Genomic DNA, 288,358 nt, shown 5'->3' with positions numbered 1-288,358 from the left:
GTTGGAAACCAAGTACTTGGCAGAATGAGGTACTTGTGTGTTGCTTTTGTAAAGTTTCTCAGGTGGCAGTTTGATCAGGCATTGCACAAGTACCAGGAGCAGTAGACAGGGCCTGAATGAACAGCAATTCTTTGGGACAATACCTCACAGCAGATTAGCCACTGCTTATTGTTCTTACGCATCAAATTGGGCTTGATCGTTAAATACATGGCGTTTTTTCCCTGTGGACTTATAAAAAACAAACCAAAAAAGAGTAACCCTCTTAAAAATAGCCGAATTTACCTCAGACATTTTGGAAATGTCTAAACCGCCTGGTGTTATTTTCACAAAATGGACATTGACATTGTTAGTTCATTTACAAAGCCCAGGCACACTTCAGCATTTATGCTACAAACAGTAAATGGAGTTGTACACTGAGGTGACAATTCTTGATGCTGACAATAATATATGACATGACAGGCCTTGACTTAAACAATATAGCCAACACCTGGGGAACAGGTAGAGAAAGTCAGCTTTGATCAGACTGCAAGAATTCAATACCCTTTTTTGTTCTACAGACAAAATCAAATGTTTGCAGAACCTGAACAGAAGTATTCAGGGCTGGTAATAAATTCAAATATTTTGCTACAAGTCTTCTAGGAAAAGAGAAGCATGTATCTAACCTCTAAGGAAAAGAGAAGTAAGACGCTTGAGAAGAGCTGCGCTGCGCTGAGGAATATGGCTTCCCATTTGCACTGACACCTTTAATTATAACTTTTGATGTTTTGACATATAAATAGCTAAAATGTGCTTTTGTTGAAATGTCATCAAGTTTCACTGGGATTAAGATGGGGTCCAATTTGCTAAAAAATGCCTCATGCATAAGAAAGTTCTGTGCACTCTTTCACATGGGAGTCTCTCTGTCCAATTCATCATGCATTCATCTTTCACTTGGAAAGAATCTTGACACACTGCTCAGGTGAATTACTGAAATGCAGGGAGAGTAACATCAAAATGTTCTGGATGCCAGGGCCCACGTGGATGTATTCGTACAAATATTGCTAAAGTAAAAGTGAAGATATTTTATCATATATTTTACTTTTTTGTCCCTTCTGGCTAGTCAGAAACCATGCAAAATCTGTCTGTTGGGGGGGTTCTTTTAGAAAAGTCAGACCCTGATGTGATGGGTTGGATCACAGAAACCCTCTTGGGGCTCCCAACTGATGTGCCAAGACTACTTCTGCCCCTGCTTTCCCTGCCGGCTTGGGACTCCAGCACCCTGTCTTGCTGAGCCAGACACACCAGTCTGCTCCAAGACAGACCCAGGGTCTGAACCACATGACCCAAAGCTGCAGACTTAACTGAAAGCAACTTAAGAAGTGTTCCTGTCTTTAACACTCAGATGCCCAACTCCCAATGGGGTCCAAACCCAAAATAAATCAGTTTTACCTTGTATAATGCTTATACAGGGTAAACTCAAATTGTTCGCCCTCTATAACACTGACAGAGAGATATGCACAGCTACTCCCCCCCCTCAGGTATTGATACATCTTCTGGGTTAATTAATAAGTAAAAACTGATTTTATTAAATACAGAAAGTAGAATTTAAGTGGTTCCAAGTAGTAACAGACAGAACAAAGTGAATTACCAAGCAAAAGCAAATAGAACATGCAAGTCTATGTCTAAGAAAACTGAATACAAATAAAAACCTCACCCCTAGAGGAATTCCAGTAAGCTTCCTTTTACAGACTAGTCTCCTTCTAGTCTGGGTCCAGCAATCACTTACACCCCCTGTAGTTACTGTCCTTTGTTCCAGTTTCTTTCAGGTATCTTTGTGGGTGAAGAGGCTCTCTCTTTAGCCAGCTGAAGACAAAATGGAGGGGTCTCCCAGGCATTTAAATAGACTTTCTCTTGTGGGTGTTTAGAAGTCCAGCTACAAGATGGAGTTTTGGAGTCACATGGGCAAGTCACATGTCCATGCATGACTCACAACTTACAGGTAGCAGCCATGGTTTACATGCTACCTTGAACGTCCTCATGTAGACTTCTTATGTGGATTGGAGCCTTCCAAGATCCATTGTGATTAAAGTGCTTCTCGATTGGGCACTTAACTTGCAAAATCCTTTCTAAAGAAGCTGACCAAATGCTACTAAGGCTATTTCAAAATCAAGCAAGTACACAGCCAATATTCATAACTTCAAATACAAAAATGATATATGCATACAAATAGGATTAATAGATTCAGTAGATCATAACCTTTACAGAGAGATATCACATGGCATAAGTAGCATAAAACATATTCCGGTTATATCATATATACATTCATAAGCATATTTCTATAAATCCTTATGTGGAGCACCATCACACCTGAAACTTCTGAAAGAGCCTTTGCAAAATTATTATTTTTTATTTAATTTAATCTAATTTAAAATAAATTTAATTTAAAAATTTGCCAAAAACTTCTCAGTTCATGAATCTTTGAAGTGAATTTGAATTCAGTTTAAATGAAATTTGGACACACATATGGATTTTCTTTGACACCATCTAAATTTAAGGTCCACCTGTTTTCAGTACAATATCAGGTGAAGTGCAGGTGATTTTACTTTGAGATTTCAGAAGCTCTGGGAGAGCAAACTCACATGCATTGAAGCCAAACAAAATGTTCATATGGAAACCTATGAAGCAAAGCAACAGTTTTACCATGGGTATTTTGAGCAATTCCATGATGTGAAAGAGCATCTCTTGTTGTCCTAAAACTGAGGCTCAGAGGGGCATGGAGCATGTGCCATGGAAATAAGTCATCTCAAACATAACACTGTAATTTAAAGTGGCCATCTGAAAAGGCCGGTTCAAAAGGCCCAGAAAGCATGCAGCTAGCCACAAGAAAAAGTCCAGGGCTCTGAACCTCCACCCCCAGAGCACCAGCTTGGGAAAGAGGATGCCCATCCAAGCAAATCTCTCTGACACTTTGTGCCCCAAACCGTAGAGCATTCAAAAGCAGACTGATATCACGTGAAAAATAAATGTCAATGCTTCCGTTCTCCCAGTGTCTCACCAACAGTGGCATGGCTCAACCAAGCCAGAACTGCTGCTCCTCAGGCATCCATCCAGCAAGGGGAGTAGGGTGACCCCACTGTTTTGCTGGAGGGGGGAGAAAGGGCAATGGAGAGGGAAAGAGAAGGAAGAGGACAAAAAAAAAGAAGGAAGGCAGGGAAGGAGAGGAAGAGGTTTCTTGCCACCAATCCCTCCCCTCCATCCAACAGCAACTCCTAGTTAGGCTTTGCCCCAGCAGGAAATCTATAGCCAAAACTAAAACAATCCCCCAACCAAGGTTTAATAAAACTGACTGTGTCAGAAAGCCAAAGCTGCCCTAGGGTAAAATTAGTGTCTTCATTTGGGCAATATCGCCCCCAGCTTTTGGGCAATATATCACAATCCCAGTCTGTATTTTTATCTTGAAGCCATATTTTTCTACTACTGCCCTCTCCAAAATACACTGTTCCCTCCCATTGTGAGCATTAGGGGTGGATAAAGTTTGTAGAGTTTGAGATTTTGCAAGCCTCAAGCTCTTTTTGGAGTTAAAATTGTTTGGAACACTCATTTGACTTCATAAAACTCTTGTAGGTCCATTAATGATCATGCACTTAAATATGTACTTTTCAGGAAGTCCTATACATTAGCTAGCATCCATCATAGTTATGTGGACTACTGTCAACAGTGTATGCACTTATCACACAAATGAAGGTACCAATAATCTGAACTTAGTGTACTTATGTAAACAATATGTGTTTCTTAGTAACTACGATAAGAACTAAATCCTGGACCCACTGAAATCAATGGGAGTTTTGCTCTGAATTTCAAGTGGACAAGGCATTGGCCCTTAATCTATGTCTTTTGTTTCTGTATATAATAGTTGTGTTTTGGGATACAGTTTGTGTGAGAGATACGAACACAAATTGTACTGCATTAAAAACAAGTTTCTCATTTTGCTACCTCTCCTTTTCTAGATCGCTATGTAGTTCAAGATCCTTTTGGGGACCCTTACAGATATATGAATCATATATTAATTTGGGCAGTTCACCTGTGGCACAAATAAAGAGTTTACATTAGGCTGACAGCTCTTATCTTGCTTAGGATGTACAGTTGCCTGGTTCCACATGTTTGCATGCGTTAGGATAATATCCTGCAGAGTACATTCTGTTTTCAAAGAGCATTCTGCAGAATACGGGCATCCAGTTACACATGTTCACATCCTATTTATATAACATTCAACTAGGAATATTTACAGCTTTATTTTGGGGCTCTTCTCTAGAACAAGGCAACGCATTCCAAATAGAGCTGTGCAAACAGGTTCTTTGGTTTGCTGGCAGGTCCGAAGAATCAGGAAAATTTCATATGGTGTCAATCCAAACCAGTTTTTTTTCAAATTTTTGTTTAACAAAAAATTGTGTCAGGTTTAAAAAAAAAAAGCCCATTCATTCCCGCCACCACCACCAAAAAACCTTACAAACCTCCCAACCCAACCAAACAAAATGTTTCATTTTGATTTTGAGAGTCTTTCTTTAACTTTTTAATATAAAAAAAATCAAATTGAAAGACATTTTGAAAAAAAAACTATTTGTCTCAATAAGTCAAAATGTTTCATTTCGAAAAGGTCAAAAAGTACCATTTCAACTTTCATGATTTTTTTCCTACATGAACAATTCTGCAAAACGGATCTGATTTTCTAGAAAGTTTCAGTGTCACTGAATAGGCATTTTTTGCTGTAAAAGGTTCAGCCGAAAAAATTTGCCCACCTCTAATTATAAACCCAATCTGAAAAGAGGAACCTGTAAGGTATGTTTACACTGCAATTGGGTGCGTGCCTCCCAGCACGCATAGACAGACTCATGCAAGCTGCACTCAAGCTAGCATGCGGAGAATAGCAGTGTGGACTTGTGGCATGACTGGCAGTTCAGGCTAGCCCCCAGAGCTCAGATCCAAGGGGCCAGGTGGGTTTGGAGTTGGGTGGCTAGCCCGACAAGCCTCCCCTGCTGCAGCCTCCCCACCACTATTTTTAGTGTGCTAGCTCAAGTCGTGCTAGCTTGAATCTATCTATCTGGTCTGGGAAGAACATTCCCAGCTGCAATGGAGACATAACCTTATAGTTTTCCATTTTCTAGGGTGTAAGATTTGTGCCCAAGTATTCCCTATGTTTTTGTTCCTAAAGGACAGAGTGTGTCAGATCCCAGAAGTTTCTGTAAGGAAGGAAGGAAGCCACTGTTCATTTGTAAATGCAAGGGATAACTGATCCCATTTCTCAGAAACTTTGATAAGAGGTCTGCCATTACAAGACACACCTATCTAATTTATCGGACATGCTGACGACCAAGATATAAAGGATGTCTAGATATATAGAAAGACAGTGCAATTTTTACACTGGAAATATTTGGGAGATAGATAGATAGATAGAGACAAAGTTTCTTCTCTGCCTTGATGGGTCCTGTGCTTATTGGCGGATTTTCTCGCCTCAGAGGTTCATGGCAGCCCTCAGTTTGGCCACTTTCGTGGCTCAAATCTGCCATTCACTCAGTTAGCCTCATCACTGGCCAGCAGAGGGAAAAGAAGAAGAACAATCCTCACAGTCTCTGCTGATCCACCTAGTGGATTGGGGAACAGGCCAGAGACCTTCCCTTCTGGTGGAACCCACAGTCCTGTTCAACTCCTCCGGTATCAAGTAGGGAGTTGGGGGGATGGAGGGAACCCGGGCCGGCCCTCTACTCCGGGTTCCAGCCCAGGGCCCTGTGGATTGCAGCTGTCTACAGTGGCTCCTGTGACAGCTGCATTACAACTACAACTTCCTGGGCTACTTCCCCATGGCCTCCTCCCAACCCCTTCTTTATTCTCACCACAGGACCTTCCTCCTGATGTCTGATAATGCTTGTACTTCTCAGTCTTCCAGTAGTACTCCTTCTCACTCTCAGTTTCTTGCGCCTCTTGCCCCCAGCTCCTTGCACGCACACCACAAACTGAAGTGAGCTCCATTTTTAAACCCAGGTGCCCTGATTAGCCTGCCTTAATTGATTCTAGCAGCTTCTTGATTGGCTGCAGGTGTTTGGGGGAGGTTTAGATTGGATATTAGGAAAAACTTTTTCACTAAGAGGGTGGTGAAACACTGGAATGTGTTACCTAGGGAGGTGGTAGAATCTCCTTCCTTACAGGTTTTTAAGGTCAGGCTTGACAAAGCCCTGGCTGGGATGATTTAACTGGGGATTGGTCCTGCTTTGAGCAGGGGGTTGGACTAGATGACCTTCTGGGGTCCCTTCCAACCCTGATATTCTATGATTCTATGTTCTAATCAGCCTGTCTGCCTTAATTGTTTCCAGAAAGTTCCTGATTGTTCTGGAACCTTCTCTGTTACCTTACCCAGGGGAAAGGGACCTACTTAACCTGGGGCTAATATATCTGCCTTCTATCACTCTCCTGTAGCCATCTGGCCCGACCCTGTCACAATATATAAATAAATAAAGATAAAACATTCAACTAGGTTTATATATATATAAACCCAAATATTTCCAGCATAAAAATTGCATTGTCTGTCTATATATCTAGACAGTATACACACACACACACACACACACACACACACAGAGTATACAGCGTGTCCATATACTAACATCTGCAGAAATATCTGCACCACCTCTTTCCTTCTTGTAACTCCATTAAGTTGTTCATTGACTCTATGGAAAGCTCCTTTTAGTTCCTACCTTCCGCTGAAGCAATGTGATCAATATGCTATTGAGAAAATAAGTCAGCTTCAATAACTGCATTTAAGTATTTATCTGCTTGTGTCAACATCTCGTCTGTTATTGAAACAATTCAAAACTTCAGAGATTAACCATTCATTAACTAGGGATAAAAATTCAGTCAGGATCCATCATCCCTCTCTCCAGTTCCCCTCTTTTTATGGCTGTTGCCCTAGAAACAACTGTCAAATGGAACCGTTGAACATTTTTCATCAAAAAACGTTTTTAAGAAGAAAAAAAGCTTTTGTGAACAAATATTTTTGCAAACAAAAAGCATTTCGGCAGAAATTTCCAATTTTTTAATCAAGAAAATTGGAAACTTAAACCCTTAAAATTCTCCAGAAAAAAGTACTAAGACATACAATAGCCACCAATATGCAATCAAGAAACAAAAAAGATTGTAGGATGTTCAATCTAATCCAAAGAAAAGTTTCTGGGTTTGACAACTGTTTTCAGCAACAAATTTCAATTTCCAATTTAAAAAAAAAGAATTCTTGCCCAAATGAAAATTTTTCACAGAAATTTTAGTTTAAATGTTTGAACGGAAAAATACCAACCAGCTCTAATATGGACTCTTAAAATGCTTAACACATGCCTGAACTGAATGACCATCTGATCATATTCCTGCAGCTAACTAGGATACTGACTGTTTGCAAATCCCATTTCTTGAATCATTTAAACGAATTTGGACCCAGTCCTGCGCACATTTATGCACAAGTTTAATGTTAAGCATGTGAGTAATTCCACTGAAGTACTCAAGGAACCAGCAGAGAGAGGAAGGCCGTCCAGGAGCATTATGGGGGTCAGGAAGGGAACTAGAAGGATGATGAAAATGGTGACAGCTGGGTGTCAGGTTGGTGGCAGTGCATAGGTAAATGGGCAAAGGGATTTGCTGGAAAGCTTTAGAGATAAGCAAGAAATCACCCAGTTAGGAGATATTTGTACTTAAAAAGTTTATACCACTGGCACACACGCACCCCATTTACTTCTTGTAACAGAATCAGGTTCCTGACTGAATTCTTACCTGAATTCCCAGGGGGGAAAGTTTCTGAAAGAGAAAAGAAGGAAAATTAGCAAATGGTAACATCAGAAAGAATGACCTGCATTCAGACTGAACATCTCAAATGAAATCCACTGTTGTGCCAATATCAGGGTCTTGTGTTAAAGCTTTTACCTTCTAGACTTGGGGAAATGTGTGGAGTCTGTAGGCAGAATTAGGGCCTGGGGCTCATTTTAAAATTCCACTATGCTCAGCTATCCTGCTTGTGCCGTAGAGTAGCTTTGGATCTCCTCCAGTCACATGGCTATAAGCTTGGTGGTGATTAGTTTTACCCAGTGCCTGAAGATAAACAGGAAATTTAAGGCAGTCCCACACCTAAGTCAGCCATTACAAAACACTCAGCCCGGTCGGGACAGCCATGGTGCAGCACTGGGGCTCCAGACATAACTCACCCCCTCTAACAGACAAGTCAGCAGGCAAATGCTAAAGTAAGTCTAGATACCATTTCTGAGTGATGGGACTGTGACATCAGAGTTTGATGAGTGACATGGTGGAAGGGGAAACGACCCAGGCAAATCATGCTAGTGTCTCGAGAGATTTATAATGAAATGGAGTAGTACCTGTCATATTGCGATTTACCAAAAGTATTGTTATAGTCAGGATTTTAATTGCAGTCCTTAATCATTGGAACAGTTCCAAATGTTTAGTCTCTCTTACACATTAATGTATCATTTATGCCACAATATATATGTAAGGGCATGTCTGCATTTCTTTTGGAGCTAGAAATAGCCTGTTGGGTCAAAATCCAATTTTTTGTGTGTTTTATTAAAGTGGGAAAATACTGATTTAGAGTTTTAATAGCTCCTCAAAATGCTGTTACAATCTGTCAAGCAAACAATACGTACTCTCAGAATTAATGAGCCTTCCTAGAGACACGGCCTACATATGGAGCCAGAACACTATGGGACCGAAGAAAAGGCACAGCTATGGCACCTCAGACAGCATTTGCAGATGTAGGGCTGGATTGTGCCCTTAAGGCACATCCCCTCTGGTATGTGGGTACAGTGATGCACCACTTCAAAAGCTGGCATACTGTCTCCAAGGTGTCTGAGGGCGTGTGTGTTACATCCGGGCACACGGAGTTGCAGTAGCCCTCTCCCTGGAAGAGGTCAACTCTTCTGGCTAGTACGCAGGAATGGTGAAACACGAGATTTGCGCTTGCCTATGCACCAGCCCCAAGTGAGCTCTTTCCCACTCCAGCCCCAGGTTTTAAACCCACTTATTAGGCAGGAACCAGCAGTGAGAAACAGGTTGGCCAGGAGCATGACCATAGGGGTCAGGAAGGGCACTAGAAGGAAGATGGAACTGGTGACAGCAGGGGATCAGGCTGGCGGCAGTGGGTGAGTGAGGAGAGAGGAAATTGGTTTATTAACTGAAGGTGAGGATGGAAGGCTTAAGGATGTTGGAGGAGAAGATCTGGTTTGTTGGAGGGAGGGAGGGAGATGGAAAGAAGCAGGAGATGGGGCTGGGCTGAGGGAATGAAAATTAAAGCTGACCGAAAAATAGTGGAAATTGTTCGTTAAAAATGTCATTGTGATTTCCACATTTGGAAAACTGTTGACCATTTCTATTGAACCTCATTATGATTCCCTGTGGAAGGGTATATACCCTCTTTCTGTGCTCAAGGGAGTTAAAACTCAGCACCAGAAAGAACGTGTGATCGGATACTTATTTACTGTATAAACTAGCCAAGATTAAAAGCTCTCCCACAATGTAGGGCAGTGGTGGTTTGGCAGCCTGCTTCCCCCACAGCTTCTCCCTTTAATTTCCTAGCTCAGTAAAGGCCACATATGTAGAGCCAGCCTGTCTTTATGGGCATGGAAGGGTGGCTGGAGTGGTACTTCAGAGCATCAGGAGGCCCTTCCTTCCAAGAGGTGAGAGTTCACTGCAGCAACCCTAGCCTCTACCAGGCTGAAAACTGACTGCCTGGGCTGGGTCCCACACGTTGATGTGGTAACATACTGCACTGGCCACCAGACTGTCCCCAATGGGGAGACTCCATTCTGCTCTTGGGAAGAACCACACTGGCACCAGTCGCTGTAGGTGTTTTGCTGGTGGTAGATGCAGGCAGAACAGCTCAGGGAAGTCTAAATGTGGGATAAGCAGATGACCGAATCTTTTTCCTTCTTTCGGTCCCTTCACTGGTGTGGAAAGTGGAAGGACCCTTTCAGACTGCCTAGCCCTGCAGGAAGGCACAGGACAGAGGTTGTGGGTGTTCTCCACACAGGAGAATAATGGTAGTTGAACGGTTCCGTATACCATCTGCTCTCCTACTCCGCACATGACATTGAAATGGTCCCCATTGCTTAAGTAAAGTGCTGAAACAGAAAGGTAAATACATCAGTGTGAAACATTGTACTGACCTGCAATCCCTTGACTTTACGCACACACACACACCATCATTTCAGACACCTCTCTCTCAGGTATCCTAAAGCTGTTGAAAATTATGCACAAACTGCAAGGCAACAGTATACTCAGAAATCAGACTTGTACGAGGTCACCCGTGATACCTATAACATTCCACAGTGTCACTAACACATTCTTTAAACATGACCAATGATGGATGGGTGAGCTGAGGTGACATAATCCCTCTTTCCTCAGACGCTGGCATAAAATCCAGTCCCACTTTCATGTCAAGTTCAAGTCTAAATTGTATCATATACATTGAAGAGATTGTATTTTTTTAAAATCTAATATTATGCTTCTGAATACAGAATTTACCTAAGTAAATAATTATTTTTAAACCCAAGATTTAGGCAGCTTTCGTATTCTACATTATGCTAATGTTTGACAATTACTAAGTGTGGGTATCAGGCACTTTTTTTTTTAAGTTTAATTTAAAGCAATTTGACATGGAAAGGTTATTACTTTAGTTGCCAATAAAAGCTGTACTTTTAACATAAGTGTACACCAAGCCCTAGGGTATGTGACTATTATCTTTTCTGCAATTATGTGGTGTTCTACATGAATGTTAAAAAAAAACCCTTCGAAATATCAAAAGTACTAACTTAGATACAATATAAAAGTTGAATAGATAAATGGGAAACCCAGTTAGTACAAACACAACATAGGTTGAGGTTTCCTCCTAGAGGTAATATTAGGAACAACGCCATCTGGCTTTGACTGAATATATTAATTCAGACTCTATATTAACATCACAAACACTGGGGGAGCAGAATATTGGTTTATTTTATAAACATTCTAACTTGAGGTGTAGATGTTTCCATTCTGCAAGCTCACCAGCATTTACAATAAGGGCATCCTCTTTCAAAAACTCACCTATCTTATGTGCCTTCTGTACTAAAATAAAGGGGTGGGGGGAGAATCATTTATCATCCATCTTGAGCTTTGTTTTTTTTCCCCCCTTCCAAAAGAAAATGTGTGCTTGCCACTAACTCCAGGGCTATATTAATAGATTTCAAAGCCAGAAAGTGGCACGGAGCATTTGATCCCACTTCCTGGGTAACGCAGGCTGTATAACTTCACCCAGAAATTTTGATTGAAGTGACTTGCTCAACACCACACAGCAAATGCACGAGAAAGCAAGGGATAGAACCAAGTACTCCTGGATCATGGGCCAGTTGCCTCAATCACAATACTGCCCTCTCTCTTTAAGGAACGGACCATGTTGAGGGTACTCCAGCAGTACACCTCCCCATGAAGAGTTTCTTGGGCCATTGTGCCTCTCTCTAGGAACACAGGGGAAAGGGTGACTGCTACACCAATCTTTAACTTTCTAAGTGGTACAACAGGGCACAGGCATGGCAGCCCTATGCTCATACAGTCCCTGAATAGAAACTGATCTTCTCCCTTATTAAGTTACTCCTCAGATCACGAGAAAGGATTTTCCACAAATAGCTTGCCACCAGGTCAGACAAACTTAAGAAAGCAGTCAAGGCCAGAACGCAGCCTAATGCAGGCCTGCTAGGTGACCAGGTTACATTTAAAAGTGACCCACGCAGTAGTGTTTGGACAACCAGGCTCTGGGGCAAGACACATTCCACAAACGTTTCCATCCACGGTGCCAATGCTCAGGGGCACCGGAAAAGGGGGGGGCCAGGGCCCCGCACTTTTTACCGGCCGTAAGAGTGAGCGATGCGGGGAGGGGGCGGAGAGGAGGGAGCAGGGGGACGAGTCTTAGGGGGAAGAGGCAGCACAGGAGCAGGGCTTCGAGGGAAGAAGTGGCACGGGGCGGGGGGCTTGTGGAGAACGGGCAGGGCCTTGCGGGGGGCGATGTAGTGTGTGCGGGGAGGGGTAGTATTCCTGCCTACGCTTCCACAAGATTCATTTTCCTGCACAAGGTGAGAATTCCATGCTGAGCCGGCGCTAGGCATAAGCAGACTAAGTAATTGCTTAGAACCCCAAAAAACTCAAGCCCCGCCTCCCCCATTCGCTTTTTATGATGTGTTGGGTGGGGGGGCAAAATATTTCTGCTTAGGGCCCCCAATGGGCTAGCATAGCCTCTGATTTCATGCAAATCTAAACCAATGGGAATGCATCCACCTCCACTGTTAAGGCAAATACTCTGCCACTTTCACCATCCATTTATTACCGAACCAATCCTCTATAGTGGAAAAAATCCCAGTGAGAGGATACTTCCCTAACTACCTCTGGATAGGGATTGCTCTGGGGGAACCATTACTGTCCCACTCAATGGCAAACCTCTGAGCTGGGCTGGGTAGTATTAGTGTCCCTTTCAAAAGGCACAGGAATAGACCACTGTCCTCTGGGAACAAATTGGAGACCCTGGGGAAACACCTTCAGGAAGGATTCTACTTAAAAGGCCCAGTTAATCACCTAAAGACCCAGATGAGCTAAAATTCCCCTATTTGTTGCAGACAACAAAAACCCTAGAGAGGTCTTACACCATGGGTACAACTACCTAGCCTTAAAACTGGTGCTGATCATAATGTAAGCTAGGTCCTCTGAAATGAGAGACCCCAGTCTCCACAGCTCCTGAGGACAAAGTGGGAGAGAGGACATTTCTTTAGCAGGAATGAGCTGGAGCTAACCTGAGGCCAGCAAGCTATACTGATTGGAGTCTATAAAGCTGAGTCGTAGACTGCTGGCCAATCAAACAGGAACGCCTTTCATTGATCCTATAGAGCTGCTGGCAGCCTTTCAGGACCAACAACTAGCTGACGAAGGTAGACACACACCTCACTGGGATGTCTAGAATGAGTCTCTGGGGAAGTTACACAAGTGGGCCTTCCTAGGTCCTACAAGGCTCAAAATCCAGACTTCCAAAACAAATTCAGATAAATGCTAGACATGCACAAGTCCATAGGTCCAGATCTAATGCATCCGAGGGTGCTGAGGGAATTGGCTGATGTGATTACAGAGTCATTAGCCATTATCTTTGAAAACTTGTGGAGATTGGGGGCGGTCCCGGATGATTGGAAAAAGACAAATATAGTGCCCATCTTTAACAAAGGGAAGGAGGAGAACCCAGGGAACTACAGACCGGTCAGCCTCACCTCAGTCCCTGGAAAAATCATAGAGCAGGTCCTCAAGGAAACCATTTTGAAGCACTTGGAGGAGAGGAAGGTGATCAGGAACAGTCAACATGGATTCACCAAGGGCAAGTCATACCTGACCAACCTGATTGCCTTCTATGATGAGATAAACTGGCTCTGTGGATATGGGGACAGCAGTGGATGTGATATATCTTGACTTGACTTTTGATACAGTCTCCCACAGTATTCTGGCCAGCAAGTTAAAGAAGTATGGATTGGATGAATGGACTATACGGTGGATAGAAAGCTGGCTAGAGTGTCAGGCTCAAAGGGTAATGATCAATGGCTTGATGTCTAGTTGGCAGCCAGTATCAAGCAGAGTACCGCAGGGGTCAGTCCTGGAGCTGGTTTCATTCAACATCTTTATTAATGATCTGGATGATGGGATGAACTGCACCCTCAGCAAGTTCGCAGATGACACTAAGCTGCGGGGAGAGGTAGATATGCTGAAGGGTAGGGATAGGGTCCAGAGTGACCTAGACAAATTGGAGGATTGGACCAAAAGAAATCTGATGAGGTTCAACAAGGACAAGTGCAGAGTCCTGCACTTAGGAAGGAAAAATCCCATGCACCGCTACAGACTAGGGACCGAATGGCTAAGCAGCTGTTCTTCAGAAAAGGACCTGGGGATTACAGTGGACGAGAAGCTGGATATGAGTCAGCAGTGTGCCCTTGTTAACAAGAAGGCCAATGGCATATTGGGCTGTATTAGTAGGAGCACTGGCAGCAGATCAAGGGAAGTGATTATTCCCCTCTATTTGGCACTGATGAGGCTACGCCTGGAGAATTGCATCCGGTTTTGGTCCCCCGCCCACTACAGAAAGGCTGTGGACAAATTGGAGAGAGACCAGTGGAGGGCAACGAAAATGATCAGTGGGCTGGGGCACATGACTTATGAGGAGAGGCTGAGGGAACTGGGCTTGTTTAGTCTGCAGAAGGGAAGAGTGAGGAGGGATTTAATAGCAGCCTTGAACTACCTGGAGGGGGGTTCCAAAGAGGATGGAGCTCGGCTGTTCTCAGTGGTGGCAGATGACAGAACAAGGAGTAATGGTCTCAAGTTGCCATGGAGGAGGTCTAGTTTGGATATCAGGAAACACTATTTCACTAGGAGGGTGGTGAAGCACTGGAATGGGTTACCTACGGAGGTGGTGGAATCTCCATCCTTAGAGGTTTTTAAGGTCAGGCTTGATAAAGCCCTGGCTGGGATGATTTAGTTGGGGTTGATCCTGCTTTGAGCAAGGGATTGGACTAGATGGCCTCCTGAGGTCTCTTCCAACCCTGATCTTCTATGATTCTAAATGCCCTACCTCTCTCCTCCTTGCCCTTCCCCACACATTCAAAAGGAGAACATGAAAGGTAGTAGACTGGAGGAAGACAGGCTCTGGATCCAAATAGCTGGAGCTCATTAATTAAGGGAGAATTTGAATTTTGAAAAATGCAGCCTCTCATTTTGGTTGTCTGGGATTTTGTTTTGTTTTTAAAGTGACTGTGTAGCTTGTGAAATTCCCAGAGTATCCATCTTGCTCTGAATCCTCCGCTCCCCAGAACAGATAACGCCCAGGCAGCTGAAATTCAAGCTTCCCGTAATAACTTACCAACATGCTTCCATGTTAGCCTGGAGGGACCATCTCTAGACATGAAAGGTTAGTTCAGTCTTCACGGCTTACTCGGTTCTTGGTCTGGCTGCTGAGACTGAAAGCAAGGAGTTCAATTACAGCGCCAGTGGCGACTGTGGTTTGTGCTTCAGATTAGCTGAAGTTTGCTATTTTACCCTTTTGGTAGGAGCTGCAACAAGCTGTTCACCAAAGGTCCAACCCATGATATACAAGCCCCTCTAGGATCACTTGGAATTACTCCCGATGAGTTCACCAATGTGTGCACCTTGGGATGAAAAGCCAGCCAGAGAGATGAGAGAATTTCACAAAACCCTCCAGAAAATGACACGGAATGAGGCAAGTGTGGGAGCTAATAGAAAGGCAAGAATTTGTGAGCCCAGAAAAAGAATAAAATGTTTAAGTCCTTAATTGTTTTGCTTGACAATTGCTCCCATAATTAAGCTTTCCAGAAGCTTAGGAGTTTGCCAAGCATTGTCAATAAAGTAGATCATGCACACGAGGCAAGTTTTCCAAGCCAACAAGCTCTAGTCTTAACATCAACACTCTCCGGTAAAATGAATCTACATGAAACATGAAATATTTATTAAGTATCAATGGTCTCACAGAAACCTTAATGAAGACAGGTATCTTCTTACACTTTATCCAGTATGACAATACATTGGCGAAACACATAGCTAACAACATGATGGTGAATGTCAAGTCTGAAACAATTATAGCAATTCACCACAATAATGGGTAGCCAGCGTGTGGACATGTAGTACTAATAAAAGTAATGACATCCATCCGCAATTATTTATGTTACAGTAACATATGGCTGCCAAATGAAAAACAAATGGCAAGGATTTGCAAGTGAATTCTTGCAAATAAATTTTCTTTAATCACAGAGGCTCAGCTTAAAAGTCCTCAGATGGGAGACAATATAAATGCAGAGTACTGTCATTATTATTGTGCCATACTTTACTGTCTCTAAACAATGAGCCTGATTCTATTGCCCATATGGGTTTTTCCACTGATGTAACTGCATTAATCATTGGAATTATTACGGATTCACATCAGAGAACTTGCAGTTCTCAGGAATTTTACAAAAACAAAAAAAAAGTTTCAGTAAAACTTTGGCTCACCTTTGCCTGACAAAGGGAAAAAAAAAAGCCCAAGAATGCATATGCTTAATTTAAGCATATGAATGTCCCCATTCACTTCAATGGACTTTGAATCAGAGCCATTGTATTTGCAAAACATAATTCTTTGTTAAATACATAATTTTCTGGCAGAGGAGTGTATGTGTGTGAGTGAGAGTGTGTGTGTGTATATATAAAAATACTGTGAAAAATACACCAATAAATATAAAATGGCAACATTCAGGATCAAATGCAATCAATTTATTTTGTGAGGTCACATTTAATATTCGGGAGGGAGGCGGGGGGAAGTTAAACAATTCACAGATATCACTGATACAACATGAATAAAAAACACCCCCAAAAAAGCATGCAGCACAGACCAACTAATGTTTGCTTTAAAAAAAATGTCCCCCTGTTAAACTAAATACCAGCTGAGGCCTTACCTGTTGTAAACTTACCTACATTCTTTTAAGTACTAACTTCACAAAGATTGAATGCAGAATGTAAAGTCTCAAAAAATTCGTGAAAATAAAGGATTACGTACATTTTTCCTACAAAATTATTTCTAGACTAGATGAGTAGACAGGTCTTCAAACAACATTTTAAACAAGGAAGCACTGGTTTAACTATCTTATCTGTTTTCTGAAGTGTTTTATGCACAAACTTTTGAAAAGATATATTTTTATTTTATTTTATTTACATATAAAGAACCCAATTCTGCGAGGAACTCAGAATTCTTTGGGCGCATCTTCGCTTGTAGACTATGGTGAGAATCAGGATTCTTTCCTGTCTACTTCCCACTCTTGTGCTCATGCATTAGAAGTGCTACAACGAAGAAAGCTGCTCCGTTCTTTTCTACCACAAGCTTTGACCACCCTCTATGGCCAAATTGTGGCCTGTCATGTAATCTGAAGCTTCAGATGCCAGGTATACTGCAGCCGCCTGCAGGTCTGTCACTTGAGCCAGCTTCCCAGCAGGAATATCTGTTAGCCAGCGCTGTACCAGAGGCTTCAGATCTTCAGAATGGATGAGTGGCGTGTCTACAATTCCCCTAAAAATCACACACACACAGTTACATTTTTCATACGTAGCACTTATAACAATAAAACAAGTAGTGACGGGAATACAAAATGCCACTTCGAAAAGAAAACCATGAAATAATAAAGTAAGATCCCAGCTTTCATAGGTGCTGGAACTAGTGGTGCCGGTCGTCCTGCTGCTCCATCTCCTGGCTTGAAGTTGTTTCCATCATATACAGGGTTTACAGTCTGGTTCAATATCCCCACCGTACAAATTGGTCCAGCACCCCTGGACAACGTTAGACATCATGTAGCTTTGCTAAGGAGTTACAAACACAAACTTCAATCATGGTTGTCCCTTCCTGTCTTTCACGGTTGATAAATCGACTTAGCGGTTTCCTCTTAAAGAGAGCACTCATCGTTTGTATCGTTGGCTAACATAGGTGCCCCGTTATCTTCGGTTAGTTACCAGAATACCCAATTTACATTTTCCTATAGAAAACAAACATATCGTAGAAACAAAATGAGCACAACCAGTCTGTCTCTGCATTTTGGAAATGTGTTCCATTTACCAATTTCTTTTTTCATCAATGCACAGCCTAATGTTACACAACATGTTTGCATACAGTTCAGAAACTGAAAACAGTCCAAGTTTCCATACGCCAAAATACTGAAAACAAAATCCAGAGCACCTTTCGCAGCACTAAATTCACTTTAAGAAGAAAAGGGGGCAGGGAAAGGAAAAAGTTAAGCAAAATATGCCAAGTATAACCCCCCATTAAATAAATAGCATGACCAGTTACAAAACGTGTACTAAGCTGGATTGTTTTCACATTAATGAGCCAACTACAGAACGCATTAAAACTCTGCTAAGTTCATTTCCCTCACATGCCCTAAAAATGAGTGGAAACTGTAGAATGCACATTACAGTACTAATATTTGGCTGGCTTTGACGACTTTAACTGGAACTGATTTGTCATACTCCTCCTTAACAACATATTTGTATTTTGTGAAATGTGTCATTTTTTCAGTCCCTGAACAAATATATTTACATAACTGTATCTAACGAGGAATTACATTTAACTTCTCAGAAACGACAATAACTAAAACCTGAACTGCCAATTCCACTTCATTAGTGTGGTAGAAATGCATTCCAAATGTTAATAAAAATTCCAACATGCTGATAAATTAGCGCTTCTAAGGAGCATGTGACACCTTGGTTAACATATTCAACCTCAATTATATTTCTCTTCGGCACCCTGTTATCTGGAACCTTTGCTGGCAATCAGAGGTGCTGTTTTTCAGTGGCCAATTTTCTAGATAATGTAGCTTATCAACACTGTGGGTAAACTTGCCAATGAAATCAGGCTGCACTGAACCACACACGCTAATTGCATCTCTTTTTTATGCATATTTACAGACTGTCACTTCAAAGAAATCAGTGGCCCATTGAGGCACCCAGTTAGCTGGAAGAATTGCCTCTTGCAAATGAAAATTAGCAAACAAGCTAGTGATAAATATGAAATGAACAAAGTATAAAAATACCGTTTTGTTCTGAAACTTCATCATCCCAATTTATCCTTCCAAGGAAATAGGTCTGAGAAACACACTGGATTCTGGGTATGCGATTTACCTTTTGTTTTAAATGAAGCCTGAAATCTTCGATTTACCGCATTACTAGGTGGAAGGAATTCAGAATACCCCCAACATTTCCATTTCTAGTAACGGGACACACTTTAAATACCAGCTTTATATTTGCTTTTAATTATCAATAAAAACCATAACTATTCAGAAATGCTGAGCAAGGGCAAATTGATTGAGCTCTCACATAGTAATATAAAAATAGAATAAATTCCAGTATAACTTGTAGACAGTCTACTTATTTCTCCTAAGCACAGTCTCCCTCCCACCTGTTTAGCACTGGTTTTCTGGAGAGAAAACCGGAGTTTTAGTTGCAGAAGTGAAAGCTATGGTCCTAATCCTCCTCTCACTTGATATACACCTGTGTAAAACTGGTGTCTATCCACTGAATTCAATAGAGTTACTCTTGATTTACACCAAGCACTATATCTGTTGGCAAACATTCGCAGGATCTGGTTCTAGGTTTCCATGCCTCTATAGTGTTTTGATACCCTAATTAGCGAACGCTGGCATTTTTAAATGAGGGTTTTGTTTTACTAAGAAGAGGACCCAGATTAAGAAAAATAATATATGTATATTCATCAACCAACTTCAGACAGATAACATGGAGACTAAATATAGTCAGAGCAAACTATAAATCATTGAACCAGTGCCTTCAGCTGCCCTTCCTTTAATTTTGTTTCAAGAGGTCTGATGAAAAAAAATATCACAGGCAATTTTTATCGAGAGAAAAAGATGTAGCACACAACTTAAAGTTGCAAACACACATACTGATACTATAAATATTAAGCATGTCATTGATCGTACACATCTTCTGGGAAAGGCTTGGTGCCAAGTTGGGCAATTTAATGTTGTAGAACCCTTTTAGGCAGATTTTAGTTGGCTTCTAACCAGTTCCAGCAAAGACAAGTGCCAATGCATTAATTCCCTACCTCATCTAGTATGCTGTGCTGGGCCTATCAGTACTTTCTGTTGCATGTCAATGTTTTATCAAACTGCTGGTTCCTTAAGGTTAGACATGAACATCAGTATTCCATTGTTGATGCATAGAACAATTTGAGACATTAAAAAACAAAAACAAAATAAAATTGCCTAAAGCATCTCCACAATGAGAGAGAGTGGGGAAAAAATCACTTAACTGGAATTGTGTGTGTTCAATCCCCATATGAGCCGGGGGGGGGGGGGGCGCGGGGGCAGGGAACCTTCCCTCTCGGTGTAACTTGATTTCTTTCATATGAGTTATTAATTTGAATGAGTTAAGTACACTCCACTTAATCAGAAAATGTTTAATCAGGAGATCCACTTAATTGGGACCTCTCTCAAGGAATTACGTTTAAATCCAAAGATACTTAACAGCAATGACTGCTGCTTATTGGGGACAGTAATGCAGCTTAATTGGGAAGCCTTTGGGTGATACAGTGGTGCTTAGCTCTTTCCTGTGCTGCAATCTCACACTACTTTTGTGTGTGGACTCCCCTAGCAGTGGTTTGCACACCCTCCATAATTGGGGCACATGCGGAAATTTTGATTTGCTTCACCACCTCCTGTACTCCTTTCAGACCAACTCAAGATACTGGGCATCTTATAGCTGCCTCTAGTCTAGACAGTAGCTCAGCCCCTCTTTCATTGCACATGGTTCCTCCTTCCTACTCCATACACCTATCCAATAACATGACAGGCTCTGTAGTGCCCTGGACTGCAGATGTAGCAGGAGATCATAAGCTTGAGAATCTTAATATCCTGGAACCATGGGTGATGGCGCTTGCATGGGATCCAGGTTAAGAAGCTTGAGGCACCTTGGAATCTTCACAGAGCAAGGAGCTGACACATTCTGCTGGTGAAGCAGAGTTTATTAGTCAAGGAGGCTAAATAGCAATGCATAGAGATGGTGTTAGTTGCATGTGGAACCTGTGTTGTTTGGAAACTCAGGCCAGTTAGCTTCTACTGACGTTGCTGACAAGGTCTTCAGGGGAAAGACAACAGAGAGTGTTATATGAGCAAGCCAGTGAGAGCACTGATTAGCACAGCTGATTAGTCCAGGCTTACAGGACTGGCCTACTGTGTTGCTATGCAAATCAGAAGCTCCGCAGGATATGGGCTTCGAATCAAACTTCAGGGGACACATCTGACCCCCAGATGACTGAGAATTTTGGTTCACTAGGGTTCAGATTACCCAGCTTTGACCACAGTTGCTGTTCAAGGAACTTAGAATTCAAGCTCCAGCTCAAATTGCCCTAACCAAATAGAGTACCAGTCTGAAGTTCTCCCCCTTTAAAAACAAACTAGAATGAAATTTTTTGGGGGGAGGGGTATGAATGCAATTCAAAATTTGCAAAATCAAGCACGCAATCAGGACACCCCGAAAAAGCAAAGGTTCTCTTATAATGTCTACTCAGCCACGTTGCATATTTGTAGTATTTTCTATCACTTGTTAAACAGAAAATGTCATATGTTATTGATTGTTGTATTAATGCATGTGCTAACATTGTCAAGGCAGCTTGATTAAGTGGGGGCACTGTCACAGATAGAATTTACCCCTACTGTCCCTCAGGGTTTCAGCTGCAAGAAGGCAACTGTAAGTTGTTACCTGGACTCTACATAAGCCCCAGTGGTTGCTGCCCAACTGAATAATTGCATCCATTTCTCATTCTGGTCTTGCCCTCTCACCTGCCAGTTTCGTCCAGTTTTGAGGATGTGCTGTTCTCCCATAGATCCTCAAATGAGAAGATGCAACCATTTAATGCTGCTTCAGCTCTCCTCTAGTTGGGCTTCCTGCCACCAGGAGACTGGGCAGAAATTAAAAGTGGCCCAAGACAGGGTGAATCTAGCCCAGCATACAATGTGACCAATTAGGAGGCATTTGAGACACAAGGAGTTACTAAAAGTTTCTCTTGAAATATTTTGCAATTTTCCAGCTATGGAATGCTCCAATTTTCATCACCTTCATGTAGCATCAATGCCAGTTCTTTGCACTAAAATAAGTAATAAATTTTAAGGATATGATTCATTTAACTTTACATAATTAGCAATTTAGCTGCAAAATCAATCAACACACAATATTTTATTCTCATGGGACATTAACACTTATCTTTCCAGTTCAGCAGCTATTAGGTATTGTATGTTGTGTCTACTGTTCTTGATGAAGATGGGTTAATTTAATGTGGGGTTTTTATTTTTTTTCCCCTCACTTTGATAGTATCCGGGACAGATCTACTGGTGATCATAGGAATTTTGTCACTGATTTCAGTGGTATCAGGATGAGGCCCTATGTTAATAATATCATGTGAGAGCAAAATATAATATATTCATAAGATTCTGGCATGCAATGTCAAGGGCTGATAGGTTTTTAACACTGCCAATTGGATAGCGCATTGGCTATTTGTGATCTGGGTTGGATCCAAAGAAAATATGCCTTGTGAATCTACAAGCTAGGAATGAACTTCTCTCTCACTCACTCTCCAACTCCCCCCATCCTCAGTATCCCTCCCCAAAAGAAAGAGGCTGTACTGGTGAACTATATAAAATGTGAGGCAGGGATACCTGGTCAGCAAGAGAATTCAGAAATTCAATAAATTATGCAAAAATCCCTGCCATAACATTGTATGCACGGATACATTTTATGCACTGCTCCGATGCTATGTTTTATATGCTCATTTACAAAAATAAATTGATGAAAGCTGACAAGAAAGGAAAAGAAAAAAAGAGTGAATGTTGTCATGTTGAAAGAACGCTCGAGGTCAGATGTGACTATGTGGAGATATAAGGACACTGATATAGCCAGGATCCAACAAAGCACTTCAGCATGTCCCCGATTCCAGAACACATCACCATTCAGGAAGAAGGATGGACTCAGGTTTGTGCTTGCAAGCTTTCCTGAACTGGGACCCAAGTGCTCCACTATAAGCATCAGGCAGTTCCATTGACTTCAGCAGGAGTACTTGCCTGCTTAAAATAAAGCATGTGCTTAAGTGCTTTGCTGAACTGAGGCCTATGTGCACATTTCTGGGGTTCCATGGGGTCCTTTTATTGAAATAGTTGCATGTTATAATAAAGTCTATATGCCAGGTTCACTTCAGCATTCAGGTAGATCTGTGAAACCGGGCCAGACCCTCACTCTTCCACCCAGCAAAGCGTTCAGCATCATCAGTGGGCCAATTGCCCCAGAGAGGAACCGGGCCTGAAATTGTGAGGTGCTGAGCACTTAAAAATGAGTGCAATGGGAGCAGAAGATGCCCAGCACCTTGCAAAATCAGATTGTGAGCTAGGACTGGAAGATTTGACTCACGGGGATTGTGTGAACATATCTGTGGACACGCCAGAACCTTTCTTTAATGTACAGAATGAGACTGAAATATGTATTCCACGTTTCCATGTCAGCAGAGAAATGAATTTGAATATCCAGTCATTGAAAAGAACATAAGTGCATTTGAGTTCAACATGCAGTGTTTTAGGTACGTGCAGGTGCCAGCATGTATGTATCAAGAGCTCCTTACCTTGGTACATTGTTAATAATAATCCAAGAAAATCATGGACAATATACGCCTGATCCGAACCCCATTGAACGTAATGGAAAAACTCCTGTTGATTTGAGTGGGCTTCCAGTCAGACCATATGTGATTATCAAATATTCATAACTAGTATGTCTAAACCAGGGTTCCTCGGGTATAGCAAAAGCTCTTTTCCTCACTGAGCATTGGCAGCCTTCAATGAACAAAAGTCTCCCTTATTACAATGGGATTCCCACATAGAGGGAGTTTGCAGGTGTGGGACCAAAAAGTTTAGGATGAGTAAGAATTATTAAATTTAAACCCAGTTTTGGTTAATGATAGAAAAAGAAAATCCTCTGAACGGATTTTTCCCTTCCAAGCATCAAAATACCTTTTCTCCATTTTCAGACAACTCACAGCTAACATGAAGTTTTACTATATTCTCTGCAAAAATGTTTTATATGTATATATATTCATTCCTGCAAAATTTCCTGCAAAAAAAAGTTACCCATTGAGCTGAAATTTCTCCTGCTTGTTAAATAAGTGTATTTAACAAGCAGCAGAAATTTCAGCCCAATGGGTAATTTTTGCAGGAAGTTTTAAACACCCGAAAGCTTATAACTTAAGTGCCTCTTTAACCCCGGTTATTCTGAATGTGACACTAATATTCCAGCTATATTAATAAAGGGTACCAATATATTTCTCAGCCAGAAAGTATATTGAAACATGACCAATATTTTCTGATTCTGGTGGGCCCCAGGAGCTCCAACCTGTATATAAAAATTAATTCATTGCAGCTAAAAGCCTCTCTGCTTCCTACCTCTATTGTTAACACTAGCTGTGCCTTGCCAGTTCTTGCTACAGCTTTGCTAACTTCATTCAGTCCTCCTGGCCCTGGAAGCTGGTGTAGAGTCACTAGACCTAGACACTGGATCAGCAACGTTGAGCTGTTGGTACTGGTGTGAGTAAATCCTAGTTCAGAAATAGGATGTTATTTAAGTAATCTGTGGATTGCAATGAGCTAAGAATGGAATCACATTTATTAGTAGTAGTAATAAATAAATAAATAAATAAATAATAATAAACAGAGCCAGCATACAGAAGTAAATCAAAGAATTTATAGAATCAAAATAAAGATATTTTCAGTTGAACTCTGTGATATTTTTCTCCACTTTATGGATTAAAATATTTAACTTGTTTTTCTTAATTTCATGTACATCATATTTTCATTATTGCATATACCAGTTAGTTAAACTTCTGGGTTAAAATTCTGCATTTCTTACTCTGATTGACTTCAGTGGTCTATGGAATTTGACCGCTCCCAATTAATGTCATCCACTTGAGTTTTTGCTCAGTATTAACTTGCACTGAAAATTGTATAATAAAGAGTGTGTGTGAGAGAGAGAAAGAGAAAAAGTGTGTGAGGGGAAAAAAAAAACTTTGCTTCGTGTTATTAAAAGAACAAAAACAAATAAACAACATAACCCAAAACCCCCTACATCTTTAAGATTTCAAAAATTAGGTAAAATGTAACTTGTAATGAATATTTTTTGAAAAAATTACACCTAAAAATCCTGTAATTGCCAGAGCTGAATGGTGTCTCAATTACAGCAGTACAATACAGCTTTTAAAGTGTCTGTATATTTGTCTGAAGTAAAAGAAAAAAAGAAAAAAAAAAGGAGAAGCATTGTCTATTAAGTGTCAAAAGCCTTTTCTTAAACCACAGAAGGCTTGGACAGAACTAAGGAAATTTTTCATCTGGAAGAGAAATGCGAAAAATTACCCTTCATGTTATTGGAAAACCTATTATCAAATGCTAAAACCTTTTCTCAGATCCCTCAATATACACAGCCATGGAGAACACTTTGGTTATAGTGATTAAACCTTTGTTAAGCAGAAGGCAAAATAAAAAGGGATGCAATCCACCTGCTAATTAGCAACTTTGTTTTCCTAGATTTTCTTAATTTGAGCAGTGAACACTTCCTATAACATTTCATTTTTTCTGTACTTTATAAAATGAGACTACATTGTACTTACGGGGAAATGCAGTTGACTCTTACTCCCCTGTCAATCCATTCAGTTCCTAATGTCTGTGTTAATTTTACGACCCCAGCTTTTGAGGCGTTGTATGCTAACTGCTTCTGCGGGTGAGGCACTAGAATAATTCAGAAATACGAAATATTGATTCTTCAGATATTAATATGCACAGGGAAGCTAAAAATCACAACATGCACAGATGAACTAGCTGCCCTTTCCCCTGATGTTGGGCAGGTAACATGAAGGAATTCTAATATAGCAAATCCCTACATCTATATTTTTCCTAATATAATATATTCCATCTAATATTTTTGCATTAACAGCTGGAGGATTGAAGAGAAAATGAAGAAACAACAGCAATAAAACAGACTGCAGATTTTAGAACTACAAAAAATAGATATTACAACGATATACTCAAAATATTTGGCTGTATCCCACAAATAGAAACATATGCACAAACACACGTTCAATTTTTATAATACACACATACAAGTAACTGCCTGAAACAAGTTATTCTGCTTAATTTATAACCTCTCTCTATTATCTCATCAGGTGTTTGTGGGGTTGTGAACATGTGTGCCCAAAATTCTGATGATCTACCACTTTCAAAATCTGAAGCCTTTGAAAATGTTTTCCAGATGTCACATGTCAGTCATAAAGGAAAATGATCGGCTTGTTAATTACAATGTTCAAGCTTGCTTCTGCTGGATGTTCTGTTAGTTCTACCCTGTCGCTGAGCTCTTCCAGTGTTCCAAGGAAAAACTACTTTAGAGTAGAACCTCAGCTGGTGTAAAGTGTCATAATGCCACCAAAATCAGTAGAAGTCAATTCTGCTCTCGCAATTTACTCCCGCTAAGGATCTGCTCCTCAAGTATTTTTAGCTACCTGGCTTCCATTCTGACCTATTTAAACAAAGTTGTTAAAAAAGCAGTGAAATCTAAACATGTGCAGTTTAATATTAAATATTACTGAGCTGTAATTCTTTTTTACTGAGGGAAATCAGTACTAAATACCATTAATGAGGTAAAAAAACCCACAGTGTCTGGTATTAAAGTGTTTTAAAGGGCAGGTGCACTACTAAATTTTTGTAAGGTGTATCAGCACATCAAATTGGTTTTAGTTTCATGTGACTACTGGCAAGCACCATATAATACAGGTAGGAAAATTCAGTAAATAAACAAGGGTTTGAAAATGAGCATTAAAACAGCTTAGCTAGCAATTTTATGTCACCCTTATAAGTACCAGATGGAATGCACCCAACAGTTCTGAAGGAACTCATATAAGAAATTGCAGAACTACTAAATGGTTTGCAACCTATCACTTAAATCAGACTCTGTACCAGATGACTAGAGAAAAGCTAATGTAATGCCAATTTTTGAAAATTTTACCAATTTTTACCACTCAAGAAAGAGCTCTTTAAAAAAGAGCTTTCTTAAAAAAGGCTCCAGAGGTGATTCTGGCAATTACAGGCCAGTAAGCCTAACTTCAGTACCAGGAAAACTGATTGAAACAACAGTAAAGAACAGAATCATCAGACGACAGATGAACACAATATGGTGGAGAACAGTCAACATGGCTTTTGTAAAGGAAAATCATGCCTCACCAATCTATTAGAATTCTTTGAGGGTGCCAACTAGTATGTGGACAAGGGTGATCCAAAGGATATACTGTACTTGGACTTTCCGAAAGCTTTTGACAAGGTCCCTCACCAAAGGCTCGTAAGTGAAGTAAACAGTCATGGGATAAGAGGGAAGGTCCTCCCATGGATCAGTAACTGATTAAAAGATAGGAAATAAAGAGCAGGAATAAATGGTAAGTTTTCACAGTGAAGAGAGACCCCAAGGGATCTGTACTGGGACCAGTGCTGTTCAACATGTTCATAAATAATCTGGAAAAAGGGGTAAACAATGAGGTGGCAAGGTTTGCGGATGATACAAAATTACTCAAGATAACTAAGTCCAAAGCAGACTGCAAAGGGATCTCACAAAACTGGGGGATGAAAAATGGCAGGTGAAATCCAGTGTTTATAAATGCAAAGAAATGCACACTGGAAAACATAATCTCAACTTTACATACAAAATGATGGGGTCTAAATTAGCTGTCACCACTCAAGAAAGAGATCTTGGAATCATTGTAGATAGTTCTCTCACAACATCTGCTCAATGTGTTGCAGCATTAAAAAAAAGCTAACAGAATGTTAGGAACCATTAGGAAAGGGTGAGATAATAAAAATCTCAATGTCATAGAATCAACCTGTGGACATTGTTGCCAGGAGGATGCTGTGAAGGCCAAAAGTATGACTGGCTTAAAAAAAAAATTAGATAAGTTCATGGAGGATAGGTCCATCAATTTTTATCAGCCAAAATAGTCAGGGATGCAATCCCATGCTCTGGGTGTTCCTAAACCTCTGAATGCCAGAAGCTGGGACTTGACAACAGGGGATGGATCACTCCGTAATTGCAGTGTCCTGTTCATTCTCTCTGACACCTCTGGCATTGGCCACTGTCAGAAGACAGGATACTGGGTTAGATGGAACATTGGGCTGACCCAGAATGGCTGTTTTTATGTTCTCACTTCTCCTATACTCCAGAACTTGCATTTATCCTCTAAACCCACTGTTTATAAATGTTGCAACTTAAATTATAGGAAAAGGCCGGTAAATAAAGAACAATATTGTTGGATAATGCAAAAACACTGAAATGACATAGGCTCCAGTTCTTCAAACACTTTAGCACATTTAAATGTATGCATGTGAGTAGGCCCATTGACTTTAATGTGACTTCTCGTGTACTTAGATTTGAGAACTTGTGTGTGTGTAGGATTGGGAGAGAGCAGGACATAGCTAATAGTTCCTCCTCTTTATGTATGCATTAAAGATTTGAAAGGTCCTTCATTTGTCAGATAATGCATTGTGTAGTTTGAAACCCAAGTCCATTCCATATATTATTTTTTTTCCAAAACAAAATAATTAGGATTTTATTAGAGGAAATATTTCTCCTTTCTCTCTCTCTTTTTTTATTTGGGGGTGTGTGTGTGTGTATCACATCACAGATGCAGCACTCCATGTGGGCCGTTGAAATGGAGTGGAATATAATTCCTTGATTAATTGCTGTACACCAGCTCCAAGTTATGTACAAATTTAGTAGTTAACCTTGTCACCTCACAAAAGCAGTCATTGCTAAACTTTACCAGTTCGTCTGTTTGTAACAAATAACTTGGAGTTTCCTAAGAGGATAAGGGCTTTTGCATCTTCCCCAGTCAAGGCATTGCAGTTTTCAGTGTGCACAAACTAAAACAGCGATTTGCTGTAAGATGTTGGAATCTGCCTGCTGATTTTGGGACAGAAGCTCATTAGATATTTTCTAGAGTTCCTTCTTCTAAATGCATCTCTCTTACAGAAAGGGTTAAGGAAGGCAGTTTAGAAGATGAAATATACACCTCCTGAAACACTTGGCCCCTCTTAATTGAAAGCACTCAAGAGCGAGCCAAAGGGTGTCACAAAGTGGATGGCTTTCACAGCGGTACTGTTTTTGCACTAAAGTACATAGTACCAAATCCTGTTCTCCTTACTTCCTCTGTCATCTTCGGCTGGACCGCTCATGTGTACAAAGACAGAATTTAGCACACACACACACACAATCAAAAATTGACTAGAGCATCTTCATAAATGTAAAGATTTATCTTCACCCCAGTGGAGAACACTTTAGAAAAGGTCACTTCTCTTACGGCTCTGTAGGAGTGGGGCTGGGAGAAGGGGGCTAATTTCCCTAATGGTTCACATATTCCCTACTGTTTTGCATACACAGAGTGGGGGAAATGTAGGTAAAAATCATACCAACATCGGCTGAGTTATATTTTTAATATCTAATACAAGGCGACTGCTTCTTTGCTCAGTGATTGGGGGGTTCTAACCTGCCCTTGATACAGGCATGTAACATTAGTGGGGGGTTCATACACTTACATGTTAGAGGATAAACCCTCTTACCACCAAAGATCGTCACTGCAAAAAATAGGGATCTTAGCTACACCTGGATAACTCAGAGTAACTCCATCTGCTCTCTGTTACACTGGCATATATCTGGAATACCTCTGGTGAAGCCACTGGAGATACTCAAAATTTATACAGGCAAAACTGAATGCAGAATCTCAGCTTGATTATATTATTTATTAAACTATTTTAGGGAAATATATCTGGGAAACCACAGTCAAAATTCTATCCAATAGGATTAACTCCCCTGAGTTTCTCCTCTGCTCATTTTGTTGTATCTACCAAAGAGAACTCAACCTACGAAAAATTATCAAGTATTTCTAGAAACATTCCATACTATGCCAGTTGGCCAACATACTTAAATAACCGAACAACATATTTATTTAACATTCAGCAGATGGACACGATATGAACATCGTGATTTTCAGTTATACTTTTAGAACTATTTGGCGGGGGGAAGGGGTTAATGCCAAGATTCAAACAGGTTCATGAAGTAAACACGTTCCATCTCGTCTTAATGACTGGTCTCACTAGGCCCGCTTGGATTAACATTCTTTGACATTTACGTGTACCCCTGCTGCCTTTCCGAAGATATTTTCACTTTAAAAATACTCTTTTATATTTCAGTAAAGATTTCTAATTGTGATTAACATACTTCAGGGCCAGATTGTCAACTGCTGTAAATGGACATACTGCCATTGACCCAACCAAGCTGCGCTGACTTACGCCAACTGAGACTCTGACCCTCAGTTTGCAGTTTCAGTAAGATAATTGTAATTTAAATATTCTCTCTGGAAATATCACTCATTTATTTAAATAAGAGACAGCACTTTTGAACAACAAAAATGAGAGAGAGAGTGGTATTTTAACACTCAGAAGAGCAAATCCTCAGCTGGTGTAAAGCCAAGGATTTACCTCACAGCTGTTGCCTAACATTCTATAGTGTCTATATCTACTATTAAGCCTTGTATTGTTGTTGCTATTATTCTAATATAAATTGTGGTAGCACCTCAGCACCACAGGCATGTACTAGGACCCCATTGTGCTAGGCACTGTATAAAATACATAACACAAGTTTAAAGCTTTGCAGTTCCGTTTTTATTTTTGTTTGTGCGATTTGCAATTCTCCATACTTGGGGAAAGGGACTACTCTTGTGTTTAACCATAAGTAAAACAGCTGGTAATGAGACTTGTAAAAAGATTAACAACAACTTTATAAATGCATTTTTGAAGAAATATTTAAAGTTACTATGTAATAAACCGAACAGAATGTCATAGAATGTCAGACTGGGCACCGTAAAAAATAAATGTTATTCCCAAGGAAAATAAAAAGACTGAATATTTATGTAACATTCAGCAGATGGAGATGGTATTTATATAGGGGTTTTCTGTTGTACTTTTATAGCTACTAGATTTTCTTGTCTAACTTGGTAACCCAAGGCACCATTTGATTTTTGGATTTGGACAATACTGCAACAGATGTCCAGACCAATAAAATAAATTCCTAAAGGGCTATGCTTAATTTGTGTAATTGATCAATTTTTGTTACATGGGCTTCAGTTCACCAGCATGTAACTGCTTCCCAGATTAGCTCAGCAGTTGGGATTTCGTTCCATATGTTCCAACAATAGTTTATTGGCTCTTTGATGACACTGCTGATACAGCAGTGTTAGTGGAGACACCTGTTGGCGACATAATGAAACAGAACAACTGGTATTGCAGTTAAGGGAAGAGTGAAAAGCTTTTGGATAGACTGTAAACACTAGTAAGGCACACTTTTCGGAAATGTTATACATTGTGCTCAGATTAAGGGAGTTACACCAACACGTTTCTTCCATAATTAATGTGTCAGACTCAAGGAGGGTAACTCCACCTCTTCTATAAAAAAGTAATATGTGCTCTAAAACATGGAGGACAGATAAATGTTGAAAAATGAGATCATAAAAATTTTGTAGTACATTTTCCCCTAATACAAAATGTCAGTGATTTACTCCTTCCCAATACAGGTTTAATTGATTCAAATAGCATTGGTAGTAATTAAAATATGGATTCTAAAGCACAACTGTTAGATATCATCACTCACCTATTAAACTTGCCATAGATGCTGTGTTAATTATCTTCCCATATCCTTGCTTCAGCATAATGCGGCCTGCAGCCTATGACAGAAATTAAAGGAAAGACCAGTGACCCCTTTTGTGATTGTGCTAATAATTACATGATAATAAATTAGTCTTCACTTTTCAGAAGAGTTTATGGATTTTTTTAAAAGTGCACAATGTAAAAATTTGATATAAAATGGCTGATGCAGAAAAATTTCTATTGTCATTTTAATTCAGCTACTGTGTTGCCAAAATTTTCAAAAGGTGAGTAGTAATATTGGATGCCTCTAGTATTGGGAACTCCAACTGATATCCCACAAAAGGATCTGATTTTCAGGAAGTTTTGGGCACCCGGCCTCTGAAAATCAGGTCTCTTTTTAAGGTGTCTCACATTGGACCAATAATTACTAGTTACTTTTGATAATCTTGGCCTAAATGTATACCTGCTTCACAGTGTCACAGAATTGAATTTTTATTTTTTTTATAATTTCAACAGATAATACCAACGGTTATTTTTAAGCATTTTTAATTTTTTTTATCTATTTAAAATTTTCACAGTTGAAAAAAATGCTTAAAACCGATAATGGTGTGCAATTTTTATTTAGTGAAATTTTCACAGATGTGGGAAATTATGGGGGGGAGTCAGACAATTATTTAATGACAACAGACATGGAAATACAAAAAGTCAAAGCTTGATAACCATTAAGACACAAATTGTCAACATCACATGTCAAAATACACAAAGTAAATGTCCTTAAACTCTAAATAAGTTCTCAGGCAGCATTCTTCTTACTTTGCCTATCTGTAAATTTCAGTTGTTATGGATGGAAATATTTTTTCATCAGTTTGCATTTGTTTGCTGAAATCGACATTTACTGACAAAAATCTGATGTGGCCAAGCCTACGGATACATAGCCAAACTATTATTAACACCCACCAATATACATTTGATTTTATGATGATAATTAGCAACAAGAATATTATTAAACCTCTGGGTAAGTCAAATGCTTAGAAAACAGCTACAGGAAAATAGTATAGATCCTAATACTTACTTGGCAGCACAAAAACAAGCCTCGTAAATTAACGTTAAAAGTTTTGTCCCATTCTTCTAGTGAAGTGTCTTCACTTGCAGAATTCATGTTAATTCCAGCATTGTTACAGGCAATATGAACTGTGCCCCACCTAGCTACAATCGCATCCAGAATCCTTTGCACATCTTCAGGTTTGCTTACATCTGCTGCCAATGCAATGCTTTTTATCGCTAGATTAAAATGAGATTGATAAAACAAATATCGGCATTCACAGAAAACAAGGTATCCTTTCTTGTGTAACTAGTTACTAATTCTTAAAACAAACAACAACAAAACCAGTTTAATCACCACTCCACTGATGACAGCAAATTATGTGCTATTAATGGAAGCATAATGCATTGGGAAATGAATCTTTTAAAAAGTTTTTAAGTTTAACTTTGGTAGATTGCACTTACTGTAGTCTAATACACAATCAACTTATTTAAAATCAGAGTTCCGACTCTCCAGTTGAATGAATCTTTGAATACTACACCATCTTCTGTTCAAAAGTTTAACTGCAGCTTATCAACTAAAGTGATGGTCATTCCAACAATTCTCTGAGTGCTATGGATCATAAAGTGCATCACTTTCAGATGACAGTTATTAGCTCATAAACAAGACAAAACAGAGGAATATTTTATCTGTTGTGCTACAGATGTTTTTACAGTGAACCCCAGATGCCACAGAAATCAAATACATTTGTCAGCCAAACTGATTCTAAACATCAGGTTTTTAGCGTTTGGAGTGTACATGTTCTTTAATGTGTAATAGTGTATGCAAAAGCCATCCAGAACTATAGCTGTGATTTAAACATGAAAATCTAAATATTCAAAATTATGGCGCTCATAGTAACTAATTCGGTGCCATCACAGCTACACATTAAAGCACAAAAGTTAATATAATTAGTAAATAGCTGTAAAAGTACCCTATGGATGTGAAATGTGACTGTTAAATTTGCTTTTACATCAATAACTTTGCATATCTTGCCTTTTGCACATGTACAATCTCAATCAAAAATTATTCCAATGCAGATTTTGCATTTCATGTTTTATTACTGCATATGCTAGAAAGTTGATTTTTAAAAAAAATGTGAAACCTTATTTTTTCTAAGGCTCCAATCCAACGGAGCACTTGAAGTCAATGAAACTACAGACGTGCTTAATATTAAGCATGTGCCCAAGTGTTCTGCTTGACTGGGAATTAATTCACAGGAGGGTAGACAGCCATTATAGTTATAGCATAGATCAGTATTCTATGAGGAAGAAACAATGGATAGGGAAGAAATTATATATTATAAACAGGATCATAATAGATCTGCTCTCATGTGGTTTATTAATAAAAACAGGAAATAGTCAATAACTGAAAAATGAGCCATATAATACGTCAAAAAGGAAAACGTCTAGTCTTTTCCCAAGAAGAAATGTCATAATATGTCTTCTGAAGCATTATAGGAAAGCCCACAGGGTCTTTTCGGGGTGGGGCGGTGCAGGGGGCGAAAAGCTGCACCCTCCTATATATATATATATATATATATATATATATATATATATGTGCATGGCAATCCCACACTAGGAGTCTGGATGCCTATGCCCCAGAGCAAGGCGTGGACTGGGAGGAAGATCAGCATTTTGCCACCAAACTCACCTGTGGGCCTGATCCAGTAAGCACACGCAGAGCTTGCCAGATCAGATCAGGCCACCAGAGACGAATTTACACACAAGAACATAAGAATGGCCATACTGGGTCAGACCAAAGGTCCATCTAGCCCAGTATCCTGTCTTCCGACAGTGGCCAATGCCAGGTTCGCCAGAGGGAATGAACAGAACAGGTAGTCATCAAGTGATCCATCCCGTCACCCATTCCCAACTTCTGGCAAACAGAGCCTAGGGATACAATATATATTCTTTTATACAGTGTATGTGATAAATACACTGAAAATAATCAAAATTATCTAACATTTCCATCTACTCCTAAACTGTCTTCTAAGCGTGTAAATAATTGGTGTTCCTATAATCTTTTCATTATTTTTATTAACTTTATAGGCTAACATGGGTATAAGTGTGTAACAAATTTTGGCTTTTTCTTCCCCTCTAATGAATACATCACATATAAAGAGGAGCAGGTAAAAAAAACATAGAAAAGTGGGAATTTAAAAACAGCATTGGCTTCTCAGAATGTTGTTGTCATTTTGACTTTTTTCAACATGTTGGATAATGGGAAAATGTTGATGTGCTATAATGCTTGCCAAAGCCCCCATAAAACTGATGAAACTTTGCATTGACATCGACAGGTTTTATGATAAATTTTGCTGAAAACTCAAAAATCCAAAAATGCTGACCAGCTCCATCTGTATATCTGCTTTTGCTTCTATGCTAACAGGCTTGGTCCATTAGTTGAAGAAGTAGAGTCTTATGCTTTTAGGTCCAGAAATCTGCCTTTCAGTCCATGCATATGACCCAACAACCAGGCTATTCATTCTTCATACACCTTGGTGCCGATGTGCTGTGGTGCCAAAAATATCTCCATCGAGGAGTAGCTGGTGCCCTACACCACTCAGGATTGTCCATTGACTTGTGTTGTTTGTCTCAAACCTTAATATATATGTAGCAAAATGTAAACATATTCCTGTGTTATCACTAGTCCTGCAATCTGATCTGTGGAGATGGACCTCTGTGCCTGTATGGAGTCTGACTGACTGCAGTGGAAATCCAGCCACATCGATAAGATTGCAGAATCGGGGCCTTATCTTGTATTCATAGGTAGAAAGAAGATTTTTTTTTCCAGAGTTCACCCTATTTTACCCTACACAGTATTTCATCAAGGTCATTTTCACCACCTCTTTTTTGCAACATTTCAGCATCCCGACTCCCACCAGCGGTGATACATTGCTAGAGTTCTTTTTCCCCGCTGCATAAAATAAAAGTGTTTCACAACAAAACGAATAATATTTTTGCTGCAATGTAGTGATTGTGGAGAATAGATAATAATAATTACTGTACCTTATCAAAGTCACACTTAAATCAGGAAATTAAATGGCTAACATACGGGTCTGATCTTCCATTGATGCACCCGTGTAACTCCCATTAAAGTTAACAGGACTTGTGCACATGCATCAGTGAGAGAATAGTCCCCCTATAGGATCCAAGCATCACATCAAACAATTAAGAAATTCTGTTTTCCCCAGGTATGTATCCCCAGCTGCTGTTAATGATAATGGGAGTGATATGTGAGCATCTAGCGAAGGACTTTGAAATGTGGTTTCTCATTAAAAATAGCTTACCAAATTTAGCCAGTACTAATCAAATCCATTAAATTGCTCTAGTGCCTGACAGGGCAAAGAAACTGGACTTTTCCCTCTTAAAATAATATACTAAAAAGAAAATTAAACAGTTAGAAATATAGTCTTAAAGTGGTAGCCCAGTTCTGAGCCTATAAATCCAAGACAATTCAGAGTTAAAGCTAAAACCGTCTATTTAAGTCCAGATGCAGATGTTTGTTGAGATGAGCAATTTCAGGGCCCTAAGCAGTCCCCATTGATTCTAGTCATTCAACACACATAAAGGCAGAGGGACTTCTCCGATGCACAAAGTTAGTCATGGGAGTGTTTGCAGGATTGAGGGCCTTAAATTGTATGTTCTGAGTCAGTTTATTGCAGAATTCTCTCAAAGCCCTAGATATGGCATGTATAATGTCAACAGACTCCGGTCGTCGGTGGGCAGGGTCGAACCTGCGACCACTGGAGCTAAATGCATGAGCCTCTCCTGCATGAGCTAAAAGCCACATGGCTATTAGCCAAGGCTGTAGCAGACTCATCAATCTCTAGCTGGGTTAGATGCCACTAGAGGAGGACAGAGTGCCACATGAAGCAGACATGGGTTACACATGCACTGAACTTGGAACAGTTTTTTCTGCAACAGTGGATTAACTTTGCAGAGTTCATGGAAACAGCTTTCAGGTTAAACCAGCCAAAGAGAGAGCTGCAAAGGAGTGAAGCACTTGATTTAGTCCTCTATGGCAGTGACTGTCTTGTTATGTGTGTGTACAATGCCTAGCACAAGCCAAAGATTGGGATTGCCATGTTTCTATGTCTAAAACTCATTCTGGGGTGATGGCACCATTAATGAAGGCAGCAAAATGTTCCTTGATACAGAATACACAAACTGCACAAATGTAAAGAACTCTTAGGAGTAGAACCCACATTGAAAGACTCTGAAAAGATCAATCAGGTGATAATGCAGGGCAGTGTTTCTCAACCTTTCAAGTTGGTGACCCTTTAATTTGAAATCAAAAACTGCCATGACTCCCTTACACTTACTATAAAAATAAAAGTGAAACACATATTTGCAATAAACCTGTATAATTTACGCGAGAACAGAGCTGGTCAGAACATTGTCAATTAAATGTATTTTCATCTAAATATTGTTTCATCGAAGCCAAAAACGTTTCATGGAGACGTACTGATTTTCATAGGATCATAGAATATCAGGGTTGGAAGGGACCTCAGGAGGTCATCTATTCCAACCCCCAATTTTGAAGAAGTTTTCAGTGGAAAGGTTACTGGGGTCCAGGATGGACTCTCGGGTCACTTCTGAGAGAGAGAAATTGAAAACCTGACCATTTTAATCCAAAAATGGACATTTGGACACAATTCAGTTTGACAAAAACTTTTTAAAAAATTGTTTTCATTCCATTGCAGATCAGAAACAAATGTCAAAACTTCCAAGTTGTTGCAAAACAGAATTGTCATCCTCCAGCCAGTTCTGTTTGAAAGGTTGATGGTGAATTCTTTACTTTAAAGGGCAAGGATGTGCGGGGAGTGAGAGATGGAGGTTTTTTTCTTTGCTTTAGATAGTAATAAAAAAGGTCACGCCTTACTACCACTCTGATTGCTTTCTGTGAACCCCCTAGGAGACACAAACCCTTGGCTGAGAAACACTGGGCATCAGTTGAGGAAAGAATGAAAAACTCCTCTGCTGAAACTGTCCTACAGAAAATTTAAACTAGGTTTCCAAAAGGAGTTTGCCAACAGTCAAAGTGTGTCAACTCCGAGAAAGTCTCTTGTTTCCCTCAAATAACCCATTCCCTTCAGAATACCCTGCTCAATACATGTAATCTAACCATGAAAGCATGTCCAAAAGGCTAGTTAACATTCAAGGGGTAGCTATGGTGTTCCAAGATCCTATACCTTTGGCGCACAAGAGCATGAAGCTTTTTCAGGAAGGAAGAACTGGATATCTCAAGGAATTTGTTCTGATCTATAACAATGACCTAGAACTGAACAGCTCTGGATCCCATTACAAAGTCAAAGATCCAATGGCCAGATCCAGTAGTCAAAGCCTTACCATTAGGCTGGTATTCAATGACCAAGGTAAAATGAGTCTCTCATCACTTAGTACTGTTTGTGCTGCATAAACCAGCACCTTTTTAAACAGTCTTACCAGAGAGACCAAGGATTGTATAAGCATGGAGTCTAAAACACTCCTCTCTCTGATGGAGGTTTGCCCTCAGGAAATGAACTGAGGCACTAAGGCAGGACAGTGGAAGGAGTTTTATGGCCACTGATTGCACTCTAGCTGTTCTGCAGAAGAACCAAATTTGTGTTGCAACGCTGCAAATGTACTTTTCACAACCAATTTTCATTTTAGAAAATTTCTACTTCAGCTAATACACCACAGAAAAACTGACCTAGGTCCTCCCTGCAGTAGCATACAGTCTATTACAATATCCGTTTACACAAATATTAGAATACACGCCCAGATGGCAGTATCCCACTTTCCTGAATGAAGCTACATCTTTGATGATATTGAAGAATCCGATGTAGCGGAAGGCTTGGATGTACTTTCACAAGAGGAATTATAAAATGAGTGATACTTCATCTCTTTTCTCATTAAAACTCTATTTCCAATTGTCTATGTTTCCTTTATGAATATAGTTTAGCTTTATCATATTTGCAAACGTCTTTGGAGAGGAATTGAATTTTAGGTCCTATTTTAGTAATAAAAAAACACAAAATGTAAGTGGTTTGTAGAAGATTTCACCTATTGTTTGGGATTTTACTTGTGATGTATGTCAGTATTGTGTACCTATATCTGACCTCTATGCTTGTCACTGATGCATGTTTTGAGGAACTATGGCCAATGTTTCCAAAAGTGACAACTGACGATTTTGGGTGGCTCTAAAAAGATCGGCACCCAAAAATTAACAGGCCAGATTTTCAGAATGTGCAGCCACTGAAAATCAGGACCTTTCAATGGGTCCCAAATTGGACACCTAAATTAGGCAGTCCTGAAAATCTTGTTTTTCAGTATGTTTATGTCTGGCATATCCCTCAAAGTTACATGTAACTAGCTGACCCCCTTAAAAATCTCAGGCATGATCAGTACATTGCTTCTCTTTAGCCCTTTCCCTAGCTCCTCTCCTTGCTTTCTGCCCTGTGAACAAATTATTCCTCAACGACGGCTACTCTATGATGCAGCGAGTGGAAGTCAAGTCACACAGACAATGCCTGCAGCCTTTTCACAGGCAAAACCCTCATTGAGGCTAATGGGTTCTGAACAATGACTGAAGCCTTTGGCCCACGATTATTAGATACACAGGAGACAGATTCATGCCATAAAAAATATTACCCTACGCACCCATGACGTGTTTGTGGCCATACAATTGGTTTTGTGTGTGAAAGGAGAAGCTGTAGTTGGGATATGTATTAATGGGTGCATGGGCTGTGTCTGGCTGTTCTTTATTAGCAAGTCTTAAGTGCCTTAGCTGCCACGTGATATAACATATGGAACAACTCTTTTTCTGGCTGATTGATGTATATTATATAGCACTTATTAATAAAAGATTGCTATTCTCTGTGCCCGTCAGTCATGGCTCATTGTATGCTGTTTTTCCTTCAGGTACCCTGGATAAAGAGTTTTATACACAGTAATTTGCTTTCCTGGTTGCGCTTACTCTGTGAGGTAACACAAGCAGGCAATGTGACATTGGTTATTGCTTGCTGACGCAGAGCTAAGATGCTGCGTGAGGCAATCACGCTCGGCAACTGTGGCATGTGTGTGCTATTTGGAAATTCTTTGCATTGCTGTTTGACTTATTCTGCATCAAAACTCGATGCAAGATATTCTCCAACAAGCCACCAGCTACGAAAGTTTAAAATAACAAAGCACACAGACATTACAGGGATGAGCACTGTAGAAGTGCATGTATGAGGGCAATCAGAGAATTAGTACACTGCTTACCTTTCAGGCTGAGCTCTTCTGCTACCACTTCTGCCTTTGCAAGTACCAGATCAACAATGGCTACCTTAGCACCTGCTTCCCCCAATGCATGAGCAAAGGCTCTTCCTATCCCCTGGCCTCCACCTGTTACATAGGCCACTTTGCCATCCAAACGCAGGCGATCAAGGATGTGACATCTGTTATAGCCCCAAAAGACATCATCTTTCACCAGTTCTTTCTGTAGCAAAACACCACAATGCACTGAGAGTCAAAATTCAGTTATGTTAAACCCATTAGCCCCTCCCCCCACCCCCCCCACACACACACACAAATTATAGAATCATAGAAAATTAGGGTTGGAAGAGACCTTAGGAGGTCATCTAGTCCAACCCCCTGCTCAAGGCAGGACCACCCCCAACTAAATCATCCCAGCCATGGCTTTGTCAAGCCGGGCCTTAAAAACCTCTAAGGATGAAGATTCCACCACCTCCCTAGGTAACCCATTCCAGTGCTTCACCACCCTCCTAGTGAAATAGTTTTTTTCCTAATAGCCAACCTAAACGTCCCCCACTGCAACTTGAGACCATTACTCCTTGTTCTGTCATCTGCTACCACTGAGAACAGCCTAGCTCCATCCTCTTTGGAACCCCCATTCAGTTGAAGGCTGCTATCAAATTCCCCCTCACTCTTCTCTTCTGCAGACTAAATAAGCCCAGTTCCCTCAGCCTCTCCTCATAAGTCATGTGCCCCAGCCCCCTAATCATTTTCGTTGCCCTCCGCTGGTCTCTCCAATTTGTCCACGTCCTTTCTGTAGTGGGGGACCCCCAAAACGGGACACAATGTCCAGATGTGTCCTCACCAGTGCCGAATAGAAGGGAAGAAGCACTTCCCTCGATCTGCTGGCAATGATCCTACTAATGCAGCCCAATATGCAGTCAGCCTTCTTGGCCACAAGGGCACACTTCTCACGTGTGTTAAGGTGTGGGGTAGAATGTGTCGGGAGTTGTTCCTTCCTGCCCCATTACTTTGGTGCAAAAGGTAGGATTGAAATCACGCTGCCCAGGTCAGTGAAGTCCAAATGCCAGCAGAGCTATCAGCTCCAGAGGAGGTATGGAGGGGCAAGGCAATGGGGTAGAATGGCTCTGCTGCTGAAAATTTCACTGGATGCTCTAGTCACATAAGTGTAGCATAGCATAGCATAGCATAACACTTCACTTCACTTCACAGCACACTTCCCTTGCATGCCCAGGGGTCATTGTGAATGTCAAAGGCATAACACCTCCAAAGGCACAATGTACCTTCAACCCCTCCACTACAGGTATGTCTGTGGCTGGCCTGTGCAAGCTGACTTGGGCTCTTGGGACTCAGGCTGGGGAGCTGTTTAACTGCAGTGTAGACATTCAGGCTTGGGATGGACCTGCAGGACCTGCAAGGTGGGAGGCTTTAATCCAGCTAACAGTGGGGAAGGGAAACTAGGAGCATATTGCATAAAGTAGACGTAAAGGGGTAGGGTAGGAGGGGGGAAATGGCAGGGTTACTGTAATCAATGATATAAAGAAAACAGTGGCTGCCCCACGGCACATTATAATTTATGACATGCCTCACTCTGATACTGGTTTCTTTTACGATTCTTACTCTTTAGGCAATTACTGGGGAAAGTGATGCATGCAGGATACATTCTTCAAACGAGATTGTCTCTTTAATGCATAAAGTGAAAACAAAGGGTGACATCCTGGCCCCAATGAAATCAATGTGAATTTTTCCACTGACTTCAGCGAGGCCAGGATTTCACCCATACTGCTTATGGAGAGAAAATACACACCTTTGATTCAATCACCCTATCTGCGTGCACACGGCTCCTTCGGATGACACTCATTCCGCCTTGCACAGGTAAAATAACCTGGAAAAACACGAGTGTCCAAATCAACACTGAACCATTTCGACTTCAGGGCACACCACATTGGGCCTGAGCCAAAGCCCATTGAACTATGTGGCAAAGTCTCCACGGACTTTACTGGGTTTGGGCTAGGCCCATGCTGGGTATTATGGTGGCTCTCTCTTTGCATGCTGCTCCCTGCACATGAAAGTCCCTTCCTATCCCAATATGACAGTCCTCCATCTTACCTCATATTCCCATTCAAGACTCACTACTACTTTCACAAATGCTAGATCAATAAAAATGCCATTTTGTCTTCCAGTTTTATAAACAAGACACAGCGTCTGGGACTTCCAGTGCATCTGATTTTGATTGTCGAATGAGATTTTATGTTCTTTGGGACTTGTACCAAGATTACTCTTGGAGCTTAATAATAATAATGAGTGAATATTCTCTGGACAATCTTACCTACTACTGTTTGTGTTCTTCTGTATATAAATTACATTTTATGCTCCACCACTATGATTTGCAGGCCTGAACTAGTGACCTGGTGCCATTGTCTAGATGGAAACCATACCTTAGTGAAAATGACACAGCATTTTGTAGACCCAGCGCCACTGGCCAAACACAAGAAAATAAGATGGGCAGGCTAGGTACCAGGGTGACTGAGTGGTTAAGAGTAGGTGTCAGGGCCTGGACAGTTAAAGTGTCAAATACCCTCTTCTGCAATTGAAGGCAACTATTTCTGATGACACAATAGAGCATGGCGATGCACAGTATGAACCATTTGGATCTAGTAAATCAGGCCTAGTGTTCCACTGGGTGAATAATATAACGAACTTTTTGGTTCTCTTGCGTACCCTGCTGGAACTGAGCAAAGTACGTTTTATAGCGTGGCCACTACTGTAGGGAACAGACAGCAAGAGCGAGACAGCCTACTTCCAGGACTCCTAAAACACAATATTGCTGAAGCAGTTTCATAGATGCTTACAATACCAATATAACCCTTAACTAATTGTACAGCACTAACCTGCTCAACGCGAGGATCTGAATTAATTACATTATTTAATTTTCTGACAGCTAATACATTTTCATCAGATATGTTCTCCAGGTAGACTTGTCCTTTCATGAGAGTATTCTCCACACAGATCACTCCATCCATTCTCAGCAAGTGGTTATCCATGACAAAGTTGTAGTCGTTAACGGCATTTCTTTGAGCAGCATCAATAAAAACTATATCAAAGTGTTCGCCAACAGCCACTAACTCCTGGAGAAAAATAAATGATGTCAAAGGAAAAAAGTACCGTTTCCATGCAGGTGGAGGGTCTTGGAACCAACCTCCATATGAAACACAAGAAAAACGCCTAACGGAAAACACTATTTTAAAGTAATTATCCTAATCAAAGGTCATTTCTACTGGAAAGCAACTTTTTGATTTACAGAGAGCAAGGTAGAACTGGTTGAGATGTTTCTGTATACAGGTTGGCTTGGCTATCTACATACTACTGTATCTATCCACACAGATAAGTCAAGCCCTTTAAATTCCTCCTACCAGTGCCAGTGCCCACATCTGTGTGAGCAACTGAACCCACAGTGTTTTAATACCTCATAAAGCACCACATTCCCAGCTGTTGATGGGTGCTTGTGGTACAAGTCAGAGGAAATACAAACCAAGATCTCTTGCATTGGCTCAGACACACATCTGTACCTCTTTACTGTGGGGCGTGCCTGCATTTATATTCAATACATTTTAAAAAGCTGCATGTAGCAGGCAATATATGATGGAATTTTCACACATGCTCAGAGTTGACTTAACTCTATTGAAGTCAACGGGAGTTTTACTATGGACTTCAATGGCAGCAAAGCTAGGCCAATGCTGAATGTAGCAATACACAACAAAGAAAATGTTTTTGACAAGAATTAAAAAAAACCTCATGAAACAAAGGCTCAAAGATAGTGAGGGAGTCTACCACAACACATCCAAGCACCCGAATCTACAATTCCCGATTAACATCTGAACAATGCCATTCTCCTGGGTGTGACCCTTGCTCTCTCTCTCTATAATATAGTCATACTTATGCACCCGCTATCTGTGTTTTGGTAAATGGACAGGTTAGGACAGAGATTGGCAAACTAAGGCCCACAGGCCACATCCGGCCTGCGAGACCAACCTGCCCTGCCCTTGAGCTCCTGGCTGGGGAGGCTAGCCCCCGGCCCCTCCCCCACAGCCACACCGCCACACGGGCAGCGGGGCTGCAAGCTCCTGCTGCTCTGAGCGGCATGGTAAGGGAGTGGTGGCGGCGCGTGGCGGTGAAAAAATTGGTAGGGAGTCCCAGGGGGCAGTCAGGGGACAGGGAGCAGTTGGATGGGGCAGAGGTTCTGGGGCTGTCGGGGTCGGGGAACAGGGGGGGTTGGATAGGGCGTGGGAGTCCCGGTGAGGGGCAGTCAGGGGACAAGGAGCAGGGGGGTTGGATGGGTCGGGGGTTCTGAGGAGGCAGGAAGTGGGAGGGGGCGGATAGGGGGGCAGGGGCCAGGCTGTTTGGGGAGACACTGCCTTCCCTACCTGGCCCTCCATACAGTTTTGCACCCTGATGTGGCCCTCGGGCCACCCCTGGGTTAAGAGATTGCTGCTGGGACACCACGTCTTTTCTTAGCAAACTTGGCTTATGTCACTGGCTTGGTGGCTTATGAGATTATGAGAGTCTAGCTCCTGGTGAGTTTGTGGACCTCTCACAGAAATGTCCACCATTAGTGGAACTAATTGGCACCCTTATTGGCATTGTAGCAAATGGGACAAGAAACTGAATGAATTCCTGAAGAATGAATCACCCTGTAGAGACGATACATCCAGAACAGCACTGAGGGCCACAGGTGGGGAAGTTCAGAGAGCTCGCACTGCCGCAGCCTGTTGGGTGGATAAACATAAGCATTCACACTCCAGGGCTGTCAATGCAGCACTTTTCACCAACCCTAAGGACTAGATCACGCCATTCCCACAGGCCCAGAGTAAGGGGACATGTGCATTGTGTTGTCCCAGAAGTAAACCAGGGACCAAATTATGACAGAGAGTCACAATTCAGTCCCTAATGCCCCCTTTGCATGAGCTCAGCTGCAAGGACCGAGGCACGGTAAAGGGGTAGCAGAGTGAAAGCTTCACCCACTCCTGCTTGTGCCTGCCCAGTCCCTGCCCACCTATATGGGAAAGGCTGTAATGGCCGTCAGGAGCTCCTCTCCCTTGCTCGTTATGGCGCATGACAAAGGTAGCCCACATAGGTGAGTTAGGGGGCATCTCACACCCCATTAATCTTCTGCACAGTTTGTCCCAGGGGTCACGATTTAACCCTCTATGCACATTAAAATATAGTTAGGGAAGTTCTTTTTTTCCTGTGCCAGTGATTATTTTGTACATGTCTATCGTGCACATTCTTATTTGACTCCTCTCTACACTAAGCAGACCTAACCTTTTCAACCTGTCTCCATATGGAAGTATCTCTGGACCACTTCTATTTCTATCCTATATCTTTTTTGAGATGTGTTGACCAGAGCTGAACCCAATATGAAAGGTGAGGGCATACAACTGATTTATACAATAGCACTATAGTACCTTTAACATTATTTTCTATCCTTTTCTTCAGACATCCTACCATTTTATTTTGCTCACCACTGTACACCGAGCTGATGTTTGCACTGACCTCTCCACAAGTCCCCTGGCTTTTTTCCTGAGTATATTCAGTTATTTATAGAAAGCAACAATGTGCGAGAGTAGTTAAAATTATTTGTTCTAATGTGCATCACCCTGCACATGTGAACAAGAGATTTCATCTGCCATCATGTTGCTCAGGTACCCAACTCTGGTAAGTCCCCCTGGACTTAGGCACAATCTTCTCTACTCTTGACTAACCTAAATAATTTTGAGTCATCTGCAAAATGTTGCTATCTCACAGTTTACTCTTGTTTCCAGACTATTAATGCACCATCACCTCACTGTTCAACTTTATCCCACATTGCACACTGACCATTTATTCCTAGCTCTTTGATTCTTTCCCCTAGCCAGATTCTGATCCAGGACATATCTCTCACCCACGACTCTCAGTTTCTTTTCTAGCATCTCTAATGGTTTTTTGGAATGGGGTAGTGGCCATGCTGCCATGGAGCCTAGAGGAAGTTCAAAGGCGCAGTGTAATGGCCCTTGCCTCTAGTAGCTCCCTGAGAGCTACACAGGTCTTGGGAGATTTCTGGGTGTAGGAAGGAACCCTCTCTCACTTCCAAGGGTGAGCAAATCCCACTGCTTCCCACCAGAAGAACTGGGAGGAATTGCAGAGGGTACAATAATCTGAATAACATGACACACAACTTTTGTTGCTCTGGGTTACAGCGGAGACACCAATTCATATAGAATGTAAGAGATTCAAATCCTCAGGACCGGATGGCACACATCTAAAAGTGAAGAAGAAATTTAAGAATGAAGCAGCTGAATTGCTACCCAAAATATGCAATCTCATTAAAATAAGCGATGGTTCTAGAGGATACTGATGCTGATTATGATGTATAATGGTGTTGACTGGTGACCAGGTGGGCGGCCTTATAGATTACCTGTGTGTGGTGACTGATGCCCTCTCTGCCCAGAAAGCTGCTCTGGGACATTCAGAATTCAGTCTGGGGCCATTTTATCTCCAGCTGCATGTGTTTCAAAAATGCAACATTTCACCCATCTACCTAGAGCAGATTTAAATTCTTTTAAGCCTTGGTGTTTAGAGTAAAAGGAGACTAATGACATTTCCCTGGACTGATTGTTTCTACCCCAGTAAATCTTAACAGCACTTCTTATCTCCAGCTTTTTCTCTGTCATGTTAAGACTCTGGGCAAAATGAGGAAGAGCGATATCCTGTGATGTATGAAAGGAAGAGTTAACCTTAGTAACAAATGACTTTGGAGTATGAAGTATCATCTTATCCTCCTGGAATATGTAGTAAGGTTCATGTCTTCTAACAGAGGTTTCAGAAACTCTTCTAAAAAAGTGATTTGGACCAGCAAGCATGTATTTATGGTGAGAAAATAAGGGAAATTAGATAACTCCAGTGCGGATGGATGAGTTATGAAAGCTCAACGCACAGTGGTCCGGTCAGAGGTCCGGAAGATAAGCCTGATTGTTAGTATGGATAGACATACTGCTGTAAGGCACTTAGATAGCACTGGGAGGTCTACCAGAGACATGCATGAGCTTATATTTATGACACTGATTACTGCTGAGATATAAGATATCAGATGTAATTGCAGGAGATCTTAAGACCAAATCTAGGCTATTTTGTAATAAATCCAGCAGATCTAGGTCATCTGGTTTCCTGGAGCTGATCTTGTTGTCTCAACACTAGTAAGAGACTTTGTCTACACTCCTACATAGGCCAAAGTGGTGGAAGGTCTGTGGGAGGCTAGGAAGGTCACTGTTATTTTAGGAAAGTATCTCAACTTGTTTAGGCTTGTTACTCAGTAGCCAAGCAGTCACTTTCAGGTAATCTGGGTAGGGAAGGAGGAGCAATCCTTGGAATAAGAGCTTGCTGGGAGGATGGACTGGAGGTCTCTTGAAAATTCTACTAGGTCTGAGAAGCATAGACAGTTTGGGTTGACTAGAATAACTGTTGTTTCCTCCTTTTTGATTTTTCAAATTACCCTTCTTGATACAGGAGGAAGACATGCAGAAGCAGATTTGGCCCTTTCTGAGCCAGAGCATCTGTTCCCAATGATTTCTGGTCTGCTTCCCTAGTGAAGAAAAAGCTTTTTTGGCACGTTTTGACTGAAATAGGTCTATCTGGGGATTGCCTAGCGCCCTGGATAGCAACAAGATTTCCTCATGATTCAGACACCAGTCTGAGCTCGTTACCCACTGACAATTTACCTGCTTTTGTGATCCCTTTTATGTGGAATGACATGCTGGAACAGCTTAGGTCATTTAGGTCACCAGCTTAGGGACAGGTACAGTTATTCTTTCTCATGTCTTTAGTCCAGAGGAATCCATGAAATTCCTTCATGCTCAGCCTTCCCTATGGTGTAATCTCTGTGTATGAGATCAGAAGACACAAGAGCTGGCAATAAAGATACATGGACACCACTCACTTTTGTGTCACCTCGACTCTGTGCCTGGATTTCAGTGATCACTTTTTGCCTGGGGAGACTGTGGCCTTGCTGGTCTCTGATGAAGCTTTGGAGAGGAGAGAGGATGTAGAGGCCTCAACAAGCCATCCGGTTTCTCACCCCCTTCCACTGGCAGAGTGAGGTCCTATGAGCAGGGAGCAGTTTTGGCTAAGATCCCCTGAAAGGCACCACTTAGCCATTGCCTTGCTCTATTTGGGCAGGATTTAAACGGAGAGAAGGAGCTTAGTGTGAGCCCTGTTTGGGGAGCAATGCACAAAAAATATTGGTACTGTAAGGGAGCGGATGGGATCGGAGGGGGGAATTCTTTTCGCTGCTATCCCCAGAAGTACCTTTAAAATATGGGATTGCAACAGGTAGAGGGGGAGCGCTAGACCACTGCTCTGATTGAACTGCCAGAGACAGAGCAGCTGGCCCATGGGCAGAAGGGTTGTGGTCCAGCCGAGGACCCCTTGGGCAGTCTGACCTGTCTTTACTATTTGCAGGAAGAGAGGTGCAGCCCAAGTATCTTGAACTGGCTGAGAGGCTGAGATCCAGAAGGAAATCATTTGTCTGCAAAACAGTCTGCTGAAACCCACTTGGGAACATACCTTCGCTACAGAAGCATCAAGACAAATTGTCTTAATCCAGGGTTAGCTTGGCTCCCTGCATTTATTGTTTTTTCTTACTGTAAATAACTATTTCTTTTTAAAAAATCACAGAACCATTTGGTATATTAAAAGTACGCCAGAAGGCAGCATTTTAAAGAGCATAAAACTATTGCTAGTTACGGCAAAAAAAAAAAAAAAAAAACTAGAGACAAGACATTCTGAATGAGCAAATGAATGAATCTTCCGCCAAATCTTATTTAAAACCTGATGTAGTGTTGATTGGAACCACCGCTCACACCAGGTACCTCCAGACTCACTCAGCAGAATGACTGTCCAGTTTCTTTGATATGGATCGTACAGTCAGTATATTCTAATAAACTCCAAACTCATTACCTTTGATACACCTTGTTCTTGACCTAAATGTAATAGTAATTTTTCCTGAAGGTACATAATATACATGAAAAAGTTCAACTTCCTTTTAAAACACCATTAGAATATTTTACTGGATGTGGACATACACTCTGGTTACTCCTAAATGCTATTCTATTGAGTACAGTTTATATTCACTGGCAAAGCTAAATCTCAGGGGAAGCTAGAGAGGGAATGCAATTTCTAGTAATAACAGCTCACAACAGTGAATACTATCCACTTATCCCCACAATTTCCAGCTATTTTGGACTCCTTTCTGAATTAACCTTTCATATCAAAAGGAGCAATTCTGCACACTAGAGACTCCGACACAATTTCATGCATAATTTATTCACTCAGTTCAACATTAAACGCAGAGTCCTTGACTTTGTCAAGGTGGATTCTGCTGGCAGACTTCACAAGCAGCAAAACAGGAGAAATGAGATCTGCAACTCAACCTATTCACCTATTCTTGCTGGTAAAGGGGGGCTGGAGGTAGAAAAAAACCTACATGGTTGCACAATGCCCTGAAGTCAGCGCAATCTTCTGCAAGCACGTTAATTTTTTCATGTTGTATTTTAGACTTTGAAATGGACATAACAAAAACAACAAACCTGAATCATTTCCCCTGCACTTTGCATTCACGTTGGGCCCGATCCTGCATTCTTTGTTCAACAAAAACTCCCCCACAAGTCAATGGGAGTGTTGTATACAGGATTGGGCTCATTTGGTACAACCCTTGCATGTGTGTGAAGGCATGTTATTTAGATAGAATACTACACATTGGAGTATTTTTTTGAAAGGGCTTAGTTTGGAAACGATTCTGGGGTGTCAGTGTGAGCACCAGAAGTCTGAACACAGAAAAGGGAAGCTTCCATGCTTATTTCAAAAGAGTTTAAATTCTGTATTTTTGGTCATTCATCTGTATCAAATTCAGGACACAAGAGGTTATTTTTTCATGCAAGCAAGTGCATGCTAGGCTGCCACTGCCCTTTGCTGCCTATTTTCACTTGCACCTAAAGCAGGTTTGAACCAAATATTCAAATGTGAAAAGGCTATTGCATTATTATTATTAAACAGTATGCCTCTTCCATGGATGGATTTGTATATGGCAGCTACCTGCAGGAGGTAGGTTTCTACACATCCGGTGAATCCCTTCAGAAGTGGTAGCTACATTTCTAGGAAAGATTTTACTGCATTGCACATAAAGAGCTGCAGGTGAGGAGAAGTTGCCCAAATGCATTAACAAACAGGCAGCTTTTCACCATAAGCGGCATATCTATCTCAGGCCCCGATCCAGCAAAGCCCTTAAGCATGTGCTTAACTCTAAGCATATGAGTACACCCATTAACTTCAATGGGAGTACTATGCTAATCTAAATACCGTACAACCTGGTAGTGTTCTGAGGCATGGATGGAATACACAGTGCTCAGAAAATATGCCAGGCAGTCCTATTAAAGATAACTTTGCATGCATGATGTATCTTCCCAGTGTTGGTGGCATGCAGCATTCACAGAGTTGATTTCTACCTGCAGTGCTAAACAAAACAAAGCCATGCAATAGGATGTGCAGAGCAGGTAATCTTTGACAAAGGGACTAAGAAACTTGCTGTGATTATATGTTTAAGTCACTAGAGGGAGAGGCTTTGGGAAGCCTGCATGGGGGGTATATATGTATCTTCTGTGCTCTGCTGCTACGCTTCATGGAAGCTCCATGAATGGGGTGAATTAGGAAAGCTATGGAAGCATGTCCAGTAGATATGATCTATATGGATCAAATTTCCTGTGGGCACAATTCCTGTGGAAGCTGTTGCAGACTACGGGCCACAGTAACACTCAAGGGGAGTTTTTGTTGCCACTCTATGACTTGGGGGTCAGGACGATTCTGTCTCCCATGATCCCTGTGGAGCACCATGAAGAAAAGTAATTTACTGGGGCTCTGCCATGGAAGAGAGCATTTGGGCTGAGCTTTCATCTCTTCATAAGTTTAAGACCAGAAGGGACCATTACATCATCTAGTGTCTGACCTCCCACATATCAAGACATTACATTTCACCCAGAGAACCCTATGCTGAGCCCAATGACTTGTTAAACTAAAGCATTTTAGCTCTCAGGAGACTAACCTATTGTACGCCACCAGCAGAGGACAGGAGAGAGACTTAGGCACTGATGTCACCAGAAGGGAACTGATTAGCTGGCATATGTCCTGATGATCCTACCAGACAATCCGTGCTCCATTCTCCAGAGGGAAACAGAGAACTCCCAGTGTTGTCAGCCCATCTGACCCACAGGAAAATTTCTGGTGGTCAGTTAGACCCTAAGCACATGAGCACGACACATCAATCAGGCACCTAAGATAGGGGATTCTCTATACCACCTCAGAGCACCAGTCCACCACAACAAGCTCTAGCTCTAAGGTTAGAAGGAAGAAGCTAACACACATGTCCCATTGAGCACCTGTGTAAGACACACAGATATCTGACCACTTCAATAGAATACCATAACTAAAAACATCTTTTGGCTCTAAGAAATCAACTTGAGCTGCATACAGACATTTTCAGCTCTCGTTTTTACACATTTACCTAAAAATATCACTGGGATTTTCACAGCTGCCTAATGGGGGCTAGAAGCACAACTCATCAGTTTCAAAGGGAATTGTGCACCTAAACCCACCCCGTTCTTTATAAAATATAATATCTTTTCTATGAAAAAATAGGTTATTGTCATTACTGCTGTACCTTAAACAGGTTTTTTTTTCCATGTACATAAGAACATAAGAATGTCCATACTGTGTCAGACCAATGGGCCATCTAGCCCAGTATCCTGTCTTCCAACAGGTTTCAGAGTAACAGCCGTGTTAGTCTGTATTCGTAAAAAGAAAAGGAGTACTTGTGGCACCTTAGAGACTAACCAGTTTATTTGAGCATGAGCAGTGGCTAATGCCAGGTGCTCCAGAGGAAATTAACAGAACAGGTCAATTATCATATGATCCATCTCCTGTCATCCAGTCAGAGGCTTTGGGACACCAGAGCATGGTGCTGCATCCCTGACCATTTTGGCTAATAGCCATTGATTGACCTATCCCTCCATGATCTTATCTAATTCTTTTTTTAATCCAGTATTGTTTTGGCCTTCACAACATCTCCTGGCAATGAGTTCCACAGGCTGTAGTTAATCTAACAAAATTCCAATCTCCTAAAACAGTGATCCTGCTCCTGTTGAAGCCAATGACAAATCGCCCATTGACTTCAATGGTGCAGGGTCAGGCGCTAATACCGTAATTCTTCAATCATTTCATAAGAAGGAATCCACAGCCAGGAGGCAATAAGCACCTCCAACCAAATACCGAACACCTTCAACTCCCACTAGCTTAAATGGGAGTTCAAGGCAGTGAGCCTCTTGCAGGATTGTGCTTGGAATGTTCTTTTGGTGGTTGCTGATAAGAAGCAACAGGAAGATATAAAATCAATTGCAGCATTATGTTTCAAGGATTTAATTTTCATGTCTTGGCTCCCATTCTGGTCCCTTCTTTAATCTCTACACAGCAGGTACCCCGCCTGCCTCTAGATATTTTAATTCAGTCACAGTAAGTCAGTTGCACAGAATGAGCACTAGAGAGCAACAGCAATTCAATTAATTTCACACTCACTGCAGGGAGCAAGGATTTTAAACACCTCTCGTTGCAGGTGATCTGTATCATTTCATGTTCAGGATGCATGCCAAAGGTCTATTTCTTTCCTATCCAAATGCATAGGTCACAAAAGCCAGAAGTCAAAAAGCTCCTGGCCATTCAATTTTAGAAATGAATACAGTCCCTGCTAATGCAAATAATGTTACAGCTGAGCCCACACTTTAAACTGAGGTCATTTTCAGTCTCAAATTCATTGGCATTAATACTAGAAATATCCCTTGCTTAATGATGCCTACCATGGGTGATCAGCAGAAATAGAACCCTCAACCTTCAGAATCAAATGTTTGGGTAGCTAACACTTCAGACAAAGGAGTGCCTCCATTAGCAGGTATCAGTGGTAGGCTTTACTCTTCTGTGGGACCAGCCAATGGACCAGACAAACCAAATCTAACTACCATGCTACATAATGCTTTGGAAGTGGAAAATTTTTGTCCTGATTCTCTGATTGCATCATCAGTAGGAATATATCTAGAGAGTATCACCAAAGAGAAGACCTCTACCACTTCAGCAGCAGAACTTGGTCCATCTTTTGTAAATCGTACCAGATGGCTAGTCTCTGTGGGGTCAGTCACAGAGGGCCACGTGTATACTTTGCCCATGTGTTGCTTTGGGAATCATAGACTCTGATCCAAAGTCCACTGAAGTCAGTGGAAAAGCTTCAATTGACTTCGATGGGTGTGATCCAAAGTCCACTGACTTTAGAGATGAATCGTTCTCCTGATTAAAAAGTTTCAACCCTTCTAGATAGGGAACAGAAACAATACCATGTGATTTAGCAGTCCAGTCACACACCAGAATAACAAATAGCCCCAACTAAATAGTTGAAATGAACAGTTCATGAAAAATCCATGCACTGAACTTTTTTTTTGCATATTTGCAAATGGCAAAGAAATCAGGATAAATCAGCAAACAACCTGAGAACAGGAAATAGGACTACATTTATTTGCAAGCAATACCATCACCAGCTCTAAAAATGAATGTCCCCTTCCTTAAGATTGCAACCACTTTGGGCAGGGAAATGTCTTTTTGTTCTGGGTTTGTACAGAACCTAGCACAGTGGGGCTCCTAGATGCGACGGTAATACAAATAATGAATAACGAATAGTAAGTGAGTTTACCTCCAGAGTGGCTGCTGTGGGTCCCACTTTCACACTTATCTGTTTGACATGAGATGAGTAATCAGACGCTTCCTGGCTTTTCACTCCAAGATATGGCTCTGTTGCACATGCAGTTATTCTTCCATCATCTGGCAATGCCTCCGCCATAGCAAGGATACCGCAACCTTTAAGCCTGCCAATTAATAAAATCCTCTTGGCTCCAACCATATGAACAAACAGCCTGAGAACTTGGCCTATTTAAAGAATATAACAAACTGTTAAAAATAACCATATTAAAGACAATACACTGTACATTGTTCACAATGAAAATTCAATCTAACTTCTAAGTGATCTTTTTTTTTTTAAATCACATCTTAAAACACTTCAGAATAGGGGGTTTAACAACAGAATCTGACAGCATCTCATCTAAAATGCTGCTAACGACAACAGAATAAAGGTCCTGGTTTTAAGTGTAGAATCTTTATTATCAATGCTGGTATTGTTTAAGTGCTTGTTAAATAGTGCTTGAAATATTGCATATTTTAACATCCCCCCAGAAGAAAATGGCTTTAAGATGTCTTCTGTATTCTTTCTGGGACCAGGTTAAAAAAAAATCACATTACCTTGCATTTGCTCTTAGAGTCATTATCCCCAGACAGCACCATCATTTAAGAAATTTATCATCAGCGCTGTCCTTTGAACAATGTATTAGTGTAATACATTACAAGAGTGCTTCACTGCAATGATGTATCACGGAAAAGATGGCAACATCTGGGAAGAATGAGTCCAGGAATAGATTTAGTGCAATAGCTTTGCACGTGAACACAACCCCAAGTGTCGTTAGTTTGGAAAGGACCAATACTTGCCCCTCTGCAAGCACACTTAAACAACCTCTGCCAACCTGCCATTTAAAAAAAAAATTGCCCTTCACCCCATTAATCCGATCTCTTTATTGTTTGTGAAAGAGGCAGAGCAGGTTTGCAAATTGGATTTTCAAGAAAAATGAAGAATTCAACCTGAGAAAAACCTCTCATTTAAATCCTTTTTGTCCCAAACACTTTCACGTTGTCCGCCTGCACCCACCAAACCCTCTCTCTGGATGCATGTGATATAGTGGGACGAGCATCATGGTCTTACTGGTATCTGGCATTCAAAGTCTGTAGCATTTAATTGTGACTCGGACCGATGGACTTGCCTTTTAGATAGCCAGAGGCACATTCTTTATGAGGCTTAACTTTTGTTTCAACTCCTGCGACGTTCAGCTGCCAGCCTTCAAGTGAGGCTATTCTAAAAAGGAAAAAATCAGCTGAATGTTATTGTCTTGTACAACATCTGCAAATTCCCCCACATACACCATGGCACGAGACAGGGCATGCCCACAAATAGTGGAATGATATGCAAGAACACTGGGGTCCGGAAGAACCACTGGTAAGCTGAACGACAAGGGTCCCCAGAGGGCAAGCAGCATCACAAGAAGAATAGACTGCTCTGCTGTGGTACGTTCCAGAGGCTCCTATGCTCCACAAGTCACAGAATTCATTCAGAGTCAATCCAGCTCGAGGACAGCAGTAACTCCCTGGGCATCGGTAGGCTGTGGTCATGGTTTATATAAAACAGAACCGCTGTAAAGGAAAGGAGATCCCTCGTTGAGAGCTGATGTGTGGCAACTCCCCAGCTGTTCTTGGTATATTATCTCTGTGACCTCCACTGAGCACTCCTTTTCTAGGCTGGCAACTCCAAAAACAGAGCTACTGCCTTCAGAAGACTCAATTTCTTGGAGATGGAGCTCATTTAACCTCCTCCCTGTAGCCCGGGAAGAACCCACTGGACATCAGGAGACTCCCTGATGATAATCTTGGGAGCCACCAGGCATTATTCCACAGAGCCCAGCTAGCAGACAGTGTATGCCAATCAGACAGGGTTAAATAAGGGTATGTCTACACAGCAATTAAACAGCATGGCCTGGGTCAGATGATTTGGGCTCGTGGGGCTCAGGCTACGGGGCTGTAAAACTGCTAGGTAGAGATTCAGGCTTGGGCTGGCGTCTGAGCTCCGGGACCCTGGGAGCAGGGAGGCTCTGCTTTGGAAAGAAGACAGCATGGGATATTGAAGCAGGCCAGAGCCACCAGGTAGGCGAGATTCCCCCATCTGAAGAGAATAGCCACCACAGCTGTCAATCCCAGGAGGCTCGTGACGCTTCTGCAGGCCAGAATTTTACGCCACGGAAGCTATTTTTACTTTCCTCCCCCCGCCAACCTTCAGTAAAATGAGAAAGAATTCATAACCCATATCAGACACACTCAGATAATCCAAGCCTTGAAGAGCTGAACATTTCCTATAACCTCTTTTATGCCCCTCACAAATGCTTTAACAACTTTAATAAGATAATGTATAGCTATTATCATACAGCTAGCGCAAGTCAAACAACTATCAGCTATTATTTCAGCAACAGAACTAATGCTCAGCATTCCCGTAATCCGCAGACTGGAACAGTTTACACATTGTCAATTTCAGAAAGAACTGGCTTTTCCCGCAGATCAGAATTTACGCTGATAGATGGGAACTGTTTAGCAGACCCTTCACACCCAGGTAATATGCCGCAGCTCAAAGAGGAATAATGAGGGTATCAACTGGACTTCTGAATTAATGATACCTAAAATTAGCTTAATTAATTAGCTTAGTTACTAAAATAATTTAGTTAGCAGCATAATTAATATTTGTAAAGCACTTTTGAGATAAAAGCTGTACTGCATACAAAGGCTATTATGATTGGGCTGAAACCTCAGGCCCCTAATGTGTTTTATAGAGAAGGTTCAGCTGTGTTTACTCGTAACCAGAAGAAGCAAATAGAGAACAGCGTTTTAAAAAAACCAACGGCTGCATTCGAGCAGGATCTCCAAAGTTGCAGACTGTTAAAAACACAGCTTGTTCTTATTAGTGTTAAATCCTGACATTCTTTCTGAGGCCTCGATCCTGCAATGAGCCCCACATGGGGGTGCGGGGGGAAGATCCCTGTGCCTGGACAGAGCCCCAGTGAAGTTCATGTGAAGGTCAAGGCAGAACTTGGGCCTTAGCTATTAACCAATTGTTTTGCCAAGTCCTTACTCAGACAAACTCCCTGGTTTTACAGGAACAGAGAAGAATCAAGCCCCTTCTTTCTTGGCTCTCCTAAAACCAGTCCAAAAAAAAAAATCTTTGCACTGTGGGTTTTAAATGAGTTCTAAACAAGAAGAAAACTGTTAAACGGTATGCATATGGTGAATCTATCAATGGGAGCGGTGGATTCTCCATCTCTTGAAGTCTTCAGATCAAGACTGGATGCCTTTCTGAAAGATATGCTTTAGTCAAACACAAGTCCTAGGGCTCAATATGGGTAACTGGATCATATTCTATGGCTTGTGTTATACACAAGGTCTATTCCATTCAGGTTGTTAGAATGTTCAACATCACAGTATCTGAGCATCTACCACTAGTGCATTAAGGAACATGACTAACGTCTGTCTTATGTTTTTTCTCTCATCCTCTCCTCAGTGGGAGAAGTGTATGCAGTGGAGTGTTTTGGTTTGGATTTTTTAATGATTATATTTTAAATATATAATGTATAACAGACATGTAGCAATGTGTGTGTGTTTGCATGCACACACCCCCACATAGGTACATTGCTTTGTGTTTGGGTTAGAGAAGGCAAGGTAAAAGAAATGTGCCTTGCACTTTACAGTGGAAGGAGGTGAGGTTGTCGTTCCTGCAGGAGCTCATTCCACAGTCTTGGGGCAGCCCTGAGATTATGGTCCCTTAGACCCTTAAAATCTACGGCTTTAGGGATCAGACCATGAGAAAAATGCACAAGGTAACAAATAAATCTCATTACTTCTTTGCAGTTGACATTGCGTCCAGGTAAGGGTCCAGTCCAACAGCAATATCCAGAGCTTTCTGTAAATAATGCTTTAGCTGTTCAGGAACACGAGAGTCACCATGTGCTATTTCTCTGGCTTTCCTAAGGTTCTCAGCAATAAGCCCCATTGGTGTTTCTGAAAAAGAAAACAAAAAAGGAAGTACTTTTCAAATTGAATATGGCAGTACCCGGTACAACGATTTTGTGACTGCTCCGGGTTTAATGGTTGTCCAGTGGAAAATAAAAGCTTTTTCTGTTTTTAAAACCTGAAAACAGAATTTTGTTTTTTGACAAAATGAAAACAAAATAAAACAATTCCATCAAAAATCCAAATTAAGTAAAAAAAAAAAAAAATCCAGACATTTTAATTGAAAATACATTGAATTTTTCAAGTTGTTCTTGTAGCCATCAAGACCTTCTGCTCCAAAACACGCAAGCCCCTCTCACCTGACTTGAAGGAGAATCTCCATTAACTGTAGAAACAGCCACTAAAGGGCATTTGATGTGCACATAACCCACTGGTGAATGTGTGTTACAGGATCCTTTCTGTGCCTGATTTACAGGGTCAGTGTCTGTTATAGCCGCAGCAAGGAAGCCTCAGCTTTTCAGTTTATGCTTCTAGCTCCAGGAATCCTGGTTCAATCCCTGTGTGTCTGCCAAGACGGAGTAGTCTGTCTCATGAGCACGCACACAGACACACACAGACACACACACACACACTCTGACATTCTGTTTGGTACAGGGCAGTGGTATGCACGCACACAGTATTACACGTTCCACCAGTCAGACAAAGTTTGTCTTAAAGCACCTGGGTGTTTAAAATGAACATGCTGGCGCTGGTCATTAGCGATGGTCAGGAATTTTTGACAAAACAGTTTTTTTGGAAAGGAGAGACTGACTCTGCAGCTTGGTGCTCAGGGCACTCTCGTGGGAAGTGGGAGAACCAGATTCAAGTCCTGCTCCAAATTAGGCAGAGTGGGGACTTTGACCTGGATGTCCCCTCCACCTCCCATACCACATGACAGCCTTAAGCACGGGGCTGTTGGCTTCTCTGGGGTCTCCCTTTCTCTGCGTTGGATTCTGTGACAATTTTTGAAAGGTCTTTGGTTTGTCTCACTGACGAACGGGAAAAACTTCTGAAATCTCAAACATTTTCACAGGTTGGGAAAACCCTTTCTTGCCCAGCTCCTGCTGTCACTGAACTATACTATATTCAGCTACAGGCACAGAAATCAGCTCCTTCTGCTTCAAGAACACTTGAGCTAAAGCAACTGCGCTATTAAGCAGTGTAGTATTAGGACTTCTATCTGCAGCAGTAAGTCATCAGCAGGGACCGAACATGGAGGCTCTGATTTCTAAAGACTCTCAAGCCTCTCTACGTGATCAAGGAGTGTGGCTGCACTGCATCTGGGAGTGGGGCGGGGGGGGCCCTTGAGAGTCTGAGCCGCAATGTCAAAGCGAGGTAGACACAGCTATGAGTAGTGCACTGGCGTGAGCCCTGTTAAGACAACTCTGTGGGCCTGGGCTGGGAGGCTTGCCCTCAGATGCAGCGTAGAGGTGCCCAAGGAGACGAAGAGCCACTCCCAGATCCTTTTCATGAACCAGCCATAGGTGGCGACTCTGTGGGTGCTCCGGGGCTGTAGTGCCCATGGGGAAAAAATAGCGGGTGCTCAGCACCCACCAGCGATAGCTGTTCGGCTGCTCGGGGAGGAGCTTGGGGGAGGGTGGAGACCAGCAAATGGGGACCTAGGGAGGGGGCAGAATGGGGGCAGGAAGAGGCGGCATGAAGGCAGGACCTTAGGGGAAGGGCCTCGGGGAGGAGCACCCCTAGGGAAAAGGAGAAGTTGGCGCCTACGGAACCAGCCACTATCTGATGCGATGCTTGCAGTGACATTTCTTCAGGTAGAGAGAAGTGGTCTCACACACACACATACACAGAGCCAATCCTGCACAGATCACAGAGCATTTCCACACACATACACAGAGCCAATCCTGCACAGATCACAGAGCGTTTCCAATAGCAGCTCTCTCAAGGTGACTAGTTGCAAAGTCTTAGCCCGGGACATTCGTGCTTTTTTGCACAGATTCTCACTTACAGCTTTTAGCACCACACAGTGAAAAATCAAATGACAGGGGATATGGGGGGCGGGGGGACATGGCAACACTCCATAACAGCAGCATTACAATCCAGTATAACAATAGATTCACTTGAGCAAAATTCTTCCAATCTCCATTTGTCAAAATGCATGTTATGCTGTGAAGGGATCTGATGACAGCAATTTCAGGGCAGGACAAATCAAGCCGTTTTTAACACAAGGGGGGGTGGAGTTGTTTTCTGAAGGGCAATGTTTTATTCTCTCTGTGATAGAAAAGCTGCTAAAGAACATCACAGCAGCAAGAAGGACCAAAGGGCATGGCCTTGGCTCCCACAGGCCTGATCAGCAGCACAACCTGCAGGGAGTCTGGGCCCAATGGCCACACCCACCCACCCACCCATAGTACTCTTGGGGGGGCAGGAAGTGGCTTCCTCAGCAGCAAAGAGTGCTGGGAGGTCTGTAATGGAACTGCAACTATATGGCTCCACCTGCTGACTTACCGTGCCTGAGCCGAGGATGAGGGCAAGGTGCAACAGCTGGCCAGCTGGTCACAGAATGACCTGGCAGCAGGATTCCATCTCCCCCGATTACGGTGACCAGAGGGCAAGTGTTAAAAATCATCACAGGGTGTGGGGGGTAATAGGTGTCTATTTAAGAAAAAGCCCCTAAAATCAGGACTGGCCCTATAAAATCGGGACATCTGGTCACCCTACACCTGATGACTGAAGAGCGTTCATATGAACAGCTCAAAGGCAAGCCCCCGCGCCCCGACCTCGCTTCCCGTCAGGTGCACCGGGCGGGCAGAGCAGGTCAGGCCATGGGGGAGCCCATTTTTCCAGGCCTCCCCCCAGTTGGCCGGAACCCCTGGGCACAGGCCTCATTGGCCCACTTGCTAATTTGCCACTGCCAAGGCTGATCTGTTCCAGTACCCTGTTTCTGTAGCTGTCACAGTAGGCAGATGTGGATAATCTGACCCCACATTAGATTTCATCCTCATTTCTAATAGTCAGAGACTGGCTTAAGCCCTGAAGCATGAGGCTTAATATCCCTTGCAAAAATGTTTATCATTAATTATGATAACTCTGCATATCCACAGAAATGTCTAATCCCTTTTTGAATCTTACTAAATTCTCAGCCCCAACAACTTCCGGTGGGAATGAGTTCCCTCATCCAATTACATGTTTGGTGACAGTCTATATCCTCATATTAGTTTTGAATTTGCCACCTTTTTAATGTAATGGAATTAAATTATGTTCTTGTATTGCAAGAGAAGGAGAAAAGAAGCTCCGATCTATCTTTTACAGAGCATTTATTATTCACTCTGAACAAGCAAAGGTTTTATTGATAATGCAGGGAAAGAAAAGGATTTGCCTCCAGTCTATGAGTTTTAAAATCAGTGAGTTACATTAGTTTGAGTAACAGACGCAGATTCAGTTAACTCTCCAGAACATTTGCCTGCTAATCAAAACAGATTTTGTAACTCAGCCCCACCTTTATTATAACACCAACCTCAGGTGCCAGGAATTATGAAAGGAAGAGAAACAGTGAGAGCTACGTGCCAACATCAAGTACATAAACATTACACAATCACCCCAGGATGCGCTGCACTTATTAATGATACCCTGGCCCAAGAGCAGAGGTCAGAATTGCTTTAGTTTATGCAAGCCCCAGACAAGTCCGATCAGGACACAATTCGTGGCTAGCGCCCTATCAAATGCTACATACTACTCTGAACTTTTTAAATTCTATTTCTACTCTGCATAACCTAGGTACGTGATAAGAAATCATTTGAGCAGCTGCTCCTCTCCTTTGTTGCTTTGGGGAAGGACCTGTCATTTTTTTGGTTGCCTGTTTGTATAGCACAAAGCACAATGAGACTATTTGGCTATATTTTCTTTTTTCTTCCCTAAGTTTCTCTTGAAGATCCCTCACCCCCACCCCTTCTCCTTTCGACACCTGTCCTCCTTCTCTTCACCCCATTCTCCTCTTTCTACCTTTCTGCACCATCCCCAGCCAATCTAGCATCATAACTTCAATGTGTCGGGGGGGAAAAAAAGGACTCCCCAGGAGTTGGATAACACTCCCAGATCCAAAGCCGAAAAGGAGCCACAACCAAAGGGCAGGCAGGAGCTACTTATAGGTTCTATAGCACCTTATAGGTTCTATAGCACCAGCAGTTCTTAAAACAGAACCAAAACTGTTCAGCATCAACCACCATGCCCCAGTTGCAGGCCGAGAACCCCATCTTCCTCTCCCCCCCCCCCCCGCCCCCCCGCCATAGAAAGGATGCTGACTCAGAGGGAGGTTATAACTTCTGGATAGAGCCGAGCTAATTTGGGACAGACTTGGATTCAGATTAGCATTCAGGAAACTCAGAAGTCAAAAAAAAAGAGAAGGGAGCAGAGCATGAGGGACTCACTGTATAACCTTGTATCATATACACGGAGCCACATTCTTTGCCGGTATAAACTGGTGTAATTCCATTGACTCCAACAAAGCTGTGCAACGGAGAATTTGGATACATTCAGAATTCAAATATACATGACGTTTGGGCAGATAAGAGGGTGGAAAAATAAAAGGTGAAAGACCCAAGCTGACCTTCTGCCCCAACACTCACCTCCAGTGAAGAGTCAATGACTATACTATAGGGGGTCTAAATTAGCTGTTACCACTCAAGAGAGAGATCGTGGCGTCATTGGGGATAGTTCTCTGAAAACATCCACTCAGTGTGCAGTGGCACACAAAAAGGCTAAGAGATTGTTTGGAATCATTAAGAAAGGATAGATAATAAGACATATTGCCTCTATGTAAATCCGTGGTACACCCACATCTTGAATACGGCATGCAGATGTGGTCACCCCATCTCAAAAAAGATATATTGGACTTGGAAAAGGTTCAGAAAAGGGCAACAAAAACGATTAGGGGTATGGAACGGCTGCCGTATGAGGAGAAATTAATAAGACTGGGATTTTTCAGTTTGGAAAAGAGACGATTAAGGGGGGATATGCTAGAGGTCTATAAATCATGACTGGTGTGGAGAAAGTAGACAAGGAAGCGTTATTTACTCCTTCTCATAACACAAGAACTAGGGGCCACCAAATGAAATTAATAGGCAGCATGTTTAAAACAAACAAAAGGAAGGGTTTTTTTTTCACACAACGCACAGTCAACCTGTGGAACTCCATGTCAGAGAATGTTGTCAAGGCCAAGACAATAATAGGGTTCAAAATATAACTAAATAAATTCATGGAGGATAGGTCCATCTATGGCTATTAGTCAGGATGGGCATGGATGGTGTCCCTAGCTTCTGTTTGCCAGAAGCTGGGAATGGGCAACAGGGGATGGATCACTTGATGATTCCCTGTTCTGTTCATTCCCTCTGGGGCACCTGGCATTGGCCACTGTCGGAAGACAGGATACTGGGCTAGATTGACCTTTGGTCTGACCCAGTATGGTCGTTCTTATGTACTTACAAGTGAAGGCTTGATCCAGCAAAAACACAAGAATGTGAGTAAGATTAAATCTTTGCAAGATCAGACCTGTACACAATCCCCTGGGAGGCTTGAGTTATAGGCTCAGACGGACCTTGTGTACTATATGAAATAAAATAGGAATCCAAGAGTATTATCTAACTCCTGGTGAAACGGTTTTATTGTTACACAATGAAGTTGGATTGAAGGAGAAGGAGGGTTGGAAGAGGTGAAGAGTTTGCAGGCAAGTGAACAGAGGACAGGGTGTTCTGGGAAGTGCTAAGTGTAACAGTCAGTGGGGAGATCTTGTCTTCAAGAGAAACAGGAAAATATTGTCAAATAAATGCCTATTAGGGATAATCTGGCACATCAGGCATCAGAATTTGCTTTAAGCTAGTTATGTTCTTAAGTCTTTGCAAGGTGAGGATCTACAGCTGGGAAAAGGAAGGAGAAAGAGGAGTGCATGGGGGGGCCTGAAAAGAGAAAAGCAACTTAATTAATTACACACAGTCACTTAGGGAATTGTTATTATTTGTGAGTAATTATGTTCAATAACTTTTTTATTTCCTGTGCATCATTTAAATTAGGGAATTTTAGCACAACACTCTAATTTAAAGGGCAGTGCATTGTTTAATACATGATTTATAGAGAGAAGACCATCATCATTTGTTTATGGTGGCCTGCAGCATGCATTACAAACTTCCCAGACAAAGAAGGGTTCCTGAAGGAGTGCAGAGTCTCAGAACAGACATTTGATAGGGGAAATTGGACAGACAAATCGGGATTTATACACACATACACACACACACACACACACACACACACACAGAGTCAGCTAGATTAACTATAGTCAGCATGGAAGAAGTGGGAGCTGATATGTGAGATGGATAAGGATGAACTCAGAGAGGTTGTACCGTACATAGGGACCTATGGTGAGGAAGGCAAAGAGATGACTGTGCACCAAGCTAACAGATGCCAGGGGTAGTTTGGGTTTTGCAAAGACAAAGCCAGGGATGACACAGGGCCCCATTTTTTCGGAACCCCAGAGGTACGAGGGGAGCTGAGCTTGGGTACAGCGGTGGCTGATTTACATGTACAGTTCCATTTTTGGGGCCATCTCTATTTTACATGTCCCACACTCTTATTCCCTCCGTATAGTAAATAGGGCCATTTTATAACCACAATCAGGGCCAGATTATCCAAATGGCTCCAACCCCTCCCCCCCCCACCCCAAGCCCCAGCATTTAGTCACCAAAGTAAGGTCTGGATTTGCAGAATGGCTCAGCACATTCGGGGCTGAATCCATTTGAAAATCTGGCCCTAAATGCTACAATGGGATGAGCTGAGCGCTTGACAATCTAACTCAGACACTTCAGGGTGGTTTTGGCAGTCAGCCTCGATGATGCATCTCAGGCACTGGCAACGTCTCACTGCAACATTCACCAGGTATTATTTCATAAATGTACACCCACCGAGACATTTTCCCAAGACCCTCTGTTCAGATAAACCACAAGAGCAAATATCAAGTGCTTTCTCTGCATCAACCAAAGTCTAAGAACAGAATAATAGATGTAAAGGAGAAGCTGGATTCTACTGAGACTTTCTGATCCAAATTTTGCCATTGGCAGCCATAATATATTAAAAGTCCACAGTACCAAAGGGAACATGTGGTCTTCAAATGACTGATCCTATGCTTTCAACAGAACTCAACAGCCAGAGGGAATGAGAGGTGTCTTGACAAAGGATCTGATCCAAACCTCTTTGAACGCAATGAAAAGACTCGCATTGACTTCAGTGAACTTTGGATCAGAGTGTGTTACATGCGCAGTCCCTGTGTACTTCAGGCGGGTCAAAACTCTGAGGACCCTGGCACTGAAACTTTTCCAGATATGAGGTATTCAGTATGAGGCAACAGGTTACTGAGGAAAAGCAAGAGGAAACACAAGTTGACAATAGCTTCTCTTTTACCTGTTACCTTCCTTGCAGTGTTACTGAATAGCTGAGAACTCATCTGCCTATGATAGGCATGTCCTGAAGTCAGGATAGCAAGGCTAGTAATATAAAGAAAATCATTTTCATAGATGAAAATGGAAGGTCATATGTAGTTTTGTATTTTGAGAACCTGATCCAAAGCGCTGAGAAATCAATGGGAGTTTATTGAGCACAGTGAACTTTGAATCAAGCCAGGATAGCTCAAAACGAATGATTTTTTAAAAAATTGAATTTTCATTTTAATTAGATTTTATTTAAATATATTTTTCTTTAAAAAAAACTATTTGAAAATTATGTCAATTGATATTAAGGCTTAGATTTACTATAATAATCTACTAAAATCTTTTAAATTTAAATAAAATAATAATATTCAATCAATAGGTTTGCTACCGAAGCTTTAAAGATATTCAAACCCTGAACTGGTGGAAGTAACTGACTTGGCACCTGGAACCAGACCTTGTTGTAGTGCGCAACCAGCTTCTGACAGAAGTAGCCTTTTCTTCAGGTGCAGATAGAATATTTCCTTTGTTTCAATTTATTCAATCACTTCGGTTCCTAATTCAAAGTTGAGAAACCAATAAGGAGCTGAAAAAACTGGAAAGCTTATTTTGCTCTCCCAATCTATGAATAAAAACCAGGTGTGAAAGGTTGAGATCTGCTAAAGTTCTAAAACCTGGAAAGAGTGGTGACCAGAAATAATCAGTTCGATTTATAACTACCGTTCATACTTCCTTGGTTTAATGCGGCTTAATAAATCAGTTTTAAATACAAAACAAGTTTTAATAAAGTTATTTCCACCTTCCTTATGTGTCACTAACTAATAATTAGATAAGAAATGCACCATTCACCATATTCTAACATAAAAAATGTAAAATTTAAGAACCTTAGTAAGGTAGGTTGCTTCAATAAATGTGAATCGATATAGTGTATACTCCTGGTTGGTAAAAAGAAAACTTGGAAACTATAAACTACAACCCAAACTCAAATGGTATAATTATGCAGTAAATGTTAATTCAAATAAATAAAAAAATAAAACATTTTGAAATATATCCTAGCTCAGGGCAGTAAAGAAGAGGGTTTGCTAGTTGAAGAAAACAACTAGCTAAGAAAGACATGTTTCCATAATACTGGAGAATGCACCTAAAAAAAATAAGAGCAGGGAGATTGCCAGCTGGTGTCAATACTCAGAAACCGACAGCGATTTCAATACAGCTATGACAATTGACACCAGCAAAGCTTCTTCCCGAAAGCACGTGTGCTTTTGAGAATAAAGATGATCCAGACTAGGAAACTAAGAACAGTTTATACCAAGTGCTATATGAAAGGGAGAGAATCCACTGCTCTTTTAACTATGTTGTCAGTAGTATTCTCCTAAATCTTCGATAGCACTTCCTTGTATGGCAAGGTCAGCTGGAGGATGTGATTTACTGTCTGCCAAACATGTGCCTTTTATTTCCCCATGAGGGAAAAAAGTAGATTGTGTCCTTGTTTTAATTGAATCTAGAATGACTCACAGAGGAGGAACCCCCAAGGGATCTGCTGAGGACAGTTTGCATTGCTAAGAGTTCTGGGATATTCCCAGAACAATAAGAAACCCACAGATTCAACTGGCATCCTAGTTCCTCCTGCTCTGCTTGCCACTCCAGACAAAAGACAACCACCTGTCCCGAATAAATCATAAAATGTGCATTCCCAGCACCAATGCCTTCCCTCCCCAAACTGAAAAGGGGGAACCGATTGCCCTTGCATGGAACCCTGAACTCTGCAGAAAGGGCAGCCTGAGGAGAGGTTTACCTGTGGGGTGGTGCATGATGCTCCAATTCAGCCAGATTCCGGGGGATGCTGCTGTCTGTGTGGCTGTGCAGTGCTCAGCTTGGCAGTGTGCATCCCTCTCCACGTGAGGGGCAGGGCTGCCATGGGGAACACGTGGGCATAGGCAGCAGAGCCTGTGGTTGCTACTGGTTATGGAATGATCGCCCCTGGCTTGGGCTGGGTTTCTTAGCCCCAGCTGCACCAGGCAGCTCCCAGGCTACTCCCTCCCCGAGGCATTTCCAATAAATGCAGTAGGGCTGGAGAGAGCTAACTGCATCACACAGACAGCAGTGGAGTTTTGGCATCTATTTGTTTTATGTAAGTTGTTTGCTGGCCACAGGGTGAGATTCATAGCTGGGGTTTTGGAAGTTCTGGGGCTAGGGGAGAAAATCAGCAGTTACACAAACTTAGGGCTGCACAGTAGAAAAGACTAGAGATACGCTCCAACCAAAGGCCCAGAGACAACTTGTGAGGGGGCATGCGAGGGCACATGTCCCCCCAGGTTTCTGCCAGGGTTTATGTGCCCTGCCCTGAACCCTGCTGCATACCACCAGAACCTTTAAATTGTGCCCCACCTCCCCTCCCACCACTGTCAACAGTTACGTGTCGCCTCTGCCCAGAGCCCCAAAGTCGGGAGGAATTTGAAATCCCCATAACCCAGGGTACATTTCCTAAGGGGTCTCTAGCTTTACAGTAAGATGACCCAAAAGAGCCTATAGTTCTCTTACACAACGCCTGCTGAAACACCACTGCCTGATGCTGGTGATATTGCCAGGTTTCGGCCTGTGCGGAATTACCCTGTTTTGGAGAAAGGGAATTGAGGAGCTGGCAGGTCAGCTCTGACGGGCTAGTGGAATATTCAGACTTTCCAGACCCATTGATTGGATTGACCACATCAGGCCCGTCTTTGAATCCCTCCACCAATGACCCCGCTTCTCTACCACATCAAACATAAGCTGCTGGTCTTTCCTTTCAAGGCCCTTCACAGTCAGTCCTCACCGGACCTGTCATCTTTCATTTGTTATCAGGCTGTCGCTGCTCACCTCCAGTCACCTGGGATGCCGGCCTCCCATTGCCCACCTGTTAAATTTCCAAACAGGACCTTCGTTCCTTCTCCCATTCCTCTCTACACCCTTGGGAGGGGCTCCCTGTAAAAATCCATATATCCACCTCATTATCCACCTTCAAATTCCTCTTGAGAACTTTCCTTTTCCCAGATACCTGCAAAAGACTGGACAACACATAGGCTGCTGGTGCACTGAGAACAGCCTATCATGCTGAACAGTACTGTCTCACTGTTTACTTGTACTCCTGTCTGTTTGCATCCATCTGTTGCCTTTTGTCTTATTCTTAGATTTTAAGCACCTGGGAGCTGTGGCAGCTTTTTTGTTCTGTTTGTATAGCACCTAGCACCATAGGGTCCTGGTCCAGGACATGCGCTCCTAGGTGCTACTGTAGTACAAATTATCCCTTCCCAGAAGGAGAAAGTGAGGCACAGAACGGTTTCAGTGATTGGCGCAAGGCTACCCAGTGAGTCAGTGTCAGAGCTGAATTTAGAACCAACCTCTCTAACCATTAGAATCTACAGATAGCCATGTAACATCCACTGCCCCTAAAGGCTTCCGTTCGGCTGGCACAGGCTGGTACAGTAGGTAATGTACCAGGTCAAGCAATGCAAGGTCCTGGTGGTAGATGGTCATTATAACTAGCCCAACATTTGAGAGCTTGCTTGCCAACATTTGAAGTGAAACAGCAGATATAACAGCAGAACAAAATCATAAAAGGAAAAGCAAATAAAATAACTGACTTCAATTTCTTACTGCTATTAATCAAAACAAACAGACAAGACTAAATAGATCAACCCCTTTAAATACCTAAGATTATCCCCATATGTCACTTAGTAAACTATGAGCCGAATTAGATCTTATAGCCCCTATAGAAACTGATGCAATCTGCACATGAATTGGGAGTTAAAAGTTTTAAGTATTTTTAGTATTGTTAGGACCAGAGTAATGCTCTAACCATTCCACAAATCATCTCTCCACAGGTTTGCTGGGTGACCTTGGGCAAGTCATTTCTCCCCATACTTCAGTTTCGCCATCTGTAAAATAGGGATACCTCTATTAACTTCCTTTGTAAAACACTTTGAGATCTACTGATCAAAATTGTTACGAGAGCCAGGTCTTCTTCTTCTTGTTAATAATAATTAATAATACTCTCCTTGAAGTCAAACTTACTTTAAAAGATTTTATCCTACGAAAATTCTGATTCTATTTTAATAGCCTTTTCCAGGCAAAGTTTGCTGGTCTAAATTTCAGAAATGGTTTTCAATTTCATTTAGCCCTTCACTGATCTGTAAATGCTAAATAATTCTTGTTTTATGGCTACTTAAAAACTAGTGGTTTTATAGTCTGTGATTTTAGGCATGTTTTTAATTTTCTTCATCTGTTTTTCAAGTTGCTATGCAACTCCCCTATCTTATACAACACCATTATTTTTCCCTCCAAAATAAAATCTCTTAGTAACACAGATAGTGTGTTCTGTTTTGCTAATTATTTGTCATGTCCCCCATTGATTTTGTTCATCTCCTTAAGCGGTTTAACCCCTCGTCAGTCTACTTTTACTCTGTCTAGGCTGTTCTAATGTTGCCTGTGCCCATGCTATCTAAATGATTTTGTTTCTACCTGCAATTTGATTTGAAACGTGGCTTTAGTTTAAAAGAGCTGGCTGAGGAGCTCGCTGGATCATTAATGTTAATTTTCAATAAGTCTTGGAGCACTGGGGAAGTTCCAGGAGACTGGAAGAAAGCTAATGTTGTGCCATTTTATAAAAAGCGTAAATGGGACGACCAGGATAATTATAGGCCCGTCAGCTTGACGTTGATCCTGAGCAAGATAATGGAGCAGCTGATACGGGATTTGATTAATAAAGAAGTAAAGGAGGGTAATGTAATTAGTGCCAATCGACATGGGTTTATGGAAAGTACATCCTGTCAAAGTAACCTGTTGGTTTTTTTTTTATTATTTTACAAGTTTGGTTGATAAAGTTAATAGTACTGACATAATACTTCCTGTAAGGCATTTGACTTAGTACAGCATGACATTTTGATTAAAAAGCTGGAACAATATAAAATTAACATGGCATACTTTAAAGCATTAAAAACTGGCTGACTGATAGGTCTCAAAATGTAACTGTAAACAGAGAATCATCCAGTGGGGTCCTGGAGGGCTTTGGCCTTAAACACCTTTAGCAATGATCTGGAAGAACACACAAAATCATCACTGATCAAATTCACAGCTGACATGAACAATTGGGGGAGTGATAAATAATGAAGAGGACAGGTCACTGATACAGAGTCATTTGGATCACTTGGTAAACTGGACGTAAACAATGTGTGTGTTTTAAATGGCTAAATGGAAATGTATACAACCAGGAACAAAGAATGTGGGCCATACTTACTGGATGGGGAAGCAGGGACTCTGAGAAAAATTTGGGAGTTGTGGTGGATAAGCAGCTGCTCCCAGTGTGACACTGTGACAAAAGAGCTAATGCGAACCCGGGATGTATAAACAGGGGAATCTCAAGTAGGAGTAGAGAGGTTGTTTTACCTTTGTATTGGAACTGGTGCGACCGCTGCTGGGATGTTGTGCAAAGTTCTGGTGTCTACAGTTCAAGAAGGGTGTTGACAAACTGAAGAAGGTTCAGAGAAGAGGCAAGAGAATAATTAGAGGAATAGAAAACCTGCCTTACAAGAATAGACTCAAGGAGCTCAATCCATTTAGCTAACAAAGAGAAAGTTAAGGGGTGACTTGATCACTGTCTATAAGTACCTACGGGGGGTACAAATATTTAATAATGGGCTCTTCAGTCTAGCAGAGAAAGTCATAACACAATCCCATGACTGGAAGCTGAAGCAGGACAAATTAAGACTGGAAATAAGATGTAAATTTTTACAGTGAGAGTAATTAATTGGAACAATTTACCAAGGGTAGTGGTGCTTTTAGTCTGTTTGCCAGAAGCTGGGAATGGGCGACAGGGTATGGATCACCTGATGATTACCTGTTCTGTTCATTCCCTCTGGGGCACCTGGCACTGGCCACTGTCGGAAGACACAATACTGAGCTAGATGGACCTTTGGTCTGACCCAGTAGGGCCATTCTTAGGTGGATTCTCCATCACAGACAATTTTTAAATCAAGATGGGAATTTTTCTAAAAGATCTGCTCTAGGAATTCTTTTGGAGAAGGTCTATGTCTATGTTATACAGACTAGATGATCACAGTGATCCCTTCTGGCCTTAGAATCTATGACCCAAGGGTGGTGGTGATCAAAGGACATAATTGGCAATAGGAAGGGAGACAGACTTTTCTCTGGGGATGGTCCAAGACTGTGGAATTAACTTCCCCCCAGAACTAAGGACCATCAGAAACCTTGCCACTTCCTTCTCCAAGTGCAAGGTGCATTTTTACCTTGTCTTCTCTGATATAAACACATGGAAACAGGAAATTCATATTAAAACCAAAAAACAACAAACAACAACATCCATCCCGTTTCCCCCCCCCCCCCAAACACACACACACACACATACACACACACACACATAACCAAACCAAGACATTCAGCTGCACACACTTCTCCCTCTGGGGAGAGGATGGGAGAACAAACAGGTCAGATGTGTAGTCATGTTGCTTAATGCACTACTGGAAGGTGTTCAGATTTATAGAATCATAGAATATTAGGGTTGTAAGAGATCTCAGGAGGTCATCTAGTCTAATCCCCTGCTCAAAGAAGGACCAACACCAACTAAATCATCCCAGCCGGGCTTTAAAAACCTCTAAGGATGGAGATTCCACCACATCCCTAGGTAACCCATTCCAGTGCTTCACCACCCTCCTAGTGAAATAGATTCTATGGTGATAAGCATGATACAAGACCCTATGAAGAATAGAAAAGAAAAAAAGTCCTCAAATATTTTGCAAATTCTGACATTATAATTTGCTCTTTAAAGCATTCTCCTTGTCACCTTTTATGTCCTGTTATGAAGTCTAGTTCAAATATTACTACTCATCATTGGAAATCTGATTAAGGACAGGTTTAATAAGTAGAACATGACATTGCTCTTTCTACCCCCATCTCCATCGAAAGCCATGTAGTTATAGTGGGCTGCTCCAGAACAGCAGAGCGGGCCACTCGACCGGCTCCCTGAAGCCACCAGAGGCTAGGAGGAGAGAGCAGGCTGACTAGTCAGCCCTGAACTGGAGATCCAATTGGAGTGAGTGGCGAAGGGGGGAGGCGGAAGAGAGGAGATTCTCTTTTAAGGAAGGTACAATATAGTCACCCCTTTTTTAAAACTTGTTCAGCGGGGCAACCGCCTCCTTTGCTTATTTGTTCATGTCACATCACACCGTTGGATCACATCATCACATCGCAACAGTGAAAAGTTCAATGCAAGGAACTGCGCAGAAGAAGCCATTTGCAGCGCACAATAACTTTATTGAACTTGCAGATTATAAACAATACAATATACCTCGTATTTACATGCCAGTGGATGGCGCTCTTTATATTCAACAGCTGTCTACATGTATTCAGGTGCTGCTTTTGTTATACAGCATGCTCATCACAGCACCTAGGCAAAGGCTGAACCAAAAACCCTGGCTCTGAATGCCCCAAGCTAGATGTGAACCCAAATCCTATGGTTTAAGGCCACCACTCGTTTTGATGTAATGTCACCATAAAAACAATGCTTCACAGCGTTCATGGAAAATTGGGAATGGCCCTGATCATATCTTGGATGATCTCACAATAATCACACAATGGGCAACTGTGATTTGTTAGCATTAAAGGGTATTATTTTGATTGTCCCCTTGTGTTTCCAGTGGAACACAGGAATGAGAACTCCTGGGTGCCTACATAACCTGCACAAATCTCCTCACCGCTGCTGCTTGTGTTCCCTCTTTGCCTCTTGCACACAGAGTGGGGCTAGTAATTAGATAAATCAGAGGTCCTGCCCAACAAAGGAATTCTTGAAACGGTATTGATGTTTCATATAAAGTATTTGTCTTTCATAACACCCATTTCACTGCAGGGCATCATGTAAGAAGCTAATTTTATAGATTTGTATTGTATTTCCAACGGATTATAAAACTAACCAATTATACAATGCTATCTTGGGTCCTACATGTGTCTCTGGATGAGTTGTACACCTCTGACTCGTGCCCTCAGATTAGATAATACTAGTTTTATAATTTCCTCCCCCACCCACACACACATTACCAACAGGTGAGGAGTAGACAGGACCTCCTCTTCCAAAATATGGTCAAACTGGAGCCTTTAAAAGTGACTGGAAGGCACTCACTTAGGTGAGATCTCTCAAGCTAGAGATTTCATCTGCTGGAAAGATGCCGGTGTCTGAAGAGATCGTAGCCAAAAAGGCCACCACAGTCATGCCTGAAAATCCCAAACAGACTGATTTTCAGCTGGTGCGGATCAAGAGCACTTGGTGTCAGATCAAGAAGGGGGAAGCCATATGCAACTCCGAAGATAAGATAACCATCTCACAGGCTAAAATGTAAGTATAAAAGCTAAGAATACTTGATAAAAATCTGATGACGAGCTTGCCATCAATCTGGCTTGGGTTAGTCGTGTTATATCATCTTTCAGGTGGGGGAAATTGAGAGATTTGTTAGGCTTGTGCAACAGAAAAATGTTATCTAATGTCACTGTGGTGAGTGGGGCTGAAACCCACCAAAAGGCAGACATTCCAAGTAAAGGCTCAAACATGTTTCTCAACCCATCTTTCTGTGTACTGCCGCACAAATCATGTGTTCATCATGCACCTTGGCATAAATGGAGTGAGTTGAAGGGGAGATAATTATCCCCCCCTCTGATTTTTTCACACTTTTGTGTATGTAGCAGATAAAGCTTGGAAGCTTTCTTAAAATGTCTGAGGAGTAATTAGAGGAACGTGGGGATTTTTGCAGTTTGGGTTCAGTCAGTGCATATTCATAATCATTGTGGATAAAATGGGGGGTGTAGCAGATGTTTGCAGATTCGGGTAATGAAATACATAGCTTGGAAAAACAAATGCAAAGATACTAAAAATCACTGGCATGATCAAAAAGCAGAATGCAGCTGTCACAAAATTTAGGGGAAGTTCTCTACCTGTGGCAAGGTTAGAAAAGGGTCACGGATGGGTGAATGTTTTCCCTTCAGGCCAAACACAGCTCTCTGCAGGAATGTCTCCCTCCTTAATTAACCTTGGATTGCAGGAGGATCCCCTTTCATCAGAATACAGAGCCTCATTTTGCTATTAAATATGAATGGAATACTCACAAATGTGGGGTTTTGTTTTTTGAACATCAGAAGTTTTCCAATATTTGCAGTGTCTTTATTCTATTACCACTGTGTCTGATCCTTCTCCCAATGAATTTGATAGGAGTTTTGCCGTTGACTTCGGCAGGAACAGGTAAATAAGGTACCGCTTCTGCAGCAGACACTGCGTAGGCAGATCTGGATTGAATTCAGTGGAGCTCTATCCAGGCATAGAGGTCTGCTTGTGCAGAGCTCATTCCAGGATGGGGTCCTTAGTCAATAACATAATTAATTGACTTAAGGCCCAGTCCGCAAAGAATTGCTCATGTAAAATATCCGTTAGCAAACGGCAGGTTTGGGCTCTATTTCATAGGCATTCTGCAATTCAGACCAGGCTGTCTCCTCACCTGACCATCTCCCATGTGGCCAAAGTTACCTCTGACATCTAAAACAGATTCCTGTACTGTAATTAACATTCAAAACCACACCCTCTCTTTAGTGGCCAAAGTTTCAAAAATAAATGCACACAGTAATAATCTCCTCTGAAATGTATTTATTTGATTGTGCTTATTTTATATTCATGTAACTTTTTTACTGTATTAGCTTAAACAAGGACAGAATAACAACTTCTGAAAAGCATAAACATCATGAGTACAATTTTCAAAAGTCTCTAAGTCACTTGGGGCCAATTTTTACTGGCATTTACATCCCTAAAGAGGCAGATAGGTGCCTAGTTGGAAAAGCAGGTAGGTACCTAACATCCATTGATTTCAGTGGAAGTTAGGCACTTACGGCCCAGATTGCCAAAGGTATTTAGGTGCCAACCTCCCATTGACTGCTGTGGGAGGCAGGTGCCTAAATACATATCATAATCTGGGTTTAGGTGGTTTTGGATACATCTACACAGCAAAAAATAACCCTGCAGGAGTGAGTCTCAGAGCTCAGGTCAGTTGACTCAGGGGCTCAGAGACCTACCTCCCCCCACGTACACACCACATTTTAGAGCCTGGGCTCTAGCCTTAGCCCCACGGTTTACACGGCTATTTTTTAGCCCCCGTAGCATGAGACCAAGTCAGTTGACCTGGGCTCTGAGAATTGATGTTGCGGGGTTTTTTTTTGCTGTGTAGACGTACCCTTTGAAAATCCACCAGGCATCTGTGTACTTCCTTAGGCCTCTGAATAATACAAGTAACTGATTTTTCTCTTTGGGTGCCAAATAAAAAAGTCCTGGAGGGGAGGGGGAGGGGAAATGTGGTTAGTTTCAAACCAAACCTGAATTTTGGGGGGTTTTCTTGCTGAAATCGCAAAATGGAGGGGTTGGGGAGGAAGAGAGAAAGAAACTGTTTCAGATAAAAACAACACCTGAAATGAAACTAAATATAAAAACCAAAAATAATTTTTATCAGATTTTCATTTCGTTCCATTTCCAGGGTTTTTTCCAACCCAAAATGAAATTTTTAAAAAAGGCATAGAGCTAAGTTTCTAAACCTATGAAACAAAAAAAGTCAAATCATTTCATTTTGAAATGGTCAAAACTATTTTGGCTTTTTTGAAAATGAAAATGTCCTTTTTTTACCTGAGATGGGTCCCTGAAGTTGACTTGAATTCACAGATAGTTTCAGTACTTCTCACCCCCAGTCCATCCCAGCCAAGGCATTTTTTGGTGAATTTACTATTTGCTGAAACAATTTCACCAGGCTCTACTAAGCCCCTTTTGGAAATCTTTCCCCACCCATAATCCAATTTAATAGGCTCTGTTGCATTTTTAGGGCTAACTTCTGTTCTCACTGAAACCAAAAGGGAAAAAATGAAAATTGGACCTAAATAAACAGGGGGAATAATATGAAGTGGTAGATGTGACTGAATTATTTTAAATGAAAACATGTCAGTGTAAAATGTCTCTGAACTATTCTAAATTTTTCAGCAATTTTTTTTGCCAAAAATACGACATTTTTTCATCAAAATGGAACAAAAAATTAGGTTTCAATTCAAATCATTTTTGTTTCTCTTTTTCCCTCCTTCCTTGCCCCTTTTTATGTCTATAAAAAGTACAACAAAAGAGAGGAAAGGGGAAAGCAAAAAAAGTGAAAATAAAAAAATTAGATTATAATTTAATCAAAAAAATTGTTTCATCTTGGCATAATATCAAAAAGTTGTGGGAAGAACATTGTAAAACATGAAAAAAAATCATTTCTTTAGAAATATGTTGTGGAAAATACAATTTTTCCAAGCTTAGTTAAAGGCTTGATTAAGCCAAAAAAGCTTTGACCTCTGTCCTGAAAAATCACCAAGTATAGGCTATGGCAGGCTGACCTCTACTGGAAAAGCTCTGCTATTTCATCCCAGAAAGGCAAGTTCTGTCTCAAAAGGGAAACAAGAAGCTCCACAGTAGATCTGAACTATTACAGAATACGGGCCTGGGATTAGGGCCAGGATATGGGTTGCCAAAGTAAGAAAGCTATTTCAACTGCAGAATTGCTTAAAAATAGAAGGACTTAGCTGGATTAAAGCCAGAGCGGTCAGTTTTGGAGTTACCACAAGCTCTGAGAAAGCGCAGCGCAACTATGTGTTGCCGCTAAGAGGATCCCTTCGCAAACATTAGAAACAAGGCCCTGTGTAGATCACGATTTCACGGACTGCACTGAAATCATGGAATTAGCCCACTATCATGATTCTTCCAACAGTGGGGAGGCGGAAGTGGGCATGCCTACCTCTGATGCCCATTCATAGAATCATAGAATATCAGAGTTGGAAGGGACCTCAGGAGGTCATCTAGTCCAACCCCCTGCTCAAAGCAGGACCAAATCCCCAATTTTTGCCCCAGATCCCTAACAGGCCCCCTCAAGGATTGAACTCACAACCCTGGATTTAGCAGGCCAATGCTCAAACCTCATGGTATTTAGCTAATTCAGCTGCTTGCAGCGGGTGGACAGGCCAGGGGAAGGGCTGTGATGGGTCTCACCATATGGCACTGGCCACCTGGCTCAGCTCCAGCCCAGGCCACTCTGCTGCTCCGCTCTGGTGGGCTAGTGGGGAGAAGGGGTCAGGGCTGACAACGGTAGCATTTAGGAGCCTGGGCCTGCCCCACAGCAGCCCCTGGAAGGCCCAGGGAAGACACAGCTGGAGCGGAGACCAGGATCCACGGCTTGGAGTGAGAGAGGGTGGGGGGGCAGGGTGAAGGAGCCCCTGTCCCAGTTGGGGGATGGATTCCAGTCTCACCCCAATCTCCCCACCAAGGCAGGGCCCCTCCAACACCTGCTCATGCTCTAAGTGACAGGTCCTGGTCTCAGTTCCTTCAGCATCTCCTGTGGCCTATTGGGGGCTACTATATGGTGGGCTTAGGATGACCAGGTATACGGTTTTCGACTGGAACACCTGGTTGAAAAGGGACCCTGACAGCTCTGGTCAGCACCACCTGCTGTGGCCTTGCCCCCCCCCCACCCTTACTCCTGTCTGGGTCCCCCACTCCCGGAGACACAGCCCCCCTCCCAGGCTCTGGGGCGGGGGGGCAGACAGGGGTAAGGGGGCTGGCTTTCACACCCCTACTACTAAAAATGTTCTACCACCACTGGGTGCCAGGAGAGGCAGGCAGCCTGCCTTAACGCCCCTGCTGAGGCACTGACCAGGAATCGCCCGAGGTAAGCCCACGCCCCAACCCCCTGTCCCAGCCCTGAGATCCCCACAGCCAGAGCCCCCTCCCACACCCTGAACCCCTCATCCCCAGCCCCACCCCAAGAGCCAGCACTCCCAGCCCAGAGCGCTTACCCTCTCCCACACCCCAACCCCCTGCCTCAACCCTTAGCCCCCTCCAGCACTCCGAATCCCTCGACCTCACCCCCCAGCCTGGAGAACCCTCCTGCACCCAAACCCCTCATCCCCAGCCCCACCCCAGAGTCCTCAACCCTAGCAGGAGCCCTCACCGCCTCCCACACCCCAAGTCCCTGCCCCAGCCCAGAGTTCCCTCCTGCACCCTGAACCCTTCATTCCTGACCCCACCCCAGAGCCCTCACCCCCTCTTGCACCCCAACCCTGTCCCCAGACCAGTGAAAGTGAGCCAGTAGTGAGCGGGGGGCAGGGCCTTGGGGAAGGTGCAGGGCCTCTGGGCAGGGCTAGGGTGTTATGTTTTTTGCAACTAGAAAGTTGGCAACCCTAGGTGGGCTAGAGCTCCTCATCACCACGCATTGCCTCTGCTGCCCCACTTTCCCGCCAGCTCGCTAGACAGCTTTGCTAGGTCCCTCTGAAGAAACTCCTCACAATCTTCCCTAGTCTTGACTAGTATAAATAATTGTGTCATCTGTAAGTTTTGTCTCAGGACTTCTCACGCCCTGCCCTTCCAAGTTCATTAAAAAGAAATGTATATGAAACATCTGTCTTAATACAGAACCTCAGGTAATTCATGGTTAAAATGTTGCCATGTTGGAAATTGGTCTCTCTTTCATAGCCACATGTAAGGAACTTAGTCAAAGGTTTTCCTGAAAATTTAAATAAATTAGAGCACTCATCTCCACTATCTTATAGACAAATTAGTGAATTTGAGAGGAGCAATTTGCCTTTATAGAAGCCATACTAATTAGTCTTTGTTATATCATTATCCACCTACCTGTTTCCTCATTTGATTTTTAATGATCCCCTCAGCCATTTTTCCTGGTGCTGAAGCAAGGCGGACTACTCTACAATTCCCAGAATCACCCCTATTGCCTATTTTAAAGATCAGTACAATATTTGAAACCCTACTCTTTTCTGGTGTAGTAGTAAACTTTAATGAGAGATTGCATATTTCAATCAGTAAGCTAGCTGCTTCATTTTTAAATTCCTTTTTTTACATAGAAGGTACCTAGCTTAATTGATCTCACACCATGTTTTGTGATCCCTGACAGAGGCAAAAGTGTTTCAGACCTTGGAATTTCCTGGACTGTTGAAGCTCCCATCTCTTTCTGCTACAAAGTGGTGGAAACATGCAATCTTCTGGATCCTGCCAACAGTACACTCCTTTTTGGGCACATCTTAGATTCTCAGCAATTAGAGATAGCCATTAACAGAGAAAGAGAACAGAGGCGTTTTATTGTAATGGATGAGATTGTCGATGAATATTACGGCTCAAAAGTGAGAAAGTACTTTGAAGCCAATAATGTTCATTATAAAATCCTTTCCCTGCCCACCACAGAAGAAACCAAATCCATGGATCTGGTCCTAAGCATCTTGCAAGAAGTTCACAACTTCGGCATCGACAGGCGTAAAGAGCCCATTATAGCAATTGGAGGAGGGGTTTGCCTTGATATCGTAGGCATTGCAGCATCACTCTATAGAAGACGCACCCCTTATATTCGTGTCCCAACGACCCTCTTAGCTTACGTTGATGCCAGTGTGGGAGCAAAGAATGGTGTAAATTTCCTTCAGTGCAAGAACAAGCTTGGAGGCTACACTCCTCCTGTAGCTACTTTTCTGGACAGATCCTTCATCCAAACTATTCCCCGTCGACACATCTCCAACGGTCTTGGTGAAATTTTGAAGGTACCATTTTTTTTGGAATACAGATGTACTTTTGCTATATTAATTATTAATAAAAAGTTGGATCTGTGTGTGAGCCTAGAGCTTTGTGTAAGATGTTTTATACACCCAAAGGGTGGGCTTTTCAAAGCCACCAAGAGAAGTTGGACAACCAAATCTCATTATTTATTAATCATGGCCACCCACATATTTTATAGTAGTTTGGCTTCTAAGAATCTAAAAGTATGCCTAGCCCAGCCTCTTGGGACCTGGGGGGGGAGGGGGGTGGGGGAGAATAGGGGACAGGATGGGACGACTCATCAGCACGGCGCCTCCTGCTGGTTGTCTAGGGAATTAGCTCTTCCCAGCCCTGGAGTACCCTCTGCCAGCTGATGTCTCGCCTGCCGCTGGCCCCCGTGCCCTTCACCCAGGGGTTCTACCCACTGCAGCAACCCACAATCTGGGTCTCCCCATTCAGGAGAATCCCCAACCCCCTATCCCCACCTCACCTCAGTGGCTACTGCCAGTCACCATCTAGCCCCCACTCACCGGGGCTGACTGCAGTCTGTAAAGGCCACTCATCATTGGCAAAGCGGGGGGGGGGGGGGGGGAATTGGACCTGCTGCCTCTGCCTATCTAGGGGCTGCCCCTTGGAAGCCCCAGTACCCTTTTGTAGGCCTTTGACAAGGCCTGCAGCCTGGGGTTTTACTAGGCTGGAGCTCCCCAGCTCCCTCTGCCCTTCACCCAGTACTGCTCCACTCAGCTTCCCAGGCAGCCAGGTCCTTCTCTCTCAGGAGCTAGAGAGAGATTGTCTCAGCTTCTGGCCCACTGTCCTCTTATGAGGGCCAGCTGGGCCCTGATAGCACTGGCTACAGCTGTAGCTGCTTTCCCAATTAGCCCAGCTTTCCTTCCCCTTCCAGCAGGAGCAGGGTTACCACCCTGCTACAGGACCCCTGATAATTTTTCAAGATACATATAAAGAAAAGGAGTACTTGTGGCACCTTAGAAACTAACCAATAAATTGTTTAGTCTCTAAGGTGCCACAAGTACTCCTTTTCTTTTTGTGAATACAGACTAACACGGCTGCTACTCTGAAACATAACATATAGCAAAGCCAGATGTCAACTGTAGAGAAAACAGATGGAAGAAAACTCTTTCATATCGGACCTGATCCAAAACTTATTCAAATCTATGGGAGTCTATTTACCTCTATTCACTTTGGATCACCGTCCACTAAGAGTAAAGATAAACTTTAGTTTTTTCAGAGTGGAGGAAAAACAGGGAAGTTAGTTACATTTTTAGCCAAAGACATGTTCTACAAGACCATTGATACATGCCTCAAATGTTCAAAATATATGTTGAGTTTGGTTGACCAATGGTATTCTCAATCTTTCTGGGCCAAATTCTGCTCTCACAGTAAATCTATAGTTATGCCCTTAAATTTACATATGCAAACAGCTTTGAGATCTATCGATGTAATGTAGTGCAAAGTAGGATTATTGTGTCAATTTAAGAAGTATTTAAATGTATTAAAAATGCATCCAATCCAAATGCATGCCTAGTAAAACCTATGCAATTTGAACTGCTGCCCACAAAACTAAAACCCCTTCCAAAACCCCCAGCCCACTATATCACCCCACACTCCCATTCATTCAATTCTCTCTAAAAACAATCCTGGGGGGAAAGCCTGCATTATCCTGGTGAGGTCCAGTATCTCATTAAAAGGGCCTTAACCTGCTTGCCAGATAGATGGAAAAGCCCTTTGCAAACTACCTGTACCTGGACTGCCAGAAGCAACCAGTAATCCAACATTTATTGGCATGCATGCATTAGGATACTATAGTACTAGCTGTATGTATTTCAATCTGTACTTTCCCTACAGTGTATTATTTGCTTATATAAAAATTCACCTTTTAAAGTACTTCTTTCCATTCTTTATTCAAGATGGCGCTCATGAAACACAAAGGGCTCTTTGATCTACTGAAGAGCCATGGAAAATACATGCTGGACACAAAGTTCCAGTCTCACAACGGCTTGGTCAATCATGGTGATGCTGCACTAAAAACAACCAGGCTTGCCATAGAAACAATGCTGGAAGAGCTTGCACCCAACCTCTGGGAGGATGACCTGGACAGATTGGTTGATTTTGGCCACCTTATAAGCCCAGAACTGGAAATGGTCAGTCACGAATTTTAGTTTGCAATGTCGTATTAAAAAAAACCAACAAGTTTTTAATGATAGTAAAAATGTTCTTGGAAGGTTTTGTTTTGTATTATACTTGTGAGGCAGCATATACCTGGGAGTCAGGAGACCTGGGATCTAGTCCAAGCTCTACCTTATGTAGAACAGTGGGCAAGTCATGTCCCTTCTGTGTGCCTCAGTTTCCCCTCCCAACTTTGTCTATGTTATCTGTTTTGATTTGTTAGAAATTTTGAGCCAGTGACTGTCTCATTTGTACAGAGGCACAAAGGAGCGCGCACATCTAGACAGTAGCGTAACATAAATAGCAGCAACAATCTCAGCTATAACAATACAAATATTGCAGGGTTTTAAGATTCCAAACACTACTGCTATGATAAACTACTGTTCAGAAGTGGGGCATGGGGACGAAGAGACTCAGTCCCTGTGAAAAGGTTCAAGAGAGGTGTTTGCTGCGAAGGAACTTTCTTTCCTTCTCATTCAAAGTTCAGCCCTTGCCTTCAATCGGAGCAAAATCAAGCTCTCTGTGGGAGATTTTTATGTACCATTAATTATGTGGAAAATATTTTCTCCACTCCCCAGAAATAGAAAGGATGCTGAGAGTCAGCAGATCTCTAGTTCTACGACTGAGAGCCACATACTAATTTTCATCTACAAAGTCAGACGCATTAAGAAAACCCGGACTAGTTACTGTAAAGGGGGGAAAAACAGCTAATTTTACTTTCATTTCAGAAAGTTTTACCATCACTGATGCATGGAGAAGCAGTAAACATCGACATGGCATTTATGACTTATGTGGCCTATGAAAGGGGGCTTTTAACTCCGGAGGAAAAAGCTGACATTATTCAGTGCATGAAGGGTTTGGAGCTCCCGGTGTGGCACGATGACTGCAACTTGCATCTAATAAAGAAGGCCTTGGTGGAAAGGTTGAAACACTGCGGAGGCAAGATGAGAATGCCTCTCCCAACTGGACTTGGGATGGCAGGTACTGCAACATAGCTTCAAAAGGGACAGACATTAACCAAGGGAAAGGGGGAATATTCACACCCATTCATATACACAAGAGCAACTCATAGGCACACTCGCTAATATGGCCAGATTTTTAAAGATGTTTGGATGTAGATGGCTGCTTAGTGCGATTTCCGAAAGTGCCTAGGAACCTAACTCTCATTGTGGCGAGGCACTTTCGGAAATCCCACTAGGCACTCATCTGTGTCTTTAGGGGCCGTATCACCTTTTCAAATCTGGCCCTGAGAGCATGATCAAATAGCTGTTGAATTCAGTGGGAGTTTTTCCATTGACTTCAAGGGGATTTGGATCAGGTTATTACAGTAAAGTCTTTGGGGATATTAATTACTTTTCTCTTGGAACTTTGTCAACTTTTTGGTTTTTACTTGTCCTGGCAACATTCAAAGAAAAAAAAAAAAAGCAACCCTCGTTACACCACCACTAAGGAATACAATATAACATGCCAACATGCCTGCCCTGCAGTTTGCAGTTATATATGTAGGGCTTTAATTGACCCTTTAACATCTTACTAGACCTGGACAGAGAGAGGAAATTCAGCTCCTACATCTGACCACCAGAACTTAAAGACTGAGCTCTAATAAATTGCCTTAAGGTTCACCAATTTACTTTGCAAACATATTATAAACCATACTGGGTATTATTTCAGGACAATCCAAACACAGTGCTATATTTGTTTTTAAAAAAAAATAGTAACAGTAAAAATTCTTTTGTCATGCTTGAAAACATTTTGAAATAACTCTTGGAAAAAGGCAGCTGGTATATGATGCGATTAATATACGTTGAACTAAGCAGCCTACACCTCAGTGATACTAATGTCTGCCCAGAGTGACGATACACATGTAAATAGAAATAAAATTCAGACTAAAAAGCAGCACATAGCACCAGCTTGTGATACATCAGTCTACAGCTAGTCTGTAATAATTCCACCTGATTGAATCTCTATGGGCTAAATTCACAAAGGAGATTTAGGCACCATTTCTACTCTGGGGGCAGCATGTTGGGTATGTCTAGCTAAACCCCACAGGGAGGCTGCATCCACACTGAAGTGCGTCAGTGAAAAGTTCGGATAGAGGGGAAGCAGCGGGGAAAGGCTCTGGCAGCTCCCTGCAGCAAGGAAAGACTCCGGTGGAGTCTTTCCCTGCTGCCATCCCACTGCCAGAGCCTTTCCTTGCTGCAGGGAAAGACTCTGGCAGAGGGGCGGCAGTGGGATGCTACTCTGCTAAATACAGCAGTGTAGACCAGGGAGGGGGATGGGAGTGACTTAGGACACCTGGCTGAGACTGGAGGGAGGCACTTATCTTCAGCCATGGGCTGTCCGCTGGAGTAGGTGCCTATGTCAGGTCAGCCCTTTCTCACGAAAAGCCACAGGGAAAGAGCCCCCCACCCCGACCCCACTATAGCCAATAACCCAGGTACTCTCAGGAAATTGGGAGAGCCAGGTTCATGTCTCTGCCCCAATGACTGTAGCTATTTATACAAAGTATAACAGCTTCTAAAGAAGAGATGGAGAGAGAGGCCTACCCCCAAAATATCCAATTGCCTGGTGGTTAGGGCACTCACCTGGCATGGGGGAGACCTAGGTTCAAGACCCTGCTCCAAATCAGGCATAATAGGGGTTCATGTGTGGATCTTCCCCAATCCCAGGGGGGCTACTGTCTATTCTAGGATGGATCAACACAGGCAGCCTGCAACATTCCCACCCCGTTGGCCCCCCAGCTGGCTCTCGTAAGGATTAGACATGCTCAGAGCACATTCGCAGGATCAGAGCCCACTGGGGAGTTAGGCAGAGGAACGCCTTCTGTGATAATCCCACAGGAGTTAGGCATGAATGAGGACTCAGAGCAGCTCCTTAGCTGTGGGGGCTGCATCAGGATTTTGGCAGCTTTGTGCTGTGCATGCCTACCAGCGGAAACTCAGGTAACTAGAAAGATTTAGGCACCAGTTAGGCAGCCACTAAACAGTGATTTTGTGAATGTCAGTGGTGCCTAAATCATAGACTATCAGGGTTGGAAGGGACCTCAGGAGGTCACCTAGTCCAACCCCCTGCTCAAAGTAGGACCAATCCCCAATTTTTGCCCCAGATCCCTAAATGGCCCCCTCAAGAATTGAGCTCACAACCCTGGGATTAGCAGGTCAATGCTCAAACCACTGAGCTATCCCTCCCCAGGGCTCTATCTTTAGATGACTAAGTCCCTTTGTGAATCTAGCCCTGTGAATAAGTCTTGTAAAGCTGCTCAGGGAGTGTTTACCTCACTTTCTGTGAATTAATTTGACATCCAGAGAAGCTTCTTCTACTAACTAAAAATCTTATTTTGCAGAAATATTCAATGATATCAGCGAAGACACCCTGGAAAGAGCGTACCAACTGTGGGCCAGCGAATGTAAGACAACAATGGAAGAGGACTTTCTGATTCACTGAAAGCTGTAGGATCAGATAGAAGCAACACTGCCCCTTAGATGGCATCCTGCAAAGCTGTAATGTAGTGATATGGGCTGGATTTCAAATAGAACAATTTCAGATGGCCTTATGAAATCAGCACAAAAGTTTGGGTTTGGGTTTTTTTAGGCAGCTGATCTGTTATGCCTATTACATTTGTACAATTTGTAATAGAAGCTCATAGGGGCCACATTTTGATCGTATAGCTCCCAGCGCCTGGATAGCACTAATGAAATAATTAACATCAGTCCCTGGAATTATCTCGGGCATGTAGCATAGTATATTCTGAGCACAACGCTGCTCCCATTGAAGTCAATGGCAGATCTTCCATTCCTTTTCCTTCATTCCATACGCTAGTACAGATTGTGGGGTGTTCTGAAATAGAGCTTACAGAGCGATGACTCTCCACTGTCTGCCAATGGATCTGGAGTCAATAGAAGTGTTTCCTGAGTTAAGATTGCAGTATTAGATCTATAAGAGATATAAAAGGAGTTGGGGTTGATGATGTAGCAAATAAATACATTTCCTATTTATAACCGTTTTTATAGTATAAAATTGCACTAGTTACTTTTCAAAAAAGAAAAACTTTTCTATTGTAGTGTAAATGTCTTTTATCAGAAAACAATATGCTATGTAAAATAGCTAAAGAAAGTAAAAGGCCTATGATACATTATGCAGCACTGACAGAATTTTTAAGCTACTTTCCATGTTAATTGTTTGAGGCAAAAATACATACTGGCTTTTACTCTAACCATGTACAGAACCATACATTTTGAACAGACTAACCATTATATAGTGTCAGATTACAAAAGCTCTTCATTTCAATGAGTAGCAGACGACAGTCTAGTCTAAGTAGCTGTGGAAGTCCTAGGATTTGGGACTTTTGAAACTACATTGAACAAAAGGCTAGAAAGTATAGAATGGAGAGCAACCCTGAACTGGCAGCAGTCTGGCCTCACAAAATGATCCATCATCACTTCTTACTTCTATGACTCTGATTAATTACATTTACCTTAGCTCGCTAGAAGGATGTACTGACTGTTATATATCAATAAAACATACTTGGTCAAATTCCGCTGTGCTGTAGATAGTGATGTAAGTTACACATTGGGTTTAGGTTGGCCAAAAAAATGGGTGTTGGTGCTTTACCTGTGTAAGCTGTACAAGTTCAGGTTGTGCCTTGGGTGTGCCAAATAAGTGCAATTTATGTCACTTTCATATTGTGGAGAGACAAGTCTAGGTGGTACATGCAGAAGCAGCTCCCACTGAAATCAAGGGGAGCTACTTTATGCCTACTTACCCCAGAGGGCTCATTCGAGCTCATAAAATGTTCACATTTGAGGCAACTATGATCACTACCTCCTTTGCAGTACTTTCTTCCCCTGCCTAGTCTTACTTCAGCTTTTGCTTTTCTGCTCCTTGGTTTTTGTTTGTGGGAGGGATGGGGAGAGGTCTGGTCCAGCAGAGTTCTCTCATACCCTTGACACTTGAAGTGTCGATACCTAAAACACGCAAAGAGAACAATACTGCCCCCTACTGAAAGCCCAGCCCACCAGGTTCTCCCCTGGCTTCTGACCGGAGGCTGCTCTGGGAAGAAGCAATCCTCTAGCCACGGGAAGGTGCTTCTCACAAAGGATGCCAGCATTAACAAGAAAAACCAATTATCCAGTTATTGCCCGGGCTTTTCTATTTCATGACACTATTTCTCCCCTACCATGTTTGATATTCACATCCATGTCACCTCTGCTGAGCCTGCACATAGCAGAGAAACCAAGTCAACAAGGTCCCCCTTGGTATAGCAGTTTGTGTTTCACTTGAATGAGGTAGGAACCCAAAAGTGTTGCCTGGCCTCTCCATGTCTTAATTTATTTGTATCATAGTAGCACCTAGGAGCCCCAGGTAAAGAACAGGACCACTTTGCGTGAGGCACTGTACAAACACTGAACAAAGAGGGCTTAAGGAGTCATTGCTCCTGCATTCTTACAGTCTCTCTGTCCTATGCTATTGTTGCACCCTGGTCAAGACACAGAAGACACTGGAGAACATTGGTACTCAGAGCTGCCTCTCTTTACTTAGTAACTATGTTAACTGAGCAATCAGCAGGTCCCCATGAGGTCTAGGACACACCAGAATTGAGGATAGTCAGGAAGTTAGTCTATCTGGGGCCACCCAGTTAAGATGGAACAGGGGAAATCTACGGCTGCCTCTTTTTGACCTGAGCAGCTATTAAAATTTCAGGGCCCTAAGGGGATTCCAGATGGAAGTAGAAATTGATGCAGTCTGGTATTCTCTGGGATGCAATCCAGTTGATATACAGGGAATGTACAAAGTCATGCTTCTCTGAACACAGGAGGAACCAAGAACAAAATAATTTTTTTTTTTTTTTTTTTTTTTTAGTTTACAGCCCCAAGCTGCTTTAGCCAATAGAGCCCAAAGCTCTCTCTCTAGCTTACCCAGGATCACACTGTGCTCACAGGCTACTGCCTGGCTTTCTTGCTTTTTGCCTCTCCCACCCCCTTGTCTGTTCTCAGTTTGTGTGTTCTCTCACATGCCTGGTCTCACTACCCCGTGGACCCCACCCCATGTCCACATGGTGCTAGCTCCTGGGCAGACTCTATTTGGCCTTGTTTTAAGTGTGGACTCTTAGCTGTCTCTTACCACTATGTTAAATGAAGGGTATGTACATACAAAAGGTTTGAATGAGGATTTAACTTTCACCCCTTAACAAGCATTCACTCATCTCATAACACTACCAATGGTATCAGTTTTCCCTCTGAGACATTTAGAAAAGCAGGGGGATGTTCCCTGTAACCACTAAAGGGCCCAAATGATCCAGAATGTCCCCATTATTGGGAATGTTCAGAGAGGGAAACGTGGTGTTTACTGTGCTCTGGGAGCAGTCCCTCCCGTCAAACTGGCAGGGCTGAATTTTTGTAGAGGATCTGACCTTCCCAGGGACCTGCCATGTCAAGGACTTTCAACCTGTCCCTATAATGGAGAGTTCATCCTGCCTCTCCATGCAACACTGTGTACATGTGTGCAGCTCCAGCCCATTCTGTGGTCAGAGAAAGCCTTTCCACAGGCAGTGTGGATGAAGGCGGCGGCTGACCCTTTCCATACATGTTGCTGCAATCCTCCCCGCCTGCTTGTGACCTAGCAGCAAGTCCGCTGTCTGCATTCCTTCAGGCTGCTAATTCATTTGGATAGCATGTTGATAAAAACCATCTCAGGCCATCACAAAATCATATCTATATACCATTAAATGTATTGCTGAGCTTTAAAGTAGGCAACGTGTTTCACGCGGTCTGGTAAAGAAACTACTGTAAAACCTGCACTGGTTGGTGAGCCGGGAGACGTTACATGGCAGATGCAAAATGAGTAAATACGTAAGGGTTAAACGCGAAGGGGGAGATTTTCAGAGGCATAAAGGACATCTAAGGACCCAACTCCTATTGAAAGCTAAATGGGAGTTGGGTACTTAATTGTGCTTCATATCTCAGAAATTAAACTACAAAAAAAATTTTTTTTTAAAGAATGCCAGAAACACAGGTAAGAAAAGCCTGCCTACACATCTGGTCCAGTGCTCACTGAAGTCAGTGGAAAGACTCCCACAGACTTCAATAGGCTTTGGATCAGGCCCCCAAATGTATGACATTTTAAGACACACTGATACGACATCAACCCCATTGGTGCGGTCACCTGTAGTGATCCACCAGACATTGCTTGCACTCCCTTTACACCTCTGTCTTTATGAAATAATGTGTATCACAACACATCAAAGTAGCTAGAGTACAATTAAGATTAGAAGGTGAACATGTGATTATTATTTTCCCCCTTTCTGTCTACCTCAGTGACAGAATGCGATCAACCTCTGCCATGCTTTGTTGCTTAGTAGCAGACATTTTTAATTATATACTAAAATATGCTAAAGAACCTGGAACTACTATGCGACTAATACGCATATATCAAGAAAGGCACATGACAGCAACTCAATTGCTTTAGTGTCTGCCAGACTTGTCATCAAGAAAATCAAGGAAAGAAGGTGGAAAGTATTATTAATAAAACAACTACTTTACAATACTCTTCATTGTTTGCAATGAGTTTTTTTTTTTAAATCTACCACCAATTTAATTCTTTTCCATTTATTAAGCTTTGATTTAATTCCTGCTTCTCAAATGGAGCTATTATCACTAGACCTAAAATCTCAGCTCACTTCCTGATTACCTTCAATGAAATATTAGGCCAAAGAGAAAATGTAATGATGTGTAAGCTCCATCAAGGTGTTAATCAGCTGTAAATTCTGCACATATTTGTACTAGAATATTTCTGTAACGAGTGAGATTGTTTTGAAATGTATATGTGTTGGAGTTAAACAATTACTCCTTTTCCAACGGTCTGATCCACAAACAACCACTGCACCAGAGGAAATTCTTCTCAAATGAGGACGAAAAATTCTGGGCTCTAATTCTCATTTACATCAAGGTCCCTTTACAGAATTTGGGCAGCATAAGGTGGCCTTAAAGTGGGTGTCGTTACATCCAGTGTTAGCGGTATCTTGGGGTAAATGAGAATCAGGCCAGATTTCTTTAACAGGTGCTAGAAGGTATTTGTTTAAGCCGAGAGTAAAATATCACCCAAACTCAACAGAATTTTAATAGGGAACATGTCAGCTATCCCATGTATTGTGTAACAGACTGCTAAATGTTTGTTTGGTGTCTGTCTTAAGATGCTGCTGTGGATGTAAATTACATGCTACATTCAGACAACACTACTTACAAATTAGGGTATTAAATCATGCCTCACATTAGAGCAACATGAATTTACTCGGTCTTCATTGGAATAGAACTGATCATATGGAACTAATGTAATGTTGTGTGTGGATGTCACATTAGTTATGCATTTGTTATAGGAATTCTGCAAGCGCCAGAATGTAATAGAAATCAAACATGGCAGAGTGACATACAGGTCTCAACCGGTAAAGGGAAATTTAGCTTCATTAAGCTTCACACAGAAATGAAGGCTACATCTCCATAAAGTTTTGTTTTTTCTCCCTTCTTAATGATTTGTCTGGTGACAATCACTGCCATCAAGCTGAAGGGGAATTGGAAAGTCTTTGGTACTGGATAGCTCCTTACAGGGGAGGAGAGTCATTGCATACTTTGTCTTCACTGCTTGAAAAGGTGCTTTATTTTAAAAGATAAAGATAACGCCATAGTTACCTTGCTGGGTCAGAGGAGACAAGGTGTTTGGTTTACCATGATATGGCAAGGCAAGGTCAGAATTCAACCCCCTGCCTGAGGTTGACCTTGCCTCTTTTACCTCACAGCAGAACTCAAGTGCCTTGTCTTCACTCTGTTTTATAGCTAATGTGGGTTACGTGCATTTTTACCATGGAATAATAATAATAAAAAAAAAGCTGTCAGTGAAGACAAAGCAATAGGCTATGTCGACAGAGCAGCCGGGAGAGTAATTCCCAGCTCAGGTTGATGTACGCATGCTAGCTCTGCTTGAGATAGCATGCTAAAAATGGAAGCATGGTCATGGGTGGTGGCTCAGGCTAGCCACCTACCCGAGTACAATCCCATCCAAGATCCTACATACGTACTCATGTAGCTAGCCTGAGCCACCATCCATGCCGACAAGGCCGCCCTGCTATCGTTAGTGAGCTAACTCTTGAGCAGCTAGCATGTCTGCCCGAGCTGGGAATCACACCTCCCAGCTGCAGTGTAGACGTACCCTTAAACTGCAAGCACTTTGGAATGGCGACCGTCTTTTCATTGTGTGCAGAGGGATAAGTACAATACGGGGCCAAACCCTGATAGGGGATCTAGGTATTGCAATACACAGAACATAAATAATATTGTGTTTCCAATGACATTGTATCAATAGATTTCTCAGGTAATATTTGAATTAAAATAAAACGATACCTCAGAACCCACCACAACAACCTTTCCCCCATGATTAGTCAGTTGTCTATATCACTTGAAACAATGTTCTGATTTGCACAGTCAGATTTCATGGCTCTGCATTGCCACGAAAACTGACCAGTGGAAAAGCAATAGCTATTACTTTCCCATTGGTAGCTAGACCGTTTTGGGGATTTGCTCACAAGAACAAACCAATAGCTCCGTCCATGAAGAGTGTTCTCATAACAATTTTTAATCTTTGGATATCAATGTTAACCAAACCTGAAAACAGAAGCTGGGTAAAGTTTTCAGTCTAATGGGTGATACTCAAAGTTTGCAGGTGTTTGCATCCAGGATTTTAGTTCAAACCAATCTCTAGGGTAAACTAAGGTTTATAGGGCTCTGAGTTTTATCAAGTATCCACATTGGAAATAGGTTAGTCTCCCACACTGAAGCACGTTTAGTTTTGCAATTTTGCAAAACCGAAGCACAGGATAATTCAGATCCAGTTCTCATTTCTCCAATCCACTCCTGTAACAATGACTAGGTAGCTTGTGCGCTGACACCATTACTTGTTACACTAATCGTAACTGACTCGTTCTTACCTTGTGCTTCTCTCATCTGCTTGTTGTATCCACTTGTTTCTTACCACATATATAGGTTGAGCGTGCTTTGGAGCAGGGACCATCTTTTCCTTATTTACTGGTACAGTGCCTAGCACAAGGGTGTCCTGAACCTTGACTGGAGCTTCCAAGAATTAGTGCAACCCAGACTACCATTTGAGTGTAAGGGGGAGGAGATAAATGGCACTGATTTGACCTGTTTCCAGTTGAACTCAGAATGGAACATCCACACACAGTGTTTTGATGCCATCATCTGGTATTTAGCATAGGGTTTTTCACTCCATGATGTAAGGGGAAAACGTGTAAAAATCACGATAATTATTTGCACTACAGTAGCACCTAGGGGCCCCACTGGTATCAGGGCACCATTGCGCTAAGTGACGTACGTAAGACAGTCTTGGACCTGAAGAGGTTACATTCTAAAGCAGAGGTGGGCAAACTGTGGCCCGCGGACCACATCTGGCCTGCGGGCCCGTCCTGCCTGGCCCTTCAGCTCCCCACCGGAGAGGTTCTGGGGGGACGTTCAGGGGACGGGGAATGGGTGTGTGTGTGTGGATAAGCATGAGAGTTCCGGGGGGCCTGTCAGGGGGGTGGGGGTGTGAATAGGGGACAGGGAGTCGGGGGTGCGGTCCTGGGGGCAGTTAGAGGCGTGGGTCCCGGAAGGAGGCGGTTAGGGGACAAGGAGCAGGAGGGTTGGATGGGTCGGGGGTTCCGAGGGGTGCAACCAGGGGGGTGGGAAGTGGGAGGGGGTGAGAGCCAGGCTGTTTTTCTCGGGCCAAAAAGTTTGCCCACCCCCATTCTAAAGACTGGAAAGGGAATAGAGGCACAGGGAGGGGAAGGGTTTGCCTAAAGTCACCCAGCCAGTGAGTTGCAGAGTTGGGAATAGGGCCCAGGTCTCCTGATTCCCAATCCAGTGCCCTGAATCAGGCCATCATAAATCACAACAGTGCCCAATATCCAGCTATGAGGTAATTAAAGATTGTGGCTGCAGTATTAGCAGAAATCCACCAGAGGGCCAAAGAAAAGGAAGATAAGTGTAACGTGCATCCTTTTATGACTAACAAATCTGGGAAGCAGAGAGTAGAAGCCTCTACAGTTGCTTTTAATAAGTCAGGTGGACTTTTTCAAAGCATGCCTGAGAGTTTCTGGGGTATCGCAAAGAGAGCGAACTTCAAAACTGTTTGAAAAACAAGTATTCTGTGCTTTTAGACTCAGCTTTGCAATCGGACGTTATCGCAATGAGGGAGCATGTGGGAGAGTGGCCCCTCGCCACCTACGTTTGGAGAAGTTCAGCTCAGTGCTCACACAAGGCCTCTGCCTTCTGCTCAGCCTGGCGGTGGTGAGCTGAAGACCTGTGTCCGGATGTGCTGAGCCAGCCAACCCCCCTCCCCACTCCAGCAGAGGCCTCTGCTCCAGCATCAGCTTCTAGAGCTTCCAGCGGGTAATCTCCCACAGATCTGTGCCTTCACACCAGCCCGGAAAGGTAACGTTGCTAATCTGGCAGCTCACAGCACCTTCTAATCCCTTGCTCTGCCTTGGCCAGTTAACAGAAGGGGTCACCTCCTCCCACTTTTCACCCCGACTGCCCCCCTCAAAACCCCTGACCCATCCAACCCCCCCTGCTCCTTGTCCCCTGACTACCCCGCCCAGGACCCCTCACCCCTAACCGCCACGCCCCCATCTAACCCCCCTGCTCCCCATCCCCTATCCACATGCCTGCCCCCTGACAGGCCCCCCTGGGCCCCACTCCTTATCCAACCCCCCCCCATTCCCCACCCGCCAAAAATCTCCTCCCCATTCAACCACCCCCTGTCCCCTGCCTGCCCCCCCAGGACCTCCTGTCCCTTATCTAATTCCCCCCCACTGCTCCCTGCCCCCTCCTTACCATGCCACTCAGAGCAGCAGGACTGGCACCTTTTGTTGCCGCCACGTGGGCAGCGTGGCTTGCACCTGCCCATCTCCCAGGCTTTCCGCTGGGAGATGGGCAGGTGCAAGCCACGCTGCCCACGTGGCGGCAACAAAAGGTGGACAGCAGGGGAGGGGCCGGGGGCTGGCCTCCCCGGCCGGGAGCTCAAGGGCTGGGCCAGATGTGGCCCGCAGGCCGTAGTTTGCCCACCTCTGGACTAATCCAGGCATTGAGACCCTGCAGCTCTGCCTGTTTAACTGGCCCTGTGTGTGGAACTGGGAGCATTTCAGAGACTGCTACCATGGAGGCCCTGGCCTAACTTTAGCCTCCATGACCCCTCTCCTACCTTTCCCTATGTTAGTGGTACCTACCACTGTACCATGACCACTGGCTCCTTCTCAGCACTGCACATAAGTCTGTCTAGATGTCTCAAGAGATCTGCACCCGTCACATCTGGCAAGCTAATTACCAGTTCTCCTGGTCCCCAACTATCTATATTTCTCATGAGAGAATCCCCTAGTGCAGTGGTCCCCAAACTAGGGGATGCGGAAGAATGTTTGGGGAGGCCCGGGCCAGCCTCCGCAGGGGGCGGGGATGGATTGCCAACCAGCCCTGCTCTGCTCTGGCCCCCGACCCCAGGTGCCTCAGCCCCTGGCTTGGCTGCAGCTCCGCACCCAGCCATGGCCCCGGCTGCTGGCCCTGTCCCCAGCCTTGGCCCCCTTACCCAGTCTGCGCCAGGCCCCAACCACAGCTCCAGGGGCGGGGCATGGATAGCGGTAAGGGGGTGTGTGTGACATGAAAAGTTTAGGGACCACTGCCCTATTGCTATTACCTGTCTCATCCTAATAATTGGGGTTCCCTCCCATAGAGGCATCTCCTCAGTGTGAGGGAATACCATAACACCATCTGAAAGGAGGGTCCCAACTATGGAATCGTTTCCCTCCACTCCAGTGTTCTCCTTCCCCGAGACTTTCATCTTCCTCAACAGCACAGAGGCTGTCAGACTCTGGGTGGGACCACTCTACTGTGTCCCAGCAAATCTCATCCCTCTCCGTCTCCCTTAGCTCCTCCAGTTCAGCCACTCTGAGCTCAAGAGCCCACATTTGCTGAGGGCCATGAGGTGCTTGCACTGAATGTACACCTATGCCACGTGTCCACAAGGCAGGGAATCATACATGCTGAATTCAGCGCAGTAGACTGCATAGCCCCCACCCTGCTGCTTGGCTTCTGCCTCCATTATTTTTACTCCTCCGTTTGGTTTTTATAGGGGAGAGGAAGATGTTAATTAGACCCAAAAAACATTCTCTAAACTTAGGCTATCCGGTTGTCAACCTCCCCCTCTAAACTCTCTCGCAAAACTCCGGTTTGCTAGCTCCTCTGGTTGCTTAGGAGCTGGCTTTTTAAACCCCTGTTCTCCTTGACTATCCCTGTCCCCTGGTTAATTGATCCTAAATGGATTACGGATCAAAGCCCCGTTAAGTAGCTCTCAGCCTTGCGTATCAGGCCATGAGGCTCAGGACAGGGTCCCCCAACACAGACCACACTATAAATTTCAGTCAAGCAGGCACACAGCAAGCAAGCACACAGCAAGCAAGCAAGCCCTCAAACTACAGACAACAAACTAACCCCAAGGGTCATGTAGTCACTCCTCCTTCACCAGTTTTCACCTTAAGAACTGGGCCTTAGCCTCCAGTTTTATAGAAGACAATTACAACACCGTACAGTCATACGCTAAACTCCTAGTGAAGACATCTGGAATTCAGGTCATCACATAGTCATATGCATGTGTGCTGAGATGCAAACCTATGATCTTGTCCCTGCTACCCATCCGTATTAGGCCAAATCATTGCCCTTCAGATCAGGATTGAAGCTTCCTAAAGCTCACAGCGCTCACTCTGAAATGCTCTCTACGCCACGCTCATAGTAACAGCCTTTGTCTTGCTTGGTAGTGCATTTCTGCCCAGTATACAAAAAGCTTCACTCAATGCCAGAAATGCTTATACAGGCTTCAGTTGCACAGATGAACTCACATTTGATAGGAATTCTAGTCCTGCGGTTAAAGCAGTGGCTTGGGACTCAGAAGAGTTGGATTCACCTCTGCCACAGGTTTCCTTTGTAAGCCTAGGCCTATTGCTTCATCTCTGTGCTTCACTTACCCTTCTGTGCAAGAGATAATACTTGCTTTCTGCTGCTCTTAAAAATTAGGGGCCACATTTGCTGCTGAAAAAAGCCTCTGAAGTCAATGGAGGTAGGCCAGCAAAAGAGTGGCCCATAATCTTCAAGACAATCATACATTTCAAAAAGTTGTAAGCCAGTGCACTCCATGGTATTAAGTCAAAACCCTTCTAATCAGAGGTCAGAAGTTTCGGTCTGGCTAAGGATTGTAGACAGTCTGCTTCTAACACCAGTTCAAGTCCTGTATTGGATCCTTAAAGTACTGGACTAAAGCATGCTAGTATAGGTAACAGAAGTCATAAAGGAACCTGACTTTAGCTCTTTAAATAGGGTGATATAAAAGAGGTTTTTTAAAAAAATATTACATGCCTAGATAAACCAATGCATTCTATTCCTAAAGCCTAAGAATTTTCACAAATTTAGGCACAAACAATTACATCTCTCTGCAGTCTGAGGTGGCTTTAAGTGATTTCAATGGCTAGAGGATGCAGATATCAAGTGGGATCCTTCCCACAAGCTAAGGGGCTTGTGGGAACTTTGGATGCTCAAGGCTGACACACTTACAGCAAAGTCAACCTCACAACAATAAGGATGCAGCTGAATACTGCAGGGAGGGATGGGATGTTAGGACAAAGATACTGTGCTTCATGCTACAGACGAGGGCGAGCCCATTGTAGGGTGAAGTAGTCAGAGAAATGAGCCGGGAAGATGATCTTAGCAGCTGTAGTTTGAATGGAGTTGAGGGGCAAAAGACAGCTGTCATCAGATTCCAAGAGGACGACATTCGTCTGTCGTGACCAGTTGTGTTTTGTTTTATGCTTAGATTGTAAATTCTTCCGGGGAGGAAGGGTCCTTGTACTGTGTTTGTACAGTGCCTAGCACAATGGCGTCCTGCTCCATGACTGGGACTCGTAGGCACTACTGCAATACAATAAATAATACAAAACAAAGGTTGCAACAACACAGTAAGAACTAAAATCACTTATTACTGTCGCTTTAAAAACTTTGGCACAATCTGTCAGTGACTAAGTCACAAATGTGACATGTACTGTTGAGAGCCTTAAAGACATTTACAACCAAGATTCACTTACACTGAACACAAGTGGCTTACACAGAGGATGTGAAAAACCAAATGCTTTAATCCATCTATGAAGAACAACAGTTCAAAGTATTTCATTGGATACATTACTATCGATCCATAATTTACAGTGCTATGGACCATACACAAATTATTGCTGCACTCAACAGCAGGTGAATATCAACAACATTACAGTACCAAGCATCATAGCAAGAGGCAGTAATTAATGTCACCTTTTCAAGAAATATAGGTATTTTATATTATCAATATCTGCTTCTCCCCAGTGCATTTTATGTAAAAAAAAAAAAAAAAAAAAAAAATCAATGTAAGTGCATTATTTTGTGCTTTGCTTTTTTTTTTCCTTGTACACTTCCTATTTGCTTTTATAGGCGGCAGAGTTAATATTGCTGTAGTCTAAAAACAATAAAGAACTTCATTATATTCTATGCGTTCATATTTGTTGCATGGTTTTGGCAAAGTGAGAATTGTTTGGTAATCCATTTCCCTGGCACGTGGGCCATACAGTCATTACAGATTGAAGCTTTGGGCAATAACTGTCCTAGGGCTGCTGCTCCATCTTGCTGATGCAATGCCTTGCCTCAAGGGGTGACTCTTTGCCTGTCTGTAGTTACTCCACATGTAAAACACTAAGGGCCATATGCTCCATGGTGCATGTACCGTAGAGAGAATGAGGGCATCAGAACTTTACTGCCTGAAAAGTCCAGGCCTCCTCCTGGCGTACCAAATGAGAACACTCACATGCTTGCATGCAGAAGAGCTGCAATATCCAAAAATGGGGGTGCAACCTAAGGAAGCGTAGGAGGAGTTGAGAAAAAGGCCAAAGTTGAGTGTTATGTACAGTGTGCTATCTTGGAGATAAACTACCGGCTACATACAGCATGATATGGCTGCTGGGGGCCATAGTAATGTTTATCCAGAGAAATCCTGATCTTGGTAAGGAATCATATTTTTGTCAATTTCTAAGCATATGGGGACCATCTACAAATTGCATGAGGGCAGGGGATCAGGGTTTCATTTTAGTCCACACAGGGATCAAATAAGCATGATGCATATTTGCATACCCTACATCCAGGCCCCACTTCTATATGGATCACAGCGTGGTACCCAACACGGTATCCAGGTTGGGGCCATCTTGAATGGATTTTTCTGGCTACAACGCCCAAATGACCTTGGGCATCCCATTTTTGGCTTTTGCTCACCCTTTTACTTTGAAGGGGCGTATATGACCTTGCATTAGAGCTATCGCCACTCTTTTTCCTGCTGTTATTTCCTTCATCTGTCACCGTTAACATATTGCAACAACAAGAGAAAGTGACTGCATGCATAGTTGCTAAACTGTGGCACAGCTGCTGTGCAATGAGCCACCCAGGATACATGAGCATCTTAACTGCAGTGAAGATGGTGACGGGCTGCAATAAGGAATGCTGGAGACACACGTGCAGTGCCTCTGGGCCACAGTTTGGAAACCACTGCTCTAGCAGATACAGAAAACAGTCCAAAAAACGGGCTAGGAAGAACAGGCATTTGTTGTAACACTGTGGGCTGACTCTTGCCCCTCCCGAAAAGTGACAAATCTGGTGATTATCAAAGCTAATATACACTTAGCTATTCAAACAGAAACAAAGAACTGCATAACTAACCAGTGAAAGAGCTATACAAATATAAGAAAGGATGTCAAGAATATAGAATCATAGAAGTGTAGGACTAGAAAGGACCTTGAGAGGTCATCTAGTCCAGTGCCCTGCACTCAAGGCAGGACTACATAGTAAACTAGACCAGTCTTCCATATCGGCCACATAGGAGACTTCCCTCTCAAAGACCCAATCCACCCCAAGTACCAGAATAGAAAGCAGCAGAGCTGATAACAGACCCAGTCATGCACCCCCCATTGTCAAACAAAAAACTCCTATTGGCTTCCATGAGAGCAGGACTGGGCACCAGTGGTTTCAAGGATTTTTCATAACCAAATGCATATGTGAAAGATGCAGCATCCATCAGTATGAACCTTCCATTAAAACTCCCGACGTTTTGTCCTCCATCTTTCAACATCACCACTATATTCACATTTGATTTCAGAACACTATTAAACAGCCATGACCAAGGCTTCTTGATCAAGTCTGCCACGTTGGCACTCAATCACTAAACAAGATTTTAATTTTTATATATTATACATATCTTTCCAGTGTAGCACAACGAGAATGGGATGCTCTTGTTTTCTACAGAGGGCACCAGGCTACACTCCAATTTCCTATAACTATCACCCCAAAACTTCCTCCTATGCCACACTTCAGTCAGTGCTCGTCCAAGAAGACAACAACAACAATTTAAGGCACTTCATTCTGAACGAGATGCTTTTCTGACACATTTCAACTGCAGGCTGCTACTGAGAAATCCAGTCGGTCAGTCTGGCTCATAACACCATCTGTCATCTTTGTAAAACTTCTAGGTTTGATATAATACAATTGTAACTACTGTTATTGCATAGGACTACACTTGCGTAGATAATGCACCAAAACTACTTTTACAACATTGTTGCAAGTTAAATTAATACAATGGTTATAAAGTAACAGTTATTTTAAGATACAGTAAATTTACTCTTTTAAACCAGCCATATTGCTGAAATAAAACACCAATTTAATTACTCTAAGGGGCATATTAACTATATAGTTATTAGGCTTCAAAGCATATTACTATTCTTTCTGTATCACTAAAAATAAATATGTAAGTTCATTTTCTCTACAGAGTTTTGTTTTGCTACCTAGTCTAAATCTGTACTACACCTTCAATTGTGTTTAAAAATATTTCCAAAGTGAGACTGTAATATACAAAATATTCTCAAAATCTCTCAATACACAGGATCCTGCATAAAAGCTTCCTTTCAAGTGTTTACAAAGAATGCAGAAAACCTCCAGTGAGTTTTAAACATGTCAAAAAATTGTTGTAATATTAAGAGGCATATTCTTATAAATGAAATACAACTATATTTAAAAACAAAACAAAAACATGAGGATAACTAAAGAATCCATGCAAATGAAAAACCTGTACAACACACACAAAAAAAAAGGCCAGTTAGAAATATACAACAAAATGTGCCCAGTTGATAAAATGTATTGAATTTTGTCTGAAAATGTATACCATCTTACAGTGCTCCTCTGTTTTATTGTTGATAAACAATTCTAGGTCTCCTTTTCAAAATAAAAGCCTTTAAAGAAAAAGCTTGAAGTAGGAGCAGAAGGGAAACCCTTTCAGTTGAGAGTAGGAAACAACAACACTCCAAGAAACTGAGACAGATTCATGCCTCCCTACACTCTCTCCTTCATTTCTAACATCATCATCAGGAACATTTCATATTGGAATCAACAATCAGTATGTGTTAACGCTAGTTTTATTATTATTAAAGTAGAATAGTGATTTATTTTAAATATCTTGTGATATAAAGTCTAAACTAAGTTTGAAGGATACTGTATCTTTAAGGCAGCACTATTAAATCAACACAACATGGTTACAAAGTGGATATTTTTGGTTTCTTCACATTCTCTCTCTTTTTTTTTTTTTTTTTAAGCTTTACATTTAGTTTCCAAGTAAATAACTTGTAAGTTTCCCCTGAATAGAAACAGACTGTTTTGATTTGTAATTCTATTGCTTTGAGTAGATTTGACCAGTTCAAAGTTCTTGGCGAATCCAGTTCACAAATACTGTACATGTGTTGTACAATATTTTGGAGGCATTGGTACTTTTAAAATAGAATATACAAGTCTTTTCACAAAATTCAAAAAATATATATAATATATATACTGGGCTATTGATGAAGCGAAAGTAGATTAATATTAAAAGAAAATCAAAAAAACCCTAAAAATGTAAATTATTTAATCTACTGATTAAGAAATGAAGCAGTTTATGAGAGGCCATGCCAATTATCTGCTAACAAGCATGATCAGTATCTTCCATGCTCATGCTGCTTCTTCTGCTACTTGTTTTTGAAGCTCCAGGAGACACTGAGGAAAGGAGTGGGTCAGTAACTCCTACAGGGGAGAGAGTATCGTCCATCAAAATATCTTCCAGTTTGGATCCCACTTTTGTGGGGACACTGTAGGTTCCTAGGTTATCGTTGAAAGTTATGGTACCATCAGTAAGATCAAGCGTAGTCGTGCAAGATAAATCTGAGTGGTGCTGCAGTACATCTTGGTTGCAGTTGTCAATGACAGGTTCTTGCTTGATGACCCGGTTCACCACATCTGGTGAGCAAAGGCCTGTAGATGGGACAAGAGAAAGTCCGTGTGCTCGAGCCTGCATCTCAAGTTCCTGTAAAGAAGGCAACAGAGACAAATAAAAGCTGAAAGCAAAGATGAAGTGTAATGCTGTTGATACATCTTTGATGTACAGTTTCCGATGGACGCTTAGAAACTGCATCACCCTCTCAGCAACTCCCATCTCTCTACGAGAGCAACAACTGCTGCAAGAATTGGACTTGATATAGCTATCATACTCCCCTCCCGAACTTCCTCCACCCAAGATCACTACTTAAATAATATTCGCTCAATTAAAAGTCTGCAGAGAGTCAATGGTGGCAGACCACTGCCAGACTTTTCCTGGAGAACCATCTCATTGCCAAAAACAAATTTCACAGGCAATATGATCAAGATATCTTCAAGCACACCAGCAACTTAAGTTCTCAATGGATATCCAGATTAGCAGTGCTGACAGCAACCACAGCAAAGCCTTACACAGCAGAGCCATGATGACAGTTACACCACATCTTTTGTATTATTTAAATCCGTAACTACCATAAATAGAGCCACCAAAATAAAGTGTGGTAATAACTGTGAAGTCCTGCTATTCATAGGGAAACTAAGGAGCTCTCCTGGAAAAAAAGACACAATCACCACAGTATATTCCTTCCTCTGGTGAAAATCCCCCTGGCTTTCATCAGGGCATTGTTTAATTTACTGTTCAATGTATTTTTTTTTACTAGACATGCAGCCATTGGTGGGCTCTCCCTGCAGCAGCTCAGTACTAGACACAAAGGGGATGCACAAAGCAGGGAAGTAGAGCTGCCAGCCTGGTGGCTTTCAAAGGATGGTGCTGCAGAACAAGGCTGGTATCCTGTTCCCCCCTTTGCCTCCAAGCCCCACTAAACTCACTCTGTGCAGAGCAGCAGCTGAGAGGCTCCTGCAGACTACCAGGGAGGAGGCTGTTAATGTAGCATCATTCCCTTCTCCCTTGCAGAGGACAGGGAGACAACCTTGCATGGAGGACTCCTGCTATCTGCAGACCTCTGGGACAGCCTGTGCCTAGCGTTGGTGCTCCATGTGAATTTGTAGAACATCATTCCACTCGACTGCTCTGTTTAGGAAGCAGTGTCATGTGAGAGGAAAACCATTAGCAGTCTTCAGTCAAAAAGCATTTGAACTAACTTGACCATATCGACAACTGCTCCATATAGAATACGGCACCTTGGGCTCATCCTGCTCTTACTGGAGTCCATGGCAAATCTTTCTCTGCCTTCAATGAGAGCAGGACTGGACTCCTCATCTGTATCTACAACCTAATAATGCCCAGTGTAGTTTGCCGTGCTTCAAGTTGTGTGGTGAGAGCAGAGACACACTAAACTACAAATGTTTTACAAAAAGGCTAGAGAATTATCTGCTATCCAGAAGTGTCTCACTTTTTAAAGTTCCTCCTATAACATAGCTTGTCTCCTCTGGTAACGGGAGGACCAAGAACTCCACAAGTTCAACTCAGCATTAATCATAGATGTTGCAGGACCAGCAATATGGCTCCCTCTAAGTTACATAGTAAGCTGGCGTTTCCTTGTAGCAAATAGATGTGAATGATATACATACATACAACTATTAAATGCATTCATAATGTATTTATCAGCAAACCTGTATTCTGAGCAATAGATGTCTGTTGGCATGTTCTAATTTCTTCTGCCTGTTCTCAAGTTCTTTTGTGCGTTGTTGTTCTCTCTGCAGTTTGCGGATATAGTCCACTGACGCTTTTAAAATAGTGCCCTTATTCCAGCGCATGTCCCTATAAAAGTAGTGGAAAAAAAATCAACCTCTTACCCAAGCTCACTGATCACTAACTCCCCTGCCAAAGCGTAGAGCAGAGCTGCAGTGACGTTTAACAGCACAAGTTACACCGCACCTGACAGAATTATAGTATTACAAACTATCGACTTTGAAAAGAGCTGTGTGTAATACACTAGGGGGAGCCAGAGGGCAACTCATTAGCAGGCAGTCTACCGTACGGGATTTGGATTCACGTAATTACTGAAGAGGACACATGCTCACCATTGCTTTCTCATGGGAATGAAACTGCAGGGATGGTAAATTACAGTATTCAAGGATTCGAGTTTCGCATAGATCTCATTCTAGTACATTAGTGCCAAGGGACAGAATAGCTAAAGGTGAGAGGACTCACTTGGCTTTCAGTGACATCTGAGAGGCTGCTTGACTACCTCCCATCATACCCCACCTCTGAATGAGCAATGCTGGATTTCAGCTTTGATCTTTGAACAACATAGTTTAACTCCCATTCGCTAATGGCCAACTCTAGCCTTGGACTGCAAAGACATGTTACTGACTGAGAGAAAAGAGCATGGGAGCCTTGGACACCCTCCTATGCAAGATTCCAAGGCCCTCTTGAGCCACTAAAACACCCACTCAGAGGCTACGTCTACATTTACAGCACCGTGTAAAGTACAGGCCTTACACATGTCATTGCTATCAGCGGGGAAAGGCAGGCTGCGTCCACACTTGTCACTGCAGTGGGTAGCTAGACAAAGCAGGGAAAGGCTCTGGCAGGGCAGAGCCTTCCCTCTGGCCAGAGCCTTTCCCTGCTGCCTCCCGGCTGTCAGGCCCTTTCCCCACTACAAGAGCCTTTCATTGTGGTGCGGAAAGGCTCCAGCAACAATGAGGCAGCTGGACGCTACACTATCCAAAATAGCAGTAAGGATGTGGGCAACATTGCTTGGATGTGTAGAAAGCCATGTAGGGTATAAACCTTGGGGGTTCAGGAGTGCAGGACATTTTACTTTACTCAGTTCAGCCACACCATCTACACTGCTCTTTATACCCTGGCCAGGTGGGTGCGTAGCGTCTGCACGCTACACGCCGCCACAGGCGTAGACAGAGCCAGGGTGACCTGCTCCACACTGGACCAAAGGGAAGTGAGCTGCTGATTAGGGGGTGGGGTGAACCCTCCAGCCAGCCAGCACACTGAATTCGTGCGTTAGCTAGGAGTGCCTGCTACTCCTTTGCTCGTGAGAGAGTGCACGCACAAACAGCCTCCCCTGTGGAATCCTACCTTGGCTGGAAAGACACTAGAATTAAAAGGTTTCATTGGGAAGTATCTGGTCCCATTTGCACTGATTAGGGCCCAGTTTTCCCTAGTAGGGTCTTATCACACGATCACACAATTAAAACATATACACAGTAGCAAGGCTCAGATCTAACATGTTGTCACACAATCTCACACATGACTGATGATGATGCAACTGAGGGTGCATTTTCCAGGGATTCCTTAGTAGGGAAGGAGGAATGGACACGTTATGTAACGTGCGGGACAAAGACCAAGTAGTAGTGCTGGGAGGGAATGTTTTTACTTTTTTTTTTTTTTTTTAAACTGTTAAAGAGACAGACAAGTATATTTTAAAACTATTCAGCTTTGTGTGCGCATCCTTTACGAACTTCAGCATACTGATCTTTGCTCTTCTGATTAATATTGCAATCACTTGGTCTCAAGCAATATATTGAATCACTTGATAAATGCTTACGTAGCTAATGCCCTGCTTTATTTACTTACTCCATGGCACCGAGACACTTATGAAGAGAGAAATATAGAACATTATTTTCAGTCTTCAGGATAGCAAAAACAAATGAGCTCTCTGTAGATTATCCCATCTCTGTATCAAGAATGTAAACAGAGTGAACTGTGAACCGACTGATTCTTTCTCGGTGATCATTCATGAAGAATCAAGAATTGCTGTGTATAGTGACTTTCTGTGGTAATGTAAAATGGACGTAGGTCATCGTCTCAAGAGATATGGGTTAATCAAGTTACTCCATCAATTTTCCTCTGGAGGGAACAATAACTTTCCAGTTTTGATACTAGCATATACTGATAAAGCTTTGTTGCGAGTGGAGAGCAGAAGAGATTTCAAAATACAAATGACCCAAATCCTGCGCTCCTTGGATAAAGTGCCTGCTCACTTCCATCACCCCAACTGGAGTTTGGTCAAGACACCAGGATTAACACCTTCACCGGGATCATTAATGAGCCCGTAGGGTCAGATCTTTGCTTTATGTACAGCGATTTCAACGCAAGGACAAGCCTATTTCAGGAATGGCAGCCACCCCAAGGATCTCTTTCTAAATGGGCTGACCAGGAATTGAGGCAAGTGCCTACTCTTCAGGTTCACATCCATTTGCTGAACAGGGCTTCGATCTAGGGGAATACACTGGCAGTGTTCACAATTAAGTAGTTTCTGTAAGGGGTGTACCTCACAATACTCTTTTAAAAATTGCAAGAGACACTGTATAAGGGATTCTTTACCTGGAGAAATTGACCAGCATACTTACTGCTGAAAAAGCTATTCTACGATAGCTATTCCAGAATAGCTCCCTGTGTGGACACACGTCCAGAATAGATGCTTCTAATCTGGGACTGCTATTCTTCTGAAGTGGAGTAATTATGCCAAATAAAAGTGATTTTATTCCAGGAGTAGTGTCCACATGGAGGAGTTTTTGCAGAACCGCCACGGCAGTCAGTTTTCCCCCATGTAGAAAAGGCCTAATTAATGCCTCTGGTGCCTGGTCCTCGCAAGAGGGTTAGGATACATGGATTGCTTGAAGGCATTGTACTGGAATGTGAAGATATTTTAACCCCCCTGTCCAAGCCCATCATGACGGTACTTATGTGGGTTTGCCCTTTTGTGGATGGTGGAGAATCAGCATGTCAAGATAAGATTTAGGTCTACTGGAACATGGAAAGCATCTGGCTCAGCTCAGTAGCCAGCAGGATCCCTGTTCTGGGTTCTGCATCAGGGACCAGGAACTCCCAATTCATGTACTAGAACAGGAGGTAAGTACCAGCCTGGTTTCCATTTTTTTTTTTTTTTTAAACTTGAGAGGGCTATCCGCTTGGGAGCATTATCATTTTCCATTTGAATTGCCATACCAATCAAAGCAATGGTCCACTTGGTCCAGTATCTTATCCCATAGTAGCCAGTATCAGAGGAAGAGGATCTAAAACCTCCACAGGGAACAGTTATGTGTCAACATGCCAGGAGGAAAGTTTCCTCCTACCCCAGGCTGTTAGTGGGAAGCACATTATCTGACATCCACTGAATCAATGGTAATACTCCCACTGACTTCAATGGACACTGATTCAGCCCTTTCATGATTGGCTTTTGTCCTGGAACATGAAGGTTTCATAACCTTTATATATTGTATCCTAGTTATGATAAATTAACTACAGTAAATTACTTAATAAAGCTACTTCTGCATGGATATGTAAGCCTGGGCATGCTTATGGCAAGTTCATAGTCAGTAATGTGGAGAACCGGAACAAAGCAACATTTTTTTCCTGTTTTTTGAAAGGGTGGGGCAGTACACTGGGTGCTCACTGACACAACTGCTGCCAAGTTCCTGCAGGCCAGACTAGTGCTTCTGCAAAGGCGAACTCATTGCCTGATATGGTTCATTAAGATATACCATCTACATAATTTTCCAGGAGGATCAAACAAAAATTAGTCAAAATCTTTAAAGATTTCAGTTGCTGTGAAGAGACTCAGTGGTGTGGCCTTACAGGGGTTTGTCTACACAGGGAAATTAGTGCACAATAAACTAGGGTGTGAATTTCAAGCACACTAGCTACTCCACGCTAACTGTCTATGTGGACTCTCTTACTGGGTGCCCAGAGTGCCCTTGGGTGGTTTAGCTTAATGTACTCCCAAAGTACAGTAAGCTACTGAGCACAAAGGCACTCTTAAGACATTTAAACAAAAATTCACACATCATCATTACCGAAGAGACAGTCCCATACTTACGGGTCATTTGATTTTGGTATCAATGTGCCTAATTCTTTAATGCGATCGTTAATATTAAATCTTCTCCTTCGTTCAACTTTAGGAAAATAATAAAGAAATACACATTAGTAAAAATAATGCTTTCCGCTTACAGAATGCAATCCCTTTAATTTAAAGATTTCAAAAACACTTCATGCTTTATACTTATATACATGAATACTTGATACACCACTTAAGCTTTATAAACATACTTGTGATACAGGTAAGTCTTATACCCACTTTTCAACTGGATAGATTAGGGCACAGAAACTGAGTGATTTGTCCACGGACATTCAGTTTGTCAGTGGAAAGGCAGAAAATAACCCAAGGTTCTGAATCCCAGTCTCATTCTTTAAGTACTTTGCCACACTTCCTCAAAACACTGCATGATCCAATTTAAAAATCTTAAACCACACTGCGCCATCAAGGAGACGTCGCTATTGAAACCAGTCGGGAGTTTTACTTTCTAACTAGAGGCATGAGATTGTTTCTTCTTTTTAGAAATGATATAAAGGATCCTAAAGTGTCCTTTTAGAATTTTAAAGTTAGTAAAAACACATGTATTCATGGTGGTAAATATAAAAGTATGCTCCTTAAAAAGAAAAAATCTATATCTATCTATCTATATATATATATCCTTATACTTATGCACACAAGTTTAAAGAAGAGATACATGATTTGATTGTATACATTACATTTTCATTTAAACCACAAATTTTTTTTCCTGGTAAAATTTTGTATAGTGTATTTGTCAAAGGCAACTGGCCAAAGTCTATTCTCAGTTATACCGGTGCAGGTGAAACCACTGTGAATTCAGAATTTGGATCATAGTCTCATAAGTTTATAAAACTGTTCTCAAATAGTTGTTTTAAAAAATATTGTTTTAAATTCAATAGCAGGTTTAAGCAATCAATATGAGAGAATCTGAGATATTCCATCTGTGGCTATAACCAATAACAAAGTGGTGTAAGGACTGCACAATAAGCCACCCAAAGCTTTAATGTCTTTTTAAAAATAATTAAATCCTTAATAATCCTCTGTGTACCTTACTCCTCACTGTGGGTCATCAACTAAAATATTAAGGAAATATTGTATATGAGCATAATGAAACTTACTTAAGTTGTGATTGTCTTTTTTCTGCCTCTCTTTAGCCAGCGCCCTTGCTTCTGACTCTGTAGGGAAAATACACGCTGTGCACGTGAATGAAGTCATTAGAATTTTGGAAAGTCAAGGAGGCCAACACAGCAATTTATAAAGCACATACATATTTCCGACGTCATTTATCTTATCACTAGGGATAGGCCTCACTACGGAGACCATACTAACACAGCTACATCACCATAGCTTTGCCGACATAACCCCATCCAGCGTTTCTCAAACTGGCAGTCCCAACCCAAAAGGGGATCACAAAGCTATTGCAAGGGGGTCGTCAGATCACAAGAAATATTGTGTTAACCTGAGCAAAGGATCTAAAGGTTACCATACTTCAAGTTCCCGAATAGAGGACACTGCCGGGGGGAGGGAAGCTGGAAGGGGGGCGGGTATAACAGCTGCCAGACCATGCTGCTGCCAGAAGTAAGGGTGGCAATACCATATTGTTGTTTTACACTTTTTGAGAGGCTTCAGTGCCTTTGACTGCAGGGATAGTGATTACATGCTTCATTTAATGCTCCTATGAGTATGTACAGTAATTTGGTATCACTTTTGGGGAGGAGGGAGAGGGGGGATCATCAGAGCCTGAAATATTTTCAAAGAGAGGCTCAACAACAAAAAAAAGTCTGAGAACCCCTGGTGTAGAGGAGGCTGACAGAAACAGAAAGGGTTTTTCCATCTATGTGGAAATCCCACCTCCCCAAAATGATAACTACGCCGATGGAAGCACTATTCCATTGACACAGCCGTGCCTATATTGGGGTTATGTTATCATAACTGAGTCAGGGATGTGTTTTTTCGCACCCCTGATTGACATTGCTAGGTCAACCTAACTTTAAGTGTAGACCAAGACTCAGAAAAGAGAAGGGACCTATTTCAGCAAGGTACTGAAGCACAATGCTAAGACGCAACATGCTCACAGCCGTGCAAGAATTATCCAAGCACTATAGAAAAAAAAAATTTCACTTCAGGAGTTTTAGAAGCAATAGGTGAAATCCATCCCCAAGTAAAATACAGTGACTGCACGGGAGTTTTACAACAGGGAAGAAGTTAACCCAAAAGTTCTACAGAGGCATCTGCATAGCCACCTAGAAAGAGGATGAGATTCTTCCACTGGATTTGAACATCTCAGCCCTACTGTGCAGACAAGCCAAGGGTTTAAATCCCACAAGGAAAGGTGGTGTGAAAAATATGCTTAAAAACACTCTAAATCTGCAATTACACATATTCCTGTTGCAGTACAAATAATTGTTCTCATCACATGGGAACACAATACAAAACAAGCAGCTCTACCACAGAACATCATGATGTGTTTTCCTGAACACAGAAAAGGGACCATCATGTTCTCCCCAGGGGTGAAAGTAGAATGCAGCTCTTACTGGTACAGGGCTGCTCTGGCCCCCCAGGAAGGGCGTGGCCTCAGGTGGAAGGGGTGGGGCTGGGGGGGGGGGGTCAGTGTCCCCCAGCCAGTCCATCTGCGCTCCCTGGCCTGCACCGCCTGGGGCTCCAGCGGTGATTTAAAGGGCCCAGGGCTCCAGCCAGCGCTGACACAGTAACAGCAGCCAGAGCCCCGGGCCCTTTCAAATTGCGGCCCCGGGACAGCTACTTCTTTTGCCCCCGCCCCCCGCCACCACCAGCAGCAGCTGGGGAGGAAGGGGGCAAAAGGGGCAGCGATGTTAAAGCTTTAATATTGCTACCCTTTTTGCGCCCCGCATCGGAGGCCCTGCCGGGTCATTGCTGCCCCTTTTGCGCCCCCCCCCCTTGGTGGCCCTGCTGGTAGGGACCCGGCAGGGCAGCCGATCGGGGGCACAAAAGGGGCAACAAGCGATGTTAAAGCGCTGGCACGGCAGCGCTTTAAAGTCAGCAGTATGGGCCGGTACTGGCAGCTACATTTTACCAGTACGCCGTACCGGCCCATACCCCCTTACTTTCACCCCTGGTTCTCACTATCAGGGTACTTCCAGACTTCAGTTATGGGAAAACAAAAGGCTTTTCTACCCTGAGGATGCAGAGATCAGAATTCAGTTTCTGTGTTCACACTGGGGACAACAAAATCCTCGTTTACAGCAACTGATGTCCTCAAGAAAACACTACTTTCTGATTTGATCTGATACACCCCAATCCCACACGATAGCAAGACAATTGCTTTTTAAAGGGAAATTCTTCAGATGCTTCCATATTTTTATATGCATTCTGGTACCACACAAGATGGGAGGCACTGTCCACACACCGGAAGCTAGTCCCTGCATATGACCTGCTAGCACATATTTGGACGTCTCTGCTCTCACAGTATGTAAACCATTGCTTTGAACCACCCCCATCTAAGGGATGATTGTGGCAAGGAGACTGCCTGGAATTAGGTTGACTCTTATCTTGACTTAACACCCCATCTGAAAGAGCATTCCTCATTCACAGATTTTTTTTTTTTTGCTTTACATCCCAAGTCTTACACAACCTTGTACTGTGCATCTGCCAGTCAGGCTGGTTTCCTATGTATTCCCTCGGGCTGTGTGCTTAGCTTGCATCCAGAGGCTCAACTAACTTTCCACCATTGTGGAACATCCTGCACCTGGTTGCTATGGTCTGCAATCAGACTACCTCTTTTAAGCATCTCTACACCTCTACTGCAATCCTAATGGCCTTCCAAGGCAAGCGACCATTTTAGCAGCCACAACTGCCTTGAGAGAAGCATTGCTTTGTTTGTGTGGCGTGACCACACGTCAGAAAGCAAACGGTGCCAATGCCTCGGCGCTGGCAAAGAGGTAGGACTCCCTCCAGAAGAGTCAACACGTGCAGAACTGTTCCAGGAGTACATTTAAGCTCGCTGCTGCCCAGCATCTGTGGTTTAGTTCAGTCAGCTTGCGAGTTTGCAGGACGCCAACCTAGCAAATAGGTAAGAATGTAGGCAGCCAAGAAACTATGCCTCTGGCATGTCCGCTGAAGGTTGCGTCCCCAAATACCTGATCGTCCTTAGAGTATGTCTCTTGTTAAGAGGAACTGGTCACGTGCTTAAAGCCAGTTTTACATGTGCATAAGGTGTACTTAACAAGTGGGCTGAGCTATCCCCCAACTGTGGTTAGCGGCTATTCTGCCTCATTCCCAAAATGAAAGTGAAACTAAGACAGTGAGAAATGCCTCAAAGAATCCAAGCTTTCCCTTCTCTAAAATGCATCCAGAGTCTTAAAGCTTCACTCTAGTTTGTTTTTGTATACATCTGTATTTTAAACAGTAGAATAGGTTTTTGGGTTGCTGTTTTTTAAACTCATGTCTTTTTTAAATATATGTTCTTTTCCTTGGAGCTGCAATGGAAAGTGATTTTATCAATCTATTACTTCCTAATGCATCTAAATGTTTGGGACCAGAGCACTGTTCATATATAAGGAAAGGCTGTTTTACGACTTAGGTGATGAGATACTTGGAAGATTCTTAACATTTATTATGCTGTAAATGAGTAAATATCCATTCATTCCACAACACCTGACCACCTAAACGCAGCAGCAAGGAGTTAACTGACACTTGTTATAGATCCCACATTCCTAGTCTGACAGTATTACAAATTATTTTCTTATCATGAACAATCACCCCCACTGGCAGAGTCATTACATACAATATTCTTCTCCATGAAGTCTCTCGAGAAGCATCATGTTAATTCAAGTCGCTATTACACCTATAGCCAGAGAAGCATATAATAGATCCAATCTAGAGAGTAGCTATGTAAGAGACGCAAAGAGCTTTATCTCTTAAATGCTACAGGGTTTTACTCTGCAGGTTGATTATGAAAACCCTTGGATTTCCACGCATGATGGTACTGTCCTTGTTTGTTACAAAGCAAACTGATTACATATCTACGGAAAGAAAACTAACCCCATTGTTAACATCACCCCTCTTGTGCTGTGTAGTGGAAGCTAACAGGCCTGCTAGGAAATGCACAAAGTGGAGAATCGAGAACCTCCAAATTTCCGTTTGCATAACTGAATTTTCAAAAGCATCTCTTAAAAAAGTAAACCCTCATGTCAGATCATTTCAAGTGATAACGTTTTAAGATCATTTACCTGTGAGCTCCCTTTTTATATTGGGAAGATTCGCTGGACACGAATTGCTGATGTTCAGTCCTGAAGGAGGCATGCCTTGGTTGCCATAAAGGTCAATCAAATTGCCAGATACAGGTAACTGGAAAAAATAAAAGGGAGAAAGGTCACTTGCTGCGGCCCATCTGAAACACTTGAACAAAGCCAACGTTTGCTAAGAAATCTGTTCTCGGCTCCATGTGCAAACAGGGAGCTCAACATCACTAATGAAACTGGGCCTGGACGTGAAAAATAACTACTCTGGGAGAATGCTGCAATCCTCTCTCAAAGGCAAGATCCCTAGAGACACAGAAAGCAAAGGATGATACAGAATATATAGACTATCCCATTTTTAATACAGACAAAACACAAGGAAGCCAAGGAACTTCATTCTCCAGGCTACAAAGGACCTCTGCATAAGAACTAAGTAGATTTTTCATAACTTATGATATTGTTCCTGTAGAGTTAGTTTTAAAAAACTGAGTATACTTGTGTTGGGCAGAAAAAGGAAAAAAAGCCTTTAAAGTTTAAATGTAACCATAAGAGGGAGCCCAAACTCTCCCACAAATGTTAAAGAGTGACATTGCCCTACAGAAATGAATTACACGTTCATGTAACGTGGACTTGTTTAAGCCAGCTGTATTTAGTTGATCTGAGAGCTCCCTGCACAGTACAGACCTACCTTGATTTGGGATTTTCCTGTTCTAACATGAAACACACGTGGGGGATGTTTCCACACTTTTTTGCATTATATGGGCCAGGGTGTCTCAAATCACTGAGTCAAAGTGCCATTGCATTCCGCAGGAGTTCCAAGTACCAGAGAAGGCCTGGTAGGAGGGATCTGCAATAATTGAGCCTTGTGGTCACATGACCTCACATTAATGATGTGACTTCACCATGTGACAGGAGAGGATGCAGGCTGCACAAATTGTGCAAGTGAAAAATGTTGGGGTACAGTGGCTTATCGGAGAAATACATGGTCAAAAGTGACAACAAGAGTCTTAACCTAACTACATCCAACTCCCCTAAGCAGACAGGGTAGGGTTGCCAGGCATCCATTAAAAGTCTGGTCAGCGGCGCAGCGGGGCTAAGGCAGGCTCCCTGCCTGCCCTGGCTCCACACAGCTCCTGGAAGTGGTGGCACGTCTGGCTCCTAGGCGCAGGGCAGGCCAGGGAGGCACCATGTGCTGCCCCTGCAGTTCCCATTAGCCGGGAACTGCAGCCAATGGGAGCTGTGGGGGCGGTGCCTGTGAGCGTGGGCAGCACATGGAGCCTCCCTAGCCCTCCCTGAGCATAGGAGCCAGACATACTGCCGCTTCCGGGAGCCATGCGGAGCCAGGACGGACAGGGAGCCTGCCTTAGCCCTGCTGCGCCACCAACCGGGAGCTGCCTCAGGTAAGCACTGCCCGGCTAGAGCCTGCACCCCGAACTCCATCCCGCACCCCACCCCCTGCCCCAGGTCAGAACCCCACTCCCGCACCCTAACTCCCTTCCAGAGCCCGCACCTTCACCCCCTTCCCCTCTGAGCCCCCTCCTGGAGCCCATACCCCGCACCCCCTCGGGCATCCCAACCCCCTGCCCCAGCCATGAACCCCCTCTGGCACCCATACTCCCTCCTGGAACTATTGTAGCCAGCACCGCAAGGTATTTATGTGCCAGATATATTAAACATTTGTATGCCCCTTCATGCTTCGACCACCATTCCAGATGACATACTTCCAAGCTAAATTTAGATGAGTATTCTACTGTTGTTTAAAAGTGTGATTAAAACTGCAATTAACTGCAACAATATTTTTAATCTCACGATTAATTAAGATTTTTTTAAATTGTTTGACAGCCCTAAAGAAAATGAAGGTTGCAAAGTCAAGAATTCAAAAGTTAGAAAAGTTTTTAAAATACGATGCGGTGCGTGTGGGAAACCGGTTTGGGTGTATCCACCTTTGAAAGGAACTAGGAAGCGTAACAGAAGTTGTATCCAACTTCCATCGAATTGCATGAAAACTGACAACCTTAAACCATAAAAGGGATACAAGAAAAAAAAAAGGACCCAAACTGTCCAGACCAGCAAACAGTCCTGGATGGATTTAGGAAATACAATTCTATGACAAACTGCCATATCCCTCCTTGGAGAGTATGCATATATGTTTGCAAAAGAGATGATGGGGTGGCAGATCAAAGTAACCTACAAGGCTTGAGAGATACAGAGAAAGATCTATTCCAGGTAGGGACAGCATGCTGTAACGGTGTCCCTGTCTAAAACTCTGCAAAGGCGGATTGAGATTTAATATGTTACACATATGTATGTATATATGGCATCACCCCTTTTCGTTTTAATCTGATTCTCTGTCTGGGTTTTACTGCAACTCAGGTGGCTTTCCACTGTTTGGGAACTTTATGCAGATCATCTCAAAGTAGTGAAACAACCTTCAGTCTCCCAGAAGAGGTAATGGAAGGCAGCAAGCCTGGCACCCAACTCAGCTTGGTCACTCACAAGAGTGTGGTATAATGAGACCTTTCCCATCAGGTGTGTCATTCTCAGGGTTTGGTCCTCCAGATGCACAGGCCACACATGAAGTACAGTAACAGTGTAAATTTCTGTCACTCTTGTTGCAAGATTATGTCAGGATCCCTGAGTATTACAGCTACCAGAAGTCATGATTTCCAGCTAAAATAATGGCTGGTTGTGCTGGAATCTAATGAAAGGATCTCTTGGGAAACTGGGTGTCAAGTTATGAAACTGAACCATCTCACCACTGATTACAGCCTTCCTATCTTTTCGCAATAAAATGAATGTCCACATTAATTTTATTGTGAGTTCTGAATAACCAAGATAGAAAATGGTCTGGCTAATCCACAAAGCACCATGATGCATTGAGGGGCTCCCCTTCCCCAACTGGGGCATCCTACCTATTCCTAGTACTGTCCTGTTGCTTAAAATTCCTCCTGACCTACAAACATCATTCCATGACTAACACGGAGCTCCTCTAAAGAAGAGATTTGACTGTTGCAGGAAAGGCAGATTTTAAAGGAAGTCAGGTAAACGTTCAGGAAGATTCCGTTTTGGAATTTTGCTTAAGCTTCGTTGGTTTTGGTGAGTAGCAGTTACACTTCCCCACCCGGCTCTGCTTTTTAAACCTAAATTTATATAGAGTTAAGTATTATGTACAATACCCCAGCTATTCTACTGCTGGGTCACTTCCAAGCATACTGCAAGTAGCATGGTGGCCTTTGTTATGTTTCTTACGGTCAGATCAAATACATCACACTTGAGTTTTGGTCACAAGTGAGAAGACAGGTCTTCGGCAGCAAAGGGCGAGTGCTGTAATTTATTGCAAAAAGCCTGATGCTTTTCAATGAAGTGGTGCTTGAACCTCCCATTAGCACTGACTCACTATAGATCTTCTGTTTTGAAAATCAAGGGCACTGTTACCACATGTGGCAAACTGGGCCGTTTCTTTTTTGTTTATAACAGAACAACAAAGCCTTTGTTATGGTCTAAGATGAGCTGAGCTATTTATAGATTGAGAGTCTCTGAGGACTGCTTCCTTTCCACGTTCTTTCACCTTGTAGTTAAATCAATAGTGAGCCTACAGATGTTTTACAAGGTTACAGCAATACAAAGTTCTAAGGACCCAATCCTGCTCCCAATGGCAAAAATTCCCATTACTTCAATAGGAGCAGGATCAAACCATTTGAACAGCAATTACAAGATATGGGATATATTTTTTCTTGTTGCTTGAGAAGAGCACTGGCTTGAAGTTTACTGGGGAGAGTGGGATAAGCTTCCTAGCCAATGCAGTTTTACTTTGATGACACAAAGAAGCCCCGATGTTGCCAATCTTATTATAATATCTCAGTATACAGCAAAGTGTAGAAAGCCTGCATTTTTTTTTTAAGTAATTGATCAAATTAATCCAAAGGACAGAGTCTTTCCTAACGATATTTAAAGCTACTTATGCTGGAAACTGAATAAATAACAATGAACTGTATGCAATAGTATTGGACTTTAAAGTTCACTCATTTCATTTAAATCACAGATCTCACCAGCTGATGAGAAAGGTCCACCTATGGGAGCAGAAGTGGGTGAGTGGCACATCAGAGAGTTTCAGGGTTTGGAGATCTCCATTACAGCTGTGAACTGTAACTGCTGGCACATGTATGCACATGTGGCAACTGAAAGGGTTCCCCACTAAAGTAGCACAGAAAAGCACTGGTGGTTCCTTTCTGGGGGTGCAGGGTTCCCACATCAGGGGCTCCGTGAAAGGGCATGGGGGAGGAGAAATATAGGAATCATTTATGGAAAGAGGTTCTATGGTTTTAGTAGGGATTAATCCAATAGGATTCTATAAAAATTACTCCAGAAATTAACCGAAGAGGATATCCTTAATCGGTGGTATTATACTGCCCGGGGGGTTTGTTTTAAACCATTCTATTGGGTTTTTGTTTTGTTTTTTAAACCATCCTATAGAATTCCACAGCAGATATGTGCATTTTGAATCATGCTGTGGAATTTAGGAGTGAATTCTCTCCCTGCTGTAGAATTCTCTACAGTGGCTCAAACACCGATTTAAAGAAGTTATTTTTATAATCTAGAGGACTTTTCTCTGAGCGATGTAACTAGAGCTTCTGCAGTGGAGCACATAAGCTGAGAGGTGTGAGAGCTTCTGGGAAGAGAGGGCTAGGCTGTGTAGCATCAAGCAGGTATTATAAAAAGATGGCAACTAGTGCCAGTAAGTCCCTTGAGAGCTAGCTCTTAATTCTGGAATTAAATAAAAAACAAATATCAACTTTGACTCAGATCTACCCCATCGGACTTAACAGCACTGATACCATAGGCAAACAATTTATTGGGGTCTCTTCCATCTCACACATCCTTCATTTCTTCTTCTCTCTGGATTTCTGAGCTCCCTTCTCGCTTTCCTCTCTTTCTTAAGCTATCACTTTCTTTACTCCCTTCTGTTACTTTTCTGCCCTCTGACCAACCTCTCCCTCATCTAGAAAGAGATCTCGTCTACACACAGAAGTTACACTGGTTTAAACTAAAGGTGTGATGTTGAACTCATTTGGTTAAACCTGTGCAGTTTTGCATGTGGATACAAATTGGTTTAAAGCTGGTGTATGTCTGTCTGCTTACCTTGTACCTGATGTAAAGCTATGTACAGATATAGGAATGTAGGGGCACAGGGATTTTTCCACCTGGGCTGCTGATTCCCCAGGTTGCTTTAACTTCCCTGGGCTAGCTCCATCTCACAGTGTGAGGACAAGACTAGGTGAAATGGACTTACCCTTTGCTAATTGGAGACTGGGCTAGGTACCATGATGACCTCCCATTAGGGGTGAGAAAAAAAAACTCCTCTCCTTGCAACTAGCCCAGGAACCGCCTAAATCTGACTCTAAGGCAGATGGTTATGGCTATACCAAAATCCAACTCCTCGTAACAGCTGTTCCACAGCATTTTTAAACCATTTTTTAAAACCAAGTTCCACCCTGTTGCTTTCCACTGTAAATTCTTAATGCTCATTATATCACCTACCTAACCACTAGAGACGGCGGATAGCAAACTGTGCTGTGCTCCAATTTCACACTAAAAGCTATTCTAAAGCTGAGGAGATTTAGATGTAGCTAGACAGGACGTCAAGCAGTTACTATAATGGACAAGAAAGGACCATTGTACCGTATTTGCCATTTGCAGGGCAGGATCCATCAGGCCAAGGATTTCTTCATTATAACTTGATTCCAAGCTAATTATGTCATCAATTACATCATCCATCTGCAACAGAAAGGTGAACGGGGAAAAATGCAAATTACTTGAAATTGAGTTTGTAACAGTAATAGTACACAATAGTAATATTAAAAAACAAAGAGAGAGATCCAGCAAGGCACACTACCCCCCCTCATTAGTTCTGTGTCTGTTGGACCCTGAAAGCTATGCATTTTTGCCATACTCCAATTCAGTCTCCCAGTGATAATCACTACTCTCCCAGCCCAGGAGAGGGTAAGCTGCCTTCAGATATCATCAATGACATTCTTTAATCAGCAGGAGGAGTCAACATTGAGTTGCCAAGCAAATCAAGACCAAACGTGCCACAATTCGGTTGGTTTGGGAGGTATAGGACAAGGAAAAGGAGCACTGTCTCCAGGCCACCAACCAGCCTGGCAATTCTACACCATTTCAGAACGGTTTCTGGTGGCAACTTCAGAGAGTCCGTTCTTGTATAATGGCCAGCATTTGTATTCCTAGGGACTTTGATCAGAGTGAGGTTTGAATTACAGCTTTGTAGCTGATAGCCCCACAAGCTCATTCCCCCCCCCCACCCTGAAGTACCATAAAATCAGGGATAGCAATAAACTGTGATTGCATGTGCATTGCAGAGGATGGAAACAGAAGTCTATTCAAACAAACACATACATAATTTGAGACTAGTTTCTGTGCATTTTTAAAACTAGCATATAACTTTTTGAAAGAGTTGTGGGACTTCTATGAACCTTCCTTCCTGTTCCTCATCTGTCTCCTCTTTCCAACCTCCTCTCCTCACCTTTCCTTTGCTCCTCTCCTAACCCTTGCATTCCACTCTCTTGCCCATCACCATTACCAAGGATTTCAAAACTTTGTCCTTGAAATGGTTGCCTCCATCTCTGGTGGAATCCAACTGGTTCACCTCCCTGACACTTCTCTATTGGCAGCTATTTTCATTGGGCGACTCATAGGAGATGCAGTTTCCATACCAGCTCAACAGAGCAGGGAGTCCAGAGAGGAAAACATAGTAACAAAGAGACACTGTAGCAATTACAGGCTATATACTAGACACTATTTTTGCAGGGGAGTGAGAATTCATATCCTTGACCCATATTATTCCTATTCTAATAAGAAAATATTAAACCATCTCATCTCATATTGTCAAATCTGAATGCAATCTCTATAGAAAGAGGAGACTTTTGTTAGTCTCTAAGGTGCCACAAGTACTCCTTTTCTTTTTGCGGATACAGACTAACACTGCTGCTACTCTGAAACCTATAGAAAGAGGTCATTCAACATACTAGAGCCTCCTAAATAAAATGACAGGATAGAATTAGAATGCATTTCTCCTTTCCACTGAAATCCTATGGAAAGAGCAACATACAGGAGCATTCTTTCCAACAGTTTTCCCAAGACTTGCTTAGAATGTAGAGGTTTTTCATAGGCTAAGATTGGCATGTGGAAGAAGGGTCAACCCTTTTCAGATATATTTCTAATGCACTTCTGAAATAAACTCATAGAAAGGACATCACAGTTTTGGTTTCTATATAGTAATTCTGCCACTCATCCTTTTTTTTTAAAAAAAAAAACCCTACAAAGTAGGGGGTAGGTTTCCATATTGGTGATCATGGAGAAACATAGGTTCTCTTTATAAAGTGTTCTGTTCTCTCAACTCCTGTGTCATACAGTACCTGCATGCATGACGCTCGTGTGTGTGTGTTCAGAGCCGGGCACTCGTTCTCCACCCTGCTTTGCTCTTCAAATTTATAAAATCCCTGTGAATATAAAAAGGGGGGGGGGAGCAAAGCATGGACCTGAATTTATGGCATAGTCTCTCCTCTAGAAGGGCATGGTGGAGCCAGTGTCATGCACACATGTGCCTGATGACACAGCAATGTGAAGCTTTAACTCCTTAGAGAAAAAGCAAAATGGGGGTGTGATCATGACTATGGGACGGAGCTATTTTATTTTCATTTGTTGTAAAGCATGGAAACAATGGAATAAAAACAGGGAAAGCCCTGCTCTCTTGGCACGTGCAAAGTGATTGCTACAAAAAGTAAATCTGAGAAGACATGCACATGCGTTATTATATACTATCAAAGTAGGAGCACTGGATAAATTTGTTTTTAGAAAGTCTTCCTCTTTGGACTTATGCAGGTGCACAAATACACACCGACTTATATGCACTGGATAGTCTCACACTTACAGATGTACATAAGCATTAGCACTGGCACCATTCATCAGTACCAGTAAGGCTGTTGCTGCAAATGCTGCTGCAGAAGACTTCTAGGCATCATCCAAGGGAAATTTTGCATGTGCACAAAGGAGATCTGAGACTGAAATCCCAAGCAGTAATATTTTAAAGGCTATAAACACAGTGATATTCTGGGAAGCTATCTAACTCACTCATAACTCGAAAGAGAGACAAGGTGGGTGAGCAAATATCTTTTATTGGACCAACTTCTGTTGGTGAGAGACAAGCTTTTGAGCTTACACAGAGCTCTTCTTCAGGTCTGGGAAATGTACTCAGTGTCCCAGCTAAATATCAGATGAAACAGATTGTTTAGCATAAGCAGTTAACACATACTTCAAGGGCCTATTCAAGGTGAAGTGGCCTGATAACACCCTTGTAGTCATAGGACAGAAATGGGGGGTTAAGGGAGTTACAGGTTGTTGTAATAAGACATAAAATCCAGTGACTTTGCTAGACATTAAAAATCACAATCTTAACAACATGAATTTAAGCTCCCAGACTTATCTTTTGAAAGTACTGTGCAGGTTTCCTTCAAGGAGGACGGACAGATCAGATACAGACGGATTGCTTTTGTGAGAAGTAATTTCAATTTTATTTTACTTCAGTAATTCTCTCCTCACAATGGTTTGTGGTTTTCTTTCTTTTTTTAAAAAAATGCCTTTTACTCTTTATACTCTGAATGAGCCACAAAAGCATTATTCCAGAAAGTTGCAGCCAACAAACAAAAATGGCTTTGCATTCTCCAGAGGTTAATTACTCACCATTCTGTGCACTGACCAGCCACATAAGAGGCTTTAATAAGATGTGTAAGCTGAGTACAGTAGCGCAAAGGAAAAAAAAAAATTTGAACTGGGCCACAGATTTCTCATCCCAAATATTTTATATATTAGAAATGACATCTATATTTTTCAAGTCAACACTTCACAATAGAAGATAAATTTAAGATCTTTATGATGAGTGACTCTGGCTTAACATTCACAGAAGACAAGTTAGAATTATATTAAACATAAGACAATATCACAGTAGAGTACAGACACAGAGACACGATTATTTACCTCTTTTTCACAGTTGGAGTTAAGTGTAAGCATAGCCATTGGACTGTTCGGTGCACTGCTTCCAGTTCCAGGTGGCATGACATGATCACCAGGCTGGTTTGGACAGGGCAAGCTCAGAGCTTGGTTGGGATGTTTATTTGCTAGAGTGGTAGAAAGGTACTGCTTTACCTGCTGCCGTTGGGCTTGCTGAATGTGGTACTTGGTTGGATTTTCAAGGTGAGTCTGCACCTGCAAGAGCAGGGTAAAAATAGTGCAGTATTGTTTTGTGGAGTCATTATAACATTGTTCTAGATGCACGTTTATCCCAGATATACTTCATAGGCCTGATCCTCAGCTAGTGCAAATCTTTGTTAGCTCCATTGAAGTCAATCACATTTTGGCAAATTACAATAGCCAAAGAAATGGCTATTTGCCTCCTAATGTACCAGCAATTGCAGCTCATAAACTTAATTCAGGATTCCAAATCTGATTATTTTTCCAATATTCTGTTGATTTTAAGTGATAAAATTAAGTTATTTAGCTTGGTCTCCTGTGGTCAATGGTCAAGTGAGTTCTGTTTTTTGAAATAGCTGACAAGTTTTTTGAAAAAACAGTGAAATATTTTTAGTTCAAACAACAAATGTAAACAAAATTAAGCAAATTAATAATTACATTTTCCTTTGCAAATAGGACACTTAATGCTTATATATATTTAGCATAATTTGAGAGAGACGAGGATAGCCTCTTTAAAACATCCACTGGAAATAACAGATGACTGAACAGAAATATTTCAGTGTTGAAAATCTAAGTTTAATTAGTTTTCTATTCAGTATGCTCAGACATTTTCATTAACAGTAAATTTTATATTAGAGCAGCCTTTTAACTCCAAGGATTTTGTTTAATGCAATCACTCACGCTGAAATGAGCCTATGCTACCACGTAGGCAATAAAAGAAAGGCAACAGCCTTCCAAGTAAAATTTTCACCACTGTTAGAGCAATTTTGTATTTATCAGACACTGAACAGTATTGCTTTTATCAGCAAAAAATAAAGGATAAATTGAAACACATCATACTGAAAAAGTTCATTACTTTCAAATAAAATTTGATAGTGATAAAATTATTTTCAGTTGCTGAACAGCTACAAAAAAAAAGTATCACATCTCCCTAATTACTTTTTGTGGAACAAAACAAATAAAATATACCAGATAATATACAGATTAAAAGGACTTCACATACACATGCACACAGGGGTAGTCAATTATTTTTGTCAAGATACAGTCAGGTATAGACTCTAGAGAAAATAATTAATAATAAATAATAAGTAAATAAAAAGATGTTGGGGTCCATTCAAAAGCATCTAGCTGTCCAGATTTGGCCCACAGTCGACCTATTGACAACCTCTGCAACCAATCATTTTTAACAGGTAAAGTGAGCGTAAGGTAACTCACCTGATAATGATTATATTCAAGCATTTCCAGCATGTCTATATGTTCCTAGCTTAACCAGGGAAATGGCTTAGCATTTATCCTTTATTTTCTGTTATTCCAGTTCAAAGGCTCACATATAGATGCACCATAAACAAGCTATCCTGAAATGGCGGAAGAAATTTTACTACAACAGCTCAGGCTTATAATAAGCCAAGCTAATTAGTTACGCACATTGAGAAATAAACAGTTCACACAAGGGGCTTTTCTTGGAAGCCATGCAAGTTTAGCCCTAAATATTGGTATTATTTTTTTTCCCATCGCTTTGACGTCATGCTTTTTCATAAACATAAAAGGACCTTTTAAGTGATGGGCTATCAAAGTCAGATTGACAGTTAGCTCAAGGCCAATTCCCTATTCATCTTTAGTTCCAGTCATACCAACAGACAATGGTAGTTTTCTTTAGCAGTAAGGTTAAGAGTTGTATGTCCCAAGTAAGAAGCGGAAGCTGCAGGAAAATGCTACGAGTTTGATGCAGTATTCACTGGCAGTGGTGTACACTGTATGTGGTTGTCTAGTCCTATGCTGAGCTTCCATGTTTATTGTATATTGTCACGCTCCTCCAATCTTACCTAACCCTATCTGAATTGGGAGGACATAGGCTAGGGCAAAACATCCACTCTCAGCAGTGTCATCCTTATTCTTCCTCACCAACTCCTAGGGAATACCATAATAATTTTATCAGACTTGGGTCTACATAGGACCTAAACATTGATCTGACACTCATTGTAAGTATCTAGCTTCTGGCATTGAGAGAGAATACGGATTACTAGAAAAGTCCCACCACAATTTTACGATCTGTAATTAAAAACAGGCTTCATCCAAAACTCGTTGGAAAATAAAACAGGCAATGAGTTTGTTTGCATTCATACTGTTAAGGAAGCATGTCAAACTATTCCTGTTCAATCACCACAGAAAGTGGGATTTTAACATAATTTATTAACCTGCATGATACTTAGTTGGGCTTGAATAATTCAGATCTGTAGTGATAGAAATAGCTGTAGATTTTCCACTTTAACGTGTGTGTGCTGTGATTATGTACACAGTTTTTAAGAACAGAAATACACCTATATGTAACCAAATGGCATGTAAGGTTTGTAAAAAGAGCTGTGCACATAATGGATTTTTCAATTTGCTGGCAATTCTGAAAAAATATATTGTTTTGGTCTCATGAAAGTTTCATTTTTATTTTAAGCAGTTAAACATTTTTGAACTTTTTAAAAAATAAAATTGAAGGAATTTTGAAAACAAAGTCATTTTGAACTGAAAAATTGATACGTTTCTACATTTTTCATCAAAAAAGTTTGGGTTGAAATTTTTTTCCTATTTCTGTAAACACTAATATCGTAGCACGTGCAATTAGTGTCTGTGTCTATACTACCATGAACACAGAAGACTAAACCTCTTATGCTTGAATATCATAGAACTTACAAAGATACTTGTACAGTTACGTGTGTGATTTAATTATATTAATTCCATTATTTAGTATGCAAATCAAATTAACTTTACAACTAACTTCCTCTACAACCATGGCCCAAGCGAAACAGGATTTTCATGGATGGAAAAAAAATAGCTGTTTACTTGAAGGAACACAAATTCATTTGTTTCATCAATGAATAGGAAATCTATGAACACAGTTTATGCATTATCTTCCTTTCCAAAGGATTACTGAGGTTCCTAAGCTTATTCTGAGCTGGATAAGTATACCATGACAAATTTCCGACAGATAAAAATTATGACTCCGATCAGAAATCTAACAACAAAAATCCATAATTTTCCTTGTCCACCTGTAAACATTAGCACATGTTAAATTACAGTATGGCAGGCTGCAGTAGGGGATCAGGACACGGTTATGTGATGTACTATACAAACATGTAGGAAAAGACACTTTCTGCCTCAAAATGCATATACACTTGTGAGAGAAAAAGTAAAAGGGTATGAAAGGTGATGTACCTTGGGAAATAACACCAAAAACTGGATGAGAGGAAGCTTTGAAACAAAGCCATTAACCTTTGATAAAGAGGGTTTTATTGTAATAGCAAGATGTACAAGTATGGATTGCCTGCCCCTTTCCCTGTTGTATGTCCCCTCCTTGGAAATAAGTGGCAGTTGATGGTTTAAGCAAAGAAATGTCTTGCGAATGACTCATACATTTGTTAGTCTCTAAGGTGCCACAAGTACTCCTCTTCTTTCTGTAGGGGAAAGTGAGCCTCATATGGAAGGAAAGAGTGAAGTCACATGGAATGTTTGGGGGAATTTACAATGTCTCTGCATTAGCAGAAGTATTATATGGAGTTCAGAAATAGAAGACGCTTGTTGGCACTAAAACACGGTTTTATTTTCAGTAATGGTGAACCGAGCAACAGCTAGAGACCAAGTCATCCTATATATACACCTCACCTTTCCTTTGGATTTTTCCTCCTACAAATACACTAAGCCTGCATTTTGCTATCTATCAAAAACTACTCTGTACAACATTAGTATCCCATGTAGGTTTTAAAAAAAGTCTCTGGATATTTAGACTGCTTGTTAATGGTCCCATAATTAAAATGGATGGAGCAAGATCCTACTTACCTGTTATGTGAAAGGACCCTCCCAACCCATTGGAGCGGCATACTGCTAATATGATCCATGGTGTAAGTAAAATCAGTATTAGGCTCCAAGATTCTCTAGACCATACAAGCAGCCGCCACAATAACTGAAAATGTATGAAAGTTAATGGATTCATTTTTTTCCAGACCTTATAACTAGGAGAGAATGGTTAACAAAGCTAGGGTATTTTCTCATCAAATATTTAGCTAATGGCTTACACTAACTCTAAACACATAATGCATACTATATTGACAACTGTTTCCTCCAAATCCATTATATCCCATACTCAAGGTCAGTAAAGGGACATCTCAGAAGTTCCATATTTGTCTACTGGTTTAGAGAATCAAAGATATTTCCCATCCAGTGGGTTGGTGGGTCCAGAGTTATAATGCTAATCCTGGTGACAAGTACTGTGCAGAGGTGTCAGAGAGTACTGTATATTCTAGAGTTGGTTACTGTAGGTGGGAACTATATCTGTGGCCTGATGTAGGCTGCTGGAGCTGTTGTAGTGTAGAGAAGTTGCGGGAGGTCCCTCTGAGGTTGTTCTGAACCTGGTCGTTCATTGTGTTCTATATACTTCAAAAAAGCTTTGAACTGCTCATTTTTCTGCAATCTACAAGATGTCCCTTTGCATGCAATTGTCTGTTTTTTCTTTAGGAATTTGTAGGTAGATCCTGTTTATTCCTTATATGTTCACGCTATTAAATCTCCAGCCCAAGACATTTTATAAATACATTCTTTTCTCTATCCAGACTATCTTTCTGCTCTTAGCCTGCTTATTTATAATCCTATTTCCAACCCCCACACCCGGCAGAGGCTCATCTGCTCACCTCCCACTCCTACAGGGTCACCAGTTACCATCCTCTAGCAGGTACATGTTGGAAATGTTTCACAATGCTTATAAATTTCTTGATGTATTTATCAGGATACTTTCCATCACCTTACCAAATCTTAGGCCTGGTCTACACTAGGGGGTGGGGTGGGGGAGGAATATCAATCTAAGTTACGCCATTTCAGCTACGTGAATAACGTTGCTGAAGTAGACGTACTTAGATCTACTTACTGCTGTGTCTTCCCTGCGATAAGTCGACTGCTGACGCTCTCCCGTCGACTCGGCCTGCGCCTCTTCCTCAGATGGAGTACCGGAGTCTACGCGGAGAGCGCTCAGTGATTGATTTATCGCGTCTTCACTAGACGCAATAAATCGACCTCTGCGGGATCGATCACTCCGGAGGTAAGTGTAGACATGTCCTAGTGTAAGGCAAAACTGGGTCTGTGAATCAACACCATTTACTTGCATGTGGCTTACATATCACACAGGGTATAAGAAGAGTTATTAAGAGACTAATTCATGACTCCATAAAGAGGACTCTAAGAGGTGTTTGTCTAACTGTGAAGCATACTATATTTGTAAAGGATATCAAGACGGATGTTTTTCAATTTCAGCGTAAACAAGGGACCTTAGTTTTACAGGAAGATAGAAGTCTGCCTTGCCGGGTGTTATTTTTATTACACGTAAGGCATAAAAGATGAATTAAGAGTATTTTGAGCTATCAGATGGAGATGGATAACTTCTACCTTTGGACACAGTATACAGGATTAGGTGAAAGTGGCAATGGAAAGTCAAACAACAAATTTGGGTGGACTTTCCTGGGAAACGCAAAAGGCAGCTTCCTAACTGTAGAGCCACTCCCTTATCATATCTCAATTCCCTGCTCTCAGATATGGGCACACTAGAGCTCCTCAGAGAAATAGTTGAAAAAGGTTTCTAACTATCAAAACTATCTACTTTTCCCATTCTCTGAAGTGGCTGAACTGTGTTTGCTGAAATTGTCCAAAAAACTTTTGCCTGCAGGGAAGCACAAGCATAGAAAACTTCAGCTAAAGTGAAAATGCTTTTTATAAGCAACTGAAAACAGGGGCTGATAATGGAAAAGCTTAGGTAAACTTAACTACATGTTGCATACGTTTTCTGACATACCTCTCTGTGGGCATGTTTTGGGATATGCAAATACTATTAATAACAGTTTTTCTTTTCAAATATAATTATGGTAACCCTGTATTTACTTGCCATTTTAACATGCTCAGTAAGGCTTGTTAGAGACCTTGTGCTAAAAATTTCTGAACATTCATGGAGTGCGTTTCCCACCTTCATAGAGCTACCTACATGGTAAGTATACTGAGTATACTCTCAAGCTGCACAGACTATGACAACCATCACTATCAGTGCTACAACAGCAGCCCCTGGGGGAAGAAGTGTTGGGTTTGACCTTCAGCTCTGCAGCACACTCCCAACTAAAAGATTAAGTACTAGAGTTGGCTGCAGGAGTAGGCTGGTATTTTTCGTGCAGGATGGGTATCATACTGAGTTATGTATTAATGACTAACCTCATTTTACAGACTGCATAACCGAACACATTTGGACAATTCCCTCTAGGAGGCAGTGTGGCAAAATGGATGGAACTTGAATCTGCCATAACAGAATCCATACTGCTAATCCCAATCTGGGACAGCACTCAGTGGGATTTGAGGCCTTGATCATTCAATAAGGTGGTTTATGAAGGACACAGAATTATTAACACCAGTTAGAAGAAATGAGTCTGGAATTTATGATCTCCGGGTTCCCAGTTCAGTGCACTGTCCTCTAGGGTACATTGATGAGAGAAAGATAATTTTGTCTGTGTCCTGACTGGAGGTTTCAGTTCTATTTCCCAGAGTAAAGCAAGATGCTGAGGAACATGCTCATTGCAGAATGATCACAGAGATTTTAGCATCAGGATTCCGTACTGAGCAATAGGTAACTCAGCCAAATCTAAATGAATTTTCATGGGGACAATGGAACTCTCTCATCCCAGGTCTAAGGGTGATTTATTTCATGTAGTAATCTTAAAAGTAAGAAAGTTCCTAAAATAATGAAGTAGAATAAATACAAGAGATTAAAAAGCAATTTTGAACACAGATAAATGGGTGTGGGGGCGATGCTGGAATTTCAGCATGAAGTCTGGTGGTCATCATGGATATAAGTAATAGCCTGAAAAGTGCCAGGATGAAGACCTGGATTAAATGAAATGCCCACATAAAGACTGGACAAGGGTGCTGAGTAAAAGTATTCTTGTTTGACATTCTATTTTCTCTGCTACTAGGGGCATCTGCTAGAGAGAACAAGGAAAACGACATCCCCATAGCTTCTGAATGTCACTCTTCATTCCTTCCTGACCAAAATTCAAATTTGGCGTCTGCACAAAGCCAAAAGCGTAAATGGGTTTGGTATGTTTGGGATAGAGTTTTAAGACTACAGGCATAAATCTAGTACAGCTTGTATTATCAATCATAATTCTTTTCGTTTATGTATTTGTTGTAGCTTATTTTTTTCGGCAGAATGTTCTGTTCATAGGGAATCATTCAATGAGTGAATTTATGATGTAGTATGATGCAAGATAGGACTGAAGATAAACACAATATACTACCTGCCACATTACAATCCTTGCACGTCCAATTTTACTTTCCAAAATTAAATTCTGCAAACTGTTATTATGCATCTCTTAAGTAGAGTTGGGTGAAATTTTTCAGACAAAAACCATTTTTGCCAAAAATAATTCAGATTCGAGTCAATCAAAACATTTTGCCTATTACTGCTGAATTTGCCAAAAAAAAAAAAATTAGCCAAAATCACCCACCCCTTCTACTTACCCTCACCCACCCCACACCAAAATAATCAGTGCTTTCCTATGGTAGTTCTGAAACAAAATATTTTGACTTTTCAATTCAAAATAAAATTGAAGTAAAAGTCAAATGAAAATTCAATAAAAAAACTGAGGTAAAAAACCTTCAGAAACTAAACAAAATATTTTGTTTGACCTGAAATCAAGGTTTTTGGGTTTTTTTGTTGGTTTGTTTTAACTTTTTTGGTTCTCTGAAAAGTTTGAAAAACTAATCATGTCAAACTCACCTAATAGCTTTCTTTGACAGGATAACAAGCCTGGTGGATGTGGGGGAAGTGGTAGATATGGTATATCTTGACTTTAGTAAGGCTTTTGATATTGTCTCGCATGACTTTCTCAAGCAAACTTGGAAAATACAACCTAGATGGAGCTACTATAAGGTGGATGCATAACTGGTTGGAAAACCATTCCCAGAGAGTAGCTCTTAGTGGTTCACAGTCAAGCTGAAAGAGAATATTAAGTGGGGTCCCACAGGGATCAATTCTGGGTCCAGTTCTGTTCAATGTCTTCATCAATGATTTAGATAATGGCATAGAGTACACTTACAAAATTTGCAGACAAAACCAAGCTGGGAGGGGTTGCAAGTGTTTGAGGATAGGATTAAAATTCCAAATGATCTGGACAAACTGCAGAAATTGTTTGAAGTATATAGAATGAAGTTCAATAGGGACAAACGTGAAGTACTGCACTTAGTAAGGAACAATTACTTACACATATATAAAATGGGAAAGGACTGCCTAGGAAGGAGTACTGCGGAAAGGGATCTGGGGGTCATAGTGGATCACAAGCTAAATATGAGTCAACAGCATAACACTGTTGCAAAAAAGCAAACATCATTCTGGGATATATTAACAGGAGTGTTGTGATCAAGACATGAGAAGTAATTCTTCCATTGTACTCCAGTTGGAGCTGTGTCTCCAGTTCTTGGCGCCACGTTTCAGGAAAGATGTGGACAAATTGAAGAAAGTCCAGAAAAGAGCAACAAAAATGATTAAAGGTCTGGAAAACATGACCTATGAGGGGAGATTGAAAAAATTGGGTTTGTTTAGTCTGGAGAATAGAAGACTGAGGGGGGACATAACAGTTTTCAAGTACATAAAAGGCTGTTACAAGGAGAAGGGAGAACAATTGTTCTCCTTAACATCTTGAGGATAGGACAAGAAGCAATGGGCTTAAACTGCAGCAAGGGCACTTTAGGTAGGACATCAGGAAAACCTTTCTGTCAGGGTGGTTAAGCAGTGGAATAAATTGCCTAGGGAGGTTGTGGAATCTCCATCATTGGAGATTTTTAAGAGCAGGTCAGACAAAGACCTGTCAGGGATGGTCTAGATAATACTTGTCCTGCCTTGAGTGCAGGGGGCAGGACGAGACCTCTCGAAGTCCCTTCCAGTCCTACGATTCTATGATTTTCTGCCATACAGCTCGTAAGTGATTTATAAACCAAGAATTTTGGGGGGGGCGGGAAATCTGTGGTAACTAATTCCAACAGCAAAAATATTCAAGCAAGCTGTACGCTTCTCAAACAGCAGTTCATGACTAGAAAAGGAAAAGAGAAGCTCTCTGCCCATCTGCGCTCTTCCTTCTCCCCCCCCCGCCCCGTTCCTATATTCCAACACCACAACTAATCAAGCAGCAGCATAAAAGAGTGGAGTGCAGGACATGCCCTGAAGTTCCATGTTTAAGTGCAATTATATAAGCAGGACTCTAGGGGATTCAAAAGCTCCAGTCCATATGGTGTCTTCCTCTTTCCCCTTCCCATTTTAACCCTGACCTGCTGTGATGATAGCTCATTCGTAGGCATTTAACTTTTACACCTACAATTTGAAGACTGTAAACTCCTCAGGGTATGGATTATGTCTACCGCTCTGCGCGGTATTTCGCACAAGAATGCTCTGATTCTCATCTGGGCCTTGACCACTGACAGTGTTACAGGAGCCATGTGATTTTTCTGCCTCAAGTCAACATAGATGTCTTGGCTTACATCTGTGGCCCCCCCATCAGCAAGGAAAGGAGAAACCTGAGTTCCATGCATTACACAGAAAAAAGAATCTCCTCTTCCAAAATGTCATCGAACCTTGCTAATAAAGCTAAACCAAATATCTCTGCATATCAGAGGCAAGACCAGGCACAGGAACATACCAGAGATTCAGAGGATATTTATAATCCAAGAGAAGGAAATAAAATAAATAAAATAAATAAATAAACAAAAACAAAAATGAGCATTTGTTCCATTTAAATTGCCCTAGGAGTTGCAGATTATAATTAGGGATAAAATACTTTTGAGTTCATTTTCCCAGCTCAATAGCGCTTTTTGTTACTCAAACAGCTAAATGTCATGGGATTTTAAAGAAAGGTTAAAATACTGTATCATTTAACAATTAATGATACCAAAGTATAAGCCATGCAAACCCACATCAACTGAAAGAGGTGCAGACATTGGTTATGTCTACTTCATTGGAAAACAGGTTCAGAGGAGCAAAATATTCCAGAAACAGGATTTTAAAGACAGATTTTAGCCACTCTAAAGGTCTGACCAAATTTTTTGGGCAGACAATTCGTGTATTTTAATACGTATTAACTTTTTGCCACAACTGACCCCACTCCTATCCGCTCCTAAAAAAGCCCTCTACTTTGTTGCATTTGTGAAGCTGAGAAAATTAGAAATAACGTGAAGGTAAGAACTGCAGCAGCTTCCTATCAAGAGCCTTCCATTGCCAACACAAAAAATAGGGGAAAAACAGGGAGAAAACCTACAATGCATACCCAACCTGTTTCTGTGCCCAGAATTAAAAACAGAGACCTGTTGCTACCAATGAAAGCCTATTCAGACCTGGGGTAATATAAAGATGTACAAACTAAGCAACAGATGAGAAAATAGCATCCAAGCTTGATAGTCAATTATTGGTGTCTATTGCCTCTTATGTTAAAAGAAATTACATTTATATGACAGGCAAGTTTATATAGTTAATTCAGTCTCAGACAGGTGGCAAACACAGATTAGTTTTAAAACTTTACAAACTGTCCCCCCTTGCCTCATGAAAAGGCTATGTCACATGTACAGTAAAGCCTTTAATTGGTGTGATCAGCTCCCTGGGTCACCCATCCCTCATCTGCCTTCCCATAAGGAAGATGGGCTGTACACGGTGGACGAGATCCCCATCTTGGCATCAAGCTCCTTTGCACTATGTAAAAGCGCCCTAAAAGCCTCATATCAGGCTGTGAGAGAATTCCCCCATTGCGGGCACTGTGTAAGACAGCCATAAGGCTGTGTACCAAGGACCTCTACGCAAGCCCTGGCATAGAGGGCATGTTGGAGCAAAACCACAGCACTGTGGCCCAAAGGGAAGAGCAGCACAGGGGTGGGGGATTGCAAAGGTGACTTGCAGCCATCTTAGTCCTCACATTATGTGGGCTAAGACTTCTGTGCTAAACGAATTAGAAGTGTGGCACAGGATCTCACCAAGTCGGTGGATAGGAAACGTTTGATTTTCCCCTAATGCCATCCAAAGTAGAAGCAAATGCAGTGTTTTATTTAGACCTCTTTCCTTTCAGCAATGTGTTGTTTGTGACCGGTACCGGGATTGACAGCCCCAGATACTAAGGTTTTGGTATCCAGAGCCACTACAGCATGGCAGTGGCAACACAAGATTCTACATGGCACGCTGCATGTATACCCCAATCTTGGAAGAGCCATTTTTAAGATGTGAAAAAGTACAGCCTTCAAGTCCATTCAGTCCTTCACCTCTCCGCTGCTAAAGAAGGTGCCATTAAGTACCAATTGTGTTTTGGACAACTATTCATTACGGAAAGGACTAAGACCAATTGTTAAATTTTATGCAAAGCATATAGTGATTGGATGGTAACTAACTAACTTTCATTCAATATTCAGTTGGCCTGGACTCGAACCAGAAACTTAGAAAGCTCAGTAGTTCACTGATATACCCACTGAGATGCAAGACTGAAGTATTCTTTTTAAAATGATTCAGAGCTGAAACTAGTCAATGAACTCACCTTGCATGCCATAGCAAGAACTCAGAATGAGTTATAACTGTTATAAGAATTCTTGTATTTGGTTATGTAACATCAGGTACTATAACAGGCTTGGGTAAAAAAAGAACCCCCATGCAAAGTTTTGGGTTAAATGGATTATTTTTAATCACAGTTGTGACTGTACCCCAAAATGAGCTCAGCAAAGGTTTGCTCATTCATTGCCACCAAGGAATTTGCAAACATTTACTCATTTTTCTAGCAAGAACAGATCCCATTTTGAATCAAGATGGCCAGGCAGCAGCAAAGGTGAAAGATGTATGGGTGTGCATGTTTTAACTTCTTCAGTATTCAAAACTGGGGAGGGATTAAGCTCGCTAGTTTGCTCTAAGTGTTTGAAATCCTAGACCTTGGCACAGAGAAAGGAAAAAGTCCTAAGAAATGTGTCCGTGTGTGGGTGTCACAGAGAAAGGTAATACCCTGGAGTCCAAAGAAGTGTGTGTGTGCGTGTGTGTATATATATATATAATGTGTGAGTGTGAGTGTGAGTGTGAGAGAGAGAGAGAGAGAGAGTGTGTGTGTGCGTGTGTGTATGTATATGTATTTATTTGGGCTGTCAATTAATCGTGATTAACTCAAAAAAATTAATCCTGTTTAAAAAATTAATCACAGTTTTAATTGCACCATTAAACAATAGAATACCAATTGAAATTAAATATTTTGGATGTTTTTCTATATTTTCATATATATTGTATTCTGTGTTGTAATTAAAATCAAAGTATATATTATTTTGATTATAAATATTTGCACTGTAAAAATGATAAAAGAAATAGTATTTTTCCATTCACCTCATAAAAGTACTGTACTGGAATCTCTTTGTCATGAAAGTGAAATTTACAAATGTAGACTTTTGTTACATAATTGCACTCAAAAACATTTATTGCAATTCATTTTTTTAATCTCTTGACAGACCTAATATGTATATAAAATTTAAAATGTGTTTATTTGTAAATTTGCAGTTTCATATACAGGGTCCAAACGAAGGCTATGGAAGTCAACAGAAAATCTCCTCAGACATCCATGAGCTTTGGATCAGTCCCATAGTCTGTTGATATTTGCTATTTTCTTCGGCCTGGTTTTAGTGTTACCAATCCTCCAGGATTGGCCCGGAGTCTCCCAGAATCGGCATCTATCTCCCGGTGACTATTGAAAGCAATCTGGGAGATTTTAATAGGATTATTAAGAAAACAACATTACATCATGTTGGGGGAAAAATAAAAATCTCCCAGAGTAGCTTCTGAGGGAGTTGACAACCCGACGTGGTCTACACTAGAAAACTAGGTCAGTACAACTACATTGCTCAGGGGTGTGAAAAATCCACACCCCAGAGCAACACAGCTGACCTGACCTAACCCCGGATGTAGATAGCTCGAGGTTGACAGGCAAGCTACCTCTTGGGGAAGTGGAGAACCTATGGCAACTGGAGAACCCCTCCTGTCCGCGTAGGTAGCATCTTCACCAATGTGCCACAACGGTGCTGCCTCAAAGGTGTAGCAGCACTGCTGCAGTGTTTTAAATGTAGACAAGCCCTTAAAATGATTTAAGGAGCATTTTTGTTCACTTTTTATATAGAGCCTGCACTACCAACAGGGCCAGATATGTAAATTCTTCCACATGATTAATTGAAGAATCACATTATGGCAGAGTTAAAAAAAAAACCACAAAGCAAGCCCAAAAAACAAACAAAACAAATACTCTTTCTCCTTTAGATGCTGGTCCAATTCCCATAGAAAGATTCAGTGGGAACTAGCTCAGTCCTTAAGTTCTGAATCTTCCGCAACTCAGTGACTGGGCCCATATTGCTGAATGTAACCCAAGCTTTTCAGAAGTGCTGAGCACCCAAAATGCCAATCAAAGTCAACAGGAGCTGCAAGTGCTGCTCAGCCCCTCATGGGGAGGAAGGGGAAATCTGGGCCCAAATTCATAAGAGGCAGAAGCATACCAAGTGCCAGCAAAAAACAAAGGTTTTGTGAACCAAAAAAGCAATACTCCGAAATCAGCAGTAAATTAAGCTCTTTTTTGTGATTACATTGCAACATTTTTCTGAAGATCTGAAAACATTTGACAATGAAGTAAGTTTAACAAGACCCAGTGAAGCATTACTATATCCACCATACACACGGATAAACTAAGGAACAGACATGTTGGAAGACTTTCCCCAAGGTCACACACTGAGTCAGAACAGAACACAGAAATCCTAATTCCCAAGGCCTACAAAAAAAAACCCCAATGAGCTTCAAAATGTTTCGGCGTATTTATTAAAAAAGCCTTGACAATGGAACATGTTAAAGAAATGTTGAAGTATAATACAAAATTAATATATTTTATTTTAGGAAGTACCATTTATTTTACTTTAACAAAACTGTTTCACCAACACTGGTCACAGCACAAAGAACACTTGTTTTAAAATATGTCTGTTTTCAGGCTATGTACTTTGCAATGAATACTAAGTGCCACGGGAACAATTTAGCAAAGAATGAAGATTTTGTTAATTCAAAATATTGCTGTGTAGTTTAAGTGCCCAAAGCTATTAGACGTCATAGTTTAAATAAAATAAAATAAAAAAAAAAAGTAAGCCAGAATCTACATTACTTTGCCTACAGCCTATAATGGCTTTTATGTCAGCCTGAATACGGAAAGTTTGAATAAGCCGCAGCATAAAAACAATTTAAAGGTGTTCATTTTATCATGCTATTAACGTGATAATTAGAAACAGTCTGAAAAAAACTCGCTAAGGCCTTGTCTACACTGCCACTTACTGTGCTGAAACTTTCTTCGCTCAGGGGTGTGAAAAAAACACCCCCCTGAGCGATGCAAGTTTCAGCGCTGTAAAGTGGCAGCGTAGAGAGTGCTCCCAGCGCTGGTAGCTTCTCCCCTCGCGGGGGTGGTTTTATTACAGCGCCGGAGCCGCAACTACAATTTAATGGCAGCTGTGTAGACATACCCTTAGTTCACATGAAGGAGACATAGGCTGGCTTCCTACTGATTTGCTTGATTTTATCCTCCTGCTCAATGAGCTCTGAGATTATTTATGTCTACGTTAAACCTACTGAGTTATTAAAAAAAAGTTTCAATACCACTGAAAACGACGATCAAGCGTTTTAAGAATAAGATTATCCAAGTCACCTTCATGCAAACTCAACTCTCTACTGCCTCAGCTGCTCTAGTAAATACTACTATTTTTCTGCCAGTAAACCAAAAAAGCCAAAATTAACACTGAAAATTTTTTTTACATCATGCAAAAAAAGTGAATTATTGCTCCAAAGGCTGAAGTTATCCAACAGGCCTAAATAATGCTATCAAGCATCAAAACCAGAACCTGCCTCTGTTACTGTTAATTTTAACGGTAATCACATTTTGCAGTGAAAATAAGTCATGTCATTACACCCTGGAAACTTTTAATTAAATACCACATCAAAAACATCAGCATCACTCTGCAATGGGATTAGACCAGTCATCATTGTGTAAGTGGCATTTCATGAATGTATTACTGCCTTACAGTTCACAGCACAGTGGACAACAGCCCAGTCCTGGGGGTCACACACACAACTAGATATAAAAGCAAACTTTTCCTCTAGGAAATATTTGACAGCAGAAGACAAGGGGCCAAATTCTGAAGTGGTGTAACTACTGATTTCAATGGAGTTACACCAGCAGAGAATTTGCTCAGAAACTGTAAAGGTTTTGTTCTCTGTTCACATACCTTTCTATAGTGGAGTTTCTTTCTCCGAACCAGACCCACACACGAGGAAGTCCCACATCCTTAGCCTCTGCTCTTTTTTGGTTCATCTTCATCTTGACCAATTTCTCTCTACCTTTAAGCATAGCTTTTGCTTTTAGAGAGCACATTTGCTCACCCCTTTAATGAGTCCTTTCTCCCTCTCTGCTGTACATAAGTAAAGACGTGACATCATGTCGGTTATGTTCAGTTTGACACACAAAGAAAAGTACCTTTCTTGGGAGCATCTTCCAAAAATTTAGTCTTTCCTCATTACTTCCTCTTCTCAAACATCCTGGTTTGCCAGCAGCTTCTGTAACTGCGACACCAGCCTCCATTCTGAACTCATCCCTTCTGCTCAGATATCTCCTCTGTTCACAAGTCTGCCTACCACAACCTCCTAACACTGCCCATGTACATCTACCCCTTCGTCGCGAACTGAAAACCTCATCCATGTCTCTATCTCCTTTCTCTGTGGTCTCCCTCTCTCTTTCAGACACTCATTTATCAGAGTGATGAGTGCAATTGAGGAAAACAAGTAGATTGGTTTCCAGTACGTACAGATTACCACCCTCCACCGTCTTACATGTTCAGTACAGCATAAATATGAATGGCCACATCCCTCAGTCTCGGACAACTCCATTAGCTCCCCAGTTTCTTTTAGAATCCAATTCCAAGTTACCCTCCTTATTCCCTACAGGCATCCATGGACTTGGTCCAACCTAATTTAAATATTCTGTATCTTTACTCCCTCCTCCGTCTTTGGTCCCTTCCAACAGAATTGCCAATTCTTCCAACAGCCTCCACCACAGCGCCTGCTGCCAGGAACTGCTTTCTTCTAGTCCCTTGCCAGTCACAGATGCCATCTCATCTCCATATCATGCTGATCACCTAAAAACACATTAGAGAATCGGCCCACAAACAAACACAATTGCAAGAGAGTAACTGATTTCCCCTAACATTCCCTAGACTGAAGTCATTGAGCTAAGTAAAAAAACCACAGGATCCCCTAGTTTTAACAGCCTCCTCCCTCTATAAATCTAGGGCCCCTCCTCCACAAAATTCAACCTGATAACCTCATTACTAGTACCAATCGTAGGCAATGAAGACTAATTCTAGAGCAATGGGGTGCTTTAACAAAAAACCCCCAAAAAGAACAATTGTGATAGTGCCTCTCAAAACACTTTGACACTGGATTACAGCATCAAACTCAGCCATCAGCTCCACATTTTTAAGGAAGTTTCCATTGTTTGGTACATATAGCTGATCTGAAGTGCCATGCAATGCTAGGTTTTGGGTAGCAAGCATTCTCACAATGGCAATGAGCCTTTTCAGAACATTTTGCCAGTAAAGAGACTCTGATGCAATCTTCTCTTGATGCTGATCATCTATGGTGGCCTTTAACCTTAGTCTCCTCTCAAGCTCTTTCCACCTATGGAATGTAATGGTCTCAAGTTGCAGTGGGGGAGGTTTAGGTTGGATATTAGGAAAAACTTTTTCACTAGGAGGGTGGTGAAGCACTAGAATGCATTACCTAGGGAGGTGGTGGAATCTCCTTCCTTTGAAGTTTTTAAGGTCAGGCTTGACAAAGCCCTGGCTGGGATAATTTAGTTGGGGATTGGTCCTGCTTTGAGCAGGGGGTTGGACTAGATGACCTCCTGAGGTCCCCTCCAACCCTGATATTCTATGATTCTATGACAAGAGTTCACTTTTCAACTCTGAACAGATTAAAATAGCAAAGAAATGACCTGAGTCTTCTTCCAGTTCCTACAATGTAAGCACTACACAATGCAGAATAACAAAGAAGCTGTGATCTAAAGTCTCAGCAGTAGAACATTTTATTAATAGTTGGACAATGAGAGGACCAACCGCTAACATACAGAATATAGAGCATTACATGATCCAGACTTTGTTAAGGAGACACGTTCTAGAAACAGCAGAACACAGCTGGGGTAGACAGACTAAATCATGCAAAACGGGGAGCCATTTAGAAAGGGGAAAGCTTCTTCTATATGTTCCACAATTAAGAGAATCAGTTTTCAATAATGTTCAGTGGATCTCTCACATGCCCATCCCAGTCTTACAAATATGAACTGCCGTTAGCCCCTTTAGTCATATTACTCAGTATCCCAATAGATAAACCTAACTATACCAGAGAAACTTAATTATTCACTTCCCTGGCAAGTTGAGGGGCTAATTAAGTTACTCAGAAGACAAGAGTGGTTGCTCATCTGGAGAGAAAAGGATGAATCATTTCCCCAAAAACATATTTATGGCGGGTCAGCCCTACCTGTTCATTGTTTGTTCTGGTGTAATACAATTAGCAGCCAATAATGCTGTTTACACTATAGTGGAATCAAAAGACTTCAATCAGGATCCCATTGCACTGGATACTGCACAAATATATAGGTAGATAGTTGCTGCTCAGAATGGGCTAAAAAGCAGATACAGGGAAGGTACTAGTTATAATGTAATGGACTGATATCAGAACTTATCACCTGTCACACCCGAATACCTAGACATGTTTTTGCGTGTTTAACTTCAAAATAAGACCTTGATCACGCAAAGGGATGCATGGATGGGGGCGCGGGGTGTCTTATTGCTGTGCAGAGTGCCAACAGTGTCAGGGTAATGCTGCAGTCAGTCAATCTCTTTGCAGGATTTGGGTCACAGGATTTTGTATATAGAACCAGACCAATTCACCTTTGCAAGAAGTTCATAGAACATCCTTTAAAAAATCACTTAGTCCGAAAGTCAAGTAAAAAACAAAATCACTGCCACTAGAAGGAGAGGCAATATGGGCGTGACAAGGATCTACTCTAAAGTCTTCTTTAGTTTAAGATATTAAAGTATTAAAACTAAGATCGTTTTAATACTTTAGAATCATCAAGGTGCCTGGAAGCATCAGCAGACAAGCCATTTCACCCTCTCCATTCAAAGGGTAAAGGTTAGCCATATATATTGGGTACATTGCCCTAAGGGAGAAAATCATCTCTTTGAAATGCTTTGTTTGTTTAAAAAATAAAAACAACCACCCACTTCTGCTGATGTCAGTGTAGTCATTTTAAAGACATGGCACAGATTCCAAACAAGTCAGTAACAAAAACTCTGCTGTCCGAAGCCAAAGCTTCAAGAGTTTCCTGACCGCATTAAATGACTAAGGTCGTGTAAGTTCCTAAACCCACATAAGACTGGAATAATACGTACATAATAAAATAATAATGTTTTCTCTTAGAGCAGCTCCACCCTTTCTTCCAGAAGATTTTATTTCATATTGACAGAGCATAAGGAGAAAAGAGAGTAAAGATGCACCTGATAAACTAACTTCATTAGGATTTATATAAAAATAATATAAACTATATAATATAATTATATAAAAATAATAAAGGAGGACTTGTGGCACCTTAGAGACGAACAAATTTATTTGAGCATAAGCTTTCTTGAGCTACAGCTCACTTCATCGGATGCATCACGAAAGCTTATGCTCAAATAAATTTGTTCGTCTCTAAGGTGCCACAAGTACTCTTTTTCTTTTTGTGGATACAGAACAACACGGCTACTACTCTGATACCTATAAAAATAATGTAGCTAACCATGGATTGGCAACAACTTAACCTTTCCTCCCACAACACACCAGTCTGGTGGATATAGTATTGCAAAGCTGCTAAACCTTTCCTTGTGTTATTTCAGCCGTGCTTTGGGCTTAGTGCTATCACTCTATACCAAAAGTCATTCTGTGCAAGGATTCTTGAAGTAAAAATCTAATGGAGTTTACCTAAATTCCCCTGTTGTTTCTGTTTGACATTATTGCAGCAGCTGTTCAACAGCATTCAGTGTTTCACCCCAAGTATAGATATGTTTCAGCTGGGGGTGAAGCGATCCCGGCATACCAAGTCGTGTAACAGTTTATCAAGTACTTTGGGATCCTTTCAGCTGAAAGACAAATTCATAGATTTTAAAGCCAGAAAGTACGATCATGCTCGTTTAGTCTGAGTTCCTTAAAAGACCATAGAATTTCCCCAAGTGGTTTTGGCATCATGCCCCTGACTCTGATTGAGTTAGAGCATGTCTTTAGAATGACATCTGTGACTGAAGTCCCGGGGCGGGGCCAGCTGAGATCACTCAATTAGGGTGAACTGCAAAGAATGGGGCAGACAATCCCCAAAGCTGGTGGCTATTTTCAATACTTAGATTTACCAAGCCAGCACAAAACAGCTTCTTTACTACCTCACTGGTTGCCCAGAAGCCAACAACACAGTTCCCTTCAAGTAACCCAGGCTCAGGCCTCCACCCAGATACCCAAGTCAAGAATGATGAAGATTACTGAAAATCTTTATCATATAAAAGACAAGGTTCTACCAATCCCAAAGGATCGGACACATTACCTCCCAGGTTAACGAATATTCCAGATCTTACCCAAATACACGCTTACAGCCAATTCTTACTAACTAAACTACAATTTATTAAAAAAGAAAAAAGAGTATGGTTAAAAGATCAATACACATACAGACATGAGTTCAATTCTTGAGGTTCAGATTCACAGCAGAGATGGCAAGCTTTTGTGGTTGCAAAGAGTTATTTCGGAATTTAGTCCATAGATTATAGTCCAATGTCACATTCAGGATGTAACAGCTTAACTAGGATCTCAATCTGGCGACTCAAACTTCCCCTGATGAAGCTTAAGCAGATCTCAGATGTCAGGATCAGGATCCAAGGATCTTTTATATAATTTCAAGCCTTCTTTGACAGGTCAGAGTCCCTTAGCTTACAATAGGTAATCAGAATGATTTTGAAGTAGATCCATCACCCCTACTTAGCTACACGAATTAACATAAGGCCTGTTTTTCACCATTTGCTGATGATCGGCTATACATTTCAAAGAGACGATGCTAGGATTTCTTTTGATCTCTGAATTAACAGAATACAGCATAGACAGGGACTGTTGATTACATTGTTGACCACTACATATATAAATACATAAATACACAAAACCACAAACATTATCTCCCTATATGTCTTTATAGGTTGAATTTGAGTCATTCTTCCTGCAGGACGCTTGACCCTTTCTGGCCATGCGTCACAACATCCAATATTGATTTGAGGAGTTCAAGTGATGAAGAATTCTCCACCCCTCTAGGCAATTTATTCACATGGTTAACTACACCTCACAGTAAAAATCTGCACCTTATTATTAGTCTCAATTTGTCATAGCTTCAGCTTCCAGCCATTGGATCTTGTTATGCCTTTTTCTGCTAGACTAAAGAACCCTCTATTACCATACATCTTCTCCCCATATAGGTACTTCTACAGCAAGATCCATCACCTCTTAACCTTCTATTGGATAAAAACTAGGCAGATTCACTTCTTCAGTCATTCTCTGTAAGACAGGTTTTCCAGATCTTGAATCTAGTGAGCCATAACACTGTTACATGGCATCATCCCTGCGGAATTTTAGGGATCCTTTAATCTCTTTATTCCCATGTGTCATGTCATAGATTTTAAGGGCAGAAAGGGCCATTATGATAATTGAGTCCGACCTCTTGGATAACACAGGCCAGAGAATTTCACTCAGGGATTCCTGAAATCAATCCTGTCACTTCTGGTTGAGCTACAGCTTGTTCAGTGGCACACCACACTCGACAGACTACTATGTGCAGGAAGGGCTGCAGAACTTGCAGCACTGTGTAACTGTGTTTATTCAGGTTTCAGAGTAACAGCCGTGTTAGTCTGTATTTGCAAAAAGAAAAGGAGGACTTGTGGCACCTTAGAGACTAACCAATTTATTTGAGCATAAGCTTTCGTGAGCTACAGCTCACTTCATCGGATGCATACTGTGGAAAATACAAAAGATCTTTTTATACACAGAAACCATGAAAAAATGGGCGTTTACCGCTACAAAAGGTTTTCTCTCCCCCCACCCCACTCTCCTGCTGGTAACGGCTTATCTAAAGTGATCACTCTCCTTACAATGTGTATGATAATCAACGTGGGCCATTTCCAGCACAAATCCAGGGTTAACAAGAACGTCAGAGGAGGGGGGACGGGGGTAGGAAAAACAAGGGGAAATAGGTTACCTTGCATAATGACTTAGCCACTCCCAGTCTCTATTCAAGCCTAAGTTAATTGTATCCAATTTGCAAATGAATTCCAATTCAACAGTCTCTCGCTGGAGTCTGGTTTTGAAGTTTTTCTGTTGTAATATCGCAACTTTCATGTCTGTAATTGCGTGACTGGACACTACAGTGCTAATAAACGATGGTCACAAACACCACCCTATACCAGAAACCTACTGACCGCTATTCCTACCTACATGCCTCCAGCTTTCACCCTGACCACACCACACGATCCATTGTCTACAGCCAAGCTCTGCGATACAACCGCATTTGCTCCAACCCCTCAGACAGAGACAAACACCTACAAGCACCTCTATCAAGCATTCTTACAACTGCAATACCCACCTGCCGGAAGTGAAGAAACAGATTGACAGAGCGAGAGGAGTACCCAGAAGTCACCTACTACAGGACAGGCCTAACAAAGAAAATAACAGAACGCCACTAGCTATCACCTTCAGCCCCCAACTAAAACCCCTCCAACGCATTATTAAGGATCTACAGCCTATCCTGAAGGATGACCCAACACTCTCACAAATCTTGGGAGACAGGCCGGTCCTTGCCTACAGACAGTCCCCCATCCTGAAGCAAATACTCACCAGCAACCACATACCACACAACAGAACCACTAACCCAGGAACCTATCCTTGCAACAAAGCCCGTTGCCAACTGTGTCCACATATCTATTCAGGGGACACCATCACAGGGCCTAATAACATCAGCCACACTATCAGAGGCTCGTTCACCTGCACATCCACCAATGTGATATATGCCATCATGTGCCAGCAATGCCCCTCTGCCATGTACATTGGTCAAACTGGACAGTCTCTACGTAAAAGAATAAATGGACACAAATCAGATGTCAAGAATTATAACATTCATAAACCAGTCGGAGAACACTTCAGTTTTTCTGGTCACGCGATTACAGACATGAAAGTTGCGATATTACAACAGAAAAACTTCAGAACCAGACTCCAGCGAGAGACTGTTGAATTGGAATTCATTTGCAAATTGGATACAATTAACTTAGGCTTGAATAGAGACTGGGAGTGGCTAAGTCATTATGCAAGGTAACCTATTTCCCCTTGTTTTTTCCTATGAATTTGCCTTTCAGGATAAAGGATTCCAAAGCACTTAACAAAATGGTACGCAACCTTGTACACAGGGAGTGCTTCACACCCAATTATGATGATTTATTATTTGTATTATTGAAATGTAGCTATGTCTGGGATGAAGCACAGAGTAACTACAGAGTAATACTACACAACACTATGGCAAGTCTAGAAATACAAAATATCAACTAAAACAGCATGAAATTCAGTGAATCAGATGACTCAGTAAAAAACGGTTACTCAGCTTCTCGTAACTGTTGTTCTTCGAGATGTGTTGCTCATATCCATTCCAATGAGGTTTACGTGCTGGGTGCACGGCTGTCAGAAAGTTTTTCCCCTAGCAGCACCCGTGGGGTCAGCTGTGGAGCCCCCTGGGGTGGCACCTTCATGGCGCTCAATATACGACCCTACCGACCTGGCACCTCCTCAATTCCTTCTTGCTGGTTACTCCAACAGAAGGGAAGGCGCAAAGGGTTGGAATGAATATGAGCAACACATCTTGAAGAACAACAGTGATGAGAAGGTGAGTAACCGTTTATTCTTCTTCGAGTGATTGCTCATATCGATTCCAATTAGGTGACGCCCAAGCCTTACCTAGGCAGTGGGGTCGGAGTTATGGAATCGCAGATTGGAGCACTGCTCTGCCAAAAGCTATATCATCTCTGGTGTGCCGGACAATGGCGTAATGAGAAGTGAACGTATGGACCAAGCTGCTGCCCTGCAGATTTCTTGTATTGGGACCAGGACCAGGAACGCTGCCGAGGCCTGAGCCCTTGTGGAGTGTGCCGTAAGAGCCGGGGCTGGCATTTCGGCTAGCTCATAGCACATGCGGATGCATGATGTGATCCAGGTAGATATTCTCTTGAGATGAGACTGGTAGTCCTTTCATCCGGTCTGCCACTGCTATGAACAACTGGTTCGACTTCCTGAATGGCTTAGTAAGCTCGATGTAAAAAGCTAGTACTTGCCCGCATCCAGGGAGCGCAGCCTCTGCTCACGACTACTGGCATGTAGCTTAGGATAAAAAAAACAGGCAGGAAAATGTCCTGACTAGCGTGGAAGTATGACACAACCTTAGGAAGAAAGGCCGGGAGGCATGTAAGTCCCGCAAAAAGAACGCAGTCGGGGTGAAGAGTAAACTCCCCAGCCCAACAGCTAACTCTAACTACAATAACTAAGAACTAAACTTCAAAATACAAGCAGTTCGAATAGAAGCTAGGGAAATGTGAGGATCTTGCAAAGCAAGACGCCACAGTTCTAATAATCATCACTAGTGGTAAGAAGGAACTGAAAAGGCGCTGGGTCGGCAGCGTCACACATTGAGCGCCATGAAGGCGCCGCTCCAGGGGGCTCCACAGCCGACCCAATGAGTGCCGCTAGGGCAAAAACTTCCCAACGACTGTGCACACAGCGCGCGCACATTAATTGGAATTGATATGACCAATCACTTGAAGAAGAAGAGCATACACCACGTCATTTACAGAGCGAGAGATTAAAACTACAAATCGCACATGTAGCTGCTACCCAATTTCCAAATAATAAAGGGCTAAAGAGGAGACTAACCATTACCTCAACCTGCCTATTACTACACTGAAGTAGTCAATTAAATTCCATCAAATCATGCTTAATTAATAAAACCTGACAGGTACCCTCCAACTAAGTCTTGAATATTTTTGGTTTTTCTCTCCTCTGTCTTACGCTCTTTAGAGGGAGACACAAGAAATCAAAGTAAAAAAGCTCCAGATGATCGTCAAAAAGAAATGCAATAATTAGTCACTAAGGACAAAACTGGAAATTGTTCAGAAATGGAAAAAGCAAAATCAAAACACCAGGCCCCGTTACAGACACCACACAATATTGTTTTTGTTTAAGAGCCAAGTTATGGAGTTGAAACTCGTTGATAATGAACCAGCAGGCATTATTTTAAATCAACCCGTTTTAATAAATGAGCCAGAAATGAAAGAGGCAGGGCTAATTAACAACATTCCTTGATGAATTACCTAGTGGTGTGTGGTAAATCTCTGTGCGTCTTTGTCTTGATCCCCAAATTTATCCCTTACTTATTTCCCAAGAGGTTAAAGGACATGGGGCTAATTAAGGCACCAATCAAATGACAGACAGAATTATTCAAGGTAAGGCTGGGGTTTTTTTTTGTTTTTACTTTTAGGGTTTTGCATCTCTGCCTGGTACTTAATCTAAATTTTTTTATACTACTGCTAGGAAGGGGGAGGAAAAGAACTAATCTTGTCACGGCCAGGCAGGTTGAAATTGCCATGCAGTGCTGGGCGAAAAGCTACATATTTGAAATTTAGCCAGTAAGAAATTCCCTAAGCCTCTCCTGAATGGCAGGAATGTCTTCAGCTTGTCAGTTTCAATTTATTCACTCTACAGGTTCAGGTTTAAGAAATTAATGCTTCCAAACCAGCTATGTAACTGAAGCAAAGAATCACATTTGCGAGGCTGCATAAATTCTAAAGACCTAAATTTCACATTTTAACATCTATCCTACGGTAAAGTTGTTACCATCTGGTGGCCCTTTTATAAGCTACTGCCTCATTGCCAAGGAATTAAAAAGTAAACTAAGCCACCGACATTCTGAGGTCTATTGTTTTGTGCTCTTTGGCTCCTTCTTCAGCAGCAGTTAACTGATGACCAACACTAGTCTCCAGATCGAACTCTGAGGGAAGCAAGAGTCTCACGTGCAGATCCAAGGGCAGAATTTGGTTCCAAAACCTGGCATAGTGCACGATGGAGCACACCAGAGATGGCCATTTCATCTTCACTTGCGATGAGTCAAGGTACTGATGTTTGCCAAAGAGAACAAAAAAAGGAAAGGGCTGGTAGTGAAGAATTTGGGATCTAATTTTACCAAGTAGCTTCTAATTTTGGGCCGGATTTTTCAGTGGTGCTGAGCATCCACATCCACTGACTGCATTTGTCAATGCTCAGCACTTCTGAACGTTAGGTACCTATTTTTTTAGGTACCCAAATCTATCCTTAGGTGCCTATTTTAAGCACCAACATTTGAAAGCTGATTTATTTAAATACAGAAGGTTTAAAAACCAAGTCATAATTTAAGAGACATCATTCATCATAAGCAGCAGACCTGGGTCAAAATCTTGCTCTTGAGGATCTAACCCACACCAGAGAGGAATAGTGCTGATGCTAGGGGGAGCAGTTACACCATGCTACCAGCCGGGGGCAAATAATGAATATACAGTACGATGGCTTGCGGAAAGGGGAACGTGCTGTGTTGAGCATCTGCTCGCTGCTCCATGAAAGAGCAAAGAACCTGGAGGCCCACCCACATGTCCAGCCATCACTTCAAGCTGGTTCGCTGCTTCTCTATCCTAGTGCTGAAGCAAGATTCCAGCCTAATGCTTCCTTAGCTAGTGCATGGGTGGCAGGAGCAGAGAGGAAAGGCTCCTTGTACTCCATTTCTCTCGCTTCACCAGCATAAAACAAGGCAGGATTTTGCCCTAGGACACAGGGAGGTGGTCTATGGCAGAGCCATGAATACACTGTTCAGTATCATTGCATAGAAAATTCTACCAACCAAATGATCACCAACTCAGTCACTTTAGTGTTAAAACATAGAAGCATGTAAAGTTCAGCTGGTTAGCCTATTTTTATATAGAACATAATATTAAAAAACTATGCGCACACAGATAATTGTGGCTCAAGCCGACTATTTATATCAGGGGCGGGCAAATGTTTTGGCCTGAGGGCCGCATCAGGTTTAGGAAAGTGTATGGAGGGCCGGTCAGGGAAGGCTGTGCCTCCCCAAACAGCCAGGCATGGCCCAGCCCCCCTACCCATATCCCTCCACATTTCTTGCCCCCCTGACGGGGGCCCCCCCCCAGGACCACTCTTGCCCCATCCAACCCCCCGCCCCCGTTCCCTGACGGCCCCCCCCAGGACCCCTGCCTTATCCAGCCCCACACTCCCTGTCCCCTGATGGGCCCCCTGGGGATCCCCACCCCTGATTGCTCCCCACCGCCCCATCCAACTCCTCCTCTCATTCCTGACTGCCCCCCCCGAGACTCCTCCCCCATCCAATCACCCCTTCTCCCTGACCGCCTGCAGAACCGATGCCTGACTGCCCCCCGCTGCCCCATCCAATCACCCCTTCTCCCTGACCGCCCCAGGAACCTCTGCCCGACTGCCCCATCCAACCCCCCCTCCTTCCTGACTGCCCCCCCCGGACCCCTGCCCCATTCAACCCCTCCCTGTTCTCTGTCCTCTGACTGCCCCAACCCCTAACCACTACCCCTCACCGAACTCCCCTGCCCTCTATCCAACCCCTCCCTGCCCCCTTACCGCGCTGCCTGGAGCACCAGTGGCTGGCGGCGCCGCCTGTCTGGAGCCAGCCACGCACCGCGCAGCACAGAGCACCGGGTCAGGCCGGGCTCTGCAGCTGTGCTGCCCCAGGAACTTGCAGCCCTGCCACCCAGAGCATTGCGCCGGCAGCCCAGTGAGCTGAGGCTGCGGGGGAGAGGCTGGGGACTAGCCTCCGGGGCCAGGAGCTCAGGGGCTGGGCCGGAGGGTCCTGCAGGCCGGATGTGGCCCACGAGCCATAGTTTGCCCACCTCTGATTTATATGCACCAGTCACTGCCAGTCCAGCCTATATTTTAATATTTCCTTTTTTCATCTGGCACTGAGCTCTGCTCCCAAAATGCTCTACTTTGCCGAGCTGTGGCTTGAAATTATTTGTAGACACGCTGCACTATTGAAATAGCTCTCATTTTATTGAGCACGAATACAAATGAATTGGTTCCAGCCCATGGAACGTTTAACCCAACTATCTAATAAGGCCTTTCTAAAGCAATGAGCAACACTGGCTGGACTTTATCAATGAACTAAGCCCGAGAATGTACAATTCAAGGGGACATTAAGGTGTCCGTAGGTTTTGGCAAGTTAGATTACTTTGCAAAGACACACTTGCAGGATGCACGTCTCAAGCCTATGTTTGTTTTCATTGTATGGCATTGTGATTTTTTCCCCCCCACGGTTTAAGCTTTAAAACCCTTTCTTGTAATTTTGCTCTGCTTCGATGAATTTCAGTGACACCCTCCCTGCTGTTCTTCTCCTTGTTCCATACGCACTTTCTATTACTTTGAAGGTTCCAGCACCCTTATCTTCTCACATTCTCTTCCCTCCTCTGGTTCTTCCTGTTTTGCTTCACATACCAGCACATGCCCTATCACTCACCCTACTTAGCGCACCTTTTCCTGTTGCTCCTGCGAGCTCATCCATGCATTCTGCTGTGATCAGATTCTTCTGGAAGTGCATGTTTGAATTTTGCACAAGAGGAAACTCTGAAGCAAGCAATCAGTGCATCAGCCATGATGTACATTAACACTCGGCATCCATTCTCAGATCAGCCTGGGCAGTGCAATGGGCTGTTTATGCATTAATGCTGACTGGAGGAAGGGCTTGTTGCAGCCATAGTTAATGTCTTTAGTTGGTGGGCCACAGAAGCTCTGCAATGCTTCTAAGATCCACAGCTACAGAGACAAACTGCACCACCCCTTTCCCAAGGTCTAATGCTTTGGACTCCAGTGAGCATGCTCAGAACATTCATACAGCCAGAAACATTTTAAAGAACCAGTGAGCCAATGTTATTGGTCTCTCCCTGAAGGACTTAACAGGTGATCACACTTAGAATTGGATTAACTGCAACAGGCTTAGTGATCACTAACCCATGTGGCTATAGAACCCAAGAAACTGGGAATGGTGGCATTTGAGCAGCATGAGCTCTTGCCTTCCAGAGGACTATGAAATTCTTTGTGAGAACATGAAATCTCTCTTTTCACTGCTGGATTTTATTTCGGGATCACAGGTAAATTTGGAACTACAAGTTGTACTGCGAAGATCCAGCTAATCCTCAGTTTGGGCATGCTAACATTTAGCATAGATCATGCACTTACGGGACAAGTGATATGAATTTAATCACCTCATTTGCTCTCTGCCCACTAAACCATTTCTCCCCAGGTTTCTTCTAACACACTAACTCCTTCAGCAGTAGCAAACAGCCACCAATCAGCCTGCCAATAATTTTTTCCCCCTTTCTCCTTTCTTTAGTACCCCCCAAAAGTGGAGTTTTCCTGCCAAAGTAACTCCTACTGAAGCTCTGGAATGGGGAGATTCAGTCTTGGGTAAGCGCCAGCTTCTTCTTAAAACTGAAGTTAATCAAAAGAGCTGAACCACCTGCAATAAAGACTATCACCTACTATTGGCATCCATGGAAGTAGTGAAAGATGATCAAGGTCAAGTGTATTATATGCACTGTTTTAGGGCTTGAGCAATCAGCAACTTGTGTGTATTATTTCACCTTTAAGTTCAATTACTGTACTATGTATTTTTGATCACTAGTGATCACTTTGCCAATATAGAAATTCTGTATTTTCTCTCTGCCACTTGACCAAGGACTGCCAGTACAAGCAGTCTCCAAAGCAAAGCTACCGATTTTCCTGAGGTTCTAATTCTAAGTCTTGAGTGAACACTTTTAAATGACCTCTGACCCAAGACACAAGAACCCAAGTAGATCAGGCCACAGCTAGTCAGACAGGTACTTTTTCTTAAATAAAAACTTAAGAGTTAAGCCTGCAACAGATTCTTTATGCACAGATGTTTATATTTATCTAAGAAATCTTCAGGAAGACTACCTCCTGCCACCCCCTCAAAGTTACTACAATGAAACTTCCTAGAATTTACTAAAAAAAGTAATGAGAGAGAAACTGGTCTTTCAGTAGAACAGTTATATTTGCATCTCAGTACTAACTGATCTGACCAAAAATAAATAAATAAACAAATAAAAATCACTCAAGTCAAGATTGTCCATTACATTTACTGCCCCAACTGCTTAACTAACCATCTATTAAAAACTGGAGCTCAAACATACAAAATCAACTTGCTATCATACATCTTTTAAATTAACCTGCAATAAGAAAAGAAAGTCATGAAACACAATCAAGTGCACCAATACTGTGGAAGGTGCTAAAATTGCACAGTTCCTGTTCTTCCGGGCTGCAAAATACATCTCCCATAAGGAAACAGATCGTGTAGAGTTTCAATTCTCTGTTTCTAACTAGACACTGTAAGTAGAGAGAATATATTAAGAGCACACAGTATTGCTGGGTAGCAGGGCATATTATTGCAGGAGCAGTAAGAGAACCAGACTATTTCTGGACAGCTGCATATAGCAGTTAATTCGTACCACCCAAAAGGCGTCTGGCATTTTACAAATGGCAAAGACAGACATGGTGTCTGATCCAATTTATTTTTTAAATGAAACACAATGCATCGGTGTGCAGACACTAGGGGTAGATGAGAGATGAGAAGGAAGGACAACTATTTGAGCATGTGCCCTGAGATTCGATAATTACTTTCAAAGTAACTACAACACAGAAAATAAATCTAAGATACATAATAATTTATTGTAGGCAGTGCATCAGGAATGAGATTAACTGAGCAGCTGGGCATTCGGTGAGCCTCCACAGCTATTTGAAATTTTCTATTCAACTGTTCGTACTAGGACACAGCATGTATTCTACTAGGATAGGCAACAGATTAATCTATTGTAACATCAGCAGAGACCAACAGTGAATGCTTCAAAGGCAGGCAAAAAAGGGGCTGGGGGGAAGGAGCCCCAAGCCACAAATTTTGGCTCTGGGCTCTGAAGAGCACAAATTCCGATGCGTTTGGAATCTGCAGGTGTTGATTTGGGTCCCTTTTTAGAAAAGGAAAGGATGTCATACAAGGTGGAGTGTGTGTACCTCACATCCAATAGCTTGCAGGAAGGCGTTTCCTTTCACATTTACATACTATAGGGACTGGCACCATAAAGAAAAAAAGCTACGGCCCTACCTTGGAGTAATTGTCTGAACCAACAAGCATAGTGAAGTTCATTCAGGATACCCTTACGCTGCAATCAGAGGTGTGGCTGCATGCAGCAAATGTACCCACAGCCAAGCTAGCTTAGATACCGCTAGCTTGAGTGATAGTACCAGTGGAGCTGCAGCAGCATAGGCTAGCCCTTACATCCCTTAGTGGCAGGTACGAATAATGGGGCACTTCAAGGTTAGCTATCTTTGGGGAGGAAGAGCATATGCTATCCTGAAGCACAAGGCAGGAGTGGATATTCTGCAAACTGCCATAAAGTGAGCGACTTTATTTTGCACATTGCAGAACCAGGAACCTGCTTTGTGGATATTCTCTAAAACAAAAGAATTGTTTGTTCATATTCTCTAGGAACAGGCAGAAAAAGGACAAGGGGCAATTTTAACAACCTGAATGAAGGAGATGTTGGAGAGGTTTACGTTTTGTTACCAGGATTCTGTTTGCGCAATGCCCTGAAATCGATCTAGGCCACTGTATAAACAAATCAATAACAAACATTGGAACTCTTGGCAGAGGGACTTCAAGTAGCAAACAAAGTCCATTAACCCTCGAAACTGCGGGATGTGGAGTCTGAATCCAGTGATGCCCAGGAGACGTATATGGAGCTGTACAGTGGGGAAACTTCCTTCTCAACTCCCTGACAGTGAGCTTAAATATTGGGACAAACATGCAGTAGGAAGACCACAGATTTATTACTATGCTATTGATGAAACTGGACAGAAATCTTGCATTGGGCAGGGGTAGCAGCTGGTGCCAGCCACAGCAGAAGCATTAGTAGTTGTCTAAGTGACGAATTCAGGGAACAGCTACCACACTGTTTCACCTGACACAGGAGATCCACTAGATTCACTTTAGGGGCTGGTTTTGATCAGTATCTGGGTCATGTGACTAGAAATGATGCATTAAAATTGCCAGGGAGTTGGACGGTGGGGTCAGCACAAAAACAAAAAATTTGGCCCCAACATAAGCAGTAGCAGCTCTCACTGACTGAATTGGGAATTGTACTCTCTGATACTAGGCCTGAATTTGGTCCAGAGTATCTCTGCCAGATGATAATAGTTTGTATTACCATAGTGCCTAAGAGCTTAAGTCATGGACCAGGATCCCATTCTGCTAGGTGCTGTACAAACAGAACAGAAAGACTGCCCCTGTCCTAAAGGGTTTACAATCTCAGTATAAGCAAGAGAGAACAGATGGATACAGCTGGACAAATAGGGAACAATATTGGTTAACCCAATAGGCAGTGGTCTGAGCACACCAGCAGCCTAACCACTGTCAAATTTGGTTGTTTTTTTGTTTGGTTTTTTTAGAGGACTCACACCAAAGGAGAGTTAAAAGGTAGAGATATAAAGGATCCAACTCATGTAAAGCAATGGAATTTAATTGGAGTTACATCAGGGTAAAATTAGTTTCAGTGAGAGTAGGAGAAAGATGAGATGATGTCCTCGGTATTTTATCTGCCAGGAAGTCTGTGCTCTTTGGCATCTAGTGTCCTTGTTCAAACCATATTCTGCTGGACATGCAACGTGTGAATTACAAATAAAAACAAGGATAATGTGTCCGAAGTTAAAGCAAGCATCTCCCTAGATGCTTCACCTGATAAATAAACACCATTCACGAATGTTATAAAATTATATTCACTTGCCTCACATTGTCATTTCTTACCCATCTCATGCCATAAGTACACAATATTCATTCCACACACACTTGCAGTCATCTACTTGACCTTCATCCTACTGCTATCATCCCAGTAACACCCGCCTGCCAAACAAAATCCTACAAGAACCAGGAGGAGGCCTCAAAGAGCCCAGATTCAGCTGCTTGTGAGCTAAAGCAGAAAGCAAGGTCTGAAGCCAGTGATTCCTAGCTGAGAACACCCAGGGCAGGGCCAGCTCGCCACACTTAAGCCACAGGCCTATTAGCTTGAGTAACTCAATCAATCTCTATGTCACTGGGGAAAGAGACAGCCACTCAGGTCACAAGCCATTACCACTATGGTAATACATTTAAGAGGTTATAGGCAGAAGCTGGGACTGGGCAACAGGGGATGGATCACTTGATAATTACCCTGTTCAGTTCATTGCCTTTGAAATTCTGGCACTGGTCACTGCCAGAAGACAGGACACTGGGCTAGATGAAGCATTGGTCTGACTGAATCTGGCCGTTCTTAAGTCAAAATGAAGACCTTAAATTCTGCCCAGAAGTCAGATAGCCAGTGCAGACCATGGAACACAGGTAAGATTCATTCGGTGAAGCACCATTTACCAATCAAACAGCCCCATTCTACAGCTGCTGCAATTTCTGAACAATGTGAAGATGCAGCCCCATGTCACACTCACAATATGGTAAATCCAACCTGAAGGACTCACGGGGATGGATAATGACAGGTGTCTGCATCCTAAAGAAAAGACTGAAATTATTGCCGAGCACAGATCCTAAGATACATTCTTGGCAGTTGCTGGTATCTGAGCACCCAGAAGCAGGGATCAAGCAGTAACCTAAATTGTGAACCTTGGAAGTTAGCAGCAAACAATCCCTATAACCAGAGTGGTTTTCCCCACCAGCCTGAGTTTAGTCTCAGTCCTAAAACAATCTAGGTTCTAAATCTGATCCAAGCCCTGATTCTTCCCAAGTCTCCCGAGTAAGTCTGTCCACCAGTAGGGCTGGAAGAGATGGAAACATAAGTCTGTGTGTCATCAGCACACTGAAGATGCTATACTCCAAACCTCTTTGCTAATCCCTTAGCAGTCCCAAATACTTGGACTTGAACACAACTGTATTGAACCATGCGGAATGCTGTGTAAACTCTCCAGTACCACCTTCCTGGATTTCTCAGCAACGAAGGAGTTGAGCCACTCAAGGGGAACCCTATCAACTCCTGTGAGGGTCTACAGGTACATTAATGACAGCAAAGGCAGCTGAGAGGCAGTCTTTTAGATCTTCCTTCAATCACGACTAGGAGGTGATCAGCCACCAACACAACCAGAGTGGTTTCGATACCATGTAAAGGCCTAAATCCAAATGGACTGGAATCAAAGATACACAAGGAGTCGAGATATAATTGGACTTGCTTTACAAAAGACTTCATGGTAGTCTTCAAGACAAGGCAGTAGTAAGAGGTGAGACTTTACCCAGGTCAGTATTTAGTATCCAATACGATTTAAAGATTTACTACTGTAACTGGGGTGTAAGGTACCCAGGAGTTTTCACATTCTCACTACATAAAGAACATAAGTAGAAGAAAACACTTTCAAGAGAACCCTTGTGAAGTACAACTGATGCAGTTTCTTCAATGTAGGGAACGGAACTGTGCCACTACAAATTAATAATAAATTCCATACAAATGAAAGGCTTAGACTTGCATGTTCCCTGGTTCAGAACTTTGTCATCTGGAGAACAACTCAAGGACCAAACATTCAGGTTGGCCAAAACATTAAACAACCCTCCCATCCCGCCAAAAAAAATTTCAAAATGAATGCAAAACTAAAGGACACTGGGATGAAAGAAGTTACTGCGTTTAAAAAATAAATAAATTTTTAAAAGTCCATATCACTTAGCCAAAATACATTGAACCATTTTAAGACGACAGACTTAATTACAAAAATGCTAAATTCCTCCATATAGATAAAAATAGTGTGTGTTTCACACTTCAAAAATGGATTCAGATCTGACATTAACATAGTATGGAATTCAGGGCCTTGGAAATCCTCCAGTAAACAAGGTATTTAATTAACACATTTTAAATTATTTTGTCCTATTTTTGACGCACAGTACGTCTAAATCATTTTGCATCAGTCTCAAGTCACTCCGTGACGTCTCTGCAGTCTTAGCTCTCAGTGTTAATTCAGGCCAGTGGGAAAGAGATAGCAGGATGTGGTTAATCGGCTGCATTCCTCATGAAAATTTAAAGCAGCCTGCATCTATTCTGTACAGCCAGCGTCAGCTTTGCAGGGGCATAATGGACTGCCACAACAAACCCTATTATAATACAGGATCCTAACAGGTATTGCTGCAGCTGCATTAGATCTTCTCCCAGAGAATATCAGCTAATGACCCTTCACCAAGCAATAGAAGTTTTCATTCTGACGGGTGTTTTCTTACTACACTAAGTTACCCCACTTCAGAGATCAACGTGCAATTAGGAGCCCATCGTTAGGCACATTAAATCATATTTATTCATGTGGCCATAAAGAACATATTACATTTTATTATGCAATTTTGAGAGTGCTACAGTTATATGAAGTAGGCTAACATGAATTACTCTTCTTTTGCTGTATTAAGTACCTTCATAACAGACAATATATGGTTTGTATTAATTATGGTTTTATTAACACAGCTTTTTAAAAAAATCATCCATCTCAAAGCACTTTATGTCAGACGTGGAAATATCACTATCCTTTTACACTGGGTGAATGAGGCACAGGAGTTAAAGGAGCTGGACAAAAACACAGAAAACAGAAAGGTAAATAATTTATTTAACATGTGTTCCTAAGCCAATTTTCATGTTTTTATGTATTTTGTGATAGAAACTTACTTTTCAAAAATCAGATTTTTGAAAAGAAAATTGGGTATCCAAAATCCCATTTGTTTACACTATAACCTTCAGCAGCTCTGCTTTTAAAAAGTCACTTTGCACATTAACGTTTATGAAAGCACAGAAGTCCCGTTTTAGTCTAGCATTTTGTTCAGTGATTAAACCCAGACTACCAGGATAATAAACTCACCTATCATAATACCGTACTCATAATTAAAGCTTATGTCCACTCTTTACGGAAGCTGGTACATAGCTCAAGGCAGATGACGTGTAAAGTATCAACTCTGATTAACCGATATGTAACAAATAAAAAGTTCCTCAATATACAGTTGGCTATCAGTTTCTCTTATCTAAAGATATCCTGGTGTCAATTCCACATTTAAATCTGACTGCTTCTTTAAAACATACGTGTACCTCTGTGGTGAAATTCTTGTCTCATTGATATCCTTGGGAATTTTGCCATGGACTTCTGTGGAGTCACAATGTCATGCCTGGAATTTGTGTGTGTTTTGATTTTTGTATCGAACCCCATCCACATTAAAAGTAACAGAAAAAGATGAGATTCTAGCAACTTCCATACATTTAAAAAACAAAAGCGCAAAATTATATGGATTCTCCCCTTCCACAGAGCGTCAGTCATTTCACTAACTATGGTGCTCAGAGTATGGGCTTACACTCACTGACGTAGATGATGCTAGCACAGATATTTATTTTACTCTAAGATGTAAATCAGTCAGTCACTATGGAGCGGCACATAAGATTCCTGCGATCTGTGTGTCTGGTAGACAGTTTTCCTGCTCCGTTGCCTATAGGGATTTGGGGGTAGACTGTGCTTTCAAGGCACAGCCCAGAGTAAGGGATTCTGCAGAATGCCTTGCACCACGTGGAAAAACAGGAAGCAGTGGGAGGCAAAATACCTCCTTGTGCACAATGGGGGCACACTTACTACTATTCCCCTTTATAGGGTGGGCCTTACTCCCACTTGGGCAAATGAAGAGGATGGAAGCTGAACAATGGAGCCCCCATCTCCTGTCAATTCTGGGGCACGGTCTTCTCTAGGGAAGTAGTGAGGTGGCTTTTCCGAGCACAAGAATCTCACTTCTTCCTGATCCCTAGGCATCATGCCCAGCAATCCTCATGCCTCTCACAACTGCGCATGTGTGTGAGGGCCAAGCAGAATCTGCCCCCTTAAAGTGTTATGTTATCTAATAACTGACCGTCAGGTACCTTTGCCAGCTTCTTTCTATTGGAGCCTCTGCTATAACTTCGGGCGCCATCAAAAAATAAGAAACTGCCCCTTCTCTCATGTAAGGCGGCGGCTACAAAATAATGAATCTATAGCATCTTCCTAATACTACTGCTGTGATTCTGGCAATCCCACATAACAAACAGGGCATTAAATATTTCCAGTAGTGGTCAAATTTAGAAGAAACAAGCCAAATATGTTGCTATAATTAAACGCCAAAAGGTGGTATAAAACATTACACATACCCAGTGGGAGATTCGGAAATAAAGCTCTTTCACTGAGACTTTGAATGCATCATCATTTCCTTGTTAATTCAAGTGTATTCTGAATAGAAGAATATTTCACATTACAGTCTACACTGATCAGCTAGGTGTACATTGAAACTACACTATAGCATTTAGCAAGAAATTCAGTAAGTTTCTTCATCACAAATGTTTGATTGGAAAATAAATTATTCTTTGTTCATTTTAATAGCTTCTGTATTAGGGGGAAGAGTCAGAAAATTAGAGCCTGAATCAAAATTCAGACACCTTCTTTAATGTCCTTCCTCCTCACGGCCAAAACACATAAATGCTGTACTCAAATCGCATCCTATTTACTTTTTGCAGAACTCCAATAATGGCATTTTTACCATTCTTTTTGTTTAACAATGCTAACACCACTGTAAGTGATAATGTAGTAACGATAAACAAAAATACCTATACAAAACTTAAAAGGAGGACTAGTGGCACCTTAGAGACTAACCAATTTATTTGAGCATAAGCTTTTGTGAGCTACAGCTCACTTCATCGGATGCGGGATACCCCAAGCGTACACAGTTTGCTTTAAATCTACCAAAGTATTGTTAAAATAAATCTTAAAATGGAGTTGACACACAAAAATGCCAGCAATACACCATGCTCTGAAAATATTCTATTGTAACCAACTTCAATTGGATTTACTGGTTTACAGTTTGCTTACTGGCCAGAAAGAGTTACTAACCTTCATACTGTAATAAAAAGAAAATTAAGAAGGAGTTGCATGCGGTAGATAAAGCAGAATAAGTATGCAAATACTGAATTTTACTTTGATGTCGCATTATTTCATATATTTTCAATCATTTTGAATGTTCTTTTAACAAGGCATTTCACGCTACACTACTCTATCTCAACTTACCCAACACGTGTGAAACTAAGTCTGTTCTTGTTACAGTTTTTCTCGGTAATTAGCAAGCTACATAGTCTCCGGCAGCAAGCTACTAACAAGCTCCTACAGTTTCTAATCTAACAAGGAACCCAAAGCTACTAACAGCCGTCAAAACATTTGAGCAAAAAAGGATTACAATGGCTAGTTGCAAGAGACTGGAAACTCACCCGTATTCCAGATTGAGAAGATCTTTTGTCATGGACTTTGATTCAGTGTTTAAAACAATTATTGAACAGAAATTAACTTGTTCTAAATGGAAGTCTGGTTTGAAATATTATTTTAAGAGGGAATCTTCAAATACGTGAAAGACATTTTCAAACAAAAAATGTGTTGATTTTGCAACTAACGCTTGCATCTGAGAACAAATTAAAAACTTCTCATTCTTCTCTGGTACTGGGACACTGAGTTAAAGCTAAAAATGAAACCAGACCCTGCAGCTTATTTGTGAAGTTTAGTTGCCATGAACATCAGTAACCGTGTCACTATTAAATAGACTATGTTTAGACAAGTATGAGAGCCAGTGAACTCAAACAAAGTCACACTCACTTACCTTGAGGACTTCCATTGGCACCTGGGTAGGAGGGGGCAGGTTACAGGGGACGCTGACGTTGATGGCTGGTGTCTGACTGAGTGGTACTCTCTGCTGCATGAACTGGGCTGCTTGCTGCTTCTGTTGTTGCTCTCGACGCTCTTGCTCCTGCATCTGCTCACGCATGAGCTGCTGTCGTAACAAAATCCGTGATGTCATACTGGAGGAGCTTAGGGGAGGCTTGGAAGCTCCAGGATGCTCGGAACTGCTGTGGGGAGACCAAAACCACAGACATCTCAGTTTCCCTGGTTAGAATAATTATTTCCTGCGATTGCAGAGTTACGTTAAGTGTGAAACAAAGTGGCTCTCACACATAAGAGAATAAGTAATGATACGCTGCCCAGGGTAAATTGGAATTTGGAGCTGATCTACTTTAGGTCCTTAGAAGCCAAATTAACCTGATTACATCTAGCCATTATTTTCAATGTCGATCTCTAGCAGCAAAGAGGGAACTTTTAAGTTTTATAAGTCTAATGCTCATTAACATCCAATAGAATTACAGTGCTGCTACAACAGGGCTCAACGGGATGCTGTATTTCTTCCATACTCCCATTTACAGTGGCAATGCTTTTATTAATTAAAAATCAAAAGAATGTATTTAGCATCTTAAGTTTAACAGAACTTTACACAACTCTTTATGTAGGCATTGGGGGTCAGGGAGGATTCCCAGAACCACTGAGGTTGAATCCTGCGGGTAGAGTTCTACCACACGTTCCCGAGAGCACATGGAAACCCCTCCACGCTAACTTGGTGTTCAAGGGTGGTTTGGGGCAGTGGCCCCTTGCACCACATTAGAGTTCTAGTAGATTTGCTAGTAGCACTCTCTTCAGCTGCGAACACCACTTGTGACAGTATCAACTCACTCTGAGGGCACTAGCAGGCCTGAAGTGAGGAGTGAGATGTGGGTGCAGGCAGGGCAACCAACAGCAACAGCTTGTAAAGGATCCATGCTCTGAGGGGAAGTGAAGGGTATATGGGAGTAGCTGCGACGGGCCCTCTGCAATGCAGGTTTTCCACGGATGGAATGATCTGGCCCGTTCTTTGCTCACAACAGAATGATGAATACAAATCCCATATTTTACATATATAATGACAGGAAAAGCAGACAGAGAGAAAGAGAAAGAAAAAAAGTAACTGGAAAAGTTGAAGACAAGATATTTGAAGAGGACACAATATTTGTTTTTTCCTTAACAAGTGACACAATCAAAAGTGTAAAAGGCAGACTCAGTGCAGGTTAATATTATCCAACCTGTTCATTTTATATCCCACCTACCAAGGACTATAATCAAACAGATACCTGACCAAGGACAACTTTGGGAGGATAAGAAAGTTTGTGGTTTCTAGTTCATTCCCATTTTGATCCATTTCACATATGCCACTTTTTTTTTTAAATAAATAGACACCAAAACATATTGCAAAATGTTTTTATTTGAGCTGATTTTTTCCAACTACTTTGCTGTATGATGGCATGCATATTTAGATTTGCTATAATTATTAGTCACACTTTATATTGAGATTCTATTTATAAATAAAAAACAACAAGGAGTTCGGTGGCACCTTCAAAAACTAACAGATTTATTTGGGCATAAGCTTTCGTGGGTAAAAAACCACTTCTTCAGATACCACCTATGCATTTGAAGAAGTGGTTTTTTACCCACGAAAGCTTATGCCCAAATAAATCTGTTAGTTTTTGAAGGTGCCACCGAACTCCTTGTTGTTTTTGTGGATATTTATGAATAGTTTACAAAGAGTTAATAAACGAATAATAGATGTTGTGTGTTTTACAGTAGTATATATAGTATGCGGTATGTAGATGACATCAGTAGAAGGTGTTTTAAGTGGATATATGCCACCTATTGACCTCTTGCATGCTATAGCAATCTACAATAGCCAATTAATCAGTCATTAAAAGCCCTTTAAAAATGGAACCTTAATAAAAAAATAACCATTATTGCTATGGTGTCTTCAATCTAAGAACCATACAAAATAATTTAAAATCACTGAGCAGCACTTCTATGCAAGGTAGGCAAGTGCATTTTGCAGACGGTTAAAAGTTACTCAGCAGTTAAGAACAGATAATATTACAGAAACAATGCATCCACACAAGACAGCAAAGTGCCCTTTAGGTATGTACACACACACACACACCCCTCCCCAGTACAGACATGGATTTGTTGCTTGAACCTGCACCTTTGCAGTTGATCGGTGTAGGATCAAACCCACAGCGTATGCAGAGTGCATACAGTAGGACGGGGATTTTCAAAAGCCATAACTTCTATTGAAGTCAGAAACAAAGAGCACTAACACCTGCTGTGTCTGACTTCTTATTAAGAACCAGATCCCAACACCTCCCAACAGAAATCTCAGCTGCAAAACACACTTTTCCTATTAGATTAAATGTTAATCAACCAGCATTAATCACACAAAAATTAAACGGTATTATGCCCATTACAATTTAAAATGTATGATGCTTATTTGCATCACTTGCTTTCAAATGACAGGAACTACATTAACACGTTAAAGTGCAGCCGTTCCAGTAAAGCAACACCATTGCATAGGTAAAGGGCCAGATTTTCAGAAGTGCTCAGCACCCAACATCTCCTATTGCGAAATGTGATCCTCCGGTGCTCAACACCCAATAGTTTCCATTGCTCTCAGGGGGAGCTGAGCTCTCCAGCAAATCTGGCAAGTGATGTTTAGAACCAGTATATTAAAATTAAATTGTTCACAGTAGGAATAACAAAGGAAAGGGGTAATTTTGTTTAAATAATAATATTAAACCCAGATTTTCCACAGCGCACAATTTTTTTTTTTATTTTTTTTTTTTAAGGAAAAAGTGGTGGGGGGGAAGAGACTGTGTTGCTATTTAAGGCCTGTCAGGTTGAAACATTCCCAGAGAGACTGATCCTTTTGATAAAACAAGAGAAAACCTTTGTGGTGAAACTAATGCAGCTGTGGAATAATCGTACTAATTAGCTGCTCAAGACAAGTCATTGACTGTGATACTCACAAAAAGAGCCTCTCAATTAACAGTGAAGTATTCTCACATCCTAAACCCATCACAGTGTTCTTTAACTTTGTTAAAGTTTGGAAGAGCTTTTAAAAGACATTCACACATTTCCAAACTGCAGAAAGGTTCTATTTAAATGGTTGCTTACTACAATAGCTACAGGTTAAGCTGAAATACCATTTCAGCCGCAAAAACCAAGGATCGATCCCACTCCTGTTCAAGTCAATGGACATTTTATTTAGGTTTATAGACATGCTAAAGAGGGTGCCCATCCATATGCTCTAGGCGTCCTTGGCAGACTTTACAAGTAGATACCATGTTTAGCCAATAGATATTCCACTCCAATCCCTCCTCAGAACAATTTACCCCTCCATTCTTCCCCATTTTCAAACGTCATGAGGTGGGAGGGAGGGGGTTAGATGAGCCTTGCAACCGTGCCCTGAAGTTCAGATGAAAGCCATTTTGAACCAAAAGAGGGGGAAGTGAATTTTGAAGCTGTAGGGCTTTTGCGAAGAATGGCCTGCCAGCAACCCCTCCTCATTTACACCAACGAGGCCGCAGCTCAAGGACCTCTGCTGCTCTCAGCTATGTCAGCATGCCATGTGGGGAGAGACTGTCTCTGTTTTGTCATTTATTTCAATGGGTGCAGGAGCAGGCCCACCGTCTTTAATGGCAATTCATTTGATAACTCTAACATTCCCCTGCCATGAGTGCAGAAGACTGGACTAGAAGACCTCTCAAGGTCTCTTCAAGTCCTATGATTCTATAATCCTATGATTCTACATTTTTTTTTTTTTTTTTTTTTTTTTTTTTTAAAGAACACAAAAGTTCATTCCTTCCTCAGAAATGATTTTGTTCAGGTAAAGTTAACCTGGCGGCAAACTCAGCCGATCTCTGACTAAGTCTGTTGATCTTATAGGTCTCTTCAACATTCTGGTCTGCTGAAAATACGGAGTTGTGTGTGTGACTGACTTGGCAATAGAAAATCCGAGAGTATATTCCTAACACAAATGCCATCAAGAAAAACAAAAGGAGCCTGATCTTTTTCACATCCAAAACATCAGATCTGGGGGGCCAGATGAGAGGGAAAGAACAAACCCTTGAGATTACAGAATGTTCTGTTCATCCTTAATACTAAGAAGAAGCCAGAAACAAATTTAGCAGCAAAAGAATTTAGTGAGCTAAGCAGATGTGTAGCTCAGTTTTTATTCGTGCACAAACTGGTTACATAATGGAGGTAGCCAATATAGTTTCGTTACTCCTAAAACTGACAGGATTCGGTTAGTGAGCATGCACCATAGTGCTCTCACTGGAATGGAAGCTGTGAAGTTGAGAAGCTTTCTGCTATGACTCCCTTTTCCAGTTGAGTAACTTGGCCCATATGACAGGTTTCAGAGTAGCAGCCGTGTTAGTCTGTATTCACAAAAAGAAATGGAGGACTTGTGGCACCTTAGAGACTAACAAATTTATTTGAGCATAAGCTTTCGTGAGTTACAGCTCACTTCATCGGATGCATTAGTGAGCTGTAGCTCATGAAAGCTTATGCTCAAATAAATTTGTTAGTCTCTAAGGTGCCACAAGTCCTCCTTTTCTTTTGGCCTAAATGAAACTTATATGAGAAAAATATTCCACATTGGATCTACTACTTTCTTTAGTACAAACTTACCCTCCTCACATTTTTACTACTGACAGCTATGTACTCAGATAAAGATACTAAAACTGGCCAAATCTAGAGTCTTCAGACTAGAAGCTCTGGCAGCAGCCTCTGTACTTCATTCGCTCTTTTGCAGGACTTCTATTACAATTACCTCCTCACCCTTCAGGGGTCAAGAAGAACTTCACCTGTATGATAGCAGAAGATTAATGATGTGGAGCCCGTGAAGGGAGAAGACTACATCATGGAGTCAGTTGCTCTTCCTTCTGCAAGGAGGAGGGGTCAGCGATAGATGCAGCTGGTGGGGGCTACACAGAGCTGCTCCATCTGTCCAGACACTAAGCACAGCTGCCCCTTGTCTTTATGGCATATGGCCTTGGCCCCTCTAGCCTGTCATGTGCAAGGGAGAAGGGGGAGAGGTACTTTTAAAAAGTGACAGTTGACATTCTCATTTGCCCCCTTTTTTTAAATCAGCACAAAGAGGCAAAGTTGGCCCTTTCCTAAACTGCTGCTCCTTCTCCAACAGGGATTCCCCTACATGAGCCAAAGGCAGTCAGGCAAGTGGCAAATGAGGCAGCTAGAGAAGAGAGATTATTTTTAATAGATGCATTGGATCCTCCTATTAACCCTTCCCTGAGTGCTCGCTAATAGTGGGTTAGGTTCAGTCGCTTTTTTGTTTTGTACAACACAATACATGGGGCCACCCGTGGTGGTTACAAGATCATTTGGGCTGCCATGCCCTCTGTGGGATGGACTGTCCAGTCCTAGCTCTTCTTCCATCAGACCCAGCTGTCCAAGCTAGAGGCCTGGACAAGACTGGATTGAGTGAAACTCAATTTGGACTGAATTCAAAGATTGTACATTCCCTGGCAAAGGATCAGCATGCCCCCTCAAGAAAATTCACAATCTAGGGCCTCTTTGGAAATCCCAGGTGGCAGGAATGGCCACTGTCAGTGACCAGGAACATTGCAACCTTCTCTTCTTGATATGCACTTTACCACAATTGCCACTTCCAACTGTGATTACCTCCCGGCTCCCGCCCCCATTGGGTCTACCCCAGAAGGTCAGCTACAGACTTCTGCTAGTGCAGAACATGGCAGCCCACATGGGAACTAGCCAAGACACCGGGGCAACACCCTTACTCTTGTGAAGAGTGTGTGTGATGGGATTGTTAACCACACAATGTTTGGGACCTCAGCTTTAAATCTCACCCAAACTGCATTTCTGTCAGCAGAACACCATGTCCAGGCATTGATTCAGACTAATTCAACTGGTCTACCTTTTCCAGATTTGGCTCTGGACAGATCATCAGGGAGGCGCATAATGCAGTTAGTGGCCACTAGGCTGCCCATACAACAGCATGAGACCTAACCTCTTGTCGACTCTTGTGTAACCAACGAATTGTTTAACTCTGCAGTAGGAAAGCTCTGTGACACAGTAAATTTTATTTTGATAAACAATGAGATTTAGGATCTTTCTGCAAATGCAGGAGGCGATTTCATTAAATTCCACCTACTGAAACTGACCAACCAACCCATCTTTTAAACTGATGAATCATTAAATTGGTTATCAATATTCTAACAAGTGTACTTCAGTCCGGAAGTAGTTCGGTCAGTTAGTAGTACAACAAATACATTCATGAGCACCAAATGCAACTCTGAAGAACCATAAAATGCCTGACACTTTATTTGCTATTTAGAGCCCCAGAGAAATTACTGACGACAGTTTTTTAATGAATACAGTCCAAATGGAGTTTTCTGTCTGTATGGATGGCTGGAAGATTTGAATGACTATACATGTTACCCATAATGTGGATGCAAAAAGAAAAGGAGTACTTGTGACACCTTAAAAACTAACAAATTTATTTCAGCATAAGCTTTTGTGATGCAGCCGATGAAGTGAGCTGTAGCTCACGAAAGCTTATGCTCAAATACATTTGTTAGTCTCTAAGGTGCCACAAGTACTCCTTTTCTTTTTGCGGATACAGACTAATACAGCTGCTACTCTGAAACCTCTCATAATGTAGATGGTCATTATTGTATCAAAAAAAGGACACTGGCCAGTTTTTTGTTTTGTTTTAAAATCACATTCTAAAAACCCAAATTTCTTTACCACGTTATTAACATCAGATTATTAAAACCAAACATTTTCAGAGCCTAATTTACCTTTCACTATTTACACAGCTGGTTTAGGTCTTTATGTGTGTCTCAGCTCAAACAAAAACAAAAATAGTACAGACTGACTAGCTAGAAACTGTCTAATTTGACTTGCAGGTTCTTAAGTGCCAACAGCATTTTGAATGGTCTTGGTTGCAAACACTAATTTAGGTTGGATTCTTTTGTTTGTTTAAAACATTTCCAAAGAAACTTCTAATAAAGAGTTATGAAAATATTCCTGTAGACCTTAGATTTTACAAAAAAACCTAAATTATGGGCCAAGTTTTACTCAACCATGTCTCTTCAATCTAAAGTTTTTTATTAAGACCCACAGTAATTATGTTTAAAATAAATATGGACCAACACTCTTATTGTTTCCATTTATACAGCACCTAGCACAAGGTGGTCCTGGTCCATGACTAGGGCTCCTCAGCCCTACAGTAATACAAATAAATAAATAAATAAATAAATAAATAAATCTAAATTCTTGAAAAATAAAAGGTCCTCATTTTCAGTTAGTATTCCGTGTTTATGTGACATAAAACCTCCTATGTCTTTTGTTTAGCGTGGCACACAACTGATAACCCAAAGCATTTACACTGCAATCCAAACGTTCAATATATGTATGTCACAACAAGGCGGGAGATATTCACAGTATTCTTGAGGACATGGTCAAGAAATGCAAGGATGTCCTTCACAGATGTAACAGCCATTCAACAGTTTTGATGGTATAGGAGATCCAAGCTGCAGCCATCACCTCTGGATGACTTGTGGAAAATGGGAGTAATCAACTAAAGTCTCAAAACAATCTTTATTTTTATGTAGTGAATGTGGTAAAAGTGATACCTTAATGTAACACCTTTGTTTTCCAGTTTGTCCCACAATTTTTGATTAGCGAGAAAAGTGACAAGCCCAAACTTTCTTCACTGTTCCTTTTTTCATTTGTTTTGCTGATCCTATGAACTGTCTGAAGCAGAGTTGTATGAAACTCAATGGTTAAAATTCACAGGGATGCTGTAATTTTTCCTTCATACTTGTTTCACACACTAATACTTACATTTAGCTCTGGATTTATCCCCCCGCACCCAAGTTTTTCCCCTTTTCCAGGTTGAAATGCTCGGTTGTTTGGGTGGAAGCCACCCACACCATATCAGTCTTGGCTGGTTCAGAGCTCAAAACAGGTCCACCACTTTCCTTGAACCACTAGGCAAAACAGGTATAGAGTTCTGAGTTTGTAATTGAACTCAAAGCCAAGCAAGCAGAGGGTTTTGTGTCAAAAGAGCTAGAGTGCATAAGTTTGGAAGGACTCCTCCTTGCCCCTGCAAGGGGGTTCCAAAGAGGATAGATCTAGACTGTTCTCAGTGGTACCAGATGACAGAAGAGGAGTAATGGTCTCAAGTTGCAGTGGGGGAAGTTTAGGTTGGATATTCTGAAAAACTATTTCACTAGGAGGGTGGTGAAGCACTGGAATGCGTTACCTAGAGAGATGGTGGAATCTCCATCCTTAGAGGTTTTTAAGGTCAGGTCTGACAAAGCCCTGACTGGGATGATTTAGTTGGGGATTAGTCCTGCTTTGAGCAGCAGGTTGAACTAGATGACCTCCTGAGGTCCCTTCCAACCCTGATATTCTATGATTCTACGATGATATTTACAATATCCCTTCCTATTTAAAGTTTGGATCAACATGGCTTAACATGTTCTAAGCCAAGGAATTAGAAAACAACCTATTCTTGCTGTAGTGTCCAAGAACTGGATGTATTTGGAATGCAGGGGATAAAATCATTATTCTGCACAATACTCTGTTCTGCAATAGCTCCAGACTGGCTGGCTAATTTGGGGGTAGTTCTTGAGCTTCCAGAGTTCCACAGTACTTCAAATAAGCATCTGATTGACAGAAACAAAGAAATATGAACCTTAAGAGATCTACATAGAAAAGATGCAATGACAAGGCCACAAAATGAGCAGATTAGTATATTTCCGTCCTGAAATGTTACTCCACACTCTTCCGGATAAAAGAAGGGATAGAGCTTTAAATGAAGGTATTAAAAATGCTAAAATGTGATCCCTGCCACATTATTCTACCAAGGGAGAAGACTACTGCAGAGGGCAACAGCTCAGAAAATAAGCATAGGTTACTAGACTTACCATTATCCTATTTGGGGATACAGATCAGACAAAATTTGCTTACCAGGAGTTATTACTCCTTTATAAGCCTGGACAACGATGATAGGGCTTTCAAGAACCCCAAGTGTCTGAGAAAATCTTACTAAAGCTTAACTATTTAAGTGGAGTGAGAACACACAAAAAGTGAGGCCACTTGCCACCATATGTGTCTGTGATGACTTAAAGCAGTACAGCATTAAAGGTTTAGTCAGGAGATCAGCCTAGCCAAAACTTTTAATGCACAAAAAAAAAAAAATCAAGCCAACAGAAGCAACAGAGATGGTCAAGCACAAAGATTCAACATTCCAAGAAATCTACTGAGATGAGTGTCCTTATGAGGCCCAGAGGTAAGAGAGAATGCACAGTTAGAAAAACTTGCATTCAAAGTCTTGCATTTAGCCAGTCCACAGTGATTTATATAGAGAGTGACTTGTGTTCCTAGTCAGTACAGCACATAAGTGAATATTCACATTTAAATTGAGATCCAAAGTAGAAATAAGAAACATTCATTTTAATCTGGAAATTTTTATGTTATTTTTTTTGAGCCACAGGTGTTATCAGAAGAGAACTGATAAAACCTTTCCCATTCATGTGGCTCGGAGATTTCTGTTTTTGATTAATTAAAAACTTCAGCACCACAAATTAATTTATATTGATACAGGTTTCAGTCTCTCTACACAGAGGAAAAAAATCCAGAATTAAGATTTCAGACCGACTTTGCACTATTTAACTACACTCACATCAATGCCCTTTCCCTACTCTATTGGTAATAGTGAAACTTCTGATTGTGTCTTAAATGTTAGTGGATTTTTCTATTCACCATACCGAAGGATATCCCATAGAAAAAAAAAATAAGGAAGCACATTACAAAAGTTAAAATAAGGGAGAAAAGATGGAGTTAGGAGAGAGTGTACACAACAAATTACTACAGGTTCCCCCGTAGCACTTCATTCCTAAAACTTAATAATTGATTGTGGGTTACAGTGACACTTCACTCCGCAATTCTATTGGCTGCCATGGCTTAAAGTACCAATATGGGGGAAGGGGGAGGGGGGAATCCTGGCACTCTGCTACATCCTTTCCTGCCAAGGATAGAGCAGTAAACCTGATAGAATTACTCTTATAATGTTTGATATAGGTCCACATACACCATACATTTCCTGCTGCTTTGAAGCAGGAAACTGAAATTTTCCACATTTGAAAGCGACGGGTTCATGGAGATAAGTGCAATAGCAAGCAGCCTACTTTGCTGCTGACAGAAACACATCCTCCTCCCCATTTCCCCCACCAATGTTTTCTGTGTTCATCGCAAACTACACTTGCTCTGAGCTGCTCTCCTCCAACTACACCATTGAGAAGTCCATCAAACAGTTGGATGTGTACTCTCAGTTCAGTATGCAGCAAAACAGGTGTGTTCTATAGTGGATGCACCTGGGTGTATTGTCAGCAGTTGCAGGACTAAAGAATCTTTCAAAAAGCCAGTTTGGGGAGGGGGGGGGGGCGGAAATCAGTAGGTAAATCAAAATCAGTTTTTATAGCGACAAAAAAGTCTCACAAATGATCAATTAATTGTTGAAACAGAAGGACTTCACAGGATGCAATTGTCTTTAATCTACAGTTATGCATGGATTTTTTTAAATTAAAAATTCTATTAAACAGTTGTGTACTATTTAGTATTTTTCCATTTTTTTTCTTCCAGTCTTTAAAACACACCTTCACAAGCTGCTGAACATAATGCTTTTCCATCTTAATGAAAACCTCTCTCATGACCTGAGCGCATTCAGTAAATAATTATTAAGCTCTGGCGATGGCTTTTGCAGGAGTCTTGGCTTAATAAAATGCCGTAAGTTGATTTGCTTGAATGCCTATTCACTTGGGGACACATTGTTTAGAAAACTTTATCACCATATCTCTAAGCAGGGTAAATGTAAAGAGGCAATATCTAGAAGTTGCAAAGGTCACAGTAATAAAGGATTTTACAGTTTGTCTGTTAAAAGCTCAGAGGATAGTTATAAGTTCAAAATACATAAAAGAGACTTTCAAATATATTGGTTAAAAATAATCACTATAAAATAATTTAATGTGGATATATGTAATACACCTCAATTTAACCAGGAGATGTCAGTAAAAAAAGAAAAAAAAAAGCTTCGAGATAAAACCAAGAATTTCAGCAAAGGAAAATTTGCCCTACACGTATCCCTGTGTTGATGCATTAAGAAATGAGCGTCAGTATAATAAATAAGAAACAGAACTAATCATGTCATCCCAACCCGCACAGTACATTTATATCCTATATCAAACCCTGCTTGAGCCCAACCACCACCATGTTTTGCTTAACAATTTCAAAAAGTCATTAAAAACAAATTAAAGCATTTCTAGGTTCCCCCTACCGAAAGTTGCTATCTCTGTCTTAGCCAGTCAGACACAGCTGTTGTAGCTTCAAACGAGGTGACGAGGATAAGTTAACAGGCACAGTATTTTTAACTCTCAGAACAAAGCCTCCATCACAATCAGACAATTTGTTCAGAGTGCTGTTTCTGAAATAAAGTCTCACTTACAGATAGAAGCTTTCAAAGGAGCATGGCATGAACATCTGAACTCTAAGAGCTTCCATCTCCCCCCCCCCCCGCCCCCCACCTCTTTAAGGTGTTCTGCAAGCCCTTGGAGAAGAGTGAAAGTCAAACTAAGTCCTGGCAGTGGATATGTCACTAGGGGTGGTTCCAGATAAGACCCTGGCAACTCCAATCCAAGCAGAGTTCTGTGCCAGAATGGTGCCCTAGCGTCTGTCTGCATCAACAGACCTGTTTAATCCAGCACCTACCTGGGGCGGGGGTGGGGTGGGGGGGGGAGTGCTGCTTGTCACAGTAAAATGAAAAGCCTCATTTAAAAGTGAATGGGAAGAAATTCAGAGTCAGGGTTCCACAAGGTATGATAGACTTATATCTTACCAACAAGATATTAAGCTACTTCACAAAGTACTTGATCAGAGAATCCCAGAACAGTAGATATACACATGCTGTGCCATGATTTGAAGAAATAAAGAATGGTCTGTAGCTTTAGGGTCCAATCCTGCAAAGACCTACACACAAGTAACTACACTGCTAGTAGGCCCACTGACTTACTGAAACTTTAGCCGGATACTGAGGGGTGGTGTGGGGGAGAGGAGGAAGAGACAGAGAGAGAGAGAGAGAGAGAGAGAGAGAGAGAGAGAGAGATGCTACCGAAAGCAGCTGTCCCATTCACAAATTAATGGCCTGGTCACACAAGCACTAATGCTCACTTACTCTGCAGTCGGAGAGCACTGGCTAGCAAAGGATCCCCTAGCAACCAGGACTTTCACAGAAACTGAACAACTCAGAAGACCAGAGGGGCCAGGAGAAGCAGAAGGGTACAGGAGGGACTGCAACAGTAAGTGACCTCTATTTCTGTTGGCTTCTGGGAGATGAACCCCTTCTTGCTTCCACCATGGGACAAACTCTGCTATCAGGCAGAACAACTTTTGGAAACGCTGTGTGTGAAAGCTTGGAGTTTACTGCTCCTTAGGCAGATGCAGCCTATGTGTGGGAAGACAGGGCCTTTAAATATGTATTTTCTTTAAAGTGTAAACCATTTTCACCTTCCAAGTTTAAGAAAAGGAAACCAGGTCCTCCTGGTCATAAGGACATAGCTGTAACAGGTTTCAGAGTGGTAGCCGTGTTAGTCTATATCAGCAAAAACAAGGTGCCACAAGGACTCATAGCTGTAACAAACACTATAGTCAAAGCTATACTGATGTCATTAGTTGACTCCATTAGAACTGTTATAGAACCTATTTTCAGCTGTGTTTGAAAGACACTGAGGCAGAATCCCCAAACAGAAGACGGAAAAACGGTTAGGTAAGGTTGACTTCCAGCTTACCAGCAATTGCAAGGTGTCAAAAAATAATCTAAAGATGTAGCCGACTTTAGTTAATACAGAATTATCCAATAAACTTTCAAAGCCTTGCACCATGAGAACAAACTTACGCTTTTCTTTCACAGGTATCTGCTATGAGCTGGCTTTAAAGATTTGCCTTTCACTTGAAAGTCTTATTAGTCACCTTGTTAAAGACTTTTCCAAGCAATTCAGACACTACTTTCCTTACTGATAAAAAACGTGTTTGCAAAAAACAGAGTACCTGCTACAATAAAAGCCAAAGGTGGTAAAATGGAGCAGACAGGAGATAACACCACCCTGATAATCTCTACAGTTTAGGAGTTTTGTAATGTAAAATTTACCTTCTTTATCTAGGTAAACAAATAGGAAGATAATACTGTCGCCAATGGGTAGACAAAAAAAGTTTGTTAATTTCACTACACTACAGCTTTACAACTGGTTGGCCCTAAAATCTGACCTCATGTCATTTAGTTAAAAGAATAATGAGTTATGTTGATTATCAATTGACTGTTGGGACCTGTAAACTCACTCCTGTGAGCAGCCCCACTGAACGAAAACAGGAATAACTCAAGTTGAGTGTTCTCAGTTTCTGCACTTATTTCTCATTTATCGGATCCTCTCCAAGGGGAAAAAAAAAAGTTTACAGTGGTGTAGTAATTCAGGAACTAAATTCCTCTGTTCATCCTGGATTCTTTGTTTACTGACTTAACTTGTTACAATTTTGTTTGATAATAATTTCTAAACAATTCAAAGGTTCCCTAAATCTCATCTCTTTACACACACGACATCCTGGTTCAGTTGTATTGAATAAACAGGACTTTTAAAAGTGAGAAACGGAAATACTCACGTAAGACTTGATTAAAGAATCACAAACAACCAGAATAATGAAAAATCACAATGCAAATTCTGTGCTCTGGTACTCTTAGATCTACTTTCCCATCAACATGTGCACCTTATTAACAGTAATGCATGTTACATACCTGGAGAAAACAAGCCCCCACCATAATTTCTGTTGCAGAGACAATTCTAAGATCAAAGTGATCCTTATTATATAACATACAAACTCAGCATTGCCAACTTTAAGATAAATACCAAATATCATGGCTAAAGTCCCACTTCCTGGAGGCAAGCGATTATGCAAACAGGTCACCAAGAGAAAAAAAAGGGGGGAGAGGGGGAGGGAAGAATAAGTTTCTAGCCCTCTTAGTTGCCAAGAAAAGCTTAACAAGATTTAAAACTAAATCAGAAAGCAAGCAAAAGTAACCTCAAGTTATTTTTTAAAATATTTTTAAGCCGCTCATGATTTTGGGGGCCTGACTCATTGCTTTTGAAGGCTTGGGGTTGTCAATTCAGCTAATTCTGAAGCCCTATATCTGACTCCTTCCATTCCTATGCCCATTGCAAAAAGTCGGGGAGAGGGGAATGTGCAACAAACGTGGTTTGCCCTGATGCTGTTGTGGGCATACTTCAGTGCCCAGTGGAGATTACAGTAGCTGCACACTACTCTAATTTATCTTGGACTGCCCATAGTCTGCTTGCACCTGTGGGCAGCCATGAAATGCTAGCTGGCCACACACCCCTCGTTCCCCTTTTACAACAGGTCAAGGTTATAAGGGGACCATGAGTGTGTTGAGTATGTTGCTCAGCCAGCTCTATGTCAGCTGGGGAGTGCTCCTTCTCGGAGGATATTCCTTGCGGAGATCTGCTTCCTTTAGCCATTACTTTATGTCACCAGAAAAGGTGAAAGAGACCACAGGGCAACACACAATCAGGCCAAGGTCTCTGGAGTGTCTACTCATCTCCAGGTATCAGTCAAAGGGACATTATCAACTTAAATGTAACTTGAGTTTGCAACTTTTTCTCTTTAAACTTATTGTTCCTACAGGTTAGATTGCTATAAACTGGAGGAGACTGAAGGAAAACCTTCATGACGCTTTTCGCTTGCTTTAAGTATTTTGCAGCAATTCCTTTAATCAGCTTTACTGTTTCTCCTACAGTCAATTTGTATCCCATTTGTGTGAGTCTTTCACACAGCAACAAGGAAGAGAAAACACACCTTTTTAAAAAGAATACAGAAATGTGATTGTAAAACCCCAAAAGTTAGCTAAGGGATCTTGGGCGCAGGAATAGGGCCTGGAATATATTTTTAGTGACATTTTAATGCCTATTATTTATTTAGACCATACCATGAACTTACATGGTGCTTTACACGGAAAAAGAGCAATAAAAGGAAGACAACGGTTAATCAATAAAGCTAAGGTGTTTGAAGTTGGAAATTCTGATTCTTTTTATACCGAGGCAATAAGGAAGTGAAAAAGGAGGAAACTGCCCTAGAGCAATTGGCGGACAGCAAGCAAAAACAAGTAGATTTTGAGAATTAGCTTTAACCACTGAAATCAGTGGAGAGGCTCCCATATACTTCAGTGGAAGTTTGATTGGATCCCTTGTGTTAGCGGAAGACTGTGCATTTAGAGAAATACATGTAAAGTATACAAGTAGCCATGTTGCCTAACACCATGCTAATACATAAATCATATCCCTCAATGCCAGAAGGGACCATTATGATTATCTACCCTGATGATGAAATGACTTCCTGCATAAATATAACTCAAAACAACCTCACCCAATAATTTCTGCATCAAGTAGTTTCTGTTTGAACTATGGCATATCTTTTAGAAAACCATCCTGTCTTGATTTAAAGGCTACAAGTAATGGAGAACCCACCACAACCCTAGCTAATATTTAATTCTCCTCATTTAAAACTCTGCTCTTTATTTCTCGTCTGAATTTGTCTATTCACAGTGCACATAAGGGGGAAAAAAAAAGATACTAACTCTGCAGATCACTACATCCAATATAAAAAAAAAAATGGGCCAGAGGATGTTGTGAAGGCCAAGACTACCAGTACCACAGGATTCAAAAAAGAACGAGGTAAGTTCATGGAGGACAGGTGCACCAATGGCTATTAGACAGGTTGGGCAAAGATGATGTCCCTATCCTCTTCTTGCCAGAAGCTGGGAATGGGTAACAGGGGATGGATCATTTGATGATTCCCTGTTCTGTTCATTCCCTCTGGGGCACCTGGCACTGGCCACTGTCGGAAGACAGGAGACTGGGCTACATGAACCTTTGGTCTGACCCAGTGTGGCCGTTCTTGTGTTCTAAGTTATAAATTATATTTTAAGCCAGATGTGGCTCAATTAATTAAATGAAATATCACATTTTAAATAAATGTATGAATGCACAGTTTCTGCATTATGCTTCTGGTAAACACCAAGAAGATAAATGTTTATGAATGGATACCCTTGAGTCAATAATATAAACACTCACTCATCGTTATAGCAGAAATAAGGTTGTATATAAATAATTTCCCAGTTTCATTCTGGGACTCCTGCAGAACAAAACAAATGGATCCGTTTCAGAGCGTGTGTGAAATGAAAGTTTACATATTAGAACACATGATCTTTAGAACACAGTGAAGAGCAAAAACTAATCATTACCAAAAATACATTTAAAAAAATATTCCTGTTTCAGCTCAAAACCAGGCTTGCTTTCAAGCAAAAAAATACCAAGTTTAACAGTTTTGTCATAGCATTGATTCAGTTTCATAGAGTTTTAGCAAAATGTAGACACATCAGATTTGATTCTTTTCTTAATATCTTGCTCAGGCCTACACAGAGTGAGGCAGATATGGAGCAGGAACACTCCTTAACCTTCTTCAAAGTGTATGCACTTTTTTAAAAAGCAGCCAAATTGACAAAATGTATTTACAAGCCTATTACTAGACACTTTTAATCCTCTTTGGTTGCTGACAGTATCACCCTTGAATGGCTATTTCTATTCAGAGTTAGGGGTATATTTGCTGAGGAAAGGTTGCCAACTCCTGAATCATGTAAACAGGAACGAGAGCCAGAAAACGTTTCACTGGACTCTGAAGTTCACATCTGCCTTCGTTACTGTGACAAAAGGCAAAGGCAGGGATTTAATTTATAGCCTATAAATCCTGCAAGGACTTCATCACAAAACCTTGGTGAGAGAGTTCAGGATTAACTGGGTTAAAACATTTAGATCTTATTTATTTAGCACTCAGGACCGTGGCACATTACTTGCAGGAGCATTCACCCAACTGCAGGGGCTCTCAAACTGGGGTTTGGAACACTTCAATTTCTGTGCAAACACAGGCACCAGTTTTACCATGAGAACATCAAAAAGGCCCCATGGCTTCTCCATCAACTCCTCTCCTTCTGAAAGGAAAGGCAGACGTCGTCTGTGCCCATCACTGTGGTACCCAAGACCCTGATTTCATCTTCACTCATCCCTATATCTTCCCAAAGAGGAGCAGGAAGGGATAGAATTGGGATCCCCTCATCTTCTCTCAGTGAACATAAATATGGGACTAACACTGCAAATGGTCACTGACAGTTTGTAGCCCTATGTCTATCCCTTTTTCAAGGCTATGATAGATTTTGTACAAACTATGCCTTGAGATCATCTGAAAACTCACAATTTGCTCATCATTATTGTCCTGGTTAAATGTGTGTGGCAACATTGTATGTAAAGTTATAAAATTCTAATGTATGACATTACTGAGACATGTTCCAAGTTTAGAAAAGCAGCCAGTCACAAACCAGAGACAAAAGGCAAATTGATGCCACTGCCAGGTGTCAATGAAACCTTGGACCGGTCACCTCGTTGACTGGCCACTCTTTGGCAGGAAAAAGGGTATGAGCGAGAAATTTACATCTTGGCAAAGTCCCCACAGACTTTGTCTCCTGAACCTCAGTTGGAGATGACTCTCAAAGAGGAGGAAAAAGTATAAAGAATGGGGAACAGGTGCCCTAAGTTATTCCTCCTATTCTCTCTACCCACAGCAGCCACAACATCTGATGAGCAAAGAAACAGCTCTGGACTGAGGGAGAGATCCAGTCTGGAAGGAGTTCAGCCAGTAAGACTGCTGAAGCACGTTGTGAGAGACTTTTGCTTTGAATCCACTTAGCCTGTTAAGTTAGGTATTAGTTGCATTTTACCTTTTTGTTTCTTTGTAACCAATTCTGACTTTTATGCCTCATTACTTGGAATCACTTTAAAAAAATCTTTCTGTAATTAAACTTGTTTTATCTTAACAGTGTGCTTGGATTGAAGTGTTTGGGAAACTGCATTTGAGATAACAGGATTTGTGCATATCATTTTCTATTAATGAAATGACAGGCTTTGTATGAGCTTGTGTGATCCAGGAGAAGGCTGGGCAGTACAGTATGTATATTTCTTGGAGAAAGTCTGGGACTGGAAATTTGCTGGTGCTGCTCTGAGGTGTAATTAAGAATGGCTGGCCATAGCACGTACACAGTATAGCTAGCAATAATTTACATGCTGGTTGTCTGTGAGCAGACCAGGAGTGGTTGCTCTCGCAGCGAAGCAGCATAAAAAGTACACCAGGTTGGAGAATTGAGAGGACAGCTGTTCAACAGCACAGATTGTACCCTAGAGAATGTCTGTCACCAAATACCACAAGTTGCTCTTTGGCACTGAGCTTCTGAAAAGTCATGTTTTTATAACAGTATCCTGTATTACATGACTGGGATGGAATACTGTGGGTGGAACCAACAATTTAAACCTAATTAGATTACATTTCCTTGAATTGTCTACAAAAATGCAGAAGGCCAGAACAGGTCATCATAGCGGTGGTCCCTTTTGGCCTTACAATTTATGAATTTTTGTTCAAGAAAAAAGAAACGTGAGTTGGCACAAGAATTCACGTATGCCTGAAGCACAACCGCCTTTCCACGCCTCATACATTGGAGAAATTGTTCATCTTTATAGAGAAGCTGCTGCTAGAACACTGCCACAGTCGTCATCAGCTGGTGTTACTGACTATGGAACTACTCCAGCAGGTGCTTCTAATGGATGCACCTGGCTGCTCAAGAGTTTACAGTGACAGATTGCCGTCTCTCTCTTCATGCTGGTATACGTACCATCCACGACTTACCCCCCTTTGCATACCCCCTCCTGAATACAAAGCATCCCCTAGAATAGCAAAACACACCATGACATTGACAAGTAAAATGGAGGAATCCCATTCCACCACATTTTACTCTAGTGTAGATCTCACACACACCCTCCAGAAAAGGGGCCTATCTGTCTACTTTTTTTTTTGCACTTAACTCTGCCTACTGTTAAGACTTTCGCAAAAAGAAAAGGAGGACTTGTGGCACCTTAGAGACTAACAAATTTATTTGAGCATAAGCTTTCGTGAGCTACACAGCTGCTACTCTGAAACCTGTTAAGACTTTGCTACTCTTCATTCTGCCTTCTATTTGTTCCCATAGTTAGTATCTTTGGTACCCTGGTGCCAACCCTCATAACAGAACTTGCTTGTTTTATTAACGAAGCAATTATGAACTATTTACAGGTGGAACTGATGTAAAACGAACACGAAACGTGCTATGGTATACAATTCATGCTTACTGAACAAGCACCAAAAGCCAAAGCCACTCTTAATATATGCTTGTCCTCATACTTGCTGATGCTTCATACTAGATGCCCAGCGTTAATCTTGTTTGACAAACAGAGGCAGCCCTGCTGGTTTTGAATTTTTCTGTACTTTGCTAAAAGAACTAAAAACAAAGTCTAACTGCATACTCTCATACACTAGATGGAGCCTTGTCTCTTATTTCACCTCACCTGTCAAACTTCATTTAGCTATTCTCAGATTCCTTTGCACAAGGAATTAGAGTTCAAGGGTAAAAGAGGTGAGGGGCACTGGTGTAGTGGTTAAAAGAAAAAAGAGTGGGTAAACTCTTAATCTAAACTCTGTATTCCCCAAATGAGAAGTGGGTAAACGCAGTCAAGGTTCCTTCCCCACTGTGAACTCTAGGGTACCGATGTGGGGACCTGCATGAAAGACCCCCTAAGCTTATTCTTACCAGCTTAGGTTAAACACTACCACCACCAAAGTGTTACACAAAGAAGAGGGGAAGTGCCCACTTGGAAACGTCTCCCTCCCCCCGCCCCCCCAAAACATCACCCCAAGCACTACACCCCCTTTCCTGGGGAAGGCTTGATAAAAATCCTCACCCATTTGCATAGGTGAACACAGACCCAAACCCTTGGATCTTAAGAACAATGAAAAAGCAATCAGGTTCTTAAAAGAGAATTTTAATTAGAAAAAGTAAAAGAATCACCTCTGTAAAATCAGGATGGTAAATACCTTACAGGGTAATCCGATTCAAAACATAGAGAATTCCTCTAGGCAAAACCTTAAGTTACAAAAAGACACAAAAACAGGAATATACATTCCATTCAGCACAACTTATTTTATCAGCCATTTAAACAAAACAGAATCTACCGTATATCTAACTAGATTGCTCACTAACTCTTTACAGGAGTTCTGACCTGCATTCCTGCTCTGGTCCCGGCAAAAGCATCACACAGACAGAGAGACCCTTTGTTTCTCCCCCCTCCAGCTTTGAAAGTATCTTGTCTCCTCATTGGTCATTTTGGTCACGTGCCAGCGAGGTTATCTTAGCTTCTTAACCCTTTACAGGTGAAAGTTTTTCCTCTGGCCAGGAGGAATTTAAAAGTGTTTACCCTTCCCTTTATATTTATAACAGCAGTGTACCCATCTTTGCCCTCAATTTCACTGCTGGTGAGGGGTAAAATCCTGGCCCAAATGAAGACAGTCGGTTGGGTAAATGCCAATTGACATGGATACGGCCATGGATTTCAACTGGGGTGGGTCTTTTTTAAAAACAACAACAAAAAAAAAAAAAAGACACACAACCCACACACATTCCAATTAAAAAAAAAAATTTACTCCGAAAATTACTTTTAATGAAACACTGCTCTGTAGGCTTCAGAGCATCAAACATCAGATCCCATTTAAAGTTATTGAATGCTCTAGGCTCTCCAGACCACACTGAAGCCTACTCATCTAGCCTTTACCGCATGTACAATCCATCATGGTTTGAATACATGTTGGAGAACTCTATAGTTAGCTTGTGTTTTATTAATTTGTGTTTGCATTTCTCTCCTATTCCTTTAAGTACATTAGAAATCTGAATTTTTACTTTTTGTTCTAATCTTTCATCCAATAAGGAGTTAAATTGCTTAGTAATTTCCTGGGTCTCATTTTTCAATAGTGCTAATACTTTTGGTTTCCTTCAAACACTGCTACCTCTGCTCTTGTCTGGTAAATTAAAAAGAATTATCATTAATGGATTGATGATGCCTCAGTTTGTCACTTGAGATTCTTCTGACTCTGCTGATTTACATACCTAGAGCAAAATAGTTTATGGCCAAAAGCTGTGGTTGAAGTCAGTGGGAATTTTGCTTAAGTGAAGAATGAAGAATTTGACCGAGATTGCTAAAACAATATCTCATCAATCTTCCCTTAGTCATGTTTGGAGGGAAAAAAAAATGTGTTATGTTCAAACCAAACAGTTCACTCTATGCAAACTAGAGTCTCATAATTTTAATGGGACAGTGACAGAACAAAGCCAACCTAACTTCTGGCAAGTTGGCACTCTCCCACTAGGATTTTTCAGTGTGCAACAGGATACTCTGCCTGTGAGTGTGTGTGGAGATAAGGCAAAATAAGCACAGCAGAGAAGACTGCCTAAAGGAGCGACCCGATTCGTTTCGCAAATTAAACATTTAAAGAAGAGTTTGAGAGCTGGCAACACTTTAAAACATTGACTCATGAAATCTGGATGATGCCTCGAGAAGTTTCTGTACTGAGGCTGGTTATTCACCAAGGGTTAATTTCTTTGTTAATGAGATCTTTCTAGCAACCTACTCAAAACTTTAAAGGGTACATTCATGCTGCAGCTCGGGATAGGATGTGCAGCTTCTGTAGACACACCTGTGCAAGCTGCAATCTAGCTTGCTTGCTAAAAATAGAGGGGAGCACATTGCAGGGCACGTCAGTGCAAGCTGCACAATCCCACATGACACCTGCGGATGCATTCTCGCTTATGCAGCCTGAGCTGAAGCTTGCATTGCAGCAACCTCACTTTGTATTTTTAGACAGCGAGCATGGATGCATCTACACAAGCCTAATTCATAGACCAGCTGCAATGCAGATGTACCCTAAGACAGACAGCTTGTTACCTTTTGAGGGCTCAAAGTCATCTGAAGTCACCAACTGATACCACAGGCAAAATGCTACCCCCAATTTGCACATGAAAATTCAGTGTGTAAACAAATCAAAGCCCATTCCAATTTAATGATGTACTCTGTCCATATTATCTCATTCAGGTATAGAAAAAGTTATCTGAAATTTTAAAGGATTTCCATTGACTTGAATGAGCTTTGGATTAGGCCCTCAGAAAACCCAACATTTTAACATAGTAAGTCTGTAGTGGTAGAATCATTTGAAACTAGAATATATTAATTATCAATACAGTGAAACTCCACCCCTGTCGGAAAGTGAGCATAACTGAGAAACACTTGAATAGCCTTTTGCTCTAAGCTCCTACACAACAAATGTGGATTTACTTGTAGAAATATGAATATGGAAAGATTCTAAGAAAACACATTTTATGAAGGATTTGGTACACTGCATTGTCTGGAAAATAAATGTCAACATCTACTGTATTGCAATTTCTTGGAACTCTTTCTGTGCCAACGTTCTTATTGCCCCGTGTACTTCTGTATATTAGTCCAGCTGAGTGAACCAAAGTTCAAAAGCATTGAACTGAAACAGCAAAGAAGAAAATACCTCCAATGTGACCCCTTGTTCTTTCCCATTTTATAAATAACTTGAGTGCCTAGATTTCTGTAAATCCATTAGTTATTGCTTCATAAATAATTACTGGGTTTGGGCTGATTCTGCCTTTTCTTTGACGTACTGTGTCAAGAGTACACCTAAGATTTCTGCAGTTTATATTGGGAACGATACGCAGAACTGAGTATGTGGCTTAGGCGGAGGGAGGGGGGAAATCTAGAAGAGAACAGTCACCATATTCATTGGCAACAGAATTTCAGAGAGAACATTTCTTGTTGACAATTATTTGGGGTAAGTCAAGAGCGCTCAGCTCTCATTTAGGCGCACACACAAAAAACTAGCCAGTGCATATGGGGGCAATGCATACATGCTCCTTTATCTTCCTGTGTTTTCCATGCCTAAAGATGTCCACAATTCCATTGCTGTATCTGGTTCAGTTCATATAAACCACTCAGATTAAGATTTTTAGATTTCACCTCCTCCCCACTATCATTATCAGTGGTCTTTCTGGAGTGTTAAAAATCTGCCTAGGTCAAGAGACTCCATGTCCCTTTAATGTTATGCAGCTGCAAAGTCAGACTGTGAGTAATAAAGTCAGAAGACCAGAAAAATTGAATCTGGAACTAAACCACACAAGAGCGCTGACACTATTTTCCATACAAAGAACTAAAATATGGGCTCTATTTGGCATTTTTAAGAGTATACTTAATGGGAGTTTCATATGATTAAAGTGATTTATGGTTGACATTGGACATGCCAGAATATGAATGGACAGAAAAACAGAGTTAGAAAAATATTTCAAGTTAAGAGGCTAATGTTCACACACACATTTTAAAATATTGACTTACTAAATGCTTCCTTCCTTTTATTTTCTTTCCACAAACTCTCATGTTACTCAGTTTTATCGGAAAGCAAATGTCAGTCAGTCATCTTGGTGAACATTTGCAGAAGCCAAATTTTAAGTTCTGTCGCAAGTATTCACAGTAGAAATGCTTCCATCGTGTTCCAATCAGGGAACAGAAGCAATACCGTATGACTAATCTGAACAATCCAACCAACCGGCATAACTGGGGATCCCTTACCGACAATCCTCCAGGGATATCTGCAGTCCACGTTTAAAAAAAAAAAGGGGGGGGGGCTGGCAGTGCACAAATAACCTCAACACATGCATTCTGAAGCTGTGATCTATTCCTGATTACTCCTGAAGCACGAGAGGTTCAATTGGTCAGATAATCTTATTCACACTGAGCAACTTAATTTTACTGGAAAATTGATACTGAAGGAAAATTTCAGTTGTGTTAGGTCAGCTCAAAAGGAACATAAGCAATTTTCTCACCGACGCATGCATATGTCCAACATCAGATAACACAGTTATCATGGTAAAAGGTAGACATATATTGATGACCGCTTAGTAAGTGTACATCATATGATGAGTCCATGTACAACATTTATCACTCACTTTTAACCATATCAATATTTATTTGCTCTAATAACAATATTTGATAGAGTATCTGTTAGTCTTTAGGGTGTTCTGTCAGTGCATGTATTAGTTCAAAATCAAACATCTGGAAGTGTTAAACATTACACAACTTGCAAAATACTGAATGAATCAAATCACAAAGATTATCCATTTCACCAAGCGTCCCAAGTTCCATTAAGTGACTTGAAGTCGTCTCACTGCCAGGACAGTCTATGGAACAGCATTAGACAATGAGATAATTATGTTTTTTTGATGTACCTTTAAACTTCTTATATTGTCTGTAATCTCTCCTAGGAATAACCAAAAAAAAGTTTGTGGAAGAAACAGCATCATCTACATTATTTTCTTGGTCTGTTCAATGCTCGAATATCTCCATATACAATAATATTTCTGGCAGTAAGACACTGGATTTAATGCTCTAAAAATGCTCCACTGTCGCGGACATCAACACTACCTTCCTGTCACTGTCGTTTGTAACCTTGGGTTAGTTTCTATGCATCTTTCTCTCCATGCCTCCAGACAGTCTCCAAGTCTTGCTTCTTCCTTGGAAAACACAGAAAGAAGCTAACCCTTTTCATTATGTCATCACCAAACCCCTTGTCAAAATAGCCTTGCCTTCCACCTCAAGTACTGCTGCCTTATGTATTTTGTCCTCTGTTCCTCCATCAAGCCAGAGTGTCCAATATGAACATGTGGACACTGATGTTCCAGGCAGGGATTATCTCTGCCGTTACCAACAACTGTATATATGAACATAGGAAAATAAGGTCAAGATTTTCTAGAGTCCCCAGAGACTTTAGTGCAGTGGTCCCCAAACTGTGGGGTGTGCCCCCCTAGGGGGGCATGGAGGAAATCCAGTGGGGGTGCTACAGGGGCCAAGTCAGCCCCCATTGGCGGGTGGGGAGGGAACGCCACCCAGCCCCTCCCCGCCCCCAGATCTGCTCCAGTCCTGCTCCCAGCTACGTCCCAGTCTCCCAGCCGCATTCCCAGGCTCGACTGCGGCTCCATTCCTGGACTCAGATCCACCCTCAGCTGTAGGCCCAACCTAGGCCCCCTTATCCCATGTCTTCCCACCCTCCCCGGAGCTGCAGCCCCTCTCCTGGCCCCTGCTCTGGGGTGGGGGGGAGGGGATGTGGACAGGGATAAGGGGCGGGGGTGACCCTCAAAAGCTTAGTGCCTTTGTTTTTGTTGTCCATCTTGACATCTTAAAAAGGGTCCTTGATTTTCAGAAAGTGCTGAGCGCCTTCTCTTCCTGGCCATCCCAAAGAGTCTTTTAGAGCTCCCAAAGAGCCATCCCAAAGAGACTTTTAAAGCATCCCACACTGGACACCCAGAACTGGAGAAAAGAAATCAAAAACCTAGTCATTGTAAAATCTTGGCAATTTTGCATTTCTTCAGGTCCATGTGAAAATGCATGTATAATAAACATACAACAGATTTTGGTTGGGCTGGAGGAAAGCTCCTTTCTCTAGGAGTTGCCATGAGGTAGCGGAGCCACTTCAAAAGTCTACCTCCAAAAAGAGTCTGGCTACCAAATCAACCAACCACCTTTTGCCCATTTGGATCTATGGCGCTGGAAGACTTTCTCTGGTATTTTTACTGGTCATCATACTGCATGATCTCATGGCAATCCAGAGACATGTACATTTGGTATCTATCTTATAGGCTTAGAGGTTCCAAGACTGGGTTCTCACTGTGGTGGACACTATGCACACATTGGAGCAGGAACTTTTTCTTGATATAACAGCTGACTGTCTGTATAGACTAGACATAGGTATGTGGGAAAGGGAGAATTATCTCCACTTTACAGATAGTGAACCAAGGCAGATTTAGGAGACATTTGCAGAGTCACACAGAGCAGTAGATGCCCAACTCCCACTGACTGTCACAGGAGAGTTGGGCACCTACCTAGTATCTGTGCTTTTGAAAGTGTCCTCCAAGTGACTTGTCTCAGGTCAGATGGAATGTGCGGTAGAGACAAGAATTTAACCCAACTCCCAAGTGCCCGCCCTGGGCCTTAACTACAAGGTCATCCTTCCTCTGTAGCCATGAAGCAAACCCACATTTCTTTCGTTATCACAGGTGGAGTTAACAAGGTATGCAAAAGACACAGCAGAACTTTGGAACAGTGGGTGAAGCCACCAACACCTGTTAACAGGGTGGGTCAGCAGAAGAGTCCTTCCAGCAGGTCACACCACTACAACAATTGAAAAGATCAGCATCCTTCTATCCCAAGCAGTCACAGACACTGAGCTCTCGTCTCCTTTCACCTTTAAGCTCCTCCAAAGCACATTTTGACACACTAGTAGAGCAGAAAGGGGAAGCCTTCGTTGCCTGTGCAATACCCAATCCGCAAACAGAGATTTAGTCTCCAGCATTTTTAGGTGAGGGCTTAAAAGTTATTGAATGAACAAGCATCTAGAGTGTAAAACCGGAACGTGCATATTTTCCCCCTCAAACTGTACTGTAAAATCCTGCCTATTGGAGTTTGAGCTTTGTAAAGACATTTTGATTATTCTATTAAATCATTTTCACATGAAAAAATAACATTCACCTTTTAAAAAGGTTTTTAAACGAGAATACTACACTTAGAGCAATAATGGTATCAAGTAGTATGGATTGTAAGCTTTTAAAATATAAAATAAAGTAAACCAATTGCTTACAGGAACTATGTTCTAGTTCCTTATTTTGCATACCGAATGTTTAATCAAAACCATACACGTGTGGATGATTAAAAACACAAAACTGAAAAGGATTTCCTACAACTATAACCTGTGCATTGAATGCAAAGTCTGGAAAGGCTGAAATACTGAAAGCAAAATTTTCCCCAAAACAAAGAGCAAAAAGCTCTAGGTAAAACGGCGGCAGCAGCAACCCTATGTAAATGGATATTGCAACATCAGCAGCAGCCAGAAAAATACAGTTCACATGCCAAAGCATTTTTATGGGCCAAAGTCTATGGTGAGATAATGGCCTTGAAAAGAATTACATGGGAAGCATTAGCAAGTACTAGCAACAGAGACATACAAAACTATGATAGCTGCAGTGCTTCTACTAATTGCACGGCAGCTCTTTAAAAATGTTGGCTATTAGAAATAAGATTACATCTCATTAATCTTATCTTAATTTGTTAGGAATTTTATATGCGTCTCCATCTATACTCTAAGTGAAACAGAAGAATACGTCAGTAAAACAGAAGTGACAAAAGGTCATTCTACAATAAGGAACATGTAATCTTTTAGGGCCAGAAAGCACTTTGGCACACACCTTTATGCAGGTGAGCAGACTCACAGAGTTCAGAGATACGACGCATTGAGCCTGATTCAACGACTACTGCAGTCAATGGGAGTCTTTCTAGCAAGTTCAATGAAAGTAAAATCAGGCCCCATTTCCTTAAAGCTAAGCATACACTTAGCCTGAATGAGTAATGTGCACAGAAAAAAAAATTAAAAAGTTGTTTCAGGAATTGCATTTAACTCTTGTGATAGCTGGGTTTACTTAAATCATCAGCTCCTGGAGACAAGTGATACGCAAGAACTCTCAGGTTTTCGTTTAAAAAAAAAAAAAAAGTTTCTAGTCATCAAGAGTCACATTTTCAAGCTTTTTCTCCACAACCAAGTGTATCCCCTAAAGACGAAAAGCCCAGAAGGCAACTTTAAAAACAAATCAATCCCTACGTTTATTATTTAAACATCATGACTTTTTTCAAATATCTTCTGGTTTCTCGATTCTTCATTAATACAGTAATAATGAATCCATTGATCAATAGCATGCCAGTCAAAACATATTCCCTTGTGAAGGAATTGTGGCTTGGAGAGCTTCTCTGTAATAATGCTTTTTTCTACCTAACAGCAAAGCGGAAATTAGTACTGACAGTAAACATTTGCACATTAAAGCGTTTGTGAACAAGGGATTAAATGCAAAGAGAGTGAGTTAAATTGAAAAGTCAGAAAAAATCCTAAATACCATTTATTTCATTGAAACTAATGAATCAAAAATGTAAATGCAAGATAGAAAATAAGGGCTCGATCCTGCAAACATGGAGGCACATGAATATTTGTATGTATGTATGTAATAAAGAAACAATATACTCAAAGCATCACCTGAATTTTTCAAACTGGAACAGCCACCATCCCTACCATCACATACAGTATTAGTCAAATTTTCTCAGTCCAACCCATTGAAAAGTTGAATTTTAACTATTTACCACCACAACCAGAAGAATACATCTAGAAAAATAGATTAACACTGTTGTGCTTAAAGTTAACAGGGATGCCAAGGAATACTGAATTGACAGTATATTACTTGGGGATTCCCCCTCCCTCCCCATTTGACATCCTGCTTGCACAAGCCACACTACCAGAGTTAACACTAAAGAAATTAAATGTTTGCCATAGAGAAAAACAAGCAAATTAAAATTCTCTACTGTGGACTCCTGTTTCCAGAGGGTGGAGATGTGTTTGTTCATTCTGGTGCCAGGTCATTTTGAACTATTTATGCTGACCTGGACTTACTAAAATCTTTATATGCAATAAAGCCAATGCTGTGAATCCAGAAAAAATGGTTATTTTAGTTGTTAAATACAGTATGTAGCCAAATCGAAGTGTTACATTTGTACCACTCAATCATTCTCCTCCCTGCAGCTGAGCAAGAAGGGAGACAGCAAGACTCTAATAGCAAGCTCTTAGCATTTCAAAGAGAAAGTGTCTATTTATTCAAGTTTTAGATATGTATTTATTTAAAACAAAGCAAATTTAAGATTTAGAAATGTAAGAAAGTGGCAATAAAGTGAACTGTAACTAGATAGGATTTTAACCAGCAGCATTAAAAAGTCACGAGGAGTTTTGTTACTGATTTCAATAGGAGCAGGAAGAGGCCTTAGTACAATAATCATGGGCCAAATCCTGCCCTCCTAATTTGTATGCGTGGTCCCACTGATTTACATGTTGATTTGTCTTCTTGCGTCTCATCCTTTATCAGAAAAAAAATGCACGTTTGGCATCAATGCAGACTTTAAGCTTAATAACTGCAACCTGTTACAATTGTTCTTAGAGTTTCTTCTATTAGGGTTATGCTCCATTTGTTTTTTCTAATTTAAACATTTCTCTGCTCGTTCCCCTACCCCATTGCAAAAATTTAAAAACAGACATTTTGAACAAGAAGAATATTTATACTAGCAATTAGCAATAAGCAATATGTAAGGATTAGTTCACCCAATTCATGTTGCCCATGAAAAGTGAATAAATTTCTCACTAAGAGAAGCATAATAACCCTATGGATTAATCTGACTAAGGTAAACCTTAATCTTACTACTGGGAAAGAGAAAATGCTGTTCCTTGATTTTATTGGGTTTGTGCAAGTTATACTGGAAACTCCATGGAAAGTTTAAGACTAACTTTCAGTACGTTGTGCAGCAATGACCTAGTAACTCCAGATTCAAGCCCAAGTACACTGAAGTCAATGGGAGTATTTCACCTTTTCCTTAACTTGGACCAGTGCTCTTCAGCACACACACAAAAATGTTGAAAAGCACAGCATGCAAATTTTCAGTTAATACAATGGAGAGTCTATCCTGAAATGACCTCATGACAGCATCACTCCAAATATACATAGTTAAATAGTAAAGGCAGTGATAATGGATATTTTAGTCAAACATGGAAGCCAAACAGCTGATCATTAAAGATCATATAAAGGTCTTGTGCAAACTTGTTGGCCTTTTCCATTTTAGAAAAAGGGCTAGGGAGGAAAGATTTACAATTTAATAAAACTCCTTAAGATGCAGCCAGCAATTCACTCATAAGTACCTCCAAGAGTTTTATCACCCTTATCTTTCCGTTCAGACACTACTTTTGAGTAAGTTCATATACCAACTTCCTTATCTGAACTCCATACACAGTACAAGCCAGACTCTAGTTCTTAATGCATTTCATGCAAACCAACTAACGGCAAGGAGTTAGGAACATGTAAACACAATACCATGCTAGAATGGCTTCCCCCAAAACAGAAGTTGTTTGATACAAAAGCACCATATTTTACACTAACAAACAAAACAAAAAAACTCAAAACTTACCCTCTGAATTCATTTTTTTTTTTTTTTTTTTTAAACTTTTTGACCCAGTGAGGCAAGAGTTCCCAATCAACTGCGTTTCTGATGGCCACAAAACCAAAGCTACACAGAAAGGTCTTACTAAGCACTAGCTTTCAGAAATGGATAGCACTTTTTCCCTCCTACTATCCACCTCCTAGCCTCTGCTATTACATTTGTGCCTGCTTTTTGCTAGAAAACTTCTGCAAATGAAAACAGATGAGTAATGATTGCTACTTTATGAAAGTCCCACACTCATCATCACTAATAATAGCTCTGTTCCTTTTGCTACTCAGAATGTTTAGAGGTTGAAATGCTGCATGAAACACATTTCCTTGCACAGATCCAGTAATGTTTTCCTGTACCATACTAGGCCCTGACCCATCAAACAGTTATGCGTATGCTTAACTTCACAGATATTCATTGGATCATTGACTAGGAGTTGCTCCTCACATAAAGGGATGACATGAGAGAAAAACAACTCGGTTGTTCTGCTTAAACTCTGTTTCATCCATTGGTGATCCCTGAACTTTGTGGGGGAAAAGTCTGAATCCAAACCTAGATCTCAGCTTTCCAACTCAGGGACCTCTGGTATTTGGAATTCCAGAAAGATTATATAGCACCTACCACAACGGGATCCTGGACCATGTCTGGGACTCCTAGGTGCTAGGATAATACAAATAAATAGTAATAATGAATTTTAAAAAGGAAAGTAGAGGCATTACTGTAAGTGACTCGGCCAGTCTGCTCATCACAGGCATGCTTAACTCTCCAACTAACCAACGTATGCAGTGTTTTTGTAACTGTGCTGGTCCCAAGATATCAGACAGATGAGGTGGGTGAGCTACTATCACCTTACCAGACATTAACTAAGGCTGGTGAAGACTAAGTGGAAGTAGGTGGCATTACAGGCAGGCTCCTGGATCTAAAGAGTTGGACCAGGGCTGCCCAATACATAGAGATAAAGTGCATGCTTGTTACTTACTGTGGGCATTCCAAGCAGAGCGCTAGAGTAACAAAGCTTGAAGGCACTTAAGGGTTATAAGGTAAGAGGTGACAACTTTTCACCAGTCTGGATTGCATCCCAGAACATATCAGTTGGCCCAATGAAAGATATTAACTCATCCACCTTGTCCAATTAAACAATAACAGAGACTGAAGTGACTAAACCCGTCCTCCAACTATTATCATGCTGTGTGAGCAAGCAAGCCGTCAAGTGGGGGAGGGGGACGGGGGTGGAGAGGGAGAAGAGAAGAGAAGCTGTGAAATGATAGTGGGAAAACCATGGCAAAAGCCTTTCTTGCACAAACATGGGTATGATTCATCAATTATAACAACCCTTTCATTAAACCCATACGGATTATCCCCAAGTCAATTACAGGAACGCCTGGGCACAATAGAGAGATGTGCCTTTCAAGTGATCCTTTTTCCTGACAGGTCTGCATCCTGACTGAGCTAGCTGATTCATCCAGAAGGTTTCTGACATCTTCCCAGTTTAGGAAGGACCTGTTCAAGTGGTCTTTCTAGGGCGTTACTGTAAACCCTTTATAGAATTGGGAGCGCCTCACACGGCACACTTGGAACTGTTGCATTCTGCTATTCAGTTCTTTAACAGTGGAGTTAAAGATGGACAATTCTTTCTTACTCGGACACAATTAATGATATGAAAGTACATATTAAAGATATTTCATACATATTGCACTATATTTTTGAACAAAGACAGAACATGGTGCATGACTATCTACTCAGATAAAACTTTGGGTATACTTAGATGCCTTCAGGTCTGTACAAAGCTGATTTCTCTTGAATTGGAATGGAAGCATAGCTATTCCCTGAGCAGCCAAGTCACACTAATCAGTCATCAAACTTCATTCATAAAGCTCCTACTTTTAGCATAGCCCTGTATTTAAATAAACTGCAATAAGGTTTTAGGGCCTAGTCCTAAGCTGCCTGAAGTCAGCAGAAAGACTCCCACTGACACCAACGGGCTTTGCCTCAGGCCCCTTGGCAAGATGAATTAAGAGCAACTACTCATTTTGGGTACACAAATTGACACTTTTACAAAGGGACTGATTTTGAGAGCACACAGGCCTGCCACTTTAAAGTGTGTCAAACTGGGCACCTGAAAAAGGAAGCACCCAAAATCATGTGTCATTATTGATCATCTTGGCCTTTATCCTTCTTAAAAGGTTAATTAAGTTTTCACTAGTTGTCACAGATGCTAGCAAGCACCCTCTCCTGGCCTTCCTCTAAGACTGCTGTGAGAAGAATCCAAGCCTCTGTTCTCTGGATCCCCTGGGTTCCTCCCTTAGCACTTTCCTTGGGCACCGACTCGCAGTCTGTTACCCCTTCTCAGAAATGGGGCTCCTCAACGCTAACTCCCAAGATACCCCAACTTACTTAAACATACGGCTCTCCCAGAACTTCACCTGAAAGGTGTGAAGCTTCTAGTCTAACTAGACTGCCACAAGGGAAAGCAGTAGTTGTGAAGCAGTTAAATACAGAGCGACAATTTGCACTAACACTTTTATGCTCTTTTACACTTAATCATGTAAAGCAAGCACAGGAGAGTACAAATCATACAGAACACTAAAACGCATGTCCCTGCCTCAATCTTACCACTCCAGGGCAGTCTCGGGGCTGAGGTCCAAGTCCTTTGGGCTCAGGAAAGTGGGCAGGTCTCCCTTCCCCATGCGGCTGCTACCTGCTATGTGGCCTCTCCCTCCTGGAGTCACCTTCCTCAGCTTCTGTGACTTTGCTCTCCCTTGCCCCATGCTTCCTCTTGACATCTGGCCCCCTCTGTTCCTGTGTGGCTTTTCATTTAAATCTCTTCTGGTCACCTGGCCTCTTTTGTTCTCCTCCTGGTAACTTTCCACTGCACTTACATACACCCTCCCTTCAGAGGAAACAGCTTAAAAAAATATCTAAGGATGCAGCTGCTTTTTTAACATAACATTCCACGAGGTTTAAGTACCATTATTAATATTAAGCGTTTCCCATTGTCCCTGTCCTGGTACGTATCTCCTACAGGGCCTGTCAGCAATGGTATATCCACATACCTGTAGGCACAGATGATACAGATCTTTTTTTCCCATAATACATCACAATATCAATCAGAATGCATAAGCTGTGCAGACATAGCTCCAGTTCATCACACTAGTGTATTGATATTTCCAATTTCTACTCCATGACATTTGGCTCAAATACATGTTACCTTCTATAAAGACTTCTGCTGAGGCATAAAAAGGTTCTTTATTCATTTGTAAATGTACTTTTTACTGTTTCACAGTACGATGTGATAATAGAGTACCACTGTTGCACAACAGGAAGCTGAATTATTGGGCCAAATTCATTCCCATGTAACTCCACTGGAACTGAATGAGTTTCAAAAGAGATGATTTAGCTCACTGTTTATTAGCACATACAGCACCAAACATGAGCCCCATTATGCTTTGCAATGTACAAAAAACAAAACATGAAGGCTAAAAAATTACTGCACAAAGAGCTTAAAAGCAGTAAGAAAGCTTTGGACTGATTTTTAAAACTAGATGAGAGTATTAAAAATGAAATCCGTTCCAAAATGGAACCAAATTATCTGATACTTGAAACTGAAGTGCAGAAGTGGCAAAATATCATACCTAGATCCTGAGATGAGATTCTTAAAGCACATATTGGATATACAATCAAAGGGTAGTTACTGTAAAAACTATTTTTTTTTGGTTTCAGAACTTAGAATACCAACATTTTGATCTTGATTCCAGCCTCAGAAGGAATCTGTGCAAGTGTAAAGAGAAGCACAGAATGGGAGTAATTATAGAAAACCAAACAAGCAGTACTGTAGTTGTGAATGGACTGCTGACAATAGATGGAAAATGCAGGGACACCAGCAGTGTAGTAATTACAATAATGTTATTTTAAAAGTCTACTAGGACATAACTCTCTCTGCTGTGAAAAATCTGATTTAGGTGTTATGTTTAATAATACTGATCAAAATAAGAACAAAAACAGAGCTATGATAGTGATTCACTTTTAGATTCTTGCACTAACAAGAGAGACGCTTACATTATTCACTCTGGAAACAGAACTAGTCTGGGAAAGATTTACATCTTAAAAAAGGGAACAGCCAACAATATGAATAACAACAGAATCATCACAACTCAACATAAAATGTAAAAAAGGAAAGAGGAACATACTACCATTGACCAGTCAGATTTAATCTAAAAACTTGTTAAATGAACAGAATAATGGACAGAAATCACCACAGAGAATAATGACAATATTCCGAATAAAATTATACACATTCCTCTTCCTAAGGATGTTGTTCTCAGAGATTCAACCAATCTGTTTGCTCACTACATACTGAACTCATTCCACAAAGGCTAGACACCTGTCTGATTGGAACGGCTGTTGATCACTAGGCTAAATGTGAACATCTTGATCCATAGGTGATGGTTTCCACATTCCATCATCATTCTCTTAACGTATCTAGTGCCTTTCCATATATTTCCTCAGTGTTTTAGAAAACAAGACATCACGAGATCTGAATTGACATTTAGAGCCTTCTTTTGTTTATATGCTTCCTAATTTAAAATTAGGAAACAACTGAAGAGAGTTTCTGAAAAAACACCTTAAAAAAAGAAAAAGAAAAAGGGGAAAAAAAGCTCCAGCCTTCCATACAAAGTATGTGAAAGTCAGAGCTGGTCAGGAACTGGAAGGAAATTCCAACATTTCCTGTTTTTGTTTGTTGCCAATCAGAACAAAAAGCTGAAATGTAGAAATTTCCTGCAAAGTGAAAATTCCAAAAAGTTTTCGTTCAGGACTAACAGCGGTTTGTTTCAATTCATTTGAAATGGACTTTTGTATTGAATATATTATAAACATTTTTGTATAAAAATCTAACCAAAATATTTTGTCTTTTCAGTCAAAAGCAGCCAAAAATCAACATGTTCCCATGAAACATTGTGGATATTTATTAACCTGCACTGAAGGTCGTTCTGTTGAACATTTTTTTGACCAGCTTTATTGAAAACATTTTACAAAGTGGCAACGTAAAGCAGAGAGGGGATCTTTACAGAGCTGACTGTGGAGACGGTCGGAGGCAGAAAGGAAAAAAATAAAAGACAATAGATGAAGATCAAGTGAATTAAAAAGAGAAACCTGAAACATATTCAAGAGGTAAAAGGCTGGTAAATATGCTCAGAGACTAGTTACAATCAAGGGACTGGGGCATCAGATTCAGATGTAGGCGGGTGACAGTGCAAGATTTTTAAAGAAATATAGTGACTCATAGCTAATTTCATATATGGGGCAGCATAAGTACAGGAGCAGCCCATACAGAGTAAATGGACAGGAGACAAACTGGGAGGAAGTGTGTATAAGGGTGAGTAGGTGGTAGAAGGTCAGAGAGGAGTTTAGGAGCAGCAACTCCATGGAGCTTTTTCAAAACCAGTGTGAAATCTTAGCTGCAATGAAATCAATGGGAGTTTTACCACTGACCTCAATGGAACCAAAATTTCATCCAATGGAGGGCAACACTGAACACGCAAGTTTTATTGCAATAGCTGTCTGCTTAGCCACAATCACACTCCTCCATTAAACAGTCAGACACAAACGGATATGTAGATGAAGTAACCGAGAACCATGCATTAGTGGATAATATTTACACACTGGAAAAACTTTTGCAGTTTGAAAAACAGTAAAGATTGTGTCAGCTGTTGTTGTAACAACTGTTACGGCTACACAGTTTGAAGTATTTAATTTTGAAAGTAATTAACTTCAACCAATGCAGACAATGTCACAGGAAATGGTCCAACAAAGAGATATTACAAAATGAGTTAGGTGTAGAGCTTGTAGCCTGCTTTGCAAAGTCTCAGACTGATCTGCAATCTGTTAGTACACCAATTCCACCAATTTGATTTTAAGGTTGAGAAAAAAAAAAATCTCATTAGCTCTTCTTCAGAATTTATGATTCAAGCCTGACAAAAAAGACACAGTGAAAATTCCAACACTGTCACCATTATTTTTAGCTAGTTTATTCTGATGTATTCAAATCCAAATGCAGCATATAGCTAGGACATCACACTTATGTGTGTGTTTGTTTAATAGAGTGGGTTTATTAGGCCTTTAAGTGCTATCTTTGGGGTTGAAAAACCAATCTCCAATTTTCATAGCTTGTGGAAATCTGTTTCCTCTTTGGAGAATAAACTGCTCCTATTTTTGACTCCGCTTCAATTAAAAAAAAATGAAATGAAATGAAAAAAAAAAAAAACCCCAAAAAAGTGTTACTAGAAAAAATTAGTCCTGGAAAATATTCAGTGACAAAACTCCAACAGCAAGAATGTGGAAAACTGCATAGCATATAAATAGTTAAAAAGGACACAGTCTACACAACCTTACTGTACATGTACATATCCAAGTATGGTCTCAGTTGCACGTGCCCTGTATTTTCCAGGCTATACAGCAGCGGCTCCATTTTTCGTGGCATCCAGAGTTACCAGACTATACACTAGAGCTTGGAAGTGAAGCAAACACTCTGCAGTGATTGATCACTAACGACTCTCAAGCATAACCATATTACCTAAACTCAGCTCCTGGGAACAGGCCAAATTAATTTTTCTTCTGTGCCAAGATTTATCAAATTTGCTGAGATTGGAAGCAAGTTTTCCCTAGTTATAAAAACACCACCTGGGGAACCAGAAAAAAGTGCTCTGATAAAATCAGAACCTAATGATCCTCCGCTCTGGATCGTGATTCTCCACTTGGCCTGTCAGATCCTAAAGTATTGTTGACCTTCAGGCCATAGCGCAAGGACTACACAGTCCCCTTATATTTTTGCAAAGGAGATGAGAATTGGGCAAGAGGGGAAGTGATTGGGTACAATGGGTCATGCTACTGGAGAAAGTTTGGTTTTGGATGTCTGTTCAGTCTAGATTTATGTGATTCTGTATTGAGGTATTTGTAAATTCACCCAAAGCACAGGAGAGGAACATTTCATAAATCCAAATGTAAAAGGCTTCAGCTACTCATAAATGAGATGAGCAATGAGAGCCTTTAGCCGTAAAGAGATAATGTTGACTAGCGGCAAGTCAACAATGTACGTAAACTTAGAGCCACACAGATACCAAATATTATACGCACATGACAGGCAGTCACTCACATGGCCCAACCTTCAGGCATCATGCTAAATATTCTTATTTACTCCCTGTAATTAAGCTTGTCTCTAGAAGTATTAATCATTTTTAGAGACTCACGGGTCTGGCCTTCTTTACCACTACCCAAAACCTATTAGCGCAACTCGGTCAACTATGTTAAAGCCTTGTATCAAATCTTTACGTAGCTAAAAACCATCAAAACCCATATTTTGTCAAGGTAGCCAGAATAAAGCGGTTGGCCTATAGGCACATTTTGTCCAAGTCACAAGCATACCTAGTGCAGAACGCTGCTCAAGGGAGAAACCTTCATTGTAATCATTTTATTTACAAATTATCAAACCCAACCTAGCTGTAGAGGTCTGGTAAGTAACTGAAAAGTTCTTTTAAGCAAAAGTGAGTTTCCAAAGTACTTGGACAGGAATCCAGCCCTTCCTTCTCAAATACACTAGTTCTGTAGCATACTAATTAAAAGAGGGAATTGTGCCTACCTGTTATGTTGGAACAGTGCTCAACCACAAAATTGTTTACCAGTTTCAAGGAAATGAAGTAGTTGGAAAAAGCAGAATGGGACACCTCTTTTGCAAGAAGACTCTGCTGGTGACAAGTAATTCCAATTTAAGAACACCCTGCATGGCACAGCATATTTGTGGTTATTTATCATTAAACAAAAACACTAAAATATATTGGTTCCGAACTTCTTTTTCCCAGTCTGCATCACTGACAAATAGGAGGTAATTTCTCTTTCATACAAAAAAAAACCAAAAAACCAAAAACAAAAAAACAACCACACCCTGCAGTCCACAACCACAGGTAACTAAAGACCTGCCTCACAGAAACTAAATGCACAGCACATCCAGAATTCTCTACACCTTATGTCAGGTATGTCAGGATTTCCTTCAAGACCTCTTTCCACTCAGCTTCCCAAGAACTCGGTTCAACTCCAGACTGTCGCTCCATGATCTTTATTTGGCATACAGCAACGCTATGCTGAGTTGATAACACTCAAACGTATGGGATGGACGCAGTGTACATCACAGATCCAAAGTTACACAGAAACCCCTTCCTTTATATAAGTCTACACATCATGTTACGTTCACTATATATTGGATTACATGTTTTGGGATTGGCTTGGTTATTTTGCAGAAACCAGTCCCTGTACAGCACACTCAGTCCATGCACTCTCCGTGTCTGACTTTACACTTTACCTCACGTTTACATTCCCGACTTCTCTTGTCCACTGTTATTTTGTTCTTAGTAAATGGTTTTCTGGGTGTTTCCCCTCTTATCTTAGCTAGCTCAGACATTCTGTCCTTTAGTTTACTGACACATTTACTTCTCTTAGCACAAACATCCTGTTTTCAGCCCGCAGATCTAGTTACCTCCCAAATCCCATTTTATAAGAAATTAGGCCTCTCCCATGTTGAATTACTCATGTAGGCCTCATTTGACAAGGTGTATCTTTCGTTTCATCAAGAGCGCATTCAATGATCTGGAAAACCCATAGCAAACCTAGGAAACAAAACAAACCTTTCACCAGAGATGGGGTGGCCTGGAACCTGGGAAGGTAAACCCACGACCAGAGTGACCAACATCAGAACAAATCCCCATTCACAAACCCTGCGAGTTCCTGAGGTCCTTGCTGGAAGTTTTGTCCTTCGCACAGGAGCTCTCAAAGACCATTCAACCCTCAATCATCACTTGTTGCAGGAGTTTTTTCGGAAGAGCCTCAGCCAAACTACACCTGACTTCACTCACCTTGCTTCTGCAGTACAATAATTGTAATCCATTAAGATATGCCCACTTCCTAAAACAGTATCAGAGGCTCAACAGTTCAGTTAGGCCGGTTAGTTTTCTCACCTCTATCCCACCAACTAGAAATGAGATTTGGAATATACACATGAGGTGACAGAGCTTCCTTATGAAGAGGTATCACACAGCAATATCAGGTAATGAGCTGGTCCCGCCCCTTTTATTATGAATTACCTATATTCAACTGCACTGAAATCAACTGAGGAACAAAGGAAAGCTTGGGACAACGTAGGTAAGAACACAGGTCACCAGAACAACATTAATGACTTTTCCGTACCCATCTGCCTTGCAGCTAGTTATCACAAGGTTTCCCTGGAAATAGCATCCCATCAGCACCGGCAAGATATTCATGATAGTCTTATATTGCTGCTGTCCATTCTGTACCTATTCTAGGGTCAAAAAGAGGGTTTATGGTCTTCTCAATAATCAGTCTGCCATCTTTCATGACTTTAAATTCACTTTAAAAACCTATTGCAGAAGATAAATGACTATTCACAGAAGGTGTTGCTTGCTATCCCGTGCGCAGAAAGGAACAAGGAAACAAAAATGTGACACTGGATGAGTATTTTCAGTAGTCTAAGAATATGCTGCAAGTGCTGCAGGGGCTTTTCCAGAACTCCTTTAGACACATGACCAGATATGCCAGATGTTTCTTCATATAGCTAGGAGTAAACATGGAAGAGAGACTGCTAGCAAAAGCCATTTCTGCAAAACAAAGCAATTCAGGAGACTGACTTGTATAGAATTACTTTTCTTAGTTAAGAAACATGGGACTGGAGAGAATGCGATCAATTCCTCGTATTTCCTCACAAGTACATTCTCAAATATTTCTTCTAGAAACTGATCACAAACTAGAAACAGAGATGCAAATTTTGCACATATGGCTCCATGTTTCAGTATATCTAGAGAGATATAGTCAGTACATGTTCAAATGCAGAAGTTAAAATTAAATACTATACATCACTACTAAGTCATTTTCAGCTTCTCAAAACTTGTGAAGATATTTGTTTCACAACAAAGGTACTTGCAGCAAAATACAGATCCAAACTTGGGCCTATTCTCAAGAAGGCAGAAAAAGAACACCCAGTTTTAGAAGGGAAGGTAATGCTGACCAATAAATCTGAACTATTTATTTCAATAAAAATGAGAGCTGAAGCATCCTAGTAGGTGTGGGTCCAGACACAAGTCTCCCATCCAAGATATAGCCTATGTATACACAATTCTTTTTAGAAGTTTGTACGTAATACATTTTTTCTTTATACACAAAAATCTGTTAAAAGCACACTATTTAATTTGCAAAGTCAAGAACTCCAGTTAGGATATGCCAGATGCACAGGTGCCTATATAACCTTAATTCTGACACCTTCTGCATCCACACGGTGCACTGAATGAGCCAGGAGTCCGGGGGGAAAAATGTCATCATGTAATTAAAGCCTGTATTATAAATGTACAAGGGGTCAGAATTAAGGTTTCATGAGTAACCTTAAATTGGGCATTTTTAAATTTTTTCCAAGTATTTAACTTTCCAGTTTAAATGTTCTTTCAATGTAGCTCACGTCCATACACAGAAAATCTGTATAAGTGACTGTTGCACATCATAAAACTTGGGTTTTTACATTTTTCCTTTTTGGGGGGCTCCAGCAGCCTAGATTTACCTGCCCCTCCCCTCACTCACCAATCTCTGACGTAGCTGCTCCAGTAACAACCAGCTTGTACTAGGACATAGGGTTGCCAATTCTGGTTGGATGTACTCCTGGAGGTTTCATCACATGACACAATATTTAATTGAATGTTAATCTTGAATTCCTGAAGACTCCAGGACAATCCTGGAGGCTTAGCAATCCTACTAGGGCAGCATGCTGTCCACGTGAGCATGCGCAGTACAAGCCAAGCAGCAACTCTGGCCATGGGCATGTGACCCAGTGTGCCTCCCCTCCCCCCTACATACATTATCTCTGGTCAGTTAATGTTTTGGCAAGTTGTCAACACTTTCCTGAGGAATGCAAGCAGGAGAAGGGAAATGACGATTTTCAACCGTTTATAACTCAGCAAATCCTGATTGGAATTTCCTGGGACAAATTAAAGGCATCTCTAGCCTCAGGGCTTTGACCCTGCTAAATTTCAAAGGCCTGCTGCAGACAATGGAGGCATTAGGACGTCTCAAAAATCTTTTACAGTGGAAACTGTTAGGTGACCTAAATACAGGTGTCACTATCTACTCCCCCTGCAATTCTGATATTGCTACTTAGGGTACTAATTGAGTGTACTTGTGCTAACAGATCACGTGTGTATTTGGTTTTCCATATGTGGACACAAGAATAGGAGTGTCTTCCTGTTCTGTGGCAGCTTTAAGGGCGGAAAAGAAAAGATGCAAAGACAAAAATAAGGTCCCCAGCAAAGAGAAATGCCTGGACTCTGAATAAGACTAGACTTAACCAGTGAAGCAGCATAAAGCTGAGTATTTTAATGTTACTAAGAAAGTTTAAGAAATCTGTTGATACCCTTAGCAAGTCTATGCTTTAATCATTTGGCTTACAAGATCTGACGTACAAGAGCCAGAACTGCAAGCACATCTAAGGTAATGTCATGTTTATTTTTGTTGACGACTCTAACTTGGATATTCTTGCCTTGTGTATCCTTTAGCATTTTGAAACAAACCATTTCACTCTCCAGCATGTTCTTTTCATGTGTGTATTAAATTACATATTTAGGTTCAAGAGTAGGCTTGACTAGTGTGTGTCAGCAGAAGAATGACTGAACAATCTGAGGACAACACAAGGTGAGCACTTCTCAATAGGCTTTCGTCTGACAAGCGTCATTGAACTGTTTTATTACATGAAAAGAACAAGCAATATTTTAATAGTAGTTCAGTGGATCTTATGTGGAAACTAAAAAGAAAAAATGAACTCCCACACACAAACACTGAATCCCAAAGGTGACTCAGTCTTTAGTTATGTGATTACCCAGCCAGTAGTCACAGCCACTTGAGTGTACAGTCCATGTGGCAATGTCACTCAAAATATGAACTCCTGCAATATATCCATCTTGACAGCAAGTCTTTGCAACACTTCTGAAAAGAGCACTCACCATCTCATTGGATGCTGCTCACCACACTATCAAATAAAGTATAAGCCAAACAAAAAGATAACTATTGATCTCCTGCTGTTTTAGTGGTATTGCATGTATACAACAGCAACCTAGAGACCCACCAACAAAATTAATAGACTAGACATGGCAGTTTAGCACTCCAGAAAGTTTGGAAATACACGTTTAACTATTGGCAATGTTCACTTTGCCTGCTTGTATGCTGCAGTCTTTAGTTATCCTTTAGTTGCCAAACCTGTTATTAAGGCTGCCCAACAGTTTCCACTATAAGACCCTGCTTTTAGTTGCTTATACTTTTGCCAGACATTAACCGTTTGAGCTGAATGGTTTCCATGCCAAGGGTCTGCCTCCAGCTGATTTTTTTTTCCTTTTGGAAAGTTTCAGTCAACATTTCAGCCATTTCTGAGAACAAGATTAGTGCAAGACAATGTATCTTTCAATTCTCTAGCCATCTTTTCTTTGGAAACCTTTAGCGCCCCTATGCTGTGGAGGAAAATGGGCACAGGTGGTCTTTGTGTCAGGGCTGTGCCTTTTGGCATCCCTGTGAAAATCCACCCAAGTTATAAGCCTATGAAAATGCACAGTAGAGACCTGCTAGATCTTAACAGCTAAAATCTCCCAAGATTCCATCCTCACCAGCCATGCCTGAGCCTCTTACAGTTCCTGAGGTTGACCAAGCTGTGCATGTGCCATCCCCATAGAAAAACTGGGCATGCCCCTCGAGTCCAGAGCTCCAGGGTGAAGCTGGCTGCTCCAGACCAGGCACTGGAACTGACAGCAGGAAGCCCATCTTACTTGTGCTTTCAGTGTCCCTACTGCTGGCAAACAGGTTGCATGGAGAAGGAAGCAGCCTGATTCAAATGCAGAGGGGACAAGAGCCAGACCTACAGCATTGCAGAGGAGGATTAGGATGGAACAAGGTTGGGGGGGGGGGGGGGCACACAGGTGCAGAGACTGGTGGCTGGCAGAGAGGTGAATCAGAAGACTGAACCAGAGGAACAGGGGAAAGGAGGTGTGGAAGAGAGGAAATATCTGACAAGGAGCTCGAGTGTGGGGTAGAATGAAGCTGGCTGGGAAAAGACTGAAGACAAGGAACTGGGGGAAGATGAGGACATGGAGATGGGATGAGAAGCCCAGGATAGGAGATTGGGACTGAGCCAGTGGTAACAAGGAACATGGGTGAGGGTGGGGGAAAGAGACCAAGGAATTGGGGAGAGACCTGGGACTGGCTGGGCAAGCAGTCTGGAGATAAGGGGCCACAGGATAGAGTAGAGTGAGGGAGACTGGGAACCTGCTGGGGTGAGATTAGGACTCACTGGACAAGGAGACTGATGAGTAGAGACAGACTAATTAGGTGAAGACAATGGGACTGGGACAAGGAGACTGTGGTGCAGTAGAGCACAGACTTGTGACAGAAGACTCTGCGCCTATTAGAGCACAGGCACAGTGTCTCATTCCCCTCTAGTGCTAGTCCACACAGCAATAGTAGGTTGTCATCCTCTATCAGTTACTTCATTAGCTCAAGCAGAAGAAGTCTCAGTTTTGGATCTAAAAGGTACCATCCTACTAAGAGCGTCGTAAGATGCCAGATAGTGGTATCTATTTTTTCAGCGTGGTTTTTTTTTTAAAAACTAGGAAATTACACAAAAAAAACTACATTAAAAGAACATTACAGTTGCAAACTTAAGCTCACAAAAGTTAAGAAATGTAAGAATGACAATTGCCTGGGCAACCTTAATTTATCCCCATTGCACATATGCAGTATGATACAATCTTTAATTACATGATCATATTTTTTTTCCCACACAGCGCCTGTCTCATTATGTACACCAAATGGACACCGCTCACTGAATTAACATCTATTCAGTATTCTGTCTTCCCATTGCTCAATGAGTGGCCCCAGGCCTTACTTACTGCACGCTATTCAAACCATACTCTGAAGACAGAACTATTAATTTCCTCATAGGATTTTCTATGGTGCTCATCGCTATGGTGTCAGAGTGCTTCACAAAAATTAATGAGTCTAGTCTCACAATACTCCTGTGAGATGAGTGAGCGGAAGTATCTCCATTTTACAAATGGAATTTTAGGCAAAGCAAGCTTAAAGGTCAAGAGTATTCAGTAATTTGGGGTGCCGATTTTGAGCCACCTATGACCTGATTTTTCACAGTACACAGTTTATAGCACTTTATATGTTCAAGCACAGCTCCCACCAACTTCAGCTGCAATTGTAAACACCCAGCACTGCTGCAAATCAGACCCTAGAGAACCAAATCAGGCCCCTAGAAAGAAAGGAACACACAACTAGTGACCACCTGTGAAAAGTCTGCCTTAAGTGACTTAGCTAGCATCACAAAGGAACTCTGTGGCAGAGGCAGGGAGGGAATCCATTTCATTCAGCTGACATAACCATGAAACTATCCTCTCTTCCTGCAATCCCCTGCCTTGCTCACTAAGCCCCTTTCAATTTCTGCAACAAATGAGGCAGGGATCCTTACAAACAAAAGTTTCCTTCACTGCACAACCCTAATTCACCCCAAGGCAGGACAACCCTGAACACTGAATAAGGCAGAGGGCCTGTGGGAAAAACAGTATGTCATCATGTAATTGAAGACTCCACAGGCCATCATAATTCTTCTGCATGCTCACTGCACCATCTTCAAAGGTTCAGATCTCAGGGCAAACAAAGCTAAACACCCTGCAGAAGAAGGAAACGATTGCTCCTCGAGGATGGCTAGTTCCATACCAAAAGACACCTTTCAAGATGGAGCAGTTTTGCCTGTAAAACTGTTCCAAATATGGTCCTTTCATTCACATGGCTCAGCCATTCCAAAAGAACTCATCTTCAGGCAGAGACCAAGCACTGAACATTTCTGCCCCTAAGTTTACAAGCTGCATACAAGCTACGAGTGACTGCAGCAGCATTCCATTTTTTTTGAAGAGTCACTTTGACCAAAACCTCGTGAGCCGGTGATGACACTACAATCAATTATTTTGACTAATTTTTAAGTCTTACCAGAAAATATAAAGCACATAAGCAGAAAGATCGTAACAATAAGCCCACATAGCCTGGCTGGTTTCATGGTCCTTTCCATCAATAGAAAATATTAAAAGGGAGGTACCACAGTCTTTCAGAGCGTAAATAATCAAATTCTGAGTGACATTTCAAAGCATTCTTAAAACGAGCCCAGCTAAAGGCTTAGGAAACTGTCGTTGAAGAATTAGTTTCACTCTTGCTAGAATAAAATTGACATTCATGATTTTGAGAAAAGTTCCATTCATGATATGAGCCACATAAAATTGCTACCGGATAGTTCTCGCTGAACTTGTTAACGAAGACATCAGCAAGCAAAAAAAGTTACAGATGGCAGCCATCAAGTCCCGCTACACCCCCACTCCACCCATTCTATACCCAGCACAATAATTACTCCATTTTCTTGTGTCTCTCTGGAACAGAACCCATAAATTTAAAACATGAGAGAGAGAGAGAGAGAGACACTTCAAGTACCAATTACCTTCTTTAGATACCACATAATGGTGGACTTTCAATAGGTCCACCACTAGAACCCGCAACAGAATTTGTATGTGTTTGCATTACGTAGACTCTAATTTCTTAGCAGCCTCTGTCACAACTAGGCCCAGTCCCTAACTGGAGGGTCTCAAGTCAGTTAAAAGAGGATTCACATGCTTCCAAGTCCACTGGGTCTGGGCACCATTCTCAGCACTTGTATGTAAGGTACATGTCCAGGTTACAACCTTCTCTCTGAGCCCTTCCTTGGGATGTGGGACTCTGCAATCCAGCCACCCCAGGCCCTGGAACCACAGCCTCAGACCTCCCCAGACCCCTAGTTGCTTATACACACTCCTCCAGAGAGTTGAACCTAGGACTTTTAATCTAATCCCTTCAGGGACAACATGGCAGGAAAGTTGGAAACACAGATTTAGCAAACTAATTTCTTAACCAGTCTCTTTACTATTAAGCAGCACTGGAGGGTTACTTCATCTTTGGAGAAACAAGGCCTGAGAGACACACAGCACTCGTCTGATCTTTCCCCTTCTGAGTGTCTGAGGCATCTCGGCATTTCAGGCTAAGCAAAGGCTCTCCTGCCTTCTCTCTCCTAGCCATTCTACTTTTATGTGGCAATGGTCTGCCTCTCCTCCCCCACTCAGAGAAGCACCCTCCCTCCCCTTAAATACAGTCTCTCTCCTTTCGCCATGTGCTCAAGTTGAGAAGGTGCAGATCTACCAGCCATGCTAACACGCCTGTGTAGAAAATGCATTGTTCCATGGAGTTGGACAAGCAGTTGAGAGACCTAGTTGATGGTCCTATATTGCTCCATGATAGACCTCCAACCAGGCATCAGGCTCCTTTCTCAGCAAGAGTAACTGTCTGAAATACAACATAGCAAGCTTGCCTTGGGCACAGTTAGATGTGTTCAGCATTAGCACAAAATGGAGAATACAAAATGGAGGTCAGGATTTGGTGCAACCATATCCCACCCTGTCAGCGTCTCTAAAATTCCAGATTTCAACATGCTGGAGCCACAGATTCAAATTCCAACAAGCTCAATTCAGCTCCAAATTCTTACGAGATAGATGAGAATTGTGCATCTTGCATGTGTGGGAGGGGGCAAGGTTATGTTGAATGAAGCCTTAAAAAGCCAGTGTCCCTTCCACTGTACAGGCATACAAGTGGATGTAAGAGTAAGGATCTGACTGTGTGGCCCTGGTTAACATTACAGCTCCCCCAGCGTTTTACTGGGTGCTAGCTGGAGACAAATTTTCACCCACCAGAAAGGGATGGAGGTCAGAGATGCTTCATGTATAAGATTTAAACAGAGGAGATGAAAGGTAACTGGGAGGAGTGTGGAATAAGAGAAATAAGGAAGAAAAAATGGTATTTGTGAAATGAGCAGATGGGTCAGAAGTTATAGGGTGACATCTTGCCCCTGTTCTACTCTGTCTACACAGACTGAAACCTTCAGTTGTTAAACTGCACTGGGGTAGTTATTTACATAAGGTCTTCTCACCACTTGCTGATCCATACACCATACTATTTACAGTCACATTTTCTCCTCAGCTCTCTGCCAAAGGGAGAAGGAGGAAGAGAACTCTCTACCCAGAGATCCTTCCTGGTTCTGGCTCTGCTAGCTAGCCTCTCTCCCCCCTGCATTTCCTGCTTGTCCCTTCTTTCTTATAGCTCCTGCGTTAATGTGACAATTTGCTCATTAGTCCTCCAACACATTCTAATCCACTAATTAAGCTCCATCAGGTCCACCAAGTGAGGAATTAATTGGTGTTTAAGTGACCAGACTGCTCGCTCAGCTATTGATCCCCAGTACTCTGTCACAGATCTTTTACCCCACTTCCTTCTCTTCATTTTTTCCTTGATCACAATTTTCCTTCTCTCGAAGAAAGCGGTGGCCTGTTTAACAGGAACACCCCATTTTCAACACTTATAATTCTGAGGTAAAAATCTCTTCAACTTTCTAAAAAAAGATAAGTTTTCCAAGGAGTGGCACCAACATCTTTCCCCTTCCCACAAAGACACTGGCAGTCTTGTTACTTGCGTGTGCCATAATTGTTTAAAAGGATTATTAATCACAAAAGCCTGGTCTACACTACAAAGTTAGGTCAACAAATCTCCTTGCGTCAACCTATCTGTGCATGTGTCTACACTAAAATGTGTCTCTGGCCAACACAAGCGCCCCATTACAGTGATGCAGTAAAACCATCTCCCTGAACAGCATAGCGTCACGGTCAACCTACCGAGGTCAACACAGTGGGAGCGTAGACACTCCTTGATCTGTGTCAACTCTAACAGTCCTCCAGCAGCGGTCACACGACGCCCCAACACCTGCGGCAGTGACAGCTCTGGTCACACTTTTAAAGTGCACTGCCTAGAGTCAGAGACCAGAAGTCAAACCCCACCCTGCTTTAAAACTCTTGAGTGTTTCTTAAATGCCTTTTCCTAATTGCACACCTACGAGCTCTCCCTTGTCATGTGCAACTGCCAAACCAACCTCGCCGTCTCCATGAACATAGAGAGGTACTAGACGCGTTCCTGCCTGTAGTGGACAGGAAGTATTAGATCTCCTGAGTCTGTGGGAAGAAGAGGTTGTGCAAGCAAAGCTACAGACCAGCTGTAGAAAGGTAGGCATCTTCCAGGAGATTCCATGGGGGTGCAGGCAAAGGGGTACGACAGGAATTGGCAGCAGTGTTCTGTGAAAGCAAAGGAACTTCATCAGCGACAGGGAACACAATAACAGATCTGGTTCTGCACCAGAGACCTGGTACTTCTACAATGTACTACATGCCGTACTTGGCAGAGCCCAAGACAGAGACCCCTGCTGTGAACAGCAAGGAGGAGGTGGAAAAGGGGGGAGGGGGAGGGGAAAAAGGAGGCAGGTGACTCCAGCCATGCCACGAGTTAGGACCTGTTTGAGACTCCAGAGTCTAGCCAATCCTGCCAAGCTAGTGCAGATGAGTCTGATAAAAGGGGAAGGAAACTGAAGTGTGTGCATGCATTTTCCTTGCAACATTTAAGTTCAGAGATGGTGCCAGGCCCATCCCAAAGTTAAGACAAACAGGTATAGACTTTTCATTGTTTTATTCATACAATGAACAGAGCAGAAAAATATCTGCTTTGCATCCCCCCTGTTGGAATAGAGGAGGAAGTGAGGGGCCTGCAGAACAGTGCATATGGATGTCCTTTTTATCCTCCTGAAATATCTTGATGAAGCTTTCATGGTCATACTCTGCAATTCTCTCCAAGGTTTCTAGGGATGGCTGCCTTATTTCTTCTTCCGTGGTAGGACACGTTCCCATGCCACTCTGAGATGAGCTCAGCTTTCACCATTGGAGTAAACAAGTTAGTAGCATACAGGCCCAGGCAATTTCAGGAAGCCAGTAGCAGCTGTGTTCTCTAAGCCTCTGTGACCCTCAGGAGTGAAATATTAGCTAAAACCACGACCACCTAGAGAAAAAACAGTGTCAACCTTCAGTACCATTTTCTTATACTCATACCCATAGAATAGGGACACAATTTTTACAGCTTTATGTAACAAATTTCTTTCCCTCCTTCATCCATGGCAGGCCACGCTCATCATTGCTGGGGCTAGAGAATAGTGCTGTGCCAAGGCGCTGCAAAGCTGAAGTGTCAATAAGCATTTCTTATTAAGAGAATGTATATGTGAATAAGGAAGGGAGCTCTGAAACATATCTTTCCCTTATGCTGTAAATCCAGTGGTACATCTGTCTGTTTTTATCAGAATGCATAGTGGTAGTCGAAGTAAGCAGTTCTTGTAAATGCAGACCAAGCACCGCAGAATTCATAGATTCAGGTAAACACCCAGCTAGATGTATACGTGTAAAGCAAGAACTACACAATTCTTAGCAGCAGCCAAATCTCCAGGCCAGGAGAACACTCCAGCTGACAGCACTACTGTGGCTAATCTTTAAAGTGCTTTTTCAAAGCCTCCCTCAACCTCATAGCTCTACATTGAGCTCCTGTAACAGCCTGTGTCTGGCTGTTCAGAGTTGGCAGACAGCCGCTCCACCTCTGCCTCCACCCGACTGGCAGCATTTCCCCCTTTGCCTCACAGATATTACGCAGTACACAACAGGCAGCTATAACCATTGGATCTCAGTGAGAAAAATTTCTCAATCTAGTGAGTAAACAAGCTCCAGCATCCCTTCAATCTACCAAAAGCACATTCCAACAGTCATTCTGCATCTGCTGAGCTGGTAGCTGAATCTTTCCTTGGTGCTGTTGAGGTGGCCAGCGTTCAGCTCCATGAGCAAGGGACAGTCTGGGTCCCCCAGAATCACTACTGGTATTTCAATATCACCAATGGTAATGTGCCAGTCGGGAAAGAATGTCCCTGCTTGCAGCTTTCTGAGCAGTCCTATGTTCTTAAGGACGCAAGTGTCATGCACCTTCCCTGATCAGCATCCATTAACACTGGTGAAGCGTACCGAATGATCCATCAATGCTTGCATAACCACAGAAAAGTAGCCCTTTCTATTGATTTACTCTGGTAAGACGGGTTGGTGCCTAAATTGGGATGTGTGCACCATAGGAACGTAACAATAACCATGCTGGGTCAGACCAATGATCCATTTAAGACCAGAATCCTGTCTTCCAGTAGTGGCTGATGCCAGATGCTTCAGAGGAAATGAACAGAACAGGGCAATTTTGAGTGATCCATCCCATCATCCAGTCCCAGCATCTGGCAGTCAGAGGCTTAGGGACATGGAGAGTACTTATTGTCCCACTGTGGTTTGGGAGCTTCATTGCTGCTAAGCCATCCACTATTTTCTACATATTGCCGAGCATAGAATATCAGGGTTGGAAGGGACCTCAGGAGGTCATCTAGTCCAACCCCCTGCTCAAAGCAGGACCAATCCCCAGTTTTTGCCCTGATCCCTAAATGGCCCCCTCAAGGACTGAACTCACAACCCTGGGTTTAGCAGGCCAGTGCTCAAACCACTGAGCTATCCCTCCCCCCGTCCTGTGTAGCAGTCCTGTGTAGCAGGAGACAACTAATGGTCTGCGTACTTGCACGACAATGGCCTCCGCCGTGGATTTTCCAAAATGATATCCGACTGATGAATAGCAATCTGGCATTGCACACTTCCTTGAGTGCAATCACCAAAGTTAACGTAGCTCTCATTCTGGTGTCCTGCGCATGAGGGCTAGGATGAGCTCGGCACAGAGATCCAGGAACGTGGCCTTTTGCATCCAGAAGTTCTGCAGCCACTGCTCATCACCCCAAACCTGCATTAGTGTGATCTCACCAATCCACGTTCGGTTCTTGAACCCAGAAGTGGCACTCCACCATCTACAGTTGCTGTGTGAATGCCACCAACAAACTCGAAAAGTTTTTCATTTCCCTCTGCAAACTATCTTTGAAGAAATCCTCAGTCCTCAAAGAGATCCCAGTTATTGTGGTACTTCCTAAGTATCTGTAAATATAGGAAAATCATGCATCTTGTATTTGCAGTGTTCATGAGAGTAGTGCAGAGCTCTGCAAGCTGCAGATGACGATGCTTGGCACCCTGGTGCACCATGCTTTACATCAACACAAGCACTCCTGGTGAATACATGCAGCACCAATGCAAGCAGCCAAGTATGCACACTCCTGAGTGATATACAAACTTGGTCAGCCATACACCCGGCAATCAGGGTTACCATATTTGAACATTCAAAAAAAAAAACAGGACATTCCACAGGGGTGGGGGGGAAGGGTATATTTGCTCAAGCTCCCCCACCCCAACTCCACCCCTTCCCCGGCCCCATTCCAACCCCGTCCCCGCCCCGCCTCCGCCTCCTCCCTGCCCCATTGGATGCCTTCCCCAAATCCCCACCCCTGACCCCCCTCATCCCTCCCAGCCGCACGAAACAGCTGTTTCGCAGCGCAAGCACTGGGAGCTAGGGTGGAAAAGCAGGCACTCTCTCAAGTGATCAACATTCACGCTCTTTCTTGAATGATCAACTCTTCTTTGGGGAAAAATAGTAACGGCAAAATCGTGGACATTTTTAGATATTTAAAAATTCCTCCCGGACGGCGATTTAAGAACCAAGAAGCCAGACAGGTCCGGGAAAATATGGACGTATGGTAACCCTAGCCAATCCCACTTGACCAAAGTTTGTAACACACATGGCCAAAAGCAATTCTGTTCATATGGAGGAAAGTAGCACACTGTAGGTGCCTCCAGCAACTGCTAAATAAAGGGATAGAAAGTGCCATTGTCTGTGACATTGATGAGTATTAAAATAAAAGTTGTTGAAGTAAAGCACGTTTACAGTACAACAGGAATAATGGCTCACTATTTTGCTAACGATAAACTCCCGGTGACCTATTTTGTGTTCTTCTAATTGGACCATGTAAATGCATTAAGAGCTTTGTAGAGCCAATCTGACACGATTCACGGTGTCAAGTTATTATGTCAATGAATATGGGTTACAGGAAAGACTCTTATATGCCTGCATAGGCAGAGGGTGCCACAAGGAGAAGAAAACCTTAGCCAACCTCAAAGCATCATCACCCCACTGTAGACATGTACATTATAGGTCTAGCCTACAAACAGACATTTCTCACCAGCAAGGTGAGATCAGAACAAAAGATTGCAGCATGCATTCAGAGCACCAACTAAGGGAGTCACAAACAAGGAAACCCCGAAAACAAAATCATTCGACTCAAGTCAGAATTGTTACTATTGCACTAAAGCATTATTGCAGTTCAACAGCTTCTTCAGTGTATCAGATGCTACCAACCTGAGTTTACGTTACAAACTAATGCTACCTTATTAGATTTTCCTGTTTCTACTGTCACACTAACTGATTTCATGACCACTGTAAGACCACATTCACTACCCTTCAGCTTTAACAGGGCATCGTATCCAGGTATTTTCCCCACACTTGGGATCATGCCCGTAGCAACCTTATCACTTATTTATCCTTTGAAAGCTCTAAAGTGCAATCTTTTTCCTTCCTGACATTTCTTTCCGTTTCCACATGTACGCTGGTTTGTTGCTTTACTGTTTGGCTTAGAGAGAAATAGGGCGCTCGACAATTACAAGCTTTACCAAGACACAAAAACAGTCAGGTCACATTCTAGGCCTACCAGTCTTGATGGTTTCTTTTAATTAAATTTAAAAGTAAGTACCACAAAGAGAGCCAGTGTGGCACTGGCAAGTTTTCTGGTAGGCCACGTCGAGCGTAATGTTCAAATGCATGCTCCAGTAGCACATCAAGAGATGAAGCAGTGTCAGCAGTGCAAGAGAAGATTTTTTTACACTGGCTGTATAATCAAGAAAATCCTTGCTGTTATAGAGCAATTAGGCTTTCATCTAAACAGTTATTTTAACCATGGAAACATTAATAGGCTGTTTTTCAGTACACATTACAAAGGTCCAACTCTTAGAAGCCACACAAACTCTGCTTAGTTATGCTTATTGCTTCAGAGGGAAAATAATGAAGCCTTTATTAACAAGAAAGAAAAATTCCATGTAGTTAAGCTGCCACTTCTAATTCAGTTGGCAAATTTTCCTTTATTGTATCATGGCAACACGGTTAAAGTGAGTCACTACGGTTGGAGTCCTTACCCTCCCCTGATGGAGGCACACAGTGGGTGGCAGCAAAAGCAAAGGTGTATAGTGGGGTTGGCTGCACATTTGGGGCAAGTCACCAACTGAATGATTCCAGATGGACTCCAGGTAAATACGGTGGGGTCCATAGTGTGTGCTGCTAAGTGCAGTGTATCCATTATCTGGCTTGGGGCTGAGCCATACCCATTGCCTGCTAGCTAACAGATCACACCCCCACTTTGGGCTGAGGAATAGCCACCAGCACAGAAGCCAGGCCCACTCCTAATGCTCTCCTGGGAGCAAAGTAAACACTGCGTTTTGTTGCTTGCATAGGTGTTGCATTAAAATAAATGTCTTACACCCTGGCCCATTACTACAGAGACATTGAGGGGACAGGGATCACTTTCCTGCCTCCACAGATGGCAGGGTCTGGCTCTCCTCACTGAGCAAAGGGAAGTCCTCTTCTCTAGTTCCAGTACTGCGTGGCAGGAGGAGAAAGAAATGGGTGAGACACATCCGCAGGAAAGAGGGGAGTGGCACAGGGGATGAGAGGAACCTGCCACTCCCCTGTGGTATGAGGGGGTGAGTGTGAGAGAGGTGCCGAGTCTGAAGACAGCAGGGAAGGAGGAAAGTGGGATGGAGAGATGAGGTGCCGGAGGGAGGAACAGACCTTGAGGGAATTTGCGGGGACCATATAAAAGAGTGAGAAAGGGGGTGGGAGGTTCTGCAGCATGAAGGAGGTCAAAGAGAGGTATTAAGGTGTCACTGGAAATGGTCATATTCAATCATACAGCATCACACAAGGGTAAAATGGAGGAGGGTAATGGAAGTGTCAGAGTATGGAGAGTCTGTGTGTGGGGGGGGACGACACACAGTAGACAATTTCCAGAAGGAAGAGAGAAGCATGAGGGGAAGGAAGAGGGATGAACTCCATGAGAACATGAGGAAGGAGCAGAGAGGAGGAGGAGGAGAGCAGCTCAAGGGGGATCTGTATGGGGGTGGGATGAAGGTTATTCATCAATTCCAAGGCCAGAAGGGACCACAGTGATCTAGTCTGACCTCCTGTTATCACAGGCCAGAGAACTTCCCCCAGAATATTCTGGGGGCAGATCTTTCAGAAAAAAAAACATCCAATTTTGATTTAAAAGTCATCAGTAATGGAGAATCCACCACGACTTTTGGTAAATTGTTCCGATGGTTATTTACTCTCACCATTAAAAATGTATGCCTTATTTCCAGTCTGAATCCATCTAAGCTTCAACTTCCAGCAACTTGACCCTGTTATATCTTTCTGCACCAGACTGAAGAGCCCATTATTAAATATTTATTTCCCATATAGATATTTACAGACTTTAAACAAGTTACTCCTTAACCTTCCCTTTGTTAAGCTAAATAGATTGAGCTCCTTGAATCTATCACTATGAAGCAGGTTTTCTAATCATAGGACTCAGATTTTAAGGTCAGAAACAACCAGCATGATCATCTAGGCTGACCTCCTACCTATTGCAGGCCACAGAACCTCACCCACCTACTTCAGTAACAGACCCTTAACCTCTGGCTGAGTTACTGAAGTCCTCAAATCATGGTTTAAAGACTACAAGTTACAGAGAATTCTAGTACATTTAAAACTAGTTTAAACCAGTAAGCGACCCATGCTGCAGAGGAAGGCGAAGAAACCCTAGGGTCTCTACCAATTTGACCCAGGGGAAAATTCCTTCCCAAGCCCACATATGACAATCCTTTAATCATTTCTCATGGCTCTTCTCTGAACCTTCTTCTGAATTGTGAGCACCTGAAGAGGACACCACTGCCAAATATAGGGGTAAAACAGCCCCTACTACTACTCCTGGAGAGTCCCCTGTTTATGCATCCAAGGATCGCATTAGCCTTTTTGGTCACAGTGTTGCACTGTGAGATGAAGTTCAGCTCATCATTCACCATGACCAACAAACGTCTTCAGAGTCACTGCATCCCAGGATAGAGTCCCCCATCCTATAAGTATGGCCAACATTCTTTGCTCCCAGATGTCTAGAAGGTGAGAACGGGCAGAAACAGGTCTTAAGGAGAGCTGACAAGTGAAAGACTGACAGAAAAACAGCGACAGAAAGAAGCCACTGAAGAACAAAGAGAATAAGAACAAAGGAAACAGGACGGGATGGGTTTAAAAAAAAAAAAACACACTAACAAAAAATTTGATGCCACATCTCTTAAAATCCCCCAGTGCACACGGGCTAAATGAGCTTGAGTTTTTTCTCTCAGTCTCAGCAGATGGGACTGTGGGGGGAAAAAGATGAAGCTTCTTGGAACACCGGTGTGTGAGGTGGACACAGGAGACTCCCATTCCAGTGCACTGGGGAAGGAGTCACTCTCTTCAGGGGTTATTTGTTTTTGTTGCGTCTCTCCTCCTCCCACAACACCGATTCTGGCTCTTTGGCTGTTAAGACGTGCACATGCTCACTTAAGAGTTGGTGATGCTCTTTGGAGCCCTAAGGTTTTAGGGTATATTTACTTGTATTAGTATAGACATTTAATGTGCCCACTGGCCAAATATTCTCAGTACCCAGTAGAATTCACGCTGGGGACAGGATTTCTGTTTTCAATTACCTTAAAATCTGAAGTTCTACTTGACATGTCAAAGTTTGCCCACTATCATCGTTATGTATTTGTACAGCTGTAGCACCTAGGAAACCTAGTGATGGTTCATCATGCTCTACAGACAGCAAAGATGATCTGTATGATGAAGAGCTTTCAGTCTAAAATAACAGGACAAGTTTTCACATGGTGTAGGCTGGCATAGGTTGATTTATCACAATGGAGCTACACCAGTAGAGAATTTCACCCAGCATCTGAAGTGGACTGGAGCAAATACTGCTGTACACTCCAATGGCATTAACAGATTGGAAAATACAAAGCTAAGAATTTTTTTTTTTTTGCTTTGTGCTGTTTGGAACACAAAAATTGCCATGCACTTAATGGCTTGTTGAGTGAAGAGTTAATCATTATTAGTTGAGGTTTACAATTCAGACTCTTAGCGAGAGACCATTATAAAAACTCTAAGATGCCGAGACATTTGGCCGCTTATTTATAGTGCAAGTTCTATTTGTCTTTGCAATGTTTCCTCTATTGCTGGTCCAGATGCGAACTGAAACTAGTTAAGTAAAAACAGTTCACCCTTAAATGATACAGAGTTTATAATGAGGTACTTCCCAAGAAAACTACACTCACCCTTTCTAACAATTACTCACCTATGATAAAAATAAACATGGATTGTAGTACCCTTAATTTTCTCATCAATCACTATGCATGTTCAGATAGAAGCGTACTGAGGCAGTTGAAATGTTATTAGAAAACCACCACCAAGGAAACTTTATAAGTTCTCCTGAAACAGCTGCTCCTACTTATGGTATAAAGTGAAGTTATACATTTTCCCCCCCACAGAGATGCAACAGCTAAGTTACGTGGAAGAAGCCATAATTTGGGTCTTACTGCTGCAATATATTTTACTAAAGTTTGCTTTTAGGCTTTATCAACAAAAAGTAAAAAAAAAACAAAAACCCTCATTTATTACAGATATGAAATGCATATGAGTGTTTAAGTGTGTGATGACAACCATCTTGTGTTAAAGGTGAGAAAAGTTTAAGCAATACGTGATTACTAGTGGCTTTTGGTTTTTATAATTGATGCCAGCAAACTAAGACTGATGAAGTACATTCACGTATCCATTAGTATTTTGCTACCTGTCACTGACAGATAATCCCTATTATAATGTTCCTACCCAAAAACAAGGTAAAACTCACTAAAATGAAAATAGATTATCTATATGTGACAAAGTCACATACAACTACCAGCTTGTATGCAGCTCAGGCCTTTTATACCCTTTTTAATACGTACATACTAATAAAACAATGCTGAAGCAAGTAACTAAATATCGAATATGCATAAGTGCACTTCAAGTTAAATACAAGTAAGATTCTGCTCTCAATTACACCAGAGAGAATTTGGAGTAGTTCTGCTGAAATAAGTGGACTTATTCTAGATACTCTCTTACATTAGTGTGTATTTTGCCCAATACATACAGATTGGTTTCTCTTTCAGCACCAGTGGCATAGATTCCTGTAGTATATATACTAGGACACTTGGTTGTAGAGTGGATGGGTCTGGCCATATATAACCCATGTTATGCTTGTACAAATGCAGAACCAAGCACACACTTAAGTAAACAAAGCTGCACAGAAATACTACATAAGTTGTTGGCAGCTTTGGAGCCAGTCAGTACTTATACATGCCATATTTCTTGCTCCACAAGACAACGCTGACCAAAGGGAGGCATGGCCTAGTAGTCAGATCTTGGGACTGAAAGCCAAAAACTTCTCAACTTCCTTTCCTTGCATGGATACTTGCTCCCATAGTGCCCTGGGAAAATCATTTAACATGCCCTTGTCTGGTTTCTCCCCATCTGTACCATATGGATTACAATAAGTACTTAAACTTCACAGCATCCATCTGGATCACCGTCGGTAAAGCACTCTGAAAAGAAAAATCATTAAAAAAATATTTTGATGGTCAAAGAACAAAAAACATAACCATGATCAATCAACAGGGCATGTCAATGGACCACAACATTTTCTTGTCTTTCAGGACAGATCAGATAAGAATTACTTAAAATGCTACATGTGGAGTTGTTGCTTACATAGCATACACACACAAACTAATTGGTCTGCTTAAAATGCTAGTTTGTGGTAGGTAGTCGTAGTATGGCTAATACTGTGATACCAGTGTTTTTAGTCAACAAACTAAGGCTATGTTTACACCATGAACCTTACAGCGGCACAGCTGTACCGCTCCAAGGTCTCCTGTGTCCCCGTTCTTCGCTGGCAGGAAAGAGCGGCGACACGGGAGAATCGGGGAATCAATTGTGAATCTGAGGCCAGATCTTCAGCCTCTGGTCTGGCATCTTTGTGCTATTCCAGTGGCACAAAGGAGCAGGAATGCTACCCTAAGTGGGCACCTGGCAATTCTCTTTGGGCAGAGGAGTTCCTGTTGGTGCTCAGTCGGCCAGACCAGGGGCTGAAGATCTGGCCTCAGATTCACAATTGATTCCCTGATTTGTCAAGCAAAGCATGAATAAAGCCCTTATGTTCTTATGAAGGGAGATCTTTTCTCCTGAAATGGTTCTTTATTCAATATGAACAAGATGCAGACAGGCACACTGTAAAGGCTTTGGAGGGAAAAAGAGGGGGTTTTGTCCTAACAGCAACCATAAAGATCTGAATCAGTGGCCTAAGAGGGAGGGAAAAGAGGGAAGTCATGATAGTGAGAAGTGCTTTCCTGAAGGAGAGAACAAATAAAGGAAAGTACTGCTGAAGGAGAGAGGGATAGGGGCTGCTGAAGGAAGGACAGACAACGAGACAGATGGAGAGGATTGTGAACTGAGGGGACTGCTAGGTTCTGAAGAGGAAGAAGGAAGAGACGGGACTGTGACGGGAAATGGAAAGGGCAGGACAGGTGCTGAAGGCTGAAAGTAACAAGGCACGTTTCCAGACAGAAAAAATAGGCAGTGGTTAAAAGAGGTTAGAACACCCAGAGGAGCTCGTGCCTTGCCCTCCGGCTTTTAGCCAAGGAGAGAGAGATGGTCTCTCTCACACCATTTATTTATCCCTGGAGTACAGGGACCAAAGGATTGACCCCAGAAAAAGAAGGAGTGTATGGGGGGGGGGAAAGAGAGAGAGAGAAAGAAATGAGGAGGTTTGCTTTTGGAAGGAAACAAAAGGAAGAAGGGAAGGGACAACTCTCCTTTATGTCACTTCTCAATCACCTCCTGCTCCTCTCCTGCCCTAGACAACCTTATTATTTGCCTAGCCTCCACTTCTGCAAAGCCAGCCTCTCGTCTCCTCCTCTCCTCCAGTTCTAGCATGGAGGAGCACCAGGAGCTCACCTGTGCCAACAAACCTCCCACTGGACACCTCCCCTCCCTGTGTCCTTCAGCCTCCAGGTCCTCTTTCTACCCAGACAACACAACTGCTATTCCTGGCTCTTTTGGCCACGTGTAGCTAATGCATGTTGTATGCAAAGAGATTTATGTTTTTCAAAAAAATCTTTCAGCCAGAAACTACAGCAGAACAGACTTCTCCCTCCTCCTCCCACGCCCATGGCTTTTGATAAGAGCATAGCAGCAGGCGTTCCATGGAGCTGCCTTTTTTGTTTCCACTTCATAAATTGCTTCCCTATGTACCATATCCATGAAATCAAACTATATGGTAGGAATGAGCTTTCTAAATATTTATGACATGTTTAAAAAAAAAAAAGCTGCAAGAGGAATTTATGACTCACCAAGGAATTGCTAATCTAGGACTGCTTCATAAATTATTAAATTTGTGTCATGTTTCAGAAATAATGTTCAGATTTTAAACAATTATCTTGGACCTACAGCATGCAGGCCAAAAGATCAATATCACTATGTGTCACCACAGTTACTGACAGAACAAAAACAGATAAACAGCCTTCTGTTGGAGATGGAAAATATCGAGTTACCTAGAGAGCTGGATGCTACCCAGGCACTGCTGTTATAAAAAGAGAAGCTAACCTTAAACAGAAAAGGAGTACTTGTGGCGCCTTAGAGACTAAACAATAATGCAGTTATTGACAGAAGTATTGTTTCTGTACTCTCCATATAGTGCACAATTAAAGGCATTCATACAGTCTTGCAAGCACTCCTAAGAACTACAGGAGTTTATAAAACATGCAAGATTGTTTGCAGGTTTCCAAGAGTGCAGCGTTCTGCCCTCCAATCTCATTTACCTCTCAAAATATTTGGCACAAGAAAAGAAAATGCCTATATTGTAATTCAATCAGTAGGCTGACACTAAACTCTAAAAGATATTACTTCAACCACCTTGTCTCACACAACTTCTCTGATCTAGCCTGTCTGAATTGGTGGTTTAAATTAGGCACAAGAACATAGGAAAGCCCAAGATTTTCTATGTCTCTCAATAGTCCTCCACCCTTTCAAATTGGGAGATCCCACAGAATTTTAGGGACAAATTTTGCTCCCAGTTACACATGTGCAACTCTATTTAAATCTATTGATATAAGTCTATGAGAGGGCACTGGTTGAGATGTGATTCATCCCTTTAGCCAGTAGTACTTTCCTAAACACCACTTTGCGATGTGTATTAAGAGATGGACATGAGCCAGAAGAGCAGATCTAATTATATGACACTCTGTATCTGGGGGAATGTTCAGAGCTGAACTGGATTTGGATCCCAATCTTTGGGAGTCTCTCCCACCCCGGAACATGCTATGGTTCGTTGCGAGTAACTTGAATGAAGACTCCTTTTTAAAATTGTATGTTATCTGACATTTTAACTGTACTGCAAATGATTTCATGGCATGGAACAACAGTTGGACAGAAAAGAGCCTCTCTTTTGAGTATGAAGAACCGTCAGGAATGCAAGAGAGAGCGCAAAATTCTGGCTTCAGTGAAGTCAGTGACAATTTTACTACTGACTTCACTGGGGCCAGGAAGGCACCCAAAGTGCTGTTTCAGGTCTTTGCAATTATACTTTTTTTTTTTTTTTTTTTTTTTTTTTAAAGTTTAAATCAATTGGTAAATATGCTATATAGAATACCATCACAAGTGAACCTGGTAACGCTTCTCGATACCAAGGAAATGGAACATCTAAACAGGAACATAGGAATTGCTACAGCAACACATAGTCCAGCATCCTCTCTCTGACAAGGGCGGGTAGCAAATGCTTAAGAAAAAAAAAGTTCCAGAAGCTCCATATAAACTACTATAGGGTAACCCACCTACAGAGGAAGCTTCTTCCCAGCCATCCCCTCCTCCCAAATTGCACATGGGTTGGACTGGTATCTCAAGTGTGAGGTTTGCATATTTTCTACAAAAGATATTCTATTTTTGCTCACGTATCTGTGGCATTGTCATTACCTATTTAAATGTGTAATCCTATTAGTCTCTTGGTCACAATATCTAGTAGCAGTGAGTTCCACACATTAAAAAAAATATTCACATACGGCAAGATTAATCATTTTTAAATTTGCCTTTAAATGTCATGCAGTGTCCTATTTCATGTTTTCTTGTAACACAAAGGACAAGAGATGCAACAGTCACTATTTTATGCACATCTTATCGTCCCTCTTATTCATCTTTCTAAATCATGATCTGTTTAGAGAAGGATACAAATGATAAGTATTTTTGCACTCGAACAACCCACTCAAACTGCAAGTTTGTGACATTTAGAAGTTTTTGCAGCATTCTGACTGTTGCCTAAGCAACAGATGGTCTCCTCAATTACAAGAAATGCATGTACTTTATTTAATTTGCTGCCCTTAAAAAAAAAATATTCCAGAAGTACAAGCACACCATTTATTATGAATTATTTGCAGAGCCCCACTGCATCAGGCTCTAGATACATATGTAAGAGACGGTCTCTGCCCCAGAGTTGTCTCACAGCAGACAACATTCTGTATTCCTGCAGTATTCTGAAGATCTTTTGGGGAGAAACTCATCTGAGCAATTAAACTGAACTTCGGTGTAGATCAGAGTCATCAAAAACCATATATACATGCCCAGAATTATCCTTCTGGTTAACTGCATCCCAACATTGCATTTTTGGGGGGAAAACAGTTGACATTTTCAGTTGGAACCTTGTAACCAAGCGTAAGGGAGAACTCTTCAGGAACAAGCTTCCCTGGCATGGTAAGCATGGAGTTACAGAAAAGTTTAGGGCCAGAGCTTGTTTGCTTTAACTGAGTTGAGTTCAGTTGAGTTGTTCCATTGAAGCCCCAATGTGTAGTGTTAACATGAGTGAAGCAAGCAGGATTTGGACGTCAATAATACATCTGAGTGCTTACAGAGCTTTTTAAAAACAACAGCAAACTGACTGAGTGGAGCATTTGAAAGTCACTGCCTGTTCCATACGTGAGCCGGAGCAGTAGTTCTACAATCAGTTAAACGCTATTAAAAGTACTTAATAATGTTTGTCTCATTGCTTCATTACCCTACACACTTATTGCTCTGTTTACCATCCCTTATTTGGGCCAAATGCTCATTGACTGCAATGGTGGGAGTTCTGCGTGAGTAAAGAATGATGAACAGAGCTCTGAGTATTGTTAGTCAAACAATAAAATAAGAACTTTAAAAAAAAAATACTGTATGCACTGTGTGCTAGAAAGTCTTAAGCTGAACAGCGACAGGGGATGGACGGATCACTTGAACAAGCCAAGGAAATTCAAAGTGGGGGTGGTCATCGGGAGGATGAGTGGTTCTGGTTTGCTATACTGAACTGGGAAGAAGAGTCTCACTGAGAAGCGGAAATAAGCGTGAGAATCAGCTATGGTAAAATACTTTTTTTTTAAGCACTTTCAGAACTTTGGTGGATCTAGACCCTGGCTTGCTTTGACCCATCCCTGAGTTAATTCTAGTTTCCTAGCACTCCTTCTGATAGATCCACCACTGTCGGGTGCAAACAGAGGCTAGACCACAGGTGTGGCTTTCACACTTACTGTCAATCTCAGTAAAAGAATAGGGTGGGTGGGGGCGGTTGTCACCACACTTAGGTAAATCTTAGTTTTAGCAGTAGTGGTTACAGCATGGCCTGAACCACCTGCTTTCAGTTAGGCCCTGGGAATTTCTTCAGAGGAAGATCTGCTCCTGGGTAGTATGTAATACAAAAAGATCTTTGGCTACCCATTTTGAAGTAGCTAAATCTTAAACAAGCCCTAAGGTTAAATCTCTGGAGAGCCTCCATGTAACAGGCAGCCTAAAGTACCCCTTAGTTACGAAGGGCTGGAAAAATTCTGCTGATGGGTGGGAAAAAATTGCCTGCTAAAGGCCATCATACTATAACATCTTGTGCATCCCATCTGTGGGAGATCCCCAGACATCTGAAAGGGGGCTGTGATCAGTGGAGAATGTGGCAAAGTGCTCTGTATGTTATGTTTCAAAAAAGTGCTCTAATTCTTCACATTGCAAATGCTACTTAGAAAAGCAGTGATTTGCTCTCTGTGGTATGCATACTTTATGGAAGTGTAATGTATGCATCCATAGTTTTAAGAAACACATGGATAAACAACATGTGTTGTGGCTCCAAAGACAGCAGAAAGCTAGAACTCTGGATGGTGCACTTCAGTTCAGCCTGGCTGGTAGCTATCACACATGCTGAATGACACTGGAATGTATAGATACCATAGAACGTCTGAACATTTGGGGGTTTGATCATTGCTTTTTGGCCATTTCCACTGTGGTTTTCAATCATGTGGATTATCAGTGGATGTCATGGCATATCTCTCTGTGTTGTGGATTTCTTTATTGCAGGAAAGGGTTATCGAAAAAGCACCGTGAGAGTTCAACAATAGCAAATATGGAGAATAAATGGATATTCTGTTGTTCTCATTCTTGCCAGCAAGGGTTGCTGTTTACCAGTGGAATAGCTAAAAACAATGAAGAATAAAAGGAACACTGTTCAGTTGCACTGCTCTGTATCAGGCCCCTCCTCCTGAAGAACAGTTTGATTCATCCGTTTAAACTCACGGTGTAGCTTTTTAAAGTGTTTTTTGATAAATGTCTTGAAAACACAAGGGTTGTATATTGTTTCCTGTAAGAACCGAAGAGACATGTGATATTTTGCAGGGTAGATAAGCATATAGCAAATGCTTGTGGAGAAAATTTGTGTGGGGGAGATAACTGCACAAAACTATTCTTAGCAACAGTTTCTGGTTGTTTAACTCCCCTGGTACTGCACTTAAAACATACCCTAACTCATATGTGCTTTAAAGGTTGTGAAAGAATACGATTTTGACTCGTTTTACGTCACTAAAGCATTTCTCTCTAGATTTATACAGAGATCCTTTCGGTATTCTTTTATACTAAAGCAAAAATACAATTAAAGAAGAAAACGGACAACCAAATCAAGGAAATTCTGAATTTAGACAGGTTTCAGAGTAGCAGCCGTGTTAGTCTGTATTCGCAAAAAGAAAAGGAGTACTTGTGGCATCTTAGAGACTAACAAATTAATTTTGTTAGTCTCTAAGGTGCCACAAGTACTCCTTTTCTTTTTGTGAATTTAGACAGCTTGCCATTCCAATAGCAGGGAAGGAATAGGGTCTAGAGATGTTAGGGCACTGAAGTGGGAATCGGGGGTCAACAATTTCTTTGCTGGTTGTGTTACTAAATCACCAAGACCCTGATTCAGAGGTATATCCCTAGTCAGCAAAGCACTTAAGCACATGCTTAAAAATTCAGGGATTAGGTTTCATGGGAATGGAAGATTTGGTTAAAGTTAAGATTGTGCTTGAACGCTTTACCGAATTGGAACCTGAATGCCTTCGTGTGAGACACACAACCACACCAGGTCTCCATTTCTCCATGTGTAAATGTGCATAATACTACTACTTCAATATAGGCAATGTGAAACTCATTAAAGAACAGTAAAGTACTTAGCCATCGTTAGCTGAAAAGTACAGCAAACAGCACAGCTGTGTCTAAGTACATTTTGGTGTACAAGGTAAGAAGTTTCCTCAGGCACAATGGAGTGGAACAGCAGAGCGGCTCTCTGAGCTTGGGCGTTCTAGATAGAAAATTATTTTAATGCATGCTGTTATTGTTTCATTGCTATAGTTTCTTTCAACTGTTGTATAAAATATTTTTGAAAGAAAATTTTTCAGGAATTTTATTGGTGTAAAAGTTTTGTGGAGCCCATTTTTAAACATAAAGGAGATTGCACTGTGTGCTAATCATCGCCCAACAAAGCAGATGTCGCATGCTAGGGAAGTATGACAGAAGATTACTGAAGAGTATCTGCATGGGACTGTTGAAATTTGGAAGGATTAGCATGGATTTATGCTGGGAAGGAGTACAACTGATGCCATATTTGCTCTATGGATCCTCAAAGAGAAGATCAGAGGAAAAAAAGATGGCAACTGGTATGGTCTTTGTGGACCTGAAGAAGGCGCACAATGATGTACCAAGAGAATTAGTTTGTGGAGCTTGTGATAGACAGGTATGCCAGAAGGATATACGCATATATATAACCAAGGGTGGGCAAACTATGGCCCATGGCCTGTATCTGGCCCCTTCAGGGCTTTGGATCCGACCCACAGGATTGCCAGCTCCCTGCCTGGCCTAGCCCCGTACCACTCCCAGAAGCGGCTGGCACCATGTCCTTGCGGCCCCTGAGGGAGGGGGACACAGAGGACTCCACGCGCTGCCCTCGCCAGCAGGCACCACCCCCCACAGCTCCCATTGGCCAGGAATGGGGACCCGCGGCCAATGGGAGCTTCAGGGGAAGTACCCGCAGGCAAGGGCAGTACGCGGAGCCCTCTGCCACCCTCTCCCCCAGAGGTCACAAGGACGTGGTGCCAGCCACTTCCGGGAGCAGTGCGGGGCCGGGGGCCTGCCTTAGCCCCTCTGCACGCAACTGCCACGCCAAAGCCACTCAAGATAAGCTGTGTTGGGGTGGAGCCCACATCCCAAACCCCTCCTGCACCCCAACCTCCTGCCCTGAGCCCCCTCCTGTACCCCAACCCCCTTCCCTGAGCCCCTTCCTGCACTATGCACCCCATCCTGGACCCCAGCCCTCTACTCCCTCCTGTATCCCAACCCCTTGCCCTGAGCCCCTTCCTGCACATCGCACCACCTCCCACACACCACACTCCCTCCCGCACCTCAACCCCTGCATGCAATTTCCCCACCCAGATGTGGCCCTCAGCCCAAAAAGTTTGCCCACCTCTGGTCTTAACCAATATACAATGGAGTGCCCACCTTAGTAAAAACCATATGGGGCTATAGCAGAGAATTTCCACTAAAAACTTTGGCTTGAATCATCGGTCAGCAGTGAGCCCTTTTGTGTTTGTGGTCCTCATGGACACGATATATGAAGGGAGCTGCTTTGGAATGCTGATCACTGATGACTTAGTGATAGGTATGGAAGACACTGAGACCCTACCAACCAACTTTGAACAGTAGCAACTCAATTTTGAGCAGGCAGGACTTAGCATGAACATTGGTAAGTCTGAGACTTTGAAAACTGAGGGAGGAGGACCTATCAACAAAGAAATTATAGGCAGAGAGCCAAGAAGAGTGAAAGAATTTAAATACCTGGAATCAATGGTTGCTAACAATGGTGCTCTCCCAAGCAATGTCCCCAATCATACCAAAGCTGCTAGTTCAAATGGAGGACACTGACCCCAGTTCTCTGTGATAAAAAGATGCCAATCAAATTAAAAGGTGGAGTATATAAAATTGTAAATTTGACCCATTCTAATGCATGGAACACAGACTGGGCCAATCACAAGAACATAAATCAGTAAACTCTCCACTACGGAAATTAAGACATGGTGATGGTCAAATGGTCGGACACTCCATGATAGGAAGTGAAATGAAGTTGTAAGGGGCCTAATGTAGGTGGCATCAATTGAAGACAAGATGAGCGGAATAAGGCTACACTGGTATGGACATGCCCAGCGGAGACCCAAGAGCTACATTGGTAGGATGGCTCCTGCAAGGATTATGGATGGAAGATGGCCACAGGGGAGGCCAAAGACTCGATACATAAATCGGACATTAGCAGGCCTTAGAGACACCAATTTGCATGACAGCCATGTGTAGAGTCATGAATTTTGAAAGAAGGCTGTAAAAAGTCTCAGATCCCAAACAGAAAAAAAGTGGCAGGAAAGAAGAATAAGAGTTTTTGAAAGGAAAAAAGGAAAAACTCATTAACTTTTCTTCTGCTATCAGCTATGCAATCCAAGGGTGCCTCAAAGCACTCTGGTGCATCTTCAGTGACATAAGGCAGCACTGGCTAGACTAGAGACTCAGCCATCATAGGAGAGGCACATTCTTTAGACTGTGAGCTCTTCAGGGCTACGTTTGTACAGCACCAAGCACACTGAGCCCCCAATCCTGACCGTGACCTTTGGCAACTACCGTGATATAACTGTTTAGTACGAACGGTCACGCCAAACTGAATAAGAACGCTGCCTGCAGCACACGGCAACAGGCAATGCATTATAAGATCCTAATGAACACCAGCTCACAGTAGCGAAGAAGGAGACTGTGACATTTAGATCACTGGTTCAGACCTAACTTACAGTGACTAAACATTTTTATTTTACCATCTGATGGCTGTTACGAAATCAACTGGTCTCAGTCTAATTCCTAGCAGACAGGTATCCACATCAGAAAGCCATCAGCACACCTGGCATTGAGACCGTTCCTGGCGGTCACAGCATCAGAGAGGTCAAGGAGTGAATGGGCATGGAGTGTGAACTACTCTCATCCCTACAGGTGGTTCCTCCAGATCAAGCCTGAGACATCGCTACTGCCTCCAACCTACAGGAGTTCTGTGAACAGAGACAGAACTTACTGTTCTGGCAACCCAGCATCTTTCACCGTCAATAATTAATGTTTAAAAATTTTCCCTAACACTGTAACTAATTCTTTAAAATGGAGTGGTTTGGAGGAGGAGAACCAGCGCAATGAGGAGGCTGTTCCTGGCTTTAATGATTAATCTCATTGACTTCAGTGGCTTTTGGATCAGGCCCTCATAACTGGCCAGCTCCTACTCATTTGGACGCAAGGGATCTCCCCCACTTTACTAGCTTGTGGCAGCCTGCTTGTCACAAGGGAACGGAGGAAACACTTTTCCAGTCAATTAAACAGCCTACTGAAATATTAGTTTATGTAACAGAAAATGTTATATCCTTCTCTGCATCTTGTGAGCCATATCACTGCACCAGTTTTTAAGCACAATCCCCACTACAATCAAGCGTAGAGTTCTGTTTAAAAGCTGATGGCACCAATATCCTTCTATATTAGGGGAAACAGAAAATATTTTTTCGTGCTAACCCATCCTCATGACAACAGTCAAAAATACCCTCCAGTAACCCGCATGTGTCAGCAAGCTTCATTTCAGCCCAGAATGTTTGGTATAACAGTTATTTCACAAGCCTCTGGCGGGACTGCACATTCTGGCAATTACAAAACCAACTTTAGAGCGATCAGAAATCCTTCACGTTTGAAACTTAAACATTTCTAAATTCAGAGAGTGTTACCTGGATTACAAATTTACCTTTTTCTTCCTGACACTGCACAAAATTAAAAAAAAAAAAAAAGCAGTATTACCACAGACCATCAGGCAGCCTGTCAAAAATGAAACAATGGAAAAGGTTATGTTCTTGGAAGAAGGGAGCGTTTCCTAGTACTGAGAGGAAGTTCTTGCTTTAAGATTCTATGCTAAATTACTCTGTTCTGTGCTTTACCCCTCTGAAGTGTAAATGCTGTTACAAAACAAGGTCACATGATTGTGAGCTTTAACTTAGTTATGTCAGTAAAGGGCTGCGAGTCTTGGGTCATACTGCTGCATAAAAAGGCAAAGGAGAACTGTACTGACAGAAAGAACCAGAACAGCATTTATGTCCATGTTCTGAACGTATCCTCATGTTCTGTTTCACAAAACGTTTTTACATTATTGTGGACACGAAGGAACATTTTCAGAATGTCTTAGGACTGTTCTGTTTATTCTCTAACTTTCCTTTGATTTAACTCAGTCATTAGATTACCAAAACTTTATTGAAGGCTAAAGAGAAAGACATGTTCTAGTCATCTGAGCCAATACTGGGAGCCAGGAACTACACCGTTGTAATCACAGTTCTGACACCGACTCCCTTTGTGGAATCAACCTAGTCACCTATCCTCTCTGCCTCAGTTTCCCCCTGTAAAACTGCAATATCTCGTCCCATTCTCACCCACAGAGGAGCACTGAGAAGATCAGACAGTGCTTGTAAAGCACAGCATTTTCCCCTCCTCCTGCGCAAAAAGGATGAAAAGCACTTTTATAAATGTTCGGCGTTAGTATGTGGGACAAACAAACAAAATCACCTAATCCAACATAGAACACCTTCATGAGCCAAATAAATAAAGAGAATGAATGTCGGATGAAGATACAAATTGGCTTAAAAAAAAAAAAAAACAACCTGACAACTCAACATATAGAAAGTATTAGATAATAAACCTCCTGTTGCATGTAAAGACCAATATTAATGGCAATTTTGGCATGAGACACACCTAGACAAATGCCAAATCAAAGCCAGCAGTTACGACAGAGAGGATGACTAATGCCAGATCTAAAGCAAGACATCATGTTTTCATATGGCCGTTATATTTCTTTGAACGAGAAGTCCCAGCTAATGTCAGTTTTTCCTTCAGCTTTGTAATACATGGCTCATTTACCCAACCAGCGTAAGTGCATGGAGTTTTGGATTTCCTAACGATAACCTGCTTTGCAGCTAAAATGAGTAGCTAGGACCATCTAAATAGCCTAATACAAGTAAATGGAGGGATGGTTATATATCAGTTCCCAAAATCTTGGAAAGATTTTGCAGGCACAATTCCAATAGTTTCGTAAATCTATGGCAGGAGAACAGAATGTGAAGCAGGTTGGCATGTTGCTGACAACACATTGAGCATTTGCTATGATTCGTTACCTCAGCCTTGAGGAGCTGTTCAAAGGCCTAATTAAAAACTACTCAAGATCTGGTTTAGAAACCAGCATAATGAGAAAGAATGAGAGGTGTCAAATCCGCCCTAACTTCCTTGTTATCTTTATTAAGCTAGCACCCAAATGTCCCTTTTGGCAAGAAGCTCCATTGTGCTAGGCACCGTACAAAGAAATGGACAGTCTTAGTCCCTTGCCCCAATCTTCACACACACACACACCCCTTACATATAGAAATGACCTGGAGGGGGACAGAATACAACATACCAACTGAGTGGTCAAGGAAATGATAATACCTACCACTTATACAGTGATTTTCATTAGTTGATCTTAAACCAGGAATCTTGTCAGTTCTAGTTTTGTGTGTATTTTAAAACATCTACATCCAATCCTAGCCTAAATTTTTAATTACTAAAAACCTTGCCATCATTTATCTTTTTTTTGTATTTAACAAGTACAAGAGGTTTTCTATTTTCCTTAAAATTAATATGGTTTTCTGTTGGATTCTCCCTCCCTGAACCACCCTCAAAACTTTTTCTTGTAAGCTGTAAAAAAAAAAAAAAAAAAAAAAAAAAAATTAATATCAATGGAATATCATTTAGTCTGACTTGGGTATTTCCTGACAGCAACCCTACATTTGATAGTCCTCCAATAAGATATACAACCCCTGCTTGCCATGAATTTCCCATTTGGGAAAGAATAAGTGGGTGGGGAAAGTTCATAAAATTTGCTGTGCTGGTGTCATATGATATCTGACGTGTGGGTATAAGCACTAACATTCTGTATAGTTCCTCTCTCTCAAATAGACTCTTGGGACCTGATCCTGAGGACCACTAACACCTGCAGCTCTCACCAACTTCATCCAGCTTTCTGTCCATCCCAAATGGATTATGGGTGGAAAATGGGATTCCATCGTTTGGACCCCAGACACACCCAAATGAAGGCCAATGCCTGAAAATCCAACCCTTAAAGAATGGTTTGAACAAATGATTTTCATTACTTTTTGTTTTATCATGATGGAGGAAAAATCATGCAGCATCTGGTGCAAGAACAAAAACATGTAAAACAAACAGAATCAACCTGAGTCTTCCTATCATAGTCACAGCGTCTTTTTTTTTTTAAACTACAAAATACTCAATCATGTGCATCGTTAACGACAGCAAGCAATGTGATCATATTTCTGTAAGCCTTGTGCTCTCTTTGGACTCAGGGAGACCCTGGAGGCAACACTAGGCAGTTGTGTTTACATCGCTTGGGAGGCAGAGAGAGCTCAAAGGCCCTGTCTATGTCCAGCAGTTTCCATAAAGATTCTCCTTTACCTTCATTACAATGGACTCTTGTCTCTTCTCTACCACGAGGGACACTAGTCCCTTGTCATGTTGCATCTTAATGTAGGCCCCAGTTCTGCATTAGGAACTGCTAGTATGGGTCTCTACACCTTCATGCACTGTCACTGACTTGCCATGATGTAGGATCAGGAAAATTTAAGCTCTTAGGATATGGAGTGAAATCCTGGTCCCCTTGAAGTTGAAGTCAATATCAATGGCAGAATTCCCCTTCAGTGGAGCCAGGATTTCACCCATGGTCTTTTATTGGTCTGTAAAGCACAAGGAAAAGAAAAACTGAAAAGCTTATAGCCAGCTACAGGCAAACACCACACAAATGTGCAAGCACAAGATGTTGCGTCACACGTACAGGGTGACCTGCACTTCAGACTCCTTTTAATCTCTCTCAGATGACAGGCTTGGCTTCCTGCACCTCACTCTGGGTGGAACCCCAGGGTCCGGAGATCTAGTCTGAGGATTGGTCTGTGGCTCCCTACCCTGTTAATATAACAGGTCCAACTTCATTAGACACTTGTCAGCCCTTTTGCTCTGTGGGCCAATGACCAGCACACTGCTTACAGCAACTCAAAACCACCATCATCCATACAAAGCAATATTCATTCACTCCCCCAAGGTACAAAGCAGGTACAGCAAAGGGTAACATCAAAAAACAAGTCTCTATATGCATATACCTCCTTACCTACAACTTTCCTTGCAAACTTAGGTACACTTTATCTAGCCTGGCTAACCCCCATCTGTGACTAGGAGAAGCAGACTACCCTGCTGACAGCATGCTCCCTCTGTCTCTTGTGTTTCTCCCTGCCAGCCTGTCAGCTATTGCGGAAACATCCTCAGCAGTCTCTTGCCACTCACTCAAACCCCACTCTTTTCTGAGGCCAGGGTCTTCTAATGGTTGGTAACCTCCTTTTCATTCTAGACTTCGCCTTCCAAAAGAGTAAATGGTTCCCAGCCTGCCTGGTGCCAGGTAGAGGGCATGCACCAAGCAACAGCTGCCTCATTGTTTCCTCCAAGACTCTTATCTGTGTCCTTGTTTTACCTCTCCTGCTTGGTTCCAATGCCACAGAAAGCACCCAGAGGCATACATCTTACTCATTTCCCAGTTTGTCACACCACACCAAACCTTCTGTGGGAATAGCCACGCTGGAAGAGCTCATGACTGGAGGAGTTTGAAGGAGAGGGAGGTGCTTAACTCAAACGGACCGGGAAGCTATCCAAGCACAAAGGGCAACATGGTGTGGGTAAGAAGACACGAAGCAGAGAGTGAGAGAAAGAGATAATGGGAGGTGCTAGAAAACTAGGCTTAAAAGGAATCCAAGGAAGAAGTTCGACAGTGACTTGATCATAGACAACTTGAGGAAGTCAGGGAAAGGATGAGGATACAGGGATATGCTCAGGGCGGCAGCAGCAGTTGAAGAACTGAATAGACTATACCATATACAGACACTTGGCTCATTTCATTTAGTTCAGACAGAAGACTATATCAAGCTTTTTAGAGCAGCACTCTAGCATACCAAATGAAAGCACTTTGTGAGGGACTTTGTTGTTTGATATGTGTTTGGGGGTGGGGGTGGGAACCCTCCTGTTTCACAACAATTCCCCTGCAAACATGAGGGAGTCTTCCTGAACCAGCACAACTTCCAACTAGCTACTACCAAAACCCCTGGCTCACATACCAAGCTGCTGGGAAGAAACAAGTTTTAGATTCAGATGAACTGTTCTGGAGGAGACTGTGGTCTCAGACATAATATACCGGCTATTCTGGCACACCCTCAGAAAATCATGAATAAGCAGCCTCTCCTAATTGATGTGAAGATCCTGGAGTGGGTAAGTAACTGCATAACAGTTTCATAAATGCCTTCTAAAAATACCGAATGCAAAAAAGAACTCAGACACAACCGCTGGCCATTACCAGCCGTGGCTACATGCTCAAGGAATTTAATGCTTTTTGACCTATCTTCTACATTTTCTATCTTGCTTGGAGAATGGACGGATAAATTGGAAAACTTCAATGCAGTAGCTGCTGGAGACCAATATGCTGTCATTTGTACTTGGAACCATTAGTTAGATTATTAGATCATGGAACCACTGGATTTTAAAGTTTGGGAAGTGGTTGATATAGAGAAACGAGCTAGCAAAAGGGATCCCTATTTGACTGCTTAGCTACAGCTTATTAATTACAAAAAAAGTCCAGTGTTTAAAAAAAAATTGTCTAAAATTTCCTTTATATTAAGCCATCAAATCTAACTTCCTGACAAAGACATCTTTGAACGTAAGCTTGATAGATGTAAAGGCTGTTAACTCTGACTCCAACTGTCTACTAATGTGTTTCTTTGCTTCTATACTGTGGATGAAATGCACCCCCATACTGAGGGCCAACACAAGGCTCATGCACAATTTAAGTCCCAGTTCAGCTACATATAGGCTTTATGCTGGCCTTCTGCACAAGGCAGAATTTCACCCTGCGTTATGGCCTAGGAAAAAAAATATCTTTTTAGTTTTTAAGACGCAGAGTAAAAGTGCAAATTATTCTAAAATAAATCAAATGACTATAAAGTCAGAAGGGCTGGTTCTGCACCCATACTGCTGTACATTGAGTGACTGGTGAAACGGAGCCATATCTGCTGCAGTGGACTGACAAAAACACACCCTTGTCCTCTGTGAAGTCTTTTAGAATGTACAATGCAACACCGTTAGCAAGGGAGCATTTTAAACCAGACAACTTGTGTCCCTGTTCTATAACGTACCAGATAAAGGTATTTACAGAAACTCGTTGAGTTCATGTTACTAGATCTGGTTCCTCTGTTTTAGTGACTAATGCATCTGTAAAGGCAAGGATATAGCCTTTGTATCTCTTGTGTAATTCATGGGCAACGTCCATGGGAAGGTGCAAATCCACCTCCATGCTCACCTAGGCCCCCCAAACAATGGAAATGGTATGATTAACCCACATAACGAGGAAGACTGGATGAGAGGCAGGCTGTTCAAGAGATCTGCAGCCTTATGCAGCATGGAGCTCTTACAGCTCGAGAGTAGAGTAATGGTGCAATCAGAGAAAAGCAGCAGCACCACCTCCGCACGGATCTCCCCTGCTCTCAGTAAGAAGGGTCGATACGTGTCCTGCACCAGCTACTTCAGCTTCTACGGAGCAACTGCACAGCCCACAAGGAACATTCTTCTTCCCCACCCAACACTTCACTACATCTCCCCAGCACTCAGCTCAGTGGCTTGGGCTGGAGTCGCATGTGGCCCTAAATTAAATCCAAGGGTCTCAATTCATTGTATAGATCAGACAGATTCCCTCATCTTTGGGTGACTATGAACAACACCCTCTCCCCGCACACATCTAAACCTCCGAGTGCCATAAATACATTTGTGCTAACCAGAGATGCAATGACAAGCCAATTTCCAAAGTGACAATCTCATCTGCATTACTAATTCCCATTCTAATTCAGAACATTCCTTATCCAGGCACATACAGAAATAAAACGTTCCCTTTTAAATGCTTTTCATTCACTGAAAAGTATCTAGCACTGTGCAATGTTCATTACACTTACTCTAATTCCTGCACTATCCTATTTCAATCTCTCCCATTACTGAACATCTTCCATGTTTTAATTCTCATGGCATTAGATTTGCTGCTCCAAACTACCACTTTATGAACTCCAGAATAAGAGAGAGAGATTAACTACTACATCAGATTTTTTAAGTGAGAGAAAAAACCTCCATTAAGAGCCTACAGCAACTCAAAGGTTAAGATCTTAATTCCACAAGTCAAGCACTATAGAGTTAAAGTGCCAATGACAGCTTTAAAGTTACTGTCACAGTTCGTGTGGCCTCACACACACCGGGTTATCATCTTTCACCAAAGCGTGTATTTATTCTTTTCTTGCAAAGTAACTGCATAATGCAGGCTTACAGCAAGGGTAGGCTTCCCTGCAGCATTCACTCCCCAGCCCAAACTCACCCTCGGGGCTCTCCTTCTGAAATCCCCTGGCTTCCTGCTCCTCCTCCTTATATCCTCCCAATTACATCTTTAGCCCAGTGATTACCACCCAGGTGCTCATAATCCCCCAACAAAAAGGTTGACTGCCTCCAGTTTGGCCTGCAACCTTCTTGAGACTGCAGCAATGTCAGTGGTCAGGGGGGTGCCGATAGTACCCGGTCACAATTCGCAAAGTGAGCAAGCTCTCTCACAGGATTAGGGTAAAGTGTAGGGAATCTCAGAGGAGCACTGGACCCTAGAGATGCATGCAAATTAGAGACTCTACATTACATGGATGGATGTTCCCTCAGACCTGCCAGCCAAGCTCCAGTTATGGCATAGATTCATGATTTCCTTTAGATAGAGGAGAACATTTGAGTCCAGACAGTCCCATGAATTCCTGAGTCCCAAAGCCTTCATTTATAGTGATGTGCTCCTGGGTGGTACCCATTGAGGGCCTTGCAGTTTGTTTTAACATTCATCCACCATCTCCTTTATACATATTGCTAAGCCATGGGCTAAAGGGAGAAAGACTGGGAGTACGCCTCAGAGGAAACAAGATCCTCATTAAATCTAATCATGTGCAGGAAGGATGCAACAGAAGCCCTGTGACCATCAATAAGTGCACTGTGTTATTAATATTGAGCATTTATATAGCAGTATATAAGCACCTTACAACCCCTGTGAATAGGCAGCAAGACCTACAGATATTGTGGCTTCATGCTTAACATCCACAGCTATGCTACTGCTTAGAAACCATACAGAAGGAGAAAACATTCCAGCAGGAGCTCAAGGATGCAAACACTGATACCATCTAAAAACATGAAGTGAAGAGAGACTGTAGAATCTCCCTGTCCTCAATTCTTGCTGGGAGCTTCTTGATGACAACAGCTAGTCAAGACCTGTCCAAAACAGTCCTGCTTTAGAGAAGAAAGCAAACACTGTTGGCGTTCTGCTGGTTTCTCAACAGTTATTGGCAAACTGTAGGGAACAAAACCTTGGATCTGTATATGATGTTTGTTTTCCATACCAGACATTCTGACACTGTCAACTGACCAAGACTACCAAAAACCATGTCTGAGCTTGAGGATATAGAGAAGTTTATGCAACTCATTGATGAGCATGATGGAATGCCAGGCAGAACCTCTGCAGGCACCATTTACATACAGTATCCATTTCTAAGATCAAACGGAATCAAACAAGATTGTGCTCTGGCATGGAGTCTCTTTGGACTTTTCTTTGCAGTGATAACTGAGGAAGCCACCAGAATTTCTAAGATCTGGCAAGTTCTTTCACCTGGAAAGATTGAAAGCCTCCTCAGAAGTAACGGAGCAAACTTCTTATTGAACACAGGCTGGACAGTCTCTAATTCAAAACCCATTGAGGCAGCTGAAAACTAGAAATTTACCCTCAGTCTGAAGAAAGTTACGGTGAAGTCCTGTGTAAGGCTGCACCTGGAAAAGAACGTGTAAGATCAGTCCTACTATAGCACTAAGGTAATGGATTTTGCTGAACTTGAAGGAACTTTGACAAACACTGTCCCATTTGACTTTGAAATTGTAGCCCAAGTTACAAAGAGGCAAGTCCTGGGGACAGTACAGTGCAATACTGAGTCTAGAACAGGGGTGGGCAAAATTTTTGGGCCAAGGGCCACATGTGGGTGGGGAAATTGTACGCAGGGCTGGGGCAGGGAGTTGGGGTGCGGGAGGGAGCGCGGGGTATAGGAGGGGGCTCAGAGAAGGGGGTTGGGGTGCAGGAGGGGTGCGGACTGCAGGAGGGAGCTCAGGGCAGGGAGTTGGGATGCAGGAGTGGTGCGAGGTGCAGACAGGGGACTTAGAACAGGGAGTTGGGGGGCAGGAGGGGTTCGGACTCTGGCCCAGTGCCACTTACCTGTGCCTGCTCTGGCCCCACACAGCGCCGCTCCGGGAAACAGCCGGCACCACATCCGTGTGTGGCCCCTGCGGGGAGGGGGCCACAGGGCTCCGGGTACTGCCCTTGCTGCGCCTCCAGGTACCTCCCCCGAAGCTTCCACTGGCCGCGGTTCTCCATTCCCAGACAATGGGAGCTGCTGGGGGCGGTGCCTGGAGGCAAGGGCAACGCACAAAGCCCTCTGTGTCCCCTCTCCCCCCCCCCAGGGCCGCGCAGGGATGGGGTGCCGGCTGCTTTCCGGAGCAACACGGGGCCTGCGGCACCACAGGGGGCAGTCCCACAGGCCGGATCCAAAGCCCTGAGAGGCCAGATCTGGCCCGTGGGACGCAGTTTGCCCACCCCTGGTCTAGAACAATGATACTCTGACTGAGACTCACGAGCCACAAGTAGCTCTTTAATGTATCTCCTGTAGCTCTTTGCAGCACATGGTATTAAAATACTGCGTGATTTAATTATTAACCAATGTAAGTTATTAATCAAATCAGGTTAATATGTTAATAACCAATTGCAGGAAATAAAATAATATCTGGTCATATTATATTATATATTTACACACACACACACACACACTCACAGAAAGAGAAAATGAAATTTGTATATAGTAAATGAAACAATGAACTGACACTACTGTGGATCTTTTGAGTAATATTAATCGCTAATTTGGCTCCTGAAGTGCTGAGGTTTGAGTATCACTGGTCTGGGACTAGCATTATATATAGCACACAAATGGCCAAAGTCCATGTTTGCCATTTTAAAAGTAATTTCTTCTTTCCTGTACGGATGTATAACAGACAAGTTAGCACTGGTGCATCAAAGAACTGGAATATTTTAATCAACAACGTTGAGTTATTATACATATGAAGCAGTAAGATAACATCACGAAAAAGGAGGTTTGGCAAAGAGGTTGAACAAAGCATTTTGAAGCACTGCTTATTAAAAAAACAGCTTTTCCGCACGAGGCATGTCCTCCACAACGTGTCACATAGTATATACTGTGTGACACTTGATATCACAATGTGAGACACTATAGCAACCAACTAATCAGTTTGGCAAGTTTGGCTTCTGAACGATCATCTGGAGCAGAGAGATTTGAAGCCATATGTAAACGTCAAAAAGCAAGGGAATTTCTGCATGCAGAGAGAAAAGATGACAGAGACTTCGACCAAAATCTCCTGCCTAACCTAACCTGTAAATCAAGAACCGAACCCTGCCCTATAACAGCCCAAGTAATATCTTGCTAAAATCCAGTTTTTCAGACCGACGACAGGCAGGTTTGACAAGAAACAGTACAAAGCTCAACTTATTTATGCAGTCTTGTTGGAAGAGCAATAATAAAAACCGAGCAACACCTTTCTGTTCTGTTGTATTTCTTTAGCCAAACAGTATGTCCTGAATCATTCTGTGTTATAATCTCATATAATGGAAGACTTTACAGCAACACATATTCAAAGTGGGACAGAGTTACAACTGCTTTAGGGAAACCTGATTTTGAATTTTCCTGACCTTTGTGCAGTTATAACATCAAGCCCAATGTTCTACCAATAATGTAGCTTTTGACTTAGAAAAGAACATTTTTTTTCCAGTTAGAAGTTTGGTGTGATGAATAACCTCTCCTCTCAGCATAAGACTACAGAGAATGAATTCATTGTCCATTTTATACACTCATTAACATGTCAGACAATCATTATTTACCAATTTAAGCGTGCACAAATTTAATTACACTTCTCCAGAACATATGAAACTTTCCAATATCGAGAAGGCGCTTTCTCAACCACTTTCTCCCCTCCCCCCTAATCAAAGCAAAAGATACTTTCCTCATTCAAGGCTACTGAAGCTCAAAGGGTGCTTTTGAACAGTAGGTTTATAGCACACTTGCTGCCTTAAAACAGACTGTACCAAAGTTCTGCTATATTTGTATCCTGTGTTAGGAAACAGATTATACCTTATGGGTTTTGGAAGGATTTCTTACTTTTTTTTTTAAATCTCATGGTCTTTCAAAAACAATATTGTTTTTAATTAGAATTCATCACTGAAAATGGAATGTTCTAAAGTTGGAAATATCAACTTCAAAAGCATTCCTCAATGAGGGCGCTCTCCTGCCAAGTGCTAAACACACCTGTCCCAGACTAGCAAAGCACTGAAGCACGTGCTTAAGTGCATGAGAGGTCTTCCTCATGTGCTCAAAGTTAAGAGTTACGTATATGCTTAAGTGCTTTGCTGGATCAGGGAAAGAGTGCTCAGCACATTGTAGAATCTGGCCCTAAGGCCACGATCCAGCAAAATACTTAAGCACAACTGTAACTTTAAACCTGTGACTAGTCTCGCTAAGGCAATGTACTACTCACGTGCTTAAAGTTAAGCACATGTTTAAGTCTTTTGATGAACTGGGATCTGATCCACCCATGGGCTTAGGCAACAACTTCTCCTGGCGCCGGTGGATGCTCAAACTCCTCCCCCCCGCGCCCCAGCCCCGCCCCCACTCACGGGGAGCACTCACGGAGTCAGCGCCTGTGCCCGTGGGGTCTGACCCAGCAAAGGCTTTAAGTGCTTACTAAATTTTAAGCAGGTGTTTAAATCCCATTCGTTTCAATGAGACTTAAGCAGGTGCTTAAATACTTTGTTGAACTGGGGCAATTCAGACGAATTGTATTAGAATAGCAAATTATAAAAGTGCTATCCAAAAGACAAATGCTTAAGGGGAAAAAATCAATATTGTTATTTGAATGTCTATTTAAAAACAATACACACACCTCTAGAACATTCAAGTTGCTATTAAAACCTCCAGAGAATGGGCAATGTTTAATTTGTAGTCACCTCCATAAATTTAAGTTGAAATTCTGGTCTTGACCTAACCAGAAAACAAAACAGAGCCTGTTACTACGAACTTAGATACAATTCAGTCAAGTTGTCCAGATGGTTTTCATTCCACGGAAAGCACAGAGTCAGCAGTTTGCAGAGCATGGCATTTTCTAAACATGCAAAATAAAGGGAGAAAACAATACACAAATGTAAATGCTGAGCATGTTATATTTTTTTGCCCCCAAAAGAATTGCAATACAGTCAATACAATCTTGCATTTCTTAGCATGTTCCTTCTACCACCCAGGCTGCTCTGCCGTTATGAGTCCAACTGAACACTGAAGTGCACACAGTTCCTAAAAGCATTATAGAGAGAGAGCAACTACCAATTAATTTTCCATTTCCAAGTCCCAGAAGTCCAAGCATTTCTTACTGCATTAAGCAAAACCATGCAGCAAGGGAAATAAATATTCGATGGACTTCAGATGAGTTTGTAAACCCCAGTACTTACAGCATCAGGCTCTGGGTTTGGTAACCCTTACTCAAGCAAAGCTCCCATGTAAAGACAAAACTCTTCTTGATCAAGTAAGGGGTGAAAGTAAGGCAGTACAGGCCGGTACAGTGTACTAGTAAAAAGTGGCCACCGGTACCGGCCCCTACCGCCTTTGCGCCCCCTGACATTGAAGCAATGAGGCGGCAAAGGACCCTGCTTAAAGTGCTGCCGCGGCAGAGCTTTATCGTCGCTTCCCCTTTTGCCCCCTACCAGCCTGCCCACATGGGGGGTGGGCAAAAGGAGCAGGTGCCCCAGGGCTGGCGATTTAAAAGGGCCCGGGCCTCCGACCGGAGCCCTAGGCCCTTTAAATCGCCACTGGACCCCCAGGTGGCAAGGGCCAGGCAGCATTGAAGGCCTGGCTGGATAACACTGACCCACCCCCCCCCCCAGCCCCTTCTGCCCCACCCCTTTTGGGGGAGGGGGCTGAAAATGGCCCCATACCAGTAAGTTTTCAATTTTACTTTCACCCCTGGCTTCAGAACTGGGATTTCAAAAGAGCTAAAAAGGGTACACACTGAGAAAATAAAGCCATTGAGAAAAGGAGAACAAAGAAAGCCAGTGCAATTGTATAAACTGAGCTGTTTTATAAACAGCTTATTTCTCAACAGAAAGCCAAGGAAGTGTGAGCCTTCATGAAGAGGCGGGCGGGGGAGTACTGGTCAGATAATGACGTGAATGCAAGTACCTCAGCAGAGCACTCAATTCACATTGAGAGATACCCGAAAATCTGATTAGAAAGGCCAGCAAGACAAGAGCTATAACAAAACATCCTCACGGATACAGTGTATATTTCACCATTTTACTTAAACCGCGTTAAAACATTTTACAGCAGTCGGGCAATAGCTACAAGAAAGCAAAAGGGAAAGAACGATAGTATTCGTCCCTTCAGTCTAAACCTGCACATCTCTCTCCTCCCTCCCATCCCGTAAAGCCACAACTATTTCACATTTGGGGGCAATGTATACCTTCAAGACAGCGGCACTGCTATGGGTGCCCACATGGCCCCACACTATACCAACACTTTTATGGCTGACTTAGAACAATGCTTCCTCAGCTCCCCCCCCTCCCCAACGCCCCTACTCTACTAGCGCTACATTGATGACATCCTCATCTGGACCCATGGAAAAGCAGCCCTTGAGGAATTCCACCATGATTTCAACCATTTCCATCCTACCATCAACCTCAGCCTGGACCAGTCCACACAAGAGATCCACTTCCTGGACACTACAGTGCTAATAAGCGATGGTCACATAAACACCCCTCTATACCGGAAACCTACTTACCTACATGCCTCCAGCTTTCATCCAGACCACACCACACGATCTATTGTTTACAGCCAAGCTCTAAGACAGAGCTGCATTTGCTCCAACCCCTCAGACAGAGACAAACACCGAAAAGCTCTCTAGCAAGCGTTCTTACAACTACAATACCCACCTGCTGAAGTGAAGAAACAGACTGACAGAGCCAGAAGAGTACCCAGAAGTTACCTACTACAAGACAGGCCCAACAAAGAAAGTAACAGAACGCCACTCGCCATCACCTTCAGCCCCCAACTGAAACCTCTCCAGTGCATCATCAAGGATCTATAACCTATCCTGAAGGACGACCCATCACTGTCACAGATCCTGAGAGAAAGGCCAGTCCTTGCTTACAGACAGCCCCCCAACCTGAAACAAATACTCACCAGCAACCATACACCACATAACAAAAACACTAACCCAGCAACCTATCCTTGCAACAAAGCCCGTTGCCAACTCTGTCTACATATCTGTTCAAGGGACACCATCATATGACCTAATCACATCAGCCACACTATCAGAGGCTCGTTCACCTGCACATCTACCAATGTGATATATGCCATCATGTGCCAGCAATGCCCCTCTGCCATGTACATTGGCCAAACCGGACAGTCTCTATGTAAAAGATAAATGGACACAAATCAGACGTCAAGAATTATAACATTCAAAAGCCAGTCGGATAACACTTCAACCTCCCTGGACACTCGATTACAGACCTGTAAGTCGCAATTATTCAATAAAAAGCCCTTCAAAAACAGACTCCAACGAGAAACTGCAGAACTGGAATTAATTTGCAAACTGGACACCATTAAATTAGGGTTGAATAAAGAACTGGAAGTGGATGAGTCATTACACAAACTAAAAACTATTTCCCCATGCTAATTTTCTCCCTACTGTTACTTACACCTTCTTGTCAACTGTTTGAAATGGGCCATCCTGATTATCACTACAAAAGTTTTTTTTCCTTCTGCTGATAATAGCCCACCTTAATTGATTACTCGTTAGAGTTGGTATGGCAACCCCTATTTTTTCATGTTCTGTGTGTATGTGTGTGCACGTGCGTCTTCCTACTGTATTTTCCACTGCATGCATCTGATGAAGTGGGCTTTAGCCCACAAAAGCTTATGCTCAAATAAATTTGTTAGTCTCTAAGGTGCCACAAGTATTCCTTGTTCTTTTTAGAAGAGAAACTGATTATCAAAATAGTCGGTAAATACAGAGGAGATTTTAGGAAGTCATGGAGGCAATTTTGTTCATTTCAGCTTCAAATTTAACTTTGCATTTCAGCTAGCCAGAATGACAGAGCCAAGGCTGTGTCACGCAGATTATCTCATCGAAGACCATATATTTATGTGGTACTGACAGCAGGAATCAAACATAGGATCTTGAAGAATGACTCTCTCTCTACACCTCACCATGACAATGGCAATGAAACAGGCATGCAAGGGTGCAACTCTTCCAGGAGGGGGGAGAAGACACACCACAGGCATTTTCAATGGAAGCCTCTTGGGTCACAGCCTTCCAGAGTTAGGGCACAATGCAAGAGCTATCTTCTTGCACCTCCCTTCATTGAGACTAGTCTGCAATGCCACACCCAGGAACAACAAAACAAAGTATCTTGTTAAGTGAAATGGCACAAAATGGAAGGAGGGACAAAATACAAACCTGGATTTGTAAACAGCCTTGGTTTTGGCTCATATCTACCAAAACAGTTTCCAAAAGGAAGTGTGAGAGACTCTGAAGCTGAAGGTGCTGATGTGAATGGGGCATAAAACCAGTCTCTGAGGATCACCCATAATTAACTATGACTGATTCAGTTAAATATATTGAACCGACCACAACAAATTTAGAATCACAAGATGGATCTGTTTCTCTGTTGGTCTACTGATAGATTCAGTTAACACTGCACCTGGAAGGTTCAAGTGAAGCTAAAGATCATTTGATCAACAGTATCAAACCCAAGTCACTGGAGGTTTAACTAAATTAGAACTTACACCATGCCAGACTCAATGCGACAGAGGTCACATCACCCATGCTTGCCACTACAGAATTGATGTGGCTTGCAGCAAAAGCAGACTGAAACATCTTAGAAAAAGACTCTGTCAAGGGGACTGACAGATCACAGCTTCTCTGGAACAACTCTCATAAGCAGAAGGTAAATAGTCGACACTGTGATAAATAAAAGGATCATCCACAAGACAGGTCTCCTTTAGCAAGCGGTAATTGCCGCCTCCTTAGAATGACAGGGAACTCTACCGGAAAGTGGGGAACATGAATGGCTACGGTCATATACAGGGAGATAGGTCTCCTTGTTTCACTGTGCCTGTCTCTTGTGTAGGTACACAAGGGGCGACAAGGAGCAGCCTTCCTATGCTTTCAAATGCAGACCTATGCACGAATGACAATCTTGTTTTTAAAACAGGACTTAAGTGGTGCATAGGGCCAATATTATGTTGGCTCTCTGCAGTGGAGTGACTTGCATCTGTTATGAAAAGAATCCAAACTTTGGATTGTTATAGCTTATTAATACAAAAGCCTACCTAAAATAACATCGTTACCAGGCTTACTTCAGCACATCCAGCATCTTTGCAACAGGTAGATTTGTTTCATGCACCTTCATATTGTTTGATGTACATGAAAAATGGAAGGTCATTGCTCTGTACCAACAGTGTATACTATGTATCTTTACAGTGATTCAGAATGAATGGCTCTGACAATACAGCTTCTAACGTAAAATAAACTGCCTCTCTACAGCGATGACTCAAAGCCCACTGAAGTCAACGGGAGCCCTTTCATCGACTGCAATGAGCTACAGATCAGGCTCTATGTACAATGTTAATGCATTCACTGCCACACTATCTAGGCTCCATCCCAGTATCCAGACACCAGCTTATCACTGGCACAATAGCTTTACAATTGAATTGAAATTGTAACTTCAACAATCAGAATCAAACAAATCAATATACAAATTTCAAAGTGATGTTCTATAGCAACCAATGCTCTTTACACCCACACGTCAAGCATGAATTTGTGTAAATTACAGAAATCTTATTTCAAGAGCCTCTCAAGCTTCAAGCTCATCTTTGTAATGTAATGGCTGCAACTCAACAGAAATAATCCACTCACATATGGGCATTCTCAGCCTCTTTTATTCTATCAAACTCTCCGGCATTCCATGTCACTTAAAATGAAGTCCTCTCAAAGAGGAGATTCACACCCCTTCACCAGCTTCTAGATCTTCCTGCCTCTCTTGATGGCTTCCTGAATTTATGAGCACCATGCTGGAAAGACCCTGTGATTGCCCAATATTGAGTGTGTCAAAACCACACCTCCTCTAAAGCAACTTACCTTCCCCTCTGTCGCAATTCAGGCATCTTGGCTCTCATATACTTGGGCAAACTCGACTCTCAAATATCTGAATTCTTATTTCAAGAGTGAACCCAGAATTCGCAGCATCTCCTAGATAACATCCTCAACATTTTGGACAATTGTCTTTTTTGTAACAGACAGTCATAGTAGTTTAAGATCAGAAGGGACCACCAGATCATTTAGTCTGACCACTACCAACCCACCCCACAACCAACAACCCAGCTCACTAAACCCAACAACCAAAATATTATAGCTCACTGGAGACTAAACTATTATGTGCCACAGGCAGAGAACAGGAGGGACAAGGTGCATCAACGCCCAAGGCAATAGCAAGGAACTGATTAAGTGCGATATACCCAGATAATTCTGGCAAGTGACCAGCATTCCGTGCTACAGAGAAAGATGAAAAAACCCCAAGGTCCCAGCCAATCTGACCTGGGGAAAAACTGTACTGCAAAGGGATCTTATTGTGAAGTAATATCCTTTTGACTCACCAGTTAATTCGGAAATGGAAGCACTGCTTCATTCTTAAGACTCTTCTTGTGCATAAGAAGTCTCTGTGACCATTACAATAATTTTTCTTGGTATTATTTACGTGCATTCTGGTAGCCCCTAGGATCAGGGCCTCCTTCTGCTGTGAGCGATACAGATAAACAACAAAGACAACTCTCCTTGCTTACAGTCTAGGTGCTGGGCAGTTGAATAAAATGGACAGGTGGGAAGATGAGGGAATAAAATGAACAGTTACACAACACACCGGTTAGCTTGAATTCCAAAGCCACCGTGCACAAGTTTAACAAATAGAAGCAGTAGCTTAGTGGATGAATACCTTGATTTTTATTGCAGCTCTGAAAAAGACATCAAACAGCAGCCTCCACTTTACAAGCAAAAAACACCCAGCAACTGTTCCTAACAATGCCAATGTCTTCACCAGATTAACTGACACCTGGGACGTGCCCCTAGTATGGCTGAGGTTTTGGGAAAGGCAAATCCCCTAGTCTGAATGAATAAAGAATGCAAGTATGCCCTCTAGAGTGAGCAGAAATCCAAATAAAATAACTGTGACATCTCCAGGGAATCACACTACTGGGCTACTGTGTTCCCACTGATCTCCTGTGAGTTGAAAGCTGCAAATGAGCAGCCCAAAAAGGCAGCTTTTTAGCTCTTCTGTACAATCCAGCGTCCTCTTGCTGGAATTCCACATCTCAGCATCATCCTGCTTCACATTCAAAAGCTCTCACAGGTTATATCTCTGTGTGATTAGGACAGGCTGAACTTTTCAAACAACAAAAGAGTGGGGGTGGTATTATTTTCTGTTCTGATTTTTTACTGTATATTGCATTAAACTACGCTTCAAGGCGATTTGCTTAGGAAATATTCCTTGTAAAAATGCTCCTCCCTCACTTAAAAACAAAAAATCTTCAAAGTCAAGACAATAAAATACATAAAAGATACACGAGACAGGTTTAGCCAGGCTCTGCTGCTTCAGCCATTGCCTTCCCATTTAAAACACCCCAAACTCCTCACTAGCACTATTGCTTTCCCTCCCTAGCTGGAAACACCAGAAATTCCTATGCCCCTTTTTCCTATCCTCCTGACCCCATAAACCTGAATGACCCCAGCTCCGACTGCAGTCTTCCTGCCCTGAAACAGCTCCCTGTTTACTTTGGTTCCACCCCAACTCCCACTGTGTGCTTCCCCGCCCTCCCCCAACAGGGAATCACAACAGTTACCATTCCTATGTGAGTTTACAACAGCGAGCACAACAGGTTCCAGGTCTTGGGTGAACCCTTTAGGTGCTACTATAATACTGTCAAACAGTAAATAATAATTCGTTTCCTACTCCGCTGCCTCCTTAATCCAGAACACTCCAATGGGTCCTATTTCTTTATTCCAGCTGCATTCCTCCACTTGAGTGGCTCCCATTTCTACCTACCCTCTCAGATCTAAAACTCCCCAATGTCCCTGCCAGAACCCTATTGTACTTCACTAGATTTCAACTATTTGTGCAGCAATGTGCATTGTTATAGGCTACCAGGTAAAAGCTGCCTCAGCATCCCAAGTCTCGTTGGCGAGCTTTGATCGACTGACGCCCGAACAGACAGGAATTTTTGACTACTCCCCAGAGATATGAATGGCACCTAGGGAGCCATCAAAACCTAAAACAGACCTGTCTTTGAATGACATTAAGCCAAACAGAAGGCTGACAGTGTTTTGTCAGCAAGGTTTTCCTGCACACAAAAATGGTGCATTTGCTCATGTAAAGCCCCTTTCTCTAAATCTGCACATACAAATAGGGTTTCTGTGTGCGTATAAACAATCATTTTTGTGTGAGTGCACACACACACACCACAAACAACAAAACCAAACCTGTGCATGCACATTTGCATACAAGTTAAGAGTTGCTACAGGTGCCTTTGAACGTTTGGCCCAACACAATCCTTCTTCCTGACCCATACGTCTTCATTTCTCTCCTTCTGTGCTACTTATTAACCCTGTAATTAAGTCTAATTCTGTGGAGTGATTGGGGATAGAGGGCCAAATTCCCCAGCATGCTCTGGCTGATGTGCATGATCAGAGCTGTGAAAAGTAGCCATAAAGACAACCTAAATAGCTGGTTAAACCAGATTTGTGTCACCAGAGCATACTGTAAACCTGGCCCATGGATATTATGATACGCTTTACAAAACCGGGACCTGATCCTGCAATCCCTACTCAGGGAGCAGCCTCATTGACTTGAATGCAACTGCTCATGTGAGCAAGGATTATTTATGTGGAATACGGTTTGCAGGCTCAACCCTTTAAATTGTATCTTATAGTACCATACTGTCTTTGATACTCTTTTTTTCCCCCTGAAAGAGTTGTTTGTTTTTTCTCAGTGTTATTTTCCCAGCATAATGTATTACAGAATGCACTTACATGAACTCCTCTTTGTCCTCCATTGTCTAGTTATACTGTACAAACAAAATCTTCACAGGAATGGAGTTTTTTTTAAAAAAAAAATCTTACTGTTAAAGGCTGTTAATTGCAGTATTAAAATACTAATGTGAACTCCTATGATAAACTTCTATTCTCCTTTATATGGTATTAAATGTAACAGTTATCACCTCACACATTTCTGTTGGTTCGTGCTTGAAGAAATAATTCTGTATGGCAGCAACACATTTCTGTCCCTCATCCTGCCAGCTCAATCTACAGAGTGGCTGCTAGTGAGGAGGGGGGAAAAAAAAAAAAAAAACCTATAGAGGGTTTCTGTATAATCAGTTATCAATGAAGACAAACTACTGGACTCGGGGTTGAATCTTTGGCAGAAAGATGGTTAGAAAGATGCAACTATGATAGAACAAGTTACAGTACAGATGTCATTTGTTCAATAAAATATGAACTAGAGGTAACACTTAAGCTATTAAAGACAGTTAGTGATAATATTAAAAGGCAGTTGAACTCCTGTGGCATCTAGCGATACACATGAGAATGTTCTATTACAGGGGTGGCCAACTTGAGCAGGAGCCAGAATTTACCAATGTGCATTGCCAAGGAGCCCCCCCCAGTCAGCTCCCCCCCCACACCCCACCCCAGTGTCTCCCACCCGCCAGCAGCACCGAATCCTCCATCCCTGCACCTCCAGCCTGCCGCAATCAGTTTTGTGGTGTACAGGAGGATTGGGAGGGAAGGAGGAGCAAGGGCGTGGCAAACTCAGCGGAAGGGGCGGAGGCTTTGGGGGAAGGGGTGGAGTGGGGCATGGGGCTGGGGCAGAGCCAGGGGTTGAGCAGTGAGCACCACCCCCCCCACACCCCCGGGCACACTGGAAAGTTGGCGTCTGTAGCTCCAGCCCCAAAGTTGGCCTCTATGCAAGGAGCCGCATATTAAACTTCTGAAGAGCCACATGTGCTCTGGAGCCACAGGTTGGCCACCCCTGTTCTGTTAATTCCTACACCTAGCAGTACTATTACGGTGAAAGGAACAAAGCTCATATTGATGATAAATATAGCTCCTTAGAAGATATAGAGCCTTTCATCCTGAAAGATCCTAAAGCGTTCAGCAAAGGCAAGTGATTTATAAGCTCAGAATCTGATTCTCTCATGGAGTCCCAGAGAGATCAGTAGGTTGTGGCTGTGGACCCGTTTGCAGGGTTGGGGTCTGTGCGTGTAAAAGAAATCACTTCCCCACTGAATGAAGACATCTCTGAGTGGAGATCACTTCCCAACACTGAGGTGGGTCAAAAGGTGAAATTCTGGCCATGGATGCATGGACAAAGCCCTACTATTCCAAAGACACCTTAGAATCTTTAATGCCATCACAGAGCAGACAGGCCGTTGGACTGTAGGGAGTTGTCTGAATGACACCTAACACAGTAAACTGCACAAAACTCATTTTATCTACCTCAAAAGGATGACAGGCTGAGCTGGCCCTGCCAGGATCCCTGTCTTTGATTCCAGGGAGCCTACATATTTCAAACCAGATGCTTAGACCAGTAACCCATAACCTTCTATGGATATATGCAAACCAAGCAATAGTATGCTATGAATACATATTAATGCAGAACAAAATGTTTTCGGTTTACTTGCATTGCTCCTATACTACAAATATAAAATGGAAACCGTAACAGTATGCGTGCAATTCATTACCCTGTAACTGTTCTGGTTTTACTGCATGGACCAGTAAGAAAAGTCCTTAGTCAAGTATAATAATAATAAATAATAATAATATAATGCAAGGAGACAGGTTTCCATGTAAAATTAACTCTGTTACAGCACCCAATCATGCAGCCTTATTATGACACAACTACTTCAGTCAGCATGAGTTTTAGTAAACAAAGATAATAGAATCAAGCCATTACTTTGCATGTTAAAACATCTGAGAATCTAAAATAGGAAAACCACCACCTATGGACAAAGTGTTGACAGAACTTGTCTGAAGCTCCCTAATTTTCCTTCTAGCATTAAAATGTCAAACTGGTAATTAAAGATTGTCCTGAGTCAACATGCAAAGTAAGCGTTTTGGAATTAAAACAAAATCAAAACTTGAAAATGACTGGCTCATTTTTTGTTTGTTTTTTTAAATGTGAAAGGGGGGTTGCTTTGAAATGCAGAGACAAATGTAACATTTTCCAAAAATATTTATATTCAAACTGTCCTATTCAAAACCTATAGGTTTCTTTCTATATTATTCACATCCAGAGAGAAAGCATATTTTGAACAAAAATGCTCTACAAATCTCTAACTTTTCCTATTAAAGATTTAATTACAGGGTGTGATAAGAAGTGACATTTACATGTCAAATAACATACCTGAAAGTCTCTATTAGTCTTCCCCTTCCCAGCATCTATTTGGATTCCAGTCAAGCAACAACAACATGAAATCGACCAGATTCTTGCCAATTTCACAGCACCCAACAGGCTTCTGCCCAGAGTTTTGTCAGTACCTCTAATGCTGCCAAGGAAGCTTTAAGCAAAGCAGCAGCACCAGCGCTGTCTGTGTGCATACTGCACAGTGCGTCAGTTTACATTCAGTCACAGTTAGAAGGTTTCGTTCACAACCCAAAGGGGAATGTTTGTTTTTTTAAGATGAAAACTTAGATTCTGTACAAGTTGTTAGTAACCTATGTTATTTAGGTTGCATAGTCAGGCACTCAAAAATTAGGAAATGTCAGGTTTACAGCGGCCTCCGCAACCGTAATTCTGCCCACTTGTGCATTGATCTTGGACACTAAATGATGCAAGGATCTGTGGGAAAAAAACAGTATGTGAACGTTAATTAAAGACTATTTTTTCTTACATAATACATATACCCCGCCTGTTTCTCTTCCCCACTAGCTCCTCTGGCAGCTGCCAGGTGTGGCAGGGGTGTCAGCCTGGTCTGAGAATATTTTGTCATTAATTTGGCAGGCTGTCTGAGAAATGCAAGTGAGAGAAATGAAATGGTGATCTTCAAAAGTTACGTCACAGTAAAAGCTGAACTGAATTTCATGGGACAAAGAAAAGGCACTTTTGTATCCCAAGGGTGTCCCCCATGCCGATTATCAAAGGGCTGCAGCAAACAATGAAGGTATGAGAACTTCGCAGAGAGAAGGTCACAAGAATCTTTTACAATGGAAAATGTTACCTAAATAGAAGAGTCACCACCAGTTCCCTATATAGGAAATATTTTGGATAGTTTAGCTTTCCCCACATTTTCATATAAGAGCCATCCCAATTACAATCACTCACCTTTGTAAATCATTTTGAGATCTACTGAAGAAAAGCACTATATAAAAGCTAGATATAGTATTATTATTCGGTTACATTTATTTCCACTGTGTTTTCAAAAAAATAAAGTCACTTTCAGGTACTGTAATCATCTGTGGCTAGGGTTCTCTCTGTCGTGAAGTGAATTTGAAGTGTAGAATAAACATCAGAATTTTATTCACTCACAAAAATGTTACGGGAGGGATCTTCAAAGATATACTGCACTGGCCTAACTCTGCTCCCACTGAAATCAATGAGACCACAGTTACTCCAACGCTGAGTGCCTTTGAAAATTTCGCCCTACATGTTTTGTTTTACTTTACTTAAAAATATGCTAATGTTGATCTTCTAGAGGAGGAAAAACCTTTCAGAAACTGTTTTAAAATTTGTTTCTCTAAGATAGATTTTTTTTTTTTAAAACATTGAGACTCTGTTCCTGGATGTAAGCAAGCACATGTGACCTGTTCTAAATAAAGGATATTTTCCACTTCTTGCACAACTGGAACAGATATAAACAGTCTGAACAAACTGCACTGCAGAATTCAACGTGAATATAAAACCCTTGAATAAGATCCTTAAATAGCAGTAATCTGAAAAAAGAACAAACACAATATTGAAAATCGTAATGTAATCGAGTTTAAATCTAAATCACACTGCAAAATTAATTTACAAAATTAGATTTGATCATACGCATAATAAAGAACTTATAACAGTCCAGTTTAGTTTCAGAGTTAGTATTCTCTGCAAAAATATATGCACCAAGGATTTTCCCTCCCCCAATTAGATACTACCCTTGCTAATATACAGTGTTCTAAGAGAAGGAAAATTAATTTAACCAGTCAATCTCAAACTTTGAGAGCAGCATAAGAGGACATAAAAATAAGTGAAGATCTGAATGCTGGCTAGATCTGAGGTACTTATTTACATTAGTGAAATACATGTAGCTAACATATCTGTAGCACTGAATATCTGGAGTTATGATAATTTTATATAAACTTGGGTAATTCAATAAATTAAATCTCAAAGTTATTACTGATAAAATAAGCATACGCTTCTTTTAAAAAAATTACCATGCAAACAGAGTTTTTCTTAACTTTTTCCACTTAAAATACAAATTTCATAGCAGGATCATTCCTGGGATATTAAATTTAAGCTGAAAATCATCAGCAGTGCAGTAGCATAAACGGTAAAAAAAATTAGCTTAAAATTCTTGCTGAATGCAGGTTTTGTAAAACTGAAATTGTCAGCTACTATAGTTGCAGGCCTCCATTATATCAAGCAGATAAGCCAAATGGGTTTATATTCCTGGGTGGCAAAAGGAGAAGCAAATGGACCAACCCAACCAATTTTCACTGTTCCTAGCTCATATGTATTAACAGTAACATTAGTCCATCAAACAAAGTGAGCCAATTTAAATGAGCCTCCAGGTGAAAGCAAAGGTTCAAATCTGCCTTCAGTAGTGCATGTGTAATGCTCACTGAAAGGGTTTGCATATGTGCTAGGGAGGGCAGGATTTCATCTCACATTCTGCAGTCTAGTAATAAATAACATAAAGGTATTAAAAAGCCTTGTCATATTGATTTAGTCACATATCCCAGTTCTCTCTCACACCTAAAAATGACTATGCAAAAACTATGGTGCCTGTAAGAACCGTTTAGTTTTCAAAGGCTTAAGAACATAAGAATGGCTATACTGGGTCAGACTAAATGTCCATCCAGCCAAGTATCCTGTCTGCCGACAGTGGTCAATGCCAGGTGCCCCAGATGGAATGAACTTAACAGGTAATGATCTAGTGATCTCTCTCCTGCCATCCATCTCCACACTCTGACAAACAGAGGCTAGGGACACTATTCCTTACCCATCCTGGCTAATAGCCATTAATGGACTTAACCTCCATGAATTTATCCAGTTCTCTTTTAAACCCTGTTATAGTCCTAGCCTTCACAACCTCCTCAGGCAAGGAGTTCCACAGGTTGACTGTGCACTGAGTGAAGAACTTCCTTTTATTTGTTTTAAACCTGCTGCCCATTAATTTCATTTGGTAGCCCGTAGTTCTTATATTATGGGAACAAGTAAATAACGACTTTTCCTTATTCACTTTCTCCACACCACTCATGATTTTATATACCTTTATCAGATCCCCCCTTAGTCTCCTCTTTTCCAATCTTAAACTCAACCACAACAAATTCCAGAGAATCCTTAAACATGTCTAGCACTTCCCAGTCTGAGAGGCTAAATTCTCACGGGCCCCTTAGGACTTTAGGTTGGAATCACTGTATTTTAGTCCAGCATAGTATTTTCAGTCCTTGTTACGGGGCCTTTTTGCTGGACTTACCTTTTTCATTGGCCTCTAGCATTCTACTGTGGCCTGGCCTAGTACAGCATTTAGAGCAAAGAGATTTTATTAGAGGATCCCTTGCAGTTTTGGATTGGAACCTTGAATTATCAAACGGGAGTATGCATTAAAGAAAAGAAGAAGAAAACGGGAGACAGGTGAATTGGGTGGAAGATGCAGTATAACAGAATTTGAAGGAGCGAGATCAATATTGCAAGTGCTGAGTTAAATTGGGCAATGAAGTTATGGGTGAGTCTTTTGGGGCAGGAGGCAATTGGATTTTTTTTTTTTTTAAATATATCATTCTGGGTGGATTTCCCATGTGAGGTCAGGGTCGATAATGGGGGTTGTTCTGCCTCATCACTCCAATGAGACTATAGAGAGGAAGTAATTCCCCTTTAGGCAGAAACGAGAGGCCGACTGGTTGGGTCAGTAGAGGATTTCCCTATCTTTGGGCGGGATTGATTTTGTCCATGTGATTAAAGACAGGCAGTATTGCATAGTGGACAGAGCAACAGACTGGGACTCCAGAGACCTGAGTTCTGCTCCTGGCTCTGCCATTGGCCTGTTGGGTGAGCGAGCAAATGACATCCCCCCTCTGTGCCTTGCTTTCACCTTCTGTAAGATGGGCATAATGATCATCTCCTTTGAAATCTACTGATGAAAAGCACTGTATTATTCTATTTATGTCTGGAGCTGGAAGGCACAAATGCCATGTACCCCTGACTGAGCTTCCTCTGGTCTCACTTGTTGAAGCTCCCAGTGTGCAAGGGGAGCTTCAGATTGCCTACAAGTTGAAAGTGTTCTGTGCCCCTCATGGCTAGTTTAACCAAGCAACAAACAAACCACAACCCACAGAAGAAATTGAGTCCTGATAGTGGAGATTATCAAGGAAAGGCAGCGTGCCAGCACTGCTCAACCAAGTGGCCATATAGGCCCTTGTTCAACAAACCATCCACTGATGTTCATCATCATCTCATTATCACTCGATTCCTTAAATGCTTTTTGGGGTAAGGTTGTTGAGAAGAGAATGTAACTCCATGAACTTCAGGGCAGTTACTCCCGATTTACACTACTAATATGACCAAGAAAAGAGAATCACACTCTTGATGTTCTCAGCTGTCCTTGATACCCACCAATCAGCTTTCAGGCATGGGCAGGGCAGAGAACCAGCAAAGAGTCTCATTGGCTGATCTTCCCCAATTCATGGAAACAGGTCAGGTTCACAGGTTCTATCAGCATCCTTAGTTGCTTTCATCCACCAGGTTTTACTAACCTGGCTGTGGCCCCTAGTTGGGCTGGACTTGAAGTCCAGCCGAGATTGGGGTCCCTGCCTCCGCCCAGCCTGCTCTGGGCTCTGCATACTGCAGGAGTCCAGGGCTACACACTGGTGATACAGTGGTGTGTACAAGCTGGGCTAGCTGTGTCAATGTCAACAATATACATTCTCCCCCTGTCAGAAAGATCTCAAGAGGTTTAGGTAATTATTATTCCACCTGAGAGCTCTTTCTTGTTGGAGGGATGTGAGACAGACACTGCAGGTTTCTATTCTGTCACCCTTGCTGCTCAATATGTACGTGAGGCTGCTGGGGAACACAGTGATGTGGTCCGGACTGCAGAACCACCATTATGATGTAATGACTCGATCTCTGTTTCTTTGGACATGGACAGGGCCCAGTGTTTGCACTCCAGGTGCACGACTCAGAGGAGGAAAGTACCTGTGCTCAGGTGACAGCAAGCTATCTGAGGCTCAATCCAGGTACATTGGAAACAATCCTGGTTGGTTTCAGGAAGCCACCGAGTATATGGTCATCATTCCTGAGTGGGTTTGCCCACTTAACCCCCACAGAGGTTCAGAACATAGGGGTGCATTTAGATCCCAGAGGCCTAAAGCACTTTGTTTATCTGTGCCTGGGGGAGCAAAATGGGGTGGTGATAACCCATTCATCTTGATTTAGGAGCTGGACCCTGCTCTCCTTGCTCTGAAGGCCTAACAGACTGGATTACTGGCCACATAATTGCTCAAGAAGACAGATCATACGTAAGGCTACGATTTAGTGACCTGTCCACGACTTTTACTGAAAATACCCATGACTAAATCTTAGCTGGGGGACAAGGAGGGCGCTGCTCTGGGGGATTTGGTGGGGGCGCCGAGGCCAGCCAGCAGCACCAGCCATGCCAGGGGCCACCCACCTGCCACTGCTCCTGCCACCCCGGGACCATTGCTCAGGGGGTCCCAGGGGCCAGCTGCCACTTGGGCAATCCTGGGGTAAGCCACACCACCCGCTGCAGAAGTCACAGAAAGCCACAGAATCCATGTTTTCCGTGACATCCATTGTCAGACACTGAGCCCTAATCATAAGAAACACAGTGCCCTGTAGGTTGCACTGGCTTCCAGGTGCAATTTAAGGTGTGAACACTGAACTTTGAAGCCCTATATTGTTTGGGTCCTAGCTACACGAGAAACACTTCTCTCCCCACGCACCACCATTACAGTGGGTCTAAAGTGCTCGCTCTACAGGAATGACTTTACTGTACAGTGATCTCTTCGCAGTTGGCTTAGCTCTGCGAAAGTAGCTATGCTGCAAAATAACACAAGCTGCACAGAGTGGCTGAGTTAGCAGCTCAGGGTGTTATGCGAACTCCAGCTTTAGCATGTACCTCTTGACGGGCAAGCCAACTTCAGTTAAAAGGATCACCACACTGAGCTAAGCAGTTTTGCATATGGACAGGGCAACACTTGAGTTATAACTCAAGTTAACTGCAATGAAAACAAGCCCCAAGCATCCCAAGATTTGAAATCCTGGGTGTTAGTGCCAGAGGTTTTTACAGGGCCTTCACTGGTCCAAAAGAGCTTGAATTTTTCTTAAGCGTGCAGGGCACAGTACAATATCTATCTATATACTTAAGACTTTTGTTTGAGGGATGGGGAACTTATTTATAGACTTACTAAAGACGGGAGGACTCTATTTAATATTTGCCGTACGCACCATGCACTATTTTAACTCCATACGTGTGCCCAGAGACACTGGCATAGGGAGCATACTTAAAAACTGAAAATAACTAAAACAAGATATGCTATCAACAAGCTTGGCTATAAATTAGATAGAATGTTTTTGCCATCTGTGTATCAGCCACCAAAATGAGCCACCCATCGTTCCACGGAGACTCATTCATCACCAGCATTACATCCATTGTGAGGAGGATGAAAGGTTTGTTGTTGACAAAGCACCCTGGAAGAAAGTCTGGAGAAGGAAAAAAAAAGACACTGCTGACAGAGTAAAACATGCAGGGCCCACAAGGCACAGATGACTTGAAGTGCTAGATGCATTCGCTTTCTTTTTCCAGCAGTTTCCTAGAAGGAGCAAATGCCCTAACACAGTGTAAGAGGAGTAGAAATACGCTGAACAAGCTGGAGCCCGTCTAAACAACACAGCAGATCGAGATGACAATATAGCAGATAACTTTCGTAAACACCATTGCAAGAACTTCAATTAAAACTTGTGAACAGATAGGTCATTCATTGATTTTAAGTAGCATGGGCCTGCTCCAAAATAAAAACAAAACAAAAAAAACCACAAGGCTTGCAACAGCTGTTTTAATTTAGCATTGACTGGATCCCAAATTCTGTCCTGCACCTGTTTCCAGTGTAAAAAAAAGTGTGAAACAGTGTATTACCGTATAGCCAGTTTGTTCTGACTAGCTAGCACGATGGCATAGAAATAGACGTTGCAGGTTTTGAAACTGCACAAGCAGCTATTCTCCCTCAGTGTTGTACGTGATCATTTATTTTACCTGATGGAAGTTTTCCCCTCACTCTTCCACAGACTAATGCAATGTTATGTAGGTGATCCCATCAGAACACTCAAACGATCCAATTTGTTCACTTGTTTGGAGCGCCGTGCACCCTGAATGAAAAGGGGCGGATTTCTCTCTCACTTTCTGTCTCCTATACCCTTTATGCACAGTCAAGCTTTAGTCTGGGCCTCTCCAAGAATGACAGTGATATCCTTTGGCCAAGGCTGGATAATGCCCAACAATACCCTTTACATAATACCACACCAGAACTTGGGCCCTCCCTCTCCCCTAAACACATGCCAAACAACACTGCTATTATTACAGAAAACACTAACTAAATAGCTGCTTTTATGGTCCCAACAGCATAGGATGTTTCCTTTCAATATATTTTGTTTAACGTTTACAAACGGGCTGATTCAGCAGTACAGAATACAAACAGCAGCCACATGGCAGCCTGATTATTCCCTCAGTAACATTTTGCAATCAGGGACATGGTTTAAACACCAACAAACCACCACCATCCCATAACAGCCTCCTCAGAGTGTGACACCCCCTGGCTTCACCAGCCTGCCTCGCCCCTAAATTAGCAGGCTGCCGTTTGCAACATTTCCCCTGCTTTGACAGTGTCCCACGCTGGGAGTCAGTGACAGCCTACGCATTCGTGCCCCGAGCTCCAGTGCGCCCAAACGGGGACAGGCCCTGCAGCTTCAGGGCACAGGCAGCACCACAGTGGCACTGCCAGGGGAGGGGCAGCCTTTCCCCATTCCTATCTGGGCCAAGGGGGAGGGGAGGTTTCTCTCCTAGAGGCATGGGAGAAGGGAAAGAGAAGGGCAGATTAAGGAGAGGAGGAATAAAAGAGGGACAGAGGGAAAGGTAAAAGAGAAGGGGGCTGAGAAAGGGCAGGGTGCAGGGGTAAAGGGGGGGATGGAAAGAGAGCAAAGGAAGAAGGGCAGGGAGGAGAGAGAGGGAATGGGGCAGGGGGGAATGGAAAGAGAGCAAAGGAAGAAGGGCAGGGAGAAGAGAGAGGGAATGGGGCAGGGGGAATGGAAAGAGAGCAAAGGAAGAAGGGCAGGGGCAGAGAGAGGGAATGGGGCAGGGGGAGAGGGGGAGAGAGAGAGAGAGAGAGAGAGAAGGGAAGATAGAGGGGGAATGGAAAGGGGGCAGAAGGAGAAGGGCAGAGAGATGAACACAGGCAGGGAGCAGAGAGAGGGAATGGGGCAGGAGGGGGGGGCAGGAGAAGAGAGAGAGAAGGGCAGAAGGGGGAGGGATAGTTGGAAGTGGGAGGGATAGCTCAGTGGTTTGACCATTGGCCTGCTAAACCCAGGGTTGTGAGTTCAATCCTTGAGAGAGCCATTTAGGGATCTGGGGCAAAAATTGGGGATTGGTCCTGCTTTGAGCAGGGGGTTGGACTAGATGACCTCCTGAAGTCCCTTCCAACCCTGATATTCTATGATAGAAGGAGAGAGGGGAATGGGGGAGAGGGGGGAACGGAAAGAAAACAGAGAGAGGGACAGGGGGTAGAGGGATGAACACGGGCAGAGAGGGGGAATGGAAAGGGGGCAGAGGGGGTGAACACGGGCAGGGGGCAGAAAGGGAGAATGGAAAGGGGGCAGAGGGGTGAACACGAGCAGAGGGAGAAGGGCAGCGAGGGGAAAATGGAAAGGTGGCAGGGGGATGAACACGGGCAGGGGGAGAAGGGCAGAGAGGGGAAATGGAAAGGGGACAGGGGGATGAACACGGGCAGGGGGATGAACACGGGCAGCGAGGGGAAAATGGAAAGGTGGCAGGGGGATGAACACGGGCAGCGAGGGGAAAATGGAAAGGTGGCAGGGGGATGAACACGGGCAGGGGGAGAAGGGCAGCGAGGGGAAAATGGAAAGGTGGCAGGGGGATGAACACGGGCAGGGGGAGAAGGGCAGAGAGGGGAAATGGAAAGGTGGCAGGGGGATGAACACGGGCAGGGGGAGAAGGGCAGAGAGGGGAAAGGGGGCAGGGGGATGAACACGGGCAGGTGGGAGAGAGGGGGAATGGAAAAGGGGCGGGGGAAGGAGGGAGGGGCACGGCGCTGTCCCGACAGTGCCCCCCGCCCTCACCCACCTGCTTTTCAGGGGCTGGCTCTTCAGCTCATAGTAGGTCTTGGGCTCCTCGTGAAACTCCTCGCCGACCTCGAAGTCCGCCACGATCCCCGACTCCGCCTGCATCGTCCCTGGCTCCGGCAGCCAGCGAGCCAGCACCGCAACCTTCCCCCGGCGCTGCCCGGCGGCGTGTGCGAGTGCGCGGCCTGCCCCTGTCGCCGCCGCCCCCGGCACACGCCCACCGCCCCCCGCCTGGGACTTGTAGTCCGCCAGGGGGCCGGGCTGCCCGCCTCCGCCCGGCCGGCGCGGGGCCCTGCGCACTACAACTCCCGCCAGGCCCGGCAGGAGGAAGCGGCCGGCGGGCGGCTGCCGAGGTGCGGAGCCTGTCGCCCAGCGCCAGGGCTGCCCCCCGCCGCGCCCTCCAGGGCGGTCTCCTCACCCCCGGCTGCAAGGTGCCAGCCCCCGCCTCCCAGCCGGGATCCCAGCCAGGGCCGCTGGAGGGCGGCGGGGGGGTAATTGCACCGGTCCGTCCCCCCCCAAACGCCTGTGCGGTCTGTGTAAATCCAGTGACAGGGGCGGGCCCCAGAGAGCACGGTGGGCTGGGCCCCCAGTTTCTCTCATCAGGCCCCAGAGTCACCTGTTCCAGTAGCCTAGGGGTTGCCGGCGTTTGGTTTGGGGCGGGGGGGTCCCCCGGAAAAGAGCCATGGGGGGGGTGTCATTGCTTCACCGGGCGACGACGTGGTGAGGCGGGACGTGAGGATGCTGCAAAGCCAAACAGGGAGGAGGAGGCCGCCACGCTTAGGGTCTCGAGTGTCAAGTTGCCCAGGTGGTGGGGCCGGCGCCTGGCCTGTTGACTGCACCTCCTGGTGTGGTGTAGAGGTTACATCCTGGTGGGTTTTTTGGGGGGTCCTCCTTTAGCCAGGGGGGGTGAAACCACAAATGAGTTCCCTGCCTCATCCCCGAGGGGGGGAAAGCGCCTTTAAAACCTTGACCGGGTGCCATCGCTGGTTCCGGCTTCTAGGCCCGGTGCGCCACAGCCAGGCTAATTCACAGCGCCTGGGGTTTTTAAACGCTTGTTAAGTGTTTTTTTTCAAATATTTTATCTGGATTTTTAGGCAAGGAAGTACCGCATCTCACACTGAGATTATGAAGGGGATAACAAAAATAAAGGCAAAATCCCTGTGTCAGGTGCGTACTTGGTTAGCGAGCTTAGCAAGAGTTCTTGACCCCAAGTAAAGCATTGTTTTGCAGTACAATGTGGTTAATTTTCAATTAAGCTCAATGAAATGCTTATTTAGGCTCACATGCAATGCCACCTTAGTACAAGTGTCAACAATTGTAAATGACTAAGGAAACAAAGCCATTCCAGCATGTGGTGGCTAGCCGCCTGGTTCTGCCCTCCGACTGAAGTGCATTCAGGGAAGAAATGGAGACTGAGGCAAAGGTACTTTTAACGCTCTTTTGTGCTCCCTGTGGCTCAACTATAAGTTGCATTGGGGCTGCCAATGTTCCCCTAGGAGCTGTGGGCAGCCAGGAAGAGTGAGCCCAGTAGCTCCAGCCCCTACCCAAGGAATCTCCTTGATCAGGCAGACTGGTTTACGGGAGCTGGCTGGTGGATACGTTGGGTTTGTAAGAGCCAAAGTCATAATTGAGTGAAGACATAAAACAATAAAAGAAAGCTGGAGGTCTTATTGGAAAACTAAATAGTATGCAGTAACAGATTTTGCCTATAGTGTAGGTCAGGAGTTCTCAACTTATTTCTTTCTGAGACCCCCACTCCCCTTCCCCCATGCTATAAAAAATCCACAGCCCACCTGTGCCACAACAACTGTTTTTCTGCAGGGCCTGCATTAGAGGGTAGGAAGCAGGGCAATTGCCCAGGGCCCCACACCACAGGGTCACCTTGAAGCTAAGTTGCTCAGGATTTGGCTTTCAGCCCGGACAATGGGCTCGGGCTGCGGCTTTCTGCCCTGGGCCTCGGTGAGTCTAACACTGGCCCTGCTCTCTGGTTTATTTTGGTGGACCCTCTGAAACCTGCTTGTGGCCCCGCAGGGGTCTCCAGACCCCTCGCTGAGAACAAGGTGTAGGTTATCCCTTCCCAGCAATGTTTGTGGTTGCCAGGATAGGCCTCAGCGGTAGAGTTCATAGGCACTGATGTGGGTGCTCCAGGGCTCGAGCACCCACGGAAAAAAATTAGTGGGTACTTAGCACCCACTGGCACCTCCCGTCCACCAGAGGCCCTGCCAATCAACTCCTCCCCCTCCCTCCCAGTGCTTCCCACCCGCCACAGATCTGCTGTTCCCGCTTCCTCCGTGCTCTGCGGTGTGCTCAACCCCCCTACTCCACACTAGGTCCTGCCCACACCCCACCCCTTCCTCGAAGCCCCCACCCCTGCCCTGCCTGAGGCCCTGGGAGAGAGGGGGAGGAGCAGGGACAGGGCACACTCAGGGGAGGGGACAGAACTGGGCGGGAAGAGGCAGGGCAGGGGTGGGAGCTTCGAGGAAGGGGTGGGGTGTGGGCGGGGCCTAGGGTGAAGCAGGGGGATTGAGCACCCCCCGGGGCACAGAGGAAGCCGGCACCTGTGGTAGAGTTTACGGAGTTAAGAAATTCCTCATAAAAACCAGTATGACATGTCACATACGTTCGGATTTAAACCAAAGCTTGCCATTGTTTTAAAAGCAGTGCTTTAAAATTACATATGCATTTAGGAAATGACTAGGTTTTAATTATTTATAGTGGATTTTTCATGCCACATGTTGTTACACTGTCAACCTATTGAAGCCCAGCATAATGACTGATTTTGTTTTATATAACACCATTGGTGTGTGGCCAGTGCTATACATGTATGAAGACAAGGTCCCTGCCCCAGAGTTTACAATCTGAATAGACTAGATGTTAAGGAGCAGTTTTTTTTACAGTGAATGTAATTAATCATTGGAAAAACTTACCTAAGGCTGTGATGGATTCTCCATCACTTGAAGTCTTTAAATCAAGATGTGATGTCTTTCTAAAAGATGTGCTTTAGCTCAGTTAAAAGTGATGGGCTTGCTGTACGGACCACTTGAAGTAACTCTAGAGCCTGTTATGCAGGAGATCAGATTGGTTGATCATAGTGGTCATTCTGACCTTAAAAGGTGTGAATTTAAAATGAGAGTAGGAGAGTGTGTTTAGGAGTGGAAAGCTTGCCAGAAAAATGAACTTTCAGGAGACTCACATTTGAACCACCTTCAGATCGTGCGGATATTGTGGGCGTCATTTTCCAAATATCTGTTTTGTTTTTAAATCACCCTGCGGCTAAAAACAAAGGGGATTGGGTTCCCTTTTTCTATCTTATTCTGAAACATGTTTAACGGAATAGCTTCCCTGAGACACCCCCCAAGATCATAGAAGTGCTGCGTAGAGGTAGTCTCAGAGCTTCCTGTTGATGTAATCAGTAATGGCTCACGGACAGATCAGTGTTGAGAATGAAGCAGGTTGGCTCCTGGAGGATTAGAAACGGCAGGGTACACCGTTTTCTAAAGCAACGCAAATTGGTAGGGGGAAATTGTTTACTAAGGATCTTACCACACTCTGGCTAAAATTGTCTGGCCACAATCTGTTGCTGTCAAGGTTCTAACCTGGCTTCCCATCACCAGTGTGGTAGGGGTCTTTCTCCTTATAACCATGCTATAGGCTCCTGGATTTTTACTACCTCACAGAATTAACTCCACAATGTGCTTTCATTAAAATACCAGCTAACTCACTGGCTATCAAAGTGGTAGCCTGTGATCCCTTTGAAAGCCCCTACCCATGACCATTAGATTGTAAGCTCTCAGGGCAGGATCTTTTTGTTCTATGTCTGTATAGGGCCTAACGCAGTTGGGGTCCTGGTTCACAACCTGGACTCCTACACACTACAGTAAATAAAATAATAATAAAATAACTAATAATAATAATTTTAAATAATTAGGATTTTCTCCTTCCCACAATCCCTGGCTTTTCCAACCATTAATGATCCCTCACTCCAGCAGAAGATCCCCATGATCTGCACTCTCCCACCTCACAGTAGTAGGTCTTTTTCAGGAAGGCTGAGAGATTCACTCATTTCTGGTGGCAGGTCCTATTTGGGGAGCTAAGGTAAAGCCACAAGTCTCGCTCCTCTCTGTGGCTGGAGAAATCTTGCCTCATTTCCAGAGGACCGTGCTGCTGCAACTCTTTCATCAATCACAGCAGCACTCTGGAGCTACTCGGGAGTGCTTCTGCTGAGACTGAACTATGCTGAAATAGCAAGGCCCAATAGAAACCTTCCTATCACTGAGCTTAGTGGATCTGCTTCTGAAGAGGGAAGGAAGTGAAATGAAGTTTGGGGTATACATAACCTTTTCCTAATCTCACAAGTAGGTCAGGTTCAGTCTGAGACCTGGGTGAAGATCAAGGCTGATTCAGACCTCTGGGAAGCATGGCTGAGTGGTTAAAGCACAAGGTGTAGTCAGGATCTGGGTTCACTGTGAAACCTTGAGTGGGTAAGTAACCTCACTCCTGTTTTTCATGTTTTTCTCCTCTGTAACAAAGGGCTCATGGCATTTACCTACTTCACAGGGCTCTTAGAATAGAGGGCATTCTATACATCATCATCATCACTCTCATAACCATATTGGTAGTTGGGGCACCATAACTGATGAGCAATCAACTAAATGTTACCACCCCTGATGATTGTATGTCAGTGCTTGAGTCTCCGCAAAGTCCATTCCTGTCCACTCTTTTATGTTATCAATCCATCTTTTCTTCTGTCTACCTCTTCTTCTCTTCCCCTGTATTGTCCCTTGGAGGATGATCTTGGATAGGCCAGATGATCTTGTTACATGGTCACTTGTCACTTCAGCTTGCACTTCTTCACAGTCATCAGTGGGTCTTCATATGACCCAGCGCATTGGGTGAAGATGTTACGGACCTATTCATTAGTGATGTGGTTGAAGTAGGAGGTGCCCAGGATTTTACGGAAGTATCTCAACTCTACTACCTGTATTTTCCGTTCAAGTTCTGCCGTAAGGGTCCATGTCTCGCACACATACAAAAAAATGGAGATGACTAGTACGTGCAGCAGTTTCCATTTGGATTTGAGGGAGATATTCTTCTTCCTCCAAATTGGCTTTAGCTTTGCCACTGTTGCTGTTGTTTGTGCAGTTCTTGCCAGAATTTCTGCCTTTGATCCTTCATCAGTGATGATTGCCCCCAAATAGTTGAACTGTTTCACTGTCTCCAACTCTTGTCCACTGACAGTGATATGTGAGCTGATCCCGTCATGTTTATTTGTCATCAGCTTGGTTTTCTCTGCACTTATTTCCAAGCCATATTTTGCAGATGTTTCATCCAGTCATTTCACAAGGTTGGCAAGTTCATCTTCGCTACCTGCCAGACCATCAATGTCATCAGCAAACCGAAGATTTGAGATTGTTCGCCCCCCCCCCGCCCAGTGCTGACTGTGCATATGTGATCTTCTAGGGCATTAGTCATTATTCATGCCAAATAGGTCCATGTTGAACAGTGTGGGCAAAAGAAGGCAGCCTTGCTGGACTCCAACAGTGGTGCGAAACCATTCTCCTGTTGTGACATTGACGAGAACTGCACTGCTGGTCTTCGCATACGGTTGTTCAATGGTAAAAATAAGTTTATGACCAACATTGTACTTCTTCATGGTTTCCCAGAGAGCTTCATGCCATACTCTGTCAAACACCTTCCTGAAGTCAACAAAGACGTGGTAGATGTCCTGCTGGTGTTATAAGTACTTCTCACATTGAACACGAAGGTTGAAAATCTGTTCTGTGGTATTTTTTCCAGCATGAAAGCCAGCCTGTTCTTCAGTGATGATATTCTCTGCTTGTGGCTTCAGTCTGTTCAATATGACTTTCAATATCACTTTGCTGGAATGGCTAATTAAGCACATGGTCCGATAATTTTGACACAATTCAGGTTGCCTTTCTTTGATGATTAGTGACTGTGTCCTCGTGGAGGGCCACTCACTGGTTTGCCAGATCTTGTTGCAGATCTTGGTGAGTACATTTATTACTGTTTCTCCTCCGAATTTAATCAGTTCGGCTGGGAAGTTGTCAATACCTGTAGCCTTTCCGTTCTTGAGTGATTTCACAGCTGTCTCCACTTCTTCACACAGTATTGGAAAGTCATCCTCCTCTGTTGAATCTGGGCTGTCTAAGACACTAGACACTGTCTAGGACCTCCATTTGTCTGGTGGTTGTATAGATCCGAGCAGTAGTTTGTTCACCTGTTGATCATGTCCCTTTCTTCTGTAACACTCTTCCCTTCTTTGTCTTGAATTGCATTAGCTTTGGTCCGTCTTTCCTTCATCAGATCTTTTACAATCTGGAAGGCTCATTTGCTGTTTTTATTATTGATACATTTCAATTTTAGAGCATTGTTTTTGATCCATATCTCCTTGGCCACCTTCATTCCTTTCTTGATCTTTCTGCCATTCACTCTGTATTTATCAGCTCCCTCAGTGCTGTTCTTGTCTCTCCTGAGTTCTCTTCTAATGTCACACATTTGTAGTATTTCATTTGTGACCCAAGGTTTTGTCTTCTTATGGTGTTTCCCAAGGATGTCCATTGCTGCCTCATTCATTACAGCGTTGAAATTGTTGGTTATTGTTGTTTCTCTGTCTTCCTCTAGAACAAGCAGCAGGGCAAATTTTCCACCGATCATTGCTTGGAATGACTCTGCAATGCTTCGGTCTCTAAGTCTTTCTATGTCAAACTTGGTTCTGGTGAACTTTGGCCTGACGATTTTCCTTAGCCACAGCCAAAAGTTTAGCATCACAAGGTCATGATCACTTCCAATATCAGCACCTGGGAAGCTCCTTGTTTTAGCTCTATTGATCCCAGAACTAAATCAGTTTTGCACCATGATGTAGTCGATCTGACTGTGATGTAGACCATTAAGTGCATGCCACATTGATTGTCTGGATGCTTTATGTGCTCCTAGTGTCTTTGCAATAACCAAATTGTTATAGCTGGCAAACTCCAAAAGTCTCAGTCCTCTCTCATTGGTTACCGCATTACAGAAAAGGCTACAATAATCTCACCAATCTGCCTATGCATCAGTACCCACTTCAGCATTCCAATATCCCTGTACAATCAGGATATTTTTCTTGTGTCCCTTATCAATGATGTCTTTGAGCTGATTATAAAAATCTTCAATTTGCTCATCGTCGTAGTCTGTTGTAGGGGCGTAGACTTGTACCACTGTGATATTAAGCGGTGCTGCTTTTAGATGGATGGAAAGAAGCCTGCTGGATATTGGGCGGCATCCTAATACTGAATTCTTGATATCTTTATACAGAAGGAATCCTATGCTGTTGACATGTTTGTCCTCTCCACTGTAATAGAGTACATGGCCTTCTTCCGTTAGTGCCTCTCCAAAGTTCTTCCATATGACCTCAGAGATTCCTAGGAGGTGCCAGGTGTATTGTTCCATTTCGTATGTGAGTTCTTTCAACCTCCCTATTTGTCTCAATGTCCTTACATTCCATGTAGCTATGGTGATGTTATCTCTTCCACGGATCCTCTTCGTTGGGGTTACACCACTAGTATACTTGTCGCGTCTGCCCTGGTGGGACATGGATGGCGCGGTCATTATTAACCCGGGCTGCGACCAATCCGGTATAGACATGGTTGACTTGCTCATCATACGGAGGGTCTTGGGAAAATTTCTAACCTGGCGGAGCCCATCCATCTCCAGGCAGCCCCCTTTTAGTTGCCTCTTCTGATATGCAGGAGGAGCAGTGGGCCTATTCTGTCCCTGGACCCACAGGGGGGTCCTGGAATAGAAGGCATTCTATACATACAAGATGTTATTATTGATCTCAGTTTTTTACAAGTATTTGGGCCATGGACCTCTTTGATTCTGGGACTGACTGGGGTCCTGTTTAGCTCCTAGCGATTAGTTAGAGCAGCTTCAGGGCTGTTCTCAGTGATGCCCTGCAGTGGTCCCAATGAGCTATTCTGGCAGCTAGAAATAGCCAGAAAATGGAGACTCTGTGGCCACACCCCCTACACCAGGAGCTGCAAGGGGCATTGGCGTAGAAGACACTACATAGGCTCTGTGCCTACAATTTTCAAAACTTTTTCACTTAGAAGCCCAAGATCCCATTGATTTCCTATGTTCTTCTGAACACTTGACCTAAGGCAGTTAGAGATTCCCTTACACTGCTGACCAGTTCTACTGGGTTTGCAGCCCCTTTGAGATTGATGTTGTGGCCATAACAGCATGAAGAATCCACCCTTTTGCTCATTTAAGCCAATGAGAGTTTTGTCTGAGTGAGACCAAGTAAGGACTTCAGGACTAGGCCCTTAAGTATGATTATTGTTATTTATAAATGTATTTCTTTTATTTTGCCTGATCTATCCCTTAGTGGTGATTTAAACAGAAAAGGCACTTAATTAATGTATCATTTAAATTGATTGGAAGACTTTCCTGCTGGAAGCAATCCTATATTAGCGGGCTGGTGGCCTACATTGATTTAACACTGGGATCCCTAATGATGCTTTTGGCAAAAGAACACAAAAGATCCCAACAAATAAAACTTAACCTACTCTTGAACCACTTGCAATATTTACCACCTGAGTCACCCAGAGATTGCTGGTTCGTTTTATCAACAGTTTCTAATTCACTGGTTCTCCATGGGACAGGAGGCTCCATACCAATGGACATGGTAGAGAAAAAATCATGACTCATCATAATGCCAGAGGAAGCGTATTCTTGTATTTTCGGGTGCACAAACAGGACGTTCTCCTCTGCCACTTATAATACATGGTTTCGATTTTACCTTCAAATGCGTGGCAATTTTTCATTGCACCTGGATAATCAGGAATCTTTGTGCTGTTTTGCTGAGTCACGTTCTCTTCGTATAGCAGATGTTATTTGTTTTATAGTTCCCTGGCAGTTAGCTTTTCAGGGGGAAGGCACCATGCTTCTACTGTGTCAGAGCGGGATAATTACACATGAGCATACCACTGAACAAACAAGATTCCTGGAGGTGAATTATACTATGAAAACACTGCAGTTAGATCACCATAAAATACAGAGAATTATTTTTAACAATACTTAAATAGTAGGTGGCAATACAGATGCAAAGAATTCTCTATCGACATATTATTTGGATTTACTTACAACAATCTAATGCTTAGTGCTTATTAGCCATAGATCTCAAAATGTGTTATGAAGATAACTAAGAATTATTGCCCCCCACTGGACAGATAGAGGAACGAGGGGTATACTTGATTTGCCCAAGGTCAAGCAGTAAATCAGTGCCAGAGCTGGGAATAAAACACTGATCTCTTGATGCTTAATGCAGAGTTTGCACTATGGGCCAATCCTGTAAACACTTAAGCATGTGTGCCCTTTTAATCGCATGAAGTCAATGGGCATGCTCCCAAATAACTAACATGCTTAACTGTTTGCAGGTTTGGGGTAAAGTATGTTACAAAGATTAATTCTCACAATGGTCTGTGAAGCAGTTTCCTGATGGGGAAACCGAGACAGAAGTGCATTGAATTGGCGAAAGCCATTAAAGGGAGCCAGTGTCACAGGCAGCATGAAGAACTGTGGCATTCCTAGCTCCTAGTTCAATGGTCAACCTACTAGACCATGTCATTCTCCAGTGGTCCAGGGAAGGTGGGGACGATTGCTGCATGAATAAATACAAGCATCTTCGAGTAGAGTGACCAGATGTCCTGATTTATAGGGACAGTCCTGATTTTGGGGGCTTTTTCTTATATAGGCACCTATTACCCCTCACCCCCGTCCCGATTTTTCACAATTACTATGTGGTCACCCTATCTTCGAGGCTGTTGTGGCATTAGACTATTATCTGAAATGCAGCAGTGCCTAAAACCCCAGTTTAGGGATCAGTACCCCATTGTGCTAGGTGTCCCCCACCCCCCGGCAAAGAAAGTCCCCGCCCCAAAGATCTTACTAATCTAACTATTAGACAAGAGGCAAGTGGAAAGAAACAGATGGATTGGGGAGCACAAAGGAATGATGAGACAACATTGCTCAGCATGATAGATAGTGGTATCAACACACCATTGTCAAGTTTTTTGTAGGAATTATATTAATCCTGCATAATATACAGGGAATGTCATATGTGAAAATATAGATCTTTGCAGCTGCTCCTGCCGCCATGTTGCACAAAAAGGCTATAGGCTAGCGGAAGCCAGGATTGATTCTTTACTTACTTATATATCCCCCTGAGCAGATTCATGCACAGGAGTGAGCAAATTGTTTGCTTTTGTACTGGCTGAGGTGTGCCTCAGATACACTATTGATTTAAAACAAGTACTGTAGAACCTCGGAGTTATGAACACCTCAGGACTGGAGGTTGTTTATAACTCTGAAACGTTTGTAATTCTGAACAAAACATTATGGTGGTTCTTTCAAAAGTGTACAACTGAAGATTGTCTTCATAACAGCTTTGAAACTTCCTTATGCAGAAAAAAAATGCTGCTTTTAACCATCTTAATTTAAATGAAACAAGCACAGAAATAGTTTCTTTACCTTGTCAAAAAAATTTAAAACTTTCCCCTATTTTTTGGTAGTTTACATTTAACACTGTACCATATTGTGTTTGCTTTATTTATTTGTCTCTGATGATGATGATGATTGCGTACTTCCAGTTCCAAATGAGGTGTGTAGTTGACTGTCAGCTCGTAGCTCTGAGGTTCTACTGTAATAACCAGAGTAATATAAACAACTATATTCTGACTATAACAAAAAAAAAAAAAAAAGAGAGAGAAGCTTTAAGTTTGTTCCCTGCCCTTCCCATTATACTAAAGGAAGAGGATCCCAGCTAGATGCTGGTGAGGGTTTTGGGGACAGGGTCCCAGTATAAAAAGATGATCCCGATATGGAAAATATCAAGAGCCCCTGCCTGTAGGCCATTATCCGAGGAGAAGAGACTTCTGCAGGCTATAAAACACAGACAGCCATACAACTCTGCCATAACAATTTTTATCCTATTCATTTCTCTCACTTGATTTCAAACCAGTCTAATTAAACTGGGGCAAATGTCTAGTGTAAAGCCTCTTAACCCTTAAAGGTTTAACCCTTTCTTAAATTGGTTTATCTTAAATTGGTAAATTGCTGTGCCAGCTAGACCAAGTTAAGCAGGGTTAAGTGTGTCTACACTATGTGTTTGCACCAGCTTATGTAGATTGAATTTAGATAAGAAAATAGCCACAATCTTGCCAATTTTAAATTCATTTTGTTAAACTGGTACGAGTAGTATAGGTGAGAGGCCTTCATAAGCTGTAAGAACTCCAAGTAACAAGCTCTAGGAGCAAAGTGCACAGAGGAATGAAGACTTGACTCAGTGTTTCCAATGACAGAGCTGATTGGCCTGCTGCCTTATAGCCACATGCCAACAGCAGCCAGCTGACTCAGGTGTAGCCCAATCACCCTTTGGAGTTCTTTTCTCAAACGATTTATTCTTAGCTTTCATGATAAACTGTGTCATTTTAACATCAACAACACTTAGGTCTAAATCTGTACCTGAAAATCTGTTTGCAGAAGGTGAGACCTGCTCCAGAACAGTTTTGGATGAAGAACCAAGGATGTTTTCAGTGAAATCTTTGAAAAGACTTCTACTTAGAAGCAGTTATTTGGATAGATTGTATATGCCCTGTGCGTCATCCCTTGTGTTTCATTACTGGTGATAGTCATAGAAAAACAGCATCTTTGTTTATTTAAGTGTTCAAAATAATAAACAACAATATTATTTGGATTGCAGCCCTACAGTGTTCAGTCAGGGATCAGGTCCCCACTGAGCATTGTGCAATGTCCTATACATGCACAGATTGAAGATGGACCCTTCCCAAAACTCTAAAGCCCAGATCCGCAAAGGTATTTAGGCACCTACAACCCATTGAAATCAGTGGGAATTAGATGCCCAAATAGCTTTGAGGATCAAGATCCTCATTGCCCACCTGAAATCATAACCCTGTTTATTATTCCCTTTTCAGCGTCTCCACAGCAACTCATTGTGATGTCACAACCCAGGGAGTTGGCCTTGAGATGAGAGAGAAGCAGCCAGGGCAGCAGAAATCCTAAACTAACACAATCCCTTTTTAATGTAACAATCTGTACGTTTGGGTATTTTTTTAAAGCAGCAAATGAGACCCAGAGAAAGAGGCTAGTCGCATTTTACATTCACGTTGCATGAGTGTAAATGAGTACACAATGGGCAAGGCCATGGCCCAAGATTTATAAGTGGAATCGTCTATACAGAGAATTATTTTCAAAATTCTTCGCAAAGGATCAGGGAGTGTTTTTACTCAGAATACATTTCTAGGTCAGGTAAATTTCCAGTTTTAACACATTTTTACTCTTCTCTCAGTGGGCTGCTGTTTGATCTGACAAGAGGTGATTGAAGCCTGTGGCAATTCTCTCTATCTACCTGGAATGAAATATTTACAAGTATTTTGTTTCTAAGACAAGAGGATTTGACAGGAAGAAAAAAAAAACAGTGGGAGTCTTATAGGCTACTTGAAATACCAGAGGTGGGTTTGTGTCAGCCCCACAGCAATTTGTAAAGAAGGGCACCAGTTTCACAAGCCAGAGATACATTTTAAGATCCAGCTGTGCGGTACCGGTTAGGTCAGTTGGAATACAAGTGGGAGAATTCACACTGCCATGAATAATGAACACTCCTTTTCCCAGTCTAAACTCCAGTGATGGGTTTGAATGTTCAGTACAAAAATGTGCCTGCAAAACACCTGTCAACAGCTAGGCAGCTGGTGCACCTAGACCACAGCCTGTCACTGGTATTGTCCCATTGTTTCCTTGAACTCCCCTGTCTGTCTGTATCCATCTGCTTTCTCTTGTCTTATACTTAGATTGTAAGCTCTTTGCGGCAGGGACTGTCTTTATGTTCTGTATTTGTACAGTGCCTAGTGCAACAGGGTCTTGGACCATGACTTGGGCTACCGCAAAACAAATAATAAATAAAAATAAGAACAGTACTCAGTTGTATCTTAGTTAGACATTGAACTGATACAAAAGCCTGGACTTCAACAGACCTGAATGCTGGCGCTGTATTCAAAATCCAAGCCTGGGTTCAAATTTAATAAATGACCCGTCTGTCCTCAGAATTCTCTGAACCCAACTCCCTGGGCTGAATCCTCTGAGCTTTGAGCTGTATAAACTCTGACTTTGAATTCTGTGGTTTGAACCCTAATTTTCACAGTATTTGCTACAGAGCCCTTGAGTGTGCTGAGAATAAGGCTGCTGCTTCCTATCCTGTCATCTTACTAACCACTACTATGTAAAGAGAAAAGGAGTACTTGTGGCACCTTAGAGACTAACCAATTTATTTGAGCATAAGCTTGCATCCGATGAAGTGAGCTGTAGCTCACGAAAGCTTATGCTCAAATATGTAAAAATGGCACCTTTCTTAGTATAGTGGAGAAAAAAACTATGCTTATTAGTTATTTCTATTACTGTAGCGCCTAGGGCCATTAATGATGAGTGAGCAGAATTATTTTCTGGCTCCTGCATCACCAACAAAAGTAATCAACAAAGCTGATTACGAATTTTTCATTAATAACCATGTCATAAGGAGGCACCGCATTGGTGGACTTCAGATCCCAGAACACCTTAGTGGAGCTGACAGAAAAAATAAATCTCTCAATACAGGTGACATGGAAATCACTGAATGAAAACAATCACGGAAGCCCACAATATTATTCTTATCGGCCCCAAATGAGCAGCCCATCCCTACTCAGCCAAACATTTAAGCACCTGGTTAACTTTCAGCATGTGCTTATGTCCCATTGATTTCAGCAGTTTTAATGAACTTTACAGTTAAACACTTGCTCAAATGCTTTACTGAATGGGAGCCACAGGGCCAGTCCTGCTCCCTTTTAAGTCAGTGAGGTTTTTGCCAGAATTACGCTCATAGTCCTATGCTGACTATAAATTCACTTTAAACCCAACTAAAGAGCCCCGAGGAGATTCTTTCTGAGATCATTGCAAACTGCGAACACTGGAAAGCTTGTGCAGCACTTATTAAAGAAATAGTTTGTTCTTGAGTCTTAGTATCTGGGTTTTTTTAAAAGGCATTCGGGACACAACAAAACCATTGCATTTCCTCTTTATGCTGAATTTTTGATCAGGAGGCTTGCAGTCCTCATTGCCAGATATTGCCCTGTTTAAATACAATTCATGTGACACGAGTTGACGCCAGCAGCTTGTTCTGCAATGTCACTCTATAGGAAGGTGAACTTGAGTGATTCCATCTGCAGTTAATCAGGGCAAATCGTATAGGATCAAATACACCCCCTAGACCAGGGGTAGTCAATAGGTGGACCACGGTTCAAATCCGGAACACCAGACACTTTTGAATGGACCCCAAAATCTTTTTATTTCTGTATTATTTATTAATTATTATTATTATTATGTTATAATTGTTTGTTTTTTAATTATTTTCTCTGGAGTCTGGACCTTGCCTGTACCATGACCAAGAAATTTGGACCTTGACAAAAAATAATTGACTACCCCTGCCCTAGAGTCTGAATTTTAGAGACGTTATTTCAGCTTTATTTTTAAATGTCTTATAACTTGCATATCACTTTAAACTACCAAACATTAAGCTGTTTCAGCAGAACTATCACATCTCACTAAATATCACCCCTACAACCTCCACCCCGTATCCCTTACATTGATGCACCATTGTTGCTATGGCATTATTTGGATAAATTAAAGTGCTTTTTAGTAATAACCAGATAGTAGAAAAAAGACAACTATAGTTTTCTTCACCTAAAATCTGGAGTGGATTTTTATAAGCAATTGCATTATAATAGTAAACAAACACATGTTAAATGTAAGTGCTTGGATGTTTTATTTATATTCTATCCTACATGCAGTCATTTAAGACATATTAGTCTCTTCCACAGACAATAGTATACTGTATCCATTTCACTGTTCATTCACTTCCTCAAATCCCCATATAGCTGTGGTACAAGAACACAGAAGCGAGGAAATTCACAGTCAATTTTACTTGCTTGGACTTCAGCCCATATGGTATGTAAGATCACATGCTATTCAGAGACATCTCTGGACAAAGCACTGGGAGGGGAGGGAAGTGTGTTATGTTAGGTTGAACCTGTAATGCCTTGTCCATATTATAGAGTCCTGAAGACTATGCAGATATTGCTGTTCGTTTTCTTCTTGTCCTTTACTTTGTTATTTATGTAAAGATAACTTAAAATTCTACTTGAAAAATATTCAAACAAGTGTTTCCTGTTGAATCCAGTTGGCTACTAGGTTTTGGAATGGGTCTATCAATCTACCAGTTCCAGGGGCTACTGTTTCTGAAGCCCACTATCTGTCCAATACTAACGCAACACAGAACAGACCAGGTGAAGAATTCTGATGGGGTCAATAGGAATTTCCACTAGGGAACCTAAAGAACATTCTGACATATACTGTAAATGGGCCAAGCCTGCTAGCCCACCAATAGCTGTTCATGGTGCCTCGTTGAAGATCTGAGCGCATTCCTAGGTCAGGCAGGTAGATGAGGCCAATCCACCTCGGCTGGAAAAGGGAGGGTGAAATGTAAGACACAGGAATGTTGTATGTAAGACACAGGAGAGAACTGTCCCACTCTACTCAGCACTGGTGAGGCCCCAGCTGGGGCACTGTGTCCAATTCTGAGCACCACAACTTAGGAAGGATATGGACAAATTGGAAAGAGTCCAGAGAAGAGCAACAAAAATGATCAAAGGTTTAGAAAACCTGATCTATGAAGAAAGGTTGAAAAATCTGGGCATGTTTAGGCTTGAGAAAAGAAGACTGAGGGGTGACCTGATAACAGCCTTCCAATATGTTAAGGGCTGTTATAAAGAAGACTGTGATCAGTTGTTCTTCATGTCCACTAAAGGCAGGACAAGAAGTGATGGGCTTAATCTGCTGCAAGGGCAATTTAAGATAGACATTAGGAAAAACTTTGTATCAGGTTAGCTAAGCTCTGGAGGAGGCTTCCCAAGGTGGTCATGGTGTCCCCATCACTGGAAGCTTTTAAAAACAAGTTGGACAAATACCTGTCAGGGATGGTCTAGGTTTACTTAGTCCTGCCACAGCACAGGGGCCTGGACTTGATGGCTTTTCAAGGTCTCTTCCAGCCCTACATTTCTATGATTCTATAACACTTGTAGCTTCTGGTCCCTAAAAACTTGCATGAGACTGCTTTATCATCTTAGTCAGTGGGGAGATGTTTCTCTCTAGCATCAATGGACTTTCCATGGGTGGAGTCATTGCCAATCTCTATATCTGCAGCAGTGGGGCTCACAAGTGTGACTTCTTGGGGCTCACTGTAGAAGCTTGCACCAAGGACAAGATGAACAGTCAGTGAACCTGGGAAGAATTTTAAAATGGGACCCAAACTAAAGGTACTGGGACCTCACTGGTTCATACCACTATTTCAAGACCAGGCAAAGGGAATTAAAACACTGTGTTTCTGAAAGGTTACTTACACCACCAAAATAAGGTCATTGAGGGTGGAGAGATGTCCCTCTGGATTTTAACACTGGAGAACCTCCAAACATGAGTAATGTGGGATTGGCAACCTCCAAGAATGCCACAATAATGCAAGGCACAACCTTCCCCACCTCCAGATGCTGCTGGACAATGGATAGAGAACAAGATTTCCTACCATCACAGCTTAAGTTTTCCTTTTCCCAAATTCCCAACTTGTTTCTGAGCTCTCAAGCTCTGCAAGGGCTTGTAATATTAGTTTCAGAGCTTTTAGTCCACCCTTTCCCCACAGCCCTAGAGCTGGTGTAATACCTACAGACTGCATGGCGTCAGGAGGGTGGGTGCGGCCGTATATGGAGAAGCCAAGAATCAAGACTTGCAGGGGCACTCCATTCAATACGTCTATCTCTTGGCAATCCTACATCTCCCCATCGGAGCTTTTTTAAAAAACAGCTCTTTGCCTTCTGTGGCAAGCAGACTTTTCTACTGAATGGGGCCAGCCTATCATGAAGCTAGTATTCAGAACCTTCTGCCATTGTGTGTGGGTTGGAAAGCCATGAATGTGCACATTGGAATGAGCCCGAAGGGGATGAAACTTGTTTTATTTGGACATTTCTCTGTTCGCTTTTTCTGTTTTTATGAGTTGTGTGTTGGCTTTCTTAGTGGCTTAGCTAATTTGACTTTCATTTTCTTCCATTTAATATACATTTTCTTTCACGGTAATCTTAGTTCAGTTTAATTGTCCATGTTCTGATTTGCATTGAAGTTCTATATTTCTGCTTGTTTTCCAGTGTTTTTAAGAGATTCATTTAGGGAATTTCCTTTCAGAGTCAAGTTTATTCTGGTTCCCTCTCGAGTCGTATTTTGGACTGAACTGCCCTAATTTTTCACTTTGAGGTATCAGTGATGTGATACCTCATATCTAAGACTAAGATTTTGTCATGGTTCTTTTCAGTAAAAGTCACGGACAGGTCACGGGCAATGAACAAACATTCACGGAAGCCATCTGTGAGTTTTGCTGCTGCGGCACTGTGGTTTCCCCCGCCACCGTGGTGGCTGGGAGCTGTGGGGTTCCCCCTCTGCCCTTGGCAGCCAGAAGCTGCAGGGGGGCCCCCTCTTCACCCACAGCAGATGAGAGCTTCAGGGTGACCATATATTCCAAAGAGAAATGGGACACCCCCAGCTGCTCACCCGAGTCATCCCTCTCCCACCCCGTGGGAGGCTGTCACCCATTGCTGGAACCCTGAGGAGGGCCCCCTCATGAATCTGTCACCGGATCCTTGCAGGGGGCACCCTGTCACCTGTCGCTGGAACCCCCACAGCCTCTGGGGCTGAAGCAGAGAATGTCACAGATTCTGTGACTTCCATGACCTCCGTGACATAAACATAGCCTTACCCATATCCTATCCATCCTGACGTTTCTAATGTGCCCCCTCCCTCTTGTACGGAGGCACCGTTGTTTATCACATCAATCCACAGTGCAGAGTCAGCATGTATAGGATGTTATATATTATGAAACTGTGGCTTGTTCTCATAAGAACTTGGTTGCTATAGGTGCAAGAACATCAGAATAATTAGGAGCGATACATGATCTACGGGGAATTATTGGGAATTTTGTCCTAAAATAATCTGTCACTGGCAAATTCTGCCTTAGGGTTTTGTACCTAACTGCCTCTGGGCTGCCTCCCAGTAATAGATAGGCCATTGCAACTTTTGTAGTGGACTTCATAGAGTCTCTGACTCACATCTCTTCACTGGATGTAGAAAGTTCTGCTTGGGCTATTTTATTTGACTGGAGGAGATTCTAAGCAGGTTCAGATATGGTTGTTGCTATAAACATCCTTCTGGGCTGTTGGCATGATCTTCTCTTATTTCGCACAATTTTCAATACAAAACAAAACCTTTCAGAATTTTCAGCCTGATCCTGTGAGCTGCTGATCTCCCTTGGATTCAGTGAAGCCAGTGTGATTACTAGTATGAGTAAGGATTACTCCTGGGGTCAGTGTTTTTCATGATCAGCCCCACAGCATAACAACTTTTCCAGTAAGCAGAAATGAAAGCTGGTAATGATTAGCATAGCAGAGAGGGGTTCACTTAATGGAATCCGTTGAAGAAAGCACAAATGAAGATGGAAACCAAGTCTTGATTGTGTTCATATTTTCAAAATCAGTCAGAGCAAAATCTCCTGTTTATGAGCTCACCATGACCTATTGAGAAAGTCAAAGGAAAAAAAAATCTCTCTTAACATTGTGACTTGAGAAAGGGAAGTTGTGTGGGCAGAAGCAATGAGGTGACACTACACGTCGAGACATCTCGTCTTATGATGTGCTCTTTTATTGGGATCATTTTGCTTTCCTCCAGCTGGTGAGACTTTAATGGCACAACATATTAAAGAAAATATTAAATACGTCCTGTTTTGGATGCACTTGTTTTTAAACTGGGTCCTGATTCCAACCAGAGAAATTTTATTGCCTTCTTCCTGGGCAGTTTATTTACTGTAACTTCCTTTTTTAGTTTTAAGCAAACTTTGTTACATTTTTCACCATATTACTAATAATCACATGCTTTGGGTGCTGAAGCTGAATAAGCTGATGTAACAGTAGGTCAACATACTAGCTCCTCTTCCTTATAGTGCCCACAAAAGTAAACATTAGGATTGTGTACATTAGGAGCCTTTTGATAGCACTCCCAATGTGCTAAGAGCTTTCCAAATATGAAAGGCAGATAGGGTGACCAGATGTCCCGATTTTATAGGGTCAGTCACGATTTTGGGGGTCTTTTTCTTATATAGACACCTATTACCCCCTGCCCCTTTCCCGATTCTTTACACTTGCTCTCTGGTCACCCTAAAGGCAGAGTACCCATGCTAGAGTGTCTAACCAGCCTGTTGGGACAGATCAATAAGGAGGTGGGGTGGGAACAGGATGAGCTAAAATTGTCCCCTGAAATCAGTGAGGTTGCATGAAGGGTAAGTTAGGGCAGAATTCTACACTTAATCTCAGCCATTCATTCCCTACATCTTTCTAAACGTTAAAAGAACAGCTCATTTAAAGACCCCTTTCTTGTTGTTGTCATTTTCCTTAGGGTGCGGGGGGGGGGGGGGCTGGGACTTTCCTCTTCTGGTAATTAGCAGGTTTTACCTACCCTGTCTTCTGGGATCTGATGAAGTCACACCGCACAATATCGTACATTCCCAGTATCCACTATATACAGTAACTAAAATTGCTGCCTAATAGTGGCGTCTGAAAAAAATCCTAGAATGAGAGTTATTGCAGAGAGATGAGGAAACAAGACCCTGGTATGGTTGAGTTTTCAGACTAGCCCCTCCTCTCATGGGGGAGACTCAATGGAAAGACTGTTCCTGGATAGTCCAGGGGGAAGAGCAACACCAAACAGTGACCAGGCTGACAGGTGTGTTTGCCGAGCAAGCTTTGGGGGAAAACACATTTGTGGAGACTTTACCCATGTTCATCTGCACCACTATCAATGTCAGGCAACATGCAAGATGGCTTTGGGTCAAGTGCATGTGAGTGCCTCCAGGTTTGGGGCTGCCAACCTGCCACATCGAGGGGGAGATAGTTTACTATAAGCACTTCATCTGTTCGGTAGCAGCAGAGTAACCCAAACACAGCACCCACTCTGCTCCCATAGAAAATAGCTGGGCTATTCACATCAAAGAGAATGTGTGCAAGAGAGCAGGAGAACCTATTCATTCTCTCTATTCATACGCAATTCATCATCAGATATTCATCGCTGTTCATTCTTGGAGAGGTGGGGTGGACTTGGATCTCTGTCACATCCCATCCCCTTTTTAACATTTCTCCTTCTTGCGGTCTTTAGGGGGAAAGTTGTCTGCAGTTTTTAAGATTTGCCATGTGCCTGAAGCTCTCGTTCACGTAAATGGCCCTATTTCTTTCCCAAGGCATCACCTCCACATCACATTTGCTTTTGTTGGTATCAGACCCAGGCTCTGCTCCCAAATTGGCTGTGTATAGTTAGATGATTGGTATCTCAGTCCTGTGGCATCCCATTATCTTTACTGAAAGACGGGTTTGGGTAATTTCAAGTGCAGATTACTGTGGACAGGGTCTGAACCAAAGCCCAGTGAAGTCAAATCAGGCTTTTGAAATCAAAGGGCTTTGGGTCTGGCCCTCATTGAAATGCTCAATTTTCTATTCTTTCTGAATGAAAACAGCCAGTTATAGGGCAGAGCAGGATTGTGCAGTAGTTTCAAAATGACTTTCAACTCAAACACAAAAGGGCCATTCTTCTAATTTAGAACCATTTCAAGAGCCGTTGGAGGCTTCAGTTGTAGTGGGCCCACAGCATAACAAATCCAGAGGTTCATGTCTGAACTTCCCTACTTTCTAGGATGCTCAGTGCTACGTTTTGAGTTCTCTCTTTAGATGTAGCATATGCCATTCCCTCCCCCCCCACCACCACCTACACCCTAAAAGTGCCATAAAGAGTACATAAAGGGAGATAAGCCTCAATTCTGCAAGACACACCAAGTGCACATATGCTTTCAGCATGCAAATAAGCCTATTTCCATTCAACAAAGCACTATGCACACGCTTATCTTTAAGCAGGCACGTAGTTCCACTGAGCTCAACGTGTCTAAGGCTACATCTATACAGCAAAAAACCTAACCCGTGGTTGAGTCTCAGAGCCCAGGTCAACTGATTTGTGTTCACTTGCACTACAAGGCTAAAAGTAGCCATGGAGATGTTCCCGCTGGGGCTGGATCCAGGGTTCTGAGACCTTCCCCCTCACCAGGTTTCAGAGCATGGGTTCCAGTCCACGCCAAAACTGCTACATGGCTATTTTTAGCCCCACAGTGCAAGCCCCACAAGCCTGACTCAGTTGACCCAATCTCTGAGACTCACGGCCGAGGGGGGTTTTATGCAGTGATGAGCTGCCAAAATCTTAACAACCGGTTCCCTATAAAAAGTTCTGATTTAAGGAATGTGCCACAGTATGTATTTTTTGTACCAGTAGGGTTGCCATACGGCCGTATTTTCCCAGGATTTAAAATTTTAAAAATTCCTCCCGGACGGCAATTTAAGAACCAAAAAGTATGACATGTCTGGGAAAATACGGATGTATGTTAACCCTGCATAAAGTCCTTTTTTAAAAAGATGGGCCTGAACTAGAAATGAGCTCCGGTTCACATGCGTGGGTCCCTGCCACTCCCTGGGGGTGTGCTAGGGTGACCAGATGTCCTGGTTTTGGGGTCTTTTTCTTATATAGGCTTCTATTACTCCCTACCCCCTGTCCTGATTTTTCATACTTGCTGTCTGGTCACACTAGGGTGTGCACATGTGTGGGTCCCAGCTGCTCCTTGCCCCCCTTATTGAAGCAGGTGTGCAGGGTTACTGCCCTGGGAACTGCAGGGCACCAGTGGATATGGGGCCAGCTGCAGACAGGGGTGTGGGGCAGGGCTAGCTGGAGGCAGGGGGTGTGGGGCTGACTGCGGGCAGGGCAGGGGATGCAGAGCTGGCTGGAGACAGGAGGGTGCAGGGTTGGGTGGAGGCAAGGGGGTGCGGGGCTGGCTGCGGGCAGGGCAGGGGGTGCGGAGCTGGCTGGAGACAGGAGGATGCAGGGTTGGGTGGAGGCAAGGGGGTGCGGGGCTGGCTGCGGGCAGGGCAGGGGGTGCAGAGCTGGCTGGAGACAGGGCATGAGGGTGCGGGGCTGGCTGGAGACAGGGGGTGTGGGGCTGGCTAGCTTCAGGCAGGGGGGTGCGTGTAGCAGGAGTTGGCTGGATACAGGGCAGGGGGTGCGGCAGGGGCTGGCTGTGGCCAGGGGGTCCAGGGGTGGCTGGAGACAGGGGCTGGCTGTGGGCAGGGGGTGTGGGGCTGGCTGGAGACAGGGCAGGGGGTGCGGCAGGGGTTGGCTGGAGACAGGGCAGGGGGTGCGTGCGGCAGGGGTTGGCTGTATACAGGGCAGGGGGTGCGGCAGAGGTTGGCTGGAAACAGGGCAGGACAGGGGGTGTGGCAGGGGCTAGCTGTGGCCGGGGAGATGTCGGGGTGGCTGGAGGCAGGGGCTGGTTGTGGGCAGGGCATGGGGTGCGGCAGGGGCTGGCTGCGGGCAGGGGGTGTGGGAGTGGCTGGAGGCAGGGGCTGGCTGCGGGCAGGGGGTGCGGGGGTGGCTGGAGGCAGGGGCTGGCTGCGGGCAGGGGTGTGGGGGTGGCTGGAGGCAGGGGCTGGCTGCGGGCAGGGGTGTGGGGGTGGCTGGAGGCAGGGGCTGGCTGCGGGCAGGGGTGTGGGGGTGGCTGGAGGCAGGGGCTGGCTGCGGGCAGGGGGTGTGGGAGTGGCTGGAGGCAGGGGCTGGCTGCGGGCAGGGGGTGCGGGGGTGGCTGGAGGCAGGGCCTGGCTGCGGGCAGGGGGTGCGGGGGTGGCTGGAGGCAGGGCCTGGCTGCGGGCAGGGGGTGCGGGGGTGGCTGGAGGCAGGGGCTGGCTGCAGGCAGGGGGTGCGGGGGTGGCTGGAGGCAGGGCAGGGGGTTCGGCAGGGGCTGGCTGTGGGCAGGGGTTGTGGGGGTGGCTGCGGGCAGGTGCTGGCTGCAGGCAGGGGGTGTGGGGGTGGCTGGAGGCAGGGCAGGGGGTGCAGCAGGGGCTGGCTGCGGGCAGGGGGCGCAGGGCTGGTTGCGGGCAGGGGGCGCAGGGGTGGCTGCGGGCAGGGTAGGGGGTGCGGCAGGGGCTGGTTGCGGGCAGGGTAGGGGGTGCGGGGATGGCTGCAGGCAGGGGCTGGTGTGGGCAGGGCAGGGGGTGCAGGGGGTGGCTGGAGGTGGGGGCTGGCTGCAGCCAGGGGGTGTGGGGGTGGCTGCAGGCAGGGGCTGGTGCGGGCAGGGGCTGGTGCGGGCAGGGCGGGGGTGCAGGGGGTGGCTGTAGGTGGGGGCTGGCTGCAGCCAGGGGGTACGGGGGTGGCTGCAGGCAGGGGCTGGTGCGGGCAGGGGCTGGTGCGGGCAGGGCGGGGGTGCAGGGGGTGGCTGGAGGTGGGGGCTGGCTGCAGCCAGGGGGTGTGGGGGTGGCTGCAGGCAGGGGCTGGTGCGGGCAGGGGCTGGTGCGGGCAGGGCGGGGGTGCAGGGGGTGGCTGGAGGTGGGGGCTGGCTGCAGCCAGGGGGTACGGGGGTGGCTGCAGGCAGGGGCTGGTGCGAGCAGGGGCTGGTGCGGGCAGGGCGGGGGTGCAGGGGGTGGCTGGAGGTGGGGGCTGGCTGCAGCCAGGGGGTGTAGGGGTGGCTGCAGGCAGGGGCTGGTGCGGGCAGGGCGGGGGTGCAGGGGGTGGCTGGAGGTGGGGGCTGGCTGCAGCCAGGGGGTGGGAGGGTGGCTGCAGGCAGGGGCTGGTGCGGGCAGGGGCTGGTGCGGGCAGGGCGGGGGTGCAGGGGGTGGCTGGAGGTGGGGGCTGGCTGCAGCCAGGGGGTGTGGGGGTGGCTGCGGCTGCAGGCAGGGGCTGGTGCGGGCAGGGGCTGGTGCGGGCAGGGCGGGGGTGCAGGGGGTGGCTGGAGGTGGGGGCTGGCTGCAGCCAGGGGGTGTGGGGGTGGCTGCAGGCAGGGGTTGGTGCGGGCAGGGGCTGGTGCGGGCAGGGCGGGGGTGCAGGGGGTGGCTGGAGGTGGGGGCTGGCTGCAGCCAGGGGGTACGGGGGTGGCTGCAGGCAGGGGCTGGTGCGGGCAGGGCGGGGGTGCAGGGGGTGGCTGGAGGTGGGGGCTGGCTGCAGCCAGGGGGTGGGAGGGTGGCTGCAGGCAGGGGCTGGTGCGGGCAGGGGCTGGCTGCGGGCAGGGGCTGGGGGTGCGGGGGTGGCTGGAGGCAGGGGCTGGCTGTGGGCAGGGGGTGCGGGGGTGGCTGGAGGCAGGGGCTGGCTGTGGGCAGGGCAGGGGGTGCGGCAGGGGCTGGCTGCGGGCAGGGCAGGGGGTGCGGGGGTGGCTGGAGACAGGGGCTGGCTGTGGGGAGAGCGGCTCGGAGCAGCAGGATGCAGCCCAGGCGGAGCAGAGCAGCCGGGGACCCACCAGGCAGCCGCGGGAGCCCCAGGGCCAGGGGTCGGGGGAACAGCAGCAGCACCAGGGCTGGTGCCCAGGGCCAGGCGGCAGCCCACATGGCTCCCGCAGCGCAGCGCCCCCGGCGGCCGGAGGAGGAATTACAGCACTTCCTGGCTGGAGCCCATCAAAGCCTCAGCGCCCCCTGCAGGGAAGCGCATTAACAACCGGTTCTAAAACTGCTTCAAAATTTAACAACCAGTTTGTGCAAACCAGTGCGAACCGGCTGCAGCTCACCACTGGTTTTATGTGCTGTGCAGACATACCCTAAATGTTGCAGGATTTGGGACTTAGTTAAGTTTGCATATCAGCATTGAAATCCTGCAGTTTTTAGTTAGTCCAGACTCCCTCCCTGGCAGTTCAGAATGGGAAATGAAGGCCTTAAACTCCCAGCTTTGGCGTTTGACTCTAGCTTTCAACTGCCTTAAAGCAGAGAAGACGGATCACCTAACTACTAACATCACATATGTTCCATGCCAGGGCTTCCAAGCTTTTCATAGTTCAGTCACTTAAGAGAGTGATTGTCCTGTAGACACCTCTCCTTCCTCTCATTTGTGATTGCATGGACTACTTGGGTGATTGAATGACATCCATATGTCAGCTACAACCTTTCTTTACTTGGGAACATATAGTAGGAGAGTATTTAATATAGTTTTAGCTGTCTTTTAATCCAAAAAAGGAGAAATAGCCAGCACAACATAGCCGGCCAGCAAGTGGACTGCACCCCACAGTTTAGGAACCACTGTTCTAAATATAAAGGTGAGAAACATTTCATCTTCTACATTACATACGTGGAAATAATTGCCATTTAGTGATCTTCGCAGCAGAGGGCAGCACAGACTAAAGATTTGTTCAGTTTGGCTACCCTGCCAGTTTAGGATATAGCTCAAGAAAATCTATCAGCAATATCTAAAAGTGGTTTCATGTTAAAAAACAGAAAAACAAAACAAACAAACAAACAAAAAAGCCTGACAGATTTGCACCCTTCACTTTGTATTTAAATCACTTTCCAAACGATTTTCCAGCTCGAAGTAAATAGTTTTGCAAATATCAACCAAACTGTACAATAACCAGGAGAGTGTGATGATTAGAATGGAACATCAAATTAAATATTTTCAGACTAAGTAATTATAAATGTAATTAAGTATGACAGATCGTGGGCAGCACAACATTGGATTTTCTTCCATATGACCGAATATTTTGGGAGCTATCCCAACAATCAGGGTTGGCTTGGTATTTTCCAAATCATAGGATATAATCTGAGATTTCACCATGTGTTCGCGTTCTCATTTAAATAGGTGATTATTTTGTCCTAAAAAAGCAAGGACTTAAACGGTCCAGAAATATAAGAGGAGCTCTCTCTCTCAAAGGAATTAACCTTTTTGTGCCTTGATCTCTTTGGTTGTGTCATTATCTTCATTTTAAGGCCTTGTTCTGAATCAAGCAGCTACCGTGGTACAGGCTGTACAGCTGATTTTTGGCTAATTTATCCAAGCTCAAATTGAAATAATTAATATGTCCATGTGATTTACGCCAAGTCAATATCCTCACCACACAAAACAACAGTTTAACTATGAATAATAGATGGGTCAGAAACACATATCTGTGTTAGAAAGACCAAAGAAGTAAAACATTTGAACATCCACTGGGAATTAACAAGAGCAACTGAATTTGTAAAAGGAATCTTAGCTTTCAGTAAATAACGTCTCAGATTCTATAGGATAGTTCTGTATTTAATGGGGCTATCCAAAATTCTGCAAGGGACTTGCAGAACATTAGCTCTTTGGAAATATATTTTGAGACCCCTGACACATAATCACATTATGACGTGACCTGGTGATACAGTGCATTTGTCCAGCAGGACAGCCCCTTCATCTCCCATTCTGAACTGCCTGGGGAGAAGGATGAGCTATGCAAAGTCCCTGAAAAGTCATAAGATTCGGGCTATTTTAGACCAAAAGGGTGCAGGATAGGGGCTTTATTCCAATTCAGCAAGGCCCTAAAAATAATAATAAAAAAAAATGGGTTTCAGAGTAACAGCCGTGTTAGTCTGTATTCGTAAAAAGAAAAGGAGTACTTGTGGCACCTTAGAGACTAACCAGTTTATTTGAGCATGAGCTTTCGTGAGCTACAGCTCACTTCATCGGATGCATAGCATATCCACCCAGTAGCTCCTCTATTACTCTAATAGGGCTTCTGCTCAAGCACTTCTGCCAGTCTGAGCTGTGGGAGTTTAGCACGGGGTCTCAGGTAGTAAGGACCTAAGTCATTTAGGGCTTTATCAGTCAAATCTAACACCTTAAACTGCACTTGGAAACTCAGCAGCAGCCAATACAGGTCATAGGACACTGGTTTAATATACTCACAGCAAGAGACATACTCCACTTACCAAGCAGGCTGCCACTTTCATGTTACAGGGAAGAATGCCTGTGAGGGACAGGTATCTGACACTGTCCAGTCATCGTGTCTGCCGTTTCTGGGTAGTTCCAAAGATGTCAGTTGCAGCCTACATAGTATTATCAGGTGCCTCTTCTCCCAGCATATACCCTGAAATTGACCAATTCCCATCCGTTACACAATGTTCACACTTTCTATACCAGGACAGCATTCACTTGGGGGTAAAGATGTGCTAAAGTAAGCCCCAATCCAGCAAGCTGATCTCTGTGTGTGTGAACTTCTGTGGCCCGTGTGGAACCCCAGTGAAACCAACGGAGGCCCTTTCCCCACGTGGAACAGCTGGCAATGTTAGGGCTTAGTTTTGAATGACCAAAGGAACAGGAAGTTGCTGGCCCACACTGGAACAGGGCAGTAATGTTTCCTGTGCGCACAGTGCCATCTCAATATATAAACCAAATTCACCTCTTATCTCTTCCAGTCAGATTATATATTGTATGCATATGCATAAAGATTTTTCAAAGAGCATCAGATAGCACTGTTGCTTATCTTTCCCATAGAACTAAACTCTTCAGATTCATGGCTGTGCTCTATCCCTGCCTAAACAAGCAACAGAGAAAAGCCAATATTTTGTCAAAATAGGTCCATGCTATCCTGCATCTTGTGTGATGCCTTCTGACACATCACTGTGTTGAATAAGGGGAAAATGTGCATTCTACAGCCAATTGATTGTCTCATCTTGCCCTGTCTTATTGATAGTTATTGTTATTTGTTCCATTCTTTATTTCAGGAATTTCTTTCCAAGAATATTTGTATACATCATGGGCAGGAGAAGCTGCCCAGATGCATGTTGCTGACTGCATAATTTGGATACATCTGTTTCAGGATGTAGAAGATCCACAGGGGGGGAATAAATAAATAAATATCTCTCCACAAGTGTTATTTGAGAACCAGGGCTTTAAAATATTTAAAGAATCCCTTGTTGCAGGTGCAGTGCATTGAAGTTATCAACATTTTCTGTGGTACATAGTGAGCTAATGTAGGCCGCAGGCTCAATTTAGTAACAAGGTTACTCAGGGGCAAATAACCTACCGAAAACCTTTATGCGACAAGGAAATATGCCAGAAATAAACTTGGCCAGTGCGCTTAATAGATAAAAAGCCATTTGTTTTTTCTTGAGAACTTAATTAAATTTCCCATGAATTTGTTTGTAGCAACAGTGATAAATACCATATATGGAAATAGTCAATGAGCTGTTAGCAAGGTAATTTCCTGAGTTTGGCCTATATCTTAACAGTCTAAATCCACACAGATTCTAAATACAGCTGGTATGTGTTATTCCATTCTGAGTCTCAGGAGGTAGGGGTGTGTTAGGGGGACCAGATAGTGACTGTGAAAAATTGGGACTGGGGGTGTGGGTGGGAAAGACTAGAGTCCTGTATAAGACAAAATCCCTAATATTGGGATGGTCACGGTTCCAATAATATCAGGATGTCTGGTCGTGTGTGTGTGTGTGTGTGTGTGTGTGTGTGTGTGTATCTGTATATAATTGATGAGTTTTGTGATCTTGACACCATGTTTAAGTCCACAAAACTATTGTTTGTAAAATTGTACTGAACTATATTACTAAAAGAGGTAGAGAGAGTTAATGTTACATCTTATATTTAACAAAGATGCCTTTAGTACTTATGATAGAGGAAGGATTTCTGCTCTGTCAGGGAGAAGAGATCATCCACAGAGCTTTATTGCCAACAGTTCTCTTAGATCAACTGGAGAATTCTCTTAGTACGATGGAAGATAAGGGGCTCAGCACTCTGCAAGATGAAGCCCCCTGGCAGTCAGCTGTGAGGAGCACAGTACAAACCTATTAATCATTACAACACCACTATGGATGCCACTTCTAAAGAGTCCTAACTCCCTGCCATTCTTGGAAAATATTAAATAACCAGAAGACAATGATTATTACCGAGAAAGATAAGACACAGTACACATGCAGACATCTGCAATTATCTTAGGAGGTATCACTGAAATAAACTGACTGACACATATGAGAGAGACAAGGTAGGTAAAGAAATATATTTTAAAGGACCAACTTCTGTTGGTGGAAGGGACAAGCTTTTGAGCTTTACAAAGGTCTTCCTCAGTTCTGGAGGAGGTACCAGAGTGCCAAGCTAAATACAAGGCGGAACAGATGGTTAAGCACAAGAGGTTCACATATGCTGTAGGAGCCCAGTTAAAATGAAGTAGGCAATTAAGGGTTAGCAGACAGTATGGTGTGTCACAGATTGTTGTAATGAACCATAAACCAGTGTCTCTGTTAAGTTCATGGTTTTTAGTATATAGTAGAGTTGTGAATTTAAGTTTCCAGGATCATTTTTTGAAAGTGTTGTGCAGGTTTCCTTTGAGGATGAGAGGTCAGAT

At 42.6% G+C, this 288,358-nt stretch overlaps 3 protein-coding genes and 1 long non-coding RNA gene across 13 annotated transcripts; 2 read left to right on the top strand and 2 right to left on the bottom strand.

Moving 5' to 3' along the window:
- Positions 1-16,881: 16,881 nt before the first annotated feature.
- On the bottom strand, positions 16,882-68,401 carry LOC102930500. Its single transcript, XM_043550984.1, has 11 exons — positions 68,275-68,401; positions 57,308-57,467; positions 54,635-54,726; positions 53,461-53,693; positions 42,539-42,775; positions 41,455-41,532; positions 39,654-39,870; positions 32,398-32,606; positions 31,330-31,402; positions 25,259-25,376; positions 16,882-17,125 (listed from the first exon to the last, which is right to left on the bottom strand). The coding sequence occupies exons 1-11, from the start codon at positions 68,399-68,401 to the stop codon at positions 16,930-16,932; spliced, it is 1,740 nt and encodes a 579-aa protein (XP_043406919.1). The 3' UTR covers positions 16,882-16,929.
- A 4,697-nt stretch (positions 68,402-73,098) lies between these two features.
- On the top strand, positions 73,099-85,258 carry LOC114019870 (2-epi-5-epi-valiolone synthase). Its single transcript, XM_037904071.2, has 5 exons — positions 73,099-73,268; positions 78,889-79,522; positions 81,443-81,676; positions 82,430-82,682; positions 85,045-85,258. Exons 1-5 carry the CDS (start codon positions 73,099-73,101, stop codon positions 85,143-85,145), a joined length of 1,392 nt encoding a protein of 463 aa, XP_037759999.1. The 3' UTR covers positions 85,146-85,258.
- Positions 85,259-96,892: 11,634 nt separating this feature from the next.
- On the bottom strand, positions 96,893-259,231 carry MITF (melanocyte inducing transcription factor). Of its 8 annotated transcripts, none has more exons than XM_037905754.2 (11): positions 251,270-251,346; positions 249,853-249,891; positions 159,392-159,638; positions 121,209-121,436; positions 119,591-119,674; positions 117,837-117,932; positions 112,149-112,266; positions 108,060-108,134; positions 106,927-107,002; positions 102,758-102,905; positions 96,893-101,174 (listed from the first exon to the last, which is right to left on the bottom strand). In XM_037905754.2, the coding sequence occupies exons 2-11, from the start codon at positions 249,885-249,887 to the stop codon at positions 100,794-100,796; spliced, it is 1,488 nt and encodes a 495-aa protein (XP_037761682.1). In that variant the 5' UTR covers positions 249,888-249,891; positions 251,270-251,346; the 3' UTR covers positions 96,893-100,793. The 8 variants fall into 8 exon arrangements, with proteins under 8 accessions (XP_037761682.1, XP_037761680.1, XP_037761676.1 ...); XM_037905752.2 differs by lacking the exon at positions 251,270-251,346 and adding an exon at positions 250,771-251,239 and having other exon boundaries at positions 249,853-250,287; XM_037905748.2 differs by lacking the exons at positions 249,853-249,891; positions 251,270-251,346 and adding an exon at positions 259,019-259,231.
- Positions 259,232-259,278: 47 nt separating this feature from the next.
- Positions 259,279-269,582, top strand: LOC119566865. 3 transcript variants are annotated; one of them, XR_005226316.2, is made up of 3 exons: positions 259,279-259,448; positions 260,112-260,184; positions 263,377-269,582. It is a non-coding gene; the product is annotated as an uncharacterized LOC119566865 (long non-coding RNA). The 3 variants fall into 3 exon arrangements; XR_005226315.2 differs by having other exon boundaries at positions 260,112-260,440; XR_005226317.2 differs by having other exon boundaries at positions 259,279-259,886; positions 260,112-260,440.
- The last annotated feature ends 18,776 nt before the right edge of the window (positions 269,583-288,358 follow it).

The sequence above is a fragment of the Chelonia mydas genome, chromosome 7 (genome assembly GCF_015237465.2).
Source record: "Chelonia mydas isolate rCheMyd1 chromosome 7, rCheMyd1.pri.v2, whole genome shotgun sequence".
In the NCBI taxonomy this organism is placed as follows: Eukaryota; Metazoa; Chordata; order Testudines; family Cheloniidae; genus Chelonia; species Chelonia mydas.
The sequence above is the reverse complement of the archived record's forward strand: the minus strand, read 5'-3'. Positions and strand labels throughout refer to the sequence as shown.

What these genes read in the sequence shown, in the direction of transcription:
- LOC102930500 (XM_043550984.1), bottom strand. Translation starts at nt 68,401, where the DNA reads ATGACCATCTACCACCAGGACCTTGCATTGCTTGACCTGGTACATTAC. An exon ending in CCACAGCAGCCACTCTGGAG is followed by an intron (nt 42,776 to 53,460) that starts GTAAACTCACTT and finishes ATTTTTCTCCAG; the next exon opens with GAGTTAGTGGCTGTTGGCGA. An exon ending in AGAGTCAACTGCATTTCCCC is followed by an intron (nt 17,126 to 25,258) that starts GTAAGTACAATG and finishes TGTGATTTTTAG; the next exon opens with GGGAATTGTAGACACGCCAC.
- LOC114019870 (XM_037904071.2), top strand. Translation starts at nt 73,099, where the DNA reads ATGCCGGTGTCTGAAGAGATCGTAGCCAAAAAGGCCACCACAGTCATG. An exon ending in GTCTTGGTGAAATTTTGAAG is followed by an intron (nt 79,523 to 81,442) that starts GTACCATTTTTT and finishes TCTTTATTCAAG; the next exon opens with ATGGCGCTCATGAAACACAA. An exon ending in TAAGCCCAGAACTGGAAATG is followed by an intron (nt 81,677 to 82,429) that starts GTCAGTCACGAA and finishes CTTTCATTTCAG; the next exon opens with AAAGTTTTACCATCACTGAT.
- MITF (XM_037905748.2), bottom strand. Translation starts at nt 259,122, where the DNA reads ATGCAGGCGGAGTCGGGGATCGTGGCGGACTTCGAGGTCGGCGAGGAG. An exon ending in AGCCAGCCCCTGAAAAGCAG is followed by an intron (nt 159,639 to 259,018) that starts GTGGGTGAGGGC and finishes GTCTCCCCACAG; the next exon opens with CAGTTCCGAGCATCCTGGAG. An exon ending in ACTCCAACTGTGAAAAAGAG is followed by an intron (nt 119,675 to 121,208) that starts GTAAATAATCGT and finishes TTATATTCACAG; the next exon opens with GGATTTTATAAATTTGAAGA.